Source organism: Toxotes jaculatrix, chromosome 7 (assembly GCF_017976425.1).
Source record: "Toxotes jaculatrix isolate fToxJac2 chromosome 7, fToxJac2.pri, whole genome shotgun sequence".
Classification (NCBI taxonomy): Eukaryota; Metazoa; Chordata; class Actinopteri; family Toxotidae; genus Toxotes; species Toxotes jaculatrix.
The window spans coordinates 17,663,854-17,889,934 of NC_054400.1; the positions used below are offsets into that span (position 1 = coordinate 17,663,854).

The following is a 226,081-nucleotide window of genomic DNA, read 5'->3' on the forward strand; positions in this document are numbered from 1 at the left end:
AATTTATAACTTGTGATTGATGATTTATTCATTAATTGTGGTTAAATAATTCATTCATGCTGCCAGAGAGAAGTAACTAAATGTCGAGAATAAAATGTCTTTAAAGCTGTCAGGTTGGCTGGCACACTGTGAGACAGAAACAAAGGTTGGTTTCAGTTTGTTTGTTTTTTTTTTTAACACCCAAATAACAACCCACATCATACCTAAAAATGCAGATCCTGATCTCCGCTTCTGAAAATACTTCACTGAATGTAAGAGAAAAACTGTACATCAACAAACAAAATGTGTTCTTTCAGTGTTTTCGTCTATTTTAAGTAATTTGTTTAACAAATTAAACTTGATTTTCATAGAATAAAGAAATTATTTATAGCTTAATAAATTTGACTGTGTGAATTAAAGGGCACAGACATCACCAGACCAGAGTGCAGTGCAGCCTGAGCAACAACACCAAAGTGTAGTTAGTTAGTTAGATAGTAGTGTAGTATCTTACAATAAAGTGGTATTGACCCTGACATACTTCCATATTAGGCTGTAGAAGGCCAAAGTCTTCACCTAATCAGCCAAGAATAAACACTTACTCAAAGTTTTTCAAGCAGTGTGACACCAATGGCACAGCTGAAGCCACCGGACACCGCCCAGGACTTGTCGGTGATGTCAGACGCAGCAGTGTAACAGCGATGAGTGCAAAGTAATTGACAGCGGATGACAAGGTGTTCTAAGTCACTTTGGGTTGTCGAAGTGTAGAAAGAGAAGCACTCTCTGTTCTCATTATAGAGAATGTCATCATTTGCTGTCTTAATGAGGGGCAATAGACTACAACGTGCTCATATGTTTACACAGGCAAACACGCACACATGCATGTACACTGATGCAGGTACATATTTGCATCACGTCCTCACTGAGCTGATTGTCTGTTTCCTTCCACAGACACGAGGAAAGATAGGAAGATAGCTTTAACATATGCAAACACGTGTACTAAATCACCCTCATTTAAACATGTGTACTTTCAGCCTTCTGCTGTGAGTCAGTCTGTCCTTTTTTTTTACATGTATGGTGTGTTTCAGGGAAGGCTAACAGGAGCATGGGGAATGCAGTGGGAGCACAAGCGCCATGTGCGTAATACAGACGTTCACAAATGCTTACTAGCAGCGCAAATCACCCACACTTGAACTCGGCTGAATTCTGAGGTCATGAATTTAGACAGTGGTGCTTATTCAGCAGTCTGTCTGAGTTTGGAAAGAAAAGTTATATTATCTGTTGGGAAAGTTAAAGCAAGGTGTGCATACACAGCAGTGTGTTACGTCTACATCTATCTGATGCATCAATAACTTCTCAATTTGATCTTACCTTGAAAGCCTAATAGTAACTTCTATGGGGAGTTAAACCACTCAAATTAAATTCATCAAATCAAATTCAAATGACCTTTAAGCAAGTTATTGATTATCTGACAGATGTCCCAGGGAGTTGATTGGCTGATCAAATTACACCTGCGCTGCCAAGGTAATTCTAATGAGGGATGTTTACAGTGACAGATAAAGTCTTCTACTCTGTGAGACTTTCAGAGCTCAAGATGTACGTGTCCAGCCATAACCTCGAATGTGCAGTTTCCCCACAGGAAGGCTGAAATGTGTACAGCACGGATCATTTTAAGGATGTGAATGAAAGAAAAACAGGGATGTCAACTAGGGCAACAAGTTCATTTTGTTTGTTTGTTGTTCCTCTGTCTGTCCCGTCTTTCACCTCCTGACTCACTTGATTTAACAGACGAGGACTGTGGCTGCCAGGCTTCACTGTGTGGGTGGAACTGGGTCACTCTATTGTAGTCTGAGATAAGGAGCTGGATGTTACATTAAAAGGTTTGACTGGTTTGTATCCACCTAAACTGCGCACTTATTCAGAGCCCGAAGAATTAAAGTGGGGTCTTATTACATTCATTATGTTGTGGAGGAAAGAGAAAGAGAAAACAGTCAAAAGGTGGCATTATCACGTTTCAGAAATTCACACCCTTTCCATTGAATTTAAAGAATGATGGAATCCACGAAGATTGTTGCTGTCATAATAAACTTCAGCTGAACGTCACTGAAAGTACATAAATAAACACAATGCCGTGTTTCTTATTGTTTGGAGGGGGGGGGGTGTAACTTCATCTCCTATGTCTTTTTTTCTTTGCAAATATTGTGAAAGACAAATTTTCCCACATACAAACCCAGTGATTACTTCACCAGCAAGGCCATGCCAGGTGTTAAAAGAAAGAGATCACTCAAAGTGCCTAAAATAGGACATGACCAATGGGAATATGTCTTTTCATCATACTATGTTTGCTGTTTCCCCTCTTTTATTTTGTCAGACAACCGAGGCCGGAGGATGTGGTGATTCGCTGACAGCAAAATATGCAGAGTCATCATCTGAGCCTCCGTACAGGCGGACTGTGGGCGAGTTGTGAATCAGCTGTTTCCTGGTTGTCTGCTGTCTTCTCTCTGTCGTTCCCCCTGGGTACAGAAAGATAGATAGAGAGGGCACGCAGGTGAGAAGAGAAAAAGAACTTCAACATAAACATGTTTGCCTGCAGTCTGGTGTCTCTGGGACTGAGGCTGGTGGGTTGGGACATCGAGCTATTTGCTGTGTCTGTTTTAATTGCTTTCCCCTCTACGGCTCAGAGAGATGATTCAGTTAATTTGAATGCTTTTACTAAAGATCTTCTCATCTCATGTGAGGCTCAGTAAAGAGCTGCGCATAAAACAAAGCAGTGTCTCACAAATCTGAAAGTGTCTCTTTAAAAGAACTAATTTTACAGTAGCACCTTATACATTTAATCATATTTGGGCAAAGGTTCAGCTTTGCCCAAATTAGCTTTGGGAAGAAACAGGTGAGATATCTTCCCCCTCTTTCCAGTCGTTATGCTAAGCTAAGCCACCAGCCAGACAATGCCACCATTTGCATTTTGCAGTGTTCTCACAAAATCGCTTTGCTGAAACAGGCCCCAGTTTCTCAGGGTTCATAAACTCGCTTGGCCTGGTCTGAGCCTGGTTCCTAGTCAAACACTTGACCTCCAATTCAAGATAAGATTGTGGCAGGACTGCGTAGACTGTAGCTGATTACATAACTAGCATATGTAGTAAAATACGCCATGTGTACTGGGGTGACGAGTTGTCAGCAGTTTTTATGCACTTGTTAATTTCGATGCTCATCAGCACATCTGACTAAAGGTCAGTCAGCGCTTCCTTTGCAGCAGATCCATTCTAGTTGTCATCTTGCTGCTTCCAAAATTACTGATGTTCTTTGCACCATATCTCATTTAAAATGATGACATAATGCAGTCTACAGGTAACGCAGTTCACTCTAATGGATGCATAATGGAAATATGCTGGAGCTGTAATGTTGCCATGATGTCAGGCTGCAATAACGCATGCAAATTAATTGCTTGTGTCTTCACTGCTTTTCTTAGAAGGTGGTAAACAATAAAACAGACCCCTTGGAAACGCTAGATGACATTCAGAAGTTCTTACTGCGCTGTCACAAGCTCGAAAACAAACCCAGAAGCCGCTGCCATTAAACGGCGGAGTGTTATCTTGTTAAATGGAGAGATGACTCCTTTGCTCATTACAGCAATGTTTTCCCTTCAAATCCCAGAGGAGAGACTCCCACCGAAGGCTTAAAGATGGGTCTCAAAGTGATGTAATCATCTCATAGGAAACAGAGGAGGCACGCACTTAACATTGTTGTGCTCTGAGATGCTGCTTTTTTTTTTTTTTTTTTTTCATGGTAGAGGCATTTGAGAAACTTCTCAACCCCTCCACTCCGGACAAAGTTTGCTCACTGCTTTTCCTGTCAGAGTGGAAAAGTGCCACAGTGGAGCTTAAAAATAAATAAATGAACAAACAAACAAACAAACAAATAAATAAATAAAAACAGAGGAAAAGAAAAGTTCTGCTATGCTGCCATCTCTCCCACTATAGCGAGTTGGGAGAGAAGGATCAATATGTTCTTCTAAGTTTACGAACAAGGTAAACTGATTCATTTGCTAAATAAAAATAAACCACTTCATGTGTGGAAAAAAAAGAAAGAAATCCATTTTTTCTTCCCTTCACAGTCTCACCTCCACTTGCCTCCAGGAAGGAGAATGAGGCCATTAGCCAGTGGGAGGGAGATTCATCAAGAGACAACACTTTGTAGCCGCTTCCTTAGTGTCAAAATATCTTCAAGTGGCACACTCATCTCCTGCTACTGCTGCTCTCTCATTATCTGCTGGGATCACGACTTCAACCATCCACCATGAACCTGGAAGAGAGGCTGTAATGAGCAAGGTGCTGTAACAAATGAATTTGCTGGATGGTTCTTAAACCTCAGCCTCAGTGTCTTTTCTTTGTTTCCTCTTGTAAACCCCTCACTAACCAAATTCAGAAGTCGAGTTGAGGTCGGCACAAGGGTCAAGTAAATGATGGATTCCAAAGAGGTTCAAAGCTGCTGTCAGAGCTGAAAGGGGAATGTTTGCTTGTACATTCACACCTGCCGATTCTTCACACAGCAGAATTCATTTTTCTTATTTTCAGACAAGCTCGTTCATCGCTCTCAGCGGCAGAGCAGTCAGGCCTCTACTCGGCATAGAACCAGGTTGTGAAATTTCAGTGATCACTCACACAAACCATCCTTCGTGAGCTTGTGACCTCTGACCCCTCATGGTGACATACTTACATAACCACCAAAGAGGCCAACCCCCCTCCCCAACTCCAGTAGTAAAATGCTTCTTTGACAGGTTATAAGCTGTAAAATGGAATAAGCATATCCAAATATAAAATAAGGTACATTATTTATTAACAGTGTTACACAATCTCCATCCTCAGCAGCAGAAGTTGTGCTAAAGGGGCACATCTGGCTATCTCATTTGCTAGATCTCTACAGAAAAAAAAATCTAAATCAAAATATACATTCAGAAACTCCAACAAGGACTTAAAAAAACTTAATTTAGTAAAACATTTATGTATAGGGTCATATATATATATATATATATAAAAACAGATGTACAGTAAAAATCACATACAATATCAAACATCTATATGAAAATGTTCTATTAAAAAACTGTTTTAGTGCAAAAGCATTTTATAATATAAAAATACTGTGTTGTAATTTTTCTTTCGGATATGAAGAATAAAGGAGAGGGGATCTGTGTGAGGTGAAAAGGTTAGAGGTGTGTGTCTGCGATGGGGATTCGTCTCAGCTCGACTATCTGGGAGTTGGTGACGCTCCCTCCGTCGTGGCTTCCGGGAATGGACTCGTTATCGCTGACATTAAGGCCGGTCCCTAAAACACACACACACACACACACACATAGAGTTTCATTACGATTCAGTCCAAAAGCACGATTAGTTTCTTTGTATTTATTTATTTATGTGGATGTGAATTTCTGCAGTGGGTGTGTTTTCTTTCGTTGAGGTCTTCATATGTTCCAGCTGGAACATCTAACATCCACAGCCTCATCGGTTCATCGGATCATTTCCAGTGATGATTATGTGTCACATTTGTCCTATTGGTGAGGACATAGTATTATGTAATTGACTCCATATGTCATAAAATAATCTCTGGGTTATTGGACGGCATAATGCATTGTATCTGATCAGTCATGGCATCGTCATGGAAATGGAGCAGGCTGACTGATGTAAGACTAGGTGGTCAAACAAAGTCAAACTCACTATATGTCAAAGTATGTAACAGTGACATGTTGAGTTATGATACACTGTTATTATAGTAAGTATTCAGAGTCACACTCCTTTGTTTTTAAGCAGTTTGGCTACGACATATTTCTTGTAGATTAAAACACATCACACAGCTCTTCTCCCACACCACGCTTTATGCACCAAATATACTGACTGTTTTCAGTGCTGCCTGTTTGCTTGCAGGACATCTCAAGAGTTCAGTGTTTTTTTCTGTGGAGAGTTAGGCAATGTACCAAGAAACAAGATAACTTTTTGCAATAATCTAGCAACAGTTGCAAGGCTATCTCCATGTTGTGAGACAGGGCATTTCAAACAATTCCATGAACACTGCGGCTTTACTACTTACTTGAAAAACAAAAAAATCATCAATCATCTAAACATATTTTGTGCTTTCCCTTGTTTTTAATAATATTTCTTTGACATTCTCAGATTCATATAACATGACATATATATTAATTGTCCCAGGTTGAAACCTTTGCTTTATGCATTAAACCGTAACCTTTAGAGTAAGGTGACGTATGACTCCTATGACATAACCGGAGGAGCCTCCATATCCTTCATGCAGTCAGATATGCCAAGACTCCTCCTGACACTGAGCTGCCCTTTAACAGTAAAACATGTTAATATTCAGCCCTCAGTTGTACTACATAGAGTACATGGGTTGAGAGTACGTGTGTGCCTGTGTGTTAATGGTTCACTGCCAAATGAAGTGCAAAGACCCTCATTACAGCACTAGTTACTGACCTCCATCAGGCAGTTATGCAATTCTGATTAGCGAATTATCTTTACTGCTGACTGACTGGTTGAGATTAAACCACCAGGTTATAAGTTCAGTGTGACACGTTTGGACCAAGAGAAGGTCAGAGGTCACTGGGAAAGTGCTTGTAGAGCAAAATTAACTGCAGAATACAGACGAATATAAAGCCAAGTTTATCAGCAGATTGTCTTAGTGAAAATGTAACTTTCGAGTTTCCACACACGCTTGACAGTTATATTTTCCCGAGGCCAAGCCAGAGACGTGCGAGGAGCCAACTGCTTTGATTCAATTAAATCTTGCAAACTTGCCTCTTTGCTACCGCTGAATAATATGAATGATTACTTCATACTGCTGAGTTTGCAGACAAGAGGCCCAATAAATTCCCTGGCTTGTTCCCCGCAGACCGGGGGCTATTTAAGGTTGGACAGCACACGGACTCAGGACAGCGGAGAGAGGTGAAGAGAAGAGCAGCTCAGAGACAAAAATGTCCTGCTGCTACAACTGTCAGTTTACTTGAGATGGAGAGTGAAACACACACACACTTACACACACATATATACACATATATACACATATATATATATATATATATATATATATATATATATATATATATATATATATATATATATATATATATATATATATATATATATATACAAACACGCACCTCTGGGTCTGATTGACCTTGTCAGCATACAATCAATAAGAGGGTAAGAGGCTATCTCTGTCTAAGTTTTTTACTCAGTGTAACGCTACCCTCTCAGCCTAATCCCTGTTAATTAACACCCGTGAGCCTCTTGTACTCACACCTGTTAGGAAGGACTTTTAATTTGGCTGTCTCCATGGTTGCAAGTGTTACTAGCAGGTCTGCAGTGCTGCTTCCTAGAGGCCTATGCTGCACTGAGGTAGCTGAATAGATTCTGTGAGGCTCAGACAAAGTTAAGTTTGATGTGGTTTTCAAAATTTGAAGCCTGCTGAGCCTTAGGCTGGGTAACCTCCTTTGCAAAGTCATACCAAACCTCAGGACTGTAGCTTTAATGGGCTCAAAGCCATCAGAGGCCTGGCATCACTCAATAACTGTTAATGATTAATTTATTTTCCTTGAAAGTTATTTCTCTTCTTCAGAAACCTGAGAGATTAACTGAGAAATTCAATGTGACCCAACAGTCTCTGTTAACTTTAGGGTCTTATCAGGTCGGTCTGTCTATCTTGACTACGTATCTCTTATCTCTCCCAGAGTCATTCTCACCACCGTTTGGAAGACCAGACTCTTACTCTTTCCATGATGTGGGGACTAAAACTGACTAGGATATACGTAAAGCTCAGATGGTTAGCTGTTCATTAGCAGCAGGATGACTTGGTATTGGTGGAGAGTAATAGAGACAATGACAATGATCTGTAGGGCAATGAATAACCAAAGACAAACACATCAAGGGATGAACAGTGGACAGAGAAAGACGTCAACTATTCTATTGTATAGTAACTTGATTATTCACATTTTCTGATTACAACTTGTCTTAAAAACAACCTTCTTGATGTCTCCACTTGCATTTCCCAAAAGGTTTTAAAAATCTATAAATAAGCTAAAAGCAGAATGAAAACAATCACACATATTTTAACAGACAACATAATATGCTACAATTATTCCTTACAACGCTACTTGGTAATGCTGCATATCTCCAGTGGTATCTTTTGCAATTTGACACTAACAGTGATTAGTACTCATTTTAAATTACATCCACACCAGCATAACTCAAGCTCGTGGCTTCCTCACCATCCTCACAGTGTCCAAAAGTTTATACTTATTACCTGTTGATGGGATAATATTTGCTTAATTTGCTGGCAGATAGGCATCACATTTCGCACTACATGTAATAAGATAGGAAGAGCGTCAGACAGCAAAAAGATTTAGATACTAAAGTAGATTCTCAAATTAGATTTATGAAAGTGAGTATTTCATCGCACTCAAGTCAGAGAGTTTATTATAGCAGCAGTTCAAGAGAGACAGCACCGGGCCGTGTCTGCAGTGGAAGACCTTCACTTCACCAGACTTGTTATTTTTCGGGTGTGTGAAAATGACTCCAGTGGAGCCCTTCCCTTTCTGGCAATGTCTCACATCAACAGCAGAGGAGCGTCCTGGTGTACTGGGGCTCCTGTTGGCTGTTGTCCAGCTGGGTCTGATTCTCATTCAGACACTGTGAAGCTAGTTGATTTGAAAGAGTGAGGAGAGGACTGTCTGCGCACGTGTTTATACAGTGCATGTGTGTGTGTGTGTCGGTGATATATCAGTGAGCAGTTTGGGCCCTCAGCTCATTAAACATTGATGACGATAGAGGAAGAATGGTTTCCATGGAAGCAGAGAGATTTAAGGCCAGCAGCAGAATGACTAAGCAGGGCTGATGCTATGCTACAGATACAGCATATATGCACACTATGAAATGACAAAATACATACATATACACACACACACGAGCGCGCAGGTGTGTGTATATTCTGTAATTCAATCACCAAAAGCAGATGTTTTATCATTTCTGTCTCTGATATTATTCAGCCTAACATTTACACAGTTTCTCTATAACATTGCTATTTTTTGCTTTTAAGCCACATGTGCCAAGCCTGGTTGAAATGGTTTTATTTTAGAAGGATGTTGTATTTTTCTTGGTTTAAAAAAGGTAAAAAAAAAAAAAAAAAGTATTGTGGCAACCACATTGTGTGGGCGTGTGCTGACCTTTGCATACTCCATAGTGCCTTTATTTTTATTTCGTGGAAAAGTACTGGACAGGAGTGCTCACAGGATGTTTTCAGTGAGAGTTTGACTCAAGTAATGTTCGTGACTGACTTGAACAAATTAATCTTGTTAAATCCTTATATATATATATATATATATATATATATATATATATATATATATATATATATATATATATATATATATATATATATATATATTCAAGTGCCGGAAGTGAATTTGTTAGGACGTCATAGTGCTTGAGTAACCATTTACCCAAAAGTAACCTGGAAACTTGGACTTATACTTTTCTGATAATTCTGTTGATACTCAAGGTGAAATTCAATATTATACTGTGTTCTTGTCATTTGCTTTTACTGCCATGTAATCTGCTGGAAACTTTACTGTTTGTGCTGTTACCTATCTTGGCCAGGTCTCCATTAAACGTCAGCTTAAACATGGGTTAAGCAAATCAATAAAATAAAACCAAAATCCATACATAATTTCAACATGAAATTCGTGAAGGTATGAATCTTTGCATTTTTTAGGGGAAACCACAGCCGTATTTCCAATTCAGTGTTATTAAGAGATTAGATACAGAATGGAAATAAGAAAGTTCAGATGAGCTTTGAGCTTCTTTGAGCTCAATAATGGTACTTTTCTGGCTTTAAAAAATGAAAACTAATTTCTCAAACACATAATGATGCAGTGTACGAAAATCTTCTACACAAAACAAACAGCATGAATGTGTGAGTGCACAGTTCATCTCTGTGTTGGTGGGATCCTCACCAGTTTTTAAGGCAAATATGAGGTCGTCAAACTCCTGCGACTCTTCGTCTGCGGTGACCAGGTTGGTGTTGATGAAGCCTCCCTCGGTGGTGTACGTCCCCATCACAGGACTGGGTTTAAACACACCGCTTGGTTGACTGCTGGGCCGCAGAGACGCTCGCTCCCAGTCTGCTGACACCTGACACCCACAGACACACAGTGTACAGTTATATGAGCAAACACACAATAAACGTGCACACAAATACTATACGCATGTGTTATATTTGCTATTGGCCTATTTGATTTAGTGAGATATGAGGTTTTCCCTTCATAACAACAAAGTATAGATAGTAAATTTATTTTTATAAAACATTTCAAGATCATCATATAAAGTACCTTGCAACCAGTTAATATACATCGTCATGTAGGTCATTTTATATTTAAAGTACATTTATGTACTTGTAGTTCATAAGACTGTCTTCATGTGTTGTTGATAAAGACTAGTTGAACACCCAAAAACATTAACTTCACGTGAACACAGGGCAAGATCAGGTCAACCATTCACATCATCCATACAGTCACTCACACACAATACACACACAGACACACGCACACACATATTAACACTTAATACAGAGAATGGCTGCGTCTGTCAGCCGCTGTGATGAGTTAGGGTCAGGCAGAGTGCATGTTGTCCAAACACCCCAAAGGGTTAAGGCCAACCCACAGGGTCACAGCAGGTTCATGGGGTGAGAGCGAGGTCAGTGGGTTTAGGGTTTCATACTGAATCTGCCAAACATCATGGAAATTGTGCAGCCAGCACTGTTAGATAACACAGTTTTGTTTAGATCGCATGCATTCATACAGCAAAAGGCAGGAGTGACGGGACAGAAAACGTCAGAGAGTGAAATAAAAAGAGGAATCTGAGTTTTCTTACAACAAAAACATCATTGTACACATGTTCTTCTTTTCCACAAGAATCAGACAAACAAATTACCTCCTCTTGTTCTCCACTGTGTTCATTTATTATGAATGCTTGATTTGTCCATGTACATGCATAAACGTGTGTGTGCCTGTGTGTTTTTGAGGCTTGCTTGGCTGTAACTGGTACAGGGCGTCCCTATGAGGTGAATTAAGCACCAGCAGGCGCCTCAGATCTGTCACGTCCACTCTGAGAGGAGGCAGCGAGGGGCTGACTCAAACCTTTCAATAAGATATTCAAACCTCCAATTATACGTTACTAATCTCACTATTCTAATCTCACTTCAATTTCGTTTCAACCAATCCACTCCACAAATCATCACTCATCTAACACTTAGACTGCCACTCTTAGCGGTCTCTGTCTGAGCTCTTATTTTTTTCTTATTGGGCTGTAGCCAAATCTCAGAGAGGCAGGAGTGTGCTCTCATGAATAAAACAAGATTACTGGATTCCTGTGTGTAGAGAAAGAAAGAGGGAGGGGGGAGCTCCCAGGAGTAATGAAGTTAAACCTGCCCTCTTTTATCTCCTTCCTTCTCTCCTTCTCAGCAACTCTGTCCTTATAGGGTATTCTCCAGGGACAAAGTTGTTGAGGAGACGGAGTTACAGCTACAGAAGTGGTTCATGTGTGTGTTTGAATGCATTGTGCGGGTCCGACAGAAAACTCACAAGAGGAGTTGATGTGGGTGTTAGTGGGAGTTATGGACACTGAACCATTCACACACTCCCAACTTTACACAGATGTTACATAATGAGAATGAGTCTGAAGCAGAGAGGACAAATGTGTGTGTGTGTGTGTGTGTGTCTGAGTGAGTGAGTATGAATGTTCTCTGAGGAGTCACGCTCAGCTGATGTGAGAAATGTGTGAAGGAGGACCAGGAATGGGCAAACAGAGCCATGGGAATGAGGGCATGGGAAAAAAAAAACGGACTAAGAGAGAAGGTGAGAAGGTGGAAAGCAGAAAGCAGTAAGCAAAGCAAAGACTACAATTTTTTTTATTTAAAGAAAAAAAAATCACATTTCCTTTAAAAACTGGGCCTTGTTCTCATAGTTGTGCCCATCACTCATATCATTCATATCAAGTAAACAAGTACATCACTGCAGCAAAGTCCAACAGAACACAGATCACCCACAGCCACATTATCCAAACCACTACTGGGGCTGAATCTGAAAGTGAGAGCAGATAAAATGTCCTCACTGCATAGAAAAATCTGTATGTGGATGCAACTATGGAAGGTATAGTAGGCTGAAGTTCAACTAGTAAGCCAGTTTTCAGGTTGCCGCAGTATCTGTGCAGGAAACTTTGTGAGCAAAATGTTTTCATAACAAATAGAAGTGAGGGCCAAATCTAGAGACATGAAACCCAGATCATAAAAAAAAGACCATAAATTTCCATTATAGTTCAGGGACGGGATACGGTTGACTGTGGAAAATTAAGTGTACCATTACTAAAATATAAATGCTAAGAACATTAGAACCAGAGAGTATGGGTAAATAAATCCACATAATCTAATATATACAGTTTGTCTATCGTTGATTATACAAGTGTATCCGTCTCTCTGATCACTCACTAAGCTCTGTGCATGTGTGTATCTGTGTGTCATACCTCCTCCATGGCGCTTATGAGATTCTGAGTTGATTTGCTGATGTCGCCCCCTACAGTGGTGGGTCCCCCGCCCTGGTATGTAGAGTCAGGAGAGTCATGGCCGCTCATCTCCACTGTGTAACTAGCTTTAGTTGGCCAGCACAGCTGGTTGTGCATGACGAAGTACACGGCAAACACATACAGTCCCTGTGGAGAAAGGGGGGAAAATCAGCATTAAGAAATAAGTTCTACATTCTTCACTGCTCTGCTCCTTCTTTCTTCATCTTTTGCAGATCTTTTGCAGAGCTCCTCAGTATCATATAAGATCAATTTAAAGCTTAAATGTTTCATACAATCAGTAGCTTTGCTATTAAGTCACATTCAGTCATACAGTAGTCAGGATGCATTTTTATCAAGCAACAGTTCAACCTTTTTCTCATCATTAGCTGCAACAGCATGATTAATGGAGAATTACTTCATCATTGGGGCCCTGACATCATTGGCACCCTGGTATTTCTGCCTCCTCCATTTCCTCGTCATTACCAAATCGTCCTGGTCAACAGCACTGGGCTGTGAATTACCCCAAAACACCTGAGTGTCAAATACCACGGGGCCATCCCGTATTTCACAACACTCATCACTGGCTGATGACGGCAGCCGCAGACAGAGATGGAATGCAATTTATAAACGTGTGTGTATACAGGTGCTTGAAAACACATGGGCAATGATATACACACAGAAACACATATAGACAAGTGAAAGGACTGAAAAGAAATGTGAATAAAATAAGTTTGTGGACACAATGCCCGATCAGTGAAGCCTTACTAAACATGGTTAACAAAGCAACTGATCAACCTGGTCTCCTCAGCTGTCTTGTTTTTTTTAAAAAACACCCCACTAGCAGAGACCATTCTCAATCTGTCTGGTGAGCAAAGTGCTTCGTTTTCAACAAGTGGCAGTGAATAAGAACTTCCTGAACTGTCCCAAACCTCAAAGCTCTCCATGTGACATGAAGTTGTTGATAACTGAACTATAAAGCTGCATGTTACCAAACCACAGGCATCTGTTTTATGTGAAATGGAGCAGAAAAAGCAGCAGATCAGACAGCCAAAGAACAGTAAACTTGCACAACACGTTCCTACATGTAGCAAAATGATGATCATTGCCAACGTACCCATGGGATACTGAAACAGAAAAAGGATTATAAACACTGCTGATGGTTACGACCAACATTATGAGGAAGACAACAGGAACCGTAACTGGTAACTGTGTGTTTATGGGTGCACTGTAAAACTGGAACATGCAGCTTGTAAGAAGGTAAAAAAAAATGGCTGCAAATAGATAAAACGACACATGGAACACCTCACAGGTCATTAGCTGTGTTTTATAGCCTGGTGTCTCTAAAAGAGTGAGTTACACAAACTGTCTAGTGCTGCACATCCCCGTAAATGTATATGTGTTTATGCACTGATGTACCTTTGAGGACAACTATGAGATTAATGTACAGCAATTGTACTGTTGTGGGTTTTTGTTTGCATTCTTTTGTGCATGAAGTTAAAGATCAAAATGAGCTTTTCTTTGTGTGATTACGGAACAAAATAGCCAGGTGTTGTATTCATGTCTGGGTGTGTGTTTTGTTATCCATCACAACAACATTGTGGGTGATTAGCACATATCGTTAGCAGGCTGTGCAGCCTGAGGAACAGGCTTTACAACCATAGGCCTGTTATGTAAGTGTTCCCTGATCACTGGAGAGGCCACGTCTTTAGAGATGGAGAGCACAGACCTAAGGAGAGCAGGAAGAACAGGGAATGTGGTAGGTGGGTGGGTGGTAGCATGGGGGACCAAAGCTTGGATCATGAGAAAGCAAAGAGGGATGGAAGAAAGACCATGAGCAGAAACACTTGAGGGCAAGACTGAGAAAAAAATTGGAAGAAGTGTATAGGCAGAGAGGGGAAAAAAGAAAAGAACAGTTAGAGAGGGATGAATCGGACAAGGAGACAAAAAAGTCAAAGAGAGAGAGATCAAAAAATAGAGGTAATTAAAAGCCCACAAAGTCTTCTGAACCAACTCTGAGAGTGATAATGCTGCTGTTGTTGACAGCGTAATTCTAGTTTTAGACTGGATAACTTATGCAATATTCCCCTCAGTCCTTAATTGGAAAATGTGCTGCGTATATATAATTTTCTGTGCCCATTACAACAAATCTATGTCCTCTAAATCCTGATTCTTTGCTTCAGACAGCTGGCTGCGTGTGTGGGGTCACGCGCAGTCTTCTTTTCTATAACACACAGATATCCTGTGTCCTATTTATGGATGACTACAAAGGTTGAATGAGGAAGCGGGGGTGGAATTGAATTGTAATGGAGCGTGGTGCTGCTTCACGGCTGTGGATGTTTGTGACTGCGACGATACAATGAGGTAAGGTTTTTACCGGCAGAGGAGCAGGAGGATATAATGAGGGGTGGTGCTGGGGTGATTTGATTATTGTATTCTAATTCATCCTGATGTGGCACAGATGTGGATCCTGAGTAACAGTGTGGTACAATGGAAAATGAAGGATGGAAGGAAAAGGGAGGAATAAGGAGAGGACGGTGGTCTGTGGATTAAAAAGTCCAATTTTCCTCAGTATTGCCACAAACATGATTAGTTTGACAGTCTAATCAGTTTCTGGTGAACACCCTGCGGGAGACTAAAAGTCTAACAAAATCGCTCTATAACTAAAGAGTAACCTGCTCTGCAACACAAACACAGTCGTGCACAGCTGTAACATCTGCATCTATTTAATGGTGTTCAGTAATTGGCTGTAGGGAGGTGTGCCACATCAACAACAACACCAAGGTAAACACGGAAAATTCTCCTAATGGAAAATTCACGACATGAAGGAAACAATAACAACTCCTTTACCATACTTTGCAGCAGAGACATACAACGACCTCCAGCCTCAAGGCAATGGAACAAAATGGAGAATGATAAGATTAAAGACCTGTGACTAAAGAATAAGAAAGAATTATTTACATAAGCAACTAGTGGAATAATAATGTTGCCAGAAACAGGTGTTGCTGCAGGCTGTGCAATATTGAAGTGAAATGTTTGCTAACCTCTTTTGTTAGTTTAAACTTTTCCGAGTCAAAATAAAATTACAGTTTCAATACAATTAGTCTAGTTCTCATGCTAGTGATAAACTGGTTACATAAAATGTGATCTGAGGAGCTCTTCCTGAAAATAAATGTGTTAATGGTTGCGATGGTCGTCATATCCCAAGTCTTGTACAACGCAGTTTTTGAAAGGATTCTGTAAATAGCCTTTTAATCAGAACTTCTTCCAATGGTACCAGGACACATGAACAGAGAAATGAACTTCTATCATACATCTTTGAAGGCCTGCATCTGTTATGAATCATGACAATCCAATTGCTGTTCAAGGTGTGCACAGTTTTTGATGAGAAGTCTATTTTCAGTCTCGTTTATCAGGATCCCATTTGCTTTCATTAAACTTTCATTCAGTCACTAATGGAAGCCCCACAATAACACACAATGTCAGCCCTCTTGCTGCTACTCTTTTCTCCTTCACAGCTAAATAAATTAAGTTTGCTCCATAAAACTTGCACGCGCACACAAAATCTAATTGCAACCATGCTGCAACCATCAACACAGAGTCCATTTCCTTAGCAATACTTTGTTGAAAACTGGGTCAGACGCATTTGTTTACTGCTAATCAATGTCTTTAGATGTGCTTTGGCTCTGGGGCTCTTTACCTGTCTGTTCCACTCTGATGAATCCTTCCTTATTCCTATTGCGGACACAGACCAAACCCCAGAGGTTATCGCTTTAGTCTGAGCTTTGAGGTTGCAATATAGGAGCTAGAATTGAAAATCAATTGTCAAAGTCTTTTCTAAAATACTTTTTTTTGCCTCTTAAAGAAATAGAGAAAGCTAAGTTTAAAAATTTAGCTGCAAGGGTCAACTTGTCACCAGAATGTGTCTGGCCTGAAGCCAAGGGCAAACTGGATGCAATGGGAGGCAATCAATTAGGCTGGCATGCAGCCCTTTTATGTTGTATTTGCCCTCTCTCAGTAGAAGTGAAGCTGACTGGCATAGAGTCAGCAGGAGGAGATTGGTGTTTTATGTGTGATTGTGTGAGTGTGCATGTATGTCTGTATGTTTCTGTTATTTGACGTTATATGAAGGAGGACATTGGAGGATTGGATGCAGAGGCCTTGGGGCCCTAAATCAAAGACAAGAACACACTAAGATCACTACAGAGGACACAAAGGATTTAATCAAATAAATGTTCCTACGGGATTAAGGCAGAAATTTTACCTCAGTGAAAATAATCAAAATGGTGTCTTGAAAAAGTGACAAGGTTTGAGAATGGAATGTGTTTTTGGCCATACATTCTCAGGACAAAAACAGAGAAGTGTAAACATTGTTAAAATCCACTAGGTAACAAACCTATTCACGTAACCGCGAAAAAAAAAAGCAACCCTTGAAGAGCATCATCATACTATTGGTCACCTAAAGAAACTGACCACATGATGAGTAGGACAAAGTGCAAACTCTACTGCAGCTCATGAACAAGTGATAAATGCGACATCAACTGTTGACGCTGACATCACTTCTCTTCATTAGTCACTGTGCCAACAGGAGAAGTTTACTTTGGTGCAGCGCTGTTGTCTTTGGCATGCAAATGACACATGTCACCACAGACGTCCTATGGCACACTTTACAGGCAGATGTTGTCTCTCAGAGGATGACAGAGGAGACCACAAACATTTATAGACTACTCAAGAAAGAAAAGAACCTATTGCAGAGAAGAGAGTCGAGTTAGCAGAGCTGAGTCAGACAGGATGCAAAACATTTTCACAAAACTACGTTCCTATGCCAGCAATTTTACATTTAAAAAAACAGAGTGAAACGGACATGAACTTTTGAAATCAAATACTACAGCTATGAATGATAAACTACTGGTATGAAGCTAGTTTAGGGACCTTCTCTCAGACCACACTGTAGTGATTTTTCAGTCATGTGCAACCAATAGCAGAAATAATCGTAACAAAAAAAAAAGTGATCGACGACAGGGCCAATGCTGATATGGGCCAAATGTTTTCAAGTTTATATGAGACTAAACTAAATATACCCCAGTAATCCATTATAATGTACACTTGTTATTCGTGTATTACACTACAACTGAATTTGTCTGTGGAGGTTGAGTAAGTTGCATTACACATTTGGCTACACAGAAATGCTCTCATAAAAAATTTATTATCAGATACTGAAACCAAAACGATCGGCTGAGTTCAACCAATAATCACTGATGATTGTTATGTAACTCTTTGAAGTTAGACACCTGTGTAAATGTCTGGGCCTTTCCAGCTGTGAGGAGATATTTGGTGATAGAGTTATCTTGTGCCTCATTAATGGCTAAGCTTTTACTCTTTATCTCCAATGATACTTGGAACACAAACCTGGAATAAAGAGAGGGAGCAGCAGACTGAGACAGGGAGAAGCAGGGACAATAAACAGACTAATGGACGCTATGATAACCTTGTCTCCCTCTCCACTCCTGAGGCTCTTCTTGTTCTGTCTCGCCACATCACACACAACACATCAAAGCGGGGCTTCAAAGAGGGATGAAGTAGCCTTCATCACTCCCTCACTATCTAAGTCAACATAACATCAATGTGCACATGAACACACAAACTTGTTTCAGTATTATTCATATATCACACTCATTGACCCAATGCATCCCCTAGCCCCTTACCATAACCTTAACCATAACAACTAAATGCATTACCCTAACCTAAACATAATTCTTCACATTCATTTTGTCCCCCCAGTGACATGAGTCCCCATGGGTTAGTGTACATTCAGGTTTAAGTCCCCACCAGGAATAAAAACAAGCACACACACATACACACACACATACATACCAGTTTAACAGCCTAAATAATCATTTTTGCTATCATGGTAACTTCCAGAAAGCCCTGTATAATATTACAATCTGTGAAATGCCAACACATTGACCAGCTACCACAAAGAAGAATAAATCTATGTTAATCCAAAAGTACACATCCTGATATTATTATTGCGCCTCGTAGCACCCTCAAATCCCCATGTTTTCTTCTGGCTTACTTTACACAGTTCAGAGATGAGTTTTAAAACAGCAACATTTTGCTGGGAGGTAATTTGGAGATTTGGGAATGCTACTGGGGGCTGTATTGCAAATTGAGATGTCGACTCAAGTCAAACTTGAAAAAACTCAAAATGTAATGCATTTCAAGCTTGTGAGTGCATATCAAAACAAGTCAGTAGATTAGTTTTACTTCACAGCTCTGCCCTGGGAACATTAATAAAGATGACAACTAAAATTTATGTTGATAGCATGTGAAAATGATGACAACACTAATGATGAGATTAAAGAGGAAGATAATGAACAGCAAATCTGTACATTAATTTCACTGGTACAGTGTATAACCGAAAAGGCACTGAAATGCAACACATTTTGCAATGCAAGATGCTGTTGATAGTTTTGTTTGATTACATAAATATATAAATTAACAAAAATGTACTGCAAGTGTGAATACAAACAAACACGCACGCATGCATGCAATCAAATAAGTCAATGAGCTCACCAGCAGGCAGTTGAAGATGACGTAGAGGATGAGCATCCACAGGTACCTGTAGCCCATATGGAGTCCCGCCCACAGCCAGACCAGAGAGATGAGGAGGAACAGGTAGAGGACAAGCGGCACCTCTGGAACACAAAATAACAGAAGAAGGTTTAAAAACAGTTTTGGCACAAGAAAGTGTAGCAACAACTAAAGGAAGCAAGCTGAATAACATTTTACTCATTTTATGACTACTGTAAAACACAGATGATGAGCTTTTATCTTATTTATAGTACCATAGATGAGTAAACACTTATTCCTTTGAACATAGAGTTTCACATGAACAATATGCTAATTTCTGAATGAGTGCATAACACGTCATGCTTGTTGATGCGTCACCATTTGGATCTGAAATTCTCCAGGTGATATAAAGTATCGTGTAATCCTCATTTGTTGTAATGTTTCTGAACCTGGAGCCTAATAACCCCCCACAGTGAGGCAGTAAGAAGAGAGAGAGGGGGTGTTAGAACCATGAGTGAGCCTCAGGAGGTGTTTAATGAACCAGTTCTCACATTCCCAATGCAAAATTGGTGTACACCGCCTTTTCTGCTCCATGTGGTGTGCTTGTGGACTCATGTGGATCTCAGCTAGTAATTGGAGAACACTGCTGGAGAGCAGACATATAAGGCTGGCTGAGGTAGACCTCAGCTACTCATACCTATGCCAGTAAGCAAGCATGCAGCGCTACTCCCATTTTCCCCACTCAGGGATTTGTCTGTTGAGCGTTTGTGATGCCACTAGTGGAGACAACCGATGTGTTAGCATGTTTAGCCACATTTATACAGTTAATTTTAAGAGGTGGCAATGGTGGTGTGCAAAATGGAGGCCATTAGCAAAAGTGAGAGGTGGAACATCCTAAATACTCATAAAAGGAAAACCATGGCTGCTGGGTTAGTCACCCAAAGCCACAATGGGCTTTTAAACAAATAGCCTGGTGGAAAAATTTGATTTTGTTAAAATTTTGTTTGATAATCAAGCGTTTAAGAATGCGATTAAAAAGAATCATCATTGCCTAGTAATGTTTGTTTGAATAACAATACTAAAACTGATATTTGAAGCACCTTAAGAAAAAAATGTAAAAAACAGTTATCCCATTCCCATGGTGTTAAACCTTGTAGCATAGCCTGTATCTTGGCTCACCTTAACTCTATATGGATAGAGTTATAGGGAGTGGGCCTGTGACTCATGTCGCCTAACTAAAAAAAGTACAACTATCAAAATTTTAATAGGTGATTTTAATAAATCAGGCACTGTTCTTAAGAACAGTTATTGGCATTTTCAGTAATTGGCATGCCCTTTACTAAATATGGCCCCAAAAAACACACACTCACATGCAAGCAATCAAACAACTGCCACAATAGCATACAGACAGGTGACCTCATTCTAAAATGCACAGCTTCTTCCCTGAATGCTGTGTGCAATAGACACACACCACACTGTACATAGCATGCAGAGAAACGTTCAAACATATCTTCTGTATTTGGACTGTGTCAGGTGTTTCTAAGATAAGATGAGACCACCAAGAGGTCTTTCTGCACGTGTTTCTAAACTGAGCTCTGCTGTGGCAACTGCCGTCACTGGTAACCCACTTTTTGTCAGGGCTGATACACTGCTTTCAGGCACACAGTAAGACCAGCAGAGGTGAATAATGTGCCTCAGACTTTGTCTATAAAAGCAACAACAGATAAATTTATGTTCTTTTTAACCACTGCCCCTTGTACTATTCATGATTCATGAGGTTTCAAGAGAACGACCTCAGTCTCTCAGTGTGAAGTGGAGACTGAATTAAGGCCACTGACGTATCCTTGCACCTCATCCATATCAGTTCATGGTGATCCTAGCAGCTTGAAACATCATTCCCCTCTCCTATTATTAGAACAGCTAATTAGAAGACAAACAAAAATGAGCACTGCCAATCAGGAGCAGACTGATTCAACTGTCAGAGTGAGTCATCAGAACAGAGACAGAGAGAGAGGCCTGATAAATAAAACGGCTCATTACTGTCGAGCTTGCTTCCTTCAGGAGAGAATAATGAAGAAGAACATGTTGGCAACAGCAGCTGAAACAAGACTGAAAAAACTGTACATTAAAAAAAAAGATCAGGTCTGGTTCTTATAAAAAAAAAAAGAGGGTTTTCCACTTGATGAAACAACTTGTTCAGTTTTTGTGTTAGAAGCACCAGAGTGTAATTCACTAGTCAAATTTAAACACTGTAAACAGAATATTCAAAACACGCCCACATCACGAACACCACGCCTAACGAGGCTGTGATGCATGGTGCACATGGTGGTAAAAACACGGCTGGGCCATTAACAGCCAAAACCATCAAATTACTGTCCCACATCTATGTGATTGGTGAGTGTTAGCCTCTGTCTGAAGAATACTAAGCTGGTGAAATAAGACCTTAAATGGTAGAATATTAAAGTAAAGGAAGAAGAAGGATTGAAAACAGGTGTGAGAATTCAGAGCAGTGGCGTGTTTCCCTCAGCGATCGTCTTGTGTGGCTGAGAACATGATGTACCATTGATAACATAAACTCGTGCTCCATGTGGTCATATCTACCATGACCACATGGAGCACACTCTATCGAACTGACCATACAAATGACTGCACAATAAGATGAATCTAAAATATTACATAACAAATGGACTTCGAAGCATCAGCGTCAAAATCAGCTGTACCCCAGATGAACATAAATGCTGGTTTTAAACTGATCTTTGAATCCAGAGGAAAAATGTACAAATTCAAAGTGACATTGCTGAGTCACTTGTTGGTGTTAGGTAGGACAGACTGTACAGTTCACTTCACAAGTGGGATGGAAACACAAGGCACGGGGCCCAAGTTTGCACAAACAGTCCTCACCTAGGTGCCACTTCCACCACCCTGTCAGTTCCACTCTGGTCCAAGTTCTGCTCCTTATCTCACTGCAACTTCCCTCTGGCTCAACCCTGTTATAGTTTCTTAGTGACGTTTACTTCTTCTCATTTTCTTCCTGTTCTAACTCTCCCTTTTGGCTCATTTCCTGTAAGCCATAGTTCATTGTTTTCTGGTCACTGTTTTCTATTGCTTCAGTGTTATTATTTCACACCTAGTCTGGTTGTGCTTTAAATCCACTGTGGACATTCTGATCATTTTGGCTTGTTTTTACTCACCCACTGAGAAACTTGTTTAGTAAGTCCTTTTTTTCTGTCTCCTCAAACTTAATACCGCTTGTAGTTATATCTGCACCAACTTCTTCTTCTTCTCTCTCTCTCTTTCCCCTTTTATCTTGTACATCTGTCTCCATCTCCTTCCTCCCTGGTTTGATTTTTTCCAACCATGTAAGCACATTCCAGTCTGTGGACAGGGCAGAGCTCCCACAGTAAGAGCAGGTTCCCAGAGCCAAGTGAAAATGGACTGCAAAATGCTGACTGAATGTTTGGATGGATACCTCTTGGAAGAAGCGGAAAGAAGCAGAGCAGGCACACGTTTTCAGCGTTTACTGCTGTATGTGTGCCTATGTTTGTATGTGTATGAACATGCACTGAAAGCATATGTATATAGTTTTGCAAAAATAAAAAAAAATGTGAGAGGGGCTTAGTTCTCTGCTGGAGAGATGCTAAAGAATGTCATGGGTGTCTTTCAATCTGGCGGAGCTAAAAAGCAAACAAACACTTTAACCCCAAGTGGTGTAACTTCTGTCTCAAACAATTTCTGGTGATTTTTTTGCTGAACATGAAGGAGCTACTTTTCTCCACAGGCAGACAGGCTCCAGTTTACACTTGATGAGAGCGGGTTCCTGGTGGGAGAACACAAACTGAGAGGAGAGCACTGGTTCAACAAAAACAGCTGGGCAGAAACTCAAGACGCCGCAGACATTACTGTCAAAGAGAGGTCAGCAGCTGTAATAACAACAAGCTGTAATAAGTGTGTGTTTAGCATGCACAAACGCCCCATGTTTATTATATTGTTGATTTGAAAAGAATATTCTGGTATGGAGAACAATAAATTTCAAAAGTTACTGTCATTAAACCACAGGAGCAGATGCAGGCTATTTTTTTTTTTTTAGTGTTCACATTTAATCTGAAGTAATGATCTCCATGTTTGGTGATAGATGTTTCCTTGTAGCTAGGAATGATTTGTGATGGGAACTAATTATTGCTAAAAACAAAACCAAAACAATAAAATTCTCTCAACTAAATATATCGAGTTTAAGTTTTTGATTCTAGTATGAGAAAATGAAGCATTTGTGAACAACATCTTCAAAAGAATTTGCATTTCAAAGCTACTGATAATAAGTCTGTGAGAACAAAATATAAACACATGGCTGGCATCCAAATAAAGCAACTGCACAGCCTCATACATAATATAACTCTCAGCACATCAAACCTCATCATATTTATTTGTTTATGTCCACAATCTTGACCAATCAATGATCAAAGTGCAGTCAGGGACCACTTAACTCATAAAAAAACAATAATAGTTATTCATTCAAGGATGCTGTGTTGAAAATTAAAAGTCTGCTCACGTCTGTATCAGAAGAACACCACGTCTTGCAAACACACCTTGTGGGCTCAGTGGGGACTGTGATAAGGGCTTACTGATGTGTTGTAAACAGGCACTGCTGTAAGTTAAGTTCAGTTTCTGTTTTTTCCAACCAGTCCCTTCCAATCTTTGCTGAGGTACAGGTACAGGTGTGCAACGAACGTGCAGGCACACCTTAGCACACTTAGCTAGATTTCACTGACGTCAGAAGTCCTGCTATATCTCAGTTCTCACAATCACACACGCACACACACAGAGATACAGATTAGCCCTCAGCTTATTTCACCAGTTGTTTGCTGTGGTAAGGAATTTGAAAATGTTGGCGGCCTAAAATATTCACGGTCCGAATGGCATCGGGTAAACTACAAGTTCAGTGCAAATCTCAGACGTCAAGGTGACGCTCACACTATGAGAGTCATGATAGTAATGGATAGTTGTCATTTAACGTAATTCAAGGTAAAGTGCAGCACTGTAAACAAAATAACCTAAAAACATACGTGATGAACATGAAACATTTTCCTAACAGGTCTGAGACATGGCCTGTATATTTAGAACAATAAAACACAACAGACCTGTCCCTCATGGTTTTATTCTCCTTTGGACTCTGGACATGTTGAGACAAAGCCAATACTGATATACTGAAAAGAGCTGTGCAGTATATCTGAGCTGTGCAATTCTTTGTGCACATGTTGTGTTCATGTTTATATTTATATACAGTGAATGTGAATGTGTCTATGTGGTTGTACTGTGTCATTATGTGTCTAAAGAATGAGTTGCTGTACGAGTTTGTGCTTTTGGATTTGCTTTTTTCCACAGCGCAGCTGCTCTAAACAAAACAAGACACAAATATTCACACCTCGATGGATGTCCTCTGTGTTTGTGCCACACACAGTCAGTCAGGACTTTACACTACTGCTTTGAATAGTGTGCGCTCTGCCTGTCTTTTCCTTGAATCAGCTCTTCCGTTCTCTCTCTTTCTCTCCCCCTGTCTCAATGTAAATAAGGAATTTTAGAAGCTGCTAAAACCCTGCTTGCTGTGCTTCTTCTCTTCAATAGAGTCCCATATTCCGACTCTCCTTATCCCTCAACTAAAAAAAACCTTTCCTGTCTGCTCAGCCTCTGTCTACTTGTTGCTCTCTGCTTTCCAGACTGTCCCCTGTAGTAAAATGCTCCTGTCCTATGGGCTGACCTTTAGCCTCAGCCTGGTTTGTGAGTAAAGTATTACTCTCCTGTTAATAACGCACACCTAGCTGCAGCTCGCCAAAGTGCTGTTTTTATTTCTTACACAACTTCAGAGGCCACACACTGTTTGTAAGGCAAACTACTCACCAGGACTACTGGTAATAATCCAGGCTTTGCTTTGTCACTGGAGGGCCTCTACTGAGAAAAACAAGCTAAAGCCTGCTGAGTCTCACCGATGGCCACTGATTACAGCCATGATACTGAGGGACTGAGGTGGTTTGGCCGGGATCTTCATGTGTGGGCGAAGTGACCGACTGTACTGAATAAACCTACTGATTCATCCTGACCGTAACTTTGTGATGGTTATTTCTCTGCAAACAAGAATGTTGCATAATGTACAAGTTTGAGGTTGTTTACACACATCTTACTACACTGCGTTGGGTGTTTTTAGTGCTTTAAATTACTTTTAATATGTGATTGAAGCACATAAGCTGTGGAAGAAAGGTTTTGGAGATGCTGAGGGTTTAAAACACATTACTACCATTATTCCTAACAACTCCTCAAATGGTGCTTTAAACTGTGTTCAATTATGCAAATCATTCCATTAAGTCAAATAAGTACAATGGGCTGAATAAAATGAGACTGTGAGAATCCTTTCATTTGCAAAAAGTCACGTATTGATGTTTTGTTCCTGCTAAGTTTCTGTATCAAGGATCCCTTGGCTGCACACAGCAGACAGACATTGCCCATAAGTTATGTCAAATAGGGGCTGACACTTTGAGCCAAAAATAGGGGTAGATGCAGTCTAGTTCCTGAGGGCATCCTGGCATTTGTATGCGTGCATAACACAGTGATATGGAGTAAATGATAACATGCTTGTACATGTAAACAATGTTCAGCTCTTATCTTTTTGTGTGCATATACAGCTTTGCCCCCTTAAGCGTGCACAATTTCAAATTTCATGCTTAAGTGTGTGTGTCTGTGTACTTCTTCAAATATTTGCAGGTTTGTTGGGTACCTGTGCTGTTAGTGCGTCCGCGATAAATGTCGTCGTAGGCCTTCCACTGCTGCGTAACCTGGTAGGCATGGATGAATACGACCAGCACTGCTACCAGACAGATGAGAGGCACCAGCACGGCCGTGCACAGAGCAGCGTAGATGTTCGGGATAAAGCACCTAGAGGAGGGAAGGACAGAAGTGTGAGAGTTTGGTTTCGCCCCAGTGTATTTTAGAAAAAATAAAAAAGACAATGTCCGAGAAGAAGGAGAGGAAAGGGAGGGTGAGAGAAGGGGAAGTCATGAAAAAAGCATTAAGCAAATAGTGGGACCAGCTCAAAGGTGAACTCTGGGGAACGGAAACGTATTAGATGCCTGTATTGCACTATATTTACTCCAGTTAAGACTTTGTTTCTTCAAGTTTCACAAACAGGATCTGCCCAGTGAGACCTCTGAGCCTGCCTAAGACTCACAGCATTATTGCTCAACAGCAGCTTTTGCCTTAGGCGGCAAGATACGTATGGTCTTAACTCTTCTGAACAACCAGGTCACCCTGCAGCTACAGCGGGATAATATCTAAGACCAAAGATGCTTAAAAGTGTTTTTCTGTTTAAAGGAGAAAGAGAGAACATTTCAAAGAACAAACAACATCTACTGCTTTGAAAAGGAGATGAATGTGGAGTAGGTTATGTGAGTTCACCTGATGGAGAAAAGCAGAAATGTTTACATTTCTTTGGGGACAAACTGAAATTCAGGATTAATACACATTTAAAGTTTCTATAATCTGTCTTTTGGTGTGAGTGAGTATTTATCTGTCTCTCCCTCGCTGTTGCTTTCCTGGGAAACCTCAGGCGTCCTTTCCGAGTTTCTTTCCAATCAGACGTGTTTTGTTTTTATTAAAGAAAACGGAGAATTTTTTTCTCTGGGAAAATCAACAGCCTCAAATAAACTGTAACTGCCAAGCAACTATCAAAACACATGTGACTTTCACAAAACAAGCTCAGACCCTTGTTTGGTGGGAGCGTGAAACGCAGATAGGACTTCACCGCAGGCTTGAGTAATAGCACAGAAGTAATTGGAACTATGCTAGCCATAACATAACATGATATGTCCAATAAAACAATGCATCACCCTATCTCAAGAAAGACAGCCAGACTATGAGAGGATAAACACACTGTAATATGGATATTTGTACTGCCGTGGCCTTGTGAGAGGATGAGATCCTACTGTACTGAGAGTCTCACAAGAAAGTGAAATCCCAGGGATTCTTGAAGTGGATGGAGAAAAGATTACCCAGGGGCCCATTTCACCAACTTGACATGACTTGGGAGAGAAGAAATAAAGTGAGTAATGCCTTTTATGGGGCTTTTTTCATAGAGATGCTGCTGGGATTTTCTTTTTTAGACATACCACAGTGTGATGTAATGGGTCGCTTAAGCACACAGCCTTGTTTGGGGAACACCTAATATAAAGATAATGATATAAATGATATCTATCTTAAGGAAACACACCCGCTTCTGTGATAGATTATAGCTTACTTAACATGACCGCAGCCTGCATAGGATAGACAGATGTCGGGTTTTTAAATGCCAGGCTCTTCAGGAAATTACTTGAGCAGCTTTATAACCTGGCTGTAAAGTAGCCAAAATAAACAGGTTTCAGTGTGTCCAGGTAACGCAGTCTATCATTTCAGACTCAAATATGAATTAGTAAGAAACAAGTGAATATAAATTGTATTTTATTCAAGTTTAAATCCAAATCCAATTTACAGTTATGAGACTTTAAGTGAGAGAGGATTACGTACTATTCCAGATAATTAGCATGAAAATCAATCAATTCAAGGCACAAGTGCACCATCAGAATAAATGCTGAGTTTTGCATTAGGTAATCATTGTACATGCTATTTTATTTTGTTTCATCTTTCATCTCACAGTTTAATTGTCTCCTGTGTTTCATCCACACAGGTCTGTTAAAATTTTATAGCTGTCTCTGTTTAATTTAAACCTGTACGACCACAATGTGCCACTGATAAAAATGAAATGAAGTCCAACCTACAGAGCAGTAACAGGAGCTCTCAACCACACAATGTGAGACTCAGCCTGAGGAAGGTAAACCTCAATGTACCCTGTATAAGTGTTAACCACATGGATGACACGGTAAAAAACAAAATATGAAATCATGATGTAAACAGGGAGAAAAATGGAGAACTGATGTGATTTAATAGTTCATATTATTCACTCATCTCACCATACTTTATTACTTTATTACTTATTTAGTCAAACATGGCTCTAGTAGGAAGTACTATTCTCTGAGAATGACAGAGAATAGCACTGAGAATGACACCTGTTTGTACGCAAGACGGGTGAAACAGACAACTTGAGTGATGAGAAAACAAGAGACTACCTGTTTACACTGATTAGCAAGGAGCCTGAGAGAGAGAGAGAGAGAGAGAGAGAGAGAGAGAGAGAGAGAGAGAGAGAGAGAGAGAGAGAGAGAGAGAGAGAGAGAGAGGGGAATATATTCAAAGGCTGCCTCATTCCCTCAAAGAGGAAGGTACGCTTCCCGGGAAACTGAATACTCCTCTGTGTCCTTAAATCTCTCATGTGTACGCTCACTGTCTCACACGCACCCACCCACAGGAAACACTCTCACACTCGATCCCAAGGATAACAGCCACACCTAGGACCACTGGCTAATTTTAGATGTGATTTAAGGGTTCTAATTTCATCGGTGTTTGACTTCGAAAGATGGACAAGGGAAAGAAAGACACACGTTATTACACACACCCACAGACACACACTTAGACATGTACACACCTGACTGGAGAGCATTGTACAGGTTTTTGCAAAATGACCTCATCTGTTGTGCTCTAGGATTCAGGTGCTCTATACAGAGATGGCTGCTGGCTATTTTTAGCCAACACATACACACACATACACACAAAGCCTCACAGTCTATGGGTTATTTAAGGTTTCTCCCTTCCTCTCTGCACCCCGCTGTGTGAAAGCCTCCGCCTCCAAGGTAAAGACTCTATGTGGGGAGACGCCTGTAAACACCGAAACTCATTCGCTTATTCGTTCAGCTGATTGGACAAGCTACCTCCTCACATGATGTCACTGGCTCAGGTGTTTTCTGTTTGCTCTGCTCTAGTCTGAAGTGGAATTTACCGTAGCCTGAAAAAGAAACTGAAGTCACCATGACTAACACAGACCAGTTAAAATAATAACACATTCATGAGTCCTCTCAGGAAAACAGATTATGTCAGAGTTGGATCTATTCCACTTCCCTGTCATCACTTCGAAAGACCACTTGTGTATGTTTTTTGTGTTTTGCACTGTCCACTCACACGTCTCCTTGCACCAGTCCGTATACAGCGTGTATCGTCCATCCAAAGCCGCCAAGCAAGACGATGACCAGGACAATGATGACCAGAGCAGGAAGTCCCCAGCCCAAAAGGAAGAAGAGGAGGTATCGACGATCCGTGTGCTCATCATTCATCACCAGCACTTGCCAGAAGTTCACAGCCTGGAGGACACAATTTGAGAAAACAACATATGAACAGGACTATGAAGATATGTGGCAGAGATATGTGCCTGCACAAGCAACAACTTAATGGGCTATGATATTTCCCTTAAACCTGCCCACTGTTGTTGTGAGGATAAATGCACAATGTTGGGACACTGGATGATTTTTTTCATGTTGTATATAACCACACTTTTATCTCGCCCACAACAGCTATGTTTGTAATCCAGCCGGCTTTGATAGGCTCACCCATCTCATACACCAAGTACGGCATTGTTACATAACTGGCTTTTCTGAACACCTGTTGGATGTAACACAGACACAGTGTCTTATCCCTGTGTGACGACCTCAGCAAACAATTACATATCTTCAGATTTAAAGTGCTACACTGGCGAGGAGCAAAGGGCAAAGGCTGATTTTAAGTTACGTCAGGTTTTAAAGATAAACTCAAAGGCAAAACGAAGTAACTCCATTTTCTAATCCATCTTGAGGGCTGGGGTTACAGTCCCCTTGTTTTGTTTTGTTGAGTAACACACATTTATACAAACAGCTCAACGGCTATAATGAACAACAGCTGATAATGTTTGTTTCTGTCCGTCATGTCTGTCTGTAAACACTTAAGCAGGACATTTGCAAAAAGGGCACGGTGATGCAAGTAATGACAGGAGGTTAAGAGATGCCAATCTCTCCCTCAGATAACCTCCGTCTCCTCCATAAGCATAACCAATGACACAATAAACACTGCTTTATAAACACACAGACAAGAATAAACACAAGGACACACACACATTTTCAGCACACTCAAGTTGTGTAACACTTTGACTTCAATGCCCTGAGACAACAGCATGATGTCAGTCAAGAACTGCCTTTCTTTGGCCGTGAGCACCAAGAAACAGTGAAAGGATTATGGGTAACAGTGTGCTGAGCTGTTGCCTTTGCAGTGGCTGCATCCTTTGCTGACTGTTGGCAGGGATACATATTGATATGTCTGCTGGCTAGTTGGCCTGAAGATTGGTTATGCTTTTGCCTTATCGGGATGGTAACTGTTTAAAAATAGTTAAAAATAGATTTTCCTACATATGGTGGTATCTAGATAGTTTTGTCTAATTTGTTTAGGCTTTGCGATGTGTGACATTTCTGTTGGGATCACTGAAAAATGACCGACTGCAAAACTTCAGCAGCAATGCTTCTTTACAAAAACAATGTCATGATTATTCTGGATAGCCCAAAGGCAACTGGTAGCCACTTACATATCAATTATCAAATGAAATATATTTGTTTAGCAGTAAAACACTGGTGGGTATTGTCCAGCTACAACGCTATGAATTTGCCCCCTTGACTGGTTGTTTGTCTGGCAAATGAGCACACTGAAACAGGGTAGAAAAACACAGTGAAACTAAGGCTTTAGTAGGTCGTTCCTGGCTGAAAGAGCTGCACAGTATTGTTATGTAATCTTATGCAGCTTCTCAGTAAGCTGAGGTCGCCTCTGCGAGCCTCTGCAGTCAAGAAAAACCTACTCTGGATAGTGATTCAATTATTGCCTGTTTTCTGGCATTATGCCAGCGCATATTCCCCTGACTAACTATTGGACATACACATCCTCACATACACTGACCCACCCACCCACGCTGCAGTTATTGATTTAAGCTTTCTTCATGGTCTGAGATGGGTTGCTGGCGCCCACTCATATCAACCACTTAGCTGAAAGCAGCTACCCGATATGGGAGCGGGGGGCGAGGATCGAGGAATAGCGGTGAGACATCACTAGGGTCGATACCGAGACATCAGTGAGGACAGAAGATGCCACACATCAATGGAAGCCAGGTTGCCAGCAACATGTTAATTCTCAGCTACTATAGTCGCTGACAAGAAAGAAATGACCAGAGAAGCTTTTTTTGGCCCGAGTGTTAAAGAACAAGGGCAAATGAGGAAAAAGTAAATCTATAGAGAGTATGAATAAATACCAGAAAATCATGTAATGGAATTTTACCATCAATATAATGTTCTTAGGTAACCTGATGTGCCCTGACCGACTGGAACACATGATTTTAAAGGTTTTTCTTTTTGTATCTCTGTGATTGTGAAATGTGTGGACCCACAGAACTAGTCTGTATGCACCTGTAGCAGCCTTATCCTGCACTCCCCTTTTTCTTTCTCACACTGATATACAGCGTAAGAGTGTATTCAGAAGGACCCTTCTTTGTTAGACATTGCAGATTCTGACCAGTGTTCCAACCCCTTTGCAAAGGTTTGTTCACTTATGATAAAATGCTCAAAGACAATGATTTGCATCTACAGTCTTTATTTGAGATGTCCACCACAATCCTAAGTGAATTTTTGATATGAACTCCTTCTGGAATGAATCATAGATTACGTTTCCTCCACTAGATCAGCCCTATCTCACTGTCATTCATATTTTAAAACTTCTTAAGCTACCTGAAAGCCTTTAGGCTCAGCCTTTATCTGTTTTATATCTCAGAGGTCATCTATATACATTCTGATTTAAAAAAAAAAATTGCATACATTTACCACGTATAGCCCTGCTTGATCCCAGTATAACCCTATTGTGGTCAGTCTCCATTAGCTTATTCAAAGGGCTAATCTTATAATACTCCCCCAATAATAACGTATGTGCCAGGAGAGATTATATCCACTACATAAACAATGATTATGTTCACTAACAAACGTCATCCGTTGTAAAAGATTTAAGAGTGATGGAAACAAAACAACAGTCAGAGACTTACACAAGAGGGGGACAAAGGAGGGGAATGATGAAGTTCAGTTGGGGACAGGTCTCCTGGGGATACTGGTCTGGTGCAGTACACACGTTTATGTGGTGGAACTCATTTTTCCCCCAGCCTGAATGGCTTGTACACATTCTTGTCATCTCATTCATTGTAGGACACAGAATAACAGCTTTAAGAGATTTTGAGTTATGACGACAATGGATCACATTTCTCACCTCAAAATGTGAATTATTATTTGGGCCTGAGCTTTCATTACAGTTTTCGTAACACAGTCAGCCACCGCCAAGTCAGATAGCTCGCAGTCATTTCTAAAATGAAGTGGTTCCTTATGGTTTGCTAACCTCTATCAAATATGTTTGTCCCCAGTTACTCTGTTCCCCAGTTTCTGTTTTTTTTTTTTTAGTTTTATAAATCCTAAACCAATAAACAAATGGAACAAGCAACTGTTTCAAAAATGTTAATGAATCTACAGAGCAGGATTACGAAGAGGAGGATCAACTGAGGTAAAGGGTCTATCCCTGAGGCGGAGGTCCTCTCTAGAGGGGATGATAAAGTACTCTGGCCCATGCTGACCACATTCCTGTACTCTCTCAGCAGGTCAGAAGTCATCTATAGTCTCTCTTAAGGATTAAAATTGGCTTAGGCAAGATTTACACTGCCAACTAAAAATCATATTCTTTTTCTTTGGGTTTTTGTGTGACACAGATCTAAAGTATGTTTCTGGCTGCATTAACAAATAACTGAAAAATCTGTCTAAAGTTTTAGTGTTTGAGGAGTAATCAAAAGTTCAGTTTCTGATGTCAGTTACACTCTGGCTGCCAGGATGAATCAAGCCTTAATATCTTCAAGTCAGGACTTTGCTTTAACGGCTTTGTTCAGGGCAGTTGCGACATAAAAGAGAGAGCAAAATGAAATAGAGGCCAGATGGTCAAGAAGGAGGGGTTCAGGAGCTGCCGGGGTGAGGTGTTACTAAGTGGTACCAGTCTAAGGTCGAAGGTCATGTCATCCAGAACTGCGGTACCTTCATCTCGCCCCCCATAATGAAAACTTGCCTAGGCTCACGTGGTGTAGGAATGAAGTTTCACTACTTATTATGTAAAAATCACATTCTTCACCGAAGGAAAGGAAGAATAGGAACCCTGTTTATGCCAAGTCATGAGGAAAATGAGCAGGAGGAGGAAAGGAGATTTCACCTACAAGTGCCCTTCGGCAAGAAATATATTTCATGTCAAATAAAAGTGATTCCTCTCCAAGAAAAAACCCTTTGTGTTAACTGCAACAAACTATGGTGCCAAAATAACTGGAAAAACAGTCATATTTAAGTATATGCTGTCATACTAAAACACTAAATCTGCTGTCCAGTTTATCTGACTAACTTTACTGAGCTTTGTGTGCTACACTTGCATTCAACACTGTGGTCCATTGTGTGAGTGAACAGGCTTCAATGTAGAGGCTTGCAGACGGCACAGACCCAGCTTTACTCTATGATAAAGGTGCAGCAGTTAAACAGTCGTCTCTAAATAAGCAGAAATGGAGCAATATCCCTGCTTAAATGAGCAAAAGAAAGAATCATCTATCAAAATCTATCTGCATGGCAACAATTATAGAAAATAACTTTTTCTAACCACCATCTGGTGTCCCTGTTCCTGTAGAAGTCTAAGTGTGATAATAATAAGATCTATGTCCAAATAATTTAATGCCCTAGGGAGCTAAAGTTTTTTTGTTTTTGTTTTTTTATAGTTGCAGTATAGACTCAAGTGTGTCTAGTGTTTGGCTCTGTATTACCTGTATGAGCATCCAAAAGAACTGACTGAGGTGGAAATAGTGAGAGAAGAGTGCCAGGGTCGCACAACTGTCCTCTGAAAACACTCGGCCACGGAAAGCTGACACCAGGAAACAGATCTGCAGAGGAACAGAGAAAAAGACAAATTTAGAACCAGTAACCATTGTGTGTAAATGAGCCTTTCATACTTTCACCGAAGAAGCAGCAGCAACTGCAAGTTTTTAATGGCAATTAATGTGTGCACACAATTTGCTCTTTTTAGAGAACATGCTCACATTCTGTATAACTACCTAGCACACTTGCACACGGGCAGGTGCAGAACTTCTTGCGTTGTCAGCAGGTCATGTTGCGTATGAGGCAATTTATTGCTTGTTTTATAGTCTATACATTTTTAAAGACAGCAGGATTCAGATAACCCCCCCGCCCCCCATAGAGAGACATCCCATCCTGCAGACCTGTTACATCACCATGCAGCAAGCTATGCAGGCGGGAGCCAAAATAAAAACAACAACATAAACGGCACTGAGAAATGTGTTCCTTCGTATCATCCTACACACACAAAGATTTGTACAAGAGTGGGTGTTGCATTTCTCCAAATAATGGAATAAAGGGCATTGCAGAATCACTGCAGAAAACGGCTTGTGGTAAGTTTGTGTGTGTGTGTGTGTGTGTGTGTCTTGTGAAAGAGAGAGAGAGAGAGAGAGAGAGAGAGAGAGAGAGAGAGAGAGAGAGAGAGAGAGAGAGAGAGAGACAGAGAGAGGATAGTAGGAGAGACAAAGGGAGAGAGAGTTTTGTAGTCGGGAATGCACCAGGGCCAAAATTCAATTTGTAACATTGGAGGAAGAGCTGTGTGGAAAACCCATGAGGGCAGCAGAAAATACTGCTTCTCTGCTGTCCATCAGAGAGCTTCATTAACCTCTGGCACTAAGAGAGTGTGGTGCCAATGCAGCTGGGCGTTCGTTACATAACCCCGCAGCCTGTCGGCCCACTGCCAGTGCCACAGACCAGAAAGAAGGTGAATGGAAGTGTGCAGGAGCCTTGGGATGTGGGGAGACTGATAACTCGGTGTCAGATGTTACTTACATTATATTCATTACACTCAGCAGTCAGAGACATACAGTAGGAGTCACAGCTTCAAGTAAAAAGAAAGGTTTCTGTTTAGCAATTATATATTATATTTTGTGACAATTGCTAAGCAGCATTTTAATAGCGTGTCTTTTCTCTACACATAGAGTAACTATCTCAGTAACACTCATTTGATTTAACATACCAAAAGGTTCTGAAGATAATGTATACTTCTGGTACCGCCCTATGGTTTCAGCTAATTTGCTTAGCAGAACAGTCGCCATAGTAACCAGGTAAATAGGCATGGTGAGCTGTGACATGTCCCATTTTTCACACATGCGCATTTTATTTGTTTGACTTGTTTTGTGCTGAGGTTACGCCTAATAAAGAACAATATTAAGTGACATGCCCTTTGGATGAGACCATAATTGTGCCTCTTTGAATCCACGTCAGTCCTCAAATATCTTTTCTCTACAGACTTTTGACTTTTCTTGTTCTTTTTCCTCTGTCCTACTTTCTTACATTTTGAAAACCCATCAGGAAAACCTTAAATAACCGCTCTTGGATTTTCCAGCTCTTACTAACCCTGTCGGCTTCCTCCTGTTGAGTAAGGGGAAAAGTCAGGGCCATGTTGCAAAAAAAGTAAGAATCATGAGTCACTTTCCCATCCATGCTCCAAGCCCTGCAGGGTGTGAGTGGGAGGGATGACACAGGAAGGAAATTCATGCCTGAACTGCCTGGAATTGAGCCTGAGTGGAGTAGCTGTTCAGGTAGCTTATGGGAACAAAGATTGTGCGGTGGGGTTGTGTGCTTTTGGCAGAGCGTTAAGTCTCATTTGGCCAAAGGCACAGTATGACACACCATCTATCCTCTCAAAAGGAAAACAATGAGGAAACTACCGAGCGAGAAATGCTGAATAAACTGTAGGACGCCAGACACACACACATGGGCATACGTGCAGTACACACACGCGTGTTTGTTTAACACAAAAGGCTCTAATTTTGTGAAATTAAGCATAGGGCACAGTCAAGTGCGGCATGCAGAAAGGGGGGGGCAGAGCACCTCAGGTATTTTTGCGGCTGTGTGAACCCTAAGTACACATGGAATTGGAGAGGGATAAATTATCAGTAAGTGTGTTAGTGGCTAGTAACAGTCACCGCCAATTACTTTAGCTCAGCTTATTTAAATTAGACTTGGCTGCATGTACAACACAATAGTAATGTCAATACTGACTCAGTAGTCATGGCACAGATTTGAGCACCTACACATTTACTACAGCCTTTCGTGACAAACCTTAATATCCACAGGGATAACTACTGAACCACTGAAACTACTGACCTGTGGCAAAACAATGACATAACAGGTAGAGAGAATGGCCTTGTGGGGAAAGGGGGACAAAGGGCTTATAAGAGTGCTTGTGTGCAGTGGTGTGAACAGACTCTCTAACTGGTGGCTGCCCCCCTTCAGATGGGTCTGTGTATTTGTGTCCTCCAGTGCCCTGAGCAAGGGGCGACCTGGCCTAGGTCAAGGATAGAAACCCGGTAAACTCGTACAGTGAAGCAGGTTGGGTGAGTCAACAGGTAAAAGGGCGGACTCTGTGAAGATCTTATTTGATCAGAGCTAGACTGGTCGCCATCTGTCTTTTCAAAAGGTCCTAAAATGAGCAGTCACATGGACAGGTAAACACACACATAAGCACACTCTGGAACTTGACCTGCCTTTTTAATTGCCTTTGTGCCCTTACATAATCATTATAAATTACATACTCTGATGTCTGTGAAGACTCACAGTCTGTTATTAAAGAAAAGTTAAATTGGGGGCAACTGGCCTTTGTTGTAGATCTGTGTAATGTTGAAGACATTAAGAGGACTCTTTAATAAGCAATGAAGAAGCTTCTTGGATGAAAGCTGAAATGTCTTCAAGATCTAAAACCAAATCCAGCTGCCCCCAAGTCAACTCTTCTTAAATATATACAATGCTCTATTGTTACTGCTGACTAGAGTCTAGGTTAATATATCATACTTACATGGCATATGGCTTAAATAGGAGGGCAGGGCATAAAAGTCTAAATAAAATTAAGTTATTTAAACCACTTAGAAAGTCCAGTGTTTCTGTGTGGCTTGTTTTCTTTTATGTGACATTAGAAAGGAGGTTAGTATACACACATACACCCATGCACAGTGCAGTTAAGGTCCAGCTGCTGTTCAAATCTCTGTAAATAGACATGTCAGACTGCTGTTGCCATTAGCTGGGACTTTGTGTAGTGAAGGACAGTTTTATCTGTCTAGAAACACTCAGACTGTCATGGGAGGCAATTTACATGGGAGGCTAGAAACGAGCCCTCAGATAAACACGGGAAACTGATCTTCCCCTGGGGCGTTTATTACTTTACATGCTGTGTACCAAGGCAGTAAAGTTTATGTTAATCTAGCCGTACTAGACTATGTGGCTGAAAAAACTTTTTATAAATTATGTAAGTTTGGGGTAAGAAACTCCGTAGAAGCTTTAAACGAATCATTTAACATTTCTGCTACAGTAGCAGCAGTGTGGAGGTTGCTTGTGAGAGATCAGATTTTTACCAGTAAACTACTCACATTAGTAGGCATTCTGTGTTGAACATCAGTGCCAAATAAGTGCCTGGACCAGATTTCAGAGGAAGAAATTAGCCCAAACTTCCTGCAATCTGAGCCTGGCATGAACTGGGACCTGTTAACGAAACTGTGCTAGTGAATACTATCTCTACTTCGAAACTATAGAGGGAAATAGGGTGTGACAGAGGTAAGGGAATTTCTAACCCTCCCTGGAGGTAATCATGCACACAGACACACAGAAGTTCTAACACTGGGACTGTGAAATGTCACAAAACTGGCCGATGAATAGATGTAAAAACAGAAGAGTGGGAGGTTTGGTGTGAGCAAAGGGGACTCAATCAGGTTTTATGGCAGAGCAGACAGGTCCTTGGGGCAGCTGTCAATGGTTGCACACATTATCAGTGCTGACAAGCAAACTCCATGAACTAATGAACTGTGACAGAACAATTAGGTTATCTGTCTCTTATTATAATGTTGCCTGTAAGGGTCAGGAGGCATCCTTAGACAAATAAAACCCAAACTGTATCCATTTGTTCTTTGACGCCGTGGTTCCTACACCTGTTGCTTGTGTTTTGTTTTGTTTTTTTGGAGAGACAAGACAGTAAAATCTGTGTTAAGGTCAAGCTCTGTGATTTTGAAAGAAATGTAAAGTCAGCAGCAAACTATCTTACAGGGCTGGGACTGATATGGATATGGCCTTTGTAAAGGCCTATTAGCTGAGGTAAGCTGAGTAGGTATGGAGGTGAAGGTTACAACTGACTGTGGCCATTGTTCTGTCCATTGTACACACTAGTGATGATGACCTGTCACACAGTTGGGTCAGTAGGATGGGGAGGTGACAGGTGTGGATGTGGACTTAATCAGAGCAATATCTACTCCTCTATCCTTTGTCCCCAGGCCTCCTACCCTTTTGTGTAAGACACCAGGAGTCGACCTGTCTAGACCCTCAGGCTACAGACTTCATTCAAAGCAGAGACTGGGCGGTGCAGCAGAACAGTGTAGTGCATGTTATGTACGTGTTTGAGTGCTGGTAAAACAGGAACCACCTAAGCTCACATACATAATGCCTGAACGCTATTAATTTATTGCCCCATTGTACACAGATTACATATCAAGATGCCGTCTCACTCGCATGTGATTTTGTCAACAGCACCCAGGAAATTGCCAGAGAGCAAATGTGACAGAGAGGCAGAATAAGATAAGCAGAAAGGGAGATTGGGAGAGATTACTGTGGGAGCCACAGGCCATGAAAAGGTCTTTGAGAACACACACTCGTATAACAAGTAGAAAACATAGCAGCTCCTCTCCTACAGAATGAGGCCTTATCATCAGGCCCAAGACCTTAAGCCTAAGCTATTGGTCCATCTCCTTGCCTAAATGTCCAATCAGAGAGTTCCCCTTTGTTTTATGGCCCTGAAGTACCCTGGAGACTGTCAGCTCCGGGTTGTTGTTTTTGTTCCAGATCTCTTGCTGCCTTGGGAATTATTCTACTTAGAAAGTAGAAAAGATTTAACCTCACTTTGATATGATAAGCAGGTCTGAAAAAAAAAATGCTTGTGTCCCAACCTTGGCTCAGAAGTTGTAAATGATACAGAAGCTGAAAGCAAACTGGCGTAATGCCAAATAGTCTCATCAAGGTGATTATTAAAGAAAACATTTAAAGGATGCATTAACAAAAAAAAAAACAGAACAGTACAGTACAAAACAAAATAAAGTTCCACGAAACGCACGTCATTTACTTATAAGGTCTAATGAAGGAGATCTGAGAAACGCTGCAACACCAAACTGCACAGAGGAAACATAATAAACAGTAAGTTTTGCTGCTGATCGATAGCCCTGTGTGCTGATGCTAAGGTAGCTGAGTGTACCAGTGTGGTTAAAAATAGCATCTTCCTGACGCATTACATCACTGGGGGAATGGGGCATTAGCTGTCTGCCTGCCAGACTATCCATCAAGACTCGTGTCCAAAACACTTAACCTCCACCTCTCCCCTTCTCCAGCCTCCCTCGTCCCATCTTTTCCTTCTACCGCCCTTCATCTCATCGCCCAACCCTAACCCCCCCCCCCCTCCTCCTCCTCCCTTCTCCTTCACCTCCCCCTTCTCTCTAACAGCTACCGGTCTGATCTAGCTGGTTCCAGCCTCAGCCTGCACCCTGGGTGTTTCCTCTTATGCCTTTGTTCAGAAAGAGATAAAGCAAAAGAAAAGGAGGAAGAGAAATGTGAGAGTATCATTCCACCCTCATTCCTGTCATCATTTTCTCACTGAAGCAGTGCTTTCCCATCGAGCCACTTCAGACCTCACATCACTATCAATCACACCAGCTCTCCTCATCCACAACTGAGAAATTCAGACTAGTCTAGTCAACCTTAGCAAAGGGAGCTGAAATAAACAGAATAATATATTAATGCAAGTAAAGTAATGGCTGCTTTAAATTGAGTAATGTGATGTGTGCAACAGCATTTGTTTTAGCACCATTCAGTGCCATTTCTTCTTGCTGTATCCTATTCAGTATGTGCTAGCATCATCAGTCTCCTCACGTGCCGCAGCCTCTCACTTCACGCGTGTGTGTGTGTGTGTGTGTTGCTTATGTGTGTGCTGAAGCACACGGGACAGCCAGTTGCAAGAAACAGGTCACATGGGGATGGCTGATAGCTGGGTTAGTGGGCCATTGTGTGAGGAGAAGGAGTAGACGTAAGTACAGTGATCTAATGTTTTCTGACAGGACATGTGAGGCTGTTAAGATAAAAATAAGTGAAGACAAAAACATTTGAGCCCAGTGTGAGCGCCACGCATCACAGCTGAGATGGAAATTGATTCAATCTCACAAGTGTCAGGCATCTGAAGTCACATTTTGAGAGGAACACCTGAGTCTTTTGCTTTCAAACAGCCACCGTTACTATATCTATAACTTGATTTTGAGCCTCAGTGGATGGTTCAGCAACATACTGCACATGCGTGGTAATGAGCAGCTATCTCAAATACTATTTGAAAAGCCTGTTCAGTGGCTTAAGGTCAGAGTGTACAAGTAAAGTTCACAGGTGTTTTGGGTTGAACCTCGGGCAAAGGCTTACTTGCTGAGCAAGCTGTTTGCAAATAAACATCCACCCCTCTTTCGTCTGTTTCACATCCAAACAACCACAACACTGCATTTACATTCTCTTACGTGAGCACACGCTGCAGTACAGTAATAGCGTGTCTACGTACTTGTGTGAAACAGGGAGGGATGATATCAAGAGTCTTTACCACACATTGTGGAAATGACTGATTCCCAGAAAAAAATGATCAGTCTGAGAGGCTGCAGGTTTCTGAGTTTTAATGTCATCCTGTGTGACACAGCAACAGGGGACTCTTACCATATTCAAAAAGATCAAATCCCATCAAATGCATATTTTCAAAAGCATCTTAAATTGTAATTGTTTTAATTTGTATTTTCTCAAATAACTTGGGGTGTTCTGTGTAGTGCAGAAGAGACTCATGCAGACTAAATATAATTGCAAAATAGCTGTTTACTTTTGCCGTTGCTCCATCTCCTACACTGCTCGTACTACACTCACACCGAGACCAGTGGTCCTACAGCCTCCTCCATACAGACATTCTCAGCCCAACCACCCACATGGAGCACATTTAGCTGCATTCCAGCAGGCCTTGTCTCTTTTCACCCATTCACACTTCAGTCAAAGTGGGTCTGCAGCTGCTTTCGATCACAACAGGGCTACTTTCAAGACGCCACTTGAATTTCCTCTTGAAACATCTGGTGTGAACCAGTCTGGAGACCAGACAGAAAACTCTTTGGGCTGCAAGGCACGAGACACACGCACACAGATTCATGCGCATACGCACAGCTATAAAAACACTGTAACCAGCTGCGCAAGGTCAGCTACCTAAACACACACACTCAGTGGGCCTACTCTGCTTCACCACAGAACTGATATACTGTGGCAGTAAAGAACTGTGCGTGCATATGTGCTTCGGTGCATACATGATGTGGGTGTGCACCGATCCACAAATAGAATTCTACAGTCTGCTGCCATGGTTTGACCACAGTTGTTTTATGCAGTTCTGGGTGAATAGATGTAATGCCACACAGTTTAACATCCTGAACCACGCTGTTCAGCTGTGACAGTTTCTATGTCTCATAGCTTCTCATAGGCATTTCAGTCTAAGTGAGACACACAAAATGTAAAGGATTTTTAATTCCCTCAACATGGCACAGGCCATCTTTCCACTTTGATGCATGATCGATTCAGAATCAGAGGCAGAGAACGATGAGAGAAGGTGCGGTGGTCTATACGGTATGCAACATGTTTTTCTATCATATGCACAGCTATGCTGATGAGCTATGCTTATGACATCATGTGAGTCACATTACAGGTAAGACTGTGAACAATTAGGCCACTTGTACACACAGATCTTTTGATGGTGACCTGTTGCATCATTTCCAGATCAGAAGTACTTTCATGCTTCAATTAATCATCAGGTGTGTAAGTGCAAGTCTAATCACACTGATCAGAATCCTGCAGAAACCTACATTGACCCACTAAAGCAGCCTCATCCACTGCTGTCCAACAGGCCATCGATCCGGTAGAGATTCCTTCCGTGCAAATTGGTCGACCTGTAGAAGCTCTCTGTGTCTGTCAATGGGTGGCTGTGCAGCCAATCAATACGTGAAGACTCTGATTGAGTTAAATATAGTTTGCTCCATTCATGCTGCTCCTGCCCGCACACTCTCTATACACTGTGCAGTGGTACCCCACAGTCTAATTTAGACTTAATCAGAGCCACAGTTGTACTATCATGCACTGCATAATGTCTCAGTTGGCCCTCTTCAACTACCATACCAAACTCGGACAAAATTAGCACAGTGCTTAGAAGACTTTGGCTCACTCCTATAGCTGTAATTTAACTGAAAACTGTTTTACAATGTTGGATCAAGCTACTTGCATTAAACTGCTCTAAAGGATGTACTGATTGCCAGATTGTTCAGATTCTGTTAATACAGCTTAAAGATCTCAACAAAGAGATCTACAAAGAGATGGAGGATTCAACTGAAACAATTTCTCTCTGGATAACAGTGCAGCAATTTCTTAGTGAGCTTCAAAACAGTCTTGTCATAAAACGAAGTAGAGCTCAGGGGAGTCATTGATCAGGCACTTCATTCACATCTGCTGTTGAACTTGGCTCTGCCTGTGGAGCTACAGTGACCCCTACAGGTCAAGATGACAAACAACTGAAGGCTGCGGTTGTGTTTGCATTGTTATGTGTTTCTATATGAGAGTTTATGATGAGTGTGGGCTGGAGTGGGTTAAATGAATGGGTATGTGTACACATGGCCATCTGTGTATGCTTATGTATGTTTGTGCATTCAGTAACTCAAGTATATGCATGTGATTCATAAGTGTGAAATCCAGGAGCTGGCTCTGTTTTCTTGACAATATTGTGAACATTTGTCCATGCATTTAAGTATGTGTGTATATGTGGGCATATTCACATTCATTTGCTGGAATATGTGTATGTATCTGTTAATCTATCTCAAAATATGTTTCTGAGCTATTTCACTCGCAGTAAGCAGCGCGCCTGCTGTTGTCATCAACTCCAATTATTCAAACATGCTCAGGAAAACACTGAGATTTAAGATTCAGGCAAAGCTAAAAACAATCTGACAAAATGGGCTGATTACAATTTTCTGATAAGCCAAGAACAAAAGATCTTATTATAGATGCAGTTTTATTTCATTGCACCGTTCACCATTTCCTTCCTCCATGCAACATTTCCTGTTTCTTTGAGGAAGTTGGGCGACTCTCATTTTCTATTTCAGGCCTAACGCCACAGAGCTTACTCTATCAATCAATCAACCTCACTCCCTTTCTTTCTAATGCCTCTGGTTGTAGTTTGCCAAGCACCAGAAATCCTCAAACAGCCTCAAGAAAATATTCATAATTAAATACTGAATATAAATGTAAATATTTACTGAAAAATTTAGCTCAACACAGACAGCATTAATGCCACTGTGCTGTGTTAAATGTGTCATGCAACAACTGGGAAACATACTGTTCAACCCAACCTAGAAAACCAGTGCAAACAACAAGCTAGAATGGCAACACCACTGACCTTAACAGTTTCAGTGGGGAAAAGTGTTTTCACTTCTCTAAACCCAAGGTTCACTCCACTCTGCACACAAAGGTCTGCCAAGACAAGCTGTCAAACTCCAAAAATAGAGCAGGGACTTTGACAACTGTAGGCTCCTACTTTGTTTATCATTCACAATGTCAGCAGCCCTTTGATAAAGTCGTCCATGACAAACTGGATGACTCCACAGAATCAGGTAAAAGGTTCCTGCTTCTGCGTGGAGAGTTTAGAAAGTACAGCTCTAAGCAGACAACAACGACTACTGTTCAATTTTAAACATATTTATTTATGACCATTGGGTACATTTATTACCCAATGGTCCTTAAATTCTTAAGGCATGAGCCAGTCACAAAAAGGTAAGATTTCAGGGAAGCTAGCCACCAATAAAATGAAACAAGTAATGTTACTCCCAGTTATCTATCTGTTGATTGTATTATCGTCTAATGAAGCAGGTAATGAGTGGGAAGCCACTGCGTTACAGCTCAAGGGAAGTAATGGGTCATGTCTGTAGGATTTAGATTTTGTTAATTCAGACAGAGCACATGTCTTTGAAACACAAATTTATTATAAAAGTAACTTGCTACCTATTGCAGATGAATATCCATGTTTATGAGAATCTGTGTTCATGAGTGCAACACACTGACTTGTTACTCTGTCTAAAGGTATGTCTAACTCAAACATCTCATCACTTCAGAGATAACTGCCCTAGGCACTGACAGCTCGCAGGATTTTTCTCTGCGACGGCTTGTAGGATTTTCTTTTCACTGTTTCATGTCTCATAGAGACCCGGCAAGGCAGGAGCTAACTGTGGAGCCCTGATGAAGGAGAATGTGGCCTCTGTTTACTGTGCTTTTTCTGGAAATAGAGGAAAGTTCATGGAAGTGTACCTAGGGTCACCAGCTGTTAGGACAACACACATTTGGCAAAAATGAGAGTGTAACTTCCAGAGTCCAGAAAGGTCAGTATCTGCTGCAGCACAGCGGATGGTCAGAAAACCAAGACCATTCATTCAACTTACACTGCACTGGACAAATCCGTTGTCACAGGTGCAAAAAGGTGGCAACATAACTGCTCTCAACCTATGCAAAAGTCAAGGAAATGCATATTGTGAATAGTGCAAATACTACACAGCTAAGCAGCTACACAAAGCGAGTTAATGACTGAGCACAATCCATTTCGGATTACTGGTCAATAGTTTACCACCTGTACTGGGCTGACAAGGATGGCTTGCATTGGCAGGAGATTGTATGTGTGTGGGTGTATTTCATGGTGCTGTCTATCCTGTGATGTAATCCAAATAAAACTAATGTCTGACCACCTTGGTAGATAAATAACTATATTAATATGAATACATGAGTAATTGCACATACGGTATAAGAGCGAACATAGTGTTCCAGGATAGTGCTTGAGACTTGATAACACAAATTAGCCAAACATAACTTTATATCCTCATGAAAGTGAAGAGATAAAGTACATCGTGATCTGTGGACGAGTTGTGTGTGACAAAGAGAAGGTCGATATGAAAAGGACATGACATTCGCTGAGCTTTTAGTTCCATGTTGCAGAATTTATGATTTTATAATGTATATCCTCTGTGTGAAGTCGAGATCAGTGCAACATAATGTAACATGATCAAGCTGACCATGATAAAGACCATCAGGCTAAGGAAAACATGCCACGTGAAATCTCATTATTTTAGAGATCAGTACATAATAGAAAACACATTCAGAAGCTAGTGTAGTTGGCTGACTATGATTGCTGTTAAATCAAATGGCCAGTTTACAGTAAGTGGTATACAAACCAAGCACTGAAAGCACTACACATCTGCAACTGATCAACAGCTAGTTGGGCTGAGAAACCCAGTGCAATACGCCAACAAAGTGAAGGAAAGAAAAGACTGTAATCAATGTAAACCATGAGGTTTCAAAACATTCAATCAAATGGTTTGTAATTGTTTTTGGGGAAATAAGTGAGCTCAATACATCTGATCGGCTTCAAGACCAAATGAAATGTGTTCTTGTGAGAAACACTGAATGTAAACATAACTGCGTTTACAAGAAAACTCAACAAGGGTACCTTTAGGGACTAACAGTCACTGCATTGTTGATGATATTACTACACTCCTGGCAGACATCCCGATGGCTGGTGAGTCTGAGAGTAAGTCAAGTGTCTGTAACCAGTTAAGGGGAAAAACAACATGAGAAAATATTGTCATTGGTCAAACTGATGACTCACAAAAGATGCACCCAGCCACTCTTACAGATGTATAGAGAGGAAGAGAGGGACAGACACAGTGAGACAGTCTCTTGGTCTTAATGTTGAACAGTTTCCAGCTCAGCCCAGCAGCAGCCAGAATGATAAAGAGGATAGAGAATAGAAACAGGGACATTACTCATCATTTTGTGAAATAAACGTTGGGTAAGAGGAGAAGGAAAAAGCCAGAGGGGCAAAAAGACACAAGGAAGTAAATCAGGAAAATGAGGACATAAAAGAGAAAAAAATAGCTCTAAGTTTGTAAGGTTTAGCCTAATTTTTCAGTATCAGGCAAAAGAGACAAGGTTGCAATGAAAAGTGAGCTGTTTTGAAGAAAGATGCTGTGGACTTGAACAGAGACAGTTCAGAAGAGGAGGAGAGGAGTCAGAGCAACACCAGGCACAAGGTGTTGGATCAGCCAGTAGAGTGTAATCTGAGTTCCCCATGAGGCCATCTTCTCCTCTCCACTGTCCTACCAACACACACACACACACACACACACACACACACACACACACACACACACACACACACACACACACACACACACACACACACACACACACACACACACACACACACACACACACACACACACACACACACACACACACAGGCCCAGACTGCTGATACTTTATACCCTTCCATCACTCGCCTGCCATTGGCTCGAGCTGACAGACAGTGAAGAGCTTAGAATTGCAATGCTGTATACTTTGCCTTGCTGTTTACTTTTTTAACAACTGCAAGCAAAAAATGACGAGAGTGTAAATAAAACCCACTGTGGGAAAAAAAAAACAGAAAGAAAAATATATTGGAAAAACCTATTTGGTTAGAGTCGATGGGAGAAGGAATAAGTAAACACTATGTTTTATTCTCATCCTTTCCCTATTCTCATTTTGTTTCCAGACACTTCCGGATATGTCAGTCTGACGTCAGTCAGAGAAGTAGACACAAAGACACACAAAAACTCTCTCTGTTTATTGATTTAATGATTGATTGGTCATGATGGGAACGGAGAGACTTCCTCAGGAAAAACAGAATCACTCACTCTATTTATAAAGACCTGTGTTGATCTTAAAAGGACAAGGTAAGGTCTTGGATTATGCAACTCATATGTCCCCTTTCCTGGAGAGCTGAGAAAGTGCATGCATGCAACCCCGCCACCCCACAAAGTTGTCTGATTGCGGTAAGGAATCCTGACAACTTCTCTATTCTTCTCAGAGACGGGAAGTGACAGTGGTGGATGTTGTATGGGGGTGGGGGGTAAAAGTTAGTGTTTATGCATGTGTGTTTGTGGTTTGAGGAGCATTCTGAATGCTGGAACCAGTCCCAGGGTTAACAGGAAATCCTTTATAACCAGAACTAAGAGTCACCTAAACACCTCCCAGATACTGGAATAAAGCACTGGGAGTACTGGGGTAAACACTTGTGTGGGAAAGGCTGTCTGGGATGTGGAGGGCTGTTTAATCACAGTGGATGAGAAATCAAATTGTGTTTTGTTTGCAATAGAGATGGAGATTAGATTTTTCCTTTCCCACATCAGCACATGGATACGTGTGTTCAAGCACACACACGCACGCTCACATTGATAGAAGCACTTTACATGAAATATCACAGTTTTGTCAATCATTATTAAACGAGCTAAATGCCACTTGGCTGGGAAAAAGTCAAGTATTATCTTTAATGACTTTCAATAGAAAAAAAAAACTGCCTGGGGTGTCTGTGATTATCTCCAACTGTCAAGGTTGTAAATTTGGTTTGTGACGCGACAGGTACTGGCATACAGTGCCAGAACACTTCTTTGACACTTCTCACTCACTACACGTTTCACTGGAAAGACTGCCAGTAACTCATGTCCGGTCCTGCTTAGAAATATGATCTCATTCTCTTTTGAGAATCTCCATTCATAGCTTAAGACAAACACCCTTGTTTTTTTCTGAAATTAGCAGGAAAAGGATGGATCTAAATCAGAGGATGCAGTGCCTGAGGAGCTGAAAGGTAAGACAAGGAGAGAGAACGAGTTCAAATAAAAAGAAAAATGAAACCATCAGCCATCTAGTTGTGTTCGAAGGAAGGCCTCTAACCAAAAATATCTATCCATCGATTTTGTGACCTTTCAGTTTCTACTGATTTATGTTTGGTAAAATGAATGTACATTTATGGGGGGCAGTGATCTGTACCTTGGAGACGCAGCAAAACCTTATAAATACTAACCTAAGAGTGCACAATGTGGCCTTACCACTTGCAGCTGTAGTCCAAATCAAAAGCAGTGAAAAGATCAGATTCTGTGTTTTTGTTCCATTCAAAACAAAAATAAAGTTTCTTCACACAATCAATGATCTTCTAAAAAATGGTACACAATTCTCTGTTAAAAAAAACAAACAAACAAAAAAAAACAATAAGAGGTAACTTATCAAGATTTGAATATACATTTACACATATAGACTGTGGTTTATTGCTGCTCGTGTGATGATCCCTGACTTGACAACACGTGCAAAATCGAATGCATGTTAACATACATACACACATAAGAACAGGAGAGGTTCACTTTCAGAGCACATAAGCACTGGGTAAATTTCCACTCTACACAGACGATCTTCAGTTGTCTTGCTGAGGGGAGGACAAACTGCTGGCCAGAGCCAGAGATGTGACAAGCACACACACACACACACAAACCACAATCATTCAGTGTGAGAGGACTCTCCCTGAAGGTGGTGGATGGTACAAATCATTATTTTCTCTCAGTAGGAGGCCTGACGTCTGTATCGTTGTCGGTGGCTGCTCTCTGTCACCCCGTGGGTGACTTGATATCAGATCGGTTCCAACCTGTTTGACCCTTCAACAAGTTTCTATGCCTGAAATATTTTTTGGGCCTTTTTAAAACTGTCTTACTTGAAACTATGTAATCCTACGCACTATGTCTAATCTCTTTTATTTTACCTATTCTTACAATAAAACATCCAGAAGATTAAGAAGCAAATAGACAACTGGACACACAGCTCTGACACTATGCTGCATTAGCTGTTTGTTGAAATTTGATGTACATTTTCTGCTTTTCCTGAGCTGTAAAAAGCTTCGGCATCATCGGCATCATTAGTTACGGAAAAGGTTTTGAGCTATTGTTACTGTAGCTTGTAATTCTTTGAAAAGAGAAACAAATCAGAGGATGTCAAAATATGTGATGTTCAGAAACAATTAGGAGATGAAACTTCGTAGAGACCAAGACAAAAGACAAACAAAATGCATTTAATAAAACACATTACGTTGTATTAAGTCTACCAAATGTTCTCCTTCTCTTTCTATCCTTCCAGTTCACTTCCCCTTCTATTTTGATGGTGTTCATTCTCATACTGTTACTTTACTGCTGTTAGTGACTGAACAGGTCAGGTCTGTGACTTTTGTGGAAACGTGGCAGCTGGAAAGGATGACAACCAGGCGTACTGAGACAGTAAAAACTACTAAGAACTTTGAACCACGAGCCTCCACCTTCTCCGTCTGCTCCACCTGCTCTCAACACCCAGACTCTCACAGAGAGTGGTGGGATATTATTCTAGTTCCCTCTAGCTGACTGTAGCTGTTACAGGGATAAATAAATCAAACCGGCAGCTTTAATTTTCTCCCCACTGAGGCCAGCGTCGGTGACTAATTGCAGCTCAGCCAGAACAGATGGAGAGCCCTCTCTGTCAGAAGTGGTTGGAGCTGGACCTGACAGTTCAAATCAATGTTAAGGCACGAGCAAGGCTGAGACCCACAAGTTCAGGAGACATTTCTGTCACAAAATACATCTCCTTCATCAAAGATGCAGGGTACTTTGCCTTCTTGATACAGAATAATCCGTCCCTACTGTCAAAGGTTGACTGTAAAAATAATGCTGAGGTTTGTTCCAAACTGCAAAGTAGTTGCAGAAATGTTCAGTTTTGCAGAAATGTGGATTCAGATCAATCTTTACTGAGTCTGAAAGTCCTTCAACACACCCCTGTTTTGGTTTTGTGGTTAGTGAGAATGAACTTGCAAGGCAAATGCATGCCTGTGTAAAACTCAATCTAAAATGGAGGTGTGTGTACTTTGCACACTGATATTTCCAGATGCAGGAAAATCACAGAGACATTTGTTCCTTAACCAACAGCCTCTAAGTACATGTAATCTTTACTTCAATTTAATGGAGGTAGATACACACAAGTATACTACTGTTTGGGTGTGACAGCATCGAATAACTTTATCGGTGTGCTTAGCTAACTATTTGGGAAAATGAAAGAGAAAGCCTGCTTCAACAGTAGGCAGGTGATTTCCAAAATGACCAAACATGACACTGAATGGTGAAATATGGGACGGAACAGCTGCTTAATGGACCATGCTGTGAGATTGTTTTGGTAAATTGTCATGTTTCACCCTCAAGTCCACTGTGTCTCTAAAGTTGTGTATACATGTTTTAACAAGGGGAAGTCAGTCACTGAGCAGCTGAACTGATTGCTGTATTGACGTCATCTACCAGGATTATGAAAATAAGCCCCCCCCCACGCCCCGCCACTGAAATTTAGGGAGGTGTTGAACACAAACAAAGCTTTTAGAAAGATGAGGCTTTACAAACAAATCTGCTGCCAGAGGTCTACGCAAAAAAGGAAGTTGTGTTTTTTCTGTTTCTAGTGAGCCATCTCAGATCTAAGATAAAGTGCGTAGTTAAGACACTGACAGTCAGACACTGACATCAAAGGGTCTATTTTAATTCACCACATCCTGCACATTACTACCTCCAAAATATTCCCAGCAGTCAACCACATAGAGGGTGCACCCTAAAATCAGTGCACACATTCAGTTTAGGCCTTCAGTTTGTCAGTGTGGAATTCAACCAGGCCTTCATCAGCTGGCCTTGACTTGAAGGCCAAAGAAACACATGAATGTATTTTATAAACTATAACACAATCTCAGACACGTGCGCATCCAAGGAAGAAGGCCTTAACATGCAGTACAGTATCAACAAGGAAACAGAACAGGACGGAATTTTCCATCCGAAACCCTTTAAGGTTCAGGGGCTCTGCCTGGGCCATAAACAGGTTGAGTCCGAGGTGGTTCGCCCCCAACGACAGTCTGCTTTAGTAGGGGCTCGTGTTTGTCAACCAAAGAGAGGGGAGACCAGTGGAAAATTACCGGCCAGTCCCGCACTCACTCACGCACACACGTACACACACACACACACGCGGTGGGGACCAGCTGAGAGACTAACGTGCAGCCACATCTCTATCTCGCTCACTGCTTATGTGACAGCTTGCGTTTTTAATGGGCGAGGGTGCGGGGGGCATGGTTGCGTTGTCAGGACGCGCCGGCCCGCAAACTACGCAACCAGTGACATTCAATGATGTGTGTTCACGTCTACGCACATTTCCAAGAAAATACCTGTGACATGTCTAGTGGCCAGTACGGTGGGTTCAGGCAGCATTTACCTGTGTCTGTGCATGTGTGTGTGTGTGTGTGTGTGTGTTCTCAGTACACATTTAAAATATTTAAACACAAAGAAATAGGCCTGTGTGTCTTTTTCACTGTACTTTATGAAAGTAAAAGTGTGTGTTGCACCACAAACATTACTCCTGTGTGAATGTGTGTGAGCTACTCATCCATAGCACAGAGAGAGAGAGAGATGAATGCCCCTGTAATCATTTCCAAAGGTTCCCTATCCATCTGCATTTGAGGCCATACAGAGAATGAAAATGCCACAGAAACTAAAGCAGATGGCGTGGGAGTAAGAAGGTCTCAGCCTTCATAAGCATTGATTTGTGGGTCTTAGTACTCGCCATGGTAAAATACTGTAGGACAACACAAAGGGAGCAGAAATGCATTACCTGGGTTCCGAGGCAGCTCACCATCATGTGAGTGAGCAGTTTGGCAGCAAACATGGGGAAACGGGAGCACAGCACGTGGGATATAATGGCCAACGCAAAGCCTGTGGGGGGGGGAAGTGGAAAACATGGAACCAATATAAATGAGAAATTGAAAATGTATTTATATGCATCAACAGCGGCTATTTGTAATAATGTAGGAGGAACATGGAAGATCAAACTCTGAGGATGGAATGCACCAGAGAGTAAGGCAGTGGGCAGTGGGCAGAAAAAAAAAAACACAAGTAAACAAGTGAAGACAAGCGTAGAGGAAAAGACATAAGAGAAGTGTGTTATGTACCTGAGATGCAGATAAATCCCGAGGCATAGAAGGCCTCGTTATAGGATGCAAGAGTGGCAAACTCTGCGTAGGCTGTGTAGATAGACAAGTGGGAGCAGGCACATTCCACATAGTTCCCACTCTCTTTCACAACCCTGCAGTATTGACCATCTGATGACCAGCTAGAGAGGAGAGGAGAGGAGAGGAGAGGATGCAGGGAAAGGTGAAGAAAGAAAAAAAACAAGTTAAGACACTATTGTTACAACAGAGTATAACACATAAGGCAAATAAAACGGCAATAAGCCTTATGTTCTGTGGTGTTTTGGCTTCTTTTAATTATATTATTATTGTTGTTGTTGATTTTCCTCTCAAAGATGTTGTGTGACAAACCATAACACTGTAATCATTTTTGTGTTAGATTCAGTGGCACAGCTAACAGATAGGTGTTGATCCATCCTCTAACATTTTCATTTTAACCTTGCATTGAATCAATAATGTCACACTGCAATGCTGACCCTTCCTTGTCAGGGACTTTGCTCTCTCACTCCGTAATCAGTTCCTTCATCAGTTTTGTTGTTTCTGGGATACATCGTCCAAGTTACTGTTCAGGCCAAACCAAACCTGCCAATTCTTAACTTGTAACAGTGTGTTCCAGCCAAGTCCCATCTCACGCCCCAAGAATGTCCTCAACAAACCAACTCCGAGTGGGAGGATTCACAGTGTGGCAGACTGAACGTGCAGATATTAAACAGAAAGATGTGACTTCCTCCCCTGGACACAGAGATGCTTTACTGAGAGGCTGAACTCGAACTTTTGCCCTTTACTAAGCAAACTGGTCTCACTCGCACAATAAATGAGAGGATGACAGACAGAGGTGAACATGGGGTTACGGTTTTTAAAACAATTGGTTACAAATGGTACTAAAAGAACAAAATGTTTAGAGGGCATACACTGGAATAAAAAACCTTCACTGCTGACATGATCAGCATCAAGAATAAAATGTTTTGAGTGTTCATATTTATTTGGTGTGTCAACAAGATGCCTTTGGCTCATCTAGAGGGACTGAGCACGAACCTAAATAGGTGTGTCTGTGGTAAAATTACCTTGCAGTGGTCTGGTTCCAGAGAAGGCACATAGACCGGCCTGGTTTAACTTGCTGACCAGGGGTGTGGATACGATACACCACCTCATTGCCATCTTCTAGGGGTCGTGACCCTCTGCCCTGGAGGCTAGCTGAGAATACCTACGTATAAACAGAGACGGCAGAGGAAGAGAGTTCAGCTGTGGAGTACACTAAAAAATTCATGTCTAGTTTCTGTTAGAGCAATACTGCCACCTGCAGGTTTTTAATTAAATTTTTCCCCGTCAGTAAAAAAAAAAAAAAAAAAGAAAAAAAAGTCATTTGATAAACTTCCTTTGCTCTTTACAGCAAATGAAACAAAGCTACATGAGCTTCCTTACCTTCCCACTGAGAGCAGTGGTTGTATCATTGTTGAGAAACCAGTGTTCAGTTCTAAACTCAGTCAGCTGAATGCGACTGAGGTTGCCACAGTCTGCAGTCAGGACTGCTGGTACCGCCAACAGGGTATCTGGGAGCTGGAAGAAGTCTGCATTACGGCCCCTGAATTTGTGTCCATTGATTTGTGTTGGGTACCACTGGAAGGCAGAGATGGTCATATACGGACATGTCTCCAGGATGGTACCCCTTCTGGAGAAATCACACAAAGAAAAACATTTAATATCAAGCATGAAAACCTTGTTAACAATATTTAAAAGGAAAGTCATTGGTGTTTTGAAGTTAACACGTAGCGTTTAATCTGTATGAGAGGGATATGGGCACTCACATCTCACACTGGCTGCCCGTGAGGAGGGAGAAAGCAAATCGCTCCGCCACCTCAGCAAGGTGGCTGAGGCCTCGGGTGTCGATCCTGCTGGGATTGGCCAAAGCGCACAGAAGGTCATAGGTCAAATTCCGGCTGCTTTCCTGTAAAGGAGTCCTCTCTGCCTCTGCAAGCACCTGGCTCAGGAGAAATTCAGGGTGAGAGAGAGCAAGAGAAGCATTATGAACCTCTGGTCTTATTTGCATGTACATGTCTCTGATATGTATCTGTTCTGTATTTGCATAAGTTTTTGAGTGTCCTATTTTTCTTTTCTAAAGATCTTGGCTGTGTCACTTTCTTTAGGCCTCAGTGTTATGCAGCTTTTGTGTCTTTCATTGTGAATTAATGTCATTTTTGTCTGCAGTGTTTCCTTCCCTTCATCTCCTTCTCACTCTCTCTCTCTTTTCTCATGAAGTGTAACTCATTTCTTTCTCTTCTGCCCCCCCTCACACACACTCCTTCATATTAAATTACAGCGTCTCTGCTCTTCTGGAGGCTGAGCAAGCTCAATATGTAGACTCTTAACATCAGAGCAGCGTAGTGATGGCAGCGCTCATGTAGAGTGACAACTGAGACCTTTTCAGATGACAAACTAGTCCTCAGATCTGTCAGAGTAGTGCAGCGGAGGTGATGTATGCCCTTTAGTATAACACTGTCTGACACAAACTACTACACTGACTCACAAGCTTCAAGTGGTGAAAAAAATAAAACCACACAGAGGCAAGTGTGTTTCCCTCACCGCTGGTTCATTATGCAATAATTTTCAAAAATCAAATACAATGATCTGCTATTTGTATGGTCTGGGAAATAGTAATAAAATATACACATACGTTGAAATGGGCAGTGTGATGAGAAAATGACTTTCAGAAGAAAATCATTAGTAAAATTATTGGAAAAATTAAAGCTAAACTAAATTACATATATTCATTAATCCTAGATGATATCCGGTCTCATGTGATGATATTGGTCTTGTGAGCAGAGAAAACACTAGATATTATATCATGTAACGCTGTTTTATCTGCTCCTTTTTACAAGTTCTTACAGGAAATGCTTGTGTCCTTAATCCTCTATCTAACCCTCTTACCTTCCCGAGAGCTTCGAGCACGGCGGTCATCTGCTCACGACTGAGAGGTGTGGTGACCTTATTGATCAGTCCTTGCAGCACCTGGTTCAGTATCGTTGGGTCAAGAGGTTGATGTAATTGGTCAAGTAAGATCCACACAGCCTCACTTGCTGCATTTGACACCAGAGTTACATTGGCCAGACCGAACCGATGGTGCACTTTGGTGCCCCCTGTAGCGTTGTAAAGCTCAACCTGGAAGCGCTTAGGTGTGGGTAAGGGTGAGGCCAGGTCAGGTGTCAGGTAAATGTCCAGTGACGTGTTATGGTGCCCCACATCGAAGGTTATTTGACCCTCCTGTTTAGGAAAGTCCATCCCTGCTTTAGCAGGCCAGATTATAGAGGGACCCACCACCTCTTCCCTAAGAAGCTCCTAGAGGAGAAACAGACATGTTAAACTCTGTTTGACTGATTGATTGTTGCTAACATTACACTACAAATATCTATATATCTATATATCTCTATATATCTCTATATCTCTATCTATCTATCTATCTATCTATATCTATATCTATATCTATATCTATATCTATATCTATATCTATATATATCAAGTTGACCATGTTGGGGTGAAAGCATAATATTAACCAAATGAGGATTGGTCTTCTAATAGTAAGAATAAAAATAACAATAATAATAACAGTACACATTTTTATCATGCAGTCTCACAGCATGCTTTAGCTGTGAGAGATGAAAGCAGATGACCTGGGCTCTGTGTCTCAGTGAGGTTTTTGATTTTTGTTGAGTGTACTAGCCACTCTCTCACTTTGATCTCCAATATCAAAAAGTGTAAGTGCCAGTGGATATAATGCCCCTGACCTGCACGAAGCCAAGGTATCTCTAATCATAAGCCCTCAAAGAGGAGGAAGGTGGCAATGAGATTAAAGAGGCGAGGAAAAGAGGAAACAATGGTCTTTTTGAACTTCATCAGCATCAATAAACCACAACTTTTATCAGAAGATACATATAGACAGTATACTGTCAGTGGAAGATGGTCTTTAAATATGGGAAAACCATTAAGTGAAAGGTAAAATGACTGCTAAATGCTCTTTTGTTATTTGCTCCATTGTAAAATGCATGCAAAAATTAAGTATCATGCAAAGTTTGTACTTGTAGTGACATTGAAGTAATCAAGTCTTTCTAACTGGCTGACAGTAAATACAAATAATTACAGAGTAACAATGAAAGAGCCAGATTAGATCAGTGTGCCTGCTGTAGCTCATGAGGTAAATCAGGTCAACAAAAGCAGGTCAGACAGACACAGATAAACACTGTCCAGGTGTTACGCTTTCAGTGACGGGGGAAAAATCTTATTTTAGCTTGTGAATGGTTGGAGTCACATTGGCCTAGATTGAAAATTAGATTTCCCTCTGCTCAGAATGACACCCCCAAGGCAAAATTGAATGAACAGAAATTGGTTCCACCTGTGTTTCATACAAATAAGCTAAACAGTGGCGGGTAAACACCAGTTCAAACGTACAATGTTCAAAGACATTTGCATCATGTGTGCCTCAGTGCATCTGTGCATAGTCCACTACACATATCTGTGCCCAGTTATATTCATATGCATGCCTGTGTGTGCCGCTTGTGCTGTATACTTAATTACAACATATATGTTTGTTACTTACCAGTGTGCGATATTGTACAGACATGGCTGAAGCTGTGCTTGCTTGTCTATAGATCTGGAGACTGAGCTTTGTCGTCATCAGGGTGGCAATGGGCAGTCTATGGCCCACAGCAAAGTACACAACTCCGTGCGGGTCGTCGCTCTCTGCCAAGGTGATGTTGGCAAAACGAGTGGTCTCATTAATGGTAGCTCCAGCACCCACCTGATAAATCTCCACCAAGAACCACATCTGGTACTCTGGATCCTAAGGCAACACAGATGAGACCGTTGTATTTTGTGCAGCAGAGGATTTCTCATGATTATACAGATAAAGAAATGTTATCAAATTTTAAATCTAGGTAATCTAAATTTATGATGTAGGATTGAGAACATATCCAAGTCAGTAAAATACCAACATTTCTTAGCTCTTCTTTCATCAGGGGCCCCTGCCTCTTACCTCATCATCCTGGACTTCCAGAGTGAGAGCACATGTTATCGCTCCTTTCCTACACAGTGCAGTTCCTGAGGTCTGCACCAGCTGTCTGGTTAGGTTTACTCCATTGCTGACAAGAGTTAGCGCTGCCTTGCTGAAGGTAGCTCTCCAGAAGACTTGTAAATCCTCGAAGGCTCTGAACAAAGTTAGAAAGAGAATACTAAATAACTACAAACACTAAAACATATTAGTGGCAGACAAATATCGAAACTTTTCCAGGGGGACAATTTTGTTACTAATCTCAGAAGTAAAAAAAAACAAAACAAAACAAAACCCCTCCCAAAAAACAAGGTGTTGTTTTATTACCTGTTTTCTTGTCTCTGCAGGTAGAGGACAGCAGTTCTATTGTCTGAGTCCTCATCCAGTACTTGGCCCATCAAAGAATTAAGATTAAACCCCACGATACCATTATGGAAGTCACTCCCTGGTATCAGCAGAGGGAAGGGTAAATCATAAAGAGAGCAGCACAGAAACAGAGAGAAACAGAGATGGAGAGTACAAATTACTTTCCTCATAACCTCACTTATTTTGTAATCAGACCTATATGCAGAACAATCAAATAATCTTCCCACAGCAGTGTTTATATGAGAAGTATTGCTGTGAGGCCCCAAATAGCAGATGGAGACTAATGTAGCAGTGACCTAATGCAAATCAAATGGCATGAAACCTGAGAAGAATACTGAATAACTCATTGAGATAACAAACACATGTCTGCAGGTCCATTTGATTAGGTCCAAAAGACACACCTGGGATTAGTCTAGTGCTATAAACCTGAGAAGACAGAGTCCAAACTACATACCAATGAATAAATATATTGCATCATTCTTATTTGCTAGAACACACTGTGAGTGAAACAGAATACTTTTATCTTCTTCTTCTTTTTTTTTGTAATCTTTGGTCTATAGTGAACTTCAACAAAAAAAAAAAAAAAAAAAATCATCTTTTTACCAAGGATAGTGATCTTGGCAAAAGCTCCAAAGCCCTGGTATGGACGGTCTGTGATTTGTGCTCCTCCCTCTGGATCACTGAGGTAGATGAAGAATACTTCCTGTCCCTCAGGCTCTGAGTCATCGAGGATTAAGAGGATAACCTCTGTCTCATTCTGGCCAGCCTGGAGGGACACTATAGTGGACACCAAGCGGAAGTCCTGTTGCTCCTTTGCAAGGGTCCCAACAGGCTCCAGAGAGAAGGGAAGAGGTGTTGTACTTCCATCTGGATAAAGCCGCAAAGCAACACAAGTTAAACTGATACTGTAAACATCAAAGTAAATTACAAAATATAATTTACTGTAGTTGAGCAATAAAGCAATGTAACAAAACAAATACATACCTCCATACGCTTGAACCCGGACCCTCACATCCCCAGCCACACTGTCAGACCTGCGCACCCTCAGTACCACTCTCCGTTCCTGCTGGGTCTCCTCATCCCTGTCCTCCGGTACTTCGACCAGTCCAGGTCCAATACTCAAAACTCCACCAGTCACATCACTAGCCAGGATGGTGACAGTGGCCACACTGTACTGAGGGTTGAGGCGAGGCGGGGCCTCTGCCCAAGCTAAGTCTGGAGCAAGGACCTGAACATCTGTTAGGTTGACATGAAAGTACTCATCTGGTTCCGAAAGGGAGTCATCAAGTATTGAAAGGTGGAACGACGTGTTGGTTTGATGAGGCGAGTCAAAGACCAAACGGCCATCTGGCACTGCAAGAAAGTCCTCTCCTGCTGCTGCACTGCCTGCTGTTGTTTTATAGGACAGGTGAGTGGTATTGCTACGAGAACCGTAGAGTCTCTGAACATAAAGTGTTATAGTTTGGATGTCCTCTGCGATAACTAGCTGACGCGAATCCGGGGCAAACTGGTAGACCCCCTGTGGCTCCACTTCTGCAACAGTAAAGCCTGACCTGTGCAGGGAAACAGACATCTGAATGAGGCTACATTTGGCACGGATGCATATATCAAATTGCAAATATTTAATATAAAGTGTATCAACTGCTTAAATTACAATATAGTGAAAGTTCAAAATCCAGCCACTGTGAAACCATTACCTGAGCTTGACAGCACCGTTTGCAGCAGTGCTGGAGCCGGCAGCAGTGAGATGTATAGCATAGGAAGCTGGTTCTAATGCATCAGCTATAGCTGTAAGGGATATGGCTTTAGTCTTCTCTCCATGGGCCAGGGTCAGTGAGCCTAAACATAAGGAAGGAGCACATCAGCAAGTTGTAGTTAGTCTGTATGGCATCAGCCTGATAACCAGACTTACAGAAAGGGAAACTGATCAGGTATGGAGATGTCATATATTCATTAAAAAAAACAAACAAAAAAAAAAACAGCGCAAGTGGATTGAGATAATGTGTGAGTGAGCACTGCTATCGTTCACTTCAGGGAACAATCCGTCACTGATTGCATTACCTGAACTTGGGGTGATAGCTCCAGTTCTGAGGTCAGGAAAAGCTTGTCCTGAAGGATACCCGGCTCTCCACTGCACCCTGATGTCCCCAAACAGCCCCCTTCGTGTGACCTTTGCCTCACATGCCCCTGTTTCTACACTTGAAACCTGCAGAGCCAGGGAGGCAAAGCCAACCTGCACATAAGCAAGAAAAGTCAGATAATGGGTGTTAACTTGTTGGCAGTAAACTACAGTATATGGAGTATACTAAAATGTTCTGTAACTGTCACTGAGAGGGTTTTTGTTGTGAACTGTCTCTTTGTATGACTTACACAAGGTCAGTCATTTAAATTACATTGTCAGCAGCCAGCTACACAGAAAGTCCATGTGTGTTACATGGACCGTTTAAACAGCTGAGTGTTCACAGAGCAACACTGACTCAGTTTTTAGTTTTAAATTAAGTCTAAATAAAGTCTGTGCTGATAAATATTAGAGGAATATGGTGCAGTACGTTCATATTTGTCCTCTGGTGGCTGAGGAATAATTTGATAAACTGATAGGTGTTGATCAATATTCTGTCAGCACCTGTGTAAATTACTCTGCCTTAACTAAAAGAAAACAAATCAACAAAATTCATGAATGTCTATCTGTGTTGTTCTGCAACCTTAATGAAACTGCTCTGTGTATTGGTCGGTAGCAAATCTTAAATCCTGAGGGTCCTGCAGAGAGGACAATTAAAAAAAACATTTTCTCCCTCACCATATATCACAAGCAACAAAAAAAGAAAAAAAAAGGAACCATAACTCACCTCTGAGCTGGCAGCTTCTTCGGGCACTGTCACTGTAGCAACGCTGACGTCATGAAGGAGGCGAGGCAGGGAGCCGAGGATGGGACTGACTAGTCTAACATCAGTGAGCTCTGCTGTGAATCTTTCACCTACTGACAAAAACACCTACAGAAAAAAGTGGGAAAACAGTGAAGTGAAAAGCTCTTCAAATCAATATAGGCTGCAGAATTTTAAAAAGGTTTCTCTGTAATCATTGACTGAAGTCTCAATCTGCTGAATCCTCTTCCTTACCTGGCTGCTGATTGGCACAATGATGGTACTGAAGGTCTGTCCCTCTCTCAAGAACAGACTTCCTTGAGCTTGTCCTCCAAGTATCTCTGCAATGTCCATCACTTCATCTATTCCTCCACTGATCCTATAGCCCACGCTCACGTTGCCAAACAGTCCAGCAAGCCGTGTCACATTCATAACCAGAGCCCTGGTGACCTCTGCCCCTGACCCCACTACCACTATAGACTGCTGCGCAGGGTTCAGTAAAAAGACACCGTGGGGCTCATCATTAGCGCGCACCCTAAGAAAGAGAGAAAAAGATTAATTTCAAGTTAATTCAGTCTTGGAAGTCATTGTATTAATGTCTCCAGCAGGACCATAATGACACACCTGATGTGGGTCCTGATGAGGTTTGGGTTGGCATCCAGAGTAGCACCACCCTCCACAGCTGTGAGTCGGACAGTGTACAGCTCCTCCAGCTCTGGCACTGTGTCAGGCATTAGGCTGAGGACAATTTCCGCCTCCCTTTGGCCCTCCAGTATAATCACTGAACCAGCTAAGGCTAGGAAGTCTCCAGCCATATCTGAGTCACTCTCTATCTGCCAATGCACCTGAGGTAAAAGCATGGTTGTAGTTAGACTTAGACTAGAAACAGTGACCACAAAGATTGAAATTCAGCTAGTTTAAACACTGATACTGGATATGACTGATCAGTAATAAATGTATATTGATGCAAACTTACCGTGATGTTACCCATGACACCCTCTCTGCGTGTAATCAACAGGGAAATGTTGAATGGCCCCTCTGCTTCTGTGGATTCATTGTAGACACGGTCTCGAAGAGCATCTGCAGTAAACTGGACTATACCATTTGGGTCACCAAACTTCTCTATCTGGGGGACAAAAACACATTGGGAGAGTAGGATGAATGGGGTGCTGAAACTGGAATCACATTAGATCTCCTTTGCGAAAAAGCGCTTAGGAAATTGCAATAATCCTTTTTCAGCAATCTAAACTGATTCATGATGGTCAGTGATACCATAAAGTACCTTCAGCGTCACGGAACCAGCCTGAGGATCTACATCCATCTCTCCAGACTGAATGCTGAGCTCTATAATAAATGTCTCTTCCACTTCCACCTCTCCATGGGGTAGAATCCGCAGCTCAATGGTGCGTGTACCTTCCTCTCCATCCCTGAAAAAGAAGGACCCATTTACAGGCTCCCTAATGTCTGTATTGAATGGAGGAAGGACCTCTCTGCTGTTAGGGCCACGTATGATCCAAGCAACCTGTCAAAAGGTAAAATCACTTTGAATTAGTTGATGTCCACTGAAGAAAAACCAGGACTTGAGTGTAGAAGATATTGTCCCTCATACCGTTGCATTGCCCACTAGGCCTCCTGCTCTCTCCAAAACAAGACTGAGTTTGAGAGTAGAGTTAGGGTTGACCACGGTGATTAGGCTCTCGTTGAGGAAACGGACCAAGCCACTTGGAGAATCACTCTTGGCGATGGTTACCCTGGCAACACGTTGAGGGCCTATAACTGCACCCCCTGTTGCTCCAATTAGCAGGACCTCAAATGTCTCTGCTTTTTCACTGAGGAAGATAATGTCAGCGTTAAGTTGGAATTAAATAATGTCTTCACTCATTATAGCCTCATTGAATTAATGTTTTTTTTGTGGACTGAGTTTATGATAATTTATTCATTACATTATTTCTCTAACGTTTATCTCAGTGCTTAATGTCTTTCCAAGTTAAGATGCACTGATTTAGCAAGTAGAGAAAATACACTAAAATACGCTGTGCTAAAAATACAGTACATTTTAAGGGATTAGTCTTGACATTTCTTTTCATAATTTTTAATTTCCCCTCTTACCTGTCAAGGTCATCTACAATAGTGACATTAATGTAGCTAGTATTCTGGCCATGGACAAACACCACTGAGCCATTATACAGGATGTAGTCGAGATCAGGGGTTGCACTCAAGCCTCTAGAAATGAACTGAGCTGAGATTGGTCCATATGAGCCCACTCTTCTCACCACTGGGATCAACACAGTGCCCACGTCCTCCTCAACTAAAAGAAAGAAAGCAAGAAGAACATAGGGATTTTACATATGGTAAATAATCTTTTAATATCTTCTCTGTATTCTCTGTGATTTAATTTGGCTTTGTTTTGACTCTTACCTGTAATACTAACAAAGTCCTGTCTAAACTCCAGGACACCCTCAACATTGTCATTCTTTAGTATGACCACAGCGACAGAAGAGATGTTGCCAATAGCTGGAGGCTGGTCCAGCTGGAGACCTGACTCTCTCACTGTGTAGTCCACAGCACTGGCCACCAGAGGGAGACACAGAATGAAATGTCACTGACAATAAGCCTCTACCAGACACATCAACAAGGGATTTTCACTAAACTGAGGCTGTGCAGTGCCTTTATTATGAATGACTAGGACCAGCTGACATAATTTGCAATGACCTTTTGGAACAGTAACACTAACTAACACTTGTACTATAAACATTCCAACCAACAAAGTTAGTAATCTACTCCACCCAGTCAAGTTACTTTACCTCACATTGACTAACTCCACTTCAGTGATGTTGAGGAAGAACATCTCAGGCCCCTCTGGGAGACTGTCATCCTGAATATACAGTGTGACTTGCTGTGAGGTCTGGCCTGGGGTAAAGAGTAGTCGTCCTGAAGCTGGAGCGAAGTCCACTCCACTGACTGCTGTGTCGCCTGAGGTCCGATAGGTCACCCACACGCTGCCCAGGCTGCCTAAGGAACGATTAACTGTCACATTCACCTGAGGAAAAGAAAGGAAATGATATGGCTGTGGGTTAAGTTTTGTAACTCCATTATCTCAGGTCATGTATGTATTGTCTCATTTTCATGAGCTTACCATTCCCTCCTCCTCTGACGCCCTGAGCTGGTGCTGGGTGAAGGAGAAAAGGCCATAGGGGTTGTCGCTGGCTGCCATAATAACTCTGGCATGTCTGGCTATGGGACTTATTTCCAGCCCTGAGGTAGCGGAGGTCAGTGTAAGCTGGTACTCACGGCGCTCTTCAGGCACTTCGTCATGCAGGGCCTCAAATCATAACAGTTACGACGGGGGCAATTTTATGGAAAGAAATAAAAATTAAAAAAAGTCATTATTTTGTTGCTTTTTGGCCTGTGTATGAGCATTCTGCAGCACACAGACACAGGCAATATCTGGATTTTATTTCATTTCTAAACTCTATATTTTTTACTACCTTTAGAATAATGGTGGCAACTGACTGTCTGTCTCTCAAAATCACAGTGCCAGAGATTGCTTCAAACTCAGAAACCACAGCTGGAGTGATATTCCAGTTCACCTGGACCTCTCCAAACACACCTGGCCCTCGCACAAGGCTGGGGAATACACACAATTATTTTCACATTGCATTTTTAATTAATAAATGGAAGCAGAGAAATTTAAAGCTTTTATTTATCATCTCAGGGTAATCATACAGTATGATGTTTACAGTGTCTCACCTGACCACAGCACTACCGTTGTAATCTCCCTGAGGTTCTCCAATGAGGATGTTCTTGGACGACTCTGCTATTCCAATAATCCCAAGGGCAGCTTTGTCTGCCCTGATAGTGATGGTGACCACGCCTGGATATTACGCAGACCAGAGGAGAGAGGAAGAAATAAGGGAGATGGATGATTATTGTACATTTCTTCAGTCAATTAATGCACTGGTCATTTGACTCTTTCATAAATGCTAACCATTTAAGGGGTCGATGACTGCACCACTCTCAGCAGGAAACAGCCGGACAGTGAATTGCTCATCTCCTTCCAGTACAGTGTCAGCGAGGGCTCTAATCACAAATGTCTTCATGGACTCAGTCTGTAAAGTAGGCCAAGTATAGCAGGCTTCGATATTATTATTATTATTCTTACATGCTGACTAAATCATTCAATAAAAATAACAATATAACAATATCTGGCAGCAGCAATACCATGCTTTTCATACTGTACCTCAGTGAAAACAACAGTTCCATTGAAAGGTGAGAGGTCATCTGTGGCTTGGTCTTCAAGCTGCCACACCAGTGTCACTGCCCCCTCACCTCCTGCACTTCGCAGCACTGCTAGAGTTGCAACAGCAGCAGGGTCATCCACAAACTCTGGTTCGCTGACAGTAACCTTAGAGGGGATTAAGTAATATGGTTATTTCTGACAGTCAAAGAGTTGTCTGATGCACACCTTACATAATACTGAAAAAGTTAAACTACTGTATCCGTGCAACAACTAAGTAGATTTTTGAGATAATAGAGGGATTTCACATTCACCTCCAATTCCTGAAATCCAAATCGTCCGAGAGGTGAGTCGTTGGCCGGAATACTGATAGTTACAGAGGTCGCTTCTCCGAGTCGAGCACCACCAATCACACGCAGCAAATTTACTCTGAAGGTCTCCAAAGTCTCTACTTGTTCATCATCCAAGATGGTGATGGCAATTCTGGCTTCCCTCTAAAAATAAAGATGAGGAAACACAAGTTAACACCTTGCAAAAGCTGAGCAGTAACCTGGGGACAGCTTCACTTCATGCCTTGATGTGATATTTAGGGCTGGTTTGTTTCAAATAAGGACAATTAATCCATTTACCTGCCCATCTTGAAAGGTGACGTTTCCAGATGTGGGGCTGAAATCATTAAGATCAGCAGTCCCTGGCTGTGCCTCCCAGTAGATGACCAGTCTTCCAGTTGCACCAGCAAGTCGCACCACTGACAGATAGAGGATGTTGTCTGGTGGTGGTATCTCATATGCCAGGACACTCCCAGGAATATCCTGGACAAGGTATTTAGAAGAAATGTTGAATTAAAAACAAGACTTAGCTCTTTGTAACAGTTAATATTTTAAATGTGTCACAGTTGTATCAGTGAAAAAGTTGCATCTCTGTCATGTTAATGCCCAATGACCCTGTGCTCACCTCAGAAACATTGAACTGCAGAATCCCTCGCGGGTCATCATTCTCCAGGATGGTGACCTCTGCTACTTCCATACCGGGCCTCTTCACACTCGGCTGTCCTGCTCCAGCTGACCCTCTAACCAGGTCCACACCGGTGATATTTACCAGGAAACTCTCTGCCAGCTCTGGAATGTCATCCTTAAAAAACACAAATGTACATACACATACTAAATAATGGAAAAACATTTTCCAAAAACTTTGTCACTAAATTGATTTGGTGCTTACAACTGCATTTAAAGGAGAAAACCTTTAAATGCAACTTTCTCATTATCATAAGTCCTGTTAATGGGAGGTCACCCCAGGCCAACAAATGGATCTGGGAGGGTGAGAAAGAATGAGGGAGGGTATGAGAATGGATAATTTATTGAAGATTAATGGTTGTTTCTATATGAACAGAACAGGAGAAGACAAGGAGGGAAAGAGCTGGATTTATCCTTTTATAGAGAATGACTCTTTGATGTATTTTAAGTTTGTATGGTCCCAGTCTTTTTGTTAGGCTTTCTTGGTTTTACATGTTTAGTAGACAAATGAACTCTTATGTTGGTAGAAGCTAAAAATGAATCCTAGTATTAGTTTATTCTTCTTTATTCACATAGATGTACTAAACTTCTCCATTACCCAACAGTCCATCCTTACCGGTAGGATTGTGACAGTGACAATGGCCACAGTAGCGCCATTTATCATGATGATGGTGTCGTCCTTTGCGGTGTAGTCCTTTCCTGCGGTGGCTTGCTTTAACGGGGGTTGGTACAGGGCTGGCCTGGTCTGGTAATGGATTGCCACCTCACCTGAAGAGCCCTGCTCCCTTACTATGGAGAGAGTTACATTGACAGGAGTCCCTGCGGGTTGGGAGAAATGGGAGGTTACATGAGCCAGTGTTTAAAAAAACATATAAAATACATGCAGGTAAGTAGGAGAATATGGAAAGGAAAATGTGTGTGTATCTTGTTCTACTACTCAGACGTCTCTGACATTTTGGGCCAACCTCCAATACACAGATTAAGACAAATCCTAAATTACTTCACATCCTGGAAATCGTGGCAGATCTCCTTTACGGTAAATCTCAATGTGTGATTACCATAATAGCTCCTCAAGAAACGTCATCCAAAAGAAACTGGGGTTTGGTAATTTAAAAAAAAAGAAAAAAGAAAGGATGGAGCAGAGACAGAGCATGACTGAGGAAAGTTTGAGTTAAAAACAACGTAACTTAAACTAATTCAGTAAATTAGATCCCTTTGCACTGTGATCCAGTAAAAACCCACATTTACTGACTAGTCATCAGTCATTCATCCATTCATGTCTTTCCACAGAAGTTCTTACTTTGTGGTTCTTGTGCTAGTGTAAACTGGGAGTCCAGATGCCATCCAATCACCCCATAGGGAGAGCCATTTGGCAGGATGATGAGTAGAGCTTGTGCCCGCTGCTTGTCAATGACTGCAGCCTGTTGTAGGTCCTGCAGCCCCACAGTGGTGACATCCATGAGGGTGACAGTGACACTCTCTCTCAGCTCCGGGACACCATCTGCTATTACGGCCAGTGAGATGATGGCTACTGACTGGTTCTCTGAGAACGTCACCTACAATGCAAAATAAAAATTTAAATCCACTCCTCGCATTTGTGAAGCCATTCTGAATTTGCTTATTTTTGTAAGCATTTAATTTTCATGTTATCAGTACATACATTAATATAATGTCTTAAGTATGATAGTAGGCCATGGTTGACTCACCACCCCTGAAGTGGGGTAAATGTCTGCCAGACTGCCACTGGCAGCCCAGTGAACAGTCAGTCTGCCAAAAGTCCCTCTTCTCCTCTCCACACTTAGAGATATTTGATTATTTTGCTCCAACTCCTCTACCTCCATAGATAAGGAATTCTGCAAAGATTTAATAACATTTTTTTTTACTACAATAGCTTGTGGTAATGCTTAAAAAAACACAATATGGTTCAAGTATCTTAAGCTTTAACACAATGGCTGTGACATGACGGCAACTTCACGTGACGGACAAATGTACAATGTAAATGTGCTGTCTAATGTCAAAATGTTTATCTGCTTACCTGAGCAAAGCCGATGACTCCATGGGCATCATCATTGGTTGGGACAGTTATCTTCACCTGACCACCAAATCCAATCTCAGCACCACCCTTTGGATTCTTCAGGCTGACCTGGAAATACTCCTGCACCTCAGGGATGTCATCATCTATGATGTTCACTGCTATCTCTAGCTCACTGTCACCTGGTGCAAAGTGCAACTCACCAAAACTGAATGTGAGGAAATAAAAGACAAACAGAACCTGCATTATTTAACTTTCACTGTGTCTTATATTCCTCTTTGAGCAGGATTCGCTTTCAGCAACAAGTGTATCTGTGACTAAGAAAAAAATAATTTGGGTACCTGGGTATGAAATCAGACTGATTGGAAACAGAAGTGAATTCATAAACAGTGGAACTATTGTCCTCTGTGGAAGCCAAGAGCGTCTTGGTGGTGTTGAGGGCTGGGACTATGAGAGAGAGGAAGCTAAAGGCTGGAGGGGCCCTCAGGATCATGGCAAACAGGTTAACATCAGACCTCCAGGAGTAGAGTGATGAGCCATTTGTTCCAGCTAGCAGGGCATAAGCTGTGAGGGGAAAAAAAAGTTTTCATTGATTTAAACATGATGTCTGCTCAACTCATTTTTAAAAGTACAGCTGACTAAGAAAACGATAAAAAAACAAAAGATATACTGAAAAAAGATATACTGAAAAGCAGTTTATGACATTTGTGCTTACTGATGCCAGAAGGAGCAGTGAAGGGGTGAACAGAGGTGAGGCCTGGGTGAGGAATGGACTGATAGAGCTGTGGTGAAGGCTGCCCTGATCTCCACTGTAACACCTCACAGGATGGAGAGAGACCTGGAGAAAGATACAGGCACACAACAAACACACACAGAGACGTGAGTTCTTTCACGCTAGAATAGCATGTTTATGTAAAGTAAGGACTGGTCTGACTGACACACCCAAGACTGACAAATTACAACCTCTGAGCCGTTCTGCGGCTCTGCTCTACTCCACACTGAGGCCTTTCCCGTAAACCCACAACAGGTCTGAACCAAGAGAACTCACCACTTTTGCAGACTCAGAGGGATTATGTCTCATCAAAATATACAGAGCATGATATAAAAATATGATCTGGTCTACATTGTGAATTTTCTGATCTTAGGTTAGACAACAGAACAAGGCTGTTTTGTGTGACGCATGGTTTCTATGTGCCTTCTAAATTATCACTGATTTATTTGTACTTTCTTAACCAACATCTAACCACTGCACAATCCTCTAGAAAGTACACTGAGGATACAAGCAGAGAAAATAGCATCTCATTCTTGCAAAAACACAGCCATCCTCTTAGCATACCCTACACTAAGTGCACTTGACTCTCATTCAAGGCCATTTTAAAATATGTGATCTCTGCACCACAGAAAAAATAAAGCTCAAAACTTTTTCATTTACTAATTTTGCTTGGGAGATTGACAGCAGTTATATAAATGTGCAAACTAAACATAACAGTATTCATTAATGTTATGTGCCATTAGTGCAAGACAGGTCACCTGCAACAGCAACCAACAGCAGAGTGTCCTCTGCTCTTGTGTTGATTGTCTCAACTTGACTGGCTCTGCCGGCGAGAGGGAGAGGCTGCGGATTCTGAAATCTTCCACTGGTCCATTGAAGCAGGAGACAGCTGACAGTCTGTCTGTCTATACACACCACCAGGTAGGGAACAGCCGCATGAGTGAATGGAGTCACACTGAGGATGTCCTGTTCAAAGTCAAGAGTCTGGTGGAGGGTGAAGGAGCCTCCGCTCCAAACAAAAATCTGTAGCATGAAACAAACAGAGGAACAAATTTTGAGTTCAGTCATATTTGCCTGTTTTTAATTATACTGACATAACTGAAAACTAAAGATTTGTCTAAACAGTCAGGAACAGTCCGCCTCACCTGGCTTGATACTATTAGATAATCTCTGCCTTCAGTGGAGAAGTGTTTCACATCCAGAGCTTCAACACCTAAAGTTTGTTCCTGAAGAAAACAGATTTCCTCAAATCATGTGAAAATAATACAAGGCAATGCCATGGTGTTTAAGTAATGTACAAAAATGTGATAACAATGCTGTATCTTGATTAGTTTTATACTTACCAATGTGATGTTGAGGTCCTTCTGCAGTTTGAAGATGCTGAGGTTGGCAGCGGGGGAGAAGGGAGGGCCCCTGTGTGTAATTCCTATGTAGGTAGAACCATTCACTGCAAACCCAACACAAGAGCTTGGGTCTTGAATCCTAACTGACTGTAATGAGCAAAACACAGAGAGATTTTTATGATAAAAAATTTGCTGTAAATTACCTCATTGCCAATCCACTTCGTGCTGGATTCTCCTCTCAAGTGTTTACAGTAAGGACATTATGTCGTGTTTGAGGGACAATGCTGCTGTTGGCCTACCTCTATTGGCACGAATACACCCTGCCAACGATACAGCGTGGCCAAGGTGTGGGGGGATCCAACAATGGGCTTCCTATCCAGCCTCATAACCAGGAAGGAAAGCTCTTCGGGAAGGGAGCACCAAGCAGAGGTGGAGCTGTCCTCAAAGCTCTGGAACACGCCCATCACTGAGAGGTGACCCGCTACAAGGAAAATGTAAAAAAAAATTCTAATTACATTGTTTGTTGGAAGGAAAGAGGGATTAAAGGAACAAGTGTTCAGGAGGTTGGGGTGACTTTGAATGAAAACATTCATTGGTCTCACCAGAGGCAATAGCTGTGTGAGACTGCGTCTCCCATTCCACACTGACAGCTGACTCCAGACCATTACTGCGAGACACAGTGAGGAAGACCGTTCTGCCACCTTCAGCTGCCACCACTTCTGTGTTAGTTCTGTTCAGAAAATACACAATGAATAAAACTGCATAGTATGTTTGTGTGTGTATTTCTACACATACCAATGGCACTAAATACTACTTAGTGTTTATGACATTCAAATTTTCAGATCCTTTTGGTGCAGCGGTATCGAGACCTGTTGAGTGTTGGTCCGATGCGGAACAAGCCAGAAGGAGCCAAGTTCTCTAGGACGGTGATGAGAGTTTGGAGTTGGTCACCCAGCCGTGCACCTCCTGTTGGGTTGGACAAGGTCAAGGTGAAGGTTTCATTCACTTCAGGCTCAGCATCCAGAACTGCCCAGATCTCCAGCATCTGAAACAAAACAGACAAGACCAAACCACTTCTGATAAACAAATATATATATGTATATATTTAAAATCCAAAAAAACCTCAAATATTTAAGTAATGTGTAAATGCTGACAACTAATATGTTCTATGCAGTTCCAATTTAATGTTAAAATAAAAGAAAAACTGATCTTTTTCAATATACATGTTTACTCGTGTTTGTGTTTAAATGTTCTATTCTATTTTTCCTCACCTTAAATCTCACTCCATCCTCCAGGACCACAAACCCTTGTGCTGGCATCAAATCCCCCTCTGCTAGGCTGCCGTTGGCATCAGTGATGGTAAACTGAACAGTTACGGTGCCAAACGTGCCTTCCTCTGGATTCCGAACCACATACAGGGTGGCCACACTTTCTCTTAGCCCTGATACAGATGTGGGCTCTCTCAATAAGAAATGTTCACTTGTGTTAAAGGAAATGACACCGTGTCCATCGTCACTGGCCAATATATTCACAGTTGCTACAAGAAAACAGAAAGATGTAGTTTAGCAAGATAATATCATAGATATGTACAGTATAGGTAGATGAGAATAAATCAGCTAGTAATTCTTATGAATATAAAAATAAAAGTGATGCTTATTGTGTTGTGTATAATGTATATAGAGGAGCAACACTATAATTCTTGTGGTCTCTAACAATATATTTCACTGTCTGTTTAACTTACATGAACCAAAATTAAGTGGTAAGTGTAAAACACAACTGGGCATCTTTGTGTATGATGCCTCACCTCTTGTTCCATTGTAAAGAATACAGTTTAGTAATCAACAAAGCGTCATTGTGTAACCTAATGTACTTAATGTGGTGTAAGTAACAATCTGTTGTTCTCATCTACCAGTTCACCTTGTTGTTTACTACTACCTTTTTACCACACTGTGTTAAAAACTTCATTCAGTTTTCGTTGCTGAACTAATGGTTGGAGCAGCGTGAGGAAGATGTATTGTTGCTATGGCTACCTGCAGAGTAATTTACCTTGGCCATTCATATAGAGCAAGGATGCAGCTCTTCACTGGGACAATGTTTGAGGTGTCACAACCTCGGATTGCAAAAATCCTACAAACCCTATAAAAACCTGCCAGCCAATCAGATACAAGTATTTTCTATGACTATAGAATAAGACCTCTTTTATCTCACATGCTGTTAATTTATTAAACTCCAAACCCTCTTAACTCAAGTCTCTACTTAGTCTTGACCATGAACTGCACATTTTGTACTGTACATTTTACCTGAATATGCATCAGAAGTTTATGCTCCACTGTTTTGTGCTTTTTGACACAGAAATTTTTGCCACTCTGTTGAATTGTATTCTGTCCTTGTGTCTACCTGTGGTACTGGTACCCAGCTCCAGGCCAGGGGAAGGCTCAGACAGGATGAGCTGAAATCTCTCTGCTCCCTCTGGAATGGCGTCATCGATGATCTGCACTTCCACAAACTTATGCCTTTCGCCATCAACAAAATGGAGTATCTGGGTAGACAGAGAGGTTTTCAGTTTAAAAACTTGATGCTACTACATGTCTGAGAAGACTCAGTTGTTCAGGTCATCCAAGGGGGGCTACATCAAGTGAAACTGGACTGGACACATCCAAAAGGCTTCTTCAGTTCATCTGCTTCAGAACTGAGGAAACATTCTGCATGAGAGGTGAAATGTCTTCAAGAATATAAAGCAAATCCAGCTGCTCCTGACTTTGCCCTTTTGGATAATTATGCTACTAAAAGTATTATACAATGTGCTTTTTAAGTATGTATGTGTGGGTCAGTGATTTTGTGTGTAATGTGTGATTACTGTGTTCAGCTGACCGTTTCACTGGTATTGTAGTCCAGTCCCAGTTGAGCTTCCAGATTCTGAGCATAGAAGAAAAGAGAGACATTTCCATATGCCCCCTTGTTCCTGTAGGCCACTAGAGTCAGTGCCCCAATTGTTTCATTCACTTCAAACCTGGAAAGGAGAACGTATTTTGATGAGAAAAACTTTTTATGTAGAGTTTGTGCAAATCAACTGAAGAAAAAAATATTTATGGATGCTGTCCATACATGGTGTTTGTCCATTCAATGACTCCTCTAATTCCGTCGTTGGCAGAAATGCTGACCTCTGCCACCAAACCCTGGGTGTCTGGAAAAAGGGCAACATACAAACAGGAAACATAAGATGACCTTTAGTCCGTCAATTTTTAAAACAACTGTAGTAAAAACTTTAGCATTAGCATTAGCACTGACTTCTGGGCTGTAACTACAGCAGGAGCACCAACAGCAAGCTCTGCAAGAGGAAACTATAGAGGATCTATGTTCCGTCATGGTACGTTTGAGCGAAGGATTACAGCTAAGGAGCGTCTCCTGTAAGTGGCTTGGGAAGCTGAGCAGCCAAGTCTTTTGGGTGGACTGATTTATGACCCCTGAATAGTCTTCTCCCATTGACTATATGGCCAAGACACTGGGAGGCCAGCTACGGGTTTAGTTTGGCTTTCACTCTCCTCACCACACAGTGCTACTCTGCTCCCATCAAATCCCCAGGCTTCCTCAATCATGGAAAGCATCAATCTCACCATCCAAACCACATAATGACTGCTGCCAAAAGAGCAGCCGTGTGTTTACTGTGTGTCTCCAGGCAGAAGGCCGATAGTATTCTGGGAGCCTCCAGAGTGCTGCTCTGCCTGTAGTATTTTGTCTACTCATCACTTTCTAAAGTTACTCATTCATAAATTGGACAGTGGTTTGGATTATGTAAAAGCGGTAGCGGCAACTAACAAGCTCTTTCATGGTGCATTTTGACAGTCAACTACAATGTTGTAGTTTGATGTACCAGGCAGGAATATTGTATATCAAACTACACAACATTTTAGGCAAAGATTGTGAACATATGGATGTGTATTTTACCTGGCAATGTGCAATACACAACCTCTACTCATCAAACAAAGCAAACGGTGAGAAATTACAGAAAGAAAAGAAAGAAAGTGATTTCATAAAATTACACAAACGATAAAAATACATCAGAAACAGCAGAACAAACAGAGAGAAACATTGACCAAAGCCAACTAAGAATTTTTACATGTAATTTCGACTCTATAATGGTATAACTGTCTATGCCAGCCTAAGCAGCTGAATTGCTCCATACCTAGCTGGGGAGCAGTGGCCAGGGTTGTGATGAGTACTGCTGAGGTTATGTTGACCAGGAAGAACTCCTGCAACTCTGGAATGTCGTCCTAACGAAACAAATGGAAATGAAAAGCTTTAAATGCCACATTCAAACAAATCTGCTTCAAAGAAGTAGAGCTTGCATCAGAAGTAGAATAAGAGCATATACGAGCAGAGATCAAATAGTAATTTTGTCATCTTGATGAAACATGTTAACACTGGAACTCCCCTAATGATGCAGGTGCACATTATAGCGGCCAGAAAGAAGTAAATAAAAATAAACAGTGAAGTAAATGAAGCAGAGTGAAAGTATAAATCATGCCATGATGGTGTGTTGAAAACCAATCATCTTAGGTATCGAGTTTGATGGACAGATAAATGAAAGAATAGAAGACAGCTACAGTTTTTTTTTACCTCCAGTATAGTGACAGGGATGGCAACAGAAGTCTGTCCATCCTGAAGGATTACAGATCCACTACCAGAGATGAAGTCTTGTCCCGGATCAGCGAGAGTGCCCTCTACCTGTGTCAGGTCTTGTAGAGAACCTCTTATAACCTCATAGGTGATATTCACTGCTCCTGTGCACAAACATTTAGGTATAACGTATAAAGATGTCAATGTATTTGTGCTTAACATATTAATTAAAATAGTGTTTAGCACTATTCATACTTGGCCCACTGACCTGAGGCTCCAAACTCCCTGTTGACATAGATGTTTATAGTTCGGTCGCGTTCCTCTGTAGTCACCCTAAGGGATGATGGGGCAATGGTCAGCAGCCCATAGGGCACATCGCTGGTGTCCACAGTAAGCACTGCCTCACTGCCCTGAACATCCAGGGCAGCGTGGCCAGTCGCCACAACACCTGTGTGGTGGAAGTCAGGGGAATGTTAATCTGTGTCTTCCAAAAGATTTCATGGTTAGCCACAAACATACTAAGAGCAGATGCATTACCAAAGGTTTGTATGTTGGACAAGGAAACTTTGTATTCATCTTTGTCCTCTGGTGTAGCGTCATCAAGAAGTTGCAGGACTATAGTGGCATTTAGTTCCCTCTGCAGGAGACACAAACACATAATTACTGCTGGACCATTTAAACATAATCTATTTTAGCTGATTCTGTAAGCCCTGTGATTGATACCTTCAACCACCCACAGAAAAACAATAACAACATAGTGTTCCAAAGTCTGAATTGCCATACTGTGCAATAAATGTATTTACTTATGATCCCACAGTCAATTGTTCAATGATCTCCATCGAGTATTTACCTCAGTAAAGAAAAGTGTCCCTGAGGTTTGGGTGAAGGTCCTGTGTACAAGGGGCCCTTGCATGGTCCAGTCCACAGTGACATTACCCAGACCCGGAGCCGTTCTCAACACTAATAAGGACAGCCTCTCACCTGTAACATAAAATAAGTACAGTCAGCCATAGCACTTAATGCAAAGGAAGTTTTCCTTGCCACTGTCGCCTTAAGTGCTTGCTCTGGGGTCAGGCTCTGGGTCTCTGTAAAGCGCTTTGAGACTATTTTGATTGTGGAAGGCGCTATATAAATAAAATTGAATTGAATTGAAAAGGACTATGGCTGCAGTATCTCTTGATTGATTGACAATATGTGAGTAAATTTAATGCAATGATGGAATCAGAAGAAGATGCTGCAGTGCATAAGCCTTTCCTAAGCTTTCAGTCTGAAATTTCCATTAGACCAGTATGAACTGGCAGATGACCATTATCTGAATTTCAATATAGATGAGATCCATTAATGGACTTCTAATGTGAACTGCCTCACTTATACGGTAGATGCTAGTAGAGGGAACTCAAGGTCTCTAATTGTATGGATTCTACTCAGGGAGCCTTAAGCCTCTAATACATGATTTCAAGCTAATGACAGACAGCCACAGAGGCCACCTGTTGCTGTGTGCTGCTATTACTATGAGTGCATTCCCTTATGTTTGCACTCAGACATAATTAGGACACATTTCTAGTAATGTGGACAGTGAGAAGAGTTTGGAATGTAAAGTATGGGGCTGATAATGTATTTAAATTAAGATGAAAAGATTGAAACATATCGTGGGTAAAACATAATATGGACTGAATTTCCAAACACATTTGCAAATCATCAAAAATATCTACCCACCCTCTCTGGCGATCACAGAACGTGAGGATGGATGAAATCCTACTATCCCAGCCACATTATCGTTAGCCAGTATCACTATGGTGACAGTGTCAGAACTGGGCAGGATTCGACTTCCTCCCTCTGTATTAACTAGACCAATCATGAGGCTCTCATTGTCCTCTGGCTCAATATCATCTCTGATCACGATCTCTATTGTCTTCTTCAGATCACCTATAGGCAGAGAGGATAAAGTACATGAAATATTGGTTAAGTGCTCTTTCAATTCTTTTTACATAACTCTTGACAGGAGAATTACAAACACAAGTACATATTACCAATCAGTGAGTGATCCACATACCATTAAAGACCAAATTCCCTCCAGTCCCAGTGAAGTCAGCATCTGGCGTGGCCTTTCCTCCAACAAACCTCCACTCCACCGTGACAGTGCCCAGATTCCCTCCTCTTCTCTCTATAACCAGGGGCACCACAACCGTAGGCTCTTCCCGAACCTCTAGATAGAGCCCCTCATTAGTGGCGTTGGGACTGAGGCTATATATCAAAAACACGCCAAAGGCATCTCCGTTCATCCCGATGGTCACCAAAGCTTTGTCTGGCTGGCCAATTGAGGGCAGGTTCTTCTGTGCCACAGTCAGATTTAGCAGCTCTACCTTTGAAAGATATAGGGTAAAACATAGTATGTGTTATACGATTTACCATTAACTCACTTGCATGTAAAACAAAGTAAACCATAAATAACACAGGGCAATATATTTATCTATATGCTTTGCTTTACCTTTAACATCTGTATGGAGAAGCTCTCATCCATTTCAGGAAATTTATCAGTCAAGATGGGGACTGTGAGGTTGGCGACCCCTGACCCATCTTCCATGAAGGCACTTTGAGCTGTCACAGGGGTATAATCACTCCCCGCCACAGCCTGGGCACTGAACAGGACGGCAGCTGCAGTCACGTTTTTTAAGTAGGTCATGACCTGAGACTGAGAGGTCAGCTGGTCAGCCCCTGAAGTCACCCAAGTGCAGGATGGTGGGGCCACCCCTGATGACAGAGAGAAGGCCTGGCAGGCCTGCTCTCTCAGACACGCAGCAGCACACGCAGCCCGGGGATCTCTCTGGCCAGTGATGTTAACTGTTCTAGTGGGTGTAGTGGATGGAACGCCTGGTTTTGGGAGGTCATAGTACATCAGCAGGTTCTGGTTATCAGCCTGAGCCAAGCCAACAACGTCAATCTCAGAGGTGCTGTACACGATATCCAAGCGACCAAAGTTACCACCTCTGAAATAAATAGAGCTTAATGTGAGAAGGAGTACGCAAAAAAAATAAATAAATAAAACAAAACCATTATTCCTCAGAAAACAAAAATTAAAATACCTCCTGCGGACAGTGATGTTGGCTCTATAAACTCCCTCCAGTGGCTCCTGAACACGGTAAACAGACTGCTCAAAGTAGACTGTCCCATATGGGTTGTCGTTGGCAGGCACTATTATGTTAACAGATGTATCGGCTCCAAGGTTTCCTCCATTACTGGCACCGGTAAGTTCCACTTTAATTATCTTTAAAAGATAAGAGCGACAACAAGAGTGATATATACATTGCAACTAATTTTATGTAACATATTTCAAACAAGTGTCATTTTACACAAATGGCGTTTTCACCGTCTGCTTTTTACCTCAGTGATTTCAGGTACATCGTCAGCTAAAACCTCAACTCGAAGTGTCTTCATGGTCTCCCCAGGAGCAAATCTCACCTCTCCTGATGTGGGTCTGATGTCCCCCACTGCTAGTTTACCATTGACAGTGGCCTGCCATTGGACTACCACTGTGCCGATAGTACCAGCATTACGCACTATTGGCAACGTGACCTCAATGGAGTTAGATCCTGGCTCCTCTACGGTAACTGGAACAGCTTGGAAGACTAAGTTGAAATAAAACCAAGAGAAGAGCATGCTTAACAATGAGAAATAAGATAAAATAAGATCAAAAGATTGAAACATATCCTGGATAATTAGCCACTAACCAAAGGCACCAAAAGGGTCATCAGAAGGCAGTATGGTGATGATGGCACGTGTGAGCTCCCCCAGGAGAGCTCCTCCAGTGGTCTGGTTGATCAGCTCGATGAGAAAGGTCTCCTCCAGCTCAGGGACCACATCATTGATGACATAGATGGGTACAGATTTACTGGATTCCCCTTCTAAGAGGACCACATCACTGGAGGCTACGCTGTAGTCTTCACCTATAGGATTACACACATACATGTGGACATGACCTGCCTGCTCACACACAAATCATGGAGAAAAAAATTCAAATCCATTCTCTGTGGCCAACACTTACTAACTCTGGCGGTCAAAGGCACTGCTCTGAACTTGACAGATACATCAGCAAAAATCCCCCCTACACGTGTGACATTTATGATGGGCCCGACGTAGTGCTCAGCTACACTGACAGCAGAGGCTGACAGCTGGAGGATTCCAAAAGCATCGTCGCTGGCCTCCACTATCACCTGGGCTACAATATCAGTCCTGGGGCCCAGAGAAGGGGAATTGGAAACTGGAAAGAACAGTAAAGGGATATTTCATCATTCTGGGGAACCATTATATCATAAATTATGTTTTTCAGGTAAATCAGGTAAGCCAGTCTCTTACTGAGCCTCTCCTGCTCTCCTTTGATAAGCTGAACACTGATCAGCTTTACAAACACTGCTTCATCTCTTTCTGGATCCTCATCATCCAGCACTCGGAGGGTGATGTTTGCTTCACTCTGATTGGCCAAGAAAACGACAGAATCCCGGAGGGGCACAAAGTCCCGCCCTTCGGTGGCTCGGCCCACCCCAGGGGTCCTGTAAGGTTCTGGGTCTGCCTCATTTAGTGTCGCATACGTGACTCGCACCTAGACAAATTAAAATGAGAAAATATCAGATACTTTGATACATCTACCATGTGTGGTATAATTCTACTTTATTTATGTCATCATAAGTGGCTTTAATTTCTATGCTTAAAAATGTTTATAAATCTTCTACAGCAGGACACACCTGACCCATCAGGCCTCTCTGTCGCAGGATGGTGAGGGAGACAGTTGAGTCACTTTCAGGAAGTCGGATGGACCTTGTTACGTTCGCGAACACAAAAACACCATAAGGATCATCGCTGGCGAGCGCAGTCAGAGTAGCAGATGTGTTGACGCCCAGGCGACCGTGGGAGACGTTAACCAAGGACACAGTGAAACTCTTGTCCAGCTCAGGGATCTCATCCTGAGCCACACTGACGATGATGTTCTCTGACGTCTGACCGACACCAAAGGTGATGTTCCCAGACCTGCTGAGGAACTCCTTCTCAGAGCTGGGATCGGCCTCCCAGTACACAGTTACATTTGAGAGGTCGCCAAAGGTCCGATCCACCTGGGAGAGACCAAAAGGAAATGATGCATGATGATGAACAATGCTTGACCATAAACGTTATTTAAAAAAAAAAAAAAAAAACTTTTTCTCAGAGCAGTATTAACAACTTGATTTGCAAACTCAAAGAAAAATCTATCTCCTTGAGCCTCACTGGGCATTTCTTCATTTTTAAACTGTGTATCACACTGACCTGCAGGATCACGGAGCTGCGTCCATCCTCAGGTTCTGTCCCATTAACAGACAGTGATTGAGGACTGAACTGAAAAACTCCATGGGCATCATCTGAGGCAGCGATGGTCACTGTGATGCGGGACGCAACTCCCAAGCTGGCTACACACAAGATACCACATATAACACCTTGTTACTTTTTTAGTCATATAGTTGCATTTTTCAGTTTGAAGTAAATGAAAAATACCCAATGGTCAGAGACGAGGAAATGGAAATGTGGCAATGATCTTTTAATTATTCAAGCCAGTGGTTTTCATATAAAGAGCCCAATAATAATACACACCTTCTTACCACTAAATAAAGTGATGTTAAGAGCATCAGACTGAGATGGCAGCTTCAAACAGTGTGCAACGGTTACTTGAGAATGTGAAAACACTAATGTCTCTGAAACTTGATGACAACCACTTAGTCCTACAGCTTGTGAAAGGCTATTTGCTTTTCCCACATCATTCTCCTTGGGTACTTCTCACAGGGGTCACAGTACAATGTAAATAGTAGACACAGTTAAACACACATGCATGCACACCCACACACCTCCATATATGCTTGTTTATAGGCACTAAAGGCCAAGCTCAAAGATACTAACTGATCAAGTGTTAAGTAAGATTTTTTTGTATAATCTGTAAGCGTTTCATCTGACAGTTTCCCAATTGTTAAGGGCCAAATTTTGTTGACATAGTTCTATTCAACCAGCCAAAAATAATACTTGCAATTTTTGAGGACGTAAAATGAAGAGAAGCAGTATGTCACTTGATTGCTAACAGAACTCAAGAGGCTGAGAAATTATGTTGGTGGAGGGTTGAGGGAATGGAGACAAGAAGCCGTTTGAGGAATAAAGGAGGGGGATACTTACCATGATGGTGATAGGATGGAAGGAGGAAGTCAGAGTCACTCTCTCCACTACCACTTCCTTCACTACGCAGAAACTGATCCACTGATGGATCACACACAGGGATCAAACAGGTATCACACCAGGTTAGAATCACACAAGAAGAGTAGAGATCGGAGGGTAAATGGGAAGCAGGGTAGGCAGGTAGTTGTGAAGGTAGGTAGGTATGAATCGGTAAACACACAGGAACACAGCACACAAAACACACAAAAACAGTGGGGCAGAACAAAGGGTCAATTCAGCTCTGATTAGGATAGGTAAAGACAGACTTCTAATAAAAATGCACTGAATTCAAAAAAACTGTAAAATATTTCCAAGGGTCAAAATATATCAAAATGTGAAAACTAATGAAAAAAGAAAAAACCTTGAGTTTTACCATCATGATTTTGGGCTCAAATTTCTCACCTCCTCCATCAGCATTGTAGAGCTCCACTCTAAAAATCTTGTCCAGCTCAGGGACAGGGTTGTCTATAATGGTCACAGTGATGTACTTTAACCTCTCCCCAGGAAGAAAGTCAAGTATGCCATCTGCGTCCTGCCAGTGGAATTCAGAGAAAGAGGAAACCAGGGAAGCAGGCAAAATGCATTCTCTTCATTTGCTTAATTAGTTTATTGATACATTATCTGTGTGTATGCACCAGTAATATTAAAAACTTAAATGGAAACTAACCTCATAGTCTTCGGGGCTGGATGCAGTGAAGGGGGTTGTCCTGTATCCCACCATGACCCTTCCCAAAAGACCTTGGGCCCTGGCCACCAGCAGACGGATTTGTCCATCTTCCTCGTTAACAGTGACGTGAGCGGGTTCTAATGCTGGAGAGATCAACCCCTCCCCTGGAGGGCTGGGCTGAAACTGCAGCAGGCCTGGATCAGGGAAGGTGGTGTATGTGTGTTATAGTGATGGGTAGAAGAATGGAAATAAGTGGAGAGATAGTGACAAGGAGAGGACAGGTGTGATAGAAGCAGGAGGGCAGGGAGTGGGGTGTGGAATAATGCACATATGTAGGAGAGAGAAAATTGTACTTAAATTTAGCTGATTCAATAAACCACCAACATTGAAAGTTCAACAGTATTGGTTTTGGGGCATGTGAGTGAATACCATAGGGATGGTCACTAGCTGTGACAGTGACAGTGTTAACAGAGTTATTTGGGTCGATGCTTGCACCACTGGTGGGGGTGGAGCCTGGCTTCCCGTCACTGGACTCTGCTGACACCAGCGTGATCTGGAAGGACTCTGCCAGCTCTGGGAGGTTATCATCCAGCACCAACAGGTTCAGCACCTAGCAGACAGATGAGCACCTATTAGTTTTATTTTTCAGGCTGTGCCTTTAAAAAAAACTGACTTATGATAGCTGCTAATATTACATTTCCCTTTTAAAAAATGTGGTCATTTTGTCTATGTTGTGTGCAGGTATGAAGTATAAGCTTAACCATCAGCTGACACCTGTTGACTCATCAGTGAATTCACAAACAACTGACCACTAGATGGGGCTGGTTATCAAGAAACACTGCAACTGGGTGACTGATGAACCAGATATACTGTATGTATTTGAAATCAATATGACAAAGCATAAACACAGTGCATACTAGATACATCACACTTGTTTTTACCCACTGAGTGACTGTGATCTCTGTCACCCTGGATAATGTCAGAGGGGCTTTCCCCAGCTCATGTAGGACCTCATTAATACAGACCCAACTGTTGAGTCACTCACACACACACACACACACACACACACAGTACACACACCTCAGAACGCTGTCCAGGCATGAAAAGCACAGCTCCAGAGGCATTAACGAAATCCTGATGAGCTGGCGTCTCATTGTTCGAGCTGTCCAGTTGGGTAACAGTGTAGTTGACATAAACGTGGTCCAGAGATCCCCGCATACGCTCCATCACACAGGAGATAGTGGAGCCCTCCTCAGCGATCTATGAAAACAAAGAAGGGAATAAAAATGTAAATCAATTAAGAACCACTGGAAGCGATCAGAGTTGAATGCAAGTATAGGCAGCTTACATGAGCTAATCTTACCAACTATGTCTGCAGCCCAAACTAATTCCAGCACAGTAATAATGTGATTTAGAGAGGGGGCACCTGATAGCCCACATGCCTCTACGTCTTTTTTATCCCCAACGGGTCTAGGATATAAAGAAGACTCTCTAGTTCTGATGGAATGCCATCTCCAGCCCTGCCACCTGTTGTGCTGAAAGAAACAAGGAACAAGATCTCCCATGGCCAGCGCTGGAACTCCTGATCCACTTCTATAGGAATGCCCTGACTAGCAGACCTGCTGCAGCCTCGCCAGCTGTCGCTCTACCTGAGAGGGGCCAACATGAGAGCCCACACATCCAATCCAACTAAAAACAGAGAGCACGCTCTCCCTGCAGCCAGGCATGAAGACTGATGAAATATGCAGCAAGACAGGGACTGACAAACCAGTGGGTTTATATTACATGTGTTTCTATGCATATGTTTTCTGTGTAGGCACAACTGAGTGATGACACTGCCAAATGCTGCTGTAACACCAGTCATGTAGATTCAAGTTTATTCAGGGGATAAATAATTTATTCTTTACTGACAGTCTGGTTTAAACTAAAAATGTTACTGTCTTAACTGCAGTGTTTGTAAGATATTTAAATACTTAGCACCACTAAATGCCACTGTCTAAACTTACATCAGGTATGCAGGCACCAGTGAATCCAAAGAGCCCATTGGCATTGTCACTCTTCATGACTCGCAAAATGGCAGTGGGTCTGGGGAAGGGGAGGCGGGCTCCACCGTGCACTGCCACCAACTGTAGATAGAAGACTTCCTCTCCCTCTTCCTCATCATCATCCCTGACCTCCACCACAAATGACTTCTGCCTCTCTTCTTGCCGGTACCGTAGGTAACCTGAGATGTTACGCAAGTCTGTCTTGGCAGGCTGGGTGTGAAGCTCGTGGATGTGGCTGCGGTTCAACTTAGTGTGGTACAAGCGGACATCCTGGAGAAGGCCTGTGTAGCGCTGTTCACCTTCAGGATCTGAGCCAATAAACAGTGGTGCAGGTCCTGGGGTAGAAATACCAAAAAACATTACGCAATATCAGCAACACGTATATAAAATACTCATGCATACAAAGAAAATAATCATTGTCTGAATAAGAAGAATAAGTTGATTACACAAATTTCAAACATTTTTTTTGCATACATGTGTAAGTATAATTTTCCTGGAGGACCCACATACATAAGTGTTTGTCATGTAAGTATAACCCGAGTTGTTTGCAAAGTTACAATGTGACAAATGAGTTTTGTAAAATGGCACTAACTACATGTGATTTAATCAATTATTAATTAACTAATTCCACATTTGTCCATGAGTCTTTAAGTTGGATGTGGTGAGATCCAAACAACTGAATATAAACTGTATAAATTTCACACTGATTATTATGAAATTTTTTTGACCCAGAAGGTGATCTGTTTCATTATAATGACGAGGGTCATATAATCATATTATTGTTCAAACGAATTTGGTTGCTATGGCTGGAGTGTAATGGGATCACAAGCAGAGTCTTGATTAAGGCCACCAAATGCGTAGGTCCAGCTCTTTCTCATTAATCATTTATATACTGACACCTCTCGTGTGTATTGCTTCCTCTACTTGTTAAAAAAAAAATGGGACAAATGCGTTTAATCTGCCAAAATGAGCAAGCATAAAGCCCTGACACAAAACAGCCCATCTGTGGGTTGAGGTACTGGTAACAGACTATAACGCATGACATGATTGATGATTATGTATATATCTGCTGTGATTGAAGTTAGCCAAAGAACCATCAGGATATGTCCTCTCTGGGAGCGTTTGGTCCAATACAGGCTGCCACTATTGTCTCCATTAATCAGAGAGAATAGGAAGAAAAGAAGATGCCGACTGATTCCCTTTAGCAGTAACAATATCCAGCAGTGCTGAGGCTAAGTGGTCACTCAAGCATTGCAGAGTCCCACTAGTCCTGAACAATGAGGAGGCGACTGAGAGGTAGGAGTATGTGTGTGTGTGTCTGTGTCTGTGTGAATGTGCATTAGAGTGTGTATATGAGGGTGCGCATGCATTCATATGTATGTAAGAAGTTTAGGCTTGTGGTCCTTCAATATATGAACCTTTGGACTCATCCAGACGGTCACATATACACACTCAAGCAGATGCACAAACTCACACATGGACCATCACTGACATCCTCATTATAAGGGAATGATTATAGTATTTGTGCCTCTTTATCACAGACAATGGTGCTGAGACAACAGCAAACAAAACGTCTGAACTTATTATGGAGTCTCAATTTGCCCTCGGTATGCTCTGGCCTTTGGGTGACATTTTAACTTTGTAAAATAAATGCACAACAGATTTTAACATAGAAAAAAAAAGCTAAAATGAAAAACTTCACCACAGCCTGACATTCATACAAACTGGTATTATTAGGATGAATGCCAATTAGCAACATTTTTCATCTATATATGCATCAGTATATAATTTGAAATGGAATATTCAAAGCACCATAATGGTGCAAAGAAGCCAAACTCATGCCATGGCAAACATGCTGAAAAGCCGTGGCAACATACGCTAAACACAAACAGATTGTACTGACATACAGTAAAGGAGCTGCAGACACAAGCTGAATGTAACAAACAGGCATATGAAAGACAGCCTCCCATTTGTCACAGGGCTGTGCTTAATAAATCTCTAAGTGAGCAACTTACCATCATTGATGCCCTCTCCTTTGATGCTCTTCAGCCCACCAGGAATAGGAATTCCGTCTAAGAAGAACTCAATAATCCCATCATCAACAATAATGATGACATGTAACCATGTATTATCCTCTACAAACTTCTCAGCACTGGCCCGGGCCACCTGCGTATTGTTCGATCCTATTACTGTATAGTACAGCATCACTGTGACGTGAGAATCATTAGTGTGGACCTTCACTCCATAATACAAGGTCCCGTTCCTGGTTCCTTTGGAGACTATGAAGCCATCCGTGTCTGGTCTGGGAACTAGCCAAGCAGAAAAGGTGAAGTTGCTGACAGCAGCAGGCCCATCTTCAGGCGCTATAGTCCCATAAGCTCCTGGGAGCCCAGAGAAAAACCACGTGTCTGTGGCTGAGTGGTGTCTCCTGGCATGAGGCCTGAGCTCGACCTCATCTGGGAAGGAAGCTAGAAGGAGCAGGTCATCCATCAGAGGAAGGCCCTCTGGGAAGCGTCCAGAAACAATCTCCCAGGCAACCCGCACATCACCAAAAGTACCCTGCTGTCGGAGGATGGTGAAGGAAGTGACATCAGCCATATCATCCTCTGACAGTACATCTTCGGCTACTTCTTGGTCCAGGTTGCTGTCAGCGATGGCAAAGACGCCAAACGGGTCATCATTGAAAGGGATGAAAACCGAGGCATTCAGAGAAGTCTCAGCCAGTCGTCCACCTTCCCCTGGGTAACCACCTTAAAGAAATTATAGGCAAGAGCTGAAGGTGAAAGAGCTGAAACCAAATTATAAATGAAATTCATCCTTCTCTGTCATCATTGGAATTTAAATACTGATAGCTCAAACTACATTTCACGGTAAATTTAACTTCAGCATCCAACAAATAATTCATCACTTTTATCCTGAACTCACCTGAGATATTAACCAGCCTGAGGATGAAGAACTCATTGAACTCTGGAAGCTTGTCTGAGATGGCCTCCAGGACAATAGGCTTGGACTTTTCCCCTGTAGTGAAGGTGATGGAGCCAGATGTGTTGGCAAACTCCTGGTTTTCCTCCAGAGGAGTCACTGAGTCATTGGCAAACAGCTGCCAGAAGACTGTAACATTACCAAAATGGCCCCTTGCACGCAGGACACTGAGGAGAGAAAAGAGTAAGAATTGTACAGAGGAAACAGAATACAAATTTAAACCTTGTCCGTGCATGAAAAATCTTTTTATTTGAAATAATTCAAACTAAGAGTAAACGAGTATAAAATACACCAATAAATAACTCTTTGATCTTTTAAATCAAGGTGTTTTACACAAAAAAAGAAATATTTTTCTTTAGGACCTGTTCCTTACTAAAAATGATTGGTCTTGCCCTCTTCAACAGGCTTCTCTATGGACTCCAGGGAGAAAATCCCATTGGCATCATCATTGGCCTCGATCACCACAGTAGCTGTGTGAGCTCCATACACAACAGCATCACCTGTGTGGACAAGCATATTATCAGTTTAGACTAGAACCTGAACATCATGGTCAACTTAACTTGGCTTTTGTGACAACAATTTGGAAAAAAAAAGAAATTATAAAAACACTCTTTTGGTGTCACAGTGAAAACAGATTTCTACAAAATAATGCCAGTTATGTAAATTAAGTGATTGCATAAATATTCACCCCCTTCAAGTCAGTATTTAGTAAATGCACCTTTGGCTGTAATCACCGCACTGAGTCTGTGTGGATAGGTCTCAACCAGGCTTATACATGTGGACACTGCATTTCATTTTACTTCAAGGGCTTGCTACTGAGAAGCTGAAGCTTCATGACTCGCAAAATGGCTCATAAAACCTTTAGAGTACTCACAGGTGTCTTGGTAGCCTCCCTCACTGGTCTCCGTCTTGCATGGTTACTCAGTTTGTGAGGACGACCTGCTCTAGGCAGATGTATACATGTGCCATTTTCCTTCCATTGCTTGGATGGACTTAGCTGAGCTCCAGGGGATGTTCAGAGACTTGGAAACATCTTTGTATCCATCCCTTGACTTATACTTTCCAATAACCTTTTGACTGGGCCTTCCAGACGTAGGTGCCTTTATATTATAATCACTTGAGACACATTCACTGCACTCAGGTGATCTCCATTTCACTAACTGTGAGACTGCTAGCACCAGCTGGCTGAACCTCTTTTGAATTAGGTCAGTCACTTTAAAGAGGGTGAATATTTATGCAATCACTTATTATACATTATAACTTTTTAAATTAATTTCTTTGTAGAAATTGGTTTTAGCTTGACACTGACACTTGACCTGACATTAAAGATGTTTTTTTTTGTAAATTCTTGTCAAAAAAGCCAAAATCGACCATGATTCCATGCATAAAAGCAATAAAAGGAGAAAACATCCAAGGGAGTGAATAGTTTCCATGTATGGCGCACTGTATGCTAATATTTTGCTATATGTATTTTCAATTTGCCAAATGCTTTATACAGACAGACAGACAGAGACAGACAGACAGACAGACAGACAGACAGATAGATATATCGATGCAAGCGACACTGACATGGTTTTCGCTGGCCATATTGTTATTGTAATGCTAAATGTCATGCAACAGAGAGAGGCTGTCTCATTAACATAGCAAACCATAACTATGGCAACCAAGCCCAGAAGGGCTTCTTATTCATGAAAAAACGAGTCCAAAAAAAAAAAAAAAAAAAAAAATTTTGGCTTCTCTCATCAAAGGAGTTAAAGTGAAGAAAGCTGAGGACGGACAGAAACTCAATAAACAGCAACCTTTATATTTTAAAACTTCTATGGAAAATAAGGAACAAATAAGAACCACAGGGGAATGTTTAGTTGAAAGAGCATTTCCACAACTGCAATAACCTCTTACAAGCACATTCTTCCAAGTTGCCAGACTATGAGCCCACTGTAATAAGCATGCAAATCTGCTCATAATTAAACAGGAAAGGTAAAGAGTGTCGAGGTCCCAGTATTCGTTTGATTGACTCCTAACATGAGGGTTATTGACTTTTAACACAATCCCTATATAAAGGACAATCCCCTGGCATAAACCAGAGGCTAACCCTTACTCGACTCTACTCCATGTGAATCAGTAAACAGAGAGAGACCAGTGGAGTGGCCGGTCTTTGTGTCTTAGAAAGTCTGGAGTCTGGTAATTAAGGTCCTGTTGGGGCCCAGCGGTCTTTCATTCCCATCCCTGACACACAATGCTGGGATTAGGAGAGCTTTCAGAGTTACCACAGACAATGCTAAATAACCCGGCTACATCTTTCTGTACATATACAACTGGCATTAAGACAAGAGAGGTTAAACGTGGAGAAGAGGGTGATGCTATTTTGAGATGAGCTGTATTTGCCTGGTTCTTCTATTGTGAAACACATTGAAAAATGAGCACAGCACCTGACTTTCACCCCTGTGCTAACCACTATACAGAAGGCCGTACTCACCAGTAGCGTTGTAGAGAACAATGTAGAAGGGTTCGTCAGTTTCTGGTATGTTGTCGTCCTCCACAGCCACAGAGATGTTCTTCATCCATTCACCCACATCATACACCAGCAACGTGTCATTACTCAGCACGGTGAGGTCACCTGGTGATGCGTCACCGTACTCCACGCGGTACATCACCGTGGCAACAAAGTCTGCCCGCCCTGCCCTCAGAACAGTTAAATTCGCCACCCCCCCTTCCTGAAGCCGCACGAGAACAGGTTCTGAGTTGAGAGTGAGATGGGAAGAGATGGAGAAGACAAGTGAATGGCTGTAGCTATGATACATTAATGTATTGTTGCAGTCGTTCAGACAATCCTTCATATATACACAGCAAAATCCTTACCGGAAAAGTAAATAGGGTCATCATTCCTATTAATCTGTAAATTGGCAATGAGTAGGTTTCCCAGTCTTGCTCCACCTGTAGCATTTAACAGTATGATGGTGAAATTCTCCATGTCCTCTGGGATCTTAAACAAAAAATACATTCAAATTCAAACAGGGAAATGTAATTTAAATTTGGATGCATGCAATTAAAGAAAACAACATGGTTCAGAGTTCTAGACTCTATGTTTACCTCATCAGGCACAGAGAAGAGAGTGAGGTTTTTCAGGTACTCCCCCTCCCCGAAGGTGATGTTTCCCTGAAGGGGGCTGACGTCTCCGGATAGGGATGGCTCCAGGACCCACAAAACAGACACCTCTCTGAAGTGACCCCTGTTCCTCACTATAGGGTACACAGCTAAAAGAGAATACAAAAAGACAGAGATGACACTCTGGACACACACATACAGTACTTAAAATATAAAATACAAACTTTTATCATAGTCCAACTCATCGCACATGCATACAAATGTACTGTGATTCACAATTAGGTTCATGTGTCACTCCTTCTGTCCTCGTGATACCACATGACATGGAAAAGTATCACTATTATCTAAAGGACTACTACTTCAAAGTACCTCGGTGCATCTCGTTCCCTTTGCTCTCATTGATGGGCACTGTCAGTCCTGATTGGATGAACTCAATGACCCCAAAGGGGTCGTCATTCTTCCGCACTGTGATGTTGACCTCCCTGTGGTTGCCAAGGCGACTGGGTGGAGTGCTGTGGCTACTAAGTACCACAGAAAAAGTCTCGTCCAGCTGTATGCACACACAGATGTACAAAAACACACTCAGCATAATCTTTACAGTCTGCCAAATATTATACCAAATACTAAATTTGAGATACATTTAACAAATGTAGGCATTGTGACAACCAAATGGAAACTAACTTGCTCTGCCTTGTTTCAAGAGGCAAGAGGATCAGTCATTGACCATGTTCTTACCTCGGGCACACCGTCAGGTCTTGCCACTAGTGCCACCACTACCTCTCTCTCCCCTGGTTTAAACTCCAGGATGCCTGTGGCGCCATAGAATTCAGTGTTGCCTGAAGGCACGACGGCATATCGTACCAGCTGTTTCAACAGCTGTCCCTGGGCTCTGACCACGTGCAGCTCCACAGCCTCACCCTCCTTGGTTTGAAATGTTCAAATGTCATGTGACCAGAGAAACAGCAGAGAAAATAACAATGTTAGGGATTTCATGTACATGATTATTACTTTGCATTGTAGCTGGTTAAATACTTAACTGTAACTACATAGCCTTGTTTTAACTTTCAAATTCTGACTTACATTAATGACCCATGGACCTCTGGAGAATGGGGAGAACTCAAAGACTCCTCCTGGGTCATCGTTCTCCATAATGACAATCTCTCTGCTGGTGAAGCCAGCCTTCAGGATCTGATTCTCAACGTTACTCCTGGGACACACACACACACACGCACGCACACACACCCACACACCCACACGCACACGCGCGCACACACACACACACACACACATAAACACATAAACAGTATTAGATCTTGACAGCAGCTGACCATGACTATAACATAACATAAAATATAATGCATGAGATTTTGTTTTGCTAAATATTTGCCATCACCCCCTCTTTAATGAGGGATTGTGGAGAGGCTTGAGACAGAGAGAATACAAGGCAGATAATTGTCTTTGTTTAGTGTTGAGTTTTTACAACATCAGTGAAATTAATAATATATAATATATAGCATCACAGCTCAGCTTTAAATTAAACCTCTTGCATTCCTTGCATTGTGTGATGCTCATTCATTATTGACTACATATTCTGAAGTCCTGCTGTTTAGACCACTTTTAATAACAATGTCAATCAACAGCACGCCTGCATCTTTATTGCTCCACAGGGGTGTGTGTATGTGTGTATAAGATGAGAAAATTGGAGCCAAGCAAGCATCACATGATGGGTAAATTAGAGACAAAGGCATGAAGCACTACAAACAAACAGTCCCAGCCAAGGCGCTGCATGCATACAAACACTGACATCTTTAAAGGAGCACACAATCAAGCCTGGCTAAATTAGAGCAAAACACATAAAGAAGATTCTCTATTTACTCCCAACACACACCCTCTTTTGGATTCTCTTTTTTCCACACCATCGCAGAATCCCCCACCCCATCCCAGTCCCCCCTCATCTCCCCGTCAACCAAAGACCCGAGAAATCCTGAAGTAGGCCCTTCTCTGAAAAACAAAGTCCTGATTCACGCCACACAAAAGGTCCAGGTTCACCCCACTTTCCACTTACCCAAAGTACACTATAAAGCGTGCAGTCTCCACCCTGCAGGGTAGGAGTGGGAGGGAGAGAGAGATGCCGTTCTCATCAGAGCATAAGACTAACAGATGAATACACCCCCCCCCCCCCCCCCCCCCCCAAACCGCAAACAGAAAATCAAAGGAGGGATGGGATGAGATAGCACCCATTCAACCTTTTGAATTCCTCACATGATGAACAAGCTGGCTCAAATACATAATATCGTGTCTAATATGTCTTGTTGACAATTAACAAAATGAACACATATTATATTGATCAACTATGACTTGTCCTGAAGTTTAAAATCCCTACCTATCCAGAGTGAGCAGTAAAGTCTCGTTTACTTCTGGGATATCGTCAGCCATGATCGTGAGGTTGATGGAGGCATCACTCTGCCCAGAGAGGAAGACAACAGAGCCACTAAGAGGCTTCAGGTCAGTGGCAGTTACATCTTCCCGATTGGCTCCGATTGGCTGAAGACTCCAGAACACTACGGCCTGACCGTCTGTCCCATCACGCCGCAGAGGGAGGCTCACCTGCACCGAACGTCATCAGGATTAGGCTCTTATACATACACACACACAGAATACTCACTTTTCTGAACACAAATTAGACTTGGAAAGGACAAGGGGAGTTTTCTGACTAGCAGCATGGTGGCTATAAAGTCACTGATTAGAGACTTGTTTAAGTTACAGCTGCAAAATGGGAAACTTCTATTTTTCCTTAACAGTGGTGGTTAATTTAGCATTTAACAGGGAGCATGACAACTGAATGACGACAGCATAATGCTAACACAAATCATGGTACATTGATGGCTGTCAGGTAACTTAAGGTCTTAAGTAAGACTTGTTTCATAATGTCCATTAATTCACTTTTCTTACTAAAGTTCTACATTGTTTTACACAATACTGAACTCTGCAAGTCAATAAAGACAAACATCACAGATCTGACACCATCTGCATGTACTTTTGCTGAAAACAGGGGCCACATCTTACCATGCTGGTGTTGCTATCCTCTGGTTCATAAACCACCACTGTGGTGTTATTCGTAAAGCCGATTTCCCCATTCGCAATGTCGGGGGTGACAGTTAAGGTCTGGTTTAGAGGTCCCCCAAACCTTGGGCTGTTTGAAGGAATTGGGGGGTTGATATCAGTCAGTTCCAGTGTATTCAACTAGGGTGGAAATAGAAGACACAACTCAATTAGCAGAAGGATCAAACAGGAGAACTAAGGGATAGATATTTATGAGAGGAAGCTTAGAAAAATAAAGCATGTTGCTATCATAATTAATGGATAAATCAAAGATACATCTCTTTCTTCACCATCTGCTCATTTCTTTTCTGTCTCCTTTTACATTTGTGCGTGTATGTGTTAAAGGGTTGAGGCTGAAAGTGTATTGTGTGATTATGGTTTCACAGAATATAAAGAAGGTTTTTCTTGTACTTCATTTCTTTTTTTTGCTTGCTTTAAGAGAAAGGTGATGTTAGTTTGGAGAGCTACACAAATCCCGCAGCACATTGCCAGATTTGAGTGCCAATGTCAAAACCATTCACACATGCAAATGAGGCACTTAAACTTTGGATGGCACTGATTTTGGCCTGAAGTGCAGACGTAAACACAAAAAAGCACATGCAAGCAAAATGTTGCCTTGATTACAATGTGAAAAAAAATCATAGTGTCATGGAAAGTGGGGGAAAAAGCAATCTTGTGTTTCCAGCCTTGTTACCTGTATTAAGAAATGAGCTCCATTCTGCAGAAAGGCATCATTCCTGATTGGCAGTATGACGTGGACCATCCGCTCACGGGCAAACACCACATTAATGGATCTGCTAACATTCAGAACGTGGTCACGGGCCTGTGCTGGGTCTACTGGACCTGCTGGAATGTAGAGGGCGGTGAGGGTCATAGACACATCACCCAGTGTACCACCATCTCGCAGGAAATTCAGCGAGAGGAAACGGCCCTCGGGTTGGCTCTGGATGCTTTGCTCTTTTGCTGGGTCAAACCGAAAAAGCCCATAGACATCGTCACTGTCCTGGATGTAGAACACCATCTGGGGAAAGAGGAGTAGGGAGAGTAGGCGTATGTTACATTTTGACTGACAAGGGATTACTCAAAAAGCAGGTTTTCATTTTGGTTCTTGTAAGAAACATAAAACTTGGATTGGAAAAGGTTTTATTAAGCTTTATTGCCTTAAACACTGGCAGTCCCATAAGTCTGCAAACTGCTTCACCAAATGCTCCATCAGTCAAACGAATGCTTGGGTTGAAATTAATAATTACAAATTAGTTATATACACTTTGCTTTGGAAGAGAATGTGATTTCACAAGTTTGACGCTGAACTGTCTACAAAGAAGCACCTCTGGGCCGTGCACATTCCCCTGTGCAGTGAAGACAGAACTGACTGATCTTCAAGCTGTGAGGGGTTAATTGCAATGAAGCCCAGATTTACCATCAAAGAGTTTGATGTGTATCCTGTTTTTGTGTTACTAAGACTGTATCATGGGTCATAAGAAGAAGAAAGAAGAGGTGAGGAGCAGAGAGAGGAAAGAAAACAAGTGAGACTGAAAGCAGTAAAACAGAGCCCTGAGCTAACTTTAGAGAGGCATCCTCTTTAATTAACTCTGCTAAGGCTGCTAGAGTAGTTTTCATGAGCATTTTAACTGAGGGTCATTCATTTCCCTGAAACCTACACTTGTCTGATGCATTGCCTGGCACGTTCGCAACAGCTGATTTACAGCTCAGAGTAATGTGTATGCTTTTTGTGTATGTGTGTGTGTCTGTGTGTATTATATCATTTGCAACATTAATGGCAATTAACATTGATTAACGTGTCCTGCTGTTAAAAGTGTTTCATAATTCTTTGGGGAATTCCTGCTGAGCCAACTCGCTCCGCACAGATGGTAAACAGACCTTACAGCCTTACAACCCGAGGTGTTGTTCTGGTGTGTGCCTGTATGTGACCAAAAGCAGAGTTTCTATGCGTCTCATCTCGTGCCTTGAACATAAACAGGACTTAGATCAGCCCATGGCTTTCACACATGGCCAAGAGGCTTGGCCAAAGATGGAAGCTATAAAAACTTGTCACCACTTCACCCCCGCTTTCTAAAAAAAAAACACACACACAGACACCACACACAGAGTGTGCCTGCTGTTTCTGCTTTGTTTTGATTCAGCCACATTAAGGGAACACCCACAGAGCAAAGTGACACACTAAGGGGGTTGACTTTTGCAGAATGTGCCAAATTTGCCACCGTACCTTACAGTAGGCAACACACAAACACACATGCACACATGCGTAACAGATGCACAACATCTGGAGGATATGTTCCCTGACAAGTGCAGCCTTTTTTCTCTCTGTTAGAAACCCTTTATAGCAACAGAGAGCAACTATAAATAAATAAATAAACACTGGCTTATAAAAGATCTCTTATTTAACCTACCTCCATGGGTTCGTCGACCTCTGCGTTTCCAGTCACAGTATTAGGCAGCAGTCTGAGAACAAAGGCCTCTGCCTCTTCAGGTTGATCATCTGCCACAATGTTTATTGGAATCACAGCAGTCACCTGACCAGCAGCAAATCTCACTGTCCCCGCCACAGGCCCCAGGTCATCTGACACCGGGGAGCGATCACTGGAGTTTCTACTGATGGACCAGTTGGCGGACACGGCACCATAGCTGCCTCCATTTCTTACAATAACGATGCCATCAAATCTGGGGAATTGATAATCATAAATATATCACTTTTCATTTTACTATGACACTTATGTTGCACTTAGAGAGTATGAACAGTACATAGAGTATATACAGTGCAGTATACAGTAGCTTTCTGAGAGGTTATAGTACCCATCCCCTTGCATATTCAATATATGTCATCATATATATTTGTAAATTATTCCTATGTATTTGTAAATTATCCACCTCTGTGTCAGATCTTCATTGATGCTGATTGGCTGAATGACTGCGCTGCTGCTGATTGACAGGACACCGTGAGGCTTGTCATTGGGTTCGATGGTCACTAGCACAGCATTAGGTGATATTAGCACAGCATCTCCTCTGACGGTCTCTTCCAGCAGGACCACATGGAAGGATTCTGCGATTTCGGGCACGATGTCATCAATGATGTTGAACAGCAGGCTGGTCTTGTAGACGAATGGAGGGAACGTAACTGTTCTGACTGGCTGTAGGTCGAGGAAGTCCACAGCTGGTGTGGCACTGCCCAGTCCTTCACCGCTCACCACCATGTAATCTACAGAGACCTGAAGATAGTACAGTCCAGATGTTTTATATAAGTTATACATATGTGCATATATATTCTGTGCCCCATTCTTTAACAGTAAAAATCCTAGGTAAACAAATAACTGGATTAATAGAAAGGAACCTCTGTGTCAACAGAGCCAATGAGTTGCCCATCTTCAGTCAGTCGACCTCGGGTGACATTAATGGCGATGACTCCAGCAGACTCTGGTACTGCCATGATAGAGTGGGAGAACCGCAATGGGCTGTCATTGCGCAGGATTCTCAGCTGGACACTGCTGGCGTTGGGCCTGAGGAGAGCTCCACCTGCCACACCCGTGAGCCTGACTGAAAACACCTCATCATCCTCTGGGATCTGGTCCACACAGAAAGAGAGGCATATTCATATACAGCTGTTCCTTGCAGTTAGACTCTGTAAGCGTAAGTAAGTAAGCAGACTCTGGAATTTGATCCTTTTATCCTTTTACACTCCTCCCAAATATGTCATCCTTTCAGCTTTTGTCATTAAAATAAACTAGAAATGTCTGTGGAGAATGAAGGTGGGTGGTTTAAATGGTACAGCAAAGAGCCTGTTCAATACCTGGTCATCCTGGATGAGGATATTGAAGTGCACCACAGCCTGTCCTACAGGGATGGTGATGTTCCCTCTGTCTGGACTGAGATCCTCAATAGCAGGGTTGGGACCTTCAGAGATCTGAATCAGAGGAGTCATAGCTAAGTTGATGCTTTGGCACACCCAAGTACTGTGGATTTTCATTTATCATTCAAGAGCTGCACATGAATAAGAGATTCATCAACCATGAAACTGCACATAATCAAAGAATTGAATTTTCCTATTTGGATCGCAATTCTCCAAACTGTATTTTTAGCCAGTGGGATAAACATACTACAAATACTGTGTCTTAAGTAAGCTGGTTTTATGTACATTGCCCTCTCACCTCAAAGTTCACTGTCACAGTCCCATATGTTCCCTTCTCTCTAATTAGGGTGAAAGGCACATAATGGTTCCTCCTTCTGGGCTCATTAACTACGATCTCTTCAGTCTGTAATGACGAGGGTGAGAGAGACAAAACACACAAACAAAACCCCAGAAAAACCCCAGTCAGTTCAGTTTAATCAATTTCAACACAGTTTCTTATTCCCAGTCACTAATACCAACCAAATTATGAAACAAAGCAAAATGTCATTTTTTGAAAGATTGCAATAACAAACCAAAACGCAAAGTAAATTCAAGTTTAAATGGGCCCTAAACAGGCAGTACAAGTGCACTGAATGTCTCTTTGCTGACAAATCAAAGACAGATTCTCATTAAATACAGCCAACTGCCTGCCATGATCAAGTGAACATTTGATTTAATTTGAATGATCTGATTTTGAGCTGTCTTTTTATATGTTTTGCATTCAGTGTTATCAATTTTGGAACTGCTACATATTTAAAAGTTACTGATCATTATATATAATAATTAGCAAATCTTGTTGTGCGTAAATTGATAAATATATTTCTTTATTTCATTATGCTGCTTTGGCAGCAGTACTTAAAAGGTTATGCTAGTAAAGTAACTTAATTAAATTGAAATGAAAAAGACAGAGAGACAAAGGAAAGTGATATGAGCCAGGATAACACTATACTCTGTCAGTAATTAAATCTAAACCAAATGAAAAAATGAATTCTAATACAGAGTCATTCAATCTCATTGTATTTGTAACTCATTCTCCTAAAGTTTTGAAATGAAATCCACTTTTGTTTTTCTTCATAATTTAAGTTCCATTTGCCATAACCAAAGACTAAACTTAAAACAAATGCAAAGGAAGGAGAAGAAGGAAAGAAAGCAAAGAAATGTTATACGGGAATTAATTTAGTACATAAAAACATAAGCAACATAAACACCTCCCCTGAGGCCAGGAGCCCGCTACTAACTCTAAGAAAGCCAAATCAATATCCAGCATAAGAGACCATGTGGGGGTGGTTGAACAAACAGTTCCCAACATACCACAGCTACCATGGAAACACTATAAACTCCCACTGATAAGTTAATCCACTGAGTGTTGTGGTTTTAATTACCCCTGGAAACCCACAACCACTAGACGGTCACTTCTCCCACAACCACGACACCGGCAATAATTGAACCCCTCTCTGCAGGAGTGGGTCCAAATCACTCCACCCCAAAACCCTAAGTTTCTACTACTACTTACTGACTTCAGTGGGCTCTGTATTTACAGATATGGTCACAAATTCAAGCGGATGTTCACAGTGCAAGTACAGTTTGCTGTGGCCAGCCAAAGTTTGAAATGTTGCTGACTGGAGGCATCCTCAAAATAATTTGCATTATTTTGAGGATAGGATGGCTCATATCTTCAGTTCCATCTTGTCTGGCCTGCTCACTCAAAGCTGCTGTTCATTCTTAATTTTAACTCGATGCTGTTATCTTGCAAAGACAACTGTGAGGGTTCCATGTGGCTAATTATGATAAATTGATGAAGACTGAATTAATCATTGTTAGAAATTAAAAAGTGAAAGGCTGTAATGGATGAGACAGAAATGAAAACAAGATGCGTTCAAAAGGGGTTTCTTACTGAGTTGAAGGCGATTATTCCAAAGGCATTGTCATTGGACAGGATGGTGATGGTTGCCTTGTTCGGTGTCCCCAGTGTCACGCCATTAGAGGAACTCTGGAAAATGGGAAGAACTGAAATGGTTAGATAAAACCAGGCTTTAAATAAAGTATGTACCTTGACATATCTTAACCTCCCCCGACACTCGTGTGCTCATGTGAAAAAACAAAAAAAAACTCTGATTATTCACTGTCTTCACTTCATTCCTGTGCTCCCACTGAGACGCCCTGGTGAGAAGGCACAAAGACAGGAAGTACTGGTCTCAGCCCAGTTGATATGTCAGGTTAATTCACAGTGGGATACCTCTTCAGCACTTGTGCTGTGCTCTGTGATTCGGCACTAAGACCTACCAAACCTAGAATCTCACAAGACTTACACTGAGTTTTTAATTTAACAAAAAGAACCACAACCTGTGATCTGTGGGAGGAGGCTTTTCCTTTTTCTGAACCCCATTAAAGAGAAAGACCATAGCCGTGTTATTTGAGGTAACTTTCCAAGGTTTCCATTAGTGAGCTTACCAATGTTTTCACAAGCATCTCATGGACCAACTCTCCTGACAACCACCGTGTCTGAGCTCAGGTGCACAAGCTTCCACCAAAACATCTCTGCAACATACAATGGCGTACTGGAAAATAATCAACTATAAGAATCTTAACATAGTACAAGAAAGAGAGACACAATTTTGAAATGTTTTCCATTTTTCTTATCCAAACACAGTCCAAAAACAAAACAAAGTCCTTAGCAAAACCACTGCATGTGTGCGTGGGCGCATGTCAAGGTGAGAGAAAGAAAAGGAGAAAATGCAAAACAAGAACGTGCTTAGGCCTCTTGCAATTCCTCCTTCTATTCAAACGGGGCTTTTACCAGCTGTGGCAGAGCTTTCTTTCCGCTGCTGAGCTCTTGTAGCGGTCAACTCGCAGACACAGAATCCACACGCTTTCACAAAGCCAAGCCACTGGCCGAGCCAGGAGTCTAAAAACACACATACTCACGTACTCATGTGTGCCAAACTAAATAAACATAATCAAATATACAGTGATTCACTCACACAAATTGGCTAATTAAAAAAAAACAGCTTTGTTATAACACATGAAGCATTACAAAACTGCCTCTACCAGTCCAATATGCTACAGTGCACTGTGTGTTTCTACCATCTGTTCATGCACAGTGCTGGTAGGTTGCACCTGCTTTGGCCCACCACAACTCTACACTACTTTTATATAACAAGCCTTATTCTGTGATTCTCAAAAAATTAAGAATAATATTTTCTACTGAAACAGATTTTAAATATTCGGCTGTCAGAAATGATAGATGTACCCTGATCAACCCTTTATTTCTGACTTGTGCTTTATCTATGACGCCCCTAGATCCCACCCTTTGTAGCGTACATTCATCCTACAGACGGTCCTTCAGTAAACTGATAGGGTAGCATTTGGCCGAAAGCTTTGTCTCCGCTGTAGTGTAAACAGACGGGCTAAGTGGGCCTCATCTGGTCTTTCACTCTCGTAGCACGCTAAATAAGGGATTGTGCAAACGGATTTTAACCAGATGTCACAAAAATGCAGCATCAAATTGAAAACATTGTGAAAGAAGTCACTCTTGCTGACAGCTTGTTCAGAGCCGCTGCTGTTTTGTAAATATACATAGCTGACAATCAGTGATTCGCAATGACCTTTGTCTTAGGTCTTTTTATTGAGGGATGAGACAATCACACAGCAGACCAGGCCCCCCTAGCTCATCAATCAAACTTGACAGCTAAAGGTTATATGAAACCATGGAGATAGTCTCTAAGTGTAAGGCATCCTGGGCTGTGATGGTAACTCTTTTGACAAAGATTTACAGTTTGTGCTTGTTATAAATCATTTTCAAACTTTAAAACATCTATCAATGTCCTATACAAGAAAATCTTTTATTGTACAGAATAAAATAGCAAGTTGCACCCTCTGATGATATGGTGCACTTGGTTCTCAGCAAGAAAAGTCTCAAAATGCATGAAAAGATGTGACTGTACTTGGTTGTGAATCCATTCATTCATTGTAACAGACTGAGCTTTCATCTATAATAGTGTGTCGGTTGCAATGGTGAATACACAATATATGTAGAAATGAAATCCACGGAACAGACATGCCCCATTGAAGTCAATGGGAACGCTGAATGAGAGAATCACTTTAATCTAATGTGTGGTGAGGCAGTGGCTGTCAAAGTTAGTTTCTTTTCACAAAGGTGTCTTTTTAGTGGGGAACCTCAGAGACGCACACAACATTTGGCCCCGCCCACGCCAGCCATGGAAAAGGTCCTATGGAGCACACACATCAAAGACCCTGCAGCTCAGAGCGTCCCAGGGCTTACTACGTGACGCCCCCCACTCCCTATTGCTTCGTAGCTGGGGTTAGGGTTTAAGTCAGTCAGGGGAAGAATTAGAAGAGTGGGACTGTGGAAAAAAGCCTAGAGCTCTAGAGAGGAGAGAAAAGGGGGTGAGGAAGGAAGAAGGAGTTATCACTGAAAAGGAAAAGTGGCTCACACACATACATTTAAACTTGTAGGTAAACAATTGGTCTTTACCTGTAGTGTAAGGTTGAAGGTAAATGTCTCATCGGCTTCAGGCAAGTCATCATCTTTCACAGCGATGAAGATGGTCTTACTGGACTCAGTGGACAGCAGAAAGGCTGCAGCGTTAATGGCTTCAAAGTCCCCCGTGTCGACTCCCTCGAGCTGGGAGAAATAAGCGAACATAATGTAAAACACCCGCTTCTTTGTACATTTGTAATTGATTGGGATACTTCAAGCATTTATTTGAAAGTGTAAAATGGAGAGAAACAGGAAAGGCATAAAAGAGATGGAGACAACGTGGCACAGCGTTGCAGGTACACGATTTGCGCCTTAGACAGCAAAATCAATAGGATGCCTGAGGCTTGACGATTTTGCCTGTTTCAGCTCTTTCCACCAGCACAGTGAATTTACTGTCCTCCTGTCTCTGTCCTTCCTTTCAACTGGTGCCTTTATCTGCTCAATCTAGAGTTTCCATGCGTTTCAGTCTATGCCCATTGGTTTCCTGGAAGGAAGACTGATATTAGAGTATTTCATTAACTAAAGGGGCAGGCCAGGTATAATAGTTCATGTAAGAACAGTGTGGTAAAGATATCAAGAATCATAGGAAAACCCCCAACCACACTCCACTGCAAGATCAGCTTTGCCTTTCCAGACACCAACTGTGAGCAGCTGACACGAACCCCTGTGTGGAGGACATAAAACCAAACCCATCCTGTGATTTCCAAGACAGTTTCTGTGGACACACGGGGTCTTTGATGTCACCACCACTGTTTTGCCATAGACAGAAACAGTCTCTCCTCTACTGAACACAGAAGTGACAACCCTTTGCATAACATGATGTTGGACATGATGTACCGTGGTGTTGGGCGGTGTTGCTCTGTTTGGATACAGACATAATATAAAAAGAGAACTGACAGGTTGATGAATACTGATGCACAATACATTGTCCGGTGTCTTACCAGAACCAAAGCCGTAACATTGACTGGATCTCCCACTCTCTCCACAACCAGTCGGACCACAGCTGTGCTGCTCTCGTTGACAACGAAGTCAGTCTGCCCCAGGAACCGCAGTGTGGCTGACTCAGACGTAGTGCCAGGGATGGACAGAGCCAGAATCAACCCAGCTAGCAGGAGGACAGGGAGCATTCCTATGGAAATGGGAGAGCATATGGATGAAAAAACAAATGGGTATATCTGAGGAGTTTGGAGATCTGTTCTAATACTCTATAACTGAACAAATTCAAAAATGTATATGAACACATGCTCCTCATCCCGAAGAAAATCAATGGACTTTGCAGAAAAAAAAGGCAAACTCAGAAGAATAACTCACACAAGAGCAAACTTAGAGACCACTGTGATACAGTACTAGGAGTAAAGATCTGGTAATCTTAACAGATCTTTCAGTTGGAGGCTGTAGAGTATTTAGAGTAGAAAAGCAGAGAACAATAGAATCAAAGAGAAGTTTGTCTACAATGTGTAAAATATTCACTTTATACATAGTGGGCATGCTATTTCCCCTTTCATTTCATGTCCCATATTCTTTATAATAATGAGAGCTGGTATTTCAAATTAAAAAAAAAAAATACAGTCACTATAGATTAAAACTAATTTGATCTACAGACAATATCGAGGGGCCAGATGTTCAGCAGGCCTGGCTTTTGAAAATGTGCAGCCAGGCTGGCTGGCAGGCTTGATGGTCATTGTGGTCTAAGTGATTCATAACATTATTCCACAATTCCAGCGGCTGTTGTCCTCATGTTGTCATAACTGTTAAAGCAGTTGTTGTTGAGTTTATTCTTCTTTACCACATGAATTTAATGTCATGGCAGAATAAATGTGATCACTCATGGTGCTTTTCAGTAATTCAGTGTGAAACTTCAGACAGTCTCCTGTGCATTTCAGCGCTGCCAACACTCTCTTCTCTCTCGCTCTAATTGTCTTTTCTGCTCTCCTGCTTCCTCCAATCATCCTCACTTCTCAATTTGTCTCTCCTGCACCCCTCTGCCCTCCACTTCTCTTCTCCTCTCCGCTTGTCTCCTCTCCTCTCCTCTCCCCCATCATCTCCTGCTCAGCTCTCTCACCCAGAATAATCCTAAAACTGGATGGAGCTGCTGAGACAGTTGTCATGGTTAACACAACAAAACAACACAGCATGACAAGTGGGGTGGAGCCAGCTTCAAGTTAAATTGTGGCCAATGTGTCCTGTCTTTACTCTCCCGGCTGCCTTTTACCCATCCCATTCATAATCTGCACCACACAGCTTTGCCAAGAGCATGAACACGTAAGGTCTTTTAAAAAAAAATATTTGCTCTTAATTACAAGGTTGAAAAAGAACATCAGCAGCTTCATCCAGCAGCAGCTGGATGAAGTCATGCTGTTTGGTTCTTTTTTTTTTTATGCGCAGAAATCGTTTAGGAAAGTTGGACATTGAAAATATCCCATTTTTCATATATTCCATTACTGTTATATCAATCTGAGTTATTCTCAGTATTGGCGAGTGTTTAAATAGCAACCATCCATCAATCAGCTTGTCAGCTTAAAGACGAGAATAAGACACTGTAGGAGCTGCTGCTTGACAGATACAGTCAAAGTCAACTGATGCAGATGTTATGGATGTGTGTGACAGAGAGAGCGCATGTGAATGTGTGTGTGAACTGATGTCAGGAGTGTGTGTGTGTGTGTGTGTGTGTGTGTGTGTGTGTGTGTGTGTGTGTGTGTGTGTGTGCGTGTGTGCGTGCGTGCGCATGTGTCACACACATGCCAGCAGTGGAGAGATTGCTGGGAAATCCATCAAAAAAGGATTTAGAGCTGGTGGGTAGCAGGGCTGGACAGTGTGCAACAGAGGGTGAGGCTAAGGGGGAAGAGAGGTAAGTGTGTCCCCGGACAAAGAGGGGCCAGGGTTGATTAAATCCTGCTATTCGTGCTGCTCTCTCTCCTGGGGTTGGGAACTTCCTTAATCACTGACTGAGAGCTTGAGTGAAAAGCTATAAACCCTCATTCTTGCACCGACTCAGTGAAACTGCCTTGTCTTGTCCACACTCTGATGGATAACAGTGCACCTAAGGGTTTGTTCAATTTCAGAGTAACTGGACACCTGCATGTATGTCAACTTTCCTGCCTAATTGAGTTATGTTAGATGACTGTGGCCCCAAATGCCTGTTATTGTCATGGCAATGCAGTATTCGCCACAGTTGGCAAACTTTGCTAAAAGTCATCACAATTTTATTATGTAGAACAGAACATCAGTCTCTTTATGTCATGCTTGCTTTCACTTCTCAGAACAAAAGGTCTGACTTTCCACCGGCTGTTTCTTCACTAAATCTTTGTGCCTCAAAACTTCCCTTCCAAACTTCAAAACGATTGCCTAACATCACTTAGACCACAATCTTTTAGATGGATGGTAGCAGGGATCCAACCCTCTAACCTCCTAACCCCCTGCTCTGAAACAGAGGGGTGGTCCCTTTCGCATCCATTGACCCAGATGCCGCGCATCTTTCAAAGAGCCTAATACAAAGCAGACGCTGTGTGGATGGCACAGGTCTGTTTTTATAAGAGGCGAGGCGGGTTTTGTGCTGGCATCATGCGTTGTGCCAACCCTGACCCCAGGGGTTACAGGGGGACCAAGGATCTGTCCGTCAAAGCAAAAGGCGGCATGGAGTGCCTGGCTCAGACCTCTGACATTGATAAGGCTGGGAGTCAGAGTCCATGTAGAGAGGTGCAAAGAAACACAATCACATACGTTTTCTCTCTCACAGACACAGGCGCGTTTATGGATATTGATACATTGGATACATTTGCCAGAGCAGCCACATTCAGCATATGCATATAAAGTCCAAGGTCTCAGTGCTCAGCTAGACAGCTGGGTGACAGGGCCAGGACACTGGAGAGCTCTGAAATGCATGAAAACACCCTGTCCATCACAAATATCCTTGGCCAAAGGAACAGAAAATGATTGCTGGGGCCAGGACTCTGGGACCTGGCGCTCTAACAAGCCACAGGCAGCACCACAACTAAAGGCACTTCACATTCTGAACATCCAAAGTTGCTTTTATTGACTTATTCTGTGACTCTGACCTCAGTCAGCTGACTCTTCTTTTATATTGTATTACTTTATTTCCTGGAACACACACAGCAGCCAATAAATACGCAGTCCCCACTATATATAGTATTGGTTAAATATGTGATGCACATCATTATAGTCATCCACAACACCACAACAATGCTCTGTCAAATGTTCTCTCTAATTAGCCATCAAGCTAAAATGAAAATTAACCTTTAGCCTGGAACAATCCTGAGTCATTACTCACAAACAATTAGGTACAAATTCGTCAAGCTGATTATCATCTTATTAAGACTTGACCTTGAACCTGCTTTCACCATAACTATTTGTGTCCAGTACATAATACGTCAAGCTAACTTCTCTTTCCTTTTCAATACACACAGTCATTTAGAATTATGGTTTTCTTGCACAAGCAGGCTTTGTGCGTGCCAGGAAAGTTTCTTAGCGCTGGGCATTAAGCTGCAACTGTGTCTTTAAGTCCACTGGTTTCACCAGCTAAGCTCAGATCAAAGGTATAGGGAAACAGTGCATAGGCAACACACACATGCAAATGTGCACACAAATACACGTATGTAGATGTATATTATCCCATCAGTTTCCACTTGCAATTTGCACTGCTCTCTACCTGCTGATGAAGCGTCATGTGCCTCTCTCAGTCACACATCTCCTCACTTAATTCTTCTTGGGAGACAAACTCCATTACCTGTATCTCTGTGATGGATAGCTCATCACCAGACAGCCTTCTCGGCAGGCTCAAACATGATAAGCACCATGAGCAGTCACAGTGATAGTATCAGAGCTGGTCGGTGGTGTTTTGACCCCGTCACCTGTCAGTCCTTCTTAAAGCAGCCTGCCGGTGTTAGGAGCCTGGTTCACAAAAACTGTTACATCGGATCCCTCGCAGACACACCACACACTCACCCACTCACTCACTCACTGATCTATTGGATATCCCTGTCAGAGGTGCTGAGGAGGTGTCTGGTTGCAGGGCTGCTCCTGGGGTCACTGCTCGCTGCTGATGCCTCTAGGGTTTCTCCTGACAGTGGCCTCTGTGCCGTAATCTTTAGCATCAATTATTCACTGCAAGCCTGAGACTTCACAGTCAGAGGATGGTAGTAAGCGTGACACTGCAGGATTCACGGTATAGACCGTGCCATGTGCCGGCTGTGGTGAGTCAGGTGATTGGGTAGTTGACATTACTATACATTCTCAAAAAAGTCAGCGTATAGACTGTCAGGTTTACTTAAATTTGCCTCTAGGAAATATGTCTCAATTCTCTGCCTTATTCAACACAGTATCTGTCATCCCCTTTTCCCACTGGGGGTTTCTTGAGGTAAAGAACCAGCCTCTATAATGATAATCAAGGACTTTTCCTCTTCTCCTTGTTTCACTGAGAATACTTTGTACTGGAAGGTTTAAAAGTGGAAAGTAATTCTCTTACTTCCTTTTTGGTACAGGGTGTGTGGGATAATAGTCTGCAGAGTTTTAATCAAGGGTTTTCCCATGCGGCATCCCTGCCCTGAGGCTTCCCTGGTCCTGAGACGCCCTTGGTGAAGAGCATGTGGTTATATCTGGCAGTTAGTTACATGCACATGCGTATCCACACACACATACACACACACAGAACGTGATCTCCGGTTGTCTGACACTGGGAGGCCTGCAGTGGGATCTCATTCATCAATCTTACAACTCTGGTCGGTGATCTGGAGTCAGTCTGGCCACAAAAAGAAACTGCTCTGTCATTAACATCAACTAATATAACAGTGTTCCTGGAATGTTTGTGTGTCTCCTTAGTGAAATTCACACTAAAAACCAACCACTCAAAAAGAGAGCATGGCTGATACTGACAGAGAAACAGAAGTAAACAGCAACACACACACACAGGCAGATGATGTGGTAGGCAGAAGGGCATGTAGACAGAGGTGATAATATGTCTTCAAGTAGATCAATCTGTATTTATGTAGCGTGTAAGAGATCACTGCTAAGCCAGGCCTTCAGGGTTGTAAACACACTGGAAAATGGAAGTGCCCTGTGGTTGGATGGCCGGGTTATTATTCAGAGGTCAGACTAAATATGAAAAATGCCTAATTTGAGCAAGATGAGGCAGAGGTTGCTCAAAATATCTTGCAAAAAAAAAAAAGTTTATTATTAAAGCTCTTGATAATTTAAAATAAAGACTAGAATTACCACCTTGTGGTTGTATGCCTCCACATCCATTTCCGTCCAGACTAACACAATATATGAAGTGAAGACTTTTGAAGGACTTTAATAAAAGGTATTAAGTTTCATCATAATTTGCGTATGAATTCTTGAGCTATGGCCAAAAACACGTTTTGTGAGGCCACAGACACTTTGACCTCCAAAATCTAATCAGTTTCTGCTAGAGTCCAAGTGGACCTTTGTGCCAAGTGTAAAGAAATTCCCTCCGGGCGTTCCTGAGATATTGCGTTCACAAGAATGGGATGGACGTGAGGTCACAGTGACAATGACCTTTGACCACCGAATTCTAATCAGATCATCCTTGAGTCCAAGTGAACGTTTGTGCCAAATTTGAACAAAATCTCTCAAGGCGTTCCAGAGACATCGAATTCACAAGAACGCCTCCAACCACGAGAGTGGTTGTCACGAGACAACCCAAAAACATACCGCCTCCGACCACAGTTGTCACCAGAGCAGAGGCATAAAAATTAAAATAAAATAGAACAAATCTAATAAAATAAAATCTAATGATGATAGTAGTAAAACTGTGTCATTTAATGCATATAAACAAAACATTTCTCATTTCATAGACTGGCTGCTGTATTAGTTCAGTTTATATTTATAAGCCTTGGGCTATGTGTTTGGCCAAAAACCACGGTGCCTCCTTTGCTGTGTTTATTGGATTGTTTTCTGTTCGAGCTGAACTCCACACTAAGCAATGCCACCAGCCCAATGTGAGTCGGGCCCTACCTCAGAAACCACCCACCGCCCGTTCTCAGCCCGACGTAGCCGCGGCTGCCATACCCGGTCAACTCGCAAGCCCATAATTGCACTTCACATGTAGTTTCTGCCTCTGGTATTTTTAGATCACTGAATGTTCTCGCCATACAGAGAAGTTGGGGATAAGAAATTAAGAAACTTAATAAGCGAGTAGAGCTAAAACATACATCATTAAATCTGACAAAAACTCTGTGTTATTCACTGGGCTTATTTTGGAGAGCTCTACCCAAAAAAACAGAATTCTGTTTATTTTGAGGAGGAAAACAGAAAACCTACCATTAGTCCAACAAGAAGGTGGAGACAGATTTTTGGGAAACATGGATGGCAGAGTCCTGAACTGCAGCCAAATTATGCCATTCTGCATAAGGGGAACTAGAAAACACTTGAATGAATACCTCTCTGAAGAAAAAAATGCATGAGGTCAGCCTTCCAGCTATTGTCAGTCAATACTTTTCAAACAAGGCATTTCTCCTTCAGGGGCAAGAGGCTGCCAATCAAGTGTGCATTTTACTGTGAAAAAAGACACAGAGAGAGAGGTATTGTCCACACGGCCGTGGTCGGCTGCTCTTAAGTTGAGCCAATGGCATCTCGCATCCCTAACTAAAAACAAGGATTTTATTTTTTCTTCTTCTTAGGAAATAGTGGGAGGGAAGGGATATAGAAAAAGGGAAAGTGGTTCCAGTTGAGTAGGAACCAGTGCATGAGCAATTTAGAGTGTTTTCCAGTTTAAGCACTGGCTGACTGATTAGCTTGTATGACACACAGAGATGGAGGCAGACAGAAAAGCACTTTCTGGGGATTAAACAAGGTTGTGCTCTCCACAGCCTCGCAGACCAAAGGGCCAAATTAGAAAGGGTATTACTTCATTGCATGTAACTGGTTGGGCCTGGATGAAATGCTAATTGCATTTCAAAAGAGTTCCCAAAACAGAGAGGCAACCCAGAACGGGGGTGTATTTTCATTGGAGACGAAGTGGGACTTTACGATTCACTGACCAGCACACAATTTTAAGGAGCAGGCTTTTGTTCACTCATGCTCCTTTTTGTGTTTTGTGTGCATTTCTAACATTGCCACAGTTCTCTATTCTTTTATTTCTCCCACTTTTTGGCATGCCAGCCTCCTCTCCAGCAGAATCCAAACCATCCTATTCAGACTCCCTCCTTTTCTCTATGGGCTCTACTCTATCACTCCTAAACAAGGACACGCACGGCACACACATTCTTAGTACAGTAGGTGTAGGAGAACGCCTCTTTCAGGGCTTTGCAGAACTGGAAAACTATGGGCCAGATGGCAGGATTGAGGAGAAAGCAAATCCCTGAACAAGTGTGGTCAACAGATCCTGATTACTGTAGAGGAAAATAGCAAAAAACTATTTTAAAAAGTGCTCCTCATTGTTTCCATCAAGATGGTCATCAAGTCGATTCAGAATCAGCCACTCACAACTGTTGTAACAGTGAATGTGGTTAGTGTGTTGGTCCTGTCAAACGCTTTACACAAACAAACTCAATAGGTATCTTACATTAAGTGACATTTCAATCTAATATAAAACATTTTTCTTCTGCAGTGCTTCAAACAAAGATGCAGGGTGTGTTTTCTATTTACAGCCGAGTGATCCTGATCTTTAGATGTTTCACTCACAAAGCTAAAGTCTATAATGACAGGCATCGAGAGAAAGTGGATGAATACATCTTTTTACACACCCTGCCACATCTTAGCCCTGCTTGGATCAACCACCCCCACCTACCCGAGGAATTCCTCTGCCATGACCAACTACAGTACAATGAGGGAAGTGAGAGATAAACTGAGAACGACAAGAAAAGAAAGAGAGTGTGTGTGTGTGTGTGTGTGGGGGGGGGGGGGGGGGGGGGGGGTGATACAGAACGGGTCATACACACAAATTTGGGAAGGTGGATAAGTAAGGCTGAAAGAGAGATGGACAGAACTAACAGTTGGTGACCTGCATCAACATGTTTGTGTTTTATATAGGAACCCTAACACTTCTTTTGCTCCCACTCTTTCTTTCTCATTCTCTCTCTCTCTCTCTCACACACACACACACACACACACACACACTCAGACCCTAGTGAGGGGCAAAGTGGGTACTAAGAAAGAAGAAAGGGTATATGAATGGATAGCCATGACGTTTCTCCAGTGTGACCCACTCAACCTGTCTAAATTGGGACAAGAAGCATTGGGCAACCATGGGATGTGTTCCACATGACTCCCTCAAAAATATCCAGGCACTTTGTGACCAGACAGAGTGACCCACGCAGGGGTCTGTGCATTTAAAAAAATGGGATGAGTGCAAAACAACCAAAGACTGTGTTCATTTATCAAATTAGGCTGTGGAGCACGTTTATTGCTCGGGGATAATAAGTCGTTCAATGATCAAGAAAAGAAAAAGAATTCATACTTTAAACAGTCCTTGAAACTTAATTTGATTTGTGCAGAGTCTAGCCAAGCTAATGTGAACCAGGGGGAAGCAGCCTTCTGAAATGTTCTTTTACTTTTCTCTGTTTTGATATCTGAGAAAAGGATGTTGCTCTGCGTGCTTCCTGCACTGATTTTCCATGCAGTGTGCAAGTTGAGATGAAACATAGCTGCTTTAGTTTAACTGGATTTAAATGCAGTTACTAAAGAACATAGTGGGCACATTACAGAAATATCAGAAATTAAATTAATGGCTCACTGTTTTTGATGGTGGGTTTTTATTGACAATACTTTTCTATTGTTGGACTCAGTAGAGGAACTGGTACAGTACAGCTGGCAGGGAAGGCTCTGGGGCTGACCTATCCGAGGCCACCGGCTTCGCTAACATCACAAGAGGTCAGGGTTCAAGTTTAATACTCGAATGGAGATGCTGGGCAGATGTAGGAGGGCTCCTCATCGCCTCTACAGAGCGTGAGATATAACAATAAGCGTGTGTGTATGCGTACATGCGTGCGTGTACATACAAGTGTGCGATTATGAGAGTTGACAGCGAGGTCATGGCCGAGGGTTCACTGCAGCGACCGTACTACAATCCTCTCACCGGGAACAATATGCGGTTGGTCAGGCCCGCTAAAGAGACCTCAGGATTGTTGGCCACTGCTGACGGCCCACCACTTTCCTGTCCCTCTGCTCCAACGACAACAACTCCTAAAACATGATACTGTCTCCTGTGCGTAAGCATGAGCTGTCAAATGATTTTTGAAAACAAAGTATGAAAATCCCAGAGAACATTATGAAAGACTTATTTATGACTTGAATTTGTCCATTCACTAAATCTAAAATCAGCTTCACTAGGTTTTGCAGACATGATCATCCCAGTCAAGGTTAACAACAGGATGGCGTGCAAAAACTAGAAAAGGTCCTGTATTATTTGTCTACGTACATCAGATCTTAGCTCTAAAGTGATATAGATCACTTTATCTTCATCATGCTCAGCATCTGAAAACAGCTCAAATCCAAAAACCACCAAAAACTCATGACTATAAGTGCACGTGCAAACATTTTTGTTCTGTATCCCAGTTCACCTCATCGTTCTTTTATCCACAGGAATTTTATAGTGGGTTTAGAAAACATTTGGAAACCGTTTGCATCTCAAGCTTGTTTGATGTTTAAAAAAAATGTTAACACCTATGGTTCACAAATGCAAATAAGCCTTCTGTGAGTCCAGTCAGCTCCCGGCATTGTGCTAAAGAGGCAGATTTGGTGTATACAGTACATCTGGACTGTCTTGCACCAAAGGATTATGAATTGTTCTACTGCATGGTACTTCTGAAGGAAATGGTAATATGAGAGAGAAGTGGGAATGTGGGTGCAACATTTCATCCTCTCAAGGTGTGGAAATGAAAACCAGACCATAACTAATCGGAGGTGTATAGTAGGTAGGTCTGGTGGTTTTCTCTTCCCACATCATGAAAAACGCAAATGCAGAACACTCACTGTGCAGAAGACAACTATAACTGTTTGTGTTTTTTACTTGTGATAAAAAATGTGCTATGTAAATAAACAAGGACACAGTAAGACACAGAACACAACCAAATAACTCGTGTTTCCATTTAACTAGTGCAGATATATCTAGGAAGTAATAGGGAACTACTGTAGATCACAACAGGATCATGTATATTTGTATATATAGAGCAGCAAGCAAGTTCTCTTTCAACTCAATGTCCTTCATTCCACAGATAAAGACATCCTTTACAGCTCTTGCCCCCAACAGTGATCCATGGTGCACGAAGGCGGGCACAGCCTGTTGCAGGGTGGTGAAGTGTGTGTAGAGCTGTGCCCTCGTCTTCTATTCCCCTCTATCCGCACACTCGGAGAATGCAAGTCCTCTCATCCCCAGCAAACATCAATCTCATCCTGTCTGCAATGCGTAACACTTCAGCACCTTTCATCAATGAACAGGCTCTGTTTATGGCACTGTCCCCTTTTGTACTGTGCAGCCATAGGGTGGGGGGGGGAGAGAGAGACAGAAGGGGAGAGAGGCAGGCAGTAAAACAGTTTCCGCCCAGTGAATCACATTCAGACCCTCACACACAGGCGACTGGGGGCTGACCCCTGCCAGGCGATGACATAAACACTGACAAACAAAGGGCCTCGGCTTTGAGCACCAAGTGAGGATCTTAGAGGATCCAAATCCACAAAAAAAAAAAAAAAAAAAAAAAAAAAAAAAACCACACTGACCATGACATGTGGGTGTGTGATGATGGAAACAGAGATTGAAGGTTTGAGGAAATAAAATTGTGAACGTTTCATGGCAAGTTTTGCTGCTTCTTTGCTTACCAAAAAAAAAAAAAAAGAGGGACGACTGTAATTCTTCAGCTGATTGAATAATTTCACCCGTTCGTACAAAGACACATTTCAGCAACAGTTAACAGTGGAGCCTGGCGCTGAGGAAGAGCAGGTGTAAGCGCTGAATGGATACAGAAGCGGCTCCCACCCTTCCTCCCCAGTGAGAGAAAGGATTTAACTCTGCTGAGGCACCACAGAGGAGGCAACAAAAGAGATTTGCAAGGGACTCACCGAGATGACATCATGTCAAATCAATTAGAGATAAGGTGGACATATTCAATTATTCAAGGACTGAAAAACCCCACCCCATCAACTGGTGTAGATTATGGAGCCTGGACATCTGTGGCAAATACGCAAAGAAGCAACAACACAATGAGGCTACAGGGTCCAGTCGTTTATTTAACAGTAGCAGCACATGTGCGCAACTTAAAGTGTGCCAAGATTACTTATGGTCCGAGTAAGCCTATAGATTAGTTAACGGAGCCTTTATGAGAGGGTCTCCGGCTCGCCATGTGTGGCAGTTCCCTCTGAATTGTTGTTTTATTTCAGTGGGGAGAGAGAAAAACCCACACAAAGCGCAGTAATCACACTGGAGATCCTGAATGTAACCATGGAAGCGTTTGTCTCTGTCCTCAATGGGCTACCCGGCCATTCATTTACTGATTGCGCTGAATCAATATTTAGGCTTTTCAATTTTATTAGCTGCTCCAAGGGGGATTTTTTGGCACGGCGCAAAAAGAAATTAGCAGTGGCCAACCACTTTTAATCGTTTTCTTATAGTGTTATACAATATGTCTGCTTGAGCTGTCTGGCATAATTGATGAGTATCGCTACTCATTTGTTTCCTTTATTCTCTGCACTATTAATCTACCACCGGCAAGAAAAAAAAAACGCCTGGAGTCACCAATCATTCCTGACTCACTTACAATAATAAAAATCAATCTAAAGCGTTTGAATTGCCTAAGAGACAGTATAACCATGTGTCACAAAGCGATATCATAGCACCCTTTCTATAAAGTCTTTCTATGAAATTAATCCAACAAAGTTTTGCTGGTCAACACACATCTTTACTACTAGCCTGCTCACAGTGACAAACAGAAAGAAAGAAGAAAAGAGTCTTTGAAAAGAGACAGAAAATAAATCATTCAAAATTACCTGACACCTTGCTTGGCCTCTCTGTCCAAGATAAATTACTACAATGTCTTTATTGCTGAGGATAACATCGATGAGCGCTCCCGGGGTCTTCAGCTCGTCCTCTTCTCAAACAGAAGCCAAATGCTGCATCATTTTGTCTTGTTTCATAATAAAAACAAACCTACTGAAATCTTGTTATTCCTTCGGCAGCTTTGGGCTCCCGTTGAACAACATGGGATGAAGAGCGTGTGTCATCTGACGGTGCTGAAGCCGGGAGAAATAACAGGAGACGGTTTCCCCCCACCGGGTCTCTTCAGGACCTTCTCCTCCTCTCTCTTACGCACAGCTCCGGGGTCCTGCGGCCATGTGAGAGCTACTGCTGCTGTACACACAACTCACTGTCCCGGCAGAAAAGATTAGTTTGCAGCTACTCGGTGACTCCAGCTCGTCTCCCGGTCGATGCCTAATGAGACAAGATGTTTTAATCCCATTTGTCCCTCGAGGGCGCAGCAGTGTGGTGGCGGACAGCTCCACCATGTGAGCCGAGCAGGCATAGAGCCCCCGAGAAAGCTGCTGTCCCCTCTCTGCCACTGCTGTTATCACTCCACATGCACTTTGCAGATTTGCAGCTGAGTCACCTGGCATCTGACACGGTTTGGTAACTGACCCTGATACACGCAGTTTTATTGGAAATGTCGCCTGCATAGTTGTCCACGTAGCCGAAAACGTAGTTTGCTTTATAAATAAGTTTAAATACATCCTCTGCAAACAGTTAGGAAGGGCAGTGGTAACCTATGTGTAAAAAAGAGAAGACTTGATATCATTAATTGTATATTTCAACGGACTAAACTGAATTTATCTCATGGTTTTAACCATGTTGAGTTTCCCCTGCATGGCTTCCATTGAGCCTATGTTTTCAACACGCTGGCAGGCTTGCGTTTTTAATTTAGGGTTTCTTTGGATAAACTGTAAGAAACTAAGCAAATGCGAATATTAATATTTAAGTCTGATAACAAACATAACCCGACACTAACTTCTATCCAGAAGCTTAGTAGTTTAGCTGTCTGCTCCTAAAAAGCATGGACTCTATCCGGCATTAACTTGACTTTTGGCGCCATCTTGCGATTAAAAGGGAGGGCTCTGCAGTCGTCAGCGATAACGTCATTACGCAAGTATTCTGTTGACGTGGCGTGAGGGTAGCGGTAGCAGTTCAACAGTAGCTAGCAGGTAGAAAATAAACGAACGGAAAGGTGAGAGCGAAGATAATCCTCTGGGAGAAGGATGGATGTTATTAAGGACAACTGATCGATCGGTGTCCACTTTTCAGGTAAAGGTAGCTGATGACGACTTCCTCCAAACACACTATTCATCAGCAGTGATCACTGACCGCAAGAACTGTACAAACCTTAATAGCCATTAACATAGGCGGACGCTAGTTAGCACTAGCCTAGCCTATAACCTCAGTGTGCGTACTAGCCGAACTGTAGACGTGCGCTGTACTTTACAGTTCTGTCAGCACAAGACCAACCTCTCATTCAAGACCTGGCTTAAAAAGACGTGTTTCTAAAGTTACGTTGTTGTTGTTGTTGTTGTGGACGGCGACATCGACTCGACCTGTCGGGGTGTATGAGACTGGGGCTCAGCATTAGTGTATTGTTTAAAGCTAATTGTTTCACTAAGTAGGAGTTAATCTGGGATTTTAGCTACAGTAACGTTAACGTTTTGCAAGCTGAGCCAGTTCATCATGCTTTTATGTACCCGATAAAGAAGAACACTATTGGTGCGCTTATGGTTAACACCTTGGATAGCTAGCTGCTAACTTAGCTAACATTACCCTACGTTGGTCAGGAATCTGGCATTTGGTGTAAAGTCGTAACCTAGAGTGAAACTAGCTTTGCTATGCTCACAGCAGTTCAAAGTTGTGATAGATGATAGCTAGGGGAAAATTATCTGATAACGTGTCACATTAGCTGGTGATATTCCCATGGCCGTCATGGCTAACGAACCTGAAATGTTATATAAACTAGGGACCTTGACATCTTGAAGATTGAATGCTCAGCTTGTAGCCTCACTTATCATACTGGAAGAAGCCCAATCTTATCTCAACTGAAACTTGAATGCCCAGGACTGCCAGAGAGATGGACTTTAGATATACTTCTTGGTTTTTTTTTTTTGTCTGCTGAACATACTCGTTGTAGCTTCCAGAAACGTAAGTGAACGTCTCTGCTGCCAACACCTGTTAATTGCAGGTTTCAGAGGAAGAAGAGCATGTTTGTTTTTGTATGGTGTCATAAAGTCCACATAAGCAAGCACTCATTTACACTCATTTTTTTCAGTCTAGTGTAATGTTTTTTAAGATTACCTTAAGCAGTGATCACACTGGGGATGACATTGACACTGCAATGGCACAAAGTGACACCACCGCAGTCTTTCCCTCACAGTTACAACTGGTGAAAACAATGAATTAATAGTCAACTGCATGTTTGCTGGTGTGCCTTGAATGAATGTACTATATTTTACAGGATATCCCTCTCATTTTTTAAGCTGTAGTCCTTGTTAAATGGGTATTTGATCTGATTCACTGATGAAGCGTCCGTTCAAACAAGTTTCTTTGTTAACCTTTTGTTTTTCAAAGTAAAGCACATTCTGTTCATGTTCAGCATTTGGTGCTCAAACCAATCTCTGCTCCTCCCAATACAGTGAAGAAAAAATGTCCAGTAGAAGTCAGCACTATGGGTTTCAGTCAGCCACCATGGTGCAGCCTGCCAATGGCGGTCATGCCTATCTCTTTGGAAACAATGGCTCAGAGAATGACCTGTCAGAGGAGGATGGGGAGATCTATGAGCTGCGGCCTCGTGGCAGAGAGAGGCTGCGGAGGAGCACCTCCAGAGAGAGGATGGACGATATTATCTACCTGACCAGAGATATCCAGGAGGGTGACACTCTCAACAGCATTGCCCTGCAGTACCATTGCTCAGTACGTCTGTGCTCAGATCTCCATGTATCTGTCTTTCTTTGCTCACTCCTCTTTATTGGGACTACTCACTCAAATCCACCCTCATTTCCATGTTGAAGTAGACCATTGTTTTTCTCTTGACATACTACATTTTACATATGCACAAATGTGTTGACCTTTTATAAATTTAGGGGAAATAACAGTTTGCTTAAAAAAAAGGGAATTATAAAGTTCAGGTCACCAAAAACTGAAAATCATTTAAATTTCATAGAAAACAAGCCTTTTTCAGGGATTAAGAAATTGGCTAACTGACAGTTTTCCTGCAGCGATGGAAATAAGTGAGCCTTAGAAATTAATTCAATAATTTACTTTATAATTTACTTTACTTTATGTCCTCAAAGGTCTTTAGAATCCTGAACTACCCCCCAGTTATAACAGAGGATACTTTAGGATTCAGAGGAGGGAGTGCTTTTAACTGGAAAATAGCAGAGAAATACATTTACACATTTAATCATATTATCAATGCTCACCATACGAATACATTTTTATTTGGGTGGCCTTACTTTTTTCCTAGATTTTTCATGCATGTAATATGGTATACTTCTGACTAATACTGATATTTTATTATATACATTGTTTTATGTGCCATGTAAAGAGCACCATGAGAATTTAGCTCAGAATCCAGAATATTCATCGTGGAGTAAGTTTCAGCATTTTCTGTCTGTAAGCGTTTTACTACATTTGTCTTTCTCCTGTGTGTTTCCTAGGTGGCTGACATTAAGCGTGCCAACAACCTCTTGACAGAGCAGGACTTTTTTGCCCTGCGTTCAGTCAAGATTCCTGTGAGGCGCTTCAGCATGCTCACTGAGACTCACAGCACTGGATCTCTTAAATCTGCCTCCCCCTCAGGTGCCAGGCGCCTGCCTCAGATCTCACCCATTACCTCCCTCCCCTCTGAGTCCTCCACAGATTCGTCTTCTTCTACTGACAGTGTGGAAGGATTCCTCTTGGAAAAAGACAAGGACATTGAGCGGCTAGTGAAATCCACAGGCCCATCTCGGAGCAGCCTGAATGAGGTTGTTTCCTCCTTAACACTGCAGCAGCAGCAGCAGCAGCCACTGTTAGCAGAAGTAGAGTATAAACCAGCGCAGAGAAAGGACCCTTATTATGGGGCTGACTGGGGCATGAGATGGTGGACAGCAGTGGCCATCATGCTGGTTGTTGGTATCGTCACGCCTGTGTTTTATCTGCTGTACTATGAGGTTCTCGTGAAAGCTGACGTCAGCCATCATGGCATTCCCACACAAGCTCCTGACAACGTACTTCATAATTTGGAACTTCACGCTGGAGAAGACAAGCTTGCAGAGGCTGGACCTTTACGTCCCGCTGTAAATGCAGCTGTTGGAGATCCACAGGGACCCGGTATGGACAAAGCAGGGAACAGTGAACACGGAGGGCATGAGAAAACATAGCAAGGGATTTTTAACTTTTACAAAATTTGTTGCTAACTCAGAGACCTAATAAAACTGGGTGGATGCTCCCGTTTTCCAATTGTTTTTATTGACTTTATACATCAATGCAATCTGTCTGACTAGGACAGTCACTCTGTAGTGGCAACAGTCATTTTTATAGAGTTGAGAGACTAGGATTAAGGGTGTGGCCACAAACATTCCTTGTGTCTGTCCATTTACATTTATAAGCATCAATGGACTGAAAATGGGTCCAGCTGTCTCTGTCAGCTGTGTCACCTTTGCCTGACAAATGTTGTAATAAGCTGAACCTTTTGGTACTGACTGAAAGGTTTCAGGGGTTTCTGTCATCAGTGAAAGTGGGAGACCTGAGGTGTTTTTGTTGCTTGTTTCATCTGTGCTGTTGCATTTTCAGTACCATTTTCTCGCAAACTGTGTACAGGGAGTTCAAAAATGCAATCTTTAACCCGTTTCTTCTGCGATGGATCAGTGGCCATACCCTAAGACGATCGATAGTTCTGTGGATTTAGCTTCTCAAACCAAATCCATAGAATTTTTTGCCATGTTAGTAATTTTTCAACGCCTTTTGTTGGAAAAATATGATTGCTGCCATTGTGTTAAATACAGAATTAATTTATTTTATGACTATTTAGGATTAGATTTTACTTACACTATCAGTATTGGGAGATACCAGTTAAATTATGTTTCTGAAATTCCATGAAAGTTGCTTGAATTTTTCTTTCTTTGAGCTTGCCTGAGAGAACTTTTTTTTCATAAAAAAAAACTCTAAGAGCATGGTGAGGAAAATGGGGAAATGCACAGTATTCCCACAATGACTCAAACTTATAATTATGTGAAATTTTAGACTTTGTTATATAGCCCTTTTATTTTATCACTGTGTTCACTAGATATTTTATGACAAAGCATTTTGTGTTGTTGTTGACTGTATGTGCCTTTCAACCTGTGGAAATGTGCTACAGGCTGGAAAATAAATAATCTATTTTGAATAAATTATTGCCAGTGTGCACATAGTTTGGCATTTCCTATTTACAAAGGTCATTTTGGAAAGCTTGTTTCTCAAGATCACACAAAACAATGCAAACAAAACTATCACTCTGCTGAACATTATTTCCATCTTATCTACAATATTAAATCAATAGAAACAATCACATAATGATTGTTCACTTCAACAGCTTACGCTTGTTTGAGTTCACAGGCTTGTGTCACACAGTCTCAGTACGTTGCTTCCCCATCCATATTGTCATCACTGTCTGCGGCAAAGTCTTCACCATTGTCAAAATAGCTTTCGATGTAGTCGTTGTCCTATAGAGAAACAAAGGCAACATAAGGTAAAATTAATTCTGGTTCTTTTATACTGACCACATTAAAACTGCACTCAACAAATTTGGAAATAAAGGGTTCAGGTTATCATTTTTTAATCTAACCTCTTCGACATCCTCTTCTTCATAATCTTCCTCTTCAATTTCCTCCTCTTCATCCTCATTCCCTGTTTTCTTTTCAGTCTCATCATCTGATTTTTCAGGGTTCCCGTCATCTTTCTTTGCCAGTGCCTGAAATATTGACAATAAAGATTAAATTACTTATGTAAAACATTTGCCAGCTTAGAGGAATGTTACAGTTCTCGGTATGTACATGTACATCCTGAGCTTATGTATGCTGCACTAACTTGATGTCTTCGTCTATAAATGGGTACTTGATAAATCGCATGAAGACAAAATTAACAGTACATGTAATGCTCAGCAGTCAAACACAGAACAAACAAGTGAAGAGGGGCTTACATCTAATTTTCTCAGCATGTCCTCTGAGTCTTTGAGGGACATCTTCACTGTTTTCTTCTTTGTGCCTGTGGGATTTAAGCATTTTGTCATTATCTTTATACTTACCGGCTGAAATCTCATTACATGCATAATGTATTTAATATACCTGTTTTAGCATGAGTTTTTTTCTTTTGGGGCATCAGTTCTTTTGGGAAGAGGCTCCAGTCTAAAACATCAAGAACAGTATTCAGTTTTCATTTTTGCTCAATTTGCTCTAATCCCGTGATGGTGTGTTGTGCAAATACCTGGAATCCATTCCTCATCCTCCACCTGGCTTTGCTTTAGGTATCTCTCTGTGTATCTCTCCACTTCTGTTTCATGTAAACAAGAGAAAGTTCGACCTCAATACACTTAAACAAGTCCCAAGTCACTCTCTCCTCACATTTGGCAGAATCACAAGTGTAAACACCACCCACTGGATGCTACTCCTGATTCTTAGCCACAGCGATAAATCAAGTGTGATCTGTTTTGACTATAAAATCACGTACATGTCCCAAACAATATATGTTATTGTCATAGATATAATCTACCAAGTTGCCAACTATCAAAATTATAGTGTGAACACAAAGCATGTGAATTATGCATCTGACAACATACAGGACAAGATATTCTGATAAAATTAAATCTACTATTTCTTATGGATATATTTAGCTTAAGGTTGACCAAGGGAAAGGCCTGTAATGCCAGGCCATAGAAATAACATTAAAACCACCAGATGAAACAGAAACTGTAACTCAAAATTCCTGCCATCAATCAGCCTTTCTCTCCTTTTCCCAGATATGATGGTAATTAAATGTCTCAGTTCCTAAGTGCAGCATTATCTTTCCTCAGCAGCAGCCAATTGTCTTGCCATAGCATTTCTAGTAGATGTCAGGTTTCTAATGCACTACTCTCCCCCTCACCTGCTTTATTGGACTGAGGCTTGATGTTGTGTGGCAGCCGTTGCATTGTTCCCCTCATCTCCTGTTTCAAGGCCAACATGTAGTCCTCATCCTCGCCAGCTTTCAGCGGAACTGGTTTAAATTCTGTGTGCTGGAGAAGGATCGATAGTGGAAGGGAGATTAGAGAAATTAAGTATAACAGTGGCGTTTCTTTTTCATAGGTAGATTTGTTTACCTTTGATCAACACTATGGGGCAAATGTCGAAGTATATTGAAGGTGTTCTGTCCTCTTTTTTCTTGAAGAGATTACATTTTAGTTTTAACTGATATGAATGCAAATACATTTATTGTTCACAGTCAAATGCTGTCCAGTAGCAGAAAGCCCCAGACATGTCAACTGGTTTGTGGTTATCGAATTAAATGCAAAGTTGTTTGGGAATATGTACCACCAAATCTCATGGTCATCTCTGGGCCTGTGTGCAAAATACAACCAAACTGTCATGCATAGAGTGCAATGACCTTGAAGGGCACTGTAATGCAAGAGTCCTGCATTTGTCCTTTGGCCCCCTATTTGCTGCGGCACGCAGAAAATAAGAGAAGCGTCCCAGAGCAACTGATAAACTCCCTGTTCTAGCAGAGGATGCTGTAGAAAGAGGCATTTAATGGGACACTGGTTTTAAAAAGGTGCTGGCTCTTAACATGACCATGACAAATTGTCTTTTATCCAACTTTATTTATGCAAATACAAATAAACATCATATTTCATAGTTTATGCTTTTTGTTTAAATAGATCACAGGAATTTCACCTGCCTCTGTGATCTGTCAACAAGTACTGGTGCAGTTAAAGGTTTGAATTCCACTGTCTCTGATCTTCTGTGCCATTTAACACTTTGGAGGCTTACAGGTGAATTTAATATAGCCAACTGTGATATGATATACCATAGTGGCATGTCTGCATTTGTGAGTGTGAGTGTGAGTGTGTGTGTGTGTGTGTGTGTGTGTGTGAGAGAGAGAGAGAGAGAGAGAGAGAGAGAGAGAGAGAGAGAGAGAGAGAGAGAGAGAGAGAGAGAGAGAGAGAGAAAGTGTGTGGTCCGTACTTACTGGAAACAGCGGACTGGGCCCCACCCTGGCTTCTGGCATGCTGCCCTTGGCGATGCCCAGAGCCTCAATGTTGAAGGTAAAGGAAGATCCACGACCCCTCCCTGCCATGGCTGCAGGCCTCCACCGTACCTGCAGCACAGAGTCCACATGTCTTCAGTCAACCTCACTGTCAAACACGTGCAGACACAACAAGTTAAGGTTGTACAGCATCGCCTCTTTTCTGATTTTGCCTGCGATGCAATGTTGGTCAGCACTGGCATCATATACCGGAGACACATCAACATATACAGTAAGTTGGAATACTCACTAGGGGACTGTTAGTAAATTGCTCCAACTGTGGAGACGTACAATCCTAAGTCTATGTACTTCAGGGCTACTGAGCGGCATTTAGCCTTTACTGAGTCTCCATGTTTTCACTGTTCGAGTTTACTTGGCGTTAACATTCATCTACCCAGTTTCACCTGTAGTTCGACACGTAAACGAACTCCTGAAATCGCTATATTTACAGCTAAAGCTAAAGAAGAGTTGTACTGCTTTGCTAACACCGGCGTGGACACCTACGCTCACACTACACTCAGCATGTGGAAATGTGGCTTTAACCCGTCCCACCCCGTGTGACGTTTAATAAGGCGTGGCTTCTTTTACAACCAATGGCAGCGCGCCTTTGGCTGTCGTCACTCATCTGTTCGCCCAATGAGCACGCTCTCTTGCTACAAGGGTGTGTCAGCGGCCATCATCGCCTCAACCTCAATGAAAACATACTACCTCTAGCTGCAAGGCTAGTCACACCTCACCGCTGCAAAATCACCTGACAGCACAATACCCACACCGGCTTACTTCGACAAGTGCATGAACTGGGATGTCTGCAGCCGACTGGTACGCTCACAAATCGCTCGGAGACGGACTCTTCTGGATCCAGGAGCGATTCTACCAGTCAGAGAACCGGGCCAACATCTGGCTGCTCCGCGGCACACACCAGGACGTGGTCATAGACACTGGTCTGGGCTTGAGGAGCTTACCTGAATACATCGACGCCAAGGGGCTGCTCGGCAAAGATCCGCAGAGGAAGAACCCGTTGCTGGCCATTGCCACCCACGCCCACTTCGACCACTCGGGCGGTCTGCATCAGTTCCAACAGGTGGGCGTCCACAGCGCCGAGGTCGATGCCCTGGCCAACGGAGACAACTTCGAGACGGTCACTTGGCTCAGCGACAGGGAGATAGCCGAGGCTCCCTGTCCAGGATGGAGGGCAAGGCACTACAAAGTCAAGGCTGTGCAGCCCACACACATACTGCAGGAGGGTAGGTAGGAGAGGCCGCTTTTGCAGGTATGATTTATGGTAGAGTAGTGGGTCTGTGATCAAAGGCCAGGTCATAAGGTTTAAATGCATTTGCCTGGAGATAAACATCGTGGTCGATACCATTAGACGATATTTAATGGCTGGGCCTGGACTCCATAGTTGCTCTATACGGAATCTTTTCTATCCCCTCAGGAGGATTTCACCGCACAGTGAGTTTGGCAGAAAACCAAAAATGACTTGCTAAATGAATACAGACACAGACACACACACACACACACACACACACAGAGAGAGAGAGAGAGATGGTGCACAAAGCTTATGTTACAAAGGATGTTATATTTGCTTAGACAGGGACAGGAGGTGATGGGTAGTTCTTATGCAGGTGTAAATGTTATTATATAACATGAGATGGGCTATGTAAAGAGTGCAGAGGCAGGTTATTTGTCAAGGGGTGGCCACACTAAACTAACTGTATTAGTAGCTTATAAGGCAATGTGTCACAAGAAGAAATCTTTCATTTTCTTTGGCAGCTCTTCGTGGAGTTGTCATCTTTCCTTGCAGAGCAGCTCTATTTTAAGCCATTGTGCAGATGACTGATGGATTCTGTTACATGATAGAGAGAAAAAAGAAGAGAATGCAGAGTCTGAACACATACTTATGGAAAGTATCACATGGAGTATTAATAACCTCTCATTATTGATTTAGCCATCACCCACCATGCTGATAGCGGACACACACCAAATCAATCAATAATAGATTAAACTCATGTTCTACAACTTTAGATTTTTAATTAATTTTAGGTCAGTTCTTGTGCAAACCTTATATCCCAAAGGATGCTGTATTTGGGATGATCAGGGTCTTTTGTTAGAGTTTGGAGCAAAACTTTACCCATTAGCTTCTTCAGTATTCTTATAGAGTGCAATTTCTGCAACGTGAGTCAATACACTGACTTGTTCTGCTGGGTCAGAGCCACTGCTGCAGTGCAGTTAAAACATCTCATTGCTTGGTCTGTCAGTTTTATCCCTTTGTCACACTGTGTGACTCATACCCAGTCTGGACCAAATCAATGATATGCTAATTGTTCAAGATCCTGTACATCAAGGTCATATGGTTCCAGTCAGCCAATTAAAGAGGAATATAATGATTTAAGCTGGATGTAAATCTGGGAATGGGATGCATGTGACCCTAAGCATACAAATACAGTAAGTTATATTGTGTTAATAGGTGTGAATGATTGTGAAAATATGATTCCATCTCTCCCTCTTACCTGTCAAGGTGATGTCATCAACTTGGGTGACAGACAGCTGACGGTGCTCCACATGCCTGGTCACTCTCGGGGAAGCATCTGCCTCCACGACCATGACAATAAGTTGCTTTTCAGCGGCGATGTAGTATATGACGGCGCCATGATTGACTGGCTCCCCTACAGCCGCGTCACTGACTACATCAGTAGTTGTGAGCGCCTGGTGGGGCTGGTGGACAGCGAACAGGTAATACTGAAGTACAACTTGTGATTTAGGAATTTATATACCATGTACTGTGCATAATTTAACAACTGGCAAATTCATTAAACAGGTTGACCAAGTCCTCCCAGGACACTACAACACGTTTGGTGCAAAGCGGCTCCATCGGATTGCGTCCACGTACATCAGCAGAGCTGCCACTTGCCCTGCAAAGTTTTCCACGTTTGCCTGGAGTACTCTGGCTGGGGTGGCGCTGCGGGCATTCAACCCACGGTGTGCCTGTTAATGAGAGGGGAGCATGAAGCTGGAGGAAGCACAAGTGCACAAAGAAAAATGTTTAAATACGGAGGACACAAAAGAGGGTGAGGAGGGGAGACAACTCTCATTTATCTGTAACTTACCGTTGTTCGTTTACTTATGTAATCTAATGTGATTCACATAATTGCCAAAATTTATGTAAAATGCCCTGTTTGGGTTACATAAGTCAATAATCAGCATCATATGAAGCATATAATATAAAATATTTATTAGTGTGATTCTGTTATATAATGATGATTATGTATATCTTGGTCCGAATATAATTAGATGTATGGTTTTTATACTTTGAGGAGATGTTTAGTTACAATAGCACAACAATGGTACACCTCTGCACTACAAACAGAAAGCAGGGAGCTTTGGGTTTTCCTCTGAGGCATTTGAAACAGAGTCAATATGGCCATAGTATTTCTCTATGCATATTATAATGCTCATTGAAGACTCAGTGTCGACTACCTCCTATGTTTGTAAGAGTGCTTGGTACTATTGACTAATCTTTGGCTTTGCTATTGAATCATTGACAATAAAGCCTCTGTTCTACCTGCTTTTCTTGATGCTTCTGCGACACGGACTGCTGCAGCTTCTGTATGGAATTTTATCTTTAGTCGTTCACGTAAGAGTGGATCTCCTATGGGATTTGTAGCTGGAGGGAGAAAGAGAAGCAGAACAGAATTGGATAGAATATGATCCATCACATCCATCACAATGTTCAGAGTGCAGAGTACTTTAAGTACTTTTCTGATCTGATGGAAAGCTCTGCCACTGCAAGGAAAGCTGTTCATGGTGCTAGAGAAGAGAGAAGATTTTCCTGATCAGACTCGTCTAGTTTACTGTATAGAAAGAAGAAAAATGAAGGTGTCATGACTTTTTAACACACATCTTCTGTGTTACAGTGTAGTTGTAAGATTCACAGTGAGGAATCAAGATTTCAACTTGAAAGGTCTTAACGCTGTGAAATTAACATGTAACAAAACCATTGATCTAAAATATTAATATCAGATCCCATTTCATGTGGATGAGACAGATACAGATATGTTAGAAACAAGGCAGTTGTGAGTTGATAAAACATTTATTATAATTAATGTTATATTATTTCAACATGAGATTTCCACATTTCTCATTTTATGTTCACCTTCTAGGACGGCGCACATGCAGAACACAAAGCCTGCTAACACGGGAAACTCTTGCAAGGTTATAACATTCAATGTTATCTATTTGTAACAGTTAAAGATCTGCACATCATCTGTTAACATTATGATAATCAGGTATCAATATAGCTGCATTTATAACAAAATCAATAATGTAACAAAAGACAAAGAGAGGAGGTTTATTTGTTAACTTAGAAAAATTAATTTACAGTAACAAATGCTGTTTTTCAAGCATTTGACAGTTTTAAATCTTAGTAAAAATGGTTGCCCGAGTTCTGAGCCCCAAGAGGGAAACTGTTATCGAAGTCCACAGTAAACAACAGAGAAGAAGAGGCTTTACTGCACTGACAGAGACACCAACTCTCCTTTAAGATTTGATTTTGTTTTCCTGTGATAAGAAGTAACTGCTCTGAGTTGTCTAAATGGAAACAACTGACGGCTTGTGTAAACAAACTACTTATATTTTGCTCTTTCTACCACAACCTTATAGTTGACTCTGATTTATGTAAGTACTCCGTTTCATAGAAGGTTTTCTAAAATACAGCCACCATAAAATAATTTTTATGGTTTCTTTGTGTTGCATAATAATAGATTAATGGATGTTTCACATTTGATTGGATTTTTCATAAGAAGGAATCACTATTCAATAAAATCCTACAAAACTGCCATGAGACAGTGTAGCAAAATTATAATTACAAGTATGGCTTGGGTTTTCAATAATACTTAAGCTTTGGTTAATTTCAGTTTGTTCTAGGGTTTGTTCTATATATGTAAGGATCTTTTACTCACTTCTGACTACAGCCTGTCAATAGTGTGCAGATAAATGTGTAAAGACCAGAGCACAGATTTTTTTTTCTTTTTTACCCTGAAGAGATCACAGTAATAACCAGTACAGTAAGTATGAGCACTTGCATTAAGTTAAGCTTTCACCAGATTCATAGATGAAATGATCTCAAGTAGTTCAACATTTTAACTGTAAGTGTGATCATGCTAAAAAGAACCAAAAAAAAAAAAAAGGAAAAAAAATGAAACAAAAATGGTGCATAGTAATTTTAGGAGAACCACAAAGATCATCTGTTGTGAGAATAATTAGAAAAGTACACTGAAGTAGATATCACAGTACAGGCAACAAACATCAACCTTTCCCTCCACACTTAACAGTTTACATGTGAAAACTTAACTGATTATACCTCCACATGCTTACTGGCTTTCATAGCATAAGCACTGCAAACCTTTATTTATAAAATACAAATACAAGAACCATCCAGTCCAAAACACTGCAAGTACATTAACAGAGATGACCCTGAACCAATGTTTGAGTGGCCAGGGTGGCTGATGCAGAGGACAAAACAAAACCTTTTCCAGTTTCAGAATTAGATTCCAAAAACAGAGAGCACGCATAGTGTTTTTCCAAAGTCCTTTAGCTCTTAGCATCACTTAGCAATACCATAATTTCTCAAAGCAAGCAGAGTACCTCCCATTTAGTTTTGGACTGTCTTCCAAATTGCAGCGACACAGCGAAGTGCAAAGTCACTTGCAGTGATTGTCACCTGTCTTTTGTGTTAGAAGACATTCCAGTTTGCCCCAGGGGGGGTCCTCCATGATCCATCCTCCACCAGGAGGCAGACTAGAGGCAGCTTATCCTTCTCAGAGCTGTGCATAGGGCCTAGCAGATAGCCTGAGGTTGGTTCACATGTGTTAAGCCAGTTAAACCACGGTCTAAATGAGCACTATTGCCTTAAGGTCAGCATAAAATGCCAGGAAATTGCCAGGAAACAAGTTCACACCTGACTCTGGAGCCAGTTGCGAGGATCAAGTCTGGCCCTGAGGTTCCTGAGGCTGCGTCGAGCCGGGGAGGGCCTCGAGAAGGGGGCTCCCTCAGATGACTCAGGGCTGTGGCTGCCCTCACTGTTGCTGGAGCTGTTGCTGGAGGTGGAGCTAGAGCAGGAAAGTGTGGTCTGTGTGCTGCGCTGTGATCGAGGTGAACGAGAGGAGATGGGGATAGGGGCGAGCAGCGAGGAGGGAGGAGGCTGACAGGGGCACTGCAAGGTCCCTCCTCCTCCGTATCCCCTGCTTCGAAGGGTGCTGAGCTTAGCATCCAGTGACAGAGTGCGGGGCCTCAAACGGGAGGGTGAAGATGACAAGAGAGAGAAGTTTGAAGAAGGCTCAACCCAACCATGGTGGTGAGAGCAGGGACTGGTGCTGCAGTGGCTGTCGCTGTCTGAGGTCAGACTTGCATCTGAGGACAGCAGACCCGGCTGTGGGCAGCGGTGAGGGCTCACAGGGCTCCGGGGCAGTCGATGAGGGGTGCAGGGGCTGTGGCCAGACAGATGAGAAGCACAGGGACGAGGGCGGCCAGCGCTTTTAGGGTTGCTCTCCTCAAACACAGACATCCAGGTGGGAGAGGTGCCCAGCTGGCTGCGGAGCTCCAACTCCTGCAACCTCCGAGCCAGGATGTCTGACACAGTGCTGCTCAGGTCATCAGATGACTCAATAACTGCAGGAGAAATGCAGCAAAACTCATCATTATACTGCTGCAGAGCAGCTTCGTGACTATTTTTTTCTCCCGAGGATTTAAATTCAAATTTGAGTTATTTGATCAGTCTGAAATTTGGGTCTCTCAGAACAGGTAATTAAGTTCTTACCATTCGGAATATGAATTTGGTAATCATGCCCTACCATATAATTTACATGCTCACATGTTGTTTCTTTACCCACCCCCAAATTCCTAAGGTAGGGACGAGGATATTTTAATTGAAAAATTTTGAAATAACTTCAATAACTTGGATGGATTTCAAGACACGTTTGCAATTCATTAAATTTGTTAACATCAAACTGAAGCCGTGAAAAAGTATTTTAAAGTAAATTCTTGAGTTTATAAGGCGAAAATGTCGAAGATGATGCTGAATTTGAAATAAATCCTGGATTGCATAAATCTATCCAGAATAGATTGTTAACTCAATCCAGCCTCACTGGACGGCAACATTTACCACAACAAAATTTATATGGAGCCCTACTCCTGTTACTTCACCTGTCGTTGTAATAGGACGAGAGCAGAGCACGAATCTCAGCAGACACAGCGTTATCCTGCAGCAGAAGACCCTCACAGGAGGGTGTGGCAAGAGGGGCTGCCAGGGGAGTTAGGAAAAACCAAGAGGGAGGTTGGCAAGAGAGAAGGGGTGGAGTGGATAGGATGTGTGCAACAGGTGGAGTTGAGTTTTTATGTGTTTTGGTGGTCATGACAGAAATTGACAAGGGAATTGATGTGTTTTTATTAAGGAAATGTGTGTTAAGGCATGATGAGAGAACAAAAAAAAGAGATTCATTCAAGGATAAAGATAATTCAGCCATTAAAAATGAATGGTGAAAGTTGATGGAAAACGTGGCGTTGATTGTGAATAATGTATGAGGACACAAGGAAATAATAAAGAAGGACAAAGGAGACAAAGCCAAGGAGTGATGGATTCGGGACACACAAGGAAAATTGAAAAGGACAAAGAGGAACAGAGGAACAGAAGACAGAGAGTAAGTCAGCGTGTCAGAGATAAGACCCAGTCTATCTACGGTACAGAGAAGTAAAGCAGAGTGTGAGTTTGAGATACTGGAGAGGAAAATTTAATTGTGACAGCATCTCTCATGCACGTGGACCCAAGGAATTAAAGCTACACACAGTCACATGCAGTGCAGGCACAGTGCTTCCTTTCCCTGTCTTCTCTTTTTAATTTTCCTTTATAGTTTAAAGTGGCCACAAATGTTTTGTGATCAGGGGACGGTCTTACCCATTTCATGGTAAAGAGAGCCCTGTTTTGGTGTGACAGGAGCTGGTTTCCTTGGTGATGGCAGTTCAATTTTCATTAAGTCATCACAACACTGTTTCCACTGGCCTGTATATTGGAGACAAACCAAGCAGCAGATTGAGCAATGTACAACGTTTTATGCCCTTGACATGGAGTCTTTTCTGTAGCTATGGTTACATCCGTCAGTGGCTGTGTGTAGTGGGTGTATATCATACACACTGTCTGTGTTATACAATAGCAAGTACTTACTCATATCATAGAAATGTTGCCAAAAGGCCTCCATCCACCTGTGTGTGTCCTCGCGGCTGTCTGTGGTCAGAGTGTGTGTGACCTCCTCACCTCCGTACTGGTTACTGATACAGATATTCTGAACTTTACTGTGAGGGTCTTTCTCTGACGCACGTATTCTGGTTTCCTGAAACACGGGAGGGGGAAAAAAACACAAATCATCTATCACAAAATGACTACAATCAGGAATGAATGGCAGCACTTCTGAATGAACAAAATTATGTGCTGCAACAAGTGATCATTATGGCAAATGTAATTGTAAGTCCCCACTGAAAATAAGCCCTCACTAATAAAGCCCCTAATTAGTCCTCTTCCAAATCATTTCCCTTCAGCAATTATCCAACAAAAGGTGCAGACATTTGAATTCCCACCTCCTCATTCTACTCCAAATGTGTTTATGTCTATTTATGGCCACTAGATGGCAGTGTGGTTCCATTCATCCATTCGTCACACTGAACTCCCTCCCCCTCCTGCTCCTTTAGGAGAGCCAGACAGCCGACTAACAGAGGATCATACAGACCTGATCTGATCTGACTGACTTGGCTTTGGGTCAGCTGTGTGCTCAGGGTCAGAGGCTACAAAAGACTGAATGAGTCACAATGGAAAGAATGAGAAGCCCCACAGGCATCAACCCTCGGACACAGAGACATGAAGTAAGATGACTGAGAACCTGACTGGCTGACTGACTGTTCTTCCCTCTGGTGACTGGAAAAACAGAGGGATGGGAGAAATATGATTCCTGATTGGATGGTTCTCTTACTGTGTGTGCAGAGACTGGAGAAGATACTGAACAGGTTTACTTTTGGAATCGTTATTCAGATAATTCCTAGTTTTGCTGAACATTTACACATTTACCCCAGAACTCTGTGCAACTGAACAACAGTTTTCTACCCTTGGCCTTTAAGCAGCTCTACTGGGATCGACTGACGGCTAAGTGCCTTGCTCAGGGGCACCTAGATAGTAGTTACAAAGAGAAAATCTAATTTCTTATTTCTTTTTTTTGGCTCAGATTCTACTAGTTGGCTTAAGACTCAAACTGGCAGCAATCCACAGGCCTTACCATCTCTGTTGCTGATGCCTTAGGTGTTACCAAAAAATACGCAACTGTATGTTTTCTGTGAGGCTGGACCAACCTCTGGAGACTTTTTACTACAACCCAGATAGTTGCTCTGTTTTCAAGTGACTCCTTTCCTGACCTTGTTGATAGCAATAGTGAAAGCTGGTTCAACGTTAGCCTCCACATCTTCTTTCCGGTGGTAGCAGAAAAGGCTTGTTCCTTTGAGAACAGCATACACTTTTGTCCAACTCTGGGGGTCACCTCCACACTGCTGCGAGGTGGAGAAAAAGATCAATTAAGTGTGCAGTAAAAGACAGGGAGAGAAAAACAGAGAAATCAGAAGAAAAATAAGAAGCAGTGGAGAAGGATAAATGGACAAAAATTATTCAGAATAAAAACTAAAAACTATTAAAAACCTGAGAAGGAAGTCCCTCATCAGGTGCTGTGCACCCATCTGCCAACTCACCTTAACTTTCAAACATCCACTCATCATCTGTTGGGTCATACAGTGAGGCTGAGCTGCGAGGCGGCAGCACATACTGCCATAGAGCGGCAGCCAGTACGAACACTCTTCTACAGGGAGGCGGAGGTGGACAGGCAAAAATAAACACCATTAATAAATAAAAATATCACTCGTCACATTCAAAATCCACACACAAACATGTATACTCATGATATACATGTATGTATAATATGCATCCACACACATACAGACGCACACTTCATCCCCACGTCACATCGCCCCCCTTTAACACACAAAACAACCCACAGGGGTGTAAAAGACTGGCAGCTGCAGGGAGTGTCATGAAGTGCGGCAATGAAACTTTACAGCAGGCTGAAGGGCCAATGAATAAAACACTAGGGGCCTGTCTGTCTGAGGGTCTGGGCCCTTGTTAGCCCAGATCATTACAGCTTTACACAACAGTCACCTCACTAGCACAGCCTTTATTACTGTGACCTTGACAATGGCTGTCTGTCAGAGAACACGGAGACAGAGCGTTAGCACAAGGAGGAAAAAGAGGAAGGGAGGAAACGCGCAGTACGCTGGTTTAAAGGAAATGATTAGAAGTGAGACAGTGACGAGTGAGAGACGGACAAAAAAAAAAAACACGGATGACTGATTTGGCAGAGAAAGGAGAAAGATGGCGAGGAGACAGATTGATGGAGGCTGCCACTCACCGTTGCCTGAGATGGTGAGGTCATGTGTGCGAAAGCTGTCCTGGACGTGTGACAGTGACAGGGTGGTATGAGCTAAGAGGTGGTACTTAGGGCCTCTGTCAACACACAAGAGAGGGGGGAGAAAATTATTTGGTGTTTGAATATGCATGCTTGCAGTGAAAAACAGTCTCCATAAATATACCCACCTGTGTTCTCAGAAAAATGCACATTATTTCTCTCGCTATTCTACCTCCATTCAATCTATCTGGTATAAAATGTAAATTAATTATTATCTCAATCCAAACTTACGGTACAGAAGGAACTGGCAGCAGGAGAGGAGCTGCCCCTCCATTGCTGACGGGACTACACGGTCCAGGCTCCATGGCTGCCCGGAGCTTCTTCCCAGCGGATCGGCCCAGGGAGGAGCTGAGTTTACTGGCTAGTTTCCTTGGTGTGCTCCCTGCTGAGTAGTCGTCCTCTGAGCAGCAGCTGTACAGCTCAACACGCAGTTCAAAACCTGGGCTGGCTTCAGAACTGCGAAAGGATACGCACATGATCAACGTGGCTATATCAGTGTCACTGACAGGTTGTATGTGATTTTTCTTTTCTAAGTATTACAATTTAAGTTACTTGGTTTGGTAATAGGGCAGGCAGACGACTTACAATACAATGGTGTTGTCAAAGCAAATATCCGTGAGTGTCCGGTCCACTATGACCATGTCTGTGTCGAAGATCTCTCCCCCCAGCTGCAGCAGGCAGAACACTGCACACCGATGAAGCTCTACAGAGGACACGGTGGAAAGGCAGAACAGGGAGAGAAAAATATGAAATCTGTGAAACACCACACTTATGAGACACCTCTCACCTCCTTCATTTGCATCACTTGAAAACTCATTTTCAGCTACAAAGCAGCGTCGCCTGCAACCTTCACGATTTAGGTAACACAGTGTTTTAACACAACATTGAGACAGGAGGCTATGTGACAGAGGGCATGTGACCTGTCTCACAAGCACTTCTACTGTTGTCATTTTCAGTTCAGCAGTCTCAACGGCCAGTTCTGATAAGAATTCCCACGCAGCATTGTCTGCCGTTTTTTTGGTTGAAACTGAAGCACAATAGTCTTTAGTGTTGCTGTTGCCAATGACAGCCGGGTAACAACAACTCTTTCCTTCTATATGCACTACAAATAAATCTCAGGCAATACACATGCATTGTAAAGAAGCTACAATACCCTTCACTATTATGGGTAATTTGGTAAATTCTTGTACTTGGGGTATCATTGTAATAGTATAAAAAATATGGCCCTGAATGGTCTCCTATCTTTCTTCTATTGTATGTCTCTCTCTTTCTGTTGCACAACTAAATTCAGGTGATCATTTTGCTCCTTCTCATACAAATTCAAGGTTACACCTGAAAAGGCTGAGAGAGATGGTCTGTGTATGTGTTATGTGCTTCCCTGTCTGTGGCACATTGACACTTTCATATTCAAACTTGTTATTCTAAGTATGAGCTCAGCACTGCTTAAAATATGACCGGACATGTGAGAGAGGAACATGCTTTACACCTCCTTTCCTCCTGGGCTTAGTTTATGTCTCGGTGTGCTTAATGACCTTGACTAACAGCCTCATTAAGCTTTGTTAAGAGTCTACTACCTGTCTCTTGAGTTCATTTCTATGCACAGGCCATGCAGATTAATTCAAGTTGCCAGGGGAAAGAATGAGCACTGAGACCGCTATAATGACTGCATGGAGGTTAACCCACATTGACTTTGTCAAGAGGAGGTGGGATAGAAAATAGTCAATGTAAATATGACTGTCGCAAAATTTTCAGTGCACCATTTAATTTTGAAATGCCATAAAAACATTTAAATACGACCTGGCTCACAGTAATATTCCACAGGATAAAAGACCAAGGGAGTTCCTTAAATACACAATTTCAGATTTCATTTGTTCTGCCTGCCATTATTCTCTGGCCTACTAATAATGACCCAGTTCAGCACCTGTATACTGCTGCCTCTCAGAGCCAAGAGACGCTGCCAACAAGACTGAACAGTGGGTCAGGCTGTGCTGCCAGGAGTTTCTCTGCAACAGATTGTAATGATCAGCAACTGGATCTGAGTGGAAAAATGTCATACTGTATGGTCTGTTTGCGCAGTTCAGTGGGAGTCTCTTGAGGCCAGCGTATTTTTAAAGATATGAAACCAAAAAAAAGTCCACATCAGTGTTTTACCCTGAAGCCAATGATGAAAAGGTGATTTTTTTTGTTCCGTAGTCACGAGGAATCCAACACTCACGCCAATGATTTCACAAAGCTCTCACACAAAATCTGAGTTGGCCATTTCATTACTGTGTGAAGCCACATACCACCTCCCTCAGAAGCGAATCACTAATAAAATCTACTGGCATAAAACATTAATAAGCCATCAGAGAATTTAGTTGCATGCATACAGAGGTGGTTCCTCACCTCCTTTGTTCTTGAAGTACTCCGTGTCTTTCCACATGAGAGGGATACGAAGATCTGCAATGACAACAGACGAGGGATTAGACCACAAAAATGTTAACCGTCCTTACTGTCTAAATGTGTGTGTGTGTCTGTTTGTCACCCTGCCAGTGTTGTTTTCACTCACTGGCTAATGTATCCACAGTTAATAACTGACTGTGTGTGCTTGAGTGTCCACCCAGCTGGGTACCAGACATGCAGCAGTGACCCAATTAACCTCTACACACACACACACACACACACACCCAGTCCTACAACTCATTAATATTTATTTCTTAAATTTTTCACCATTTTGTAAACACATATAAAACAAGAACAACTTAAAAAACTGCTGAAAACATTTCACCCCTATTGTCTTGCTCCCTGGTGTGAATAATCTCTCTGCAGTGTGTGTGTGTGATACACACAGAGTAGCTTCATAATCATTCATCTGACAGCCCTTTCTCATATTCCAATGTGCAGCATCTGCAAGTCACCACATTCACCACCACGGTCAATAAACAGGGAATGATACATTTTCTATTAGAGAGAGAGGAAGCTGGGTTTCAGCCTGTGCATAACGAGAGCTGCTCTGCATTAAATTAATATACTAAGCGGATGGCACAGATTCTCTGCTTTTGCCTCTCCAGATGCTGGCCAGTCTTTTGCTAACCAGAGTGCCACATTTCAAAGGCAATGCTCCTCCTACCCTTCTGCCAGTCATATGCTTTTCATAAATGTATTTTTCTTAGCAGTTGACTTGCCTGAGATGGCAACTTTTCCTTTGCATGGGAGTCTGTCGTCCATCGGCCCTGCATCCGATGATCTCCGTGTGACCTTCTGCATGACCTGAGCTTCCTTCATCCTCTGCAGCTCCGACATGTACGCCATGATACGAGTGCTGCAGGTCTGCAGGCTCTTGGCTGCCTCCAGTGCCTGGTCTCTCTGGGAGCAGGCGGCCAGAAGCTTGCAGGCCCCGTCACGCATCCGGATCTCATGGTCGATCTTCTTCTGGATGTCGCTGTCCTGCAAGGGCGGGGGATGGTGGAGGGAGAGAGGGGGGAAAAGAGAAAGTGTGAGGGAACAGAAGCTCAAATGACAGATAATGTCACATTCAAAAGAATCTTTCTTTGGCAAATGGAGGAAGAAATGAATAGAGAAATGCAAGAGGTAAATTGAGAGTGAGGTAGATTAAATAATTTTTGGGTGAATTGAAGGACAGATGATTAAAGAAGACAACAAGCGAGAGTAAGCCTGCAGTAGATTACAGCCTATTGTGGATACATTACTGAGGTGTGTCTCTGAGAGCCTTCTGGAGTCTCATTTGTGTATGTATGTGAGAGAGTTGGCAAGGGCAGTATTCAAACACATGGCCTTTTGCCCTCTCACCAACGAGTCCACCTCCTGCTGAGCAGGCGCATGGATGCTGAATCATTTAGTGCACACTTATTCACTACACACTCACACACACACAGAGGGAGAAGCACATCTCCAGTGAGAGAATAAAAAATGAAGCTGTCAAACGTTGAACATCTACAGCCCAAGTGAGAAGCCCCAGACACACAAATGTCCACATACACACTAAATGATTTCGAGCCACTGTCCCTTTCCTCGAGCAGCTTTCTCAAAGGAAAAAAAAGAAAATATTAAAAAACTAAATTTGACCTGGCTCATCTGGAGCAAGAAAGCCATTGTGTTTCTGTACACTTTTGCAGTATTGAGTATATACACACACACACACACACACACACACACACATCGTGGACATATGTACACACACTTGCAAACCCAAACACGTGCAGACAGCAACGGTTCCTCAATCCTAAACCGTCTGGCTCTGTCTCCGGTGATGCTGTCCAGAGTTTAAACAAATCTCTAAGCCCCTCTTCACTCTGTCAGCAATAAAAAAAATTTTGGTGTGCATGAACTTAAAACGGTAGACAGTGAAGGGAAAGAACTAACATATGCGGTGAGAGAGCTGAGCGAGCACAAAGGGATCCAGGAATCAAACAAAGACCAAGGAAAAGCAAAGCTGGGTTGACCTTGAGTGTTTTTTCAATACACCTTTGAATCATGTACAAATCTATGAACATCAATTGATCAGTAAGGTCGTCTACAAGATATGATTAACAAGTTAGGATATTATCAAGTTTACTTTGTGTTTATAATGAATGAAGAAACATCTGCCTGAGTGCTGAGTATGCGAATGTGTGTGTGTTCTCTTCCTCTTCAGTGATACATTAGCAAGCTCACACTCTCCCCACAAATAATCTCTAATGCTCCCTTTGCCCTTCTTTTCCCATCCCTCTCTCTGCCTGATAAATGCACCTTCCCCTCCTCTACTCAGATATTTTCTCATTTATCTTCTCCCTGCCTGCTTGATTCTTATGAATTTTTTATTCTTTTGATTTAAGCTTTTATACTTTCACTGCTCATTTTCTTCCGCCTTCTCTCGCCCTCCATCCGTTCCACTTCACTGTCCTCAGTCGGCTTTTTTCTTTCTTCTCCTCCACGCCCTCCTTCTCCTTTCTACCTGCCTCTCTCTCTTAGCATGAGTCTCTCACTTTCTTCAAAAGAGGCCCAGTGGGAAAGGAATGCATGCGGTTTGGACATAAAAGTCCACATTTGGACACAGATTCTTGCTTGGACACAGTGCACTACAAAATGAGGTTTCATGTAATTCTTGATTAACCGCTGTAGTGGAAAAAAAAACTCACTTGCCGCTCAGGAATACGAACACACTGCTTCTGCATGGTGGTGAAAGCTACACTAACATCTGCAAATCACACATAAGATTCAACAACTACTCTGTCTCTAAACCAAACCACCAAAACATTAAAACACTGTCAGTGAAAGTCTGACGTGCATTACAGCATGACTTGCTATAATAACGTGTTACATTAAAAAATGGACAGAGGTGATTACCAAGAGATTTCTCCTCAGACACATTGCTGGAGTGAGGAATTATTAGACGCAGTATAATTGAGTGTATTTATAGGGATACAATGATAATGATCAGTCTAAAGTTGTGTAAAAATCCACACTGTGGCTGTTACAGCGTAACTAGACAAATAATAATCCTGTCATTAAATGAAACACTTTCACTGACTGAAAAGCAATTATAGGACGCTTGACAGCAAAAGAAAGGAGACCAAATTACAGCAACAGAATAAACACAGATTGTCTGCAAGTGGAGAATTCAATTTTGCAGGTCAAGTGTTTGTTTATAAGAGTTGATGTGCTCTTCTTTCATCGTAAGTGTCTGTTGTTGGGCGAGAGAATAAGTAATTTTAACAGAGAACAGGAGACAAAGACAAAATGAAAATACACCAGCAATTTGATTTAATTTTGATGCAGTGGGTACTTAGCAAATGCATATTTTCTAAATCACCAGTAATGAGCACAAGGATTTGGAGAATCTACATCTTTAATACAGAGGTTCTTCTTCCACGTAAGACAAGCAAGATGTCAGTGATACACTGATTACTCGATCAGTGACAATTTTGATAATGATTCTTTGTTGAAGCAATTCATCAAGTCATAAATATCTTCCATTTGAAGAAAACAGCATGAAGAAGAATAGAAAAATAGAAACATGAACTGAGGATAAAGAGAGAAAGCCCAGCTCAGGCTGTGTCCAAATGTCCTTGTCAATAGTGGCACCACAAACTACGCTCCAAGCACCCCTGAGCTTGAGACAGGCTGGCCAACTGAGTGGGTCTTAGAGTGACCTGCTGGGAGGAGGTCCCGTATTTATAGCAGCTAAATTAACAAGCTTCTCCTTCTGGGGATCTCAGAATAGAAGACAAGCAGCCTAGATCTAACTCTAATCCACACGTTTGGCTGTATGTCAGGCTAGCAGAGCACCACCACCTGACATGAACACTCTCAGACGGTTAAGTAAGAGAACACAGGTTTACACACACGCAAGAACAAGCAGGGCAAAAGTCTAGAGTGGATGATGAATGCATTTTCTTTTGATTATCTTTCACCCACGCTCACACACACACACACACACACACACACACACACACACACACACACACACACACACACACACACACACGTCATTCCCTCACATAGTGTCTTCAGAGTGGCAGGTGTTAGACCAGTGGGCATTGCCAGAGAGGCTGACTGCCTGTGATGGTGGAAGTGTGGACAGCAGCCAGATAGAGGGAGAAGACAGGGTGGATAGGCGACAGGGATGCAGTGCATGCTGGGTATCAAGCAGCGGCACAGAGGGGAGGCGGTGCTGTCAAAGAAAACAAGGGGGGGAACTTGAGGAAAAGAGAAGAGAGGAGGGAGAAAGAGACAAAAGGAGGAGATATGGGTTGACAGGGCGAAAGGTCTGGGTGAAGTGAGAGAGGCAGTTGAGAGAAAAAAAACAGAAAAGAAGGGAGAGAACTTGGAGTGGAGGAGAAGAAAGAGAAGGAACAGAATGACAACCAGGGCACAGGATGGGGGGGATGAGGAGGGAGGGACGGCGAGGAAGATAAGCAAGAGGGAGGAAGATTGAGATGTGATGGTGGGGGGGGGCGCAGAAAAAGCAGTGACAAAAGAGAGGTGGCAATCAGGAAATGAATAGACAGATTTGACAATGGAAAAAGAAGTGGTGGATTCTATATAAACAAATCTGCTGAGAGAGTGTCTTTTCCTGAGCAGGAAAAGAAACGTAGGACATACGGAGACAAGTGTTTCTAACCAAAACTTGAAGGTTGCACCAACGGCTAAAGATAGAAAACAAATTACTTATGACTGAGTTTAGATCTTAGATAAGTCACTGGATGCCAAACTGCACCCACTGTGTGTGTAGAAAAAATGTAATTCAGATGTGTTGTCATGAAAAATAAGAATTCATCCAATAATTCTACTGGGTTACAGATGAATGTTTCAACAGCATCACTGCATGACGCACAGAGTATATGCATAAAGCCAATGTAACATTTCAGCAGGTAATTTGATGCCTCAGTAGATACCAGATGGTCACTTCCTCTGTCACCTTTCTGTTCCCGTCTGGCAGTGTGTTTTGATCCTCACTTGTGTGTCTGTTGGTGTGATCACAGAGACACTAAGACACACACCAACACAAACATACGCACAAAACACAAACCCCGGTTAGGGATTTGACGCCGCTGCAGATGGTGTGTAATGGTTTGTTTACGATGTGTTGTTCTGCATGAGTAGGCTTTCCTGTTCAGATCACTGACCCTTGACCTCCGACCTCTATCCCTTACCAGACCAGACGGCTGCAGTTACAGCATGGGGTTAGTCCATAGGGTAGGGTTTAGCAGGTTTAGCAGTGAGTATTAAAAACACCAAGAAACAACACAGTTTGCTTCGTACAGCGGAACAATATTAATTCAAACCACCTGGGAATGAAAGACACAGAGAAGTGGGGGTGTAGTTACCACTGAACTGTGTTTAAATTAATGAACAAATTAGTCATATTAATAATTGTGAAAGGCTGCAACTAATTTCAGAGCAGAAAAATAGAAAGCATATTTTCAGTGGTGTCCACCACTGTCGTCCTAACTGAAATACCTCAAAATGGATTTCTATGAAATTTAGTAATAAATATTCACATTCAACTGAGGATGAATCCCTCCCTGATTCTGGTGACCTCCCCGACCTTTCATCTAACGTTACCATGAGGTTGATATTTGTGGTTTTGAGTGAAGTATCTCAACAACTGTCGGATGCATTGCCGTGAAATTTGGTACAGACATTCACGTTCCCCACAGGATGAATTGCAAAAAAAAATATATATATATATATATATTCTGATTTATGACAAAAATGCCTGCAAAACCAATTCATTCAGTCACTCATCAGCCTCAAGTCAACATTATACCTGCTAAATATCAGCATGTTAGCATGCCTCACAGAGATATCATGGCTGTAGTGTAGTCTTTTAGTCCTTTTATTTTATACCAGTTCAGAGACCTGTAGCACTATTATGTGCACAATAATCTGCTGCAAATCTAAAATGTACACATACACACCAGACATGTAATAGCAATACTGATACCAATAGAGGGATTGTCCTTTTGCTTGTTTTACTCTGTAAAGGGGTCAGAGGTCATGAAGGGGATTGCTCACAATGGTAACCTACATCCTCCAGTTAAAGGCTGGTTTCTCAAACCTCCGTACAACCACATCACCTTTTCTTCTTTGCTGACTCTGAACTTGTTTTCTTTTCGAACAGACAAGACACCGCAGCTGACTGGCAGAACACAAAAGCCCGTTAGACAATCAGAGTGAAAGTGGCTGATAGAAAAAGAAACAGAAGCCAGGAGACAAAAGTGGAGAATAACAACAGCAGAACTGAAACACACTCAGACAAAGAGGAAAAAGTCTTGCTCACTCGTTCACATACACAAAAGCAGACAAACACACACTCACAAGAACAAGCACAATCTGTCATTCTTCATCGCCAAATACATAAAGACTGACATAATTGTGTTCTATCTCTATTTCACATAGCACACACACACACACACACATAACCAAGACTTGCAAATTCCTGACCACTCCCATGTGCTGGGACTTTACTGACCAGACTGCTGGCTTTCAATTAGCCAGCCACAACTATGTGCCTCGCCTTCCTCTCCACCCTCTTCCGCTACTTTCCCTCTTGCTCACCCTCTTCCCCTCTTCCTCTCCCACACCCAGTGCATGACTGCAGTTAAGGATGGAGAGAGCAGTTGAGAGTGCAAGAAAGAGTAAGAGATAAATGAAGGGGAAAAAATCGATGCCATATTAGCTGAGAGAAGGTTGTTGAGAGAATATGAAAAGTGAAAATGAAGACAAGCAGAATATAGGGAGAGAGGGAAGAATGATGGAGAAGGAAGAAATGAAAAAAATATGGGTGAATAGATGAAAGTGAGTGGTGAGTGAATTGCAAGGAGGGAATGAGGGGAAGCCACATTAATACACACGTAAATTGCAATATGTACACAAATCAGAACGCACAGTCTGGAGTCACGTTGTGAGAAAACAGACAACAATCCCAACCAACCGCGAACCACTCAAACACAAAGATCCAATTCACCAAACAACAACCCTACAGTGTTTCAGACTACCAGCTGCTGCTGGGCAGCCAGAGCACAACAACAGCAAAGGGAACTGGTTTGGTCCTGGTCATGGAGGGGGGGGGGGCAGTAACGGGTGTGGGTGTTTGCATTTGCCTTTTTTACGACAGCAAAGCTGGCTACAAAGCAGTCCAAGTCTGTTCATAGCCAGGACACACTTAAGACACACACTCCCAGGCCCCTCTCATATGGTAAAATGTGCCTGTCTACCCTGGTCTTGGTGCCAACGTGCTGATGTCATCACTGAGGTGATCGCGATTGAGTTTCAACAGTGGACCAAGTCGCCCTTATAGCTGGAAGGCTGTGACCCCCCCCGACAGCTTATGCATTCAATTATTCCCTGACAAAAGAGACTGTTTCAGCTCTGCTTGCACAGAAAACTGTGTGTGTATCTGTGTGAGTGCTCGTCCGTGTGTGCTTATGTGTGCGAGCGTGTGTCCAAATGACTTTGTAGCCAGCTGTTCTCACACAAAGGCAGTGTGTTTCACTGCAGCTGGGTCCCAGCACACATGGGGTGGAGTCAGAGCAGAAAGGGCTAAAAAGAGAAAAAATATGTGTGTCTGTGTCCTAAATCACTTTATATGTACATGCAGGAGGTGAATATGTACGCAAACAAGTGCATGGAAGTCAATCAGAGCATGTTTGTTCTGTGTGTGCACTTTGTGCTTGATTGTGGATTTTTCATGCTGTTTTTTTTTTATGCTGTGAGCCCTAAGGAGAGCAACAGTGGAGTGAATTTCAAGCTATAAAACAAATTTGTTTAGAGCTACGAGAGAGCACAGGGAGCTTAGAGTCTGCCAAGCAGTGATCACTTCAACAATTTATAGCACACTAAAGCTTGATGGCTCTTATGCAGCTGTGCACACTCAGCGTAATACACTAGCTCTGCATTATCATATAGTAGCACAGCAGGAGGCGAGAGAAGCAGCAGGCTGGCAAACCAAACTGCAGAATCATTTGAAGGCAATATATAGGATATAAAAACAGGAAGTGTGCTTGCACTTGTGTGTGTGTCTTAGTATGTCTACTGTAAAACTGTGTGTGGTCTCTCAGCATATAACTAACAGGCCTGCAGAGTATAGATTTGTGAAACACTGCGTACAGGTTCCAGACCAGACTCATAAATAACTGTGGGCTGGGAAAAAAAAAAGGTATACATTCAACCTGGATGGTAGTTTATTATGAGTAACAACAGCACAAAAACACTAATAACAGCAGTATCCCCCCTCCTGCTCCTCTTCTCACCTCTAAGAGGACCAGGGGGAACATACTGGGCTGCGTTCACAAAATAATGTTATGTTCAGATATAATAAACTGGATTGTAAATCCTTGTTGACTTGCAGAGCTGAATCTAAAAGAAGTACAACAAAATATATTATAATCTTCCGAGGATCAGTAAAGAGGCAGTACAGCTGCTCACAAAAACTTATCTGCGAGACATGTGATGGTAATAACTGTATTCTTGCGCAGTTCTGGCATAGTTCTGTCTGTTTCACAGCTCTAAAGTTAAGCAAATACGATCTGCAGATTTTGATGAGAAAGGAGACAGAAGGGACCAGAGTTGTCATCGAGCCACTTCCTTTTCCAATCAGGCAGTAATGGAGAAACCCTAATGACAGTAACTGGCAGAGTGGATTGTCAGGGGGCTGCAAGAGGCAATTAATGAATTACAAAAAAACACACACACAAGCAATACTGTAACCTCATCAGCACACTTTACTGGCACAGTAAGAGTTGTGCACTGCAGGCTGGATCACAGCCGCTGACTATTACACAAGTTGATACTGTATTATTAACTGATTAGCAGCTTTTCCCGTAAGCCAGAAGCCCATACAGAGAAAGGAGAGCAAGGTTTAGGAAAGGAACGAATCTGAAGCAGGTCTTGCTAAGCCCTTGATCAAAGACTGCTGTGATCTCTCTCAATGAGACCACTCTGTTAGTGTGTCCCTAAGTGGGGAGATAGGGTAAAGGGGATTTAATCACATTAAAAGATATGCATGAAGTAAAAAGGCACTGACGTGACATTGTAATCCACTCTGTGCTGGAATTTTTCACATGTCGTTACAGCTTGTTCTTTCTCTAACACATCAAATTAGTCTGAGAGGTGTTAGTCTGTGAACGACAGTTGGCTGTGTCACTTATCGCTTACACTGATATGGGTGTGAGGGGATGGTCGGAGTATGTAGCACAACACTTTCTCAAAAAAAAAAACAAAAAAAAAACAAAAAAAACCTAATTTGACTCTCCCAAGCACCTCGGTGTGCATGCAAGTGTCACAGTGACTGACAGCTCTCAGTACAATATGTCACCTCACACCTCAGGTGAACGTCAGAGAGGAGGACACGACGACAGGCCTTGGATTTGATCTCTGACATGTGTCCATGCTGGCCTGCAAAAAAAGTTTGCAGGCCTGTTTAGATTTTTGACTGTGACCGGTCAAAAGTATCACATGTCTAGTTGTATATTTTACAGGAGGCCTTTGGGCTGCATGCTTCCAGTTGTTCAACTTGCAGCTGCCCCCAAACAGTAAACACAAATGAGTAGTAAACAAACCCATAAGTGCAATGAGTATTCTAGTGTTTGCTTACAGCCAAATTAATTTGGGGCCTAATGTTGGCATTAGTGTCTACAATCCCTGCATAAACATAACAAAAGACTCCATTTTGAAAAAAAGACTCTTTTTTCAATATGTTACTTCAGAGATCCTTTTTACTTTTCATGTCAGCAATCACATTAGCAACTAGATGTGCTTTTTTTTGTACAATGAAACCCCTCATCAATCAGGCAATGAGACAGAAACATGTTCATGTCTTAAGCTGTATGAGAAGGATGTAACGGGATGAAGTGTTGCTGGAGTGGGACAATGGGACAGACAAATGGCAGATGAGGAGCTGCTAAAGGGACACACAGAGGGTTTGGAGGGCAAGAGGTCAGAGTGCCACAGCTTCCCAAAGGAGAGTGGAATCCCTGCTGTGTCCCCGTACTATTAAGCTCCTTTTCATCCTCGGTGGGGTGAGGGGTGGACGGCTATGTCATCACTTGCCCAAAGAAATCCGAACACTTGCTGTGCAACACACTGTAACACACTTAAAGCTCTCATTAGTTGACTTTTGCAAATAAGTGCACCCGCACCCCAGCACTGATTAACAGTTTCAGCAGCCAGACACAATTTCAGTGACACACAAACATGCAGTGCTTGTCTCAGTAATCCCAAGCTTTCCTCCTTGTCTGAATCAGGATGAGGAAATCGGGGCTAATTAGCTCAGCCAGACTAACTAGCATTTAAGCCTGCCAAACTCTCGTCCCTGTTGTCTGTTATCTCTGCTCTCTTTGCTGTACTACAGACACACATGGTGAGGAGCAGTTAAGTCCAAAGCATGTGGGGCTAAGACCTTATTAATGTGGATAAATCTGAAAACACATTATTCTTCTTAGTTTTAGCCTCCTGTTCAAATTCAAAAGCACTCTTTAAACAGGTTTGATTTCAGAACACTTCTCTTTCATGGTTGGGCAAAACACAGCTCTTATAAAACCCTAACATATGATTGTCATGTGATAAAACGTCCATCAGCAATCATAGAAATTCAGCTTCCCTGCTAACCACATGGTATTGCTGTTTGCCAGCTGCCACTAAACTTGAGATGAGAAGGAAGAAGAGATTTAAGATTCAGAAGATCTAAATTTTTTTAGAACCATATGAACATTTTAGTTTCATTGGGAAACTCATCTTACTTCCCGTAAGGATGCATTTGTCTGAATTTAATCTAAACTGAATAAAAGCATCTAATTTGAAGTGATGGCTGAGTTTTTTGATGGGCAGCATCACTAGCAAGATATTTATAGCGTCTAGGCACACAGATGGTCCATCCTCTATATTTATACTGTGTGTGTCCACTAATCTTTGTACTTACTTTCTTTCCACTTTCCTGGATGACTCCACGATTCAATTATGCTTATTAAGACTTGAGTCTATAGAGATAAAAGAAACCACACAATTTTGTTTACAGCTTCTATTGTCGTAATCACAAATGGGCTATTGCAATCCACGCAATCCATTTTTCTCTGTCTGTCTCTCTTTCATTCTGTGTGCTCTCTCTGAGCCCCATTTCTAGCCAAGAGCTCTGTAGTTGAAGCTGCTTTTACCACACTCTATTATTCATCACTGTTGCTACTGTTGCCTTATTTAGACTATATGGCCACATGTGTATATATAACCACATGTGCTGCCCCCACGTGAGGTTTGTTGTAGGGGTGGGGTGGGGTGAAGCTTTTGTCTGTCATGGAGGTGTACAAGACAGAGACAGAGACAAAGACACAGTAATAAGGCAGCAGACACCCTATGGTGAGGCTGTGTGTATGTGCGTATGTGTGTCCTCTATCACTATCGACCAGAGAGAGCCCTGTAGTGAAAGCAGTTCATTATAATATTCATGAAGCTGCAGGACTTCAGAGCGGAATTAAAGCAAAGCCGCATATCACTAAACTGACCCTCAGCCCTCTGCCCTCGGGGTACAGTGACCAAGAAAGGGACAGATGAGGCACGGCTGGAGGGAGTGTGTGGGTGTGTATGAATGTGAGCGAGTGAATTCTAGAGTATTTGTACCCTCACTTCATCAGCAAGAACATTTAAGGCCTCCTGAAAAAATAAAGATTTACAGAGACTGAATCTACAATGTGATGCAACTCAGTGCTTTACAACCCTGCGGTATGCCATTAATTAATGGCTGCCATGAATCAAGACCTGAGGAATATTGCTATCACAGGACAGTAAAAGTATTATTTATTTCACTGCCTTGATTAATGATAGCCATATTAATGTCATGGGGAACACATGTAAGGTGAGATCCACTCACAGTCCCTGGGTCTGTCACTTTGGTTCCACCCTTCTGCCACTTCACAGCACTTACAGCCTGCTCTGGTTACTAATGGGCCACATTAACCCTTGGAGTCTGTGTGTGTGTGTGTGCGTGTTGGGCATGCATGTTCATGGGCGTACAAGCATGTCTGTCAGTTTGGTGAGAGACAGTGAGAAAATGAGCCGGGAAGGCAAGAAGGCGGATAAGGGCAACTAAGACTGAGAAGTGAAAAGAACAAGAGAGGGAATATAATTAACCGCAGCAAGCATGTGTGTGCGTGTGTGTATGTGTGTGTGTGTCTGAGTGTGCACGTTTCTTATCTCTGCCCTCCAGAACATCTTTAACAGATTGGGGGATCCACATTTACATACGCACGCACAAACTGGTGTGTGAAACTTAAAAGTTTCACACACTCATTTAGTCCACCACTTATCTACACACCAACTCTGCACACACAGATTCTAGTTCGACAAAATATTTATTCAGCTACAACAGAACAATGCACAGCCTCTTTCTGCTGACATGTAAATGTACCATAGGCAGGCAGACATGAGCAGAGAGGGTCTGGGCCTCACATGGTTTTACATTCCAGTTCAGAGTGAACTCCTTTTGTCTTTCCTGCTTCTGTCTGTGCTGTGAAGGAATTAGCACAAAACATTAATCAACAAAGGATGGATAAACCATGCAAACAACACACATTTAGCCCATTTACATAGACAATGTTGAAGCATGTTTTAATTAAGGTTAAACTGATAAACTGCACCAATAATCATCTTTCATTAAATACAGGATACTTATTGGACACTCATTTTTGCCCGCAGTCATCTAATCTGGAGGCAATAGTGATGGCAGTTTCTCCGAAAACGAGAGTTTTCAGTGTATTAAAGCAGTGTATTAAAGCTGCAGCGAAGTAGTTTTTTTATTGCATTTGAAATGTTAAACATGAAGAAGATGCATATGCTGGCTATAGGCCAACACAGTCTAAAAATATTAGCACTGGAACCATATCGGTCAAGTTTTTCCAGCGTGGAACAAATGCAGAACAGAGGTCTGACAGTCGCTGGCTGCTCAGTGTATTTATGGAGGCTCTTCAGCCTGCCTACAAATGAACAGGAACACATGCACCAAGAGATAAATAAACCCGAGTAAACATGTTTCATTGTCAACGGCAGCAGATCATTTGGGAGTCAGGCATCAAGTGTGCACCGCGCCCCTTTCACATTCTCTTGCCAAGCAAATCCACAAGCTATTTTGTGTCTCCTGTCATACACAAGCTGCACACACAACTCATTCTGTCTGCAACATCTAACCCCTACCCACACTGGCTGAGGTATCACGTGAGTGACATGATGTGTACAGGGAATGACATGCGTGAGTGTGTGAGGGAGTGTAAAGCTATATCTTTGATATTATTATTATTATCGATTCTATACGGCCATGCCAGCATTTCATCAGAGGGCCATGGGAACAGGATAAAGGCTAGCCTTGATGGATTATCCATTATGTTAGATCTCCGCAGATCTATTGAGTGTGTGTGTGTGTGTGTGTTTGTGTGTGTGTGTGTGTGTGTGTGTGTGTGTATGGGTTTGTTTGTTTGTTTGTGAGTATGTGACTGTGCACATGTTTTGTGGTTCCGCTCATATCAGCAACACAAGAGCAATTCCGCTAAACAAACAACCTAATCACAGATGCAGGGCAAAATAAAGGAAAAGACACACACACACACACACACACACACACACACACACACAGACATACAACAGGTAGCTGGTAGATGTTAGACAGCCTTTCAAACAGTGGTGTATAATGACTGACAGTTCAGCATTTGCTTCAGATAGACATGACAGATAGATGTGGACTGGCTCTGATTGTGATCCACTGCCAGCAGCTCTGCATTAGCTGCTTGTCTGATTATCTGTCTGTGGGACTGAGCTCTCTCCTCCATGACCATCAATCCCTTCACAATCTCCCTCTGCATCGTAAGGTCATCACTCCACTCTAATTGTCTGTCTGTCTGTTTATCAGCCTGTCTTCTGTTTGTCCATCACTCCCAGACTTCATCCACTGAATCAGCATCATCAAGTCAAACCATCTATCCGCTGCTGCATAAATAAACATGCTGTCCCATGTATGTTTCTTACAATACACGCATATATCACATATGTCTTCCTGCATCAACACTATGTGTCCTCTCTCCCCACTTTCGCCTCAGTCTCTTTTCTTTTGTTCTGACACACTCATGTCAGAACAAACCCATCAAGAACTCAGCCGCCCTGCCCACCACAACAGTTGCTTCTAAAAGGAGAAAGAAAAATAAGACATAACCTAACTAAGGGAGCACTGTCATGGCACGTCAGGACGGTTTTTGAACTGGCTTTGTTACGTGCATATTTGAGTCAAGAAGCCAGACACTAAAAGCAGGAGAGGAGGACCAAAGCTGCCAAGAGTGACTGTGAGAAAGTAAGAAGCCCCAGGAGAGAGAAAGACTGTGCATGAAAAAGTTTGAGTTAAAAGATCCATAATTGGGTGGGTGGAGAGGCAATATTGTGGTGGAGCAGGGTATAAGTGGCTCATTTTTCACACTGTTCCTTAGACAACTGGCTCAAGGAAACACACACAAAACAAAAGTCTGATTCATGCTGTACAGCACATAGAGGGCTGCAGTCCACCCTGTGTTTCTCAGGCTGAGGAGGTCCTACCTATATCAGTCCCTGCAGCTCCCTCCTGGGAAAAAGCAATGGACAATATCAGCAGAGAAGGCAGAATGACCTCTACTGCAGACACACAGCAGCACAGAGCGGGGCAGAGAGAGGCGGCAAGAGAAAAAACACACACATACATACACACACACGTGACTGGGGAGGGAAGAGAGCGAGGAGAGACAGACAGATACAAGCAGAGGAGACACTCGAGATACCTATCTTGAAAGAGAGAGACAGAAAGGTGGACAGACAGAGACGTGACTGCGGAAAGCTCCTCTGCAGTAAGTGGTTATTGATTGCAAGACGAGGGCCAAAGGATTCCACGGCCAGTGAACCGACACAGGATGCTGACTTTTTTCTTTGCCTCCTTGCATAATTGCAAACGCAATGAAAAGCACAGGCAGAAATGCATTTAACAGCAAACAGGAGCTGTTTAACTGCAGCATACGAGTGTAGAGCAAATAGGAACACACCACTGTGTATAAAACGCATCAGGAAGACTGTAGAGCGAGGATACTGTGTAGTCGCACCGAGGAGGACCTCTGGCACATCAATGACCTTTTCACTACTAATGATCAGAGATGGCTGTGGTTGTAACAGTAGTAGGGACAAAATGAACACACACACCACGTGCTTTCAGTGCACTGCATACACACACACACATATACATCTACACGGAGACACACGCACACAGTAGCGCAGGCTGTATTCCAGGAAAGGAAAGATCACATCTGCCTTGCTCGTTCACTCCCTGACGGATGCTGATGCAGGTGACCTTTTAAACCGACATGAGACTAAAAATCTAAACTCTAGCTCTCTCACATCAGGACGCAGCCTGTCATTAAGTAAAGTGATGGCAATCAACTGACAGAGATGCAGCCAGTTGTTTGGTTAATGATTGGTGTATGGATAGAGTTTCAGCGGTGATAAAAAAGTTGATTACAGGAAGTGGTCAGAGCTACCAGTCTGTCGGTCAATTGCGCTCAAACTAAGAAACCAGAATGACAGCCTGTCACACACACTCAGACTCTCTGGCCACTGCTCTTAAGGGGACAGCATGTTCAGGAAAACATTTTTTTTGGTCACTGTCCTTTCTTTTCAGTATTTTTTCCGAGGTTTGGAGCGTGTGTGTTTAAGTGGAAAGCATGGAGAACTTATTCCTGAAATAGAAATATGAATACATGATAGACATGTCTGGGCTGTGTGGACTGGCATCCACAGAGGGTCAACATCTTTTTGTCAAAACCACTGCATTTTATTACTTTACAGATCTGAAAAAAAAAAAGCAGTAAAAAGCTAAATATCCTCGCATTTTACAGGTCTTTTCTAGAATTCAGTTTAAGTGTAGCTATTTCTGTGCTGCCAACTCAAGGCGTTTAGGAAAGATTTATTCAGCAGAGAGGGGAAAGGTTGATGACTGGGAGGTGTAAGTCATTATTGCAGTAATATCCCACAGTTGTCCCATTGTTCCCACTTTGAGAGGCTGGACGATATGTCACAGTGCTGTCAGACAACATGAAACTGAGCGTTACTATCCTTTTACTAATGTCACTATTTACTCCACTGAACCACACACACAGTCCAGAAAAAGCCATATAGACTTTGTTATTTAAGGTGACAAACACAGGAACAAACTCATTCGTTGCTGTTACTATTGACTTGGTCATTATATGCACAGGAAATGTAATTAATATATTAATGTAACAAAGTCTAGTCTAGATGTAGAAAGCCATACCTGCCCGTTCCAGACAATATAGGCCCAATTTGGGATATATTTTAACCAAACTCCATTAAAAATATATATTTTTAATAAAGATGAGAGTAATTGTTATCTTAGAGGACGTGGCTTAAAAGATTTCACAAATCATTAGGTACCACTCTATAATTCAGCACATATTTTACGCACCAATTAAACAATTTATTCCGGTAATTTCATCTTTCAGACGTGGCGCATCTATTAGTAGTCGTCTTCCTCTTTGAAAGAAACGTGGTGGGCGGCACAGAGCAATGTCCAATCATTTCTAAAAGTTAGAATTTCATTAATTAAATCCGCTGGTTGATTCAACTACAGAGCCGAATTCATCAACATATCTTACTGATTCAAAACAGGCTCCTGATTAGGTTCCGTCGGGAATGCAGACTTGAGAGATAAACAAGAAAACTTTAAAATGCCAGGGTTTTTAATCGTAGCGTCGCGTATCTCCCAGCGGAGTTAACAGCACGTTATCAGAGTGGACTTGCTTCAAACAGTTGGACTCAATGTGGTGTCTCCAAAGCTGCTGCTCTGCGGCTCATTGTAGGATCATGGGGAACCTACAGTGCGTGATCCGACGGTGACGAATTAACCCAAAGTCTATAACAGCTGACTGACATTTTCCATTTCATCTCAAACTGAAAGTGATCCATAAACAAAACAGCAGGCTTACCCTTAGATTGTTTGAGTTGTTCATCCTATTCAAAGAGGAGCACTCCGCTTCCCAACTCTCCAAAACTGGCAGCACGGGCGCTTTACGCAACAGCAGTGTCCGCTGAACGTCCCCACGCACACCCCGTGAAATACCTTAACTCAGATTTTCCCTTTGAGGCACCTCCATTTATAGGCACAAATGAAACATCCGCTGAAAACCCGAAAGCGGCTGCCGGTTTTTCACCTCAGAAGTTGTTAAGGATCCGCGCAGAAAATACAAACCACACTCTTAGCAAACTGGGAGCGATAGCGTGTGTCATGTGTTTGAACCCCTGTCTGTGCTGTCTTCATTCTCATCATCATTCTCATCATTGTCGTCGTCGCTGTCCTAGTAGCTCCTCAGCTCCAGTCCGGACTCACACTCACACACACACTCACACACACACACACACCACTGCCAGCACAAGGGAGGAAAGAGACTGACCGACTGATGGACCAACCGAGAGCCAATTCTGAGGAGGCGGGTATGTGTGTGTGTGTGTGTGTGTGTGTGTTTGTGCCTAATCTTTGTAGCTGCGCGCAAGCAGAGGAGAGTGAACTGACATTTAAGACACTGGCTCTCAAATCTGTGTCCAGAGACCTCCAGGGGTCCTTGAGGAGGGATACTGGCAGCAATTTTAGCAACGGTGTCATTCCACTGTCATCCAAACGGACATGCAGTAAAAGACATAATGTAGATGAGGTGAGGTTTAGGTCAGAGATTTGCTGTTGTCAGTGCGCTATAGTAAACACACATGCATTTCAGTGTTTCCTTCCCCATGGGATCCCCAGGGTCCCCTGAAAATCTTACAAAAACGTTAGTGTAGAGTCTAAATCTATTTGTTAGAAGCTGACATAAGAAGGATTTGGCAGCCCTGAGTTTGGACATAGTCTGAAGTGGGTTGCAAAGAGCGTCAGTAAAATCCACTGTGGCTGCTCTGGTGCCTACGCTGGCCACCGTGGAGAAAAAAGAAAAGAACATTTTTCTTTTTTTAAAGTTATGACTCAACTTTTTTTTTTTTTTGCACAACGCATCGGTCATGCTGTTTGCATCGCTGCACAACACAGGTAAAAACATCCCCTTTTCTCCAGGTCCTTGCTAGCTCTCATGACTCAAACATGAGGCTACTGTATGTCAGTGTACATTATCTCTGCATTTATGAAGGTGGTCATACATTAAATACACGGACAGCCTCAAGGGTTCTTTGTTCATTCATTTTTGAAATATTGGGATAAATTTGCAGGACACAAAACAATCACAGCAGTTAACCTGCAATAGTTACTATTCCACCAGCATACCGGTACTTCAATTTCCTCCCACAACATATAGGTTTATTATGTTAATTTGTTGCATAATCATGGCTGTACTCTAAATTAGCAGTCTGAGCTGTTCCAATATGAAGACACCACAGAGTGCACCAATAACAGCCATCAACCTACAGTTGGTATGTATATATGTAATTCTACCGACAGAACAACTTGTCATTCCCGGGAAAATAAAAATGTTCATTTGTCTCCCTCTGCCCTTTCTCTTTCTGTGCCTCCCTCTGCTTATTGCCTGGCCCATGTGTGCGCGCTGGGAAGCTGTTGCGCAGTGGAGCGTGTCGCCTTGTCGACCGGTGATGTATGAGAGTGATTTGTGGGCAGGTGGGAACGGAAAACACAGACTAGTCTGGCTAGAATTAAGTGTGGGAATAAAACAGGGTTTAGGGTGAATCAGCTAACTGAGAGTTTGGCTCCAGGAAATCCGCACTGGAAAACTAATAATGGAGTGTCCAGGATAATATTTTGCAAACACAAGGAGGATGTCATGAAAATGTACCTCTGCAGGAAACAACTGTAAAGCATCAAACAACGTGTCCCGTTTTTTGTTGTTTTAACATTTTCATAAATGTCAGCAGAGCAAAATAGATGCAGTTTCAGTTTAAGGAAGACAAAAACCACAACGCTTGTTTTGTTGTGGGTGAGTCGAGAAGTGGAATGAGATACACAGTCCAGAGATGCAGCAGATGACGTGTAGGAGGATCAGGATGGAGGAGGAGAGAGTCAGTCTGTGGGCAGCCTTAGCTAATAGCAACAGAGCAACAAAGTCCATCTCAGTGGTGCAATAATACATCTGTGCATCTGGCTGGGTGAATACAGCTCTTTACCTAAAGCTATGGACAAGAGAGAAGCAGGTGCTTTGTCATGAAATGCACTTCACACTGGGAGCAGAGGACACACAGATGCCAAAAGCATAAAACACCAACAAGATTGTTAACAAAGTCGTACAAATTTAAAATTGGCCTTCAGCTTTAATATACAAATCTCCCTTTCCCTCTTTTTGCTCATCTCTCTGTGCGAGTAGACGTGTGCAACAAAAACAAGATGAGCCTTGATAACTCAGGACTTAGAGCCGTAAATATCCTACAGTTAATCAGATTAAGGTTTCATCGTCAAGGAGCTGTGCCAGGGAGCCAGCCTGAGAAGTGCTGTCAGAGACAAATTTACACTCACAGTTCACTGGCGGGGTGTGGTGGTGGTGGGGGAGTTCACAGCACACATGGGAGCAGCAATACCAATACAAAGACGAACAGGCAAAACAGTGGTGGATTAAACTCTAAATAAGAATATAGTACTGATCAATCAATAGCACATATACTGGATCTGTGAAAACACTCGAGGAATCTGGGTGTAAGGTAAAGACTCTTTCCCACAGGGGCTGTTTCAGTTTTCCCATGCTGAATAACTCAGTGGGACCAGCTGAATGAACGATAGCATCATTCCCTGTGTCATTACACTGCATTTCACAGGATTGGAGGACATTCCTCCAGCCAGACTAACCTACTCAGCCCTCTCCCTTTGAGACTCAAGCATTTCCTATTGACTCACTGACAAGAGTGCTTTCCTCAAACAAGTATTTCTGTAACCTCTCAGCTACTGTACATCCTCTACATCCCTTCCTTCCCTCTGTAGATGTACACAAATAAGAGCCCTCTGTAACAATGTATGTCTTTCCCTCCCATTTCCATTCAATATGTAATGTCTTTACTAAAAGTTCATGGCCAATCATGGCCCAGAGGACTAACTGCATAACTGCAGTAAATAAGCGTAAAAAAATTTACACTTTGGCTTTGTGCAGATTTTAATCTGGTGCCTTTGTTGACAGTAGTTGTTGAGGGACAGACCCGTGTTTCTCTTTGACATACTTTAGACTTTTTTCATAGCTTTTTGTTTAAAAAAAAGAAAAAAAAGAAAAAAAAGGTCTTTGGGTAGTTTCACACTGACTGGCCCAAAGGAAGCACTGAAAAACACAGGATAAGCTTCAACTGCTTTATTGCAAGGTGCCAGGAACAAGAGTAAAATGCAGGAGTGCAATAACTTTCTCTTTCTGTTACCACTATATATTTAGAATGCTATGTAATTTATGGTGGCGAAATATTAACAATCACTGCAGTTATTCAGCTGAAACACAGTATAGTGCAGTGTACATAACTTTAAATGTTGCTTAATATTTGCTCTGAGTTAAAATGATCATTTCAACAATTATTTTATAAGTTAGAAACTGGGCTTGATTTGCATGGGCATATTTATTTATTGTCTTTCTTTTTTATTCTACCTTTCATCATTCATATTACAACAGTGCCCCTTGTTTTCACATGTGAAATAGAAGGAGAAGAAAATGTGTTCCCTCATTCCTTCAAGATGGTTAGTCCATCAGCCCCCTGTTGGCCATAAGAGTGCATGGCAACATCTACAGCCACTGAAACAGGCCTCATAGTGCCTCATGTTTTAGAAACGGTGTCTATATTGTTATATGCCAGTCATGGGTTTGGCTTTACGCAAGCATAGGAGGCATGTAGAGACCTGCTTTCTTCCAGGTGTCGAGCAGCCTTATGGGCTGTAGAACAGGTCATGGACATGACTGTCGTCTAACTTCAGGTATGCTGGGAGTGGACGAGAGACCAAACAGTCTGGAGCCTGACATCAACATCACAGAGTAATTGAATCAAGCCTGTTACAACACGTAAAAGGTGATACCCATTCACTTTTCATAGCAGTGGCAATTTACATACTAACTAGACCATGAAACTTAACTAGCCTGTAAATCTAGATTACAAAAACTGTGTGTGTATGCTCGATCTATCGCAGTCAAAACAACCGCTCACACAGAGATTTATCATCACTACAACAGTATCAACATGTCCAACACGAGAAACCTAACAAACAGCATCATGAGACAGTGATGCACAGCTACTGCAGATTATACATTATCATTTGACAAGTTAAATCAACAGTGATCATATTCAGAGCTGTATACACACTGACTGTCAGCCTTGATGGATCTTACAGTGACAGCTGCAGTTGCCAACTGTGAGGACATGAGCTGTGTGCGTGTTTTCATGTAGGCCTAAAATAGTGCCTTGATAAACTTACCACATGCAGTTACATAACAGCCAACAGTGACATACTGACCAATGACACAGTGTTTCAGAGGGGATTGGTGTAGCAGGGGTTAATAGAGGTCTCCGGTCCGGTTAGTTATCTGTCTCTGCCAATCACGCAGAGCCATGCTTCTCCCCGGATCCAATAGGAATCCCTGTCCAGGTTCTTAGTCTGTCCCAAGGGATTAACCTTTTCATCTCCTGGTGATGACGAGATTAGAAACATATACACTGATATATGGACACCTTCCAACCCTGACAACCTGAGGACACTCTTCAAGCTTGTGTTTAATAGCTTCACTGGTGCAGGGGGTGAAGGAGTCAAAGGTATGTGTGCTAGTGTATGTGTTCGTGTGTGTGAGGAGAAAGCAGAAAGAAGATAGCACTGCAACAACACATGTGCACAACAGCACAACACCCCACACACTCACAACTTCCCCAAAACGTGACCCTGAGCTTTTGACCCCAAGTCCCAAACATGACATCATCCAGCTTAGAAGTTTGTTCCACACTGATCTCATCATGGTGAGACACAGAGGCTGTTTTTTTTTTTTTTTTTGGAGAGGAGGGTGTGTTTTGGGGGAGGAACAGCTCAGCCATGCCTCTCAACACTTCATACCACAACAAGAGGCCCCTTTCAGAAGCAATGGCCCTCATATCTACCTCAGCTTTAAGCCTCTGCTCCTGCTGACCCGCTTCTAAACCCTGGAATTCCCCCGTGACAGTTCGCCTTTGGCATTTAGATTTTCCTTAACGGCACAGCCATCCATCTTCTCAAGGCTAGGCTTCCACCAACAGAGGTCACATAAAACTCGAGCTAGTCTTGCCTTTCTGTGCTCCTGTTGCAGTGATAACAAAGCCCTCAACAGATGCTGTGGGCCATCTGCTCAGCTTGCTCTGCGCCACTTTAATTTTTGTATAATTCAAACTGATCAACATTAAAACAACCAAACTGCTATTTATGTGATGTCGCTATGTGAGTCTCTTTTCAGACGCTGTGAGAATTAGACATGGAGACAGAGACAATTACAACGTCCTTACATCATATATGAAAGAGAGAAGACATCCTCTCTTGTCCTTGATAAAAGCAGAATGGACTCTCAGATGGTCAGGGGCAGCCCTCCAAATGCTGACAGAGTTGTTCCACCTGCCAAACACACACACACCCACCAGTGACACACACACATGCGCATAGCAACTCAGTGGCCATGGACCCCGCAGCGTGCAGTGATTCAATTAGACACTTTGGCTTCCAGCTTAAACACACATTAAACACACCCTCATGCTGCTCGAAAAGACACAATCTTTAGGGTTACAGTGGCGCTGGTGATGCTGCTGAGACTATCAAAGGAATGTGCACTGGGGAATGGATTGCTTTAATGGTTCTAATTGTTTGTTTAGACGGCTCCTGCTTCGTACTTGTCCTCCGCCTCTCTCGCTTCCACCTACTCTCTGTTCCAGGGCACTCTCTTTACATGGTTGCAGCCTTACAGTGTTGAGACAAATAGCGGGTTCAGGGATCAGAGAGATAAACATGCAGAAATAGTCTGAATTTATTCATGCTCACTTAAAACTCCCCCACACACCGTGCCTAAACCTCATCAAAGATCAATAAAAGCTGCAGCATGAACCATAAACTTGCACACAATCATGTACAGAGTGTATCTTGCAAGCTGTAAAGCACACAAATAGATCACACAAGACATGAGCATGAATTGCATCCATATGGACACACACAAAAGCAACATCTACAGGCTCAATTAAACACATCACCAAATGCTCTTTTTTCTTTTTTAACGCAATGTGTGTTTGCACACATTTTCAAAGACAGCCATCTGATAAAACAGCCTGTACCACCAGCTGCATCTCCAGGACATGCTGTTCAGATGTTTAAATTGCATGTTTTACAAAGGAATACACTGATAATATCTCTACTTGAAAAAAGTAACTCGTGAGCTGTTGACTCGATAAGTAAAACCTCGCTTTAAATCCAATCTGCGCTGATTTGAATAATGCTTGCAGTCTAAATTCAAACAGGTTAAGTGGCGCCAATTTTATCGGCAGCTGCAAAAAAAAGCCTTAAACCAAAGTGTCTATATGCGTCTGCAGGTGAAAGCAGAAAAAACTGTGGAGAAGGAAGATTAAAGAAAGGTGACACTGAAGGATGAGATAGAAGTGTGTGGAAATAAGGGGTCGAACACTGAGATAGAGGCAAAGAGACAGGAGAACAGCAGAGTGAAATTATCAAATAGTTTCAGGCAGCGGTAGTGTGGAGAGGGAAGCGAAAAAGAAAAAAAAAACTGCAGGCTGGGAAGGTGCAAGGAGTCAGGTTGATGTTCCAATAACAGCACCTCTCAGTTTGGCTTGGTGTTTTCTCCTTCTCACTCTCCTGGCTCACGCTTGCTGTTTTTCAAAGGAAACTGGCTCAGGCCGCGGCATCTAGCCGGTTCCTGCTCACACAGAGTGCCTATTCAGACCTGTGCTGCTCCTCCTATCCGCTGCATGGGCGATGGCTGGTGTGAGGACTGAGGTGTGGACGAGAGGGGTGGGGGGGTGGGGGGGACGTGCACTGGGGGTAGGGGAAGCGTTGGGTGCAGAGGTGCGAAGGGGAGCCAGATGGTTTGGACTGCGGTTAATAGACTTGAGGCTGGCTGGGAGGCAGGAAGGTTTGGAAGAGATGGCTGAGGGTCAGGAGCTCGATGTGTGGTTCCAAGAAGGAGAGGAGGGCTTGGTAGGCTGAGCTGGGCGTGTGTGATGTGATACAAAGCCCCTTTCTCCTCTACTTCACACACACACACACCATGCTTGATTTTGGCATACAGCACTGGAAAGACTGGAGCCTACTGTAGCTATCTGTGGTACAGATGCCAAAGACACACTTCCAAACACACAACGCACACACACAGTAAACAGACTAAAGCCCATGTACATAACACTTACAAGTAAATAAACCTGGCTATTTCAATTCATTTTTGGCTGTTCCTCTGCTGTAGGAAACTCTTTCCATCTAATTCAGAACAAATGGAAAAAAAACTCATTAAAAAAAAACAAAAACTCACATTAACAGTCAAATCCTGGGTGCTAAACCTAATGGCTCTAATTAAATCAAAGCACTCTGCTTAATTATATGGCTTACAGTGTTGGCTTATTACACTTACATTCACTACTTAGTCATACGCGCTGTCAGAAGTGCACAAGACCCACAGAGACGAGCTCAGCGGGGAGCAGTGTACGATGAAGCGGCCCGTTGTGGAGGAATGTGTTTTGGCTCAGACCTGACTGTGTATCCTGTGTCACAAGAGAGCGAGTGCTGTTAGCTTTAGCACACCTTTCACTGAAGCAAGCAGGTCTGGTGTAACTTAGGCTACTTAAACAAACCTCACACCTGAACTAACATACACACACTTACAGATGTACACACACACAGGTTTCAACTGCTGACTGGCTGCTTCTTCATGGTAGGATTTTGACTCTAATCCTGATACAGATTCGTTTATTGCAAGAAAGAAAGAAACAGGCAATGCAATAAGGAGTGATCAAATTAATGGTGAAAAGGGTAAAAGAGGAAGATGATGGAGAAAGTCAAGAATAGAAATGAAATGCAACTATGAGTTGTGTTAGTCCAGTACAAATAAGATAAACCTTTACTCTTATTACAAATTCATCATCAGGGTACAGATACATCAGTCCAGCTACAGCACAACTGTCCCACAGCAGGCAGGGATTAACTGAAGTCAAACTGCAGGACCTCATACATTTAGAAAGCATCAGATCTGTGAGGTCTGAAGGGAGTGGAGCTGAAAAATATCTCTTACTAAGACTGATTACACAGAAGGTAAACAGTAAAACAGCCACAGTGAATGTCTTCAGGCACATGACAACATATGTTCAAGCGAAAAAAATCAGAATTACACAGGGGAGGTATTTCTCTGCAGTTACATCAGTGCAGTTTCAAATAGAGAAGGCACTGATGTGCTCAGTTGCCGTTTCTGATGAGTCCTGCTCAATAAAATGGTCAGGGCAGCTTGACCAGTGGTCTGGGATCAGATGAAGAGAAGCTACATGAATATCAGCCAATGGATATTTAAGGCCAAGCCTGCAGGGTCTCGAATCTGTAGAACTATCCGAGGCATGGCCACAGCTAAGTTTAGGGTTTGGGAGCGTGTGAGAGGTCAAACATGAGTCCTGGGTGAGGCAGCAAGAAACTTCCCCCTGACCCCCACATGAGCTAACAGTCCACTGGGGTCAGAAGCTGAGCTACCATAACCACAACATGTTAGGGTCAACAGCTGGTCCATTGCATGATTTCATTAGTCTTGGTACTAAAACCTCAATAGTTACAACAGCAGAACCCCGAAAGGGAACCTTTTCAATCTTTCATCAGATGATATCATTGGTATGATGAGCAGCAGCACTCCTTGTCCTTAGAGCAGGGTAACTCTGATCCAGTGACGTCAACACACATAAACACTCACACACAGAGAAAGTATTGTACTTTCGCGAACAATGACTGACTTACAGAATGACATTCTCAGCAAAAGTCAAGCTTTTATAACATGAGCTAAAGTGAATGACCTCAGAAACCCCCGAAACAAATGTCAACATTTAACTGGCAATGCCACGATCTACGTAGTCAGGGCCAGTCTGCAGGCTAAAATTAGACCAGGGAGAAAGTGTCCATCTACGGCCCTCCGGCTATCAATAAGGAGAAGGAGAAGAGGACAGGGGGACTGAGTCTGAGAAGGTGAAAGAGGCTAAATGAGAAGCAGAGACCAGGGGACATCAAAGATAAAGTAAATAAAAAAAAACAACAACAAACGCTGTGTGTATCTGGCTCTGTGGTGACAGGAAACAGTGTGTATACGTCTATTAATGGCGGTGGGTTCAGTGACATCAGGTTGTCTCTCCCGGTGGGAAACAGTAATTACACACGACCATTTCCTGTTTCCCATCAGCCACCTCTCCTCTAAGGCAAATCCTGTATTACTGTGGGCAAAATGCTTCTTACACTTCTGCTTCTGAGATGCAGTAACTGTATTATGGGCCTCATAAGAGAGGAGGGAACGACGAAAGAAAACAGTGCTGTGGAGCCAAGAATGCAGTCATTCCTATTATAACAGACTTGTTAAAACCTGAAGAGCAGAAAAGTTATATCCTGCTGAGCTTGAAAATAACACACTGACTGCTCTCGTACTCTTCTCTTTCTCTTCCTGACACAGCAATTATACATGCATGAGGAATGCTGGAACATCAGGACACGCATGATCTTCTCACTTCTTAATTTTCTTTTTAAATGACATGCCTCTATCTTCTGAGATGCCCACTGAAGAAAAATATGACAAACAAGGTGTACCTCTGTTTATGTTATATTATGTTCTACATATATGTGTATGCATGTGCAAAAGGTGAGAGTGGCCTTCAGATACACTGTACGTTTCTGCATGGAAAAACGAAAGGAGGAGAAAAGGGTTTACAGTGTAATAACTGCAAATCGTGATGATCCAACACGACGTTTATGAAAGACCCTGGAGCAAGAAACATCCATAGCTTGCTGAAATTACAGTTAGACTGTGGGCCGTGCAGCTCAGACACACACAAAGAATCCCTGTCTCATAAACCCACCCAGGCAGAGGAGACATGGGGGGAGGGAGGGAGAGGGATGGCGACTCGAGTGAGCGAGCATGTGAGCAAACAAGTGAGTGTTTATCAGCAAAAGCACTCGTGAGTTGAAGACAAGCACAATTTCGTATCCAACAATCTCAAAATCTCTGCAGAGTAATGCTGCTCTGCAGCCAACCCTGACCTCTGAACTCCCCCGTGAAGGGGGGAGAAGCGGCGAGAGAGATTTCCCACAGGGCTAAAAAAAGGGCTCATCATCTTGTTATTACACATTCCTGTCCTTTCAATCGAATTTACAGATATAAAACTAAGACGAAGACCAGAAAATGCTTAAATGAAGGTCTTCGGACAGAAATGCCTCTTATCTGCATTCCAACATAATGCACTAGATTCAATATTCAGACAAAGTGACACTTTCCAGTCTATGTCTGAGTTGTAAACAAATTTCTTTATCAAAGGAAGCACTGTGACAGGAACTAATAAGCTGATTAGTGTCTGATCAACTTGCTGGTAATAAAAAAGACCTCATGATAGCTGGTTTGTGCCAGTGAATTTCAGGCTGTCTGTGCTATAAATGTCTCAGGAGAATAACTTTGAGCACGAGTGGCTCCTTGGTTTAATGTGAATTTCAAAGAGAGATGAACAAACAGGGAACCGTAACAGAACAGACTAGACTTCACATAAGCTGAAGAAGTTGGCAGGTGTGTGTGTGTGTGTGTGTGTGTGCGTGTGTTATTTTATAGTCACATATCTCCTCTTATGTGATCAAAAAGCCAGACACCTGGCATGCTCTGTGGCACTTGGCTCTGGTGGATAAACAAAGCAACACCTCTTACAGGAAAATGATGCCAAACTGCTAGCAGGTACAACACGCCAAGCAACAGCCAGCGAGTGATATCACCTCTCATACAGCCCTCATGTCACACAGCTGAAGGCCTTTTGGACAAGATTTCAGCTGACATAGTGAGAAAGAAACCGTCTGCTTTTTACATCTCTAAACAGCTGCAGCACAGACAGTCAATATCTTTTTCGGATTATGGGGCCAGATTATGAAGCGTATTAGAATTTCCCTTTGAAATTCCTGTAACATTTCCAACGACCACGTGTCTCCTGGACTTTGTTAAGAAAGAGACAGACACATTCTTAAAGTACTTCCTCTGTAACCATGAACAGTGAGAGATATTTTGGAGAAAATGTGGTTAGATATTGCATTAATGATCAACCTTCATCATGTTGTATACAATGACTCCTTTCTCTGTATTTCTTAGAACAATACTAGCGCGCGCACATACACACACATATGCATGCATGTGCACAGGCATCCAATAGGGACTTATGAGGTCCATATGTGCAGCTGTGGACTGTGTGTGAACCCCAGTTGGAAAGGGAGACACAGAGAGGGAGAGGTGGATGGCATGCAGCATTATTTTCTATTCGCTGACAGCGAGAGCTTTGCCATCTGCAGGAGGAGAGACCACACCAGTGTCAGCTCGACTTGTTTGTCACATAGAAAGATTCTTTAACCAACCCCTCTGTAAACTTAACAACACAGGGAGGCACAGCTGCAGCCTCCGTCAGTTAACACAGTAATGCACTGTAGTTTTTGGGGGGCGGGGTGGGGGGGGCCAAACATGTCTGAAAATAGATTTCAGTTACTACTGAGCCGTCTTGTAATCAGGCTTGATAGTCGATCAATCACAAAAAAAAGTAAAACACTCTGAGACATGATCACACACACACACACACACACACACACACACACACACACACACACTTCTTCCAATGACACACCCCACAACTTTGAGATTATGTAAAAAAAAAAAGGTGATTATAGCGCAAATAGCCACAAAAGGAGGATCAGAAACAAGTGATGGTGAGTTGAAGATTGACAAACTTTTACCTGTAAACTGAGCGCAATCTGACGGATGTACATCATATTGAGATCCTCCAATATCCACAGTTTTTCCTCCATGTTTGCGAATTTATCAACTGGCATCCTTTAGACAGATATCCACAGAATTGCTTCTTCTTGAAGTTAATGATCGGGCTCAAACCGCTACCCCGCAGGTCCCGGAGAGACAAAGTTCATTATGACAGTTCCTATTCGGTCGCGACCCGTACGATCAGTGCGTAAAACAATGCGTAAAAGTTCCGCTCTTCATCCAAAACAAGACTTGTAACTCCGGCAAAGCAGACAGAGGTGGAGTGGATGACAGCATCAGCTGCACTGTAGTAACCCTGTCTATAAAAAAAAAAATTCCCCCAACCCGTTCACGGCTCGTATTCTTCTTCTCTACTTTTCTCCGGGCAACAAAGATCCTCTCAAACACCCACAGTCAACACCCAGCGGCAGCGGGGGAAGAATGGAGCCTTTTAAAATGCAGTTCTTCTCTTTGTGTCCCTGTGTCCCGATTGTGAAAGCCGTCTGTCCTCTGTGTGACAAGAGACCTCTCCACAAAAGGGCATCGCCTCTGCGGGAGTGATCGGCACAACTAGCCCACTGTGTGCGCCCTGACGCTCCCCAACTCGGCGCTAGATTAACCCCTACGACGCGCCTCTGATGATGGTAATGAACTTTTTAAAAAAGGAGGAGGAGGGAAAAGAAAGAGAGAAAGATTACTGTAGTCGCCCCCACGCCCTTTTAAACAAACAAATAGCAAATACCACACCACCAAACGAGCATAGCGGGATGGAGAGCTTTGTTCTTTTAACTGGCTTGATGATAAATGCAGAAATTATAACCGTGTCAGCTGGCGCTCTTCACGAGGGGAGGCAAGGATGAAAATGAGAACCCAGCCAATGTTGCCTGATTCAGAAAAGGTCTAGGTGTGATACATTTAAACAAGGGAAATCATGTTATTATGTTTGTGATAATAAATATACGTAATAAATACAAGATTTAAAAAAAACTAAATTAAAATGTCTCATCTTTCTGCTGCTGTTACAAACTGATGAACTGAGAGTGCAGAAATTTGGTGAGGGAATTAGTAGGTCACAGGGTTACAACCTTTAAAATATTAATTTATGTCTCTCCTGGCAATTCTTACAACATTCAACAAAAATGTTGGCTCCCAATTTCACATTCAGGGTTAGAAGTCTGATGCTACAAATATATGAGAAAGTTGTTAAGAAAAAAAAAAAATCCACGCAGAAAAAAACCACAAAACACATCAAGACAGGGCCAGTCTCCTTTCCCATCACTCCAGCTGTTTGGTGTCCTGTTTCCTGTCCTCAAAACAAGAGAATCCTTAAGTTTACTCCATGTGACTTTCAGCCACAAACTGTGCTTGGTGATCCTGCCTCTGTCCTCTGGGAAAACTGGTTTGCAGCCAATCCGTCTGTGCTCTTTAGACCATACATGAAAAGCATGTATGGTCAGCTCCAGCGCGTTGATCCTGGACCTGATACAGCTGTTGTGAGTGTGATGCGTGTATCCTTCCTTGTGGCGTGGGTGAGACCAAGCTGCGCAAACCGCAAGCCGACCCCTTAACAGGAAACCGGCGTCACACTGCTCACTGAGCTACATGAATTAAAACACACACACATTCTTCTGGTATTCAACAACACCGACGCACTGGAGCAGAACAGGAGGCTTTCAGAGGGTCACTGACTGATTTCAAGGGTTCATCAAGAGGAAGAAGATCACACCTCAAAGGAAAGTTGTGGGAGATAAAGTACTAAACATGTTTTTTTTTAAACCACATTCTTCACTTTCACATGACATTTGGGACTACTCCTCTCCACACACATGCCCATATGGCCCTTCATCACTCCTAGGCATGTCCTCTAAACTCTTTTACACAGGCAAACAGTGAAAACAAAGGAGCTGTAAAGTCCTTTCACCCCAGAGGAGAGGAGGAGAGGAGCCAGGGGTGCCAGTAGCAAGCCGGGTCATTTCCCCAAGCAGAGAACAGCCTCCACCCTCAGAGTTTAAATCACCCAGCTAATCCGTCACAGACACCTACATGCTCACAGTAAGAGAAGAGATTTATTGTTCTTGAGGTGGAAAGAGAAATAGTTGAGGTGAATGCACAGAGGGAGGGTTACGGGTACTCACAAAACATTCTGGGGCTCTTGTATGAGTGTGTGTGTGCTTGCACTTGATTCACATCACACTGTGTGTAAATTCACATCCAGTCAATCCCCTGTGAAAGTTGATCTGGCATTCAACTGAACTGGAAAACACTACATTCACTTAACAAGACCTCAAACACCATAAACGGTGTGCTGACTTGTGTTAGAACTCCTTTAGCAAAGTGATCTAGTTTATCTCACAGCTGTTCTCACTTTTCTCATTCAATGCTTTTTTTTTTAAATGATAATAATGCACAAGCAACAGGACAGTAATTTTTATTATTACAATGCCACTTAATCCATTTAGTCCTCCTTTAGTCTCTCTATTACACCGGCAGCAGTTCCTTGAAGCAGAACATGCTGCAGGTAAATCTCCCCGCAGTAAAACACAAAGACTGACACCTTGTAACAAAAGCCTAGAGGCTGAACAAAAACAGACAGCAAAACAGCTATTATCTCAATGACAGGGCATGCATGGCAGGCAGGCGACCAGCTCAAACACAGAGCATCGCTGCTTCTTGGCCAGGAGCCACTGAGGATGAGGCAAACTGGGGTATTCAGAGAAAACAGATTTGTGTTTAGCAGAGAGAGAAGAGTTTTAGACCTGATTGGGATTTGTGCTGTATGTTAAACAGTGATTACCTACTGATGGGATGGTGGATTAGCAGCTTGTGACTACAGGCTTGGTCTGACTGCAGCAGGGCCAGATGTGTTAATTGGCTGTCATGAGGGAGGAATGAAACCAGTACATTACACAATGAGTTAATCCACCGCCAACTCTGAGGTTTGATCAAAACACTGAGGATTAGGTAAACGGAGCACTGACAGGAAACACTTGTTCCATGAAAAGATTAAAAAAAGGGATAAAATCCTCCAAATACACACAAGGCTGACCCTTGCACAATAGGTTCAGAGAGGGTTTCAAGACAATACCCGGTGCCCTTCTTGTTTCTGAACGGATGTGTGGAGGAATATAGAAAACTTCCTGTCCTTACTCCTAATCAGCTGGAGGAAACATGCTGGAGTCAGAGCGGAGGGTCAGATGGTGGTGCTGCGCCAAAGGGGACATTACAGGCAACTGCTATATATGTTGAAGTAAAAATGCAGGAAAAAAGGTGACTGATTGTAAGGCGGATTTATATTTTCAGCCACTGTTGGTCAGTCAGGTGGACAGTGGTGACAGTGTCAGCACTGAACTGAGCAGGAAAGGAAGGAAAGACTATCAAGACAAATGGACTCCAGACAATCTGTGTCTTAAAATAAATGATGAAGTAAAAGAGGGAATAAAACATTCCACATATAAGAAGTGATAAAAGACACTTCCCCATTTCTAATAAGTTAGGGCTTTATTTTTAGCCACGGCTAAAGGGATCCTGGTCAGTCCGCCACTTTGGTCCAACTTGAAGTATGGATTCAGATAAAATTTTGTACGGGCATTCATGGTTCTCAAAACCTGTGTGATCAGATTTCTTGCCCTGTCAGACTTTTTAGTGATGTTGCATCATTCCCAAATGTTTTTACTGCCAATGGGAAAGATGGCCAAAACTAAGAAAATAAGATCCAAGTTGTAACAAACGGTGATTGTTCTTTAGCATTACCAGACTCTGTATGCTTCAGTGCTCAGACAGGCAGTCTACTAAAGGAAAAAAAAGAACCCCGAGGAGAGCCATCTGATACTCTAAAGAGTGTAAAGAAAGCAAACATGATGATGATTATCAAACAAATGTCATTTTCTACATCTAATCAGCAGTATCTTATTGCCTCAGATAGCAACACCACCTTTTATCTTCAGAACTATGAAGTCTGTGCTAAAGGTTAAAATCTGTCTTTGGTCTAAAGCACAGTGTGGAGGCAGAGCAGGACAGGGAAACACAAGAGGGCTCCAGGCTAGATGGGCCCCAAAACCACAACAAAGAACCCTGACTGTCATCTAGACCCAATCTGAAAACCGAGCCCCACCCACACCTCAACTCCCACTCACTGACTGAGACATAGGTACACAGACAGAAACCTACACTTACATACACAAATACATACCCAGGCATAAACAGACACAAACAAAAACTCTGGGAACTACGTGAACATAGTACACACACAGACACACACACACATAAAGCTGTGGCAAAATGGTCTCGATTAAGGTTTGTCTGTCTGATTATGGCCTGCAACGCAAACATCCTCCCTGTTGTTTCACACAGAATTATTACAAAGCTTTTTCTTAGTGTATTTTACACACTGCAGACAGTTGACTACACAAGGAGAGAAAAAAAGAGGTATTTTCCACCTGATTTATAGTCTCGCGCTGAAAATGGGATCTGCCAAAGTACCAGGTTACAAATCTGCTCCTGTAAAATGTGCATCGCAAATAGAAAGGTAGTTCACCAAGGTGTACAGTTTTTGTGACTGAGAGATAAAATGAAACTTTCTGTGACTGTGCACAGTTAAGAGATAAATGTTCCTATCAAGATCGGAGCAGGCACACAGAAACAAGCAGCAGTTTTTCAGTCAGTCTACTAAAGAAAGAAAAAAAAAAACCTGCCTCAACAGATTTGAATATCACAGGACTTCAATTACATGGCTCTGTTACGGCAGGCAGTGGGTCACATCTGCTCGACTTGATGACAGCAGCGTGTGACGAGCTGTGAAACCAGACGTATCATAGAGAAATCCCCCCGGAGGTCAGTTCTCAGTTATAGAGCATGAAAAACCTGCGCTGACAGCCACACAGTCATAACTCAGACACAGAGACGGAGTAATGACATTGTAAATCTCATCGACAGTCTACCTTGTTATTAGCTGTATCGGTTTCAGTCTGTAATGTCTGAGTGGTCTAACTTCTACTTAAAGATTAGATACCGGGGCTGTTAAGATGATGCATGTCAAGGAGAGCGTTCTTTGATCAAAAGTTAAGGAATGCTAGGTGTGAAATGTTGGACACAGACCTAACTAACTAATCCAGCTGGTGTTCTTCTGCCACTGGAAATCCCATGATGAAGAAGAGCGTGTATGTGTCACAGTCCATGGGTTAGCTGAGAAAAGCTGGGAGTCGCTTGCCTCATCACAGACCACAGAAACAGGGAGTGTTTTTAGTACCTTGTTTTGAGGGGCCCCATATTATTTCTCAACACGACTCCATGTGCTGAAGGAAAAAAAAAAAACAGGCAGACATACACACAGTGAGCCACACATATACCTACAGAGACAGTTCAGCGGCATGTCAGGAGTAAGCAGAGCACTCTGGCTGCTTCCCAGAATCATTGCTGACTTTCAGGAACACTACCTCAGCCAGTCACAGGAGACTGCAGCATCTCATCATTTTGAAGGACCAGGCAGCACAGTGAAAGAGAAACTAACTCAGTCGGCAATTCATCTCTATTGATTTCTAGCCTCAGGGGTGAAGGCTGCGCAATATCAGACTAGATTTATGTGGATTTAAGAGCATATGTACACTGAGGCAATTCATTTAGTTTAATTTTTAAAAAAATGCATGCCCTTCTAAAATGACTATTAATGACTGTAAGTTGAATATAAAGTGAATGTCAGTTCCTTGAAGGAAAGGTGAATAAGAGGAGTGAAAAGTTGTGTCTTAGCTGCTGGACTGCTGCACCATCTGACATGGAGCAATGGCTCCCTCTGCAGAGCAGCAGCAACAACACAGCCAGATCTGCAATCAAGTGAAACGCAACACACCGATGCCTTGCTAACAAATCATTAATACATTCAAAGTGGAGATGTGTGTCAATATCAGTCTGGTAAACTTCGATAACTGTAATCAGAAACTGCTGAAAAAAAAAAGAATGTTCAAGGAGGTAACACGCTCCTGTTGGTTCACTGCTGAAACCAGACGTGGTGAAGATGAGTTTCACAGACACTGAGAGTGAGGAGTGAAGAGAAAGACAGAGACAGAGAAAAACAGAAAAAATCTAAAGTCATTGTTCCATATATAAATAGTCAGACTTAAAAAAACAAATAAATACTTTTATTTGCAATGAGGTCAATTCTCCCAGACTTTTATACATGTTTTTACTAGAGCTTACAACAAGAAACTGCTGTTTGTAGTAAAGAGTATGTCTGGGTAAAATCTAAAACAGAGGCCACAAATCTAAACATCTGCAGAAACAATATAAAAATCTAAACATCTGCAGAAACAATAGAAAATCTAAACATCTGCAGAGAAGACATTATGAAGGCCATCTCTCAAACTGACAAGCACGACATCTTTAAAGGTTGAATGTTTTTGCCAACAAGGAGTGAGGAATGAGAGATGACACAATGATTTAACAAGGCCCTGAACATAATGTTTGTTTGTGTGAACCGGTTTGGTCTTTGATTGTGTTTGAATGAATCAAGATGTTTTATTTCAGCTCTCTTTTAATGTTTTGGAGTGGTACTAAATGTCATGTTAAGGTCCAAATTCAGCACTGTGTTAATTTTTTGTTATTTTAGTTGCTTTTGGCAGATATGTAAGGTTTATTTATTACTTGGTTAACATGAGCTCATGCCAAAGATTTATCTCGCAGCTGCAAACATCTCTTAGTTGGGTGGTTTTCTGGCTGGCTCCTTAAGACTTTGGGGAATTCTCTGGATTGAGCCTGGACGCATACATAGACTTCCCAACGAATTTTGATAAATATATCACGTATTGCATATAATTTTAATAATGTGCCCCTCATACTGTATATGTAAAGGCAGCAGTATGATGGGTTATGCGAGGATGTTACATAATGTTTATTGCAGTCATAAACATTAATTTGTATCGTTGATTCATTATTCATTCATTAGCCCATTAAATGTCAGGAAATAGCAGAAAAGAAATCATCAAAACTTCCCAGAGCTCAAGGTCACATCTTCAAATGTCTTGTTTTGTCCAATCAAAGGTTCAATACCTCAAAAAAAAAAAAAAGAGTAACTTATTTTAAAGTAACCCACCACTGCAAACACTACTGTGAAAGTGTGTCATATTCAGTTACATGCCAACTGTGTCAGCGCAGCACTTTCCGTCATAAGTTTTGAGATCATTTTTAATTAGACACATTAAATATATTTTACATCTTTTTTGATTGTGCCTAATTTGGACATTACTTCGGCTGCTTTGGCTTCATCCTATGTCTCTATCACGCTGCCGTACATCTTTTAGTGCCGACAAATTGCACTGACTGGCATTTAACCTCATCCCGCCATAACGAATGTTGTTGGTAATGTGACTGACATAGCATTTCCTTTTATCTATCCCTCATATTCTGTGGTACGATCATAGAGGTGTCCACAGTATCATTCATGGGTGTGTGTGTGTGTGTGTGTGTGTGTGTGTGTGTGTGTGTGTGTGTGTGTGTGTGTGTGTGTGTGTGTGTGTGTGTGTGGGTATGGGTGAGTAAGGGTCCAAATCCAACTGAGTGAACATCTAGACAAGCTGATCTCTTTCTTCTTCTTGAGGTAATGGAAAACTAGCGACAGACAAGATAAAAATAATTGCTGAGACAGCAGGAACAACACAACGATACAACAAGATCTGACACCACACCGTCTGCCACTGGGCCCAGTAAACAAACACATTAAAACACAGGCATGCTGGCAAGGACTAGTACACTATGCAGCATGCTGGAAGGCAGACATGCATAATAGACCCATCTGCTCTCATAAAGTCAAACACCTGCTCGGCATCATCAAAACAGAGAGCAACATCATTGGTGGTTGTGCCCTTTTGCCCTCTCCTCTCCATAATAACATCCAGTGATCTCCCAGCCAGGCTACACTGCAAAAAATGTCCTATTATTTAAGATAAAGTTCTGAAAGAGACTACGGAATAGCAACACAATGCCAGCCTCCACCAACTTAACACTGACAGCTTGTTGGTTTGTACACACAGTTCACCTACAGTGGGCTTGTAGGTGATTTACAGTAGTTTTAACTCATCCCTTTGTAACTCAGTGAGATTGCACATAAAGAAAACTGCACAAACAGGCATGTACAACACACCTATCCATTACACACACACACACACACACACACACACACACACACACACACACACACACACACACACACACACACACACACACACACACACACACACACACCTCTAAATGTTCTCCAGTATTGATTCCTCTCACACTGCATTCCTCTGTATGAAAGAGAGGCCCTGACTCAATCTATTTCACAATCAAGTCAGATGTGAGGTGACATATAGGAGCATGAGACAGAAAACTTGTCTGTGCAGGAAAAAAAAGAGAGTATAGACTGGAATAGAAATATATATATATAGAAAAATATATCAAATCTATTAGAAAACCAGTAAAAGAAAAAAAAGGTGTAGCTGACATGGACACACATCCTTCAGGCTTAATGATTGCGTGAAATTAAAGGGAGGTAATGACTTGTCCCTTGGGAAGTTAAAGGCTAAACCTAACCTTATAAAGTTGTAAGGGATTAACACATAGTGCAAAGTTGTTGTTTTTTTTTTTTTTTTTCCACTGTGTGACTGGAGAGCTGCTGGGTTTAGAAGCCTGTCTCATTCACAGCAGCCATCATAGCCTTAGGTAGAAGAAATTAATCACATGCGGTTGACCTCTCTGTTTTCAAGTTTCGCAACATTTGCAAATCACTACACGCATTTGCAGATCTCTGCCGGGGCAGAAGTGTGGCAATAATCACATGTAAAAAGAAAGATAATAGATAGGCCTGCTCGAGTTTCAACTGATGACTTGTCTACATTTTTCAGCTCTTGGAGCAAAATACTTTTCAGCCATTTTTTACAGATTTGTCCACACATTCACAGATGTGTCTACACATTTACAAATGTCAATTTCACTTGCAAATCTGAATCCTGATATGGAGATTCTTTTGTGGTTTGTTTTTCTTATATATACAAATCTGATTATGCACACACCGATTCTGAATACACAGATTTCTGCACACATTCACAAACCACAGCACGCATTTAGAAATTCTTTTAGACATTTACAAATCTGATTACCCACACACGGATTGAGATACAGTGACATAATTCTCCACTCACATTTGTAAATATTTTTTTCTCTAGTAATGGCCCCATAAGCATTGTTCACTGCTCGCATATCCATATAATATGTAACAAAAACAAACATATTTGACATATTTGCTTTTTTTAGCTACTATGAAACAAAGGGACCCGTCTTTATTTTGTTAATTCCAGTGAGCTTTACAAGAAGAAACAGAAAACGAGGGGTGGAAAATCTGTTCCTCATAAGCCCAAATACAGAAAGTGTCCAGTAAAGCTTGCTTGGCAGAGAATGGTATTTTTTTTCCAACAAAGAGACAAAGCCTCTCATGTTTCTAAGCCTGCTGTGATAGGTCAAAAGGGGCTGATAACAAGTGTCCTGGACTATAAATGAAACCACACATCGGAATCTGTGTGTGCGGGCGTGAGGGTGTATTTTTTGTCAATGTTTAACAGAACAGTCCTCAGTGGGAGTCTTGTGTTCACAGGAAGAAGATACCTTCACTATGAGGCAGTCAAGTTCTGTTTTACAGTCTGTCAGTGTCAGACTCAATAGGTTAAGGTTAAGGTCTCTGTCGGGGTGTGTGTACAGAGATGAACAATGAAAAAAAGATTGAGAGATAAAGGGACATAAAACAAATCCTCCATGGCTGTGTAGAGGTAAAGACAAAAGAGGACTTCCTCTGTGTAATCTGGATCAGGAAAGTGGGTTAGGACTATAGTACATGACAAAAAAGACCCATTTTCCTGCTACATCAGGGGACCTGAGCCTCAGTGAAGTGATGTGGCCCACATAACATGGTTCTCCTGGGGAAGGGAGGTGTTAAGGTTGATAGACTGGGGACAATGAAACAGTGTAAGGACGTGAAAGCTCACAGAGACAGGCGAGCTAATGCTTTACCTGCAGTATATTTCTTCACGTCCAACACTTTCATTTCCTTTAAACTGGAAGAGATGACGTCATTTCACTATAGTACTTCATTTAAGCTCTATCCCAGTTTCTTTAACACACCTCTGACTCAGTGCCATTCATTTTGTCTGGGAGAGCTTAGTTTACAACAAAGGCTGAACCCAAAACCTTCCGTCTAAAATTTTTTTCTCCAGTATTACGCAGTAAAAATCGAAAGACAAGAAGGGACTTGCTTGGCAACAGTTCTGGGTTACTCTGATTCAAAAGCCTTATCCACTTCACTAACCAAGGTAGTAACAGAATGAGACAGGTTTGATGATGCATGGAGGAAGTTTCCCATCTGGTTGGAGTGGGAAAGCATCCAGTGATTACGCCACCTCTATCTATCTCTGTCTGTCAGTTAACCGAGTCACTGCCAGTGACAGCCTCGCTCAGGACAGCGTATACTGAGCAAACAAAGCCCGTCTATGTCTGAGAACATTCAGTGGACCTTGCTCAAGGAGACACTGCTGCTTAGTCACTGTCTGAATGAAGTGTGTGTGTGTGTGTGTAGGCTGACATACTGCAGTTATCCTAAATGACTAATGACAAGCTCAAAACAGCAGCTTTCATTCATAACACTGAATGGTAATGATACGGCAACATGTCTGACTCACTTCCTCTGTGTGTGTCTATATGTGAATATATTGTCTACACATCTGTTATCTATCTTTGCTCTCTCTGTTAACACTTTATTTAGAGTGAAGCCCAATAATGTACAAGAATACGTATCTGTGGTAGGGTGTAGTTCACTTGCAACATCAGCAACAGACCCTCAGCTGTTAAACTGCACCCTGACACCAGTTGCCACAAAGAGACAGGCTACTAACCACATGCCACGGCCAAAATACTTACGCCTAATAACATGCATGGTCCTCACACAAAGGCAGTCTACTTTGAAATCATTTACAGCAAGGAGTGCTAGAAAAAGACAACTCAGAAGGGAAAGAAGGTAGTGAAAAAACATCATACTTGTTATAAGTGAAAACTGCCAAAAAAAAAAATCCAGAGAGAAATGAACATCAAATTTTATCTCCACAGTGGCAGTTTTACCGTCTCTCGAAGCCAAGCACTGAATTGTTTGTCCAGCATGTCCGGTCAGTGGGACTTTGATAAGGCTGTGAGGAAAGTGCCGTCCTTGGGTCTGTGAAGTGGACCAGTGAGCGGTCAACACAAGAGGATGTCCAGTAACAAACTAATGTTTGCGTGTTTATTATATGACACAGGAAAGAACAGCAACCTTCAGGGGTTTTGAGTCAACAACAAGTGAACACATCTACAGTCTATGAGCAAAGTCAGCTGTTGTTCAGAAATCTCACTGTGAAAATTAACAAGACTGAAAGAGATTATCACTGTATAACAGCGAGGACATTGCGTAAGTTACATATGATATATGAAATTACCCCACAAACAACAGCTCTATTGTGTTAAATAATAAACTAATTCATAACCTTGCCTTGTCTCATAAAAAGATAAAGAACGTGTGTATGTGAGTTCAACAGTGAAAGAAACAAGAATCTTTATTAAATACTTTTATTTGAACAATAGGGCTTTGTTCTCTCATTCACCAAACTTATTAGGCAAACAGTCCAGCCATTACCATGGGAACAATAGTAGGACATTGGTTGAATTTTACTCACGGCTTGAAGAAACTGAGATTAAACAATTTTTCATTTGTGCTTGCACTCAAAAGGCTGAGTGGGAACAGTGCTCCACAATGATGTATACACAAAGCCTATGTAATAAAAAAAAGTTAAACATTTGCTAGTTAAAATGTCCCTCAGCATACCAAGAAAGCCTCCAAGCAGAAAGCTCCAGTGGTCGAGCTTTGTTTGAGGAGAAGGGTCTTAGAAGGGGTAAACTTTTCCCTGGCTGCACCCCTGCAATGTTCAACATGCCAAAAAGCCTTGAGGCTGCACACACACATACACACTTCAGTGTTCACACAAATTTAAGTACTACTGGGTAGTCCCACACTAATTTGGAAGACTGGGCTAAAAAATCCCATATCATTACTCGCTCACAGGACTCTGTGTAGGCCTGTCTTGGCAAATTTGGCGCTGCATTTGTTCAGGAAATCTGGTAGAGTGCATCCACTCTTAAAAACCCCCCAGGCCTCTGAGCCCTTTTTCCCTGGCATTTCATGCCCGAGAGCAGGGTTTGGTTTTGGACTACACTGCAGTGATGGCCCATTGTTCTCTGGGTACACAGAGCGGCCTTGAGAGGGAGACTCGTGGGAAGTTTTGGCATTCCTTGAAAGCGACCCTTTCTCAGTGGGTTCGTAGTCTGAGGTGCTTCCTTTTTTGCTGGCAAAAGTGTCGTCCTGGCAACATCTATATGACCTCGCTCCCTCAGTGTATGTGGGGAGGCAAACATATGCTTACATAAACAGGCCAAATTCATCACAGTTTTCCACCGGGCCGCATTAAACAGCAGCAGAAGCCAAACTGAGAGGCTGCTTTGAGTGCAAGGACAGCACCTGCGAACTGCAAAACCATACATCTAAGCATGTGCAGAAAACATATCAGGTAGACAATATCTCAAAAACACCAGGATGCATCTGTTCCCGATGATAAAAGCAAAATATTCCTCATGTGAGAAAGATCAGAATATGGAGAAAACCAGAAAAACAAGTAAATTTATATTTCTTTACCTCAGCAAAGTTCTGATTTCAAAAAAGCACAGCATCACACGACCCAAATTTCGAGATAGGAGTTACTCCCCTCTTTGCGTGACCAATGTATTCTTTTTAGGGTGGGCAGATGTATGCTGAGCAAAGGAAACACCCATAACATCCAGAGTTTCACTGAACCCACTAGCATGCTCAGTTTGGATACTTACTGTTGGGAATGTGTGGATCTACAGGGTGGAGAAGGGCAGAGCACCAAAACCAACCAAACCGCAGCCCAAAGCCGTTAAAGCTTTTACTCAACACAAATGGCAGACTCCCAGACCTTGCCATACGCTCCTGCAGGCTTGGGAGAGAGAGTGGGTGGATGGGTGTGTCATCACACACACATCTAACCACTTCCTGGCCCCTGCATAGCTGGCGGTAGCCACAGTGGCGTGAAGTAGTTGGGACCATCCTTGAGTTAAACATAACGCAAAGTCGAGGCACTGAAAGAGAGGACATTCTATCCCCACCTCCATAATAATAACCACACTATCTCAGACTCCCACTGCATGCCTGGGTGGCTTCAGCTGAAACAGCAGAGCCGGGAAGGACGGAGAGAGAGAGCAGAGTGCAGAGACACACTGGTGGCCTTGTGGATCAGAGAGGAGGGATGTAGAAAGCAGATGTCTTCTCTGTTCCCACTGAGAGCGGTAGGCAGAGGATGGACAGGACGGCTGAAGAATGGATTTCTGGACAAATCCTGTATGAGCGTGTAATCGTTTGCTCCTTCTCCTATTCTTCTTCCACTCACTGACCATATTAACCTGTCAATTTGTGATACGCACACAGCAGAGTGATCCAGCACCAGACCTCAGAGGATGTGGAGTCAGAATACAGCAAAGACAAGACTGTCGAGCCATTTCTTTTTAAAGCTGAGACACTTGAATTATATTCACATGGAAACAATAACTTGCCATGGATATAATATGTCTATATTTTAAACATGTTAGTCTTTTATTTACATAAGTGATCATTGTAATTAGGCACATAGTCCAGAGAAATCCCCGAAGCCTGGTTCTGCAGTCTCTAGATTAATAATAGCAGTCATTTAGTCTCACAAAATCATGCTCTTGGCTTAATTTGCCTTCAGCCTCCAGGCAGGATAACACACACACACACACACAAAAATGTACACACAAAATGCAGAAACACTCACATCTGACTGTGAGTGCATTTTTACCATTATACTCCATTCAACAGAAACTATTAGTGTCCCCGTAACAACAAACACAGTAAGTGCACCTCCGTTGTAATTAGATAGCCATAGTTCACTGCGGTGAATTTGACCTAATATAAGAGTTTAAGTTTGATAACTGGAGCATGATGGGGACAGATCTAATCAGGATCTCCTCTCTCCTAAGACATTTTCATTTCCCACATACATACAAATAATTGTGAAAGCTGGCAGCACTGGTCACTCTGGGTTCATTCCAGGAAAGCATTTGAGGCTTTTCTTCCTTTATCAGTTGTTTGAGCATTGTGCGTTTCACTCTCTGATAACATGTCACTGACTGGAAAAAAAAAATCCTGACAAACCACCTTTACATACAGACATTTACATAAGAGGCTCAAGCGCTGGCACAAACGTGATATCCGCTGAAAACAGGGGTGCTTTCACACCGAGGTAGCCTGCCTCATTGAAATGCCACAGACTGGTTCCACGGTGGCACTGAGAGAGCCCCAGCACACACAGAGCCGGAGGAAAGTCCCGGTCTCTGAAAGAGGATCATTAGCATTGGCAACAAAGGCAGAGACACAAATTAATGTTGTATGAGAACCAGCAGAGAGCAGATCACAGAGTTAAGGAAGCAATGATTGTTGTTGTTGTGAAAAGAGGGGAAGTCTTTACCCTGATAAATAACTAATACAGAGACTAAACAGGGGAGAGTAATACGAGCTAGGGGTGAAATTTCCATGAAGCGTGATTAAAAGATGAATGCGATGACTTCAGAATATCTGTCAGTCGTTTTTTAATCACTTTTCCATCTCTTTTCATTGAATTCCCCAAAAGATTCAATAGAACAATCGAAACCAACAAGAACTCTGACCTTCATCCCATGCTGCTGGCCAAACAAATACATAAATAAATGTTAAAAAAAATGTCCTTTTGTTCATCTCTCTCATCCCTATATATATAATCACTTCCTTAAACTGTCTGTACACTCTGACGAGATCATCAATTCACACCATCTGAAAATGAACCCGGTAACAGATGAGATCATTCACTTCTGCCTGAGATCCAGTACAGACTTAACCACATTAACGCTACTGCACCTCCAAGAGGAGTCATGTGTTATTGGTCTATACGAGCTCATGTGTCAGGTATGGACTTACGCCGCTCAGATGCCAGATCAGTGATCTGACTGCGGATCAATACGACGGAGTGTGCAGGACTTCCCGGGGGTTAGTTGTGTTTTCCTGTGACATGAATTATAAACAACTAGAAGACATAAGCTGACAATGAGTATGCCTGCACACACACACACGGACAGAGTGAGAAAGCAAGAGGGATTCAAAGAGAGAAGGAGAGAGACAGAATCAATACCCTATCTTTTCCATTTGCTATATTGCACCATTAGCATTCCTTAAGTATCCTCTTACAATTGAGTCTTCCCCCTCTCTCCCTCTCACACACATTCATCCCTCTTTCTTACTTCAGTCTAGCAAAACAAAATCACTTGTCTGAACTTCCAAAACTGTGTATGTCTCAAATGTGGGGAGACAGACAGAGGTAGGATGTTCCATCAAAACAGTATTAAAGTGGACCGTGAGTAAAAAAAATAATGAGAGGTTAGATTGGAAGTCGTTTCTGAGCTTGTCTGCTCTGCCAACAAATATGAAGCAGATGTTGACATGGGAGCTTTGCAGAGAGGAAGAGGGAAAACATGCAGGAAGAGTACCAGTTCTAATCCTGTGATAAACAGCTGAGAGGGATACACATGCTCCAGTTTTGACCTAGTTCTCAACTTTTGGTGGATGCTGTCTTTTTTTTTTTCCCTTACTACTCCCTTGAGCGTGACTGTCCATGTCCTTTCAGCCAAAACTAATGCAGTTGAAAGACATACAAGTGAGCCAAGAGGTTGCAATCCTGATACAATAAGAACTGTTCTGAAACTTTGCAAATGCTATTTTAAGCACGTGTTTGAGAACAGCTGAAGTAGGTGAATTTCAAGCGAAGCGGAGACCTCTGGAGAACAGAATTTAAAAGTATAAAGGAATTTTATTAAATCAAAAACGAGCCATTATGAAAAACTAATGTCAAACAATAACCTTCAATAACCTGCAGGTGCAAGCATCATAACAAAAGCACCACACTACAAAACCATTTAGGAATAGGCCTTATTAAAACATCATGGGAGATGGAACATAACACAACAGCACATTTAAGTTCCCATCAGCCCACTCCTGAGTACCACAGACGCACTTGTAAATCTCTGTAGGAATATTAGTTTTTTGTTTAGAATCGACTAAAACTCAAAGTGGTTCAGAAATGCTGCAATTAAGAGCTTTAATTTGCGGACGTGAGCGCAGCGGCACAGCTCTTCAGTGCAGTTTAATTAGAATATCACACAAAGCAAAGCAGGGCGCACACTCGCCTGCCTCCAGAACGAGATTAAAAGTGTGCCAAATAAGTTTGTAGAGGAAGAGAGATCAGTCAAAGTTGTAAACAGAATATCCCCGTGGTGTGTGTGTTGTGTGTTTGTGTTTGTTTGTTGTGTGTGTGTGTGTGTGTGGTGAGAAGGTGATGATAAGTAGCGAACAATCAGAGCCTACCTGTGATGTGTCCAGGAAAACGCTCTTTCTGAATTTCCCTCGCCGTATCTCCATTTCAAGGGCAGAGCCGCGGGCAACGGTGGCTCTCGCTGTTTGATTTCGGCAAAACATCGTCTCAGCTTTCTGGCAACTTCACAGACGCCTCCTGAGTAAGAGTGTATCAGCCGAACTTCGAGCAAACGCGAAGGCAGGAATCGCTTCGAAAACTGCCAAGCGCAGATTTCAGGTGGCACAAAACGGCCCCACCGGCGAAAACTCCCAAGAGATTTAGGCCAAAAAAAAAAAGACTCGAATCAAACACTACCGTTTCTTCTGATGTAGGAGCTGAAACTCAAATAAGTCCACTAACAGGGAAAAACCACACACACAGAGAGAGACTTGGAGTCTTCCTTCACAGCTGACTTTTCACTTTCCTAAACACTGCCCCTTGTGCGTCCGACACTGACACGGTGACACCCCACGCGGTGTAGTTGAGACCTAACTTTGCCCTGTCCTGTATCCGGAGACCTCTACCGGCGATGAATGGCGTGTACTCCGCCTCAGATTCCTGGTTTAGGTCTGTTTATGCAAGTCATTCAGCAGGGATGGATCAAGCATAAAAACCACATGTGCTCATGTGCGTACGGCACCAATCTTTTTACATTTTTACAACATTTGTAGGCCTCAATTATTTTATTCTGGCATACAGCTTTCAAAATATACAAACTCCCTTCCAAAAGTTTTTATTGTGAGCAACTTTTACTCAAATGTATTTCTGAAAGTTGTTATATTTCCAGGTTCATATTTCAAACTAGTGTAAAACATTTCTGACTCCTTTTGCCTTTATTCTCCTGTTGTTCTGTTTGTACAGAAGAGTTAAATCTGCTCATGCTTTTAATGAGCTTCAATTTATGCACTAAAGTTAATTTACAGATAAAAGTCTATGGAGTTCAACCTGACGAGTCTGATATCCCTGCAAAGCTTCAGGTCTAGAATCCTCTGGGTTTTGGTGATGTTTGTTAAGACATTGTGGATTTGAATGATGAATCCAGCAGTGGGTCCAACTGGGTTAATGAAGTTATTAGCACATGGTCTCTACAGGTTCTTGCTTAAGGAAGATACAAGATAAAACAATGCCTAGACCTGAAAGGACCGCAGTCTGTTTGAATATACAGTATGTTTCAGGTAGTACTTATTTGCTGCCCTTTGGCCTATGAGAATTCCCATTTCCTTGATACCAATAATGCAGCCTACTTAGAGGGCTATAAAGTGGGGGTTATTAGCTTTGCCTTCATGGTAGAACATTTTATTTACGAGCATCAGCAGCCTAGCATGAAGATTCAGCAGGAATGTGAATCACAATCTGTGGCGGCACCAGGACTTTACTGGACCTGCTGGGAGTGGAATTCTTAAAGGTCAGAAAGTCACTGAGGATCAGTGTCTCCAAGGCAGAGGTCACGTACACATAGACAGTGACAGATGTCTGCTGGGAAGACCTGGCCTCACAACCCAAGGTGATACCACAACACAACACCACAACAGATCTTTTACTTCAGTAAAAGCACTTTTCATTAGCATGAAAATATAGTTAAAGTGGCCTACCAAAAGTAACAGTAGTCACTGTGCAGAATGGCCTGTTTCTAAATAATGCATTATATTAGCGGATTATAATGATTGATGCATTAAAGTGTACATCACTTTAATGTTGCAACTGGTGAAGGTGGGGCTAATTTCAGCTACTTAATATACTGCTGGGGAGTTTATGAATTTCCCCCCTGAGGATCAGTAAAATTTTATTACCCTACCGCTGTCGTGGCTGGTATTGTTTTCACCTTGTGAGTCTGTGTGTGTGCATGTGTATGTGCATGTGTATGTGTATGTGTATGTGTGTGAGTGTCATCAAATGTGGTTCTAGAGGCACCTACTGTAGCAGGAACTAGCACAGAGACTGTTTTGAGTGGCGGCATGGCTCAGGAGGTGGAGTGGTCGTCTAGTAATCAGAAGGTTCCTGGTTTAACCCCTCGCTCTTCCAGAGAGCATGTCCTTGACCAAGACACTGAAAGTGTATAATTACTGTTGATTATATTATATATTTTTATTATATTGAACTCTAAAATTATTTTTCTAAGTAACTAAAGTTATCAAATAAATGTAGTGGAGGAAAAAATTTACAATAGTACAATAAAGTATAAAGGAGCAGAAAATGGAAATACTCAAGTAAAATGCATGTACCACAAATATGTACTGAAGTACAGTACCTGAGTAAATGTTACTTTCCACCACTTCTGACTGACACTTGATACGGTTCATCTTACTTTAATCGCTTCAGTGTCAAAACTCTTTCCTTTCTTCTACTTGTGGGTGAGAGCTTGGGCGGCTCAGTGTTGACACTGCAAGAGCTATTTGGTGGTAAGAAAGGAAACATCCAACAAAACTTCAGTTATATGTTTTCTGCATACTGTGTGACTCCAACCCTGATCCACTCTATCATCTGAAATTATCCAAATAAAGTATGAACCATCAGAAGAGAAAAATCAGAGGTACCTGAAAACCATGAATAAGTTATAAATCCATATTGATGCAAGGCTGGAAATCATTGCATTAAGATAACACTGCATCAGGGTGTATGTAATTGCGAGTTATTGTTCACTGTGATTTTGCTGCTATTTACAACATAACTGAGTTAATTAACATTTGATAGGTAATTAACTCTGAGAATCCACGGTCTGGCATCATGGTGTTACTTTGCGATAGTAAGAATGTTTTGTTGAGTTTTGTCTGAAACATAAACAGCCTTGATACTGCCATCTGTTGTCTGTCTACCAGTCACAAAATCTAAATTTAGTGTCTGTTTGCAGACTCTTGTTTCTGAACAAGATATAAATAGTGTTGCATTTCCCATGCTATGCTTAAACCAGATTACTCAACAGTTTGGCGCTCTGGGTTTACTGTAAAACAAAAGTCTCACATACACTTTAATCCACAGATGTAGCACGGACAACTCTTACCAACTGTGCTTAATAATCCAAATTTCTGTTTTCCTGTCTCAAATTACTCTTGCTCTCCTCCGCTGGGATTAATAGTGTTTACATCACAATCTTAAAAATGTAATGATGACTGACTGGTATTTCTGCAATGGATGTTTGGTGCTCTGTCTCTATGGGAAAAGGAAAAGGGGTTTGTGCAGCGCCTGTCTCTCTAATCTCCCCCCAAGTCTCTTATTTAAAAGCAGGATGTTTGTTGATGTCGGGAGCTTGAGTAAATAGCTGGGGGCGCTGTAACTCACGCAGCAATGTGATCTCACTTGGATGTCTGTCTGTTTCCTAGAAGGGACTATGTGAAATGCAGATTATGTTTACATGCCTCATGCCGCTCTGGTCAGTAGGGGGTAGACAGTCACAGAGGGGAGCAGTGCTTTCCCAAGCTAGGTTTGACCCCCTTTTAACTCCTCGCTGGGCTCCATTGAGCCCTTTGGGCAGCTCAGTTTGCGGCAGAGTCGGGCAAGCAATGGGGCTTATGTGCAGGCTTTGCTGCGGCAGATTTTAAACCCATCTGTGGGGAAAAGATAGGTCTGGTTTATCACCCCTGGTTTATAGTGCATATTCTATTTGTAAATCCCACAAACTACACATACTCCTGTTACCATCCCTCTTTTCTCTCCTGTTTTCTCTCTTCTACACACAAAATAGGGAAAACAAAAGTGACTGCTACAGTGAGAATCAAATACAGCAGTCAACACTGGCACAGTCGCAGTGGGCTATAAAATGCAGACCACAGTCAGAACACAAACAAAGGGGCCGCTCTTCACTCAGAAAGCAATGGCTATGGAGCAGCTGGAGGAAGATCACATGATATATATAAAAAAAAAAACACAGGACACAATCATGCTGTTACATTCTACCACAAAAGCCTATTCTGTTTCTCTCTTTCACACACACACACACACACACACACACACACACACACACACACACACACACACACACACACACACACACACACACACACACACACACACACACACACACACACATACGGTGTATGATCAATTGCCCACCAGTTTAGAACCAGAGGAGTGGGTGTTAGCAGGCAGCAAATCACCAGCATAGAACATACGGGAAATCTGTTTGGCTTTCTTTTCATTGGAATGAAAGTGCTACAGCCTCAGCAGAATGATTGTGGTTGTTCCAACTGTAATTACATGTGGTTTTCTATATTCTAAATATAAACTTGCATACAGTATTTGCAACCATTGCCCTACTGTTCTTGCATTATTAAACCTCAAACATTCCAGGATCAGTTTTCAGGATATCTAAGGATCTCCGGAATGAACGAAAAAAAAAAAAACACATTAAAGAGGTGATGAGCAGACCCACAGTTATCATTGCACTTTGTATTGGAGCTAAGAAGGTGATAAACCTTGTGCTCTGCTGTAAAAAGTTATGAAATATGAGCATCTGTCTGGTCTAAAAACCACCATGTTTTCTCATCCACATTTATGACTTGCAAGGTTGAGTTTGTCAAGTGTAAAAGACATTAGGACAAAATGTCTTTCAGTGATCTTAATGCCTCAGTCAATTTGTTAAAGAATCAATCTTTATCTGCACAACTGGCCCAATGTGTCACACTGTCTGTGGCTGAAACCTTGCCTCCCATCAGCCTGAAATATGCACTCATCTGATGTGAGCTGAAAAACATTATGATGGATGCCACCCTATATTGGGTGGTGGATGAGGGAAGACCTCAGGGAAAACAGATAGCTCCAAAGCAAGACATATACTGGAATGACACTCTGAATTAACTGCGTGGAAAACAGGACTCAAGTCTGGCTTGCAATCAAATTCTCTGTATGCCAAGAGACACAAGTGTACAGCAGACACACTATTAGAAGTGGAGAGTGCTCCTCTGTATGAGAGTGCTCCTCTGTAGTGACTCTAGACAGGTTTAAACAGCGTGCTATCATGTATTCATGCCACGTTTCCTATAAGGTGAATACATTATGCTAGTCTGACTTCTACTGGACAATACTTGCCATTACAACAACACATCATTGGGTCTGTCACACACACATTAGCATAAATAAGCACTTTCGTCTTTTGCTAATTAGTAAAATAAATGAGACAATTGTATTCTTAATGAGTGAAAAAGAACAGTGCCTGTAATTCACACCCATCTACGGTCTAATAAATGTTCATTTTACACCATTGTGTCCAAGCAGTGTAATAAAGAGTGTGCAGTGTAATAAAAACAAAATACCACGCCAGTTACCAACAGTGATCTGATAGCCTTTATTTCATCTATTTACAAAGAATACAAAACTCTTCTCCTTGAACTCTGATGAACACTCTGCTCACACCATGTTCTCTTCCTTTTCTTCATTTCCGTTTGAAATGAGGATGAAATCTTTCATTTGTGGTGTAGTTTTGTCCAGTTGGCAGCTTCTTTGCGACCTTGTTTCAAACCCTGTTGAAAAAATAAAGAGGAATATGATTAGAGCTCCCCTTTAAAAAAAAAATAAATCAAGGACTCCAACCTATTATGAACCTGGAGGCATTTGATAAAAAGGCTCTTTCTAGTTAAGAGGCATAACAGCAAAAAAAGGAGCAACTTTACCAAAAAGTGTCAAAATTACCATTTACACCCACAGCTCATCACTACATAACGCAAGAGACTGAGCCTGTAAATAAAAGCTGTAAATCCCTTTTATAGATCATAATGAGCCGGTTAGCCTCTGTGCACATACCAGGTAGTATCCTGTGTGATATCCACTCATGTACCAGGAGATGAGCACACTGCCCAAGGCCTCGTCATCCACCATGTCAGGGCTCATTGGTGGAGGTGGGGGGATCATCTGAGGCAAAGACATCAACAGGAGAGGCAGTGTGATCAGAATGCAGATGCTGGAGGCTGATGATATGTGTTGTCAATCACTAATATGCAGTATCAACAGATTATTTCTCAATTTACCAGCTGGATGAGTAAATGTGTGCTTTTTACACATAGAGTGCAGAGCCCGTTGCTCAGATAAAACAGCGTCTGCTCTGCCTTTTGCATTTGTAATTAATGTGTTTATGTAAGACATTATTTCCAACTCACTGGTGGACCAAAAGGCATCATGGGAGGCCAGGAAGGAGGTACAGGCCCATGACCACCAGATTGCCTGCTTCGCCCCTGCTAGAGGACACAGAGGGTTGAGGGAACAAAAAAACCACACTGTGATCTCAGTATTACCAGACAATTTTACATTAACGGGAGGTTCATAGCTTCAGTTCAGTCTCATTCAGTTCTCATCACAAAAACATTTATGTGTATCATGTGCAACCTGAAAGGAAGGCTTCAGATAACATATAATCTCCTTTAAACATATATTTTCTTTCTTCTGTTTATGACTTTATACAGTTAAATCAACATGGAGGGTAGAACTATCAACATAAATGCCACTTAAATTTATTGCAATCCAATACAATGCACCAGTGATAAACACCAAATCTGATAGGTTTTTGCTTATATTCCCTTTTTATTGTTCACATTGTAAATATTTTGTTGTTTAGATTTCATTTTACCATTATTTTAGTTTAGCCACAGAAAATAGCCAACCTTCTCACAGAATTTAAAAAGGTTCAATTGGTTTAAACTCAACATTACAACAAGCACAACAACATAACACAGCAAGCAGTACTATGTATGAAAACAGTTCATTTTTTGCAGAATAATAAAAGAAAAAAGTACAGAGTCTTTCTTCTTACCTGCCTGAAAGCATGCATTGGAGGTGGGCCTGGAGGAAACCCGGGGAAGCCAGGAGCCCACATAGGAGGAGGTTCTTTGTGGGCCTTGGACTTTTGGGCTTTACTGTGTAGTTGTTTGTGTTGGTTTGGCGTGGCTGACCTGTCACTCTCCTCTGTTGACGTTTCCGCCTCATCTCCCTTAATTGTCGAGACATACTGCTTTAACCTTGATTTGTCATTTTCTTTCTATTTATACCTTGACATAGCATTTCCGAAATATATATATATATATATATATATATATATATATATATATATATATATATGAAAAAAGGTACAGGCAAAAACGGAAGAAATAACTTTTCCAAGGCCAAATTAATTTACAATCCATGTAAGATCCAAGTGATGTGCCAATTACAGCTAAACCCTTGGATTGATTGTGAGATAGCAATTAATTTGTTATGCTGCATTCCCCAAGTTATTGTTTGATGAGGATCAAGCACTGTAACTGACATTCATCTCACTTTTGCCTCATCTGTCAGTAACTTCCTACTATTATATTCATTCTATAGTGGCCAAAAAAAATTGAAAATGTAATTTTTTGTAAAAAACAAAAAAACAAAAACAAAAAACAGGCAGTGTGTAAAAGGTAACTTGGCTATTATTTAATTTACTTTTTTTTTTCAGTCTTGTTGATTTCTCATTTGTGGGTGAGGCAATAATACAAATACACCACCAAACTAAAGAGATGCAATGACCACCAATATTAACTTTTTAAATAAACAGGTAAAAGTGTAAACATAAAGTATAATAAGTCCTAAATATACTGTATTTCATAGTTAAAAATAATTTCTTTGCGCTTGCTTACCTTGATATTCCTTTCCTCATCACCCTCAGAAACCTCTGAAAGCAGGTCTTCGAGGTTCTGCTCCTCCTCGTTGCCGTAGCCTGTATAAACAACTATACAAGTGCCCCTTTTCTCGTCTATGGAAGAGATGGTGGCTGCATAGAGTTGGCCATCCTCTGACCAGTAAGCACAGCACGAGTCCCCGACCTGCCACTGTGACACAACATAAATTGTAATTAAGGTGAAAGTGTAACCATACTGAAGTAAACTAAATCCAGAACGACAAAAACACTTTTGATCACTGAAATGTGTTGTGACACTAAATTGTCTTATGTGTTAAAATGTATTTTACACCTCTGATGTTGATTTCAATGCTGTCATTGAGACCCATCCAAATTGTCAATAAAATGACTAAACTCTACGCCTCCTTCCTGTAGGAGTATTTATCAGTATTTTTAGTTCCAGTTACACACCTCTTTATCTGGTGGTGCATTCGTTCTTTTCCTGCTCTGGTTCTTTTTGTTGTTTTTGCGTTTTTTTCCTGGATGGTTTTTCTTGGAAGCTTCTGGCTCCTCTTCACCTTTAAGGGCAGTCTGGTGTACAAAGCAACAGCAGGGATGTGCCATAAGTGGCTGACACAAACAGATACATTTTAAGTGCACATACAGAGCAAAGCACCTATTTTACCTTGAATGATGCCACTGCCTTGTCATAAGCCTTTATCAGTGCTGTGTCATCCCATATATCTGAATCATCACTCTGGAAAAGAAAACAACAGATTTAGAGACTCTGCAGAGGAAAGATAATTTTTTAACCAGTCTTTACTCTTTAATGGAAAACCAGACACATAAAGTGTAAAAGCCTGTGGATAGACTGTGTAGCTGAGTTGATCCTCTTGGTCAGTTTAGCAGTGCAGTTAATGTGTGCAGCTGAGCTGACCTGACACGCTCAGCTTTGCATCGCTGGCACTGTGGAGAGGATGCTACAGCAGTCAAAATGCAACATATCTGTGCAGCTAAACCTAATTCACGCTTTGTTTGTCCAAGACTTTGTATTACAACAATGCGATGTCTCGAGTAATGAAACACATCAGGTACACTGCGGATTTCTGATTTCACCTTTCCTACCCTGTTACTTTCCTCTTTGTTACCCAACTTAGCCCAACTCAGCGTTGGTTTGTAGCTTAGCTTCCTAGCTTCCCATCTCCATCAAATCTACAGCAGCCTAGAAAGGGGCACAGCTGCCTTCATCTTAAGTTTAGTGGTGCATCGAAACTAACCTGGCCAGTTCCACGAGTAAACAGCACCTCTTTGCATCCATTCGCCATGTGAAAGTGAGCAGATTTCACTGCTAAGTGCTAATTGCTAAACAACTAACGAATAACATGCGTCTGATATGCGACGTGCTATACTAGCGTTGACGTATATATCCTGCGACGCGGTGGTTGGCTTGGTAACGACAGTAGCTAGTTGTCCACTTGCCTAAGACCCATAAACAAATAAGATTGTTGTGTATCATTGTTGAAACTACTTTTATTTTCCTTAACCAGGCAGCACCGGTGATCATAATCTTAGCTGTAAATATGGCGGATTCATCTTTAAGTTCTTTGGGTGCAAAAGTTGTCGTCGCTGCATCCAGCGATGAGAATCACCCGCCTGAAAACATCATTGACGGGTGAGTGTAGCTTCTCTCTGAAATAATGGTTTTATCTCTCCCGTGTCGCTACAGTGAAAGCTAAAATCAAGTCTTCGCTTTGTTCGTTGCTCCCTAACCCATCGGATCAATGTTAACGTTTGGTGTTTGTTTGTCCCTTTCACCCAGAAACACGAAAACATTTTGGATGTCCACCGGGATGTTCCCCCAGGAGTTCATCATCCGCTTTGCTGAACCCACGAAGATTTCTGCTGTGACAGTGGACAGCTACAATGGTATATAGGCTGTGATAGTATCAACCCGCTGTTACAGTCGAATCAATCGAGCAAAGAATTGCTCTTGTGCCTTGAAAGACTCCATGGCATGCTGCAAACACATGCTGTGTGATTACACTCCATAAATTAATTAATAAAACCTGGTTTATTAAGATATACTACACATTTTGATAATAAAACTCTATGTAGATGTCATATGTCTCTCAAATGGACAAAATCTAAATGCAAAATAAAAATGATCTTTGAAAATATGTTACAACTTATATTCTAAAGTTAAAGGACAAATAGGACCAGCTATTCGGTCAAGATCTACTGTATATTGCCAAACCATATCGCTGAGGTTAAGTCAAGACCAAGGACATGTTTTCTGAGACTTAGGTTTTTAGATCAGTAGTGTAATCAGAAGTAAAGAGGTCTATAATTAATCCTCAAAGTCTCTGATTATACATGTGTTATTTGCATGGCTAGCCGTGTGTTTTTTTCTGTTGCAGTTAAGCATCTAAAGATAGAAAAGAACACCTCACAAAATGCTTCTCAATTTGAGCCTGTCACAGAGAAAGGTAAGGGGCGACATCCATCTTCAGTATCTGTTTCAAATAATTGGTTTTGGGATTAACAATCTGAATGTCTTATAGAACTTGAGCGTACAGAAGGACATCTTCAGTCAAATGCTATTTCAGTAAGTTGAAATAAAAATATTATGTAAAACACATGAATCAATAGAATTAATAGGCAACTACTTATCTTTATTTTCTCTTTCAGCTAAATGGAAGCAGTGCAACCCACCTTCGTTTTATCATCACCACAGGATACGATCACTTTGTTTCAGTGCACAGCGTCGGTGCACAAAACTGACACACCTGGATTATTGTGACTTAAAGCCTGATGATTTATTTTGTATACATATATGTGGTTTATGGCATTATTTGGTTGTTGTAAATATGAATAGATCTTTTTATAGGCTCAGTTTGTTTTGGTAAAGGACACACACACTGACATGTTCTCCCCCATGGCACACAGCAGTAGTAGTGACTGGGAATCTGATAAGAATATTCCATGAATATGTGAGGTACATTAATTTGGAAAAATCAATAAATGTATGTCTAAACAACAGTAATTTCATTGTCGTTATCTTATCAGCGAAGTTGCAGTTGCTCACAAAGCATATGGTGGAAAGCTGTGGTGCATTTTTATATCTGGCCTCTAATTGTGAAATCTACTTCAACCCATTTTCTGTGTTTGTGCTTATGTAATGTTATAGATTCACTTATGGGGCTTTTTATCCCACATTCAACTGTTCCTGCTAATTTCACAAGCTGATAGTTGGCAGAGCTTTAGAATAAAAGAGTTGGATTGTGATGAATGGTAGAATTACTTACAAAGGAAGGTTCTCTCTGGGTGAGAGATAGAGTTAATTAACTAATTTTGAGCAGTAGGGGCTTAAATTGGCATCGGTGCAGCCCCCCCATGAGCAGAATTTGACATCCCCATTGAAATGTGGAACCATGGGCAATGCAGCTGGGGGGTTGGGGAACCAGATGGTTTCCTGGCCAACCAGCGAGTATATAAAGACTGCGGGCCTATTCACACAAAGTACTCAAACCGCCTTCTGTATTTATATCCTCCTTACACACACACACACACAAGCACTGACTCCTATCTACCTTCACTGCCATTTCAACTTGTCGGTAGCAAAGGGTTCAGCAGTGTGCGAGGACCCTTTGGGACTCCCTCCCCAATTACTTTGCTGACTGTGGAGGAGCTTGGGGATTTGCTGAGGCTGTGTTTGCTGTAGCTTGGTCTGCATGCAAGACTCTGAATAAACCAATAAAAATATGAAATACATGCCTGAATAACTAGCCCCCTGATATTTTAGAGCAACTAATTGCTCAGGGGTATGGCTGGGATATAGCACATTTGAGTATGTGAGAGTGTAATGAAGGTAGGAAGTGATACACTGTTATTTACTCATCTATTATTCACCGGTATGGAATATTTATTATAATGTTAGAGGTGAAGGTTTGAGCCATGAAATGAAGCTCAAACGCCCATTTCATTGGAGAGCAATTATTTATTTCTACCGTAGTTCAAATTGTGAATTCAGTATGTGTTTGCTGTGAATCTGTAACCAGAGATCCCTTTTTTGTATGTTGAACATGAGGTTTGCAAATGCGCCTCCCCGTTACTAATGAATTCAAGCCTCTTTTGTGCTTGACTGTCAGCCGATCAGGAGAATCACAGCAGGATATGAGTGCATTATTATCATGTCACTACAGGGCAGGGCTAAATTATCACCCACCGTCTTCTTATGGCTGCCTAACTGCTGTCCTATCACACCGAGACATCTGCTGGACCATAGCTCTGTATGTTCAGCTGAGCCTGTAAAAAAAAAAAGATAGCATATCATAATCTTCCCAAAAAACCTTTCTGGTACAACCTGCCCTAATTGACAAAAGTAGATTATATGAAAAAGATAAATATTGAAAGATCAACTTTTATATATTAAATACATTAATACATACATTTAAATAAACTTTTTACTGTTGTTCTTCTGTCAAGGCACATTGGAAATGGCTGTATACTTACTGCATAGAAACACAGGAAAACACTGCAGCAGGGATCAATGTTTATTGTATTCAGTTATGTAAGTGTAGGTGAAATCTTTTATATGTTTATTCTGAGGAAGAAATCTCCCCACCCACCTTGCTCTGTTATTTTCTTTCGTGTCAAACCAGCGACTTTGAAATTCTTGTTATCTCTTCTGTGTGGTCCTCCTTTCATGTCAGTGACAGAGCCACGCGCACTGACAATGGGCCTTAATTTGATTTCAGTTTTGATTTGGTCCAATCAGCTTAGCTATGACAGAGGCTGAGCTGGAAAGAGCTTCTGTGTGAGGAAGGAAACACTATCAAAAGGCTGAAATTAGATGATTAGGAGGGAGAAGAAAACAATCTTCTCATTATTTAAGTCCAAGAGGAATTGAGAATGATAATGAGGAACTGACAAAGAGCACAGCTGAAGACAACTCTGAATATACAACAACAACAACATTCATATTTATTTCTGAGACTAAATCCAGCAATTGCTTGTGAAGTTATGTAATAAATAGTAACAAGAGTTTGACAAACGCTTGCTTTGTAAATCTAATACCTCTATAGATTTATAGCTGCAGTGTATTGTCTATTGTGGTGTAGTTTACTTAATCAAAAGTGTTCACTCATATACCTCTCAACATGAAGTGCATTAAAGGTTAGTTTTAGTAATCATCAGGAGCAAACATAACACATATTAGTCCAACAATACATTTGTTGATATTTAAACATATAAGCTTGTTTACCTCTTTGTCTTCTTTTGGCAAAAAGAACCTCAGTGCATAAGTGTGTTTGCTGAGACTGATGTAAAATGCTTTTTTCGGATAAACAGAATTTCAGAATACAGCACAGTAAATGAGCAAGAGCGTTAGAAGGAGCAGCGATGCACAAATGACAGATATTGCTGCTTTTCACATCACCTACGCATTTGCACCATAGCTTGTTTCTTATTTCCAGTTCTATCTCATCACACATACTAATTTACTGGTGCTATTTTGCCCAAGTTGTGCAGGTTGTTTGATTTAGTTTATTTAATTCCAAGACATTTTTTTTTACCAGCACCATGGTTACAGTATCAATTTTCTTTCTTTCCTATTTGACCATTTTCTGTGCTAATGCAAAGACTGAGGGCTGTAAAACACACATCAGTCACTTGAGTTTGAGAGCCACTGGTTACAGCACTTGACCTCAGAGTTCCACTTAGTCTGTCTGCCTCCAAATCTCTCCTGACCTGCTGTGGTAATGTAATGGTGGGTAGCTGAACATTCTCAAGCAGCCTCATTACAGAGATTGACACACATTCTTGACAAGCACAGCGTGTGCATAAACTTCTGTGTGATAGTCTGTGTGAGCCCCTGAGTTTTGAGTGGGTGTGAACTTTTGCTTCACAAACTACTTTGCCCTTGTGGGAAGTGGAATAGCTCCAAAATAGTAGAGCCAAATGGCCAGGGCTGATGTTAGAAAGGATTGTTTGTCCCCAGGTGGAACAGTGCCAGCTAACTCTCACCAAGTTGGATGAACGGTACAGGGCGAGAGACAGACATTACCGGGAGATCACCCTTTTTTCCTTTGTTTTTCTCTTAAATATTTGCTTTTATTGTATCCTCGCCAGCCCCCCTTTAATCTCTCTCCGGCTAAACACACACACACACCCCAAAGTGAATCCAAAAATTTGCATTTGTCCTTGGTATCTGTTGGAGGTGTTCCCTAGTATATACTGTACTATATTGTGTGCATTTATGTATCAGAAATTAACATCACATATTGGCAGCATAACTAAAGTTCCATTGTCTGCATAGTTCAGACGCAGAGTTTGCTTAAACAGAGCACGCACTGTCCACTAATCCAAAGTTTAAATCCCTGCCTAAGGTTTTAAATGGGGCCATAACAAACTAATTTGGGCAATTAGATTACATACCACAGTCTGTCTGAACCACAGTGAACCCATTTCAGAAGTTAGTATTCAAAAAAGTAATTAATTCATATATTAATATATTTTCAGTGGAGTCATGGTTATTGTATTTGTGATATTAGGGCTTGACATGGTACCTAAATCGACACTAGAAGTGGCAAAGCCTCATTAGATGAATGAACTGATCACTGAAATGTTCCTGTTAACAGAGAGTTTTAAAGTTTTTACACAATCCAGAGAATCCAGATGACCTAATAAAAATAAATAAATTCCACTATTGTCTGTTTGCATTCAAACTTATATCTTCATTGATGAATTTAAGGTGGAAATACATGACAGTTCAATGTGATTTTAACATATTTGTTAAAACTGCAGTGGATAACATTTGGTTTTTGCAATGCTGTAAATAGATCACATCATGAGACCTGTATATTGTTTTGAAATGACTCATAAAATGGTTTAGCATTATTTTCCATGCACAAATGCCTTACAAGTGGACAGAGTGGGAGCAAACAGTATAATGGATGTCTGGAATCTATCAATTAACAACTAATAAATGGTGTTTAAATGACAAAATTGTGCATGATTTGAATGATGAGTGATCTTGTTAGACAACATGTTAAAAAAATAAAAAATAGTCTCATTTGAACTTTAAATAACTTAGCATTTGCTTTTAAAGAAGTAGTATCAGTGTCATCATAAAAAGCTAAGAATAATCTTACTGTTTTTTTGTGCCCTGGACTCAAAACTCACTAGAGTATGCATATTCTATTAAATAACCCCTGTAAAACACTAAGTAGCAGTGAATGAGCTCCAGTTGTTGTGATGTTGCATGTGACGTCGAGACACATAAACATCTGCGGTGAGAAACAGTCAAGTGACAATGTCACTTTTACCAAAAGCAAGTGAGTGAGTGCACCAGTCAAATCTCTGTGGCAATGACGTCGTCATATGTTTGCAACCCTGAGCTGTAGGTAATGTCCATGCCTAGCTCTGTCCGGCTCTCCAGTTCAGAGGTCAGCTCCTTCAGGATCCTCTCCAGGTCCTGGTTCTTCTTGTGCATCTGCAGGTAGTTGATCTGGAGCTGCTTCTGGTACTTGATGACCCTGTCTTTCTCCTTGTTCCATGTCTGCCTCTCCTGCTCAAAGCTTTTGGCTAGCCTCTCTTGAGCGTCCTTCTCCTCTCTGAGCTGCTGCTTCAGTCTTTCTACCTCTCTCTGGAGTGATTCTGTGGGGATATGTTCCCTGTTCTCCTCCACCTGGACAGGGGAGTTTGAGCCTTGGGTTAGTCTTTCCAAGGCCTGAGTTTGAGCATTATCTTCAAGTTGCCGACTGTGTTGTGACCTCTGCTCTTTGGCCAAGGCCAGATCCTGCTTCATTCCCTGAATGTCTTTCTCCAGTTTGCCCACTTTCTCTCTCAGCAAATCAGCCTCATTCTTCTTGCGCTGGAGTTCATTTTGACAAACCTGAATTAAAATATGGAAAATATTCAGACATAGGCAGCAATTAAGAAGGATATTTTGACTGATATAACAGGCCTAATCATTTCAAGTGTCAAATAACTTCTCTTATTAAGACTGTGATTATATATGTCTGCTAAAACACAGACATGGAAAGGTCTGAAGGTCACAGTCAAGTGTAGCACATAATAGCAGGTATCATTCCTGGCTAAAAGCGCTTTCATCTTATCAGCTCTGTGTGGGCATTTTATTCACATATTCACTTATTCGAAATCCGCTGTGCAATGAATTGCCAATGAATCATCAACAGACTAACCTCAACCTCTACAGTGCGAGAGTGGAGTTTGTCTTCTTGGTTTTTATTCTGTTTCTCGAGCATCTCCATTCTCACTGTGTTTTCCTTCAGTGATGCCCTGAGGCTGACTATCTCGTTTAGCTTGTGGCTGACGTCCGCTTGGCTGTCTCTCAGCTGCTGCTTCAACAGTGAGATCTCTCCTGTCTTCTGGCACACCTACATTTGGACAATTATGAAGATAAAATAGTGAAATATTGTCTGAAATATGTCTCTCTCTATATATAAATATATATATATGGGTGAAGAGAGGTATGGTGATAGCAAAGAAAGAGGTTTTCCATTTAAGATAGAGTAAGTAATGCTCCTGATATAAAAGGCCAACAGTGTGAACTACTGAGGAAAATAGAGAAGCTGGTATCTCTGACTCTTTAACGATGGATTTGTTTCTTCTTAGACATAATACAAAATTTGGGATCTTTCCTGTAGTGATGGAAGAACATCATGTTCCCACAACCCAACAGCAGTCCTCAAGGTTGTACCAGATTTCATTGTATGCTGCCAGGTTTCACTTCCAACTGATATCACACATATGACTCATGACTCACCTCCCATTGAGTTTCCTCGAGTGTTGGAGCCAACTGTGTGCTCTCTGTCTCGTAGGATCTCAGTCTGAGGTCGGCAAGATTCTTTTCTTGGGTTAACTTTGAGACGTCCTCCTGAAGCCTCTCCTTCTCTGTCTGCACAAGAGTTAATTTTACAAAATTTTGCAAATGTGCAAGGTGTGTAACGTCTGTGCACCTGCTAATGGTGAAACACTGAATCTTATTTGATCTATAGATTTATTCGCTGATTTGCTGGAAAGGGAGCAGGGCTTGATGGGATAATGAATCAGACGTGAAAGGGGTCTACTAAGAAAAGAGGAGCAAGGCTGACCTGGAGCTGGATGACCTGCAGCTGCAGTGCTTGCTGGGTTTTTGCAGCCATTTGGGACACTTGTCGTAGCTTTGTGGAGCATCGCTGCTTCAGCCCTTCCATTTCCTCAGCACAGTACTTTTGTCTTTCCTCAAACAGCTGGCAGGTGTCTGCTTCCTTCTCCTCAAAACTCACCTGTTGAAAGGTGAACAAATTTAAATAAAAAAAAAAAAAAACTCAGACAGTTGTACAGCCTAACCACTGATGAGGAGTGCTGATCTTGATTAAGAGCACATGCTGGTTTTTTTGTTACATGACAGCTTGGTACCTGTAGCTCCTGCAATTCAGTCTCTCTCTCCAGCAGCCTTTGTTCCAAACGTTCAATCAGTGACTCATCTGTAGTAATGGGGGACCGAATCCCACCTGCAGTTTCAGAGAGAGGGCTTGGCTCATCTGCAGAAAGTGGGGAGCCAGCTTCCCCATTAGCCTTAGATGCCAACCCACTGCTGTTTAAAACAGCCCTGTAGCTGCAGTCAAGGTTAGTGCTATTCCCGCTGACCCATGAAGGCAAACTGGGTTGTACTCCCTTGCTGAGGCTGTTTGCGGGAGCTGAGCTGCCATCACTGTGACTGACAGGGCCTGTGGAAGCACTTAGACTGCCGCTGGTGCTGTGGGTTGGCAGACTAGACATAGAGTTACGTCCGGAGTCTGAGAGAGTCCCTGAAAGAAAAGGCATTGTACTTTCATGTAATTTGTCATTCAACCAGAATAATCTCATTTTAAGGCAACATTTTAGCAACATAGAAAAGATAAAGACCTGAGGTGTCTTGCGTATGTCTAATGTCTGGACTCCTTGCTTTCTCCGGAGGACAGAGGATGTGGTCCAGGCTGCCGTGGCCTGTCTCTGTGGAGGATGTACTCTTGGGAATCACAGGCTTGAAGGCAGTGGAACGGACCAATGACTTCTCAGCAGAGGTCTAGAAGAGTGAAATGACACACAGTCAGGGGTGCTCCTCCGTATTTTTGTTTTTATATTCAGTGGCTTCTCTTAGCTGACAGCACGGCAAAAAGCAAGTCCTTTTGTAACTTGTTATGGAAAATACAAAGAGCCGAGGATGAGTCACATTCTGAAACTTCAAAATCATAATGACTGGCTTTCGCAGAGATAAATATTGTCACGTGCTGGAAGTCTGTACAAATGAAAGGGATAGATTTTTTTTCCAATCATGTCTTTTCATATTAGAAATAGAACCACTGAAGCGTGCAGAATTGCTTCACTACAAGCCGGCAGTATTAAAAGCCACACAGCAGTAGTTGCAAGTAAAATTCACTAGACTGTCATAAAAGAGAAAACTCATTTCAAAGATGAACTTATACTCCACATGCCCCATCTGTGCTGTCCAAGAACGTCACGAGCAGTACTATACCTTCCCTCCTCTCTGTCCTCTTTTCCTCCCCTCTGCATCCCACATCTCTCCCCCATGTGCTGTCTGAGGGAAGATGAATAGCCCCTCTCTGTGATATTAATAATATGAGCTACTGCTGAAGTGTAAGAGGTAAAGCTTGTGAGCTCAGCATTCCTTCTCACTGACTTCATGACTGGGATGCCTTTCTGAGTTTTTTTTTTCCCTCTCTTTCTATCCCTCAAACTCTCTTTGGCCCCTCGATCTCTCTCTCACTTTTCTCCTTTATTCTATGCTCTGTCTCTTTTAAAGCCGCTTCCTATTCCTCTCCCCCACCCCCTTCTTGCCCCTGAGGAATAGAAGACCTATTGAAGGAGTCTCCGTTTGCTTTCGTATTCTCGGCACAGAAATGACTTCTCTGAGAAGATCAAGGCATTCTTAGGTCATTAATCTGGGAGGGGGTGATTAATAAGCCGGCAAGGTTCAACACAGGTTATAAGGAATGGCTGCCCCCTATTAAACCACCTGCTGAGCATGTTTTATCCTCAGCTTCACTGTTAGGTTTTCAAAATCTGTTGCAGATACGCAGCATGAGTTTTTAATAGTTGTAAGAATAACCATAACAGTGGATCCAATCAGTTTATATCTACGTCTAATATTCTTAAAGAAATAGCGTGACATTTTACGAAACGTATTTACTTTCTTGCCGAGAGTTAGGTGAGGAGATTTATACCCCTCTCATGTCTGCACACAAAGTATGAAGATACTACCAGCAGCAGGTTAGCTTAGCATACCATACCATACCATACCATACCATACCATACCATAAGGACTGGAAACAGTGCTAAAAAGCTAGCCTGGCTCTGCCCAGGGGTAACAAACATTTGCCTAGCAGCACCTCTAAAGCTCTAATTAATACAGTTTATCCTCTTTGTTTACTCTGTACGAAAACCAAAGTTTAAAATTGACAATTTGCCATGTGCTAAACTCTTTCTTTGCTGAGAGCAGTAACACCCTGGAGTCTCCACTGGTTGCCTGGCAACTGCTCCCGGCTAGTATGGAAGAATTGTTGTGTTTACACTTACAGTATAGACAAATGACACACTGAATATTAATTAGTGAGCTTCAGAGTTGCTGGTAGGCAACTTTTGTTACTTTTGGACAGAGCCAGGCTGGCTGTGTCCCCTTGTTTCCAGTCTTAATGCTAAGCTAAGCTAGAAAGAAAATCAGCTATGGACATTTTCCAAGTATTCTTTCAATTCTTCCAAGTATTCTTTTAAAATCTAATCTTATCTTTTGTGTACAGCATAAAAGAGGGAAAATAGGCCTTTTGCTTACCCTCTCAGTCATTTTCCCTGACATGAGCAGCAGCTTTGGTTGCAATCGTCCATCTGATTCCCCATCTCTGTTCCCTCGGTCCTCCATTGATCCTCCCCTGTGATACACTGACCTCGGTTTATGGCTCACCTTGAATGAAATAGGAACATTTTATCTAAGAGCAGCAAAATATATGTTGTGACAAACATTTTACCTGAAAGCATGTGAGCTCACCTTGATGTAAAAGAAATCTTCACTTCGTCCTGACCGGGAGTGGGTGAGGCCTTTAGAGGGATAAGTGGTGGACGAGGAGCCCTGAGTGAAGCCACACTTCAGTAACCCGTCGAGGCTGCAACCTCCGCTCTTTCGGTGATGGTTTGTTCCCTTTCTTAACCTATACTCAGACGCCTTGCAGTGTTTGCTGTTGAGGCTGTTGCCGTTGATGAGGCTACTGACACTACCCATGGTCCTGCAGGCATAGGTGAGCAGAAGGTGGGGCTGAAGTCCAGGTGGTCAACTTACAAAGAGGTGAGGATAGGACACAACTCATGACCCCAGAGAAGTACAGTCTGTGGTTTCATCTGCAAGACAAGACAGAAATGACACACATTAAACTCAGAGAATAATACTGTTGACCCTTAAACAGAGGATTTTTTCCTTAAAGGACAAAGCCATTCTATAGTTTCCTCTGATGCTCATCAGAGTTTCATTACTTTGTTTCCTGTTCATACATGCAGTGTTGAAGCAGGTGTGTTCACATTTGCAAAACAAACAAAGTAAAAAAAAAAAACGTCTATCTTGGCATCCTGCCTGGCTTTGTGTGTCTAGATTTATGGCTCAGCCGTTGAATGTGACAAATAACCCTTTGGGTGCCCTTCCTCTAAACAAACTGGCAATTAGGCTACTTACTGCCTGCTCAACACTTGGCTGCTGCTTCCATCTGAATAACACTATGCAATCATTTTGTATTTACTATTGCACTTGAGCATTATATAGGAAGAAATATTCAAGTTTCAATAATGTGATTGGCTGGAATTATAAATAAATAAAGATTGGTTGAAACACAGAAAAAAATGGTGTGGTTAACATTCTCCCTTACAATCTTCAAGGACATTTACACAGTTACTTGTGATGCTCTCCATCCACTGTCCCCCATCTCATTTTTAAAGGCAACCAGACCCCAGATGTTGTTAGTCATGATCTCTAGCCCACAGGGGAAAACTCCTCTCAGTGGTGACCTAGTAGCAAAAGGCACCATACTGGCTGAGCGGGGCTTGTGGGCCCCCCTTACCACCTGGTCCTCAGCCTTTAAGCATTTTATAATAGTCACAGAAGCAAGGATTGGGACTAATGGCCTGCTGTAAGTCACATATTAGTGTACATTACATTTGGCTTGGGGCTAAATCACAATTAGTGGTTGCACAACGGTGTTGGTAAGGATACACATTGCTGTCAGTGTCATTTTCCTGAGGTGTTTGATGAGCACGCTTGAAGGGGAAAGTGCTGAATGAAGGAGGGAGCGCTGATCAAGGCTGTCACTTTTCATCACCCAGTAAACAATGACAAGTGAGACGAGACATGTGTAAAATAGATATTTCATGATGAGGAGAATAATGGGGCGAAAATCACAGACAGACAGTAAGTGAAACAGAGTAGAATGCATACAGAGGGAAGAAGAAAAGTCTGAGTGGTAGTTATGGCAGGAAAAAAAAGCTGACAGTTATAATATATTTGAGGTGAATACAGGAAAGGAAAGATAATCCTGAAATGCATGAAACATTCTAATCATGAAAGAATCACACAGCCAGTTAGACATCTTCCAGCACTGTGTCAGTGTCTGTTTTGTTCAGAATGTATTCTACAAAGTAAACAGCAACTGAAAATGTTGAAAAATGGTATATGATGTTAAATTTGTATCTTCACCACTACAAAGCAAAGCATTCCCCTGTGGCACTGATGTAAACAGTCTCTGACTATTGTGCCTGGATGTCTGCCACTAAATCTAAACTCCAGTCTTCACTATCACTCTCAGATATTAGCATCCACCACTGACATAGGACTGAGGTAATGAAACAATAGATTTTACTTACTGCCAAGTCAAACTAAGCATCTCTAGCAAAGGCCCCTGCAGAGTCATCTATCCAGTCCCGGAGAAACCGAGCAGGCAGACATATGTGCACGTCTGTGTGTGTACGCTCTTGAATGAACCAGCAGCAAATGCAAAGCTCACACTATCACCACGGCCAGGAGGGTCTGCTAACTGTTCTGTGGAGGGGGTGGGTCTTCCTGCTTTTCTAATCGGCCTGTACCCAGCTTTGCATTATAACTGACATGTAAATTCAGTTGTGTGTGTGTGTGTGTGTGTATGTGTGTGTTTTGGGACCTCCTGCTCCCCCCAGGGGAGCCGGTGTACAACATGTGCTCCCATAGAACTGGCGTGTGCCGCTCAAGTGATTAACTCCCCAGCCTTCACAAAAGATCTTTTACACCCCCCTGTGTACCCCCCTCCTCTCCCCACTATCACCCACAGACGCCCCCCGTTTGTGCATCGACTAACTGTGTAATAACCATTCATCCTTCCCTCTCACCCTCCCTTCTTCCATCAGTCCCTCCCTCCATCCATCCGTCCCACTCAGTGCCCTGCACCCACCCTGGACAAACAACACTTCATCTGAAGGAGAAAAAAAGGCGCTTGCCCTCTCTCTTTTCGCTCTTTGTCTGTTGAAGTGTGCCGCTCTTTGTTTGGACTCTTGTGTGCCGGTTGATGTATTCTCCCCAAACAGCCCAGGACCATATTTGAGTGTTAAATAAATGACTAGTCCTCACAATGAGAGGACTGGAGAGCTTCGGTTTTATAGTGATTTACCACCATCCTTCCTTCATGCTGTTTGTTCAGAAGCATACACACACACACACATATCCACACATATAACACACACTTTCACACAGTCTCTTTGCTACAAGTACAAGTCTCTCTAAGGCAGTAGAGCGTTCAGCATCCCACAGAGTACACACTGTTGACAAAACACCTTGTGGATGAAATACAATCACACACCATGACAGGAAAATATACAAGGTACTGTGTTCCAAATGAACAAACAACAACAACAGAAAAGATATGGCCCCTAAGCTCAGCTGCTGACATAACAAGTGTAAATCTTACACCCCATTTTTGTCACAAGTGAACGTATACTTTCACTGAATGTGAAGAAAAAAGACAGCTTTACCACACAGCTACAGACAGAAGATGACCGATTCATTGATATCACACAAAAATCAATATAGAAATCAGGACGTGTAAACTGAACTAATAACAAACCGTGGGAAGCGGCATGACGCTATACTGTGATCTGTCAATGTGTGCAGAGAGAATTTTATTAAAGGTTTCATCATATTACATCACACTGCCTGAAACTTTTTTTTTTTTTTTTTACCATAAAGTGTTTTCACAAAGTCTTTTGACCCACTTATCAAGTATCTCTGTAGATCTACCATAATCTTTTTTAGCAGCGCTGTTCGCACATCCTTTCAGCTGACTGCCATTGTTCCTTGTTTGCTCCTCTTCAGAACCCTGAGCCTGTTTGTCTGAACAATGGACCAGCAATTTCACTTTTACGTTCCCATTCACTTGCTATGAGAACTGGACTATTTTACTTTTATTTGATTCAAATGTTGAAGTGATTTCATGTTTTTTTATTGGGCCATCATTACAAATTTTAATAAGCAGCACAAATGGCTTGACCTCATGGCTTTTGACTGGGCAACATGATTTAAGACCTTTGGTGAGGTGGGACAAGGGTGGGTGAGTGTGTGGATGCATGAATACATCTAATCTTATATCTGATTGGCTGCATGTTTTTCAGTGTCTGCACAAAAGAGTGTATGCACTCATTGTGTGTGTGTGTGTGTGTGTCTGTGTGCAGGCAGGGGGTGATGTGTGTGTGTGTGTGTGTGTGTGTGTATGTGTGTGCATTTGGGCGGGGTGTCATCTTCCCAGAGTCCCAGCTGACCTGTCTGACACAAAGCCCTGTCCTGCACAAGACCAGCTGACAATACATCCCCTCCACCCTCTCACCCATGACACACACACACACACACACACACACACACACACACACACACACACACACACACACACACACACACACACACACACACACACACTTGCAGAGCATAGCCAATCCATTAGCACAGTGAGTGGAAGGTAGCAGTGTGCTATAAAGGTCCAGGATTTATACCTGTCTCACAATGACCATGAAACTCTCCTCTGTTCTCACTGTATCTCTACTCCGCCACGGTGGCAGATGGAATCACTTTAATTCTCACTGTCTATATGGTAATTTCCAACAGATGCATGTGTAATCTATCTAGTTCAGTGTGTCTGTTTTTTTAGGTCAGTCTTGGACAGCTTATTGTTCTTTGTTCATGTGCTCAGTCTTAAGCGCATACACAGTTTTAAGTACAGTATCTCATTATTTGAAGTCCCAAACTCTTTAAATGCTATCCTTGTTTTCACTACCGGTTTTATGTTATAGTTCATATAATCTATCTGGAGTCTTTAATACAAAGCATTTTAAACCCAAACTTTAAAGGACCATTTCATTTGTTTTGTAAATGTTTTCACCTATTTACTCTGAAGTTTGTGGAATTTAATGTTGAATTACTGTGTATTCTGAGTCAAGTCAAGTCAAGTCAACTACTGAAGAGCAACCTTTGATATGTACAAAGCTATTGACATTACAATGTTCCACACCATCCATGTCAGCTCATCACATGGTTCAACATGTGCTGAGACATATAAGCTATCAGGCTATGGCTTCACAGGCAATACTGGTTGCTGGGGAGTTGATGTTATTATTGAGAAGATAAAGTAAAGCCAGACTTATCTTTACAGGGCAGCAGTGTGTCCAAATGTTTTACTACATAACGCTATTTCACAGCACTATGTGCCAGAAATAAAACCAAACGGAAATGCAGTCAAAATGTAGATGCCTTTAATTCTGGACGAGACATCAGTCTAAATCAATCTCTTTTATGCTGTTCCAACACAGTGAACATGTTATTCCTAGTGTGATGTAACATGTTAGATAACTGGAATCGATCGGTCATCCACACAAAGTAACCGATTATTCACATGTAATGAAGCAGGCATTCCCCATTATCCCTGGCATGACACAGTGGAAATTAAACTCACACATTAAAGTGAGAGGAAGAAGACACATCACACACATGCCAGTAGAGAGTATATTTTCCAGAAAATGATGTGCTTGATTTATAGAGAAATAATATTCTCTCTTATACTCGATGGCCTTTCAATGCCCCAGTCTCTCTCTCTCTCTCTCTCTCTCTCTCTCTCTCTCTCTCTCTCTCTCTCTCTCTCTCTCTCACACACACACACACACACACACACACACACACACACACACACACACACACATGCCACACACACATACACTTCCTCATCTTGTGTCTTACTCACTGTGGCTGAGTTGCTGGGATGAGTAATGTGGCCTCCAGCAGAACATCAACTGGGAGTGAGGTGTGGGGTAGAGACAGCCATCTATCTTTCACTTTGACTGCAAACACATCTATCTACTGGCCAAGCACGCACACACACTCTCAGGCATACACACATACAATGGCATCCAATAGCAGCTAATTGGGTAATCCTTTTAGTGCATTGTAAAGGAGATTGAGCATGAATAGGGCTCCAGTGCTGAAGAGCAGAATACTAGACACTCATTACCGCCCCAGAGTGAGGAGATGGACTACCAGGCACAGAGAGAGAGAGAGGCACAAGCAAGAAAGAGACAGACATGAGGAAAGAGAGTTTGTGTGAAAGAGAGATTTATATTCTGTGGAGCTAACATGGCATTATACATTGATAACTGTTATATTGTCCTGAAAACAGTCAATGTCTCCTCTGTTCAAAGTTTGAGGATGAGGGTTTGGATGTAGAGAAAAGCTTAAGAAGGGCATGTTTACTTAAATCGTGTGAGCAAAACATTCATTGCTTATTAATTTGATCTCTGTGTCTTCCATTGGCAGCCGCGTGGCAGCATCTTTTGACTGGAGGCCAGCTTTTAGTGAAGGACCCCCTGCTGAAATTAGATTGCACTCAGATGCTATTATGTGCATCCAAATGAGACATTAGGCCAACCAAACAATCAACCTCCTTGGGCTTTAATAGATAAGGAGGCTGTCTGCACTGCTCGCTGGGTTTGTATGGCTGTCCAGCTACTGCTCCTGTAGTACAGGCATTTGCATAACCTTGGCAGCTGGAGTATAGAAGAAAATATATTTTTAATGGAGCCTAAGTGGGAGCCTTTAGTACTGCGATGAGGATGGGAATTGATGCTCATGAATTTAAGGAGTCCTAAAATTAAATATCTAAAATTTCGTTTTATATTTCCTTATTGAACTGCATCCACCCATATAAGATTGATTATTGCCTTACAATATGTCCCTCCACTTTTCTGTAATGCTTCAAATGTATTCAGTGCCCTGGAATCTGTCCAAAACTGGTTTTTACAGAATTGTATGTGTCTTTGGTTAGATAGAGCAGATCACCGGCTAGCTCTATAGTCATAAAATATTTACTTCTAAGGCTTTTATCCCTCTCTAAAAACAGCAAGTGAAAATGTATTGTAACAAATGGAAGTATTTTTAGACATTTTTGAATTATTTCTCATCCATTACCCATGAATATTTACCTTTTCCATTACCAGTCACTTGTTTTGGACGGGCTGTGTCATTTATGCACGATATGACGGCCTGATAAATATGAAATTTAAACTTGATGGACTGTCATAAATGCTCTGTTGTGGTGCCAGGTTATTATTTGGAAAAATTTGGGCTTTCAGCAAGGAGGGAAGCATAAAATTGTGTTCCAAATACAAATGGACAATAAACTTTTTTTTTTGACTCGGTAATAGCAGTGAATGATCAGTCACACATCCTCACTACAGCAGTCTGTCTTACATATTCTTGTTTGATATGGTATCACAGTGGAATGACATGCATAGGTAGGTGGAAAAGAATGAGGACTTTCCTGGCACTGGGGCCCATTGACCCTGCAAGCTGAAGGCTCAGTGATAAGGTTGTCGTTCTGGAGTATAACCATCCTCCCATCCTCCTAATCTGCTGTAGCTATGTGTGTGTGTGGATGGTGTAATGTGGGAGTAAAGGAAGACACAATGAGATAACTTTCAGGGATCTATATCACTCTGAAAGCAGCTGGGAATATGTGCTGCGGGCGATACCTGTGCTCAGCTAAAAAATAAAAGCCCTCTAACCTCATAATGCTAGATTCTCAGACGTGGGGAAACTCTGCTCTTTCAACAGTTTGAGGTGTCCTACTGTACATAACAAAAGTTATGGCTGATATTCACCTGCTGTACACATTGTTCAGCTGATTCTCATAACATTTGACTGTATTTCTATTTTAAAGTAGTTTATGGGAATCATGACTTAAAAGTTGAAAACTCTGCAACATCATCATGAGCTGAGGCTCACAAAGATGTTGGGATGCTGCGTTTCTCTGACACAGAGCCTTCACTCATGAAAGGATGCTGTATATGGGTATCTGGGACAGCTATTTTGAGAAGCGTCTTCTTTAGCAGGTCATGACAGCTCCCATGGTTTGTCGCACCACACAGATAAGGAACAAAGCTTTGTTAATTCCCATGACAAAATTCAAAATGTAAGATATATTAAATTATATAAAAAGCCAAAATATTTGCATCAACAAAAAGAGTTCTGCACTTCACAGGAGAACAGCTGTGCTCTGCCATGAAAAGACAAGGGAGTTGTCTTTGCCACTTTCATCCTCTCCTTGTGATTCTGTCTCTCCCCTGTGTTTTCCTCTGTACAATAAGTTACAGTACAGAGCAAAGCTGAACATGCCTGAACAGGTGCCCTATACTTACCAATTCACCGTGTCACCAGCACAATGTACAGTAATTCATGATCCCTGCACGTCTCAACACATTCATTACTGTACACAGGTGTGACAGTGCTGAAACTGGGAGGATGCACAAAGGGCAAATTATTCCACACGCAAATCTCTTCCTTGTGTTGCTTTTAATTATACAATAAAATCATGAGAATATTTAACAATGGGGCCAGTTACTTTAGAAAATCATAGGGTGGGCTGCATCTAGATGGACACACTTAATTCATGTTTAAAATACCAATAACAACTGGCTCTGTCTCCAGTGTCATTTATTTCCCCAAATTGCTGCGTATGGTGTAACATTTAAATAGAGCCCCATGCTGCACCCTATTATTTCACCAGCTTAAAAACAATAGTTTGTCCAGTAATGGCTGTGCTGAAAGTAAAGAACATGATTGGCAGTTTCCTGCAAAGAACAAAAAAAAGAAGAAGTTGAAAGCAGACATTTCATTCAGAGCTGGCACGTCCTCAAATGCAGAGATGCTTTTACTTTGAAATTCAGCTTGCATATTAAAAGTAGCAAAAGACTTGGGCTGCTTCCATGCTGAGAAACTTTGGTTCAGTCAGAATGCAGAACTATGTAAACAACAGACATAATTCAGTGAGGTACTAAAATGAGCCTAGTTTGCATTTTGTTCCTTACTTTGGACAAACTTGTTGTAAGCCACATCACTGCAACTCCACTTAACAAATCATACACACTCACATCTGTGGGATCTGCCGGCGCCACTCAGGTTCTCTCCTGTTTGAAGTTGCAAGGCTGAGAGCCCTGACTGAGTCTGTAACATCATTTGTCCCCTGTCACATCCAGTCTAACAGCCATAACCTTCCTTCAACTCCGGCTGGAGGTGACTTACCTCCATTATAGTCTGCCTGCCCCCACAGTCACAGTCACTGCTTCTGCTGCTCAGTCTCCCAAAGCTGTGTGAATCACTGTAGACAAACCACTTCCAGCCGGATACTAGCTAGCAGTGCTGGTGTGGAGAGGAAGAGATGTCTGCTTTTGTTGCTGTTGTTCTCTCTGAGTCCCCTTCTCACCCCTCTTCAACACCTGGTATGGTGCAATCAGTCCGTCCCATCTCTCATATACTGAACACTGTCACATTCCTCCATAAACACGCTTTCTTTCTCTCTCTCCCCTCCCTCTCTTTGCACTGTATCCTTGTTGCCTCCCTCCTGAACTCCCTCCCACTCTCTCCTTCACTCTGAACATCCAACACTCCCTCCCACCCTCTCTCCCTCCCTCCCCTGCTTGCCTCGTCCACCTCTTACATACATTTCTCTCAAGTTGTGCAGTATTTCTGAAATGTTTTCTCTCTCTCATCCCTTGGATTCTGCATCCATCTCTCTCCACCTGTCTCTTCTCACTTTCCATCTTACCTCTCTCTTTTTCTCTTTTCCTGGCATTTGCCCAGCAGCTTCACCATTCATCTCAAATCACTTCACTGCCTCTGTATGCCCACATACAGCACATCATTCCTGCCCACACTTCTGAGCCACATACAATATCTGTAAGTTGGTCTGAATATCTGTGTGTGTGTGTGTGTGTGGGCAGCACCGAAAGTGCAAGAACTGAACCAGCTGCAGTCTATTTCCTTTTGTTGTGTGCCCACTTGTGTGGACAATATTCGTGAGAACCTGTGCAGCCTATATGTGTGCATGTGTGTATACCTGAAGGTAAGTCATTAAGTGGCCGCTGGGCTGATGACTCATCCATGCTGTTACCCACCATGCTCTGCTGCTGTAGATTTAACCTGCTTCACTGCTCCAACTCACTCCACTGGCTTTCTCTCTCTCTCTCTCTCTCACACACACACACACACACACACACACACACACACACACACACACACACACACACACACACACACACACACACACACACACACACACACACACACACACACACACGCACACGCACACACACACACAAAGCCAGGGGCAGATACGTTGTGTTTTGGTTTATTTATGTCACAGATGAGTTGAATAAATAGTAGTGGTGCAGGCTATAACCCCACAGCACCATCTTGGCAGAATACCCGTTTGACATGCAAGTACATCCCTCCATTGCTCTGCCTCAGCTCCTCTTTTGTCTCTCCGTGTCCATCATTTTCCTGTGCGCCTGTCTGCATGTTTTTCTTGCTCTTGTTATCTTCCTCTTCTTTCTTTTATCCATATTTTGCAGTCTGCTTTCTCATTCCTAATCTTCTGCCCCAAAACTCTCAGGAACTGCCGCATCACAATTAGAAGTATCAAAACTTCCCATCTCTCCTGCAATTAATGTAATAAAATAAAGTTTGAAGTTTGCCGGCTGTTAACAAAAAGTACAGTCCTCTTCTTTGCTGTCTGGGCATGTTTGGTGGAGATATAATGACTGCTGCAGACTTTCTCCAAGGTTCCTGGTGTGCTAATTTGTCTCGAAATGATATTCCCCCCTTTAGTCTGGGTAATGATATGTAATCAGCAGCCAGGAACATAGCGAGGGACATCGCCTTTACACTCAGTGGGTATCGGAGATGTGTATGTCTGTGTGTAACTCTGTGTTTGTGCATTTGATACAAGCCTCTAGTTGTGACTGAGGTGTACATGAATGATCTCATTTTGATTCACAGTGTCATTTCCCACACGCTTGGTGCTAAAGTTGAGCACATTTGTGTTTTTCGTGTGTGTGTGTGTCAGTGTGTGTGATAACTGTCTATTGTCATATTGTCAGTGTCATTGTCTACTCATTCTTCGAAGATCCCAAATCTGACTGGTATCCCGTTTGCCTTCACATAAGCATCTGCCTGCATGTGCATGAGTGAATGTGTGGGCAGGACCATGCATTTGGGATTGTGTGTGTATGCGTGTGTGAGTGCATGAGCGTGTGCACATATAATTTCATTGTCATCAAAAAGCCTTTGTGCTTTCAAAGAGTCTGGTTTTGTAACTGAGTCCAAATGTATCAATGATGGAGGCGCAGGGTTGTTAAAAATAGTTAATTATTATTATTCATGTATCTTAGCTCCCTTCGTGCGTGAGAGTGTGTGTGTGCATGCGTGTGTTTGTGTATTTATACTCAATGCCATATAAATCTTCCAGCAGGTCTCTAAAGACTGCACTACAGGAAAACAATTAAGAGATGTTTGTGTTTTCTGCCAAAATGAATGAACCAGCATGATTACTCATGTGAGTTTTGTGTTTGGTGTTTTCTGTACTTGAAGGAGCAGCTCAGGCTGTCTGACTGGGAACGGGCTGCAGCAATTGATTGGATTTTATGTCAAATTTACTCTTCCAGAACGTGCCTCCTTTTCTTGGCCTGGCCCCATCTCCCTGCTTATCTTCACTCACCCCCACAGGCGCACACACACACACACACACACAAATAAACACATGCAGGAGGATCAATACCTCGCTGAATAAAAAAGACAGAGCATAATGTTGTTGACCCAGCTGGCCCAAGAAACTGACCCCTGTCAATGCTGGGTGGCCAGAGGCTGGACGCAGCTGAGTTGCAGGAACACACACAGACACACACAGACACACACACACACACACACACACACACACACACATGCATGTACATATGCATGTACATAATCATAACCTTAAATACACAGTCACGTTATCACATGCATTTAGACCCTCAGGATTTTGGTGAACCAGTGCTTAATGAGCACATAGAAAGCCACACACACACACACACAGAGAGAGAGAGAGAGTGAGAGTGAAAGTGAAAGTGAGAGAGAGAGAGAGAGAGAGAGAGAGAGAGAGAGAGAGAGAGAGAGAGAGAGAGAGAGAGAGAGAGAGAGAGAGAGAGAGAGAGGATCTCAAAATCCAATTTCTTATGTAAGCCTGCTCTGTGTTTGCACATATGCCTTTTTTGGCAGACTGGTGGATGTAGGCAGCTGAACGTGAATCCAATATGAATCCATATTACACTGAAGATTAAATAGACTCTGTCAAGTCTCAATAGTATCACACATGGAACAAATATGAACAGTAGCTGTATGATTTACAACCGTCTTTTTGAATTGTAAGCGACTATAAATGTTGAAAAGTTGTATTCCAAAATGTCTGACAAAGGCTCTGTTGGACTGAAACACTAGTCTAAAATTAAAGTTGCTGTTTTGCAAGAAGCAGAGTACTTTTTTGTTTTGTTTTTGTTTAAATGGGCTTGGGCTTTTTCATCTCACACCAAATGAGATAAAAGAAGAACAAAACATACCTCCTCTTTCAAATGATTACTGGCACTAGGGCAAAGCACCATGTTACCAAAGTGGTCTTACAAAGGTCAGAATAAGTGGTGGCTTTAAAATATTAATTGGCAAAATTATACCAGAATAAATTCAGAGGATTCAAGGTTTGAACCCTTCATCTATACTTTATAACTTTAACACAACCATTACCTCTGAAGAATCATTTTTGTGGGGAAATATTTCCGAGAGAGATTAAAATACCATTTCCCAAAATAAAATCCAAGTCCTTTGTGGGAGGATTTCATAATGGTAATCGACAGTAATAAATGAAAGCCAAACATCTTCACCACAGGAAACTGCTACTCTTTTGGGTCATAAACAGGTAGCAGTGACATTGACGCTCCAGTTTAATTACAGTGAACTACTCCCCAGTGCTCCCTCTATCTCTCTAATAGCTTTTCCACTGCTGTCTTAAATAGTCTGTAGGTACTACACAAGGCCCTCAATCATTTAAACTGTCTGTTTGGGGACCATTCACCCCTCCAGAGCTTGAATCACTCAGCCTCCATGAAAAAATTAAGTTTGCATTTGTCTAATGTAGGTGCTGCTGCACTAACAAGCTGAATGGCCTTCGGTAATCCTCAGGCCTTGGTCTTTTCTTTCTTTCTGAAGTGCTTTTCGCTTTTTTTTTTTCATCTCCTGTCAAGGCTGACAGCTCCACTGTGTATCAGCATGTTCACCTGGGGCTGAGCAGAAGGGTAGATTGAGATAATATTGACAGAAGTTGTAGTCAGACACAGATAAACGATGTCACCCTGGAAAAGACAGAAGTGGATAGAAAAATGGACTAGAAATGTAAGGAGAGAAGAAAAAAGAGGTGGAATCTGAGCAAGAAAAGAAGGTAAAGAGGCCAAGACGAGGTCTGAGTGCACAGAAGTAGGGCTTGGGCTAAGGTTTTATTGATTCTGTTGGCTTTGTCTGTCACTGCCTCAGAGGACACAGTTGGCCTATGATGTATGGCTGCTTTATCCTCTGCTGCTGCAACAAGGGACATGAGTCAGGGAGTCAGGCACTACAGGGACCTTGTGCGACGCTACTGGTACAGCAGGGGCAGGGCAGCCCTTCGAGCACCTGTACATCACAACTCCACTGAGAGCTGGTGTGAACCAGAGAGAGCGAGAGAGACATTCACCTGCTTGTTACCTGTAAGAACATGGCTTCCCACTGAACTTGATAAATCTCCAGCGCTGACTGCCTGACAACAAACAACATAAACTTGTCATCAATAAATAAAATCCATACACAGATTTTTATTTTCCCCTGGCATAAATTCGTACAACTTGTCCTGCCCGCTGCAAGAGATGAAGCGAAGCTACGCACACACGCAAACGCGCGCACACACGCACAGATGCTCACACTTCAAAGCGGTGATGGCTGTCTCACTCTGTGCAAAGGCAATTTGCTCTCCCCAAGATCTCTCTCACCAGCAGCATATAAATAAGCCTGGCACCAAGCGGTCAGAGCGCACAGTAACAGCCTGTCAGGTTAGATGAGGACAATGAAGTTGTCTTGTCTGTCCCATACACCTGATGAGTGGCACAAGTTGATAGTATAGTACGCACTACAAACCCAGATGCTGATGTTGTCCCTACAACACTCACACAAACACATACAAGGGGTTATTAGTATTGATTTAATGTACCTTGTTCAACTCTGCTAAGCCACAGTCTGATGAGGCTTTAATTCATCAGCATACTCTACGTGTTGAAGGCGTTGGGCACAGAGCCAGGGCAAGCATTGTCTTCATGGACGAAGAAGGATTAACTGACATTAGATAAAAGTATAGGGCTAAAGATGAACAGATCTGCTCATCAAAATACATCTTGGCCCCATGGAAGTGTGTAGATGTGAGAGGTTAATGGTAGGACATGGATGCCTCTGGCGCTCACTGAATCTTTGTGTGGAGTTTCAAGCTGCTGTTTCACCCTCATTTTACCTTTCAGACTAGATCTGCACGTATTAAATCATGGGTTTAATCGTAGAACTGGTGGTAATGATTTAAGTTTTGGATTCAGGGGCGTGGAGGCGTGTGGTGACTGTGTCCATATGCAGTACAGACGGATCAGTGTCAAAGTAACCCTGCTCCAGCCAATTTACCCCCACAGGTGTTACGTGTGTAATATCAACAAATAAAGTCATTCATCTCTCCCTGTGGTTAACACTTCAGAGACTAACAACAGTTAACTGCTTTCAGAAGTCTTAAGCTTCGGCTAATAGGGATTATATGCAGTGTATTTGGGCTATAAATTGCAGCGAGGTGCACGGTCAGGTAGCATGAACAGAACAGTAGAATCCACCAAACGCCTCCTCCCTCCAAAATATGTTTGTTTCATGGAGCGCAGTCCGGTGATGTTAGCTCAGGATGACAGTCTTATTTGTTTCTGTAGTTTCTTGTAAAGATTGATGGTGTGATATATGTCAATTGCAATAATGGCGAACCCATAGCTGACTTCTGTGGCCTCATGCCAGCTCTCAACAAGTGTCTCAACTGAATCATGAAAACAGTGGTCTGCAGGCCAGTGGTTATTACTTTACAAACAGGCCAAGCTGGTGAAAAATGGCCTTCACTATCATATAATTAAGCCTCTGTGAACACTAGCACAGCACTAAACAAATGTGTTAATTCTTGCCACACTAATTAAAACTGAGGCCATGCTGCACTAATGCACTTAGAAAAATCCTGCCGTAGACATAATACCAGCTAGTGATTGCACTTTATTCATACTGTTATTTTATCCCTCTTTTATTCTGTGCCACAAACTGCTCATGAGCTGGCACCTTAAAATAAACCCACTTCGCATAACCCATTTTCCAAAACCATTTTGTCGGTCCTGATCTTTCCTGATCACGTTATCCTTTTTGGCATAGCTAAAGTAACTAAGGTGTGTTGACAGCGTGAGGCTGAACCGCACAAATCAGCTTCTTAATGTGTGAAAGAAAAGAAAAAAATTTGTAACTATTGCAAATCTTCATCTGTAGTGTTGCTGAATGCAGAGAAGTTGCTTATCGGCTTCACAAGGGGGCACTGTTGCCATTCACTTCATGAACCCAGGTCTCCTTAAACATTATTTTTCATTTTTTCTTCCTTCTAGATGATATCATACATGAAATGAAATTATGTTATTCCTTATAAGCAGGAGGGGAGTATTAACAACAGCTTCCCCATTTCTCTCCTTGGTTAAAATTAGCTGAGTGCTGATACAGGGGGCAGTCCCTCCATTGTGCTTGCAGCTCACAGGGTCCCTGTTAATTTCCTAGCTCAGTGGCGAGGCAGTCATTATCTAAGGATGGGCATCTACAATTGATAATTATCCTGGGAAAAGGATTTCAAACTGTGGAGAAAATACTGCTTTCAGCAAGGGGGCCTGAATGCACAAAAACACTGGCTAGCAGTTAGTCACTGCCATTACGTCTCTCTATCTGCCTTTTTCCAAACACCCAGTCGTGATTTGGACCAACCCCTAACAAAACAATTTTAAAATCACTCCCTTTCCCCTTTTTTCTGCATAATTCTATATTTATTGCTGTTTTAAATCTCATTTCCAAATGAGCTTGCTGGCTGGAGAGACCAGATAATAGAGTGTGTAATTTGAGTGGACCACTAGGCAGAAGAGGAGAGTGAACACACAAATGAACGCACACCAGTGAACACAGGTGCATGCACACAATCACGGACATACACAAAAAGAAAATAAAAGTTGAAGCTGTGCAGGACTGTGACATGTTTCTCTCACTGTCGAGATGATCTCCGTAATTACTTTCTTTTGTTTCAAAGGCAGCTTTTGGAAGGGGTGGGGGGGTGGATGGGTTGTTTTAAATTGTCTCTTCCTTGGTGAGAAAGCATAGTTAAGTCCGACATCAAACACTCGCTCAGAGTCCATTTATCAGCACAGACTCACAAACAGGCTCTCACTTTCATGCAGTGACTTAAAAATTTGATTGAACAGGAAGGCTACTCGACCCCGATAAGAATCCTCCCTCTGATGTCCATCATTTTATCACAAGTCAAAAGATAAATTACGCGACATAATGTCATGTCAATGTTATCTCTACCTCTTACATGCAGATCAATACTGCAGTCGATTTCTTTGTGTTTGAGGGGACTCTATTATAATGGTTAAAGCTAAGGCAGACTGCCGAAAGTTTAAACAGACCCTGGATCAGAAGCTTTTGACCCTATAGTGCAGAGAAAAGTTCAGTTCCCTCAAATGCCCTATGAATTTGAATAAAAAGTACTATTTTATTCTGCTGTGAACCTCATACCAATCCTACAGAGACAGAATCGATACCCAGCTGTTCTGTGTGGTAAACTCAAATAAACTATCATTTTTAGACCGAAAGAACGTTATTAATGACTTTGAGCTGCTTCACACATACACACACAGACATACACAGTGCACACTGTTCCCTCTTCCCTGCTTCAGTGATGATTGACTGACCCCAGTGGGCAAGTGAGGAAGAAACCAGATCTTGAAAAATATAACCTAATGGTGTTATCCCCTATAAACAGATGAAGGATAAATAAAATAACTGGAATTCTCTCTGGATCGGGAATAAGCGCATGACAACACTGTGCTCTGATTTGTTTCTGGTGCACTGGTTTAGCTCAATATAATTGGCCATACGGTCTGCAGAACACAGGTGATTTACAGATAAGTGGGTCTGCATGGGGCCTGGTTCAAGCTAATGCTCAGCCACTAACGTCAGCAGTTGGTCTCCTTTTCGTTTCAACTCATTAGACCTGAGTGCTGCAGGGGGGACAGGGCTGGGAACTGTAGAGCTGCAACTCTTAAAACATGCTCGCAAGTATAGATCTATAATTTCTAAAATGAAAACAGAGTAAAAGTTCAGAATGGACTCAACTATACTCACTTGTTACTGTAACTTGCAGATGTGAGTGCTGGGAGAGTGAAAAATGAGAAGAGACAGCTCTGTCGAGCTAAACCTGCCACTGTCACCTGAATATTGCGGTTTGGGATGTTGGGATTTTTTCCCCTTCCTTACCACCTCAGAGATTCAATCCCTTTCCCAAAGAGGCATCCTTATTCCCATGTCAGTGGACTGACTGTCCCCAGTTGCCTGAGGATTTAAGTAAAGATACCCACAAGAAAGGTAATTCCAGGCAACAATTTTGCAATCTGATTATGAAACATATAGTTAATATCATAACATTTACAGGCTCCATGCTAAAGTTCAAAGGATAAGAGGTATAGCTAATGGAAGGATGGATGAATGCGATTTCTCATTCGCAAAATACCAAAGCTATATTCTGCCTTTGTTGTACCTTTACTCTGTGATATATTCAAATGTACCTGCATTTCTAAAGGCTATTTAGTCACTTAAATGAATCATTTATATCAGAAGGCCAATAAAGACTATGTGAGGCTTTTGAATGCCATGGCCTTGGATGATGTGGTGTGCGGTGTATTAGCTGCAAAAACGCCCGAGTGTTAAATAGAAGGACCTGGCCAAAAATCTCCCCTTAAAATCCGAATAAAAGATGAGCACGAGCACAACAGCACTTCTGTTGACGGGAAGCATTTGGAGAAACTTTGTGCGGCTTCGTGTATGTCCATTATTGTCTTATTGTCTTTCCCCATTAGCTGCATGCATCAACAAGCAGATGTCTTCTCTTTCAGCGCACTTGACCTCCTCAATTAATCACCCCTCCGCCCTTCTTTTTCCATGAAATGTTTACCCTCTTCCCTTCTGTCCCGCTCTACATCTCTCTAATACATCTCTCTAATATTTCTTTCCATCTCATGGAGTCTCCAGTGAGGTCTTTGTGAAAGACAGAGCAGTCATCTTGTCAGTGATAGAGAGCCAGATTCCATTTATCATAAAGGCATGTAGATTTCTTGGATACATATCACGCTGATCTGATCTCATTATGAATATAGACGCTCAGCTGTGCTGTTGTCACTTAAAGGAATAGTTTGGCATTTTGGGAAATATATTTATTTGCTTTCTTGCAGAGAATCAGATGGAGAGTAGTTCCACTGTCTATCAGCCTGTTAAATATGAAGCTACAGCAGGGTAAGCCAGTGGCTTAGCACAAAAACTGAAAGCGGGAGAAACAGTACAAAATCTGTCAACCAGCTCTTCTACAGGTCATTTAACATGCTATATCTTGTTTACTTACACGTGTTTTCATTTGGATTAAACAAACCAGATATAACATGTTAGTCAGTCAGCTTTGGAGGTGCTTGTAGACAGATTTTGTAACCAGTGGACAGAGCCATTGTTAGCTGTTTCCAGCTTTTTTGAGTCTTTGTGCTATGCTAAGCTTCCCAGCTGCTGGCCGTAGCTTCATGTTTCTAGGACAGATACGAGAATGGTATTGATCTTCTAATCTTATTCTCTGTCAGAAAGTGAATAAGCGTAATTCCCAGAATGGTGAACTATTTCTTTAACAGCTCCCAGTTAATGAGATTTCTTGCAGTGTGCAGTTAAATATTACATGTAAGATATACAGCGGGTGGTGTTTATCATTAGGGTATTCTGTTCTTCCACCCATCCCTCTTTCCAGAATTCAACATTTTTCTGCCGAAGAAGTAATCATGAGTTCTTTAGCGCCTTATTTAGCGCAATCTTCAGATCTTTATTGTCAATTGTAGCTACAAAGAGCAGCACTTGGCATACAGTGTGTCTGTGCTGTATCAGTATTCACCAAGAAACTGCTGTAGTGGGAGAAAGAGAACACAGAAAACTGACTGAGTGAAAAAGAAAATCTTCAGCCTGGTTTGTGATTTCTCACTTTTTTGCGTCTTTTTTTTCCTCCTCTTGGTCTCTGCTCCCCTCTCCATATCTATCTCCCTTTTGCTCCCTCCCTTCACTACACACAATGCCAGGACATGTACACACATAGAGACACCACACACATCCACACAGACTATATAGGCCTCCCCTTCTCATTACTATCTGTAAGACATCACCCTCACACCCCCCTTTCATTTTTCCTCCGTTTCCCCAACTCTCGTTATTTCTCACTGTCCGCATCTCTTCCTCCACCTTTCCTTCCTGCACCTCCCCCTCCTTTCTCTCTCTCTCTCTCTCTCTCTCTCTCTCTCTCTCTATTGCAGCCCTGCCTGATGTGCGGTTGTAAGAGGAGGTGTTTTGACCTGACATTGGGTTTGTTCAGCACGTCCGACCACAGCTGCTGGAGGCCCTGTGGGGTCCTCCAGGGTCGGGGTTTGTTGGTTGTGGAGTGCAGTTCTCCAGCCAATATGCTCATTCAGAATACAAACCTGGAGCTCACCTCTGAAGAGGGGGGGGGGGGGGGGGGGGGGGGGGGCAGGTACTGGAGTTGGGCGGGAGGGGGGGTCTAACACCACCCCCTTCAGGTCCCCCCTTTCTCTCTCTCTCTCCCAGCCCCCTCCTCCTTCGCTGTTCCATTCTCTCTATGCCTCAATGCATACATAAAGTACACAGACTCAGGGTAGTACAACGGCCCTGGGCACAGACCTAAAAATACAAGCTTCAACACATCCTTACGTGGGGCTACACACATACATGCACTTGTGATACCACACTGAGATTCCCAGAGCTGCTCTCTACCATTGCACTGTGCTCTGAGTGATGTTCACCTTTCCTCAGACTTTCTTTCCACTAAATAAATCTCTGTCCACACCAACACTTCAGTTTTTGATCTGAGCTTAACTTTATTGTGTTTTAAATGAACTACAAATCAGACATTAAGGCGTTTTAGATGTCAAAATCTCTTTTTGTCTCCCTCTGCACTTCTTTCTTTCAGCTAATTAATGTGATATTAAGTCATTATAACAATGAATTATTATCAGTACCATTGAATATACTGATGTCGTCTCAATCATGATGAGTTATCCCCAATAATAGCCACTTCATTCAAAAGAGTCCACACCTATACATTTTCCCTCTGCTTTTGCTTGTGCAACACTCTTAAATATTTATAATTCATTAATATTATTTGCAGTTGGTTATGGTATGATTGTTAACATCAAGACATAAATAAGACCACTGCCACAGTTGCAGCAGATTTGCTGGGGCAGCTAAATACTCTGTTTTACGGTAATTGATGAAGCACTAGTGTACAGTATTTCATATGCTGAGTAATTTTCTAATTGGTTGAGGGGTAGCAAGTTGTTGTGCAGCCCTGCAGCACCCTTACTGAGGGGAAACACTTGCTCATCAGAGAGAGAGAAAAGGGGGAAAGAAATGTAATGAATTGTGAATCTCCTTAAGATATGCAGCATGAACTGAGTCTCTGAATTTTTAATGAAAATCATTTTCTTCTGAATACAAGTCGACAGATACACACTGCTGGACTGCTCATGCCTTTTTTTTTTTCTTCTTTTTTCCTTTATAACAGTGATGTTTTACTGAGGTTGGCCTTCAAAATCCCTCCCTGGTGATTGGGTCTCATATGGCACTCCTGCTGGAATATGTACAGTCCATGTAAATATGATTACAAGTCTGGAAGACACTTGCATCAGGTTATATGCAATGTGTGCAGGCCCACAGAGAGAATGTACACAGAAGCTCCTATATTGGCCCTTTCAACACAGAGGTATGGATTGAATATATTTGCATAATGGATTTTCACACCTTATGGTGTCTTGTATGAATCTAGTCTGATGTTTTTGATGATTGAAGTTGTGAGATTAGATGAAGAAAAGCTATATTATGGAAGACGAACTCGAGGAATGTCTTTCACCAAAGGGTTGCTGTCAACAATTCCTTCCAATCATGTAATCAAAGTCTTAAAAAAACAACAAAAAAAAAACAAATTGCAAAAGCCAAATGAAATCGACAGAATTTGTTGGTGTTTTTTTTGCTGGTGTTTTGTTTTATCTGCTGCAGGTGTCTTGATGGGTCATCTACTCTAAATTCAAATATTCCAGTAGTAAGAAAAAACAAGGCTTTTTTTTTTGAGAGCTCCTGTAATCCAAAAATCCACCCATACCATTTTAAATCACCACAGGCAGCAGGAATAATGAATCTTTCACTATGTGTACGTCATAAACATGTAAACGCGCTGGGCCGGGAGGTGCAAGAGTAATGAGAGGCAGTCTAAACAGTCTGTCATCATCTATGCCTTTAGAGTGGGTCCTTTACCCAGGACCCAGCAAAGTATATTGGTAGCATTATAGCATAGCGGTCCTCAATTTATCAATAAAAGAACCAATGTGTCACTCCAGCAAACACACAGCCAGCATTTGCATTCAAGATAACCAGACCTGTCATGTGAATTTTATACTCTGCCTCCTCGCTCTGTTTGTGCTGTCCCTCTTTCTCGCTCTCTTGCCTTCCCTTGGAAATTCGGATGAAAGCTCCTCCTGCGGCCACAATGACTCTTCGTGGACCAGAGTCCACTGTAATTTTTAGATTTCTAGAAGATTTCCTTGTAGATTACTGCTAAATTATTCATAAATTTGCTTTGCATCAGACTATGTCTTCAATTAGTTTTTTATTTTACTCTATTCTATTCTATTGGGCTACTTTCCTGCTCTCCTCCCATAATGCCAACTTTTCCCTCCAACCACCTATTGTTGCATGCTGCCTGCAGTCAGTGCTGATACCAACTCTGGTTCCTACTTTCCACTCCTGGCGTTTTCTTTGAGAGCCTGTGTCCATTATGTTTGAATTGTGCCTTTCTATCCCCTTTTGCAAGAATAATATGTTTGCAGAAAGCGCAAACAAAATTTTACTCCTGATTCAATTGGCAACATTCTTCTGAGAATGAGAGACAGTGTGAAAATACAGTAAACATATACTGTTGACAGACCAATCCAGAGAGGGTAAACAACAGCTTACAGTGAGCAGCAATATAATCCCCACACGCAGGACTCCATACAGTGCTGTGCATTGTGTGTCTATATATGTGCCCTCCACAGGATGGCTGTGGCTGTGCAATAAAAGCCAGACTACAGCTGTGAGAGAGACAGAGATCCCATCGCCAAATCCAATAAGAGGAGTAGAATTTCATTACAGATGTTCGGCCTGGATATGACGGCTCCATCAATAACCACCCCACATGTGAGAGGTAGAGGGGTGAGCATGACGCAGTCAAAGTCGTACAGCCATGGCAGAATCTATATCGGATTGTTTCACAGTTCCACTAGCTTGAGTCCTCTTCTCCCTCCTTCCTGCGTTCTTTCCAACATCTCTTTGTTCTTGCTGATGCCTCTCTTTTATTCTCTATCCTCTATCCATCTCTTTCTTTCACTTTCACTTTTTTTTTTTTTGTCTTGGCAATTGAAATGTCCAGTCTTTCTTCAATGGAGCAAGGAATTACATCTCAAGTGGTCTGGTTCAATACTGCTGTCCATTCTCACCAGACAACGAAGATGTTTGCTTAAAAGAAATATATGGCCCTTGTTTTGATTTTAAATTACGGTCTCTCTCTCTCTCTCTCTCTCTCTCTCTCTCTCTCTCTCTCTCTCTGTCTCTATGCGCCTCTCCTCTTCGTTGAAGCAATATTCACTTGTCAAGTAACACGTCATAAGTACCATATTTTTTTTATATTGACACAACAGAAAAAGTTTGACAATTAATTAGAACAACATTAATCAATGGTTCCTCTCAGCAGTGTCTGGCAGAGTTGTCAGCCCACCTCAAAGTTTATGTTTCTGCAGTCAGATGAGATAAGAGAGGCCTGTACAACCTGTACAATTTTTCTAATCGTTTTTATCTTTTCAAATGCATCAGACATTTGCTTTTACAGACTGAAATATCTGAAGGATTCCAGTTTTTTTTTTTTTTTTCAAAACAGTCTGTCATTAAAAAGAAAGCATTTCGTTTTGAAGAATTCATTGGCCTTATGAACACCTGACATGGGCATACCAGTGATTTGACCCTCAAATCCGAACTTCACAAAGTGAAGAGGTACTTTTCATTTGGTCATACAACTGTCAATATGTCATGAATGACCTCCAACTAGACACAGCTTATTAAACACCAAGTAAAGTATTTATCGGGAATGACAGACAAGTATAGCTTAGACAGAAATTTTTCACATATAAAAGGGTTTTCATGTTTGCTATTTTATGTAATATAAAAAAAAAAAAAAGTAAAAAGGTCACACCACAGATGTGTCATTTATATTGATCACCTTTGTCTTGCCATGCAAGAAATGCACTAGAGAGGCAGAAATACAGTATTTGTGTATAGCCACCACATGGGTTGCATGAGTGCAGGGTATCAAAGTTCACATTTTTCAATTACCTCTCGCTGCCATCTGGAACCACCACCACTTGGGTACTGCTTTAGCCAACCTTTGTTTTATTTAATGTGTGTTTGAAGAATACATTTAATGGAAACACATGCTCAAATTCCAAAATGCATCATGAATGTTCTCATAAGAAAGATTTTTTTAATTTAAAAACGTGTTAAACCAATTAGAATCACAAAATGGAGAATCCCATGTTGCCTGATTAAGACTCAGAGGATCCGCTCTTTTTAATTTTTACTGTCAGTTATTTTCATTCCTTTTCCTACAATAAAGCACAATAATGTGCAAACTTCAGAGAAAAGAAACTGGTGGCTTAACCATTACCATGTTACCGTGATGTTGTGAGTTTAAACTTCACAGATCTGCATGTACATCCATCCTGTTTCCCATCTCTTTCCTCTCTGATTTATCTAAGAAAGGCAAAACGTCTCAACAATAGGCAAGCCCTGCAGTCCATTCAGAGAAAGCTAGACTCACTGGTGTTGCATCTGTCTTTCTCTAATCACTTTAATTCCCTACAACTGCTATTAATATTGTATTGCAAATCGATCAACCAGAAAGGATTTCTCACATTAGAGTAAAATATTAACACCTTTAGTGGAACAAATGCAAGCACAAAGAAAATAATTTAGCTTACTGCTGGTGACAAAAACATCTGCTGGCATTTTGCTGGCATTAAAGTAATATTTAATCTCACAAGGATATATACTACACAGAAATGTGAACACTCCATTACTCTGAATTTATTTGTCTGCTGCTCTTTCTTTTCTCATTTTTTCCCCTGCGATTTATGTTATTACTTTCATTGTGCATTACATTGGTGAGGATACATGCTGTGGCTGGGATTTTTCTGTCCCGGCATCGCAGTAACTATCATTCTTACCTCGTATTGTAGTGGTTTGAGACACATTAGCACCATCAGCCCAACAGTCAGAGGGAGGTCAAAGGGTACAGAAGACCCTGGCAGAAGACACATGTGCTGCAAACTGACCAGCTAAGTCAAAATGCAGTGTCACCAGATTTCAGGGGCTGAAAAAAGAAAAGGCAGAGTGAAGAAGGAACACGACTATGAAAGGAGCAGAGAGGCAATAGCCAAATTTCTGGCCAAAATGAGAATATGAAGAAATGCCAGGTATGACAGGTGAAGCTGAACTTGGCAAAGGTGAAGAACTAGTCAGACTAGCAAATAAAACTTTAGCTAGCTTGACCTTTAAATAGTGTTCACACATTCACTTAACTATAGATAAAAAAAAACTGCTGCACTGCATTTCTAAAGCTATTTTATTTCATTTTTTACATCCTCCAGTTTTTTTTCTCTCCTGTTTGGTTTTATGGTGCTATATGCAAGTTTTTTGCCATTACAACATAGCCAACGTTAGCATTAACAGTTCTGTACTTAATGCTGAACTCACATTGCGAGTTCAGCATTAAACTCCATTCCTTTACTCGCCAAGAGCTGTGTCCTGTGGTGAAGGGGTCGATGCCAATGTTAACCCTTATTCTATTTCTGTTACATCTTTTATTTCTTTGCAGTTAGCATGATAACTAGCTAGCCCCTGGCCCATCCCATCTCAGAACACTACTTTGGAATAGTCTGACCTCAGTTCAGCACAAGAGGACGAAGAAGTAGCGCTGCCCAGAGGGCGTATTTTAACCTCTTGTAAACGCAACAATGACTGAATCTTTTGGCAAGTGACCATTACCACTTCCACCATCACCACCTTCTCCGGGGAAGTAACCATGTTTGATGGCAGAGAAAACTTCCATACAGTACCTATAAGGTAAAAGTAGGAATATACTGGTAAGTGTCACAGTGTAATTTTATGGAATTTTTATTTTGAATAACTGACTCGACCATTTGTGCTTTGTAATCATGTTGAGTATATGTATGCAAAGCAGAGCATGGTCTGGATGGGTCTATAACACTGGATTTGGAAATGGTTGTAAGAGACTCCATCTGTGTCAGCACAGGGGTAATGGCCAAGAGCTTATTTGAAATTGACCATGTTGGTATTAGAGCTAAGGGTGAATGGGTGGTGGTGGTGCTGGAGAGGGTGGGAATGAGAGGCCCAATTTGGAAAAAAAAAATCCCCATAATTCCTTACGGCTGGCCTGTATGCCATACATATTTATCAGGAATCAGCACATCCAGGCTGCATATCAAACTTGATAAACGGGAGTTTATAGCAAACATCTAGTTCTGTGAAGCATGAGAGCGTTATATTTGTGTTAGCGTTTTCAAGCACATCTGTATCTATTACCAAATATTTTACTGGCAGGTCTTTTTCAGCTGTCAGCAGGCAGCCTGCAACACTTATTTTCCTGCATGATGAAATAAGCCACATTAACTACTCATTACAAGCTTTTACATCAGGTCCTGTGGTAATCTCCAAACAAAGACCGTGATACACACTGTGAACTCCACAGTAGCAGATGTATCACATATTTCTCAGACAAAACTCACTGGCACCTTACCTAACACAGGGTGAAGGGTCCAATTGCATCAGTCACAAACTGCTGTGGTGAAGAGAAGAAGAGAGCCCCACAAAAACAGGTG

At 42.0% G+C, this 226,081-nt stretch overlaps 8 protein-coding genes across 12 annotated transcripts; 3 read left to right on the forward strand and 5 right to left on the reverse strand.

Annotated features, from left to right (window-relative positions):
• Positions 1-4,844: 4,844 nt before the first annotated feature.
• Positions 4,845-102,115, reverse strand: adgrv1 (adhesion G protein-coupled receptor V1). The gene is made up of 94 exons (XM_041043098.1): positions 101,930-102,115; positions 100,983-101,132; positions 98,382-98,477; positions 96,747-96,851; positions 96,389-96,502; positions 95,933-96,163; positions 95,473-95,810; positions 94,995-95,265; positions 93,278-93,604; positions 92,548-92,724; positions 91,865-92,088; positions 90,562-90,688; positions 90,217-90,402; positions 89,851-90,031; positions 89,467-89,630; positions 89,236-89,359; positions 88,853-89,113; positions 86,750-86,876; positions 86,320-86,543; positions 85,410-86,144; positions 83,356-83,729; positions 82,430-82,609; positions 81,779-81,959; positions 81,346-81,543; positions 81,085-81,207; positions 80,640-80,724; positions 79,753-79,888; positions 79,197-79,562; positions 78,811-79,054; positions 78,500-78,715; positions 78,186-78,401; positions 77,839-78,083; positions 77,541-77,722; positions 76,946-77,444; positions 76,511-76,820; positions 76,174-76,383; positions 75,308-75,438; positions 74,995-75,094; positions 74,726-74,905; positions 74,458-74,621; positions 74,024-74,111; positions 72,946-73,024; positions 72,712-72,850; positions 72,238-72,379; positions 71,112-71,377; positions 70,710-70,885; positions 70,443-70,570; positions 70,140-70,321; positions 69,841-69,987; positions 69,643-69,723; positions 69,256-69,520; positions 68,441-68,563; positions 68,067-68,289; positions 67,729-67,933; positions 67,400-67,546; positions 66,994-67,249; positions 66,310-66,512; positions 65,635-65,811; positions 65,310-65,492; positions 64,995-65,174; positions 64,684-64,848; positions 64,432-64,552; positions 64,194-64,317; positions 63,932-64,070; positions 63,580-63,765; positions 63,248-63,483; positions 62,862-63,010; positions 62,553-62,751; positions 62,053-62,272; positions 61,726-61,965; positions 61,420-61,569; positions 61,068-61,288; positions 60,699-60,978; positions 60,429-60,572; positions 59,644-59,815; positions 59,280-59,421; positions 58,563-59,135; positions 58,186-58,442; positions 57,544-57,661; positions 57,202-57,373; positions 56,767-57,009; positions 55,104-55,511; positions 53,984-54,156; positions 53,601-53,847; positions 53,243-53,382; positions 52,161-52,321; positions 51,824-51,924; positions 33,955-34,071; positions 29,247-29,425; positions 25,924-26,081; positions 19,164-19,285; positions 12,552-12,737; positions 9,989-10,166; positions 4,845-5,298 (listed from the first exon to the last, which is right to left on the reverse strand). The coding sequence occupies exons 1-94, from the start codon at positions 102,113-102,115 to the stop codon at positions 5,180-5,182; spliced, it is 18,618 nt and encodes a 6,205-aa protein (XP_040899032.1). The 3' UTR covers positions 4,845-5,179.
• A 12,991-nt stretch (positions 102,116-115,106) lies between these two features.
• lysmd3 (LysM, putative peptidoglycan-binding, domain containing 3) lies at positions 115,107-118,421 on the forward strand. Its single transcript, XM_041043018.1, has 3 exons — positions 115,107-115,248; positions 116,622-116,898; positions 117,645-118,421. The coding sequence occupies exons 2-3, from the start codon at positions 116,632-116,634 to the stop codon at positions 118,347-118,349; spliced, it is 972 nt and encodes a 323-aa protein (XP_040898952.1). The 5' UTR covers positions 115,107-115,248; positions 116,622-116,631; the 3' UTR covers positions 118,350-118,421.
• A 127-nt stretch (positions 118,422-118,548) lies between these two features.
• Positions 118,549-122,704, reverse strand: polr3g (polymerase (RNA) III (DNA directed) polypeptide G). The gene is made up of 8 exons (XM_041043019.1): positions 122,474-122,704; positions 122,167-122,295; positions 121,087-121,216; positions 120,430-120,495; positions 120,291-120,350; positions 120,146-120,210; positions 119,792-119,917; positions 118,549-119,669 (listed from the first exon to the last, which is right to left on the reverse strand). Exons 2-8 carry the CDS (start codon positions 122,272-122,274, stop codon positions 119,580-119,582), a joined length of 645 nt encoding a protein of 214 aa, XP_040898953.1. The 5' UTR covers positions 122,275-122,295; positions 122,474-122,704; the 3' UTR covers positions 118,549-119,579.
• Positions 122,705-122,906: 202 nt separating this feature from the next.
• Positions 122,907-125,779, forward strand: mblac2 (metallo-beta-lactamase domain containing 2). Its single transcript, XM_041042625.1, has 3 exons — positions 122,907-123,467; positions 124,742-124,956; positions 125,042-125,779. The coding sequence occupies exons 1-3, from the start codon at positions 123,026-123,028 to the stop codon at positions 125,213-125,215; spliced, it is 831 nt and encodes a 276-aa protein (XP_040898559.1). The 5' UTR covers positions 122,907-123,025; the 3' UTR covers positions 125,216-125,779.
• Positions 125,780-126,306: 527 nt separating this feature from the next.
• Positions 126,307-181,174, reverse strand: rtkn (rhotekin). Of its 3 annotated transcripts, none has more exons than XM_041042997.1 (11): positions 180,756-181,174; positions 135,935-136,196; positions 135,156-135,209; positions 133,356-133,473; positions 133,002-133,226; positions 132,714-132,808; positions 132,001-132,107; positions 131,674-131,802; positions 130,439-130,604; positions 130,172-130,276; positions 126,307-128,889 (listed from the first exon to the last, which is right to left on the reverse strand). In XM_041042997.1, exons 1-11 carry the CDS (start codon positions 180,864-180,866, stop codon positions 128,174-128,176), a joined length of 2,088 nt encoding a protein of 695 aa, XP_040898931.1. In that variant the 5' UTR covers positions 180,867-181,174; the 3' UTR covers positions 126,307-128,173. The 3 variants fall into 3 exon arrangements, with proteins under 3 accessions (XP_040898931.1, XP_040898930.1, XP_040898934.1); XM_041042996.1 differs by having other exon boundaries at positions 131,674-131,805; XM_041043000.1 differs by lacking the exon at positions 180,756-181,174 and adding an exon at positions 164,209-164,757 and having other exon boundaries at positions 131,674-131,805.
• Positions 181,175-186,008: 4,834 nt separating this feature from the next.
• smn1 (survival of motor neuron 1, telomeric) lies at positions 186,009-189,734 on the reverse strand. 2 transcript variants are annotated; one of them, XM_041042285.1, is made up of 8 exons: positions 189,586-189,734; positions 188,994-189,065; positions 188,780-188,899; positions 188,328-188,519; positions 187,481-187,657; positions 186,831-186,905; positions 186,478-186,585; positions 186,009-186,197 (listed from the first exon to the last, which is right to left on the reverse strand). In XM_041042285.1, exons 1-8 carry the CDS (start codon positions 189,631-189,633, stop codon positions 186,141-186,143), a joined length of 849 nt encoding a protein of 282 aa, XP_040898219.1. In that variant the 5' UTR covers positions 189,634-189,734; the 3' UTR covers positions 186,009-186,140. The 2 variants fall into 2 exon arrangements, with proteins under 2 accessions (XP_040898219.1, XP_040898218.1); XM_041042284.1 differs by having other exon boundaries at positions 186,831-186,908.
• Positions 189,735-189,748: 14 nt separating this feature from the next.
• Positions 189,749-191,340, forward strand: hspb11 (heat shock protein family B (small) member 11). The gene is made up of 6 exons (XM_041042287.1): positions 189,749-189,758; positions 189,856-189,980; positions 190,128-190,234; positions 190,726-190,794; positions 190,870-190,913; positions 190,997-191,340. The coding sequence occupies exons 2-6, from the start codon at positions 189,889-189,891 to the stop codon at positions 191,087-191,089; spliced, it is 405 nt and encodes a 134-aa protein (XP_040898221.1). The 5' UTR covers positions 189,749-189,758; positions 189,856-189,888; the 3' UTR covers positions 191,090-191,340.
• A 3,725-nt stretch (positions 191,341-195,065) lies between these two features.
• Positions 195,066-209,044, reverse strand: lzts1 (leucine zipper, putative tumor suppressor 1). 2 transcript variants are annotated; one of them, XM_041042604.1, is made up of 9 exons: positions 208,935-209,044; positions 200,358-200,704; positions 200,145-200,273; positions 198,221-198,380; positions 197,732-198,123; positions 197,425-197,598; positions 197,097-197,228; positions 196,513-196,707; positions 195,066-196,202 (listed from the first exon to the last, which is right to left on the reverse strand). In XM_041042604.1, the coding sequence occupies exons 2-9, from the start codon at positions 200,586-200,588 to the stop codon at positions 195,660-195,662; spliced, it is 1,956 nt and encodes a 651-aa protein (XP_040898538.1). In that variant the 5' UTR covers positions 200,589-200,704; positions 208,935-209,044; the 3' UTR covers positions 195,066-195,659. The 2 variants fall into 2 exon arrangements, with proteins under 2 accessions (XP_040898538.1, XP_040898539.1); XM_041042605.1 differs by lacking the exon at positions 208,935-209,044 and adding an exon at positions 202,214-202,315.
• Positions 209,045-226,081: the final 17,037 nt, after the last annotated feature.

What these genes read in the sequence shown, in the direction of transcription:
- smn1 (XM_041042284.1), bottom strand. Translation starts at nt 189,633, where the DNA reads ATGGCGAATGGATGCAAAGAGGTGCTGTTTACTCGTGGAACTGGCCAG. An exon ending in TTACTCGTGGAACTGGCCAG is followed by an intron (nt 189,066 to 189,585) that starts GTTAGTTTCGAT and finishes TTTCTTTTCCAG; the next exon opens with AGTGATGATTCAGATATATG. An exon ending in ATGCACCACCAGATAAAGAG is followed by an intron (nt 188,520 to 188,779) that starts GTGTGTAACTGG and finishes GTTGTGTCACAG; the next exon opens with TGGCAGGTCGGGGACTCGTG.
- rtkn (XM_041042996.1), bottom strand. Translation starts at nt 180,866, where the DNA reads ATGTTTTGCCGAAATCAAACAGCGAGAGCCACCGTTGCCCGCGGCTCT. An exon ending in TTTTCCTGGACACATCACAG is followed by an intron (nt 136,197 to 180,755) that starts GTAGGCTCTGAT and finishes CCGCCCTTGCAG; the next exon opens with GACAGCGACATCCAGAAGAA. An exon ending in TTTGACAACACCATTGTATT is followed by an intron (nt 133,227 to 133,355) that starts GTAAGTCGTCTG and finishes ATCCTTTCGCAG; the next exon opens with TTCTGAAGCCAGCCCAGGTT.
- lysmd3 (XM_041043018.1), top strand. Translation starts at nt 116,632, where the DNA reads ATGTCCAGTAGAAGTCAGCACTATGGGTTTCAGTCAGCCACCATGGTG. An exon ending in CCCTGCAGTACCATTGCTCA is followed by an intron (nt 116,899 to 117,644) that starts GTACGTCTGTGC and finishes TGTGTTTCCTAG; the next exon opens with GTGGCTGACATTAAGCGTGC.
- hspb11 (XM_041042287.1), top strand. Translation starts at nt 189,889, where the DNA reads ATGGCGGATTCATCTTTAAGTTCTTTGGGTGCAAAAGTTGTCGTCGCT. An exon ending in GACAGTGGACAGCTACAATG is followed by an intron (nt 190,235 to 190,725) that starts GTATATAGGCTG and finishes TTTCTGTTGCAG; the next exon opens with TTAAGCATCTAAAGATAGAA. An exon ending in TGAGCCTGTCACAGAGAAAG is followed by an intron (nt 190,795 to 190,869) that starts GTAAGGGGCGAC and finishes AATGTCTTATAG; the next exon opens with AACTTGAGCGTACAGAAGGA.
- lzts1 (XM_041042604.1), bottom strand. Translation starts at nt 200,588, where the DNA reads ATGGGTAGTGTCAGTAGCCTCATCAACGGCAACAGCCTCAACAGCAAA. An exon ending in ACATACGCAAGACACCTCAG is followed by an intron (nt 198,124 to 198,220) that starts GTCTTTATCTTT and finishes CTTTTCTTTCAG; the next exon opens with GGACTCTCTCAGACTCCGGA. An exon ending in CTCGCACTGTAGAGGTTGAG is followed by an intron (nt 196,203 to 196,512) that starts GTTAGTCTGTTG and finishes ATTTTAATTCAG; the next exon opens with GTTTGTCAAAATGAACTCCA.
- adgrv1 (XM_041043098.1), bottom strand. Translation starts at nt 102,115, where the DNA reads ATGCTCCCTGTCCTCCTGCTAGCTGGGTTGATTCTGGCTCTGTCCATC. An exon ending in AGTCATCGACCCCTTAAATG is followed by an intron (nt 64,318 to 64,431) that starts GTTAGCATTTAT and finishes CGTAATATCCAG; the next exon opens with GCGTGGTCACCATCACTATC. An exon ending in GGACTTTGTTAGTATTACAG is followed by an intron (nt 62,752 to 62,861) that starts GTAAGAGTCAAA and finishes TCTTTCTTTTAG; the next exon opens with TTGAGGAGGACGTGGGCACT.
- polr3g (XM_041043019.1), bottom strand. Translation starts at nt 122,274, where the DNA reads ATGGCAGGGAGGGGTCGTGGATCTTCCTTTACCTTCAACATTGAGGCT. An exon ending in GCCTCAGTCCAATAAAGCAG is followed by an intron (nt 120,496 to 121,086) that starts GTGAGGGGGAGA and finishes TACATGAAACAG; the next exon opens with AAGTGGAGAGATACACAGAG. An exon ending in AAGAAGAGGATGTCGAAGAG is followed by an intron (nt 119,670 to 119,791) that starts GTTAGATTAAAA and finishes GTTTCTCTATAG; the next exon opens with GACAACGACTACATCGAAAG.
- mblac2 (XM_041042625.1), top strand. Translation starts at nt 123,026, where the DNA reads ATGTCTGCAGCCGACTGGTACGCTCACAAATCGCTCGGAGACGGACTC. An exon ending in CACACACATACTGCAGGAGG is followed by an intron (nt 123,468 to 124,741) that starts GTAGGTAGGAGA and finishes TTACCTGTCAAG; the next exon opens with GTGATGTCATCAACTTGGGT. An exon ending in GGCTGGTGGACAGCGAACAG is followed by an intron (nt 124,957 to 125,041) that starts GTAATACTGAAG and finishes TTCATTAAACAG; the next exon opens with GTTGACCAAGTCCTCCCAGG.